This window comes from Hyaena hyaena, unplaced genomic scaffold, assembly GCF_003009895.1.
Source record: "Hyaena hyaena isolate Hyena2069 unplaced genomic scaffold, ASM300989v1 scaffold_203, whole genome shotgun sequence".
Taxonomy (NCBI): Eukaryota; Metazoa; Chordata; class Mammalia; order Carnivora; family Hyaenidae; genus Hyaena; species Hyaena hyaena.
The window spans coordinates 1,640,286-1,913,161 of NW_024080835.1; the positions used below are offsets into that span (position 1 = coordinate 1,640,286).

At 37.6% G+C, this 272,876-nt stretch overlaps 4 protein-coding genes and 1 pseudogene across 14 annotated transcripts; 3 read left to right on the plus strand and 2 right to left on the minus strand.

The window, feature by feature from the left end:
* Nucleotides 1-28,438: 28,438 nt before the first annotated feature.
* Nucleotides 28,439-40,850, plus strand: TRIM59 (tripartite motif containing 59). 2 transcript variants are annotated; one of them, XM_039241983.1, is made up of 4 exons: nucleotides 28,439-29,466; nucleotides 30,343-30,418; nucleotides 32,771-32,827; nucleotides 38,398-40,850. In XM_039241983.1, exons 3-4 carry the CDS (start codon nucleotides 32,771-32,773, stop codon nucleotides 39,610-39,612), a joined length of 1,272 nt encoding a protein of 423 aa, XP_039097914.1. In that variant the 5' UTR covers nucleotides 28,439-29,466; nucleotides 30,343-30,418; the 3' UTR covers nucleotides 39,613-40,850. The 2 variants fall into 2 exon arrangements, with proteins under 2 accessions (XP_039097914.1, XP_039097915.1); XM_039241984.1 differs by lacking the exon at nucleotides 32,771-32,827.
* Nucleotides 40,851-42,431: 1,581 nt separating this feature from the next.
* SMC4 (structural maintenance of chromosomes 4) lies at nucleotides 42,432-86,177 on the minus strand. The gene is made up of 24 exons (XM_039241955.1): nucleotides 85,867-86,177; nucleotides 84,553-84,696; nucleotides 83,519-83,697; nucleotides 82,874-83,065; nucleotides 81,204-81,380; nucleotides 73,876-74,040; nucleotides 73,491-73,618; nucleotides 65,027-65,167; nucleotides 63,840-63,990; nucleotides 62,398-62,562; nucleotides 59,785-60,018; nucleotides 58,628-58,813; nucleotides 56,756-56,917; nucleotides 53,549-53,774; nucleotides 52,943-53,019; nucleotides 51,957-52,109; nucleotides 50,685-50,811; nucleotides 47,279-47,468; nucleotides 45,765-45,909; nucleotides 45,314-45,487; nucleotides 44,497-44,679; nucleotides 44,125-44,357; nucleotides 43,412-43,595; nucleotides 42,432-42,923 (listed from the first exon to the last, which is right to left on the minus strand). Exons 2-24 carry the CDS (start codon nucleotides 84,689-84,691, stop codon nucleotides 42,771-42,773), a joined length of 3,864 nt encoding a protein of 1,287 aa, XP_039097886.1. The 5' UTR covers nucleotides 84,692-84,696; nucleotides 85,867-86,177; the 3' UTR covers nucleotides 42,432-42,770.
* Nucleotides 72,291-72,608, plus strand: LOC120238288 (annotated as a pseudogene).
* Nucleotides 86,178-86,382: 205 nt separating the features above from the next.
* IFT80 (intraflagellar transport 80) lies at nucleotides 86,383-215,317 on the plus strand. Of its 4 annotated transcripts, XM_039241957.1 has the most exons (20): nucleotides 86,383-86,456; nucleotides 101,134-101,216; nucleotides 104,070-104,291; nucleotides 113,356-113,466; nucleotides 115,166-115,234; nucleotides 124,623-124,732; nucleotides 128,292-128,381; nucleotides 129,115-129,252; nucleotides 165,467-165,646; nucleotides 175,609-175,727; nucleotides 179,942-180,016; nucleotides 183,292-183,455; nucleotides 194,722-194,786; nucleotides 197,361-197,496; nucleotides 197,786-197,933; nucleotides 199,023-199,194; nucleotides 200,564-200,653; nucleotides 200,752-200,924; nucleotides 205,750-205,873; nucleotides 214,628-215,317. In XM_039241957.1, the coding sequence occupies exons 2-20, from the start codon at nucleotides 101,180-101,182 to the stop codon at nucleotides 214,736-214,738; spliced, it is 2,334 nt and encodes a 777-aa protein (XP_039097888.1). In that variant the 5' UTR covers nucleotides 86,383-86,456; nucleotides 101,134-101,179; the 3' UTR covers nucleotides 214,739-215,317. The 4 variants fall into 4 exon arrangements, with proteins under 4 accessions (XP_039097888.1, XP_039097889.1, XP_039097890.1 ...); XM_039241958.1 differs by lacking the exon at nucleotides 128,292-128,381; XM_039241959.1 differs by lacking the exons at nucleotides 113,356-113,466; nucleotides 115,166-115,234.
* Nucleotides 183,300-242,810, minus strand: CUNH3orf80 (chromosome unknown C3orf80 homolog). 7 transcript variants are annotated; one of them, XM_039241966.1, is made up of 4 exons: nucleotides 241,206-242,810; nucleotides 237,982-238,048; nucleotides 185,702-185,745; nucleotides 183,300-183,368 (listed from the first exon to the last, which is right to left on the minus strand). In XM_039241966.1, exon 1 carries the CDS (start codon nucleotides 242,276-242,278, stop codon nucleotides 241,526-241,528), a length of 753 nt encoding a protein of 250 aa, XP_039097897.1. In that variant the 5' UTR covers nucleotides 242,279-242,810; the 3' UTR covers nucleotides 183,300-183,368; nucleotides 185,702-185,745; nucleotides 237,982-238,048; nucleotides 241,206-241,525. The 7 variants fall into 7 exon arrangements, with proteins under 7 accessions (XP_039097897.1, XP_039097896.1, XP_039097894.1 ...); XM_039241965.1 differs by having other exon boundaries at nucleotides 241,147-242,810; XM_039241963.1 differs by having other exon boundaries at nucleotides 240,987-242,810.
* Nucleotides 242,811-272,876: the final 30,066 nt, after the last annotated feature.

Genomic DNA, 272,876 nt, shown 5'->3' on the forward strand with positions numbered 1-272,876 from the left:
AGAGATGGGGAACAAAGGTAAAGAGCTACTGTGTGGGGAAGGGCTGTGAGTTAGGACATGTATTAATGACAAGGTATCTGGAAGACATATAAGAAGAGATCGATGTCCAATTAGCAGGAAAATATGTGGTGGTGAGGCAGCGAAAAGAGTCATGCTAGAGCTGTAGGTGAGGGAATCCTCAGCCTACCTGTGGTAATGGAAGTTGTGACAGTAAGTGTGGCTGACAGAGAGAAATGTGTGGAGCGCAAGGAAAGGGGGGCCCAAGAAAGGAACACGGACATGTAGACACAGACATAGAAAAGGACTCCCAAAATAGAAGACATGACCAGAGAGAAGAAGCTAGATCAAAGCATATGGTATCCTGAAAGCCCAAACTGAGAGCTTTTCTAGAAGATAGAGATGCTTAAGGGTGTAAAATGCTGTAAAAGCTTGCTGTTTGGGGCTGTAAATAACCCCCACCCCTGGAATCCATTTGTATTCTCAATATGCATGGAGGGTTTTAACTCTTTTTTTTTTTTTGTCTAAGAGAGGAAAAAGAAAAAAAGTACTATGTAAGGTGATGTATGTTGTTAACTATCCTTCTTGTGGTCATCAGTTTGCAATATATACATATATCAAATCATCACTTATACACCTTACATTTATTATTTGCCAATTATATCTCAATAAAGCTGGAGAAAAAACCAGAACAATGAAAAGGAGGAAAAAGATTGTTGCCTGGGTGTGTGGAAGAGATGGAGAAAGATGAAGAAAATGGAGATCCTTAGAGGTTTAGGTAGAAGCTGTGGGACTGGATGATGAAGGGCCCTGTGAGGCTTTGGGGTTTTCAGGGTAGAGGCCTGGAGATGGGGCCTCACTTCTCTGTAGCATGGAGGACCGCCGGCTGGGCGGTGTGTGTGGGGGGTGGGTAAGGGGCAGCATTGGGACCAGCTTCTAATGGCCTGAAAAACAGTGAACTTCATTTAAGAGCTTGAACGGAACGGCAAGAGCACATGTGAATGACTCTCTGAGGCCACAGCACATCACTGGGGAAACTTTGGAGGCTGAGGGTTTGTTGGTGGTAAGGAACCAAGGAGCCAGCCAAACATGCGTTCTCATCTCTGTCCACGGCTGATGAGATGGGGCCCGGGTGTGGGAGAGCACAGTGTTCTTGGAGGGAGCTGCAGGAGACACAGTTTCTCTGTGAATAGTCACTTTAGGACGTGGAAAGAACTTTTAGTGGAAAAGAGGAGTTTATAGGAGAGTTTGTTTTCCTGGAAACAGAAGTTCCAGAAGTCACAGCGGAAAGGAAAATTCTGGAGGGAGTGGAATGGTAGGAAATTAGGTCAGGGAAAGAAAGACCAGAAGAATAAGGTGGTGAACACGCATAAGAGGAGGTCTGAGGGGCGATGGCAGCAATGGAAGATAATCAGGACTTGAGAGGGGAAGAGGCAGACTGGGAGGTGGGAATGAGAAAGCATATTCGGATCTCATAAAGAGCGCCTGGGCTTCTTAGGAGGAGATGGCCCAGAGAAGTTCAGGCCAAGTTTCCATTCTCTGGAAAGAGCATCAGTCTGTGCAGAATAGGGTATCCCCATCTCTTGGGGAGAATTTATTTATGACCTGGTCTGTAAGCTTCTGGGCAGGGGAGGGTGGAGGAGGGGCTGCTCTTCCCTTTCCGTTTCTCTGCTCTTCCAAAATAACTCAAAGCCTTTAAGTTAATTACGTGTTAGCTAGGGGGAGCACTGCTAATTTATATTAGCTTTTCAACCTCTCATCTTAAAGTTTGGTGTTTGCTGGTTCATTCTATGCACACCTTGCCCTCACCTAAGTGTCCTATTGCGAATCCCCTGCCTTTCAGACACCCACGGGCTGGACCCACCCAGGCTGCTCTGGAGTGGCTTGGTCACTCGGTGAATCAGACTGTGGTCAAAGGGATGGCTGGTCTCAGGTTCCATCTCCCTCCACAAAGCACAGAAGGTGTCTGCTGGGAGGAGAAGAGTGAGAAAAGCAAGAAGCAAATGTATTATAATGGATATGGAATATATTGAGACAGGGACATTCTTATTCTCTCAGTAGCTGGTGTGAAAATTCCTCTTTTGGTGTGTGGGGGGTGCTCCTTCATTCACAAAATAACTTTACAGGCAGATATGGGGTAGCGTTAAAACCTGGATGTGAATACAGAAATTCTTAAAACTTTAGCATGCATCAACCCCCCTGGGGGCTAGTTAAAACAGATGGTCGGTTCCTGCTCCCAGAGTTTCTGATGTAGTAGATTGGGATAGGGCCTGAGAGTTTGCATTTCTAACATATTCCTGGGTGCTGCTGATGCTCCAGACACTGAGAGATTCAGGTAGAAGCTGTAAGACTGGATGATGAGGGACCCTGTGAGATTTCGGGATCTAAGGGGCACAGGGGTGGACATGGGGCCTCATTTCTATGCAGCTCTGAGGGCCACTGTCTGGCTGGGCCCACAGAGCAGCAGATAGTGGGGGACGGGGGTGGAGGAGTGCAGCACCAGGACCAGCCTCTAATGGCTTGCAAAGCAGGGAACTCTAAGAGCTTGGAGAGAACAGGTTGGCTTTCCCCAATTTTGGGAACCATTGGCTTACAAGAAACAGGAGATTGCCTGAATAACTTAGAGGAGCGAATTTGGGGGAGGGAGATTCAGGAGGAAAGGAGAGCAGAGGGAGGCAAAGGAAGTGTCAGAATGCTGGGTACTGTTCGATGCCTGCCTCCACACTCTGGTAAAGACTTTTGAGCATAACATGCATTGGGTGAAGAGGTTTCTTGTGCAAACCAGAAATGGGGTTGAGCTCTGCCTTCTGGGATGACATGGGAGGTGAAATAGAGACATCACCCATGGGGACAAGGGGACTTAAAGCTAAATGCATGGCAGGTTTCAGAAATCTTGAGGAACCTTGAGAATTTTTCCAGATGTTGAAAATTGCAGGTGGGAGGTAGTTTAAAGGAATTGTACTTTATTTTTAAAAAATATTTATTTATTTATTTTTAAGAGAGAGAGAGAGACTGAGAGGGGGAAAGGCAGACAGAGAGACAGAGAGAAAGGAGGAGAGAGTCCTAAAAGGAGGAGAGAGAAAGGAGGAGAGAGAACGGAGGACAGAGCAGGGCTCAAACTCAGGAATTGTTAGATCATGACCTGAGCTGGAAACAGGAGTTGGATGCTTAACCCACTAAGCCACTCAGGCATCCAGGAATTGCACTTTAAAACTCAACAGATAGGGGTCTGGGGCGGGGGTGGGGGGGAATGAATGATGGGCACTGAGGAGGGCACTTGTTGGGTGCTTACATACAGCACTGGGTGTTGTATGTAAGCAATGAATCATGTGAATCTACCCCCAAAACCAGGAACACACACCATATACTCTCTGTGTTAGCTAACTTGACAATAAATTTTATATATATATATATATATATATATCAAACTTAATGAATAAATAAATAAATAAGCAAATAAATAAAATTCAAGGAACAGGAGAGAGGGTGTAGGGTAGATTTTTCTACCCCAGGTGACCTCTACGCACCATATCTTCTAGGAAGAAGTACCTGCAGGGGAGAAAGTTTCTGGAAGAAGAGAAAGTTTCTGGAAGAAGAGAATGTATAATGTATATTATATTATACATTCTTGAGAAAGATACGATAAAGCCTAACGTTCACAATCCACCCAATGTTAGCAAACACATAGCACACCTGGAAAACACAGAAGCTGCTCAACTTATGAACAGGAAAGGATTCCAAAGACTTTTAATAAGACCACATGTTCACGAAGTCCTTAAGTCCATGAGGTTCACTCTGCAAGTCTCCACGAACTGCATCTTTTGGTGCCTGGGAGAGACAGTGAGGCTTCCACTCTGTCTATCTTCGCCTTGATGTGTGAACATTCCCATGTGAGGAGATTATACATATCATACCAGTGGTGAATCTAAAGGGTACGATTACTACATATTCTACTTTCTTCATCTCTGTACCAATGATTTTTTTAAAGGGAATTTCATTACTTTTGTAATCAGAAAATATTTTTTAAAAGCCGATTTTATTTCATACTTGAGTCTTCAACCGTCTCCTGATCCTGGAGATTATTATCTCACTTGAAACGGGGAAAAAAGGGTAAAATAGTTTTATCACATAAAGATGAAACTGAAATAAAGTTTAACTTTGCTGTGTTGATACTCAACAGGTCCTGAGGAGCACTTAGCACGTGTGCGTGTGACATGGAACTGAACTAACCCGTTTTGCAACAGGTTTATTTTAACAAGCTTCTGACGGAAACCTGTGATGACTGCTGCAATGTGGGCACACAGACCGCCCTTCCCGATGGCGGTGTCACCCCGCGGCGCCACAGGGGCCTCAGCTCATTGGTGCACAGTTCGGCACTGGTTGCTAATAAAGATGAGAACGTTTCAGCAACATTCAAAATGGTTCTCACGTGAGACAGTAGCTTACGTAAATCCAGGTCAGTCAGGGGCTGATGCTGATGTTGCTCTGCATTTCCAACTCCTTCAAGCTGAAATATTCAAAGTTTTCTTGTAAGAAACAAAATTGGTTTCATTATTTAGTTTTCTTTATCAGAAATCCAGAAAAAGTCTCATTCATAAATAGTCTTCTTTCAAATCACTGTTATTTCTATTGCATTTGTAAGATATATTTTATGTACATGTATTTTAAGAAATCTATATTGGCAAGGCTGTTAGGGCCCGTCTGGCCCCCTTGGCTAAGAAGACAGCATATAAGAATGTTAAGTAGTTTCTGGAAAAGCTTTTATTTCCTGGTATAAAAAAGACAGCTATGACTGGTGCTGGCTCTTCCTCCCTTCCTTTTCTTTCTTTCTTTCTTTCTTTCTTTCTTTCTTTCTTTCTTTCTTTCTTTCTTTCTTTTTTTTTTTGTTTATTTATTTCTGAGAGACAGAGAGACAGAGAGAGACAGAGAGACAGAGACAGAGCATGAGCAGGGCAGAGGCAGAGAGAGAGGGAGAATTCAGAATTCACAGAGAATTCAGAGAGAATCTGAAGCAGGCTCCTGGCTCTGAGCTGTCAGCACAGAGCCTGACGTGGGGCTCCAACCCACAAGCAGAACCACAAGATCGGGACCCGAGCTGAAGTCGGACACTTAACTGACTGAGCCACCCAGGTGCCCCAAGAAAGAAAGAATCTTCAGCAGGCTCCACAGCCCAACAAGGGGCTCCATCCCACAACCCTGGGATCATGACCTGAGCGAAAGTCAAGAGTGGAGCACTCAACTGACTCAGCCAGGTGTCTGCAGCGGGGCCAACTTCCTGGCCCCTGAGGGAGAGGCTAAGAGAACTGCAGAGGTGCTGGTCCTCAGGGGCAGAGCTGAGCTGCTGAAGAAACACAGGTGACCACTTACCTCCAGGTTTGTTGTTACGTGAGAAGATGAAGCCCTTGCTTGTCTAACACTTGTTAATCCTTACTCGGGAGCTGCTTTTCTGTTACTTGCAACCAAAATAATTCCTAACTTACTTAGAGTCACACATGGGTGTTGTGGCAGACGGGAAAGCAAAGCCAGATGAGAAGTGGGTAATTTGGGTCCGGGCAGGCCAGGAGTTGGCAGCCGCGCAGCAGGGGAGCGGGCAGGGCGGGAGGCGTCGAAACTACACACAAAGCCCTACTCAGAGAACCGGTGCTCTGCTTACATTTTCCATCCCTCACTCTTTTCACTCCTTTCCCGCCTGTGCCCTGCGATAACCAGTCAATGACTAGTTTCTGGATTACGCTTCTTGTGTTTCTTTTTGCACAAATGCGAAGATACATGCGTATTCTTAGATACTCTTCATTTTTACATGAAAAGTAGTGTACTATAGATATTCTTCTGAACTTTGCTTTTTTCACTTGATGTTATATCTTGGAAATCATCATATATCAGTTCAGAAAGATCTCATTCTTTTTTGTAGCGGAATAGTACTCCAGTAGATGGGTGTTCCATAATTTAGTTAACCACTCTCTGTGAATAGGCATTTAGGTTGTTTCTAGCATTTTGCAAAAACAAATGACTGCTAATGTGCCACAATGTATAGGCTTACGCATGTGTATTTTTGTATTGTTGGAGGTGTCTCCTGAAGTAAATTCCTAGGATTGCTGGATCAAAAGGTAAATGCATATCTAGTTTTGTTAGATATTGCCATATCCTCCAAAATGAGGATCTGCATTCTCATCAGCAGTGTATGAGACTCACTAGAGCCTTATCACAGAATGTACTATCATAAGTTTTAATTTCCTATGATATTTTACAGATATGTACTTAAGAAGTGTGATACAGAATTTGCATTTCTCTAAGAATGATTGATGTTGAGTGCCTTTTTATATGTGTAAGTGCTATTTTTATATCTTTTTTTGTGAATTGTCTGTTTGCATCATTTCCCCAATTTTCTATCAGAATTATGGTCATTTGTCCCTCAAATTTTAAGAGTTCTTTTTCTGTGAGGGTTATTGGGCCTTTCTCTGTGAAATATGTTGCAAATATTTCTCCCAGCTTTGCAGTTGTCTTTTGTCTTTGTTTATGGTGGTTTTGCCATGCACATTTTTTCATTTTTATGTAGCAAAATTTATCAATACTTTTTTATTTATTTTTTTTATTTTTTTTATTTTTTTACAAATAGTTTATTGTCAAATTAGTTTCTACATAACACTCAGTGCTCATCCCCAAAGTGCCCTCCTCCATGCCCATCCCCCCCTCCCCCCACATCCATCAGTCCTCAGTTTTTGTCAGCATTCAAGAGTCTCTCATGGTTTGCCTCTCTCCCTTTCCCCCACCATTTCCGCCCTTCTTCTCCCCCTTGATCCTCCGTCAAGTTCCTCCTAATCCTCCTATACGTGCAAACATATGATATTTGTCCTTCTCTGCCTGACTTATTTCGCTCAGCATAACACCCTCAAGGTCCATCCATGTTGCTACACATGGCCAGATTTCATTGTTTCTCATTGCCATGTAGTATTCCATGGTATAGATAAACCACATCTTCTTGATCCATTCATCTGTTGATGGACACTTAGGCTCTTTCCATGTTTTAGCTATTGTGGAGAGTGCTGCTATGAACATTGGGGTACATGTGCTCCTATGCCTCAGCATTTCTGTATCCCTTGGGTAAATTCCTAGCAGTGCTATTGCTGGGTCATAAGGGAGTTCTATTGTTAGTTTCCTGAGGAACCTCCACACTGTTTTCCAGAGGGGCTGTACCAGTTTACATTCCCACCAACAGTGTAGGAGGGTGCCCGTTTCTCCACATCCTCGCCAGCATCTAGAGTTCTCTGATTTGCTCATTTTAGCCACTCTGACTGGCGTGAGGTGGTATCTCAGTGTGGTTTTGATTTGTATTTCCCTGATGAGGAGGGATGCTGAGCATCGTTTCATGTGTCTGTTGGCCATCTGGATGTCCTCTTTGGAGAAGTGTCTGTTCATGTCTTCTGCCCATTTCTTCACTGGGTTGTTTGTTTTTCGGGCGTGTAGTTTGGTGAGTTCCTTATAGATTCTGGATATTAACCCTTTATCTGATATGTCATTTGCAACTATCTTTTCCCATTCCGTTGGTTGCCTATTAATTTTCTGGGTTGTTTCCTTGGCTGTGCAGAAGCTTTTAATCTTGATGAGGTCCCAACAGTTTATTTTTGCTCTTGATTCCCTTGCTTTTGGGGATGTGTCAAGTAAGAAGTTGCTGCGGTGGAGGTCAAGGAGGTTGTTTCCTGCTTTCTCCTCTAGGGTGTTGATAGTTTCCTGTCTCACGTTCAGGTCCTTTATCCATTTTGAGTTGATTTTTGTGCATGGTGTGAGAAAATGATCTAGTTTCATTCTTCTGCATGTTGCTGTCCAGTTCTCCCAACACCATCTGTTAAAAAGGCTGTCTTTTTTCCATTGGATATTCTTTCCTGCTTTGTCAAAGATCAGTTGGCTGTATACTTTTGGGTCCACTTCTGAGTTCTCAATTCTGTTCCATTGGTCTATGTGTCTGTTTTTGTGCCAATACCATACTGTCTTGAGGATGACAGCTTTGTAGTAGAGGCTGAAGTCTGGGATGGTGATACCTCCCGTTTTGGTTTTATTTTTCAGTATTACTTTGGCTATTCGGGGTCTTTTGTGGTTCCATACAAATTTTTGGATAGTTTGTTCTAGTTTTGAGAAGTATGCTGGTGCAATTTTGATTGGAATTGCATTGAATGTGTAGAGTGCTTTAGGTAGTAATGACATCTTAACTATATTTATTCTTCCTATCCATGAGCATGGAATGTTTTTCCATTTCTTTGTGTCTTCTTCAATTTCCTTCATAAGTTTTCTATAGTTTTCATCATACAGATCTCTTGTATCCTTGGTTAGGTTTATTCCGAGGTATTTTATGGTTTTTTGTGCAATTGTGAATGGGATCAGTTTCTTGATTTCTCTTTCTGTTGCTTCATTATTGGTGTATAAAAATGCAACCGATTTCTGTACGTTGATTTTGTACCCTGCAACTTGGCTGAATTCTTGGATCAGTTCTAGTAGGCTTCTGGTGGAGTCTGTCGGGTTTTCTATGTAGAGTATCATGTCATCTGCGAAGAGTGAAAGTTTGACTTCCTCTTTGCCAATTCTGATGCCTTTGATTTCCTTTTGTTGTCTGATGGCTGATGCTAGGACTTCCAGCACTATGTTAAACAACAGTGGTGAGAGTGGACATCCCTGTCGTGTTCCTGATCTCAGGGGGAAAGCTCTCAGTTTTTCCCCGTTGAGGATGATGTTAGCTGAAGGCTTCTCATAGATGGCTTTGATGATGTTTAAGTAGGTTCCTTCTATCCCAACTTTCTCGAGAGTCTTTATTAAGAAGGGATGCTGTATTTTGTCAAATGCTTTTTCTGCATCTATTGACAGGATCATATGGTTTTTATCTTTTCTTTTATTGATATGATGTATCACATTGATTGATTTGCGAATGTTGAACCAGCCCTGTAACCCAGGAATGAATCCCACTTGATCTTGGTGGATGATTCTTTTGATATGCTGCTGGATTCGATTTACAAGGATCTTGTTGAGAATTTTTGCATCCGTATTCATCAAGGATATTGGCCTATAGTTCTCTTTTTTTGTTGGATCTCTGTCTGGCTTGGGAATCAGAGTGATGCTGGCTTCATAAAATGAATCTGGGAGTTTTCCTTCGACTATCAATACTTTTTTAATTGCCTCTAGATTTTGAATGCTAATTAGAAAGCCCTTCCCTGTGGTGCCCGGGTGGCTCAGTCAGTTAAGTGTCCTACCCTTGATTTCAGCTCAGGTCATGGAGATCTCACCGTTTGTGAGACTGAGACCCCCCAACATCAGGCTCTGTGTTAATAGCACGAAGCTGCTTGGGGTTCTGTCTCTCCCTTTCTCTCTGCCCCACCCTTGCTCGCTCTCTCTTTCTCAAAAGAAATAAACTTAAAAAAAAAAAAAAGAAACATTCTTTTAAAAAAAAAAAGGAAAGCTTTTCCCTGCTTGGAGTATGAAGAGAGATATTCACCCACATTTTTGTATAATACCTGGATGGTTTAATTTTATTTTATTTAGATTCTTAACCCATTTGGAATTTATTCTTATATATGAGGAGAGGTATGGATCTAATTTTATCTCTTTCCAACTGGCTAATTAATTGTCCCAGCAGCATTTATTTAAAAAAATCCATCTTTGCCTTAGTAATATGAGACACCAACTTTATTATATACTAAATTTTATATGCATTTGAATCTATTTGTGGACCTTCTAGTCTAGGTGTCAGTAGACTTGTTCTTAAAGTGCCATATAGTAGGCATTTAGGCTTGTAGGCCCTGAAGTCTCTGCTGTTTTAGGGCAAAAGCAGCCATAGACAATGCCATAACATTGGCGAAAACAGGTAATTTGCTGACCCTTTGTTCTAGTTTATTCTGTTGGTCTATTTGTCTATTTTTGCATCATAACTCATTCTTTTAATATAAAGGCTTTTTAGTATGCATAATGTCTGGTGGGGTTAATTTCCCCCTGCTGAATTCTTTTTAAAAACAAATACAACGGGTGCCTGGGTGGATCAGTTAAGTTGGTTAAGCATCAGACTCTTGGTTTCAGCTCTGGTCATGAAGATCCACCATTGGTGAGATTGAGCCCCACATCAGGCTCTGTGCTAACAGTGCAGAGGCTGCTTAGGATTCTCTCTCCCTCTCTCCCTGCCTCTCTCCCACTCAGGCTCTCTCTCTCTCTCTCTCAAAATAAACTTAATAAAATAAAATAGCAAATATAAAATAGACCAGTGGAACAATGCACCTATTTTCATATTTTTTCTTTTTTCTTTTGGTCTGGCTCATTTACTAACTTTATTTTATTTTATTTTATTTTTTACAAATAGTTTATTGTCAAATTAGTTTCCACATAACACTCAGTGCTCATCCCCACAAGTGCCCTCCTCCATGCCCATCTCCCCCCTTTCCCCCCCACATTCATCAGTCCTCAGTTTTTGTCAGCATTCAAGAGTCTCTCATGGTTTGCCTCTCCCCCTTTTCCCCACTTTCCCCCCCCTTCTTCTCCCCATGGTCCTCCGTTAAGTTCCTCCTAATCCTCCTATACGTGCAAACATATGATATTTGCCTTCTCTGCCTGACTTATTTCGCTCAGCATAACACCCTCAAGGTCCATCCATGTTGCTACACATGGCCAGATTTCATTGTTTCTCATTGCCATGTAGTATTCCATGGTATAGATAAACCACATCTTCTTGATCCATTCATCTGTTGATGGACACTTAGGCTCTTTCCATGTTTTAGCTATTGTGGAGAGTGCTGCTATGAACATTGGGGTACATGTGCTCCTATGCCTCAGCATTTCTGTATCCCTTGGGTAAATTCCTAGCAGTGCTATTGCTGGGTCATAAGGGAGTTCTATTGTTAGTTTCCTGAGGAACCTCCACACTGTTTTCCAGAGGGGCTGTACCAGTTTACATTCCCACCAACAGTGTAGGAGGGTGCCCGTTTCTCCACATCCTCGCCAGCATCTAGAGTTCTCTGATTTGCTCATTTTAGCCACTCTGACTGGCGTGAGGTGGTATCTCAGTGTGGTTTTGATTTGTATTTCCCTGATGAGGAGGGATGCTGAGCATCGTTTCATGTGTCTGTTGGCCATCTGGATGTCCTCTTTGGAGAAGTGTCTGTTCATGTCTTCTGCCCATTTCTTCACTGGGTTGTTTGTTTTTCGGACGTGTAGTTTGGTGAGTTCCTTATAGATTCTGGATATTAACCCTTTATCTGATATGTCATAGACTAACTTTAAAGACAGTTTCTAGAGGTGTCTGGGTGGCTCAGTCGGTTAAGCATCTTACCATTGGTTTCAGCTCAGCTCATGATCTCACGGTTTTGTGAGATGGAGCCCCATGTGATTCTCTGTGCTGACAGCCTGGGGTCCTCTCTCCCCTTCTCTCTCTGCCTCTCTCCTGCTCATGCTGTCTCTGTCTCAAAAATAGATAAATAAACTTAAAAAAAAGGAAAGAAATGGTTAAACTGTTCTCTGTGCAGAAGTGAGTAGACGGTGATCAGAAGTGAGGTCCAGTGAGACCAAGGAGACCAGGCCATGCATGGTGAACGGGGCAGCCATCTGAAGCCATCACGAGCTGGCAGCCATCTCCGCCAACATTGTGCCCATGGAACAAACAACTTTTTGTTTAGGAGTAATAGATCTCCAATTGTTCGAGGAAGGCGGTGGAGACTGTGAGTTTTGTTTTCAATGCAATGTGACTGATAATTTGAACAGGAACGTATCAACTACATAGCAGACTTTACCATTTTGTTCTTTAGGGAAGATCCCTTTAAAATACACTCAGTGGGGAAAGTTCTTCCCATGATCCTGGAAGAAAAATGTCAACAGGCCTGAATGTTCTGGTTGGCTATGCACACACCATTTGGTATGATATCGTATGAACATGAGTATATGGTATGGTATGAGCACAAAAAGTCCCAGAGTTCCTTTAAATTACAAAACACATTCTCATTTCAGAAATCAGTCCCATTTGTCCAAGTTTCTAACTTCCCTTGAAACCGTAAGCTCCTCCCTCCTCCTCAGATCCTGCTCCAGGAGGCCCGTTGATTCCTGGGGAAGGTACAGAGCTGGATTCTTTCTAAATTACCTCCTCTCGGCCACCTCTACCTTTAGCTATGTACTATCTCGTACTGTCTCTAATCTTTCCTGCGTTGGGGCTAGGGTGGAAGGGAGGGAAAGTTCTCACCTGACTGATGCTATGGGAACCCGGTTTGAATTCTCTGGGCCTGGGAGATGTGTGAAGCTGACTCTTTTCTCATACAGGCTCTTTTGCTGCTCTTTGGAGACTTTGGAGCTCTTTCACCTGCTCATTGGAATCTATCTGTGGGGGCTTCTCATGAGAACTTTGCTAGGGTTGGGGGATGTGCTCCCCTCCAGCTCCTCGTTTACTCTTTCTGCAGCCTCTAGGAGATCCAGGGTACTTCCAGTCTTTCCCTGCTGAGATCTGTCTGCCCGTCCAGTTGGCACAGTGGGCAGGGCCTTAGGCAACCCCGAACCGGCTCCTCTGATTCTCGGGGACACTTGTGCTCCCACAGCACCCACCACCTCTGAGAGTGCGGGCCAAGCCTGTGCAGCCCGTGCCTCCCATGCTGATGGTCACCTCTCCGACTTCCCTGGGACTCAGTAAATGCCAGTCCATTCCATCCCTCCAGGGCAGGGCATAGCTGAGCCCTTCTCACCAGCCTGGAGGTGAGGGGCAGACACCAGGGGAGACAGGCACGAATGAAAGCAGCCCCACAGACCTTTATAAAGGGAGTCCTCACAAATCATCTCCCAGCCCTGCACATCTTCTCCAGAGGTGAGAGGGTAATAGTTCTCACCAGTTCTCAAAGCCCCTGCATTCCCTGTGTTCTCCAGAGTGGTCTGTCTCACAGTTCACTTTGGGGGATTTAATATCTTGTATCTTGAAGGTATACCTGAAATTTCTTTTTTAATGTGTATTTATTTATTTTGAGAGTGAGAGCAAGAGCAAGAGAGACAGAGAGAGCATAAGCAGAGGAGGGGCAGAGAAAAGGAGAGAGAGAATCCCAAGTGGGCTCCATTCTGTCACCACAGGGCTGGACGTGGCTTACTCCCACAAACCATGAGGTCATGACCTGAGCCAAAACTGAGAGTTGGACACTTAATAAGGCCACCCAGGTACTTCTGAAGCTGTAACTGAAATTTCTAATACAAAAGCCATCTTGGGAAAAGTAATTTATTTGGATGGGGAGCAGGAAATTGGTCAGATTCGAACCTAATACCTTAGCAGCCAGCCACAAATACATATAATTATGTAGCTTTCATAGCTATGTGAACCATAGCCTAACTATGAAAAAAAAAAAAAACTTTTTCTGGGCCCGAGATCTGAGAGAAATTTGCCACAGAGACATACTGATCATTGTTTTAAACAAATTTTTAAAGTTTATTTTTATTTATTTTGAGAGAGATAGCATGTAGGAAAGGGGCAGAGAGAGAGGGAGACAGAACCTCAAGCAGGCTCAGTGTTGTCAGCGCAAAGCCCAATGTAGGACTCAAACTCATAAACTAAGATTCTGACCTGAGCCAAAATCAAGAGTCAGATGCTTAACTGACTAAGCCACCCAAACACCCCCTGATCATTGTTCTTTTTTTTTGCTTGTTTTTGTTTTTATTTTTAAGGTATAGTTATTTTTGAGAAAAAGAGAGAGAGAGAGCTAGTGAGCACAAATGGGGGAGGGGCAGAGAGGGAAACAGGGAAACACAGAATCCAAAGCAGGCTCCAGGCTCTGAGCTGTCAGCACAGAGTCCAACGCAGAACTGAAACCCCTGAACCGTGAGATCATGACCTGAGCCAAAGTCAATGCTTAACTGACTAAGCTACCCAGGTGCCCCTTGATCATTGTTTTTAATCATGATTCTTTGACAGATAAAAACGTTCTTAATCATAATGTATATTAATCATCCTCTGATGATATGAAATGGCCTCTGGATAAGGCTTCAGAAAGTTTAATGTGGACTTGAATCTGCTGTGAACTTGATGTGTCACCTTGAACAAGGCACCTCTCTTTTGGGCCTCACTTTATTCTGCTGAAAATAAGAGATGATCTCTGGGATTCATTACCTAGTTTTCTGTGAGTCTGTGAAGTCTTCAACACTGTATATGTGCCAAGTACAATGTTCAGGGACCTTAGTAGGAAGGTATGGTGGGTTAACATGTGTCCACATCTTAGCACCCAGAACCTGTGAAATGGGACCTAATTCGGAAAAAAAGGTCTTTGCAGATATAATTAAGAATCTTGAGATGAGGGGGCACCTGGGTGGCTCAGTTAGTTAAGCATCAGACTTGATCTCAGCTCAGGTCATGATCTCACGGTTTGTGGGTTCAAGTACCATGTTGGGCTCCTTGCTGGCAGTATGGAACCTGCTTGGGATTCTCTCTCTCCTTCTCCCTTGGCCCCTCCCACCCCTGGCTCCCACTGTGCTCTCTCTCTAGTTCTCAAAATAAACTTTTTTAGAAAGGGGAAGGGTGGGAAAGAATCTTCAGAAGAGATCATCCTGAATTACTCAGGTTGGCCCTAAATTCAATGACAAGTGTCCTTATACGAGAAAAAGAGCAGACAGACCCAGAGGACAAGGCCATGTGAAGGCGGAGGCTGAAACTGGAGTTACATAGCCACAAGCCAAGGAAGATCTGGAGCCACAGAGAGCTGAAAGGGGCAAGAACAGATTCTCCTAGAGCCTTCGAATGGAGCGCAACCCTGCCATCACCTTGATTTGGGACTTTGGCTTCCAAAACCATGACAATACATTTCCGTTGTTTCAAGTCACCAAATTTATGGTGCCTTGTTATGGCAACCGTAGGAAGCTGATCAGAAGGTGAGAAAGAAAATGAAAGCACCCGGCTCAGCCGTGGAGACACCGACTTTGCAATCCAAGAATCCCTTTGGGATAGCCTTGAGGGAGTTATTTAAACTTGCTGGTGTTTAGTTCCTTCCTTTGTAAAATAAAGATAAAAATAGAGACGATTTACTTTCATACTTCATTTAAAAGTTTAAAAAATAGTAACTATTGGGGTGCCTGGGTGACTCAGTAGTTTGAGCACCTGACTTCTCAGGCCGTTATCTCATGGTTTGAGTTCGAGCCCTGAATCTGGCTCTATGCTGACAGTTCAGAGCCTGGATCTTGCTTTGGATTCTGTGTCTCCCTCTTTCTCTGCCTCTCCCCTGTTTGTGCTCTCTCTTTCAAAAAAAAAAAAAAGCATTAAAAAAAGAAAAAAATAGTAACTATTGTACAGGGTGCTTGTGAAAATGAAGTAAGATCCTGAATGACTTAGTACAGTGCCTGGTTCAGAGTCCTAGTCCTTCTCCTTTAAAAGAAGACAGGGCATGTCTCAGCAGAGGATTTAAACAACGGAGGTGTGTTACTCTCTGCCTCTAAAACTTAAAAGATGAATGTTTCTTGATTTTTCAGCTGTGAGGTCGGCTGGGGTTGGGAAGGCATTTGCCAATTCCAAACTTGTCTTGCCATTCTGAGTGTTCATGACAGAGACCATAACCTGGAAAGGTGGTGCAGTAAGGAGATCTAATTGTGAGGCAGGCAGCCACTCTGGTTTGTGTCTAGAAACACAAATAGAAACCTCTCTCTGGACTCCAGAACAGGGAAAGATCATCTATGTGCAGCTCCAGCTACCTGGTCACCAGTCACCAGCAATCCAGGGTGCTCCACAGCTTTGGGTCTGGGCTACTTGTGCCAGTGGCTGGATAATTGCTCTATACTACAGTTTATCTGATACTACATTTAACTCTACTACATCTGCTTATTAGCTTGCTTAGGTAAACAGCAACCACAAACAATGTCCCTCAAAATACCAAACTCATAGATGCAAAGAATAGGTGGGTTGTTGCCAGAAAGAGAAGGTAGGCAAAATGGGTGAAGGTGGTCAAAAGGTACAATCTTCCAGTTATAAAACAGATAAGTCCTGGGGATTTAATGTACAGCATGGTGACTATAGTTAATAATACTCTATTGAGTATTTAAAAGTTGCTAAAAGTGTAGATCTTAAAAATTCACATCATAAGAAAAAAATTTGTGTAGTGATGGATGTTAACTTACTGCTGTGATCATTTTGCAATATATGCAATATCAAATAATTATATTGTACACCTGAAACTAATATAATGTTATATGCCAATTATATCTCAATTTCTTTGAAATGCTGGTGGCCCCCCAAAAGGTAGCATTTGACATAAAATGATTTTTTTTTAAGTTTGTTTATTTTGAGAGAGAAAAAGATGACTGCGGGAAGGGCAAAAAGAAAGGGAGAGAGAGAAACCTAAGCAGACTCTTGACCTCACGAACCTCAAGGTCATGACCTGAGCAGGAAACAGGAGTCAGACATTTAACTGATTGGACCCCCTGGGCGCCCCTGAAATAAAATAATTCTTAATGATAGAAAGTAAATGAAAGGGAAACTAATTACGATTAATTAGAGGCACAGCTGGAAAGGGCTGTGTGAAAATAAATTCCATATATTATAAGTGTTTCAAATTACATGGGTAGTAGTATCAGCTTTGGGCTCAAACTCAGCATTAAAGCAATCATTTAAACAAAGGCCAAATGGTTGGTGTATTTTTTTTCCCTTGGGAAATGAGGTTTTTCTGGATTTCCTCTGCGTCTGTGAACTGTACTGCATCACACAGCTCGGCGTGTTTTTGCAGCTAAGACGCAGTGTTAGGAAGCCTCCTCACTCTTGTCCTCAGCGCGCTACCGCCAAAGTCAGGGTACCGGCTGCTGCCGCGCTTTCCATGAAGGCCTAGAGATGGCCCACAGGTGCCTTCCGACTTTGGAAAATCACAGGTTGTCCTTATTGTGATACTGATGAGGGCAGTGCAATGGGAATCAAGAGGGGGATGTTTAAATTCTCTAAACATTAAGGTCCCAAATCAGAGAGTGTTTGAGCTTGGCACTTCTCTGTGACTGTGGCCTTCTGTTTCGGTGCTTGAGACAGAGGATGTCTGAGCAGGGAGCCTTACGTGAACACCAAAGATTGACTTAAAATTCATGTTTTATTGCCTCCTCTTCATACAACCTGTTAATAACGGCACACGTTTATCATCGTTTATCCTTTTCCTGTATTCTGTCAAAAGGAGATTGGTGTAAGTATACAGGCAGAGACCCAAAGAAGCTGAACTTTCTTCCTTGTTTTGGTAAGTGAGCATGTTAGCACCTCAGATTTTTAAGCTTATGGATTTTAAGTAGGTACTTCTGCATCTGAGTGTTTCCTTCTTTCCAACCTTTCCAGGCCAACATTATCTTGTGTAGAGTGCGCGAGTCACAGTTCACAAACCCAGGTATGGCAAGGTGACTGTCACTGCTCAGGCTGCCATTGTTTGTGTAGGCTCCTAAAGCTCTCTGCCACTTCCTGGCCGTGCCGAGTTACAGAAATCTTTGACAGAGTTGGATACCCATGGGCCTCTAAGCCAGTCTCCCTGTAGAAGTGGATGTAGCCCTTCTAGTTAGGTGTGATAGCTTCTTTTTTAGGACCTGAGTAATCTCTAGTCTGAAGCAGCTATCAGACTTCTGCTTCTCCCAAACATTCAGCGTCTTCCCTTAAATGTTATTTTCCTCAATGGACTGAGGCTTTTTGGAAAACAGAAGCCAGTTTGGTCTAATGAGAGCTCCTTCCTTCTGCTCTCTTACTACAGAATTCTTTTCAGGTGAGGAGGCAGAGGGAAAGACACAGGTGGAAAATACACTAGCTCAAAGCACTATTCACTCAGAGTAATTAATTCTAGAGATAATTACGCTAAAAATTTTTAAAAATCTGATCAGGACTTTTATCCCTAGAGTTTAGGTTCATAGCAAATTTGAGGGGAAGTTACAGATATTTCTCCTATATTTCCTGCACCATGCGTGTTACGCATAGCCTCTCCCATTACCAACATCCTCCACCACAGTGTTACTGATGAGAGGTAGAAGCAGAAAATGTTCACCTTTAGCCCAGCAGCCTGACCTATAGCCACAGGTCCTGTCCCTGTGCTACTTCAATAAACTTACTAAGTTGCACCATACAATGTCTTAAGAATTCTTTTTTGGTGGTTGAACTAGACAATCCCACAGTATTTTTGGTGGCCCGTGTGGGGACAACAGGTTGAATCCAAGAGCATCAGTGTGACTTGGTAAGTCTTTTTTTTTAATGTTTTATTTCTGAGAAAGAGAGAAAGATAGAGGCAGCATGAGCAAGGGAGGGTCAGAAAGAGAGAGATACAGAATCAGAAGCAGACTCCAGACTCTGAGCTGTCAGCACAGAGCCCGACGTGGGGCTCAAATGTACGAACCATGAGATCATGACCTGAGCCAGAGTCGGACACTTAACTGACTGAGCCACCCAGGTGCCCCGTGGTAAGTCTTCTTTACCCCCAGTCTTTGTTTCCTTCCTGGCTTTTTTTTTTTTTTTCTTTATCAGAGATGTCCTGAATAGTATGACCCTTTGGAACATGTCTCCTTTGAGTGCTTGAGAGAGAACCTCTTGCCTGTGGCTACACTATGGGGAGGAATGGACTCTGCTACCTCACCATTACCTCAGCCCTAACAGCACTGAGCTCAGAAATCAGATTCTCCTTATTTTTTTCTGTTCTTTTAATGCACGTATTCTTGTCGGGCACAGGACAGCCACATATGTCATTAGGATGGCCACCTATCTCAAGACTTCTATGTAATGTTTCTTCCTAAATAACTCGAGGAGCATAAAATCCAAGATAGGTCTGACTGCATGCTTCCCGGAAAGGACTGGCCTGAACTATTACCCCTTGGGGCACTCACCCAACAGGGGACTGCTCCCTTGGGACTGGATCATGGATAAAGCCTGGATGAGATAGGAGTTCCCTACTTTCATTTTTTCCATGCCTCTTATTTGTCCTTACCCATGGGTTGTTTGGCATTCTCTAGATTGAAAGTACTTCTAGCTTAGATATATGATACTTAATATGATGTAAAATAGCTTCCCCTTTTTGACAAAGTCCAGGACCTGTACCCTATCCATTAATACCAGATCTAGAGGCTTACAAAGAGTATTATTTTTGGTCTTCAAATATATCAACTCCCCCCAAATAGAAAGTGGCAACCCCAGTCTCTGCGAGGTTTCAGTCCATTCACTGGCATCCATGGTTGTCTAGAATGCAAAGGGGAAGTGAAGGGAGGTGGACATCTCTTCTCAGGTCAGGTATCAGAGTAGTTGAGAAAGAGGGATGCCTCGCACCACTTGGAACTCCAAGACGTTTGGCAATATTCCTGATGGGATCCATTCAGAAGCTGAGGGGGATTTTGGTAAAGGACTGCTAGTTAGTTAATGTACTCTCTTAGTTTTCTAGGAATTGACTATGGGATCAACTTCCTCAATTTCAATTCCCCTTTGGGCTGTCTCTAACACATCAGAGTCCAGGTGGACAACGGGATTTAAAGAAGAAGTGCCTCATCATCTTTTGTAATGATGCCTGGCCTCAATAATCTCTGGAGGATGATGAAAAATGTAATGGGTTGTTACATTTCAATACTATTTACCAATGAGACCTTTTTTGTAAGTGTCAGGGAAAATGTGCTGAAATCCCATATGGTCAGGCCGTTATGGCCTTATACCGAAACCCTTATCTGTCCATAATCTTCTAGGGGGCCTAAGGATACCCTCTCCTCAGCCTCTCCCCCACAATCCACCATCAGCTTATCTGCCTCAGGCCCCTCTACTTCTGTTAATCTGCACCTCCTCTGTGTCCTGTCCTGTTCTCTATGTGTCCCGCCTCCTGCCCCAGCTGCTGCCAAGGTCCTGTACCTGCCTCCCTCTGTTTTCCCTGAATCACTCATCTCTTCTTTGTTTGCTGCTTCTTTTGTGTGTCAGATCTGGAATATATCTCGAGAGGACTGGATGAATGTTGCTTGACTCTTGTTGTATGTGGGGTTTTCTACCTCATAGATTTCCCGGGCTAATGGCTATAATAATAAGGGCCCAATGCCTGGTTAGTCTACCTCGGGACAGGGACTTAAGGAATATTCCCAAGTAGATGCTGAAACTGTTTCCTGGAGGTTCCCTGTCTTCTCCAGGCTGGCATGGACTGCTTATTTTTGCTTTTTGTTTGTGGAAAGAAAACATGTGTCTGTTCATCTGTCCAAGCTGACAAGCTTTAGGACCACGAGTCCTCTTTCTCTGGCCCCCAGGCTTTTATACACCTCCAGCCTTCCTGGCCTAACGTCACTTCTTCTGCCACCCCCACGCACTCCCCCTATTTCTGCACCATCTTGGGCACGGCTTCCATAACCTGCTCCTATACCATCCCCAGGCCTCCGGTGCCAATGACCCCTACTCCCCTACCCTCGCTATCAAGGAGCAAAGGGCACCCCCTCCCTGCACTTAAACTGCCTATTTCATTTCCCCATGGTGCCCCAGGTGAAAATTCACAGTGAGGAACACATTGATTAACTTTTAGCTGGCCCCAGATGCAACATATTAAACTAATTCAAATTTGTTAGTTTAATTAAGATAGACATGTCTTTAGAGTTATCAGCATTAAATATAAAACTTTTATTCTACCAAGGCTCACTAAAGGGCAAATAGGCTCATGTTATCTCTTTTGCAATCTGTCAGGAAAAAATGGCTTACTAGGATGGCTAAGTTTGTCTGTCTCAAAGTTCTCAGGGGTAATTGTTAAAATAGCTTTCAAAGTCTTTGGGAACTTGGAACTTTAAAGCTTTTCTAAGTTAGATGACAAATTGGGTTAAAGTCATTCGATATCTAAGTCTTTTCCAAATAAGACAGAATACTAACGTAGTGGTTACTGAATGTAGGTTTGTCTGGTTTTAGCTCTTATTGCAGAGAAACTGAGGATACTTAGATCTGTTGGTAAATATGCTTTATGCTTTATTGGAAGATCATAGTATGGAAGAACATGTTTTTAGAAATTATGAAATATATTTATAAATTTCAGATCTAAAGAATTCTGGTGTAGCAGTTCGCAATTGGTTACTACTTAATTTTCACTGGAGACTAAGGTTTCTAAGAGTTAAAATTCTGCTAAATGTAATGAAGACTGATGGAAATAAGAGAAGAAACTCTGTGTGCAAGAAAAGATGTGTTTTTAATAAGAAAGACGTAAGGAATGGGAGTACATTTTGTGGAGGGAAAAAGAAAGTAATTTTGTCCTAAAATGAGACTGGTTGTTTGGAGAGAAAAGGCTTAGGACAAAATCTGAATGAAAAAGAAAGTTGTAGAAAGTTTGAGAAGGAAAATCTTTGGAAAAGAATTTTATATGTAGTCAGGACTAAGGTTGAAATTAATGAATTTTAGGGGCACCTGGGTGGCTTAGTCGGTTAAGCGTCTGACTTTTGCTTAGGTCATGATCTCGCGGTTTGTGGGTTCGAGCCCCGCGTCGGGCTCTGTGCTGACTGCCAGCTCAGAGCCTGGAGCCTGTTTCAGTCTGTGACTCCCTCTCTCTCTGACCCTCCCCTGCTCAAGCTGTCTCTCTCTCTCTCTCCTAGAAATAAATAAAACATTAAAAAAAAAAGAAATTAATGAATTTTAAAAGTGCACTGGTGGGGCGCCTGGGTGGCTTAGTCGGTTGAGCGTCCGACTTTCGCTTAGGTCACGATCTCGCGGTTCGTGGGTTCGAGCCCCGCGTCGGGCTCTGTGCTGACTGCCGGCTCAGAGCCTGGAGCCTGTTTCAGTCTGTGACTCCCTCTCTCTCTGGCCCTCCCCTGCTCATGCTGTCTCTCTCTCTCTCTCCTAGAAATAAATAAAACATTAAAAAAAAAAAAATTTAATAAAAAAAAAAAAAATAAAAAAAAAATAAAAGTGCACTGGTATAGGATTGAAATTCTGCTTTTCTCTCTCTGTTGAATGACAGTTTTCAGGGTGCTTGGGTGGCTCAGTTGGTTAAGCATCCAGCTTCAGCTCAGGTCATGAACTTGCAGTTCATGAGTTCAAGCCCTGTTTCAGCTCAGAGCCTGGAGACTGCTTTAGATTCTGTGTCTCCCTCTCTCCGTCCCCTGCTCATGCTCTGTCTCTTTCTCAAAAATAAATAATCATTAAAATTTTTTTAAGTAAAAAAAATGACAAGTTTTCTTAGATTGTTGGTCTGCTCTTGATAAGAAAATGTAAACAAAGCCTTTTCTTTTCTTTACTTCATCTGCCCAGAAAACCAAATATTCTATGTTTGTTTAAATTACATCCAAGTTAGTTAGCATATATTCAAACAATGATTTCAGGAGTAGATTCCTTAATGTCCCTTACCCATTTAGCCCATCCCCCTTCCCACAACCCCTCCAGCAACCCTCTGTTCTTCATATTTAAGAGTTTATGTTTTGTCCCCCTCCCTGTTATATTATTTTTGCTTCCCTTTCCTATGTTCATCTGTTCTGTGTCTTAAAGTCGTCATATGAATGAAGTCATATGATATTCACTTTTCTTTGACTAATTTTGCTTAGCATAATATCCTCTAGTTCCATCCATATAGTTGCAAATGGCAAGATTTCATTCTTTTTGATTGCTAAGTAATACTCCATTGCATATATATACACCACATCTTCTTTATCCATTCATCAATCGATGGACATCTGGGCTCTTTCCATTCTTTGGCTATTGTTAATAGTGCTGCTATAAACATTGGGGTGCATGTGCCCCTTTGAAACAGTATTCTTGTATCCCTTGGATAATTACGTAGTAGTGAATTGCTGGGTTATAGGGTGGTTCTTTTTTAAATTTTTTGAAGAACCTCCATACTATTTTCCAGAGTGGCTGCACCAGTGTGCATTCCTACCAGCAGTGCAAAATCCTCTTTCTCCACATCCTCGCCAACATCTGTTGTTGCCTGAGTTGTTAATGTTAGTCATTCTGACAGGTGTGAGGTGGTATCTCATTGTGGTTTTGATTTGTATTTCCCTGATGATGAGTGATGCTGAGTATTTTTTCATGTGTCAGTTGGCCATCTGGATGTCTTCTTTGGAGAAGTGTCTAGTTATGTCTTTTGCCCATTTCTTCACTGGATTATTTGTTTTCTGGGTGTTGAGTTTGATAAGTTCTTTATAGATTTTGGATACTAGCCTTTTATCTGATCTGTCACTTGCAAATATCTTCTCCCATTCTGTCAGTTACCTTTTTGTTTTGCAGATTCTTTCCTTCATTGTGCAGAAGCTTTTTATCTTGATGAGGTCCCAGTAGTTCATTTTTGATTTTATTTCCTTTGCCTCTGGAGACATGTTGAGTAAGAAGTTGCTGCAGCCAAGGTCAAAGAGGTTTTTGCCTGCTTTCTCCTGAGGGTTTTGATGGTTTCCTGACTTACATTTAGGTCTTTCAACCATTTTGAGTTTGTTTTTGTGTAAGAAAGTGGTCTAGGTTCATTTTTCTGTGTGTCATGATCCAGTTTTCCCAGCACCTCTTGCTGAAGAGACTGTCTTTATTCCATTGGATATTCTTTCCTGCTTTGTCAAAGATGAGTTGGCCATACATTTGTGGGTCCATTTATGGGTTCACTATTCAGTTCCAAAAATCTAAGAGTCTGTTTTTGTGCCAGTACCTTACTGTCTTGATGATTACAGCTTTGTAATACAGCTTGAAGTCTGGAATTGTGATGCCTCCAGTTTTGGTTTTCTTTTTCAAGATTGCTTTGGCTATTCAGGGTCTTTTCTGGTTCCATACAAATTTTAGGATTTTTTTGTTCTAGGTCTGTGAAGAATGCTGGTGTTATTTTGTTAGGGATTGCATTGAATATGTAGATTGCTTTGGGCAGCATTGACATTATAACAATATTTGTTCTTCTATCCAGGAGCATGGAATATTTTTCCTGTGTGTGTGTGTGTGTGTGTCTTCAATTTCTTTCATAAGCTTTCTGTAGTTTTCAGTGTTTAGATTTTTCACCTCTTTGGTTAGATTTATTCCTAGGTATTTTATGGGTTTTGGTGCAATTATAAATGGGATTGGTTCCTTGATTTCTCTTTCTGTCACTTCGTTGTTGGTGTATAGGAATGCAACTGATTTCTGTGAATTGATTTTATATCTTGCAACTTTGTTTTGTCTTTTCAGGTCTTTGATTACTTAAGAAAGTTAAAACTCCTCAATGTTAAAGGACTAAGTTTTATTAATGATTGTATAATCTTTTGTAGAATCCCTTATTGCCATCTTGGTTAAATTGGATTTATAACGACCTGTAATCCAATTTAGGCATGTGCTTTAAAACTTTCTAAGGTTTCTAACAGAATCCCCTGTAATTTGAATTGTAAATGAAGTCTTTTTGACAAATTAGGCTTGTTTATTTGGTATGTTAAATTACTTGGAAAGTATTGCCAAACCAATAATGATAAGCCTTATATTGTCGCTATAACTATTCTAGAAAATGTATGAAATTCCTGACGTTTTAATAGCTGTTGGTATAAGGTCATTACTTGAATTCTTGAAATGTTGTGCACTACAGAAATAACTGGATTTCTTTTTCAGCTACATTATAATGAACTCTCCTATCAGATTTTTAACCATGTCCATTTCTGAGTTGTTTCTTTGGTCATTTATAGTTATTGTTCTGATGCTCTTGCAAAATATGTTTTGTCTTCAAGGAGATTCATAAAAAGAACTTTTGACAAACATAGGTTTTTGATATCTTTAAAATCATAAAACTCAACTGGGTAAGAATTTCCAGAAGTAATGGGAAAGCTGCATTCAAACTGAACAAAAATTCCATCCTAATAACATAGGATGGAATGAATTGAGAAATATGATAAAATATTCCCTTATGAACAAATTGAAGCATTTAATTTTTCTCCCTACCTGAACCTTTTAGAATTCAGAAACTCTCAATGAGTATTCTTTCTTCCATGGCAATTATAATTATTTGTGTACATTCAATAAGTATCTGTTCTCCTTGTAATAGCACACCATTGGAAACATTGGTTATATTACCAAGGCTTTGACTGGAATGTCATATTTGAGAGAGACATGCATAGACTGAGATATGACCAGACAGCTCTAAGGAAATAAAGGTGACTTTATGGAGCCAATAAAGCTCCTTGAGAATGTTAGCCTGATACCTTGCTTACAGAGTTCCCAGCAACCTTAACAGGCGAGTAAAGAGTGTCACTTCCTGCCAGGTACAAGAAATCTCAGGGTATTTTGGGGACCTCGAGAAGAGGGATACATCCAAATCTATAGGTATTGCAGGAAAGTCTGATGACAAGTATTTGGTTTGGCTATGGCCTCAAGAGACTGTCAAAAGTTCAATCTAAAGATTCCTTATATAGGGGCACTGGGGTGGTTCTGTCAGTTAAGTGTTTGAGTCTTATTTTTGATTCAGGTCATGATCTCATGGTTCATGGGATTGAGCCCCCCATCAGGCTCCCCACTGACAATGTGGTGCCTGCTTGGGATTCTCTCTCTCCCTCTCTCTCTGCCCCTACCCAGCTCATGCTCTTTCTGTCTCTCTTTCTCTCGATCTCTCTCTCTCTCTCTAAATAAATAATTAAAAAATAAAGATTCCTTATATAGAGTCCTGGCAAAGCAGATTCTAAAAGATCTGTATGATCAATCACTATTATTGCTGAGTTTATGTAAATAATCAGGCCAAGCTTGTTATAATTGGACTGTTTTACAAATGAATTAGTCTAGATTTTACCGTCTCTGGAAATAAGGGTGAATTTAGAAATATTATGTTTCAATAATGCATCCTTATGGATTTAAGGAAGATTAATTCTCTTTAAATGTTTGTTGTTTGCCTAAGCTAGACTACTTGTGGAGAACTTCATAATTGCCATAATAGCTCATATATAGATAAACTTTCTACTTATTACTCTATGGAGATAATAAAAGGGACCTCATGGGCATATGATTATTTAAACAGCTGGATAATGGGATGGACTCCCCAACAATTGCATAACTCAGCTGTCACCTTGATCGATTCTATGTGGCTGGAATAACAAAATTGCTCCTTGAAAGTCAGAGCATACCCGACTCCATGGAGTTAACTATGAACTTGTGATGATAATGGATGCTCCCCACCTTCCTTATAATCTGATTGGATAATGCATGTAGGGATGCCCTTATCTCCTGAGACAAGTCATCTCCCACCTGCCAGGAACTCCTTGTAATTAAGATATTAAGGCTAGACATAAGGCAAAAAAGGCTTCTTAATGGTTTTATCCCTTAGCCCTATTGATCCCAGGAGCCATCTCTATTGATATAAAATTACAAGTAGAGCCTTTAGCAAAGCATACAGTGGCCACCTTTAACCAAACCCAACATGAAGTCACCCCCATACCAGCACATATAGGTGTATTTCTATTACTAAAAATAATGTTTCTTGTTGGCCTATGATAAATGTTACATGGGACTCTCCAGGCCAATGGAAGCCTTTCTCTTATCCTCAAACTGCCAAAATTTTAACTGAATATGCCAACCCACAAACAGGTTCATGGCAATAAATTTCCTGACTACATAGTCCTTCTTATTGATACACCCAGGAAGGATTATATCAAACATGGGATAGATCTATGTGGCTTACTCCTACAAAAGGACAACTAAGCCAAAAGGCCCTTTTATGATGGGAACAGAAAAGCCATACTCCTGATTCATGGTCCAATAGTACTTGCCAAATGGAATGGCTCCCCCCAAGAGGTCTGTGACCATACCATTATGTTATAGGCAATGTTCTGGTTTGCTATTGACTGGACAGGGGCAGCCAGGCATCAGATATCTTGCATCTAATGAAACACAACGGTTATTAATGGTTATGTGACCCAGTTTGTGGCCCTGGCTTCCACCAGGCTGGACTGGAAGATGTACTATGGGTTATGCCCAGATGCATGGCCATAGCACTAGGACTATCATAAGTCCAGATAATCTTCCGTATTTAAAGCACCAATGGACAAGATCTGTGTTCCATTGGTATGAGCATCTGACATCTATTTTTCTTCCACCGGTAGGTTTAGAAGATGTCATATGGCACACAGAGGTCCTTGATAAATACACAATTAAGGCCTTAAATGACTCTCAAAATAGCATTACATTATTAAACATTAAAGTAACTCAAATGTGTAAAGCAATTCTACAAAATAGAATGGCATTAGATGTCTTAACAGTAGCATAAGCAGGAATGAATGCCATTATTAAAGTGGCATGTTTTGTCTACATTCCAGATTTTAATAAAAATATAACAGGATTACTTACTGATAGCAATAGTCAAACTGTTGGCTCTTAAAGACCCTACACTACCACTTCATGACTGATTACTTTCTTGGTCAGGAAGTGAACTGTGGTCCATGCTAAATGGTCTTCTCATTGCTCTTATTTTCATTATAATATTAATACTAATGCGTTGTCTCATTTGCTTTGTTCTGTCCTATTGTCGAGATACAAGCAAGTAATTCCTGACTCCTTCACCCAGCTGACAGGTAATCCTTACTACTATCTGGAGGTTCACTATGGACTCTACAGCAGTGGCCTTCTGTAATCTACTTGTAGAAACAGATAGTGACCAATTTTAGTCTATAGGGACATCTCTACAACCATCTTCTTCTGTCAGCTCGAAGAAGTTCAAAAGATGAGCCCTTTGCCCTTCAACAATCTTAAAGATTTAAGGACTAAAATTGTTCAGGGTGGGAAATGAGGGATAGAAGCAGAAAAATGTTCACCTTTAGCCCACTAGGCTGACCTATAGCCTGCATAGTTTTGATAAGGATCAAATATATACTGGTTGCTACATTCTTGAAGGGTCTCATGAGTGTCTGCACATCTCACCATTAGTTAATATTGAGCTGAATGATAAGGATCGGAGACATCTTGGGAAAGTAGTTTTAGGAGATGAAATTCAAAGAAAACATTTATGATTTAACACTCTATGTACGTCCGCTCCCCCTTGAGCACTAACCATATAACCACCAACTTCATAGAGAAGTGCAGCTCTTTCTGCCCATGGGTCCTGACCCTGTGCTACTTAAATAAGCTTACTAAGTTGCACCACACAATGTCTCAAGAATTCTTTCTTGGCCTTTGCATTCCAAGATCCCACAATAGTATATTTGTTACAAGTGATGAATCTACATTGACACATCACCCCAAATCCGTAGTTTATATCGCTGGTTCAGTTCTTTTAAAGAGAATAATTTTTACAGTAGTACATTTATTGCTAAGGAGAGATATCCATATTATTTTGACAGAAAACTAACAAAAATCAGGATGAAACCAGTGTTTAAATATAAAATGTATATCCATAATAAAGCTGAAATGGATATATACCATCATGTAACAGTGGGAATCTTGTGATATTGACAGACTCCATACATCAAAAGCCAACTTTCAGTAACTGGATTGGTGAAGACATCTGAAGTTGGCACTCACAGATATTATCTTGTTTCATACTATGTTTTATATTCTTCTATAATTTAATGTATAAGAGCCTAATACCTGAATGTACTGGCAATATACAGTATACCAAGCCTGTTTTATTTGGCACAGCGGTAAATGACTTTTCAGTACAGTTAAAGAGATGGAAGCTGTGATGAGTCTTGAGCTACAGCGAGATAAAGTTTCTCAAGAAAAAAAGGGAAGAGGACTACCTAACTGTATGTTTTCTGATCCTAGGGGCTTAAGGTGAAATACGGTGAAGAGATTGAATCAGGAATTCTGAGCAAGAGTCATCTCTAGTCGATAATTTTATGAAATTGGAAAAGGAGGTGGGGGAGACTAGGGAGATGGCTCAGAATAAGTTCTCTTCAAGAAAACTGTAGATAATCAGAAGACCCCTCCCCTAGGCTCAGCCACGTACTCTGGTAGGGTCCAGGTCGGACAGGAGGGAGGAGGGACGGAGCTTGCGCACTGGTGTGCGTGTGCTCTCAAGGGGGGGGTGGCTGGGGGAGGAAACTTCCCCTGGCAGGGAACCTGTGAAGTAACAATGGGAAACGCTGCGCGTTAAAGTCTAGAGTCAGCTGTGCCGGATTGGCTCCAAGTAAAACACAGTCCTGTGAAACATTTTTGTAGAAACCGTCAGCCGCCGCTAGACTGCACCTCTCCTGGAGCCGCGGACAAAATCTCACTTCCCCACGAGGGAGCCCAGCCTACGACTTTGGCCGCTGGAAGGGCCCGCACGCACTGAAGCACCTCCTACCGCGTGCCTTCAGAGCCTCCAAGAGGCGGGGGCGGAGGGGGGGGCCCTCCTAGTGCGCAGGTGCAGGAAAGCTGGCCCAGAGCTCGAAACCAGCCCTTGCAATTCCGTCTCTGTCTCCACAGGCACTGCGAGCAGTTTACTTTTGAACAGCTGCCCCGCGCGCTTTCCGATTGGCGGATGCTGCGCAGTTGAAAGTTGCCGGGAGACTGCGCCTGCGTCCTGAGTCTCCGCAAGGCCCCGCCCCATCTGGGCACCTGAAATCCCTCAGGGCGGAGCAGGGCGGGGACGCAGAGCATCTCGGGGACGCCCAGCCTGGAGGCCGTAGAGCTGTTTCAGCCTGTGGAGGAGCTGGCTCTTCCTCTTGGCGGTGAGTCTAAGGAGCGGCTTTTCGGGTCCGAGAATGTGTCTCTGGGTCTTTTCTTCCCCTGTAGCACAGGCTGGTACACTAGGTGTGTTTGGAGAAGAGTCCAGGGCGTGATGGAGAGGGGTGGGCATGAATCCCGCGTTTATTCTTTCCTGTCGCGAATGGGGGGATTTTGGGGAATCTCGTTTTCCTCCCTCCGGTATGGAACTGCATTTCTGTGACGGGGCAGCCGTTTGTGGTGGTGAGGGCGAGAAGAGCCGCCCTCCACAGAACTGGTCGGCCTCGCGTGGTTTGGCGGTGGAGGGCGCCGAGGCGGTGGAAGTGCATTAGGAGGGAGGCTCCCTTAACAGAGTAGGTTTAATTATGCCTATTTTTACAAGTGTGAAACCTCAGTTCTGAGAAGCACTGGGAAAAACTGACTCAGGGTCCCACAACATTTAAGTGGCAGAACTGAGAGATGTACGGACTTATTGATTGGAATGCTCTCAATCAATGTTTATAATTTTAAGCTGGCAAGAACTTTCACTCCCATGGATGTTTCTTGTGTCCAGGTTAACTCTAAGCAGCCACAGATGAGCGTGGATGTTTGTTCCGTCATCACCATTGTTGACCAACATTTTCAAGAGTTCGTATTGACGCTACAAAGAGATCCTTTGTGACAATTTATTTGATCACAGAATTGTTGGGGTTTTCAGGGTACAGGTGCTACCTCTCCAGCGCCAGTAACTGATGATATTTGTCACAGTTTTTATAAAAACACAGTGAGGTACAGGGGAGATAAACATCAAAGAGTGAAATAACCATTCCTATGATGTCTAATTTAACATATTTTTTGAGAATGTAAATTGAAACATTAAGGTAAAATTATTTTAATTTTAGATACTAATAACAGAATCTGAAAAAGTTGGAGAAGATAAAGTATATTCAGTCGCTAAGCCAGACGATCAACAAATAGGTAAGCTCTAAAACAGTAAGTGAATACAAAATAAATTTTCAGTAATTTGTTTCTGAGTTTAAAGTGTAAGCTGAGATTCTTTAATCTTTTGAAAAAGACATGTTAGTGTATAAAATTAAAGCCATCTAGGAGGAGCATAAAATGAAAAGTAAACAACTTCTTCATTTGAATTACACCTTAGTCACTTATGTATCCTCTTTCAGAAATTTTACAAGGATTTGTGTACATCTAAACACGCAAATGGTATCATTTTATACATACAGATCTGCAAGCTGCATTTACTAAGTTACCTGGACACCTTTTTACTATCCACTTACATACCAGTTTGCATTCTTTTGATGATTATATAGCTATCCTTTAAAGTAAGGTACCACAGTTTACCTAGTCTGGCAAGGTGAAATTTTGATTTTAGGTAGTGTTAAATATTGCCTTCCCGCAGACATATTGCTGGATGTTTTCCACCGAATAGATTTTCACTGTGAAAAGTGTTAAGAAAAAAGCAATGAAAACCCTAATTTTTCATTTCAGTTCCTGGTTAAATTGCATAAATGGTTTCTTTTTTAGGTTGGGGAAATAGGTTAATGTCAGAATACAAGAACAAGTGCAAATGGGCAGAGTTGAAGTCCTGTCTGACCATAGGATTTTTTTTTTTTTAATTTTGGTGATCCTTCATTATTTTTGTGTTTATATATATAAAAGTATTTTTAAAATCTTGCCTATGTATATAGATGGCACAATTGTATTTCTAAAGTAATTTTTTAAAAAAGCATTTTTATTTTTTATTTTGGAGAGAGAATTGCAAGCAGGGGAGAGGGACAGAGAGACTCCTAAGCAGACTCTACGCTCAGCACCAAGTCCAGTGTGAGGCTTGAGCTGAAATCAAGAGTTGGATGCTCAACCAACTGAGCCACCGAGGCACCCCTAAAGTAAACTTGAATTGCATAAAATGTGCTTTGTATCAGTTAGGGCCAAAAGATGTGAGACCCAATCAGAATTTTTCCAGACTTATTGCTGACTCACACTAAGTTCCAAAGCAAGTCACTTAACTCTATAATGTGGTAAACATAATTTCTCTTCAGAGGTTGTAAAATGTAATGGATGTTTTATTACTGTTCATGTTTAGAGATGAAAGGCTTTATTAGTGAATTAAAACTTAAAAAGTAGTTTACACACTAAACTGTAATAGATTGGAAAATGATATTTTTTTGTATTCCTTGATTCTCCATAATCTAGAGAATTTGGAGATCTTCCCAAATCTCTGTAATCTATCAGTACTGACCATTCATAATATGCTAGTTAGACATTGTGGGACTCCATAGGAAATCAGTTTTCTGGACAAAGACTGCATAAAAAGTTTAGAAATTCAGAAGTGTGTTTATTTTTGACACGTAAACACAAGAAATTTGTGAAATAACTTTTAAGTGGATGATTTAGCCTCATATTTTTTTCTGAAAATGAGTTTTTTGTATTTATTTCTTGGTGACTTTAAAAAGGGAAGCAGGAAATCTTGAAATAAGTTATCATTGTTTTGGGGCTTTTAGTACTCACTGGAGGAAAATAACATTGTACATGGGTTACTTTTATTTTACTTCTTTGCTTTCTAAAAGTGTAAAATAATATAAATTGATTCTACAATTAATTTGGCAGAGGAAAGACTAGGTAATAGGCAAAAACTTAAAAAAAGTTCTTATTGTGTTGAAAATATGCATAAAATGTACCATTGTAACCATTTTTAAGTGTATGATTTAGTGGCCTTAAGTACATTCACATTTTTGTTCAACGTCACATCCATTGGTGGCACTTTTTCCATCTTCCCAAACTGGAACTACACAATAACTCTCCACTAGCACCATTTCACTTTCTGTCTTTGTGGATTGCTTACTTAACTCTCTTCTATTATGTGCATTTTCCACATCTTATGTGATCATACAGTTTTTCTCTTTTGACCTAACAGAGTAATTTTCTGTTATTAAATTAACTCTACATTTCTGGGAAGAACCTCATTTTGGTCATTGTACTGTATTCTTTTAATGTACTCTGGATTTGTTTTTCCTAATATTGTGTTCAGGATTGTAGATCAGTACCCATTTTTGATATGTCTTATTTTTATATTTTGTGTTTGTTAGGTTTTGGAATCTTGTTATACTATCTTCAGAACAAATGGCAAACTTTTTTTATTTTGAGAGAGACGATGGGGCGGGGGTGCAGAGAGACAATCCCAAGAATGCCCCATATAATTCAGTCCCTTTTCCCAAAATTTAGCTTTGTCATTACCTTTCACTGTTCAAACGAGATAGTCTGTCAGTCCCATTTCTTAAAGACCTTCCTTTTGGATCTATCATCTTTTTCCAGATGACTTGTTCTCTGACATTGCACACTTGTCCTGGACTTAATTCCACCATTAACCTGGTAAGAATTCTTGCTTTTCTTATTTTCCTGAAGTAGAAAGGGAGGGTGAGTATTCATTTTTAGACCTCTCATGTCAACTATCCTCAGTCTACCCTCAAAATTTGTTCCTCTAGGTATGGAATTTTAGGTTGGAAGCCATTTTTTCCTGAGAACTTTGAGGCCATCCTTTCACTGCCAGTGGTGTTTCATATATAGTGCATAGCTAAATCTAAGATCTACTCATCCTAGAAAATACACACAGGTAAAGTTTTTTCTCCTGCCCTCCCTCCCCAATAGGCTGGGCTGGTATGGAAAACTTCTGGTGGGTAAAATGCCATACTAGTGTCTGGAAGAATTAGTTTCTAAGCATGGGAACCACCCATATCTTCTGTTTCTCAGGCAGTAACCGGAGTCAGAAAGTTGCTGGCCTTCCAGAGTTATTTTCAACCAGGCTTGCTTCTGTTAACCAGTCTGACTTGTCATAAATTTATTGCTTAAAATCTGTTTTTAATAACTCAGCAAGAAGAGGGTAGTCCAAGAGTAGGATTTGATTTCTGTATCTTCAAGCTATCCACAAATTTCTAATTATATGAAAGTTAACGTTTGAGACCATATTTGCTTTCTATTTTATATAAATTCAAGAGATGACATTTTCTTTCAGTATTGTTGTGAATATCTTCATTCTAAACAAAGTTGAGCTTTTGGGGTCCCTAAATGGGTTCTCAAAAATATTTTCTAGCTTTTGACAAATATGGGGCTTTAGAGGGAAGAGGCTAGATTGTTTTAGGCCTAAGTGTGGTACTTAAAACATTAAATAGCTCCAGTATTATATCTAAATAGAATATATGTCTACTGGTCAGATGCTGTTTTTTCCCTGAAAAGTGCTATTTTGTTTATTCTTTCATTATGAATTCTGACATCACTAAAATCCTCCGAGAAACAGGTTGGTTTTCATGGATGGTTTTTGTGTGATTACGGAGCTCTCCGTAGGCATAGCGTAAAGTCACAAAGTCTTCCCAACATGTGTTCGCTTGCACTTACCTGCAATGAATGTCATCTTCTGTACGGTTGCCCAGTTACCATAGTTTCCTGGAGTGCTTCACAGTTTAACCTTACTATCTATGTGACACATTTTGGCCCATTAGGCTTTGAATATTGTCAATCTGAATGGGATATTTTTTGATAGACTTACAGACTTTCCTATTATAGCTTTTCCTAAACAAAGTCAGAGATTTTGCTACATAAAAAAACTAAGCTCTGACATTTCATTAACATTGCTCTCTTAAGGGGTAGTATCCAATCAGTATTGAGTGACTACCTACTATGTGTTGAGTTCTGTGTTTAGACATAATTCCTGCCCTTATTGCAGGCTTACATCCTAATACATAGGTAAATGTTATAAAATTCTCTTAAACTCCAGTTAAGTGTTATAAATTGGCAGTACAGCATTCAGTGAGATAATAAGGGCTCTAAGTTGGGGAAGAGGCAGAGCCCAGTTGGAGACTTGAATAAGAGTTTGATTTCCAAAATGATGAAAGAGCATAGAGCCAAAAGTCTAAAGAGGTTTTTAATAGTTATTAAAAGTACAGAATTATTTGTAGACATCTTCGCAAACTTTTAATCTTAAAAATTTTGTGGAGGATCATTTGGTGTAACCTTTATATTTTACATGGATGAGACTTGGGCTTTCTGTTTTTCTCTTTAAGTTTCTCTGAATGGTGGTGTAACTTGATTTTTCTCTATCAGGACTAAGTAGGTCCTGAAGATTGTGGCTTGCATTTGAGAATAGGTACAAACTAAGACCTTAGGAGGTAGGATGCAAAATTTCAGGCTTCTGTTGTTGGAAATGTCAAAAATATCTTGCCAAGAGGTTACTATTGCTGGGTTTCTTTCATTAAGTAAAGAGGACTAATGTTCTTTACCACTAACTCTACTGGTCAGTATTTCCTAGTTAACCCCAATCAACATTTGATCTTTAAAACGGATTTTTATTGGAAGGACTAAGGGTTCAAAGCTCTGCATTGGACTTTGTGCTGACAGCTCACAGCCTGGAACCTGCTTCAGGTTCTGTCTCTCTCAAAAACAAATAAACATTAAAGAAAAGTTTTCCCTTCCAAATCTCCAAATTATTACTTTAGAATATTACACTATGCTGATTCTGGGCTTTAAATACTAGTATTTCAATTCAAGAAGCTAAGAAATTTATAATAGCAGTTACTAGAGAAATTATTATTTATTTAAAAAACTTTTAAATATTTTTGAGACACAGCATGAGTAGGGGAGGGGCAGAAAGAGGAGACACAGAATCTGAAGCAGGCTCCAGGCTCTGAGCTTTCAGCAGAGCCTGACATGGGGTTTGAACCCATGAACTGTGAGATCATGACCTGAGCCAAAATCGGACACTCAACCGACTGAGCCACCAGGTGCCCCTAGAGAAATTTAATACTTTTCTTTAGAAACTGTGGTTGATCCAACTGGGGATATTAATTCTTTTTAATTAAAGACTATCATTTTGCCAATCCCAATTTGTTATTTAGGAGAAATGTGTAATCTTGCTTGTATTTGCATCATTAAAAAAAATCCTAGGGGCGCCTGGGTGGCTTAGTCGGTTAAGCGTCCGACTTTCGCTTAGGTCATGATCTCGCGGTTTGTGGGTTCGAGCTCTGCGTCGGGCTCTGTGCTGACTGCCAGCTCAGAGCCTGGAGCCTATTTCAGTCTGTGACCCCCTCTCTCTCTGACCCTCCCCTGCTCACGCTGTCTCTCTCTCTCCTAGAAATAAATAAAAAAAACATTAAAAAAAAAATCCTAACCTTTTAGTTGACACATATTAAATTAGTTTCAGGTATACAATATAGTGTTTCAATAACTATATATATTATGTTGTGATCACGTAAGTGCAGCTACCGTGCTAATACATGTAATAATGCTATTCAGTACCAATAACTGTATTCCTTATGATGTACCTTTCATCTTTGTGACTTATCCCATAACTGTAAGGCCTGCACTGCCAAGCCCCTTCACCCATTTCACCATCCCCACCCACCTTGACCTGTAGCCCCCCCGTTTGTTCTCTGTATTTGTGGGTCTGTTTTGGTGTTTTTGTTTGCTCATTTGATTTTTAGATTTCCACATGTAACTGAAATCATGGTATTTAGTCTTATTTCACTTAGCTTAATAATACCCTCTGGGTCCATCCATGTTGTTGTAGATGGCAAAATCTAATTTTTCTATGGCTGATTGTTATTCCATTGTGTGTATCTAAATACATAATATATCTATATATACATACACACATACCCACCAGATCTTATCCATTCACTTATTGATAATTGCATTGCCTCTGTATCTTGGCTATTGCAGATAATGCTGCAGTGAACATGGGGTACATATATCTTTTTGAATTAAGTGGGGTTTTTTTTTGTTTTTTTTTTTTTAATGTTCTATTTATTTCTGAGACAGTTTGAGCAGGGGAGGGTCAGAGAGAGGGAGATCCAAAATCTGAAGCAGGTTCCAGGCTGGAGCTAGCTGTCAGCACAGAGCCCAATGAGGGGCTCAAACCCACGAACCTCAGCCATGACCTGAGCTGAAGTTGGACACTTAACTGACTGAGCCACCCAGGCGCCCCATGAATTAGTTTTTATTTTTTTGGGTAAATATGTAGTAGTGGAATTACAGGGTTGTATTGGATTTCAATTTTTAGTTAAGGAACCTCCATGCTGGTTTCCAGTGTTTGCACCAATTTACACTCCACTGACAATGCAGGATACCCTTTTATATATCCTCACCAACACTCATTTCTTGTCTACTAGCCATTCTGACAAACTTAGGGTCTCATGGTTTTTGAGGGGTGTTTCTGTGATGAGCAGTGATGTCAAACATTGTGTCAAGTGTCTATTGGCCATCTGAATGTCTTTGGAAACCTGTTTATTCACATCCTGTGCCCACTTTTTAATTGGATTGCTTTTTGGTGTTGGGTTATACAAGTTCCTTATAGATTTTAGATGATTAGCGCCTTATCAGGTATCATTTGCAAAATGTATTTTCTTCCACTGCCTTTTCACTTTCTGGACAGAGACTTTATTTTTGTGTATTTCTAATTTACTTTAGTTTTGGTTACCCTTGAGACCTGTCTACAAAAATGTCACTGAGGCTGATGTCCCAGAGATTACTTTGTTTTCTTTAAGGGAGTTTTCAGGTTTTATGTTTAGGTCTTTAGTCCACTTTATTTTTGTATATGGTGTAAAGAAAGTGGTGGTTTCATTCTTTTGCACATAGTTGTTCAGTTTTCCCAGCATCATTCCCAAAATCATCAAAAAAAGAGATGATTTTTTTCCTTAATGTATGTATATTCTGGTCTCCTTTGTCCACACATTGCCCGTGAGTGTTGTTTGTTTTCATACCATACTGAGCACTACAGCTTGGTAGTCTTTTGAAACCTGTGATTGCAGTACTCCCCACCCTTGTTCTTTCTTACCATTACTTTGGCTGCTCAGGGACTTTGGTGGTTCCATACAAATTTTAGGCTTGTTCTAGTTCTGTGAGAAGTATTACTGGTATTTTGATAGAGATTACCTTGAAGCTGGAGATTGCTTTAGGTATTATAGACATTTAATAATAATCTTCCTATATGGCATATTTTTCAACTTCTGTCATCTTCCGTTTCTTCCATCAGTGTTGAATAATTTTCAGAGTACAGGTCTTTTACCTCCTTGGCTTCCTCCTAGGTATTTTATTCTAGTAAATGTGGGTATTAATTTCTTTCTGCTACTTTGTTAATAAATGTATAGGAATGCAACAGATTAATTTTGTATCCTGCAACTTTACTGAATGTTCATTTATTCTAAAATTTTGGCGGGGGGGGGGGAGGGCCTCGGGAGTCTTTAGGGTTTTCTATATAAAATATTGTGTTATCTGCAAATAGTGACCATTTTAACGTTCTTACCAATATGTCTATTTGGTCTTGTCTGCTGTGGCTAGGACTTCATTATTTGTGTACAGTTTTGATTTTAGCACATATTGCAAGGATTATCATTAAGTAGACTTCAGTAGAACACTGAATTTTACTTTTGCAAAGAAACAAATTTAAGTGACTTTAATTTGAAGAATTTATTACAAATTAGAATTGTTTAGCATGTTTTTTTGTCCCAAGGTGAGTAAACTTAAAAATGATCAGTCTATCTTACATATTAGGAGTTGTATTACTCAGAAAGCTGCCTTTAAAAAATCTTAAACATTTTGGGGCGCCCAGGTGGCTTAGTCGGTTAGGCGTCCGACTTTCGCTCAGGTCATGATCTCGCGGTTCGTGGGTTCGAGCTCCGCGTCGGGCTCTGTGCTGACTGCCAGCTCAGAGCCTGGAGCCTGTTTCAGTCTGTGACTCCCTCTCTCTCTGACCCTCCCCTGCTCATGCTCTCTCTCTCCTAGAAATAAATAAAAAACATTAAAAAAAAAAAAAAAACTTAAACATTTTGATTATTGTCTTTTAAATGATAAGCATAGTGTATTAATAGTTTTGAGGTTAACACGTGAAACTTTATAGTATGTACAAGTGTCTTTGTTGTATGTAGGCTTAAAACACTTTTCTCTCTTGACAGGAAATGCACGATTTTGAGGACGAGTTAACATGCCCCATTTGTTACAGTATATTTGAAGATCCTCGTGTACTACCATGCTCTCATACATTTTGTAGAAATTGCTTGGAAAATGTTCTTCAAGCATCTGGGAACTTTTATATATGGAGACCTTTACGAATTCCACTCAAGTGCCCCAACTGCAGAAGTATTATTGAAATTGCTCCAACTGGTATTGAATCTTTACCTGTTAATTTTGCATTAAGGGCTATTATTGAAAAATACCAGCAAGAAGACCATCCAGATATCATTACCTGTCCTGAACATTACAGACAACCATTAAATGTTTACTGTCTCCTAGATAAAAAATTAGTTTGTGGTCATTGCCTTACCATAGGGCAACATCATGGTCATCCCATTGATGATCTTCAGAGTGCCTATCTGAAAGAAAAGGATACGCCTCAAAAACTGCTTGAACAGTTAACTGACACACACTGGACAGATCTTACTTGTCTTATCGAAAAGCTGGAAGAACAGAAATCTCATTCAGAGAAGATGGTCCAAAGTGATAAGGAAGTTGTTCTCCAGTATTTTAAGGAGCTTAGTGATACATTAGAACAGAAGAAAAAAAATTTCCTAGCTGCTCTTGGTAATGTTAACAATCTGATTAATCAAGAATACACTCCACAAATTGAAAGAATGAAAGAAATAAGAGAGCAGCAGCTTGAATTAATGACACTGACAACATCTTTACAGGAAGAGTCTCCACTGAAATTTCTTGAAAGAGTTGATGATATCCGCCAACATGTACAGATTTTGAAACAAAGACCACTTCCTGAGGCTTACCCTGTTGAAATTTATCCTCGAGTAAGCCAAATATTGAAAGAAGACTGGAGCAGAACAGAAATTGGACAAATTAAGAAAATGCTTATTCCTGAAATGAAAATTTCTTCAAAGAGGATGCCATGTTCCTGGCCTGATAAGGATGAAAAAGAAATCGAATTTTTTAAGATTTTAAACATTGCTATAGTTACATTAATTTCAGTGATACTGATGTTGATCCTCTTTTTTAACCAACACATAATAACCTTTTTAAATGAAATCACTTCAATATGTTTTTCTGAAGTCTCTCTATCTGTTTACCAAAGTTTATCCAACAATTTGCATGATTTAAACAATACGCTATGTCACACTTTATATTTACTGAAGGAATTCATGTGGAAAATAGTTTCTCGTTGAAACTTCAAATCTGAATTGTTTAAATAGGCTTATTTTGTACAGCACAGACTAACAACCATTGCTAAAGGGAGAAATAGGGTTAACAGATAAATAGCAAACTAAACTATCAGAGTTGGAACAAATACAAATACATAGAAATGTTAAAACTGTCCATGCTTCTCTTAGATGGAAAAGGTGTCAAAGTTAGGAATAATACAGAATGTGTCTAAACTAGGATACTGTCTAGTAACTAAAGTTAAAACTATCCCCTTTTGTTTGCTTGAGGCTGACTTTATTGCTGTGACATTGCAAAACCTTTGTGTACCAATACTGTCCTTTAGCATTATTATTTTATGCTGCAGTGGTTGGTGTTGCAGTTATGTCTGCATAACTTTTAGGCTAAAAGATGGCAAAATCCTTAAAGTGCATATATACCTTTATTTAATGTGGCCCAAAACCTTTGAATGGGCGAAACAAGGATGGTGAGTAGAGGCTTTAATTCAAGCACCTGTCTAAAAGGGGTGAGGGATTGCTTACATTAAGGATATTTCTGATCAAACACACACGATACGTTAGTTTTAGATAAACACTGCATTAAATCTATCAACATTAATTCCTAACTACTGATTTTGGAAGTGTTAGGGAACAGTGCTCTTTTCAAATAATGGTCTGTCTAAATTTGATTTTTGGTTAGTGCTTTATTTAGTCTTGCCAGTCAAATCAATTTTTGGATAAAAACTCTGAAAACATTACTAGACTAGTATGCGGTTGATATAGTCATTCTCCTTAGATTAGGTTGCCTCATGTTAACTATTGTATTTGTCTTAGAAATGTTAAGTTTTCTGCCATTTGCTTATGTGAATATCAAAGTATCAATAATTTAATCTTTTCTTGAATTTTGCTTAAATGGGAGTCTGTGTAGCTATTAAGTCAACTCTTTGATTAGTTCCCTTATTGTTAACAGGGACTGGAATTGTGCTTGTGGTAAGACTTTTGGCTCTTTTGTCCATAGAACCGTTAAGTATAAAGTTACTTGCATTCCAGAAATCCCAAATCGGCTGTTGCTCTTGGATCCATTCCCTAGGAAACCTACCTAGCTCAGAGACTTTCTAGTCCTATTAGGGAATGCTCCCGGTCCTAGATTACAGAGAAGATATGAATTAACATAGCTATAGCTCTAAATTACTCCTGTTTATTTTTTTGAGAGAGCAAGCATGAGCAGGCTCTGAGCTCTGGGCTATCAGCATAGCACTCAACATGGGGCTTGAACTCCCTAGGAGATCATGGCCTGAGCTGAAGTTGGATGCTCAACTGCCTGAACCACCCAGATGCCCCTACACTGAGAGTAAGTCTTAACACAAAGATGGATGGCTGTATTAAATTTATGATGAGAATCAGTTATCTAACACAACTTACAGTCACATGGGCAAAGAACATTTTTGGAGGTATTGAAATGTACACTAATAACATTAGGCTGAAGCTGCAATAAATTTTAGTCACAAAAAAAATGCCATGTACTTTTTGAGTACATGTATTAATAAGCACTGAAATGTTAGACATTATGGATCAAGCACTTACTGAAGTAGGTATTAACATCTACTTTTTATAGATCCCCAAAATAATTTGCCCAAGGCCATAGAGCCAGCATATGGGAGAACACATGTATTTTGTGTTCCTGCTGTCATGCTATCAAAGCGTAAAGCCAGTATTATTTTTAATAAGGCTTCTAATTTATGTCTAAGAATCATTTATAACTAAAAATTGATTTACCTATGAACATTTTGTCTGACCAACATTTTGTAACTTGCCAGTTCTTAGTAGACAAAATTATGTATCTTATATAGTATTCATGAACATAGTACAGAATAACTGATTCTTATACATGCTGCCTGTTTTATAATTTTTACCAGGAGTATGAAATTGTAAAATTTAAAGTCTATAATCTTGATATATTTCTAAGTTTTATGTATATCAAAATATTGTAATAAACTTATTTTGCTACTTCACTTGTACTGAGTGGCTTAATAAGGTGCTCAAATTCAAGAGTAGTTATCTTTGGAATTTTCATATAGGGGAATTAACTAAATGTAATAAGAATATTAAGTTCCACTTACCACTGCTCTTACCTACAGTTCTACTTTTCCTACTGTAATCTTAATTTAAAACAAATGACCACATTGGAGTTTCAGATTTTGCTTTATTTAAGTACATGCTAATATATTTACATATTTAATGACTGTTATGATACAAACCATCTTTGTTGGATTTTTTTAGTTCCTAAACAACTGTTGCTGAATAGAGAGCTTGTAGTTTTAACTCCTTAGGATCAGTATCTAGAAATCAGGGCAAAGACTTTGATCAATACCAAAATTCCTCTTGAAAACCAAGTGGTTGCAACTTTCAGAAGCACTGTAACACCGAGCTAATACAGTGTGGAAAACGGGGGGGAAAAAAACCCTTGGTAATTGAATATGCAAGCAGCACATAATTTCCATTTCTACTAAGGAAGCTGTTAACTCCTACATATTTACTTTTATGATGCAATGATGGTATTTATTCCTTTTCAACTGAGGAGTTACCTTATTCATGTTCAGGTACTGTCTCAATTTGTTGGTTCTTTAGGAAGTTTTAAACACAAGTTTTAGAAAAGCATAGAAAATATTTAATTTCTCATCATGCAGAATTCACAACAGTTTAAAAAACTGTTCCCAGTGTTTGGGTTATAGATATAGCAATTGTCTAGTGAATTAAATAGACTACCTTAAGGATTTATTCAATTAAGTAGTCGGTAGGCTTTTCCAGTGTAGGTCAAAGATGCACAATGCTATGCTACCTCCTGGTTAACGTAATTTGAGTTCAGAACTTTATTGCTCATCAACAAACTTACTTTTAAGTCTGCTGGCAACAACTTGGGACTAAGGGCAAATCACCTGATCCTGCAGGCATCATCTTTTCTCCGTAGCTTGCTGCTGCTTACCAAATTGTCAAATTCTTACAGCCTAAGAAGCAGGTACAGAGACTATTAGACTTATAACATGTCTCCTAATAGCATAAAAATCAGTTATTCGATCCAGAAATGTATACTTCATATAATTTATAATCCTTTACAAAGAAAAAATCTAATACAATAGGCTGAATCTATGCAGATTCCATTTGAGGAATCCTGGGTATAAACAAGTTCAACAAAGTCCTTTAGATGCGATTTGTTTTGGGTTTACTGCAACACTTTTTGTTATGTTATATGTCTTGTAAATTCCAATAAGTCTGTCTGAGATCTCAAACATATTATTTCGAAGAGAAATTATGATGAACTGGGCATTTTTTGTTTGTTCCTAAAGAGGAAAAAAAAAATGGTTAGAAGTGTTCAGTAACCATGTAGTGTAGTAAACATCTAAATTTTACTTCCCTGAAATGTTTTTTTTTTGCGGGGGCGGGGCAATAAATTCAACATTACTTTGATAATTAACATGAACATGAGTGATGGCATGGTAATTCATGACATAGTAGATGAGTTATAGAGGAATTTGGGATGCTTTTGGAATACCTAGAAGTGGCTGCCTAGAAGTCTTCTAGTGGAGAAAATAGGCAGGAGACCAGAGATCCTAAATTGTGTTTCTGCTACCTTACATTATCAATTTATATTTTACTTGTCCAAAAAGGAAGTACTTGGTTCAAATAAAGGACGTGGTCTCTGATAGCATAGGACGTAGAATTAAAAGTATAGGGAAAAAGCGCAAAAGAAATATGTCAATGAATTCCATGTGTATTGTTAAGGAATCCTTAAAATTCCCAGAACAAAAACCTCTAAATGATTACTTACATATATATAAAATGCAACAATGGACACATTTTTAAAATCAAGGGCCGCATCAATTTCGTCCATGAAGTACAGGGGAGTGGGTTTGTAGTGGTGAAGAGCAAATACTAAAGCCAATGAACTAAGTGTTTTCTCTCCTCCTGAAAGATTGAAGATCTTCTTCCAACTTTTCTTAGGCGGTCGAACACTGAATTAACAAAATCTCTCATTAGTCAAATTAGTTGCAAAGGTAAAGATTTCATGATTGGTTTTCTGTAAATGGCTTTTATTACCTTCCTTGGGAATCTCTAATTTGCTTTTCACAAATCTAAACTTTTTGGGGGTTATTTTATAAAAAATGTTATTGGAGGATAATTATACAGAAACACATACCAAAATCTTAAGATTTAAATAGCAAGTCAGTATCTTGCTATTCTTCCATTTCCAGCACATATTTTGGTTTTGCTTTGCAATTTTAAAATCCTGATGTTATGCTGAAATGGCTCAAAAATTAAAAAAATGAAATAGAGAAAATACTGTATAAAATTAAATATTTGCTGCTTGCTCATAATTTGTGCTATGAACTGCTAGTATGTAAACAAATTAGTATTTATCACCAAATAAGCAAGCTATAGCTCTAACCTTTATCTCCCACCCCTAAAAAAATTACTGAGAGTTTGGAAAATATGTAGAGATATGTTAACAAGAGGATCCAAAACTCAGTACAAATTACAAACCTGAACATGATTCCTTCAGAGAAAGGATCCAAGCTATCTACAAGCTCCAGCTCAGCATCACCTCCCAAAGTAAGCATTTGATAATTTTCCTTTAATTTATTTGTTATTATATAAAAACCTGCCATGAATTCATTAAGCCTTTGTTTCCGAAGATCTTCATATGCCTGTCTAAAATGATCTCTTTCACAAGTAATTTTGTCCAATTCTGCTACTCGCTGTAAATATAATTCTTCCTATGAAAAAAATATCATGAGAAAAATATCTAGTTATTCATTTGATATGAGAATTAATGCTGCTATTTATATGAAATTAAAGTTCACAATTTGGGCTAAGGACTAAAATGAATTTGAATCATCAACAATTTATTCATACCTTCTTTTTATACTCTGCAATGGCACCAAGGTTTGGTTTCATTTCATGACACTGGGCTTCTAAAAGTGCAATTTGATTTGTTATAGAATCTGGATTCTTGATTGCTTCAAGATCCTGTGGGCTCAGAACTGCAATCTCTTCAAGAGGATTATCTTCTATGGGATGCAATGATATTTTTGAAATCTACAAAGTTCAGTTTAGATGAACATTAGGGAAGTTATTGTTTAAAAAACATCAAGTCAATATGAGAAAATTACCTATATAACAAAAAAATAGATTCTAAGGAATTGTGGCTAATTTCTGTAGCAATTATTTTTTTCTTTTTTAATGTTTTATTTATTTCTAGGGGAGAGAGAGAGAGTGAACAGGGGAGGGTCAGAGAGAGGGAGTCACAAACTGAGAGAGGCTCCAGGCTCTGAGCTGGCAGTCAGCACAGAGCCTGACACAGGGCCCGAACCCATGAACTGCGAGATCATGACCTAAGCCAAAGTCGGACGCTTAACCGACTAAGCCATCCAGGCGCCCCTGTAGCAATTATTTTTCAAAGGACTTCAAGAAAAACAGTTCTAGTGTTCCCAAGTGTTCACGAGGCCTTCTGTTAAATCTCTGAATCAGCTCTGGGGTAAGATGTTGATTAATGTACCCATTATTCAGATTTTTCTATATATAACAATTATTATATATTATTCATTACGTCCCCTAGACACCTAAATAGTGATTTATCTCTTGGAATTAAGAATCATAACATCTCAAACACAAAACAAAAAACTCATACAGGACATTTAAAGTTACATTTAATGAAATTGAACAATCTTACCTCTTTTTGCCAATATTTTATTTTAGAATTATGTTCAGCAATATGACCATCTATTTGTTCAAGTTTCAACTTAATACTAAGTGCATCTTTTTGAAGTGCGTGTTCATTTTCTTGAATTACTTTTAGTTCTTGAAGTAGATTACGATGTTCTTTCTGGATCTCTGGTAAGGATTCCTAAAAACCAAGAAGAACTACTATAGATAAGGACCCTTCTAAATGGAAAGAACAGGTATTTTTCACATTAGAGATAAAGTTAGCAATCTCTTCCTATGTCCCATGCATTTTAAAAGTTTATTTACAGAAAAATGACAATACTCATCTTTTTATTATACAAATATGAATATAGCTATAAAAGTTTTAACTTATTGTGTGCTTACTATGTAAGCAGAAATCACATATCCAACTCTTTAAATTGTTTCAAACACCATTCACTCCCATCTTTAAGTCTTACCTCTGCAGCATTTGTATTCTTCACAACCTCTGCTGCTTTATCCTCAAGACTTTTTAGTTCTGCTGCTAAATCATCTACTTCTTTCTCAGTATCTTTTATTTCTTTCTCTGTGCGAAAGACGGAGTCTTGTGCTTTTTTAAGATTTCTAAATAAGCAAAATGATACATTAAAAATGTAATGTGTGCTTTATCCTGCTTCTGAGAACTTAGCAAAAAACGTCATGACATTAATGAGACATTTTTCTATCAGAGACATTAAAATTTATGACTTCTTAAATAAAACTCATCCTTGAATATGCTTCTGGGATGTTGTATATTAAACTTAGTATAAATTGATGAAACTTAGATCATGAAGCAAAGTTGTCCACTGAATTATTATTTTGTCATTTTCTTATCAGATTGGAGATTCTTAAATCTCTATACCCTTGAAGTTATACATTCAAATAAGACAGTACCTCCCAGTTAGGGCAACATGTGTTTCCTAAGGAGGGCAACAAGGACCATATTTTCCCTTAAAAAAGTTACTTCTGGGGGGAGGAGAGATGGGCATGGAGGAGGGCACTTGTGGGGATGAGCACTGAGTGTTATGTGGAAACTAATTTGACAAACTATTTGTAAAAAAAAAAAAATTAAAAAAAAAGAAAGAGCATCAAGCCCCCCCCCCCCCCAAAAAGTTACTTCTACTTTGACAAATGTGTTTAGGCAAACTTTTGCTCTTCACATAAACAAATGGCTTATTAGTGCTTTTATCTTTGAGAACCAAAGATTGCATAATCAATATGCAATCAATCTTATAATTTTAAAAGAAATAGCTGTTTACATTTCAACATTTTATATACTTAAATTTAGCTCTAATTTTTTAGAAACACCAATAAATATTCTAAAAATTGATTTAAAAACAAGATCTATGGGGGCGCCTGAGTGGCTCAGTCAGTTAAGTGTCCAACTTCAGCTCAGGTCATGATTTCTTGGTTCGTGGGTTTGAGCCCTGCATCAGACAGTGTGCTGACAGCTCAGAGCCTGCAACCTGCTTTGGATTCTGTGTCTTCCTCTCTCTGCCCTTCCCCGACTCACACTCGGTTTCTCTCAAACATTTAAAAAAATTAAATAAAAACAAGATCTATGAATGGTTAATAACTTTTTGTTGAGTTGGAACAATGGAATAATCATGTAATTTAAAAAGTTACCAAGACAATTTTGCTAAGAGGGGTCTTGGTTTACCTCTTATTTTCCTAAGATACAGATCTATTTAAGTTAACGACCATCTAGTCCTCTAAGCCAGAGAAACAAAAGTCTAATTTTTATGTGCACATAGTAATGGGGAGTTCTGTATGCCAAAGCATACTTATTTACTACTTAAAACACACACACGGTCATAAACGTTTACAGGTTTCCCAAAACATGTCAGGCTTAATAAATAACAGCGGAAATGTTTGAAGGGCATTAAATTTAAACAACTCCTTTTCCAAAGTGGAGGTAGCAAGATGACAAGTTAGGCAGTACACATAACTCTACCTGTCAGCAGTCTTGATTGCTACTTGGGCTTTAGTAATAGCAGAAGCACACTCATCTAATTGCTTGTTTATTTTATCAAGTTTGTCTTGTTGGGCCTTGAGTTTATGGTTATTGATTTCCACGATGATACTGTGTAATCTTTTAACCTCAGCTTCTACTTTACCAGCTTTCTCAGCCACACTGTCATATTCTGAAATAAAAAGAAGTCCATATGTGTTTCTGGGTTCACACATACCACTTGTTAGATGTAAACTTCAGTCATGACTTAACTTGATGCATGCAAAAGGAATTTTATATATTTAGGGAAATGTATTTCAAAAAAACTAGAATACCCTATGTCAGAACAAATGGTATTTTAACAACACATGATTTAATTACCTGGCTGAGCCATAAGCACAACCTACTTAATGGCTTCATGCCCTGAGGCATTTTCCAAAAATCTCTGCAACTTTTTCTTAGGGTCCTTCCTTGACTATTGGTCTCATAATGATTTTTACCCTCAGACTCTGTGCCTATTAACTTCTCTGTGAAAAAAAAAGAACTGTGGTTATTTTATTCCGCTAATCTAACAAAGTTCTCCCTCACATGCTGTAACAAAGTAGGGGAGGGAGGATGAACTGGCAGTTTTCTCTGTGGCACAGAAAACTAAAATTCTATTTCCCAGATTCCCTTGTATCTATGCTTCTGACACAATTGGGGTCCATTCAGTTGAAAGAATTCACATAATTTGGAAGGCATATGTGATGAATTGGACAGGTTTCTGCTGGCAAGCAGTCACAGAAATTTCCATTTTCTTGGTGGCATTAGAAGTTCTTGTGTCCAATCAGAAGTTTTGTGACTATTGACAAGCAATAGCACTTAAGTATGACGACATGAATTAGGACAGGAGCAATGTGCTTCTGTTGTTGGTAGCTGCAGTGTCATCTTCCCAATTTGAGAGATGACTTTCCAATTGTAGAAGAGGTAGTAGAATTCTTTTGATGGTTCTTCAGAACAGCTCTAGAAATGTTCAACTTAGAATTTCCTTTGGTCATCCCAGTGATTCTGTAAACAATCTAATGCTCTCTTAAACACACAGATCACAATTACATTAGCCAGGGTGGATTCTCTTCTCCATACTTGAATTCTAATCACTATACAATACAGAAAGAATGAGAAGTGGCAAAAAGACGAAGAGTTGAAGCTATCTTATGTCTAGAAAGGTTAATAGTAACGCTAACTTATGGAACGAGTCCCACAAAGCTCCTAAAGGAGGAATATGGGCCTTTGGCACAGGAGGCAGGCTGAATTTGCTAAAAACAGGATTGAATGAGGACTTAATGACTGCTTCCCCCCCACTGTCTCTTCCTGGTCAGGTAGGTTTTAATTCTAACAATTCCATAAATCTCATAATTTACAATTTCTCTTTTTGTCCAGAAAATTTTTTCAGCCTTCCACTGAGGTGGATTCCAAAAACTCATTTTTTACATTTCTGAAATCACCACTTGGCTCCTAGAAAAACAACTCTTGCCTTTTTTTGGCCTCTTTATCCCCCTTTTATCCTAAGGATATTAAATATACACATTTAAAGTTCTATATTGCCAAAACTAGTAATCCTCCTCCATTCCCAAAGATACTCTAATGAAATTATTTTACTTACAGTGGCAATGTTCTCTGAAGTTAAAATTCCATTCGGCTACATATGCTCTGCTCACTTATGGGTCAAAGCACTAGCTACTATGGGGGCTGGCACCACAACTAGTATTGGGAATAGGTGGGTGGGCCAGAATGCCCTGGAAAAATTGTACCTTTCAGAACATCTTAAGTATCTACCATACATTTCTTTTTTAATATCTATAGTAGCAGGTCTATTAGAAGTAGGAGGAAAAACTGTGGCATATATAATCTGTAATTTTGAAGTCTTTATAACCACCTTCCCCTTATTCTCTATAAAAAGGTATTCTAAAAATTTTTAAATTTTTAATTTTAAATTCTAAAATGATGCCTTAATTTTAAAGATACACTTGTAGAAATGAGTACTTCATAGAAGATATTAATAGTATTGATATCAGCCAATATATATATATAGGGTTCCTAATAAAGTCAAGGCTTCCTTTTCAATTAAGAAGGAAATACATATTCTGACAGTATCTGAAAATGCTGCTACAGATGACACATGCACATTTTTGGCTGCTCATTTGACAATTAGGTACCACCAAACCAGTCACAACAAGTAATGTGTGGAGAAAGAGAAGCATGAGGTTAACCAATGACCAAAATAGAGATCCAAAATAAATCCAAGGAAAAAAAAAACCCTTGTCAGGTGATGCCACTTCCTTTGTACATCACTCTCTAGTGGGTATTTCTCTTGGAGCCATGGCCTATAAGGCCCTACATTATCTGGATTCTTCTGTTAGCCACTTTGGCTTCATTGTGTTCCTGAGGACTCCTAGCATACTCCTGCCTCAGGGCCTTTATACCCTATGATCTGAGAATGCTCTTCTCCTAAGCATCACATAGCACTCATACTTCTGTTGTGTCTCTGGTCAAGTCAGGAAGGGGTCTGTCATTATAACCTATCACTCCCCCCTCCTGCAATAAGATGCACATCTATGATTGAAGCTAACATGAAAAGAAAAGCAGGGCTGCTCAAGTACATGATCAGGGGATTTAAATTTCAAAGCCAATTTTGGCTATAAGTCTATCAATTCCCTTATGATATTGGTAGAACACTTACATATTTACACGTACAAAATAGAGTTCTGGAAGGAAAACATGTTTTCTAAGTTTTCAAAGACCGTTTTTCTTCATGTGTATACCACTTATTTCTTGTGTGCTTTAAAGCAATTTAGCTTCGCCAGATACCCTGTTTCCTAAATCCATAGAACTACTACTATCCTGAAGGGTAAGACCGAGCCAAAGTATACAAAGTGTAAAATTAAGAGCACTGGTTCTGGAATCAGATTGTCTTGGTCCTCAATTCCTCTAAATGCTGTATGTATGATGACTTTGGGCAAATTATATAAACCACTGTGCCTTAAGTTTTCTTACTGGTTAAATGAAGTACTAAATAGTACATACTTTATAATCTTTTAAGAATGAAATCATAGAGGGGTGCCTGGTGGCTCAGTTGGTTTAGCTTCCAACTCTTGATTTTGGCTCAGGTCATGATCTCATTGTCTGTGAGGTTGAGCTGCCTGGCATTCTCTCCTTCTCCCTCTGCCCCTTCCCAACTTGTGCGCTTTCTCTTTCTCAAAAAGAAAAAAATAATAATAGAAACCATAAAACAGAGCAACTGACTTGCAGATAAGTATGTAACTGCTATTTTTATTCTACAAACTATTTTAAACATTTTGAACATCAAAAACCTATTTCTGGCAAATTTCAAAAGAAAAAAAGAAGGAAGTGTGTACCCTTAGACACATACCTTTTTTGAAAATACTAACATTTTCTTCTAGCAATTTCTGCTTTTTTTTGTCAGGGGCCGTAGCAAGTACATTAGCTTCAAGTTCCTTAACTTGGACATTCAAATACTCTTCTTGCTCAGATAAACGCTACAGAAATGTTTTAACATTACAGGTCAATATTTTAACTTACTGTAACAATAACATTTGCCTTAAACACTTTGAATAAAAGACACTTAAAATCTTTAAGATGACAAATACTAATAGCAAAAGGGCAGAAAACACAGTTAACATAAAACGTGAAAACAACCAACAAACACATGAAATTTGTAATTCATCATAAATACAAGTTAAAATGCCATTTTTTGGTACAGAGTAGCAAACTCACAACACACTGAAGACTACCTCGTGTTCACAGACTTGGAAACAATTATTTACATACGCTACTAAAAGTAAATTGGAACATCTATTTGAAGACAATTGGCATTATGCAACAATGCCTTTGGGTAATAACTATAGTTTTAGGAATCTAATGTAAGGAAATAATTGGATGAGTGTATAAACATATACCTAACAAGGATATTTTATTTATTTTAAAGATTTTATATCTAAGTAATCTCTACACCCAATGTAAGACTCAATCACAACCTTGAGGTCAAGAGTCGCATGATCCACTGACTGGGCCAGCCAGAAGTCCCTAACAAGGATATTTTAAACGTAGCAGTATTCATAGTAACGTAGAAAAGCTTTTATCAAATTGTGATAAAAAGAACCCACTCAAAAGCAGCTGTAAACAAAGTAAATTCACACTGGCTTAGAAAGAAAACCACAATTTACTAAGAAAAATTAACACGACTCAGTAAAAATCTATACACATATCCTTATCTACCATAAACACAAAGACTAGGTATTTATATTAAAAAGTTGAAGAACATACATAAAAAGTAAGAATAATCATCTTTTGGATATTTCCTGCTAATTGTTTGTTTAAAATAGTGGGTTATGAACTGCTTTTTCATAATTAGGATACAGTCTACTATTAAAGGAGAATGAAAATAAAGGGTTTCTCAGATATTAAGATTAAGATACATTTCCAAAGAGTATAAATGGAAAGAAACCAAGAATAGCTGTGACTGGAGGAAAACTGCCAATAGGGCATTAAATCAAGAGATAGGCCTTTCACCTAGAGAACCATTCTTCTCACTTATTTTCTAAAATTGTAAGCAAACAACAAAATGCTTCTGCCAAACGCTACTGAATTCCAATAGTATTAGCTAATATTGATAAAAGAGTACCTGGATGCTTGCAGTAAACTTTTCTAGTGTATTCTTCATTTCTCGTTCATTATGCCTTAACTTAACTACTGCTTCTTCCAGTTGTACTTTTTGTTCCTGGATTTGCACTGCTTTTTGAGAGTCTTTCTGCAACTGCAATTCCATTCTATTTACCTACAAAGAGTACCAGTGAAATAAGTTTTCTCCAAGAGTCATTTTAGATTAATTGCCAAATAAACTTAGGAATGAAGAAAACGCCAACTTCTCATTTTAAAGATCAGAACAAAACCAAAAACCCAGTTCCAATTTCCAATCCTAAAGCTTAGGAAATGGTCAAACTAACGTCTGTATTACAGAATCAAATGGAAAGATAATTTTAAGTGTTGTACCTATTTATACCATTCAAATTTTTAAGTGGAAGGATATAAACTATTTCAAAATATGGGGAGGCAGGGGAGAATCAAGGGATACCTCTTTGGAAAAAGTTCAGTATCCAGGACATCCAAGTACACTATATGTTTTTAAAGGCAGAAAAAGTATAGTGTTCTGATTAATAGAACACAGTAATTTTTTCTAGACATCTTGACGTTCTCATACTTGTGGGCATGTAAAATATTTTGAAATAAAATTTAGAAATGTGTATCGGAAATCTTTGCATATACTTATTTTGAAATAGAAAAAACAATTATGCACTAAACCAATTATATGCGAAAAAACATTAAATGTCATATAATGATTGACTAAATTATGAAATATCCATATGATCCAAATGTAATATCAGAAAGATACATATGTTGAGCACATACTTTCTAAACTAACATGTTTTATTTTTAGAACTTTAAGGGTTTTACATTTAAAAAATCCCACAGCTTATACATATCATTTATACAAAATCCAATCTGTTAATTTAAAATCTGAGTATCCTTAAAAAGGCTTAATTTTATAGTACGTATGTTACACATCAATAAACTTTAAAAAAATCAGACCCTAATTTTATATATGCTGACCTCTTCTTCTGAGATTTCAACAACTGATGAACCCATCCTTCCTTTCATTACTCTGCTTCCACCACCAGTCATTGTACCTATAAAACAGAAGTCAGACTTAGCGATCTCTCCCAATAAGATTAAAGTCAATGTCAAAAAAAGTTTTTTTTTAATATATTTTTTTTAATTTTTTTAATGTTTTATTAATTTTTGAGAGAGAGAGAGAGAGACAGACAGACAGCGTGAGCAGGGGAGGGTCAGAGAGAGAGGGAGACACAGAACTGGAAACATGCTCCAGGCTCTGGGCTGGCTGTCAGCACAGAGCCCAAAGTGGGGCTTGAACCCATGAACCGTGAAATCATGACCCAAACCGAAGTTGGACGCTTAACCGACTGAGCCACCCAGATGCCCCACATTTATTTTTGAGAGGCAGAGAGAGACAGAGCAAGAGCAGGGGAGGAGCAGAGAAAGAGGGAGACACAGAATCCGAAGCAGGCTTCAGGCTCTGAGTGGTCAGCACAGAGCCCAACACGGCCTCCTGAAACAAGAAGATGACCTGAGCCAAAACTGGATGCTTAATTCACTGAGCCACCCAGGCGCCCCAGGAAAAAAAAAAACTTTCATTACCTGACTGTTCTATGATTTGCCCCTGTAATGTCACCACTCTCCATCTTCTATCTTTTTGATATGCTACTCTTGTGGCTTGATCTAAATTGTCAGCAACTAAGGTATCCCGTAAAGCAAAGTAAAAAGCTTGGCGAATTTTCTCATCATTTACTTTTACTAAATCAAATAACCGAGGAGTGTTTTCAGGAGTTTGAATTTTGGTCATTTTATTTGCCCATACTGTCATCTAAAAGTTTAAAAAAAGAAAGAAAAAAAAGTAAAACAATGTATCATTTCTTTCAGGTATCACTTACATTATATATATATGTATATATGTAACTTGTAAGAACATGTATACAAGGTTTTGAATATCTCCTTAATTATTTTACTGTTACTTAAAAAGTAATTGTAAAGTTCTATTCACAAATGACGTGATCTTAACTATATATAAAATCCTATGGAATGAATGCACACACACACAATAACTAAGTAGGCTACAAGATCAATATATGAAAATTCTATTACTATACACTAGTAATGAATAACTTAAAAGTGAGATAAAAAAATTCCATGTATATTAAACAAGACAGAAAGCCCAAAAAAATGTAGAAATAAATTTAACAACACATTAAGACCTATACACTAAAATCTATAAAGTATTATAGTATGATTTAGAGCTATATAAATGGAAGACACTCTTGGTTCCTGGACTGTTTAGGTTTAAAATTGTTAACATGGTAATAACTACCCAAATTGATCTATAGATTTAATTCAACCTGCATCAAATCCCAACTGCCTCCCCCTGAACCCCCAGAACTGACCAGCTTATTTATTTTAATTCTTTGAAAGGTTTATTTATTTAGAGAGTGAGCACAAGCTGGGGAAGAACAGAAGGAGAGACAGAATTCCAATCAGGTTCCACACCATCAGTGCACAGACCAATGCAGGGCTCGATCTCAAGAACCGTGAGATCACTACTTCAGCAGAGATCAAGAGTTAGATGATAACTGACTGTGCCACCTAGGTGCCCCTGACCAGTTAATCTTAAAATTCATATGGAAATTAGAGGGACTCAGAATAGCCAAAACAATCTTGATATAAACGAATAAAATTAGGGGTGCTTGGGTGGCTCAGTTGGTTAAACGTCCCAACTTTTGATTTCAGCTGATGTCATGTTCTCATGGTTTGTGAGACTAAGCCCTGCAACGGGCTCTGTCCTGACAGAGCAGAGCCTGCTTGGCATTCTCTCCCTCTCTCTGCCCTTCCCCTGCTCACACTCTCTCTCAAAACAAACATACATTAAGAAAAAAAAAAAAAAAGAACAGCAATATTAGAGGACTACTTATTTCAAACCTTACTATAAAGGTATAGTAATTAAGACAGTGTGGTACTAATGCAAGAATAAATATATAAAAAAAATATATATAGAAAAATTGAGAGCCCAAAAATAAACCCTTACATTTATGGTCAGTTGATCTTTGACAAGGATGCCTAAAAAATTCAATGGGGAAAGAATAGTCTTTCCAACCAATGGTGCTGAAACAAGTGGATATCTACATGCAAGAGTAGAGGTTACATCTTACTTTACACTGTATTATAAAATTAACTCAACATGGATTAAAAACCAAAATGTAAAAGCTACAGGTATAAAACTTAGAAGAAAACAGGAGATAAACCACCATATGCTTGGATTATGCAGTAGTTTCTTAGATAAAAGACACACAAAACATAAGAAACCACATTTAAAAAATATTCAACTTTATTAAAATTTTAAACAATTGTGCTTCAGAGGATACCATCAAGGAAGTGAAGACAACACACGAAATGGGGGAAAACACCTGCAAATCATATATCTGACAAGAGACCTGCACCCAAAATATATTAAAAAACTCTCTAAACTTAATAATAAGACAAATAAAAACAAATGAATTAACAAATAGGCAAAGAATCTGAATGATTATTTCTCCAAAGAAGATAAACAAATGCCCAATAAACCCACGAAAAAATATTCAACATTAGTAATCTGGAAATGCAAATCAAAACCACAATGAAGAGACCACTACATACCCAACTAACATGGCTCTAATAAAAAAGATGCACAAACAAGTGTTGCTGTCGATGTAAAAAAACTGGAAGCTTTATACATTACAGGTAGGACACTGCACAGCCACTCTGGGAAAGAGTTTGGCAGTTCCTCAAAGAGTTAACAGTTAACAGGTAACCCAGTAATTCTACTCCTAGATATTAACCAAAGAGAGCTAAAAACATGGGTATGCACAAAAATCTGTGTATGAATGCTCACAACAGCAATTACCCATAATAGTTCAAACACAGAAACAACACAAATGTTCATCAGTGATGAATGGATAAACAAAATGTGGTATATATTGTTTGGCAATAAAGAGAGAGCTGCTGATACATGCTACAACATGGATAAATTTTGAAAATCTAAGAAGACATATACAAAAACCTACATATTACATGATTTCATTTATACAAAATATCCAGAACAGGTAAATCAAAAAGCAGATTATAAACTGCAGGTGGCAGGAGATAGGTAGTGACTGTGAATGAGTATGAGATTTCTTTTTGGGGTGATGAAACTATTCTGAAATTAGTGGTCATAGGGTTATAAATACACTAAAACCCACTACACTCTAAGCTTTTTTATTATTTTTATTTTTTAAAGGTTTTATTTATTGTTGAGAGAGCAGTGTGAGTTTTATGGTAAATGAATCCTATCTCTATAAAGGGGTTTTATTTTTTTATTAAAAAAAAATTTTATGCCTTTATTTTGAGAGCGAGCGAGCGAGCAGGCGAGGGTCAGAGAGGGAGGGAGACACAGAATCTGAAGCAGGCTCCAGGCTCTGAGCTGTCAGCACAGGGCCCGATGCAGGGCTCAAACCCAGACTGTGAGATCATGACCTGAGCTGAAGTCGGACGCTTAACCAACTGAGCCACCCAGGCGCCCCTAAAGGGGTTTTATTAAAAGGAGTTATTGATGGTGGAAGTTAGAAACGCAAGATATTAGTCATTCTAATATGAACGTTTTCTCCTTTAGGGGAGGCATTGCAAGGTTTTTTCCTACAAGTATATAATCCCATAGCCTAAAATAATCCTCAAAACCTACCAGGTGTTCGATAAATAACTATAATGAAAAAAAGCTAGAGTTCAAAATCAGAAAACAATTTAGTACTATAAAATCAGAGGTAGATTATGAATACCTACCTTATCCAAACCTATAAAGGTTGCAACTCCGATATTCTGTCTTTTAAGGAAGTTCACACATTCTTGAGCTGTATCAATAGAATCAACAACAATGTAGTCTAATGCATGACAACAGGATGAAATAGCAACATCGTATTTTTCATCAATTGCTCCTAAGTCCCCCTAATAATAAGAGGCAGAGGGGGAAAAAAATCATTGCACAATCAATAATTAAGCACAGGATCATTTCATTGCAATTCCTACATATTTTTCAAATTGAAAAACCTTCCCCTTTTATAAAGACAATCAGTCCTAGTTTTCAATGTACCTTTAAAAATTTTTCTAAGACATGCAGAGTTTGGATTTTTTTTTTAAATGTTTATTTATTTCTGAGAGAGAGAGAGACAGAGTGAGCAGGGAAGGGGCAGAGAGAGAGGGAGACACAGAATCTGAAGCAGGCTCCAGGCTCTGAGCTGGCTGTCAGCACAGAGCCCGACGTGGGGCTCGAACCCACGAACCGGGAGATCATGACCTGAGCCCAAGTCGGCTGCTTAACCGACTGAGCGACTGAGCCACCCAGGTGCCCCAGAGTTTGGATTTTTAATGAGAGCACAAAATGAACTGCTGTATGAAAATGTAAAGATTTTCAGATCGGTCAGCCTTCAAAGTACTATGGCATAAAGAAAATAAGTTCCTAAAACAATGAAATTTGGGGGTTCCTGGGTGACTGAGTCTGCTTAGCATCCGAGTCGATTTCAGCCTGGGTCATGATCCTGGGGGTGAGATCAAGCTCTGCATTGGGCTCCACACTCTGTGTGAAGCCTGTTTTGGATTCCCTCTCTCTCTCACTGGGTCTTGCTCGCTCTCTAAAAAATAAGTAAACAAACAAATAAGTAAATCGGAGCCCTGGGTGGCTCATTTGGTTGAGCGGCCGGCTCAGGTTATAATCTCGCAGTGCGATGATCAAACCCCATGCTGGGCTCCATGCTGAACATGAAGCCTGTTTGGGATTTTCTCCCTCTCTCTGCCTCTCCCCAGCTTGTGCGCACTCTCTTTCTCAAAATAAACAGAAAAAGTAGTAAAATTTTGAATTATTGAAAGCCAGCTAAGATTATGTAAGTCGCCATGAAACATATTTGCCTGCTCATCAACCTATTAATTAGCCATATGAAGCAACATTCATACAGACTAGCTTTTTTTTTTTGAAAGCAGAATAGACTCAAATTGTATCTCTCAAGTAAGTAAGGTGCAAGACACAGAAGCAACTATGCTAGGTAATTTTCATTTGCCCTTACGTATCATTCTCTTTTCTGCTTCTTTCTCTGGAAGGCTAACTCAGGGACTGTACTAATTGGCTCCTTGGTTCTCTAAGCTTTAGAGAATGTGAATTAACAGCTAAAGGTGGCAGGGTAGGAGATGAAGGCGGTTGGAAAATTTTCCCCATTTCTTTCTGGCCACCACTCTAGCCATGGCTACAACTTCCTTCCCTCTTCAAATTCAAGAGCAATAATGATCTCCACTATTGCTAGTCTTAGGTTTCTGCTATACCCCTGATTTCCTTAAATTCTAGCCACAATCTTCAGTATAATGGTATAAAATCCAGAATTTATCAAATTATTTAAAAATAAAAGTGGTTTTGTTAAATTTCCTTATGATTGCTAGTTTTTTCCCTTAGTATTAAATAATTATCTAAAACTAAAAATAAAAAACTTTTAATGTGAGATAATCCATACCACAAAGAATATTATCATGACTGAGTATTAAGAGCAAAAATGTCTTTTAAGACAAAAATGAATGTTATAGCAACTCAGTATTACAGTTAAGTCAAAGGAAGAAACTTATTTATATATCTTGAGAAAAATATATAGCCATTTCGAAATAAATCTACTTTACCAATCTTCCATATATTCCTGGAATCCTGCCAGATTTTTTTTCCTGAATTATTGCATCAAGGACTTTCCCCCTACTTCGATTTATTGCTACGGAACTCTTTGCTTCTTCAACTTTTTGGAAAAGATCACGAACCAAATTTTTTAATTTTAGTTCTTCTTGTGTGAGTTTTTGAAGTTCTTTTTCTTTCTAAAAGTGAAAAAAAAAAAAAGTGAATTCCAGAAACATATGCCCAACCATAGCATAGAATTGCTTATAATGTCTCAGAAAAGAAGGAAAGACCAATAATAAACACTTGAACCAGAACTAAACTTCCAAACTGCTGGGTGTGGGTTTGTAAATATAGATGGGTATTCTATTTTAAAGGAATATAAATTATTTGGGTCAATAATAAGGATCCTAAGTGCAGTATGGTTCTAGTAGTATACTGATTGATAGAACGAGTAGAGCTAGCGTTGTGGAAATCTCAGTTTGCCACCACATAGTTATGCATAAGTGTGTCCTAATTCCTAAGATCTGCACTAATCAAAAACAGACCTCGGTACAGGACTCAGAATTTAACAGACTGGGCAGGACTATGGTTATAGTGTGCTTTGCATTCTAAATAATGAAATATATTATATACATAATTTTCTCTAAAAAATTGTTTTGAAACGAAAAGGAACATGGTAGGTGAATAGTACCATTGCTATACAAAAAGGTCAGGCTGCCAACAAGAGGAACCATACACATGTACATGAACCCCCGAACTCTCAGTTTCTCAATCTCGTAAGTTAGATCAGCCATTTTTTTCAACTGACATTCTCCTTCATCTCTTGGCTTTAAATTATTACCTCTATTACCAGTCAGAGTATAAAGTAAAAGTTCAAGTTACATATATAGTTTATCCCCAAAATAAACTGAATCACCAACAAGACAGAAGTGGTCACTGGAGATAATTTACTTTTAAATTCTAACGTCATGAAATTCCCTGATGACTTCTATAAATTCAAAATCAGAAAAAAATACACCAAGACGGTTTATATATTCATTCTTATACATTTGTCAGTTCAGATGTTTAGATTAAAAAATATATAAATATATAAAAACTATATGAAAAAATATATGAAAACTAGGGTTGATAAACAATATTCAGAAAAAATACAGAAGCTAAGATTTACCTCTTTTAATTCCTGTTCAGATTGAGGAAGTTTTGCCTCTATATCTCTGATCGCAGTTTTCCTTTCTTTGAGAGTCTCAGAAGCTGCAGTTAGAGCTTCCTTGGCCTTACTTAATTGAGACACTGCAGTATTATGACGACTGAGATAGATATCAAGTTCTGATTGAGCTACATCCATCTTTGAACGTGCTTCATTTACTGATTTGCTGAAACCCATAAGTTCTTTCTCTCGACTCTGTTAAAATATGATTGACTCCATTAAATCTGAAATACAGGTTTTTAAACCTAAGCTCAAATGGAAACCATATATCATGAATTGAACTTTAAAGATTCTACAAACATAATACACAAAAATAAGTAATTCTAACAAGCTGAACACACTAATAGTTTTTGCCTAGTTGCCACTGTTCACTGTACAGTCTCTTCCCAACTGATTTCACAAGCACTTAATGAACTAGATATAAATATGCTTTATGGAGATTAAAACAACAAAACGGAGTGGTTCAAAGAACAAAAGTTTGAGTGCAAACTCTAGATCCATGGTCGTCTACATTACCTGAAATGGCAAAGTGTAAAGATAAAGACTATTTTGGCATAAAGTTTCCTCAAGTATATTTATTTATGTTGAGAATCTTTGGAAGTTTTATTTTTCAAAGTCTATGTATTTATTTTGAGAGCGAGAAGAGGGGAGGAACAAGGGGGGGGAGAGAGGGAGAGGGAGGGGGGNGGGGGGGGGGGGGGGGGGGGGGAGGGAGAGAGAGAGAGAGAGAGAGAGAGAGAGAGAGAATTCTAAGCAGGCTCTGCACTGTCAGTGCAGAGCCCACAAGGGGCTTGATCTCACAAACCGTGACATCATGACTTGAATGGAGATCAGGAGTCAGACACTTAACTAACTTACTGAACTGATACCCCATGAAACTTTGTAAATTTTAGAGGTAAGGCCAGGTAATACTCAAAACTAGTTATTATTTGACAAGTGAGTAGAAATTTGGGGCTACTATAATTGTCTATGTAGAAAGGACCTATTTATGAGAATAATGGCATGAGAGACAGACTTACAAAAGCTTAATCCTTCTACTTCACACATAAGAGAATAGGCCCAGGACCATGGGTTTATGTGCAAAGTCATCAGATAATCAGTTTAAATGTCTGATAGTAAAAATCATGAACACTCACACACACACACACACAGCTCACAATGTTCTAGGCCTATTCTAAATAGCCTAACAATAACAATCTCATGAGGTAAATACCACAATTATGTTCATTTTGAGGAAACAGGTTGAGATTAAATAACTTCCTCATAGTCATACAATCACTCTTAAGTGGCAGAACCTCTGTTTTTAGCTACTATTTTGAGAAAAGAAGACAGTTGGATGGGTGTCCTGGCTTTGTCGTTAATACAGGGTGCCAAGATACATAGAAGCACTCTATATTAGATGAGCAAATGTGAAAATCTGTATCCATATATACTATCATGAAAGCTATTGCATTATCTATTGCTATTTTATCACATGGGGATCTTACTTATAAAAGTTCTGTAGTATAGCATTAGAACTTGCCCTTATTCCAAAACAGAATCTATTAAATCTGTAACTTAAAAACATAAAACCCAATACAACTTCACTGAAGTATAATTAACATACAAAGTTTGTATTTAAGTTTAAAACTTATGTATTTTAGTCTTACACATATCTTACAGAACATAACTCATTACTATACTACTATCTATTATAATTTATCTTTTAAAAACTACTTATTTGATAGAAAGAGAGAACTCTTGGAAGGGTCAGAGAGAAAGGAAGAGCAAAAATCCCAAGCCGGCTCCAATGTCAGTGGAGAGCCCAACGTGGGGCTTGAACTCACAAACCTTGAGATCATAACCTGAGCCCAAATCAAGAATCAGACATAACTAACTGAGCCACCCAGGTGCTCCTTTTACAATTTCTACTCAACATACTCAGTTTTGTCAAAAAGCCTGTGAATACAAAGACAGCTAAGCTTCATGTTTTATACTCTTATTGGGTTGATAAGATATATCAATAGGACCTCACACTCTTGTTTTATTAACAAAGTGCTAAAATAGCTAACATTTATTAATTTCTTTCTAGGCACTTTATGTAAGAGTATGTACATTTTATTTTAAAAAAGATTCACAAGATGGGTAATATTTCCTTCCATTTTGATAAAGAGGACTTGGAGACATAACAACCCACACAAGATTAGAGATATAATGACTGATGGAGGATTTCAACCAAGAACTGACTAAAGAGCCATAGACTATTATACAAGTGCTACAGGAGGAAAAAAGTACTTATCAACCTGTGTGGTCCATATTTTTACAGGTGTTAACTAATTAAAAGACAAGAAACTACTGGATAAAATCAAATAGAGGCATTTCCTGCCTCCACCATAAATTCTCATTTAGTTAGCTTTTTTAAAATGGGAAAGTAGAAAACAAAAAGGGAAGAGTCCAAGCTATTTTTAAGAATGTTAGATATGAGAAGTCCAACATTTTTCTAACAGTTCAGTTTTTACTATTACTACACAAAAATATTCTTCAGGTTAAAAAAAAAAGTCACCTAAATAAATACCAACAGATAAAAAATCTTACTTCTTTTTCTTTCTGAAGCCCTTGTGTTTCCTGTTTAAGGTTATCCATAACTTCTTTCAATTTTTCTTCTTCTTTCTCTTTTTCCTTCTCAAGGGCATTATTTCGAGTTGTTGTCTCAGTTATGATTTTCTCACTCTTGGCAGGTACACTTTTAAATTCTTCAACCTAAGATTGTAAAACAAATTAAACTTGGAGGAGCATGCACCTTTAGGCTATCCAATATCATCAATATTTGGCTTATTTAAAAGCATTTCTCAGTATCCTCTAAGTCTTTGTGGTTTCCTTTGTAATGTGACTTGAACTAGCTAACTTTAGCAAATACTTTCTTAACCATTTACTGCAATTTCTGCGCTCTTAACAGTAAAGTTAGCTCTATGAATTCCTCATTTGTTATGGAAGAGAATTCTCCCTAGCTGGCCATGAGGTCTTTTTTCCTTCTGTTCTACTTTCAGGCTATAACTATCCTTCTTCACCAATATACTCTGGCTACGTGGAATTTCCTGAACTGTCCTTCATGGTGTATATTGCATCTCACCATGGATTACTTTTATAACCACTGGACTCCCTGAAATCCTAAAATCTTTCACAAGGTTACCCTTCCAGAGTCATCATGTAGGACTAGTAGCTTATTCCATTAATACCTTTTGGTAATAACCACTTATTGACATGTGATGTCTGAAAACTAATACTTCTATAACAATTACAGTTGGCTTAGACTGTCCAATTTAAGCATTACTCTCAAATCCATATTAGTTTATTCAAATTATCTAGTAGCAGAGTTATAACATTTGCCAAAATGATGACCATCAAACACTGATTCACACAAGATTTATTCCCATATTGAGCAGAAAGTACTTTATAAACAAATGCATTTGGAAAAATACAACATAAAGGAGAGCCCTATATTATAACTACCATGTAATTATATGGTATAAAGCCTTTTTTGGGGGGAAGGGTCTTAGATGTCCTATCTATAGATATGTTAGTTATGAAAATAGTTTGAAAGACTCCCAATTAATCATTAGGGACGGACTCCTAGGAAGTAGTGCATTCTGGTCCAAGTTTCATTTTTAAAACCTCAGAATAGCTAATCAATCCTCTGTAGATATTTGAAATTTCAAAATACATAACCAAAAACATTTCTTTAAGCCATTAAAAAAATATGTTGTTTATTAGCAAATAGAATTGGTGATTTGGTAAGTGTTTTCCCAACAATGTATGCCACAGAAACAAACTCTAAAAAACTCAAAGGCAATGAATGCAGAATTTACCTTTGGAGGAAAAAAAAAAAAAATCACAATCAGATAAAACCTAAAACATTTAATATTCAGAACCCCAATACATTTTCTTAAAAAATGAGGGAGTGGCACATCCATGAAAAACCACAAAAATTAGAACTGATATTCAGATATTAAATTTAGAAGATTTCTTTCAAAACCTACCTTCTCTTTATCTTTTTGAAGTTGTTTCTCCAGTTTTTTGGCTTTGCTTGAAGCATGTTTTAATTTTTCCCTAACTTGAACATCTTCCAAATCTAGCTGTGTAAATTTTTCTTTGTTTTCCTCAATAAATTTTGTAATTTTATTTAGTTTCCTAGTAAAGAAAAAGTATTATTAGTCACTATTTTAGATATTCATTTGTTTCAACATCATGCTACATGCTCTGTCTGGGACACTGCCTCTGTAAATGTGTCTAAGCTCTTACAAGGTAAGATTCTAGAGCTAGCCATTTCAAGTTGGTCCTCTCCTTTCAGTAAATTTGAGGAAGTCGTTAAAATGTGATTATAAGAGTTGCTTTGCCTTTCTAAGCTGGATTGGAAATAATTACATTTCCTGGTTACTATAAAGTCAAGGTATAGAAACATTTTACCATAAAGTAAAACTCATTTTAAAGAATTAAAAAAAAACAAAAAAACCCCACATAGGTAAGAGATATTGGTGTCACGAAATACTGAGAAAGGTCACCATAAAACTTAAAAACAAAACAAAAACCCCAAACAAAAAAAACCTATCTAGAGTAATCTAATTCTACCTCAATTAGATGTGTGGTCTGATGTGTGGTCTGTTTATTCTTAATACAACTAACCTGCCAGGTTAAAAAAAATTTGTTGTATATTATTGTATTTTGCCACTAGGAGGCAGCATCTTGTTATTTTCAGACCATTGTTGGGCACTCATCTGTAATTATCATTTGTAATGATTTGTAATGATCAATTGGATGCAGGGCAATTAAGCTTTTCATTTTTTGTTTGAAAAAGATCATATTTTTTGTTTTTTAAAATTTATTTTTGAGAGAGAGAGGAGAGAAAGTGTGAGAGCGAGCAAGGAGAGGAGGGGCAGAGAGAGAATAGAATCTGATGCAGGATCCAGGCTCAGAGCCGTCAGCACAGAGCCCGATGTGGGGCTCGAATTCACAGACCATGAGATCGTGACCTGAGCTGAAGTCGGACGCTTAACTGACTGAGACACCCAAAACCCCTGGCAAATGCATAACATTTATGTGCTGGCAGAAAAGTTAGCAAGTGTATGTATGTATGTATGTGTATGTATATATCTATGTATATACATACACACACATAAAAACACGAATTCAACCTAAACACTTTTAGTACTTTCCAAAAGATTATTACTTTTCTACATCTTTTACAGCTTTACTCTTAGCTTTCATTTCATTTGACAGTATATTGCTCTTCTCATTAATTTCTTTGGTATCTTCATTAATCTTTTCCTTCTGAGTTTCCATTTCAGCAATTCGTTTCTGCAGATCATAACTAGAAGGAAAAAAAAAGAGATCCTAAAATGCCATTTCTAAAATTGTATAATAATTTTTAGTAAAATTAGTGGTTTCTAAAGTATTCTTAACTACAATCAATTTACAATTTATTACCCAGGGCTACAGGGTGAGACATAGGGGGTGCTGCATCACAGATCTAATTCAGGGTCAAAGCTAGAATTAGGAACAAAATAGGTTCCATATAGAGAAAACTAGACTGGCTATTACATGCATTATAGAGAACGTATGTGTAGAACTATTGAGTATGTTAATAAACACTTGTGAACCCACCTCCCAACTAAAGTAGAATATTTAAAGTCAACTTTGAGGCCTTTAGGGAATGGTGGCAGAGTAGGAAGATCAAGTTCACTTTGTCCCAAGGCTACAACTAGATAACACACTAATCAGTGTAAACCCAGAAAATGAGGAAGACTGGCCTAACACTCTCCACAGCTACATGTAGAGAAGAGGCCACACTAAAGAAGGTGGGAGAGTGGAGAAGTGGTTGGGGCTAAAGGGACCCATGGGACTGTCCTTGGGAGGGAGGGGTGCTGTGAGCATGAAAAAGGGAGAAAAACAGACCCTCACACCAAGAATCCCAGGTATGGAGAAGACAACTCCCCATTTGGCCTTGAAAACTAGAGGGGACTAATTTTGACTTAGAATCAGTGGGATTGTCACACCTGAACTTTAAAAATCAGATGGGAGGCTGAGAGGACAGAGACCCTGACCCTTAAAGAGACAGCACAACAAAAAGTCCCATGGAGATAGAGCACAGAAGCAACAGTTTGAAAGACTAGAGTATATGTGAAGCTTAGAGCATGTGCTGGAGGGGTAGGTATATTAAGGAGACTCTTCTAGGAACAAGAGAGCTGGAAGGCACCATTTTCTCCTCTATCTCCCAGCCTAGATACAGGCACATCTATGTGAACCAGTGCAGTGCCAATACTCTCCACCTATTTTGCAAAGAGTTTGCCCAACCTCCCCTCACCTCCCACCCAACTCTCTTGCAGTCCGGTCTGTCCCCTCTAGCATGCCCTTGGCCAGAGCCTATCCAAAGTGGTGCCACAAGCCTGGCAATGTGCAAGCAGCACAGACAGGAGCCAGCACTACTCCAAAGTGCCACCTGTCCTGAGGAGAGAGTAAGATAACCACACACACCTGTTTGACTGGCCTCAATAGTAGGTGGGGAGCAGTCACTTAGTCTGGCTGCAGGCCCTGCTCACCAATGAAAGCTTCTCAAAGGACAACAGGGAAAGTGTCCTGCACTTTGATGCTACTGCATCTCTAGCAAATGCCTGTCTGACTCCACTCAAGTGGCCCCCGACTGGCCCACTAACAACACGGAATAAACCTTGCCCAATAGGCAGAATGAGCCATTGCACAGGACTAGCCTGAAGGCAAATGCAGCTCAGCCACAATAGTGGGGTACATGCAACACACACAGAACATAACCCTTAGGTTCCAAGTTCTGGTGAACAGGGGACATTGCACTGCAAGACAACTACAGGACCTCTTCTTCATAAAGCCACTACTTTCAAAAGTAGAAGATGTAGCTGACTTTCTAACAGAGAAACACAGAGTTGGAAAAAATGAGGAGACACAGGAATATGTCCCAAATGAAAGGACATGACAGAATCACTTAAGACCGAAACAAAACCGAGATAAGCAATATGCCTGATAAAGTAATGGTCATAAAGATCCTAACTGGACTTGAGAAAAAGAAGCGAGGATCTCACTGAGACCATCAATAAAGAAACAGAAAACCTATTAAAAAAACACCAAAGATGGAGAGCTCAACAACTGAAACTGAAAATACACTAGGGACAATGAATAGTAGAATACAGGAAGCAGAAGGATCACTGACCTGGAAGACAGAGTAATAGAAGGCAATCAAATTGAAAAGGAGAAAAAAAATAGTAAATGAAGAGTCTTAGGGAACTCAGCAACAGCATCAAGTATAAGAACATTTACATCATATAGGGATCTCAGAAAAGGGGGCAGAAACTGCACTGGAGAAAGTAATAGTGAAAACTTTCTAGATTTGGGGTACAGAAATCTAGATCAAGGAAGCACAGAAAGCCCCTCAAAAATAAACCCAAGAAGGTGCCCACCAAGACACACAGTAATTAAAATAGGAAAAAGTAATGATAAAGAATTTTAAAATCAGCAAGAGAAAAATTATATAAAATGGAAATCCCATAAAGCTATTAGCAGATTTTTCAGCAGAAACTACAGACCAGAATGGAGTGGCTTGATATACTCAAAAAGTGCTGAAGGCAAAAACTGGCAGCCAAGAAAACTCTATCCAGCAAGACTATCATTTAGAACAGAAAAAGAGATAAGGAGTTTCCCAAACTTAATTAACAGAACTCATGACCACTAAATCAGCCTGACAAGAAATGTCAGTAAGAAAAGTATGAAGTACAAAAGCAGGAAATTAAGTATATCTATGAAAACCAGTCAAAGCATTCACAAAATAAAAGGATGTAAAGTATGACAGCATATACCCACAATGTGGCAGGAAAGGAGAAAAGAACGGGTGCACTTAAGTGACTATTAACTTAATAAAGGCTGCTATATGCATAAGATGTTATATATAAACTTACAGTAACCACAAATCAAACAAGTATGGGAAAAAGAGAGAGCGAGCGAGACATGGGAATCTAAGTATATTAATAAAGAAAGCTGGCAAGGCGCCTGGGTGGCTCAGTTGGTTAGGCGTCTGACTTCTGCTCAGGTCATGATCTCTCAGTTCATGGGTTGGAGCCCCACGTCGGGCTCTGTGCTGACTGCTAGCTCAGAGCCTGGAGCCTGCTTCAGATTCTGTTTCTCTCGCTCTCAGAAATAAAAACATTAAAAAAAAAGTCTACTAAAAAAAAAAAGCAAGCTGGAAAATCATGAGAAAGCAATAATAGAACTACAGAAACAACCATAAAACTAGTAATAAAATGGCAATAAGCATTTATCTGTCAAATAAGTACTTTGAATGTAAATGGACTACAGGCTCCCATCAAAAGACAGGGTGACAGAATGGATAAAAAAGTAAGACCTATCTAGATGTTGCCCACAGGAGACTCATTTCAAACCTAAAGACACAAGCAGATTGAACCTGAGGGGAGAGAAACGCATTTATCATTCAAGTGGAAGTGAAAAGAAAATGTTAGCAATACTTATAGCAAACAAAATAGACTTTAAAACAAAGACTGTAACAAGAGACAAAGAAGGACACTATATAATCCTACTAAAGGGAACAATCCAAGGAGAAGATAGAACAATTGCAAATACTTATGCATCCAACAGTAAGCACCCAAATACATAAAGCAACTGTTACCAAACATAAAGGAAGTAATGATGGTTATACAATAATAGTAGGATGGGGAGCTTAGGTGGCTCAGTTGGTTAAGCTTCCAACTTCAGCTCAGGTCATGATCTCACGGTTTGTGGGTTAGAACCCTGCGTTGGGCTCTGTGCTGACTGCCAGCTCAGAGCCTGGAGCTTGTTTCAGATTCTATGTCTCCCTCTCTCTCCCCGACCTCCCCTGCTCACACTGTCTCTCTCACAGGAAAAAAAAAAAAAAAAAAAAAAACCCCACAAAACATTACAAGAACAGTAGGAGCCTTTTAACAGCCCACTTACATCTATCCACTGATGTAAAAAAAAATCCACAAGGGAACAGTGGCTTTAAAAGATACATTGGACCAGATGGATCTAACAGATGTATTCCTAACATTCCATCCTAAAATAGCAGAAAACACTTTACAAGTGACACAGATCATTCTCCAGAAGACATCACATTTTAGGCCACAAAACAATCCTCAATAAATTAAAAAAGATAGAAGTCAGGCCATGCATCTTTTCAGACTACAACACTGTAAAACGAGAAACCAACCACAAGAAAAAAATCTGGAAAGAACATAAATACATGGAAGTTAAATAGCATTCATTAAACAATAAATGGGTAGACTGAGAAATCAGAGAATTAAAAAATACGTGAAGACAAATGAAAACACAATGGTTTCAACATCTTTGGGATTCAGCAAAAGTAGTTCTAAGAGGGAAGCTTAGAGCAATACAGATCTAGCTCAAGAAGCAGTAACAATCTCAAACAACTCCAAACTTAAAAAGAGCTAGAAAAGACCAGAAATCAGTAGAAGGAAATAATAAAGATAAGAATAGAAATAAACAAAATAGATCAATGTAAAAACAAACAGATCTATGAAATCAGGAGCTGACTCTTTGAGAAGATCAGTGAAACTGATAAGCTTTTAGCTAGATTTACCAAAGAGAGAGAGGACTCAAACATAATTAGAAATGAAAGAGGAGAAATAACAATTGCCACCAAGGAAATACAAAGGACTGTTCATAACATTATGAAAAAAATTATATGCCAACAAATTAGACAACCTGGAAGAAATAAATTCCTAGAAACATAACCTAAAACTGAAGCAGGAAGAAGTACAAAATTTGAACCAGACTGATTATGAGCCATAAAACTGAATCAGTAATTAACAATACCTCAGGAAATTAAAATGATAAAGTCCAGGATCAGACAGTTACATAGGTGAATTCTACCAAACACTTAAAGAAGAGTTAATACTTATTTTTCTCGAACTATTCCAAAACAAAAACAAAAAAAAAAAAAAGAGGGAAAGATTCCAAATACATTCTATGAGGCCAGCATTACACTGATCCCAAAACCAGATAAAGACACTACAAAAAAGAACTACAGGCTAAGATCTCTGATGAATATAGGTGCAAAAATGTACAACACATTATTAAGCAAACCAAATTCAACAATACATTTAAAAGTCATTCACTATGATCACGTGGGGTTTATTCCCACGATGCAAGGGTGGTTTAATATTTGAAAATTGACAGGATACATTACATGAAGAAAAAGGATAAAAAACCACATGAAAATTTCAATAGATGCAAAGAAAGCATGTGACAAAATACAACATCCATTCACGATAAAAATCCTCACCAACATAGTTCAATAAGGACCATGACTCAACACACATATACTTTATACTTTACATATAAGTAAAGGCCTTATATGAAAAACCCACAGCAAACATCTTTCTTACTCAATGAGGAAAAACTGAGGGCTTTTCCCCTAAGTTCAGCAAGTCCACTCTCACCACTTTTATTCAATATAGTACTGGAAGTCCTAACCACAGCAATCAGACAAGACAAAGAAGTAAAAGACATCCAAACTGGTAAGGAAGAAGTATAATTTTCATTATTTGCAGATGACATTATATACAGAAAATCTTAATAGACTCTACCAAGAAACTACTAGAAGTGACAAAAGAATTCAGTAAGATCAAAATCAATATACAAAAATTCATTGCATTTTTATGCACTAATAATGAAGCAGCAGAAAGACAGACTAAAAAAATCAATTTCATTTACAATGGCACTACAAAACAAAATATTTGGGAATAAAGTTTATCAAGGAAGTGAAAGACCTGTACTCTGAAAACTATAAAACTGATGAAAAAAACTGAAGATGACACAAACAAATGGAAAGAGATCTCCCATGTCCATGGACTGGAAGAATAAATACTGTGAAAATGTCCATACTACCCAAATCAATCTATAGATTTAATGTAATCCCTATCAAAATACCCACAGCATTTTTCAGAGTAGAATATTCCTAAAATTTGTATGGAACCAGAAAAGACTCCGAACAGCCAACAGAATCTTGAAAGAAAAAAAACAAAACTGGAGGTATCAGAATCCCAAGTTTCAAGATATATAACAAAGCTGTAGCAATCAAATCAGTATGGTACTGGAACAAAAAGAGACATCCATGAATGGAACTGAACAGAGAGCCCAGAAATAAATTACTGCTTATACGGTCAGTTTAATCTCTAACAACGGAGGCAAGAACATGCAATGGGAAAAAGACAGCATCAACAAACGGTACTGGGAAAAATGGACAGCTATGTGCAAAAGAATGAAACTGCATCACTTTCTTATACCATACACAAAAATGAACTCAAAGTGGATTAAAGGCCTAAAACCACAAAACTTTTAGATGAGAGCACAGGCAGTAATTTTTCTGACTTTGGCCGTAGCAACACTTTTCTAGGTATGTCTCCTGAAGGGAGGAAAGCAAAAGCAAAATTAAACTACTGGGAAGACATCAACATAAAAAGCTTCTGCACAAAAAAGGAAACAATCAACAAAAATTAAAGAGAACTTATTGAATGTGAGAAGATATTTGCAAATGACATATCTGATCAAGAGTTAGTATCCAAAAGAAAGAACTTCTACAAGGACTTATACCAATCACAACTAAAAAAAAACCCCTAACTAGACATAAACAGATTTCTCAAAAGACATCCAGATGCCAAAAGACACGTGAAAAGATGTTCAACATCATTTATCATCAGGGGAATGCAAATCAAAACCACAATGAGATATCAACCTCACACCTGTCAGAATGGCTAAAATCAAAACCACAAGAAATAACAATGTTGGCACAGATGTGGGATAAAAAGGAATACTCATGCACTATTGGTGGGAATGCAAACTTGGTGCAGCCACTGTGGAAAACAGTATGGAGATTCCTCAAAAATTGAAAACCAGAATTACCGTATGACCCAGTAATTCCACTACTGCAATTTACCCAAAGTATATGAAAACACAAATTTGGAAAGATATATGTACCTCTACGTTTATTGCACATCGAGCCAAACTATGGAAGCAGCCTAAATGTCCATCAATAGATGAATGGATAAAGATGTGGTGTATGTATACACAATGGAATATTACTCAGCCACAAAAAAGAATGAAAATGAAATCTTGCCATGTGTAACAACATAGATGGATCTAGAGAGTATAATATTAAATGAAATGTCAGAGAAAGATAAATATATGATTTCATGCATATGTGGAATTTAAGCAAACACAGAAAAAAAGATAAACCAAAAAAGAGATTCTTAACTATAGAGAACTGATGGTTACCCAGAAGGGAGGTGGGTGGAGGATGAGGTGAAGAGGATTAAAAGTATACTGATCATGAGGAGTAAAGAGTATAAAAATGTTCAATCAGAGAGCTGGACGTCTGGGTACCTTCGCTTTGCGTGCGACCAAAGAGTGATTTAAAAATGGGTGATGTTGAGTAAGGCAAGAAGACTTTTGTTCAGAAGTGTGCCCAGTGCCATACCATGGAAAAGGGAAGCAAGCACAAGACTGGACCAAATCTCCATGGTTTATTTGGACAAAAGACGGGTCAAGCCCCTGGACTTTCTTACACTGATGCCAACAAGAACAAAGGCATCACCTGGGGAGAGGAGACACAGACGGAGTATTTGGAGAATCCCAAGAAGTACATCCCAGGAACAAAAATGATCTTCACTGGCATTAAGAAGGCAGGGGAAAGAGCAGACTTGATAGCTTATCTCAAAAAAGCTACTAAGGAGTAATAGTTGGCTATTGCCTTATTTATTACAAAACAAAAAATGTCTCACGACTTTATGAGTACTGTATTTAAATTGATCTCATACACCAGAATTCAGATCATGAATGGCTGATAGAATATTTTGGACAGTTCTGGTTTAAATAAGATTGGCTTGTGGTTAAATGAATTAGCTTTTTGAACTTAGTTAATTCTGGTTCAGCAAATGCTGTTACTGTTTTCCCCTTCAAAAAATATGACTTGAACTGATTAGATGTTCAGCTTTTCAGAGATGGTAAATGCCATCTCTAAACTTATAGGAGATTTGTTTTATATTTAGATTTATATAACTAGTTATATTAATATATTTAAATACCGAGGAAATCCCTTTACTGTATCAGAACAGCAAGATTCAGCTGTGTTTCAAGTTGTGTTTGTTAGCCTGTTAAAGGCAAGGGTGGAAGATAAGCTGGCAATGTCCACTTTATCTTTTTAGTCTTAACTATGTCAATTTAATTAAAATTCCCTGTATTTAAAATGTTGCCTTTTGGCTTAATGAAAGGCATTTTAGTGTGGTTTATGTATAATAGAAAATAAAAGAATATTAATACTTCTCAAAAAAAAAACAAGTAACTGTTCAATCGAGTTTAAAATTGTTGAAGCACTACAGTATACACCTGAAACCAATATAATAGTATGTTAATTATACTGGAATTATAAACATAAAAATTAAAACAATTAAAAATTAAACCAATTACCATTAGTACTATGGTAAAAAATTAATTTAACATATTCATAACAAAGTAATTTTAAGAATTTTTTTCTACTTCAGTCTATTTTTCTGTAATACAGCAAAAAAAGAAAGGCTTAATGTTGGAAACTAATACAAATGATAAATTAATGTACTTACATGTAATACTGACAGACATGATTCTTTTTTCTAAATATTTCATTTTCCAAGGTAAGAAATTCAATGGCTATGTTTTTCTCTCCTTCTAAGGCATCCTTTTCCTTTTCCACCAGCTTAACTCTGTTTAACTACAAAAATTTAAAGTGTATGGATTATTCAAATATATTTCACAGATAGAGTCTGAATTTCAAATAGACCATTAGACAAAAATATCAACTATATTTATATAGCATTGCTGATTTAAAGGTCAATAAAAATATAAAATTCAATCTAAAACAGTAAAGATTATTCAATAAATGATTATAAATTTAATATTTGACTCAGTACGATTTGTTCAATCAGCAAAAACAGTTTGATCTGTAAGAACAGTCTATAGAAGATTCACCTTCTCTCCTCGGTGTTCATTTAATATTTCAACTCTCCGACACAAGATTTTAATAGGCTCATTTAGCCGTCCACAACCAATTATATCTTCTAAATATTCAAGCATACCCTCATCATGTTCAGTCTGGCCTTTTGGCTTCATCATAGCGATTTGTTCAACTTCCCCCTTAAAAATAAAAGTTGTATTACACATTCACTGTATATGCTACAATATTAAGTGAGAATTAGGAACAATTAACAAATCCAATACTAACAAACAAATGATATAAACCAGTAGCTTAAAGAGATTTAGTAAGATACAAATAAAAATGCTTTCTCCACTGATGTTCTTGAGAGTTTTCATTTTTCACGGGTGGTAAGAAATGTATATTTATACTCCCTTACATAAACTCTTACCAAATTATAATATTCATTCACGTAGACGTATACAGCCAAACAAAGAGTCCCGATCTTAAAATTTCATTCAATATATAAAAAAAATACAAGTATTAACATTTCTATAAGGCAAAACTCAGTAAGGTATTCATATGATCTGTAATTTGGCAACATTATCAATTGTTAGTAACATAATTATTTTTATTTTTTTTGTTGTTAGTAACATAATTAGAGCTCCTATTCTAAAATAAAGAATTTTCAAAAAGATCCTTCATGGCTTAACTGTAGTAGGAATCCTGTCCCAAAAAGGTGTATTCTCAAACTTCCTCTATAAACCTGGGGTTATGAGTTCCTCAAGTGCTAGAATTTAAAAGGATGTCTCAAACTTAATGTTCTAAAACTTTCTAAAAACAAGACCATTAAATAAAAAAGGAAATTAACTATTTCTCATGGTAATAAGACAAGATATCCAACTGACTGAAAACTAATGAAAGTTCCTGGTACATATGAAATCAGAAAACTTTTATTTGCAATCATTAATATAACATCTTTGAAGTGTGATTAAAATTCTTCGATCAACATTATATATTTGTATTTATGCAATTCAATTACAAACAGAAAAGAAGAAAAAAAAAAACCCCCACTATCAGTAACCTTCAAGGCTAACTGCTAGGCAGCCATTTAGATGCATGGTGGAGAAAATTTTGTCTGAACATGCTCAGGCAAAATGCTGCTACTTTACTTCACAGGAGTAGCTTGCTTGTGCTATTACAACACAAGAAAAGGAAGAGGCAAGTAGAAAAAAAAAATAGATGCCTTTATTTCAGAAAAAAAAAAAAATCAAGAAAAACACACAAAAAGCCTATTACTTCCTCAATGTAAATATTCAAAATATTTAAATATGAATAAACCTCAAAACCGTGGGGTATATCTTGTAAACGTAATGACAAAGAGTCAAAGCTACCAAAAGCTCCCAAATTAAAAAAAAAAGAAAAAAAAACAAAAACAAAAAACGCTTGGGGCTCCTGGCTGGCTGTTGGTAGAGCATGCAACTCTATCTCAGGGTTGTGAGTTCTAGCCCCATGTTGGTCATGAAGTATACTTAAAAAACATAGTAAAACAAAACAACAAAACACAAACACTGGCAACTGAGTGGCTCAATCGGTAAGCATCTGACTTTGGCTCAGGTCATGATCTCACGGTTCAGTTAGAGCCTGCTTCCGATCCTGACTCCCCCCCTTCTCTGCCCCTTTCCCACTCACTCACACACATTCTCTCAAAAATAAGCATTAAAAAACCCCACACCCAACAACAAAACCCCAAACCCAAAAACTCCAAACTTAAAACAGCTCACCTTAAATCTTGTCATTAAAAGGCATTAACTTTTAATATTTTTATATATTATCACTCTTCTGTAGTTTGAAAACACAACAGAATGTGATTATTAAAGACAAAGTAAAATGCTATCCAAAGAGCTTGTTTTTCCTCTATAAACTTCAGTTATGTATAAATTAGTGTTTCAAACTAAGTATTTAAACTATGTATTTACATATAACATTTTATTCTTTAATTATCATTTCCTTCCAAATGTTTGCAGTATTATTTTAAGTTGTAGACAGGAGTTAAGCCTAGAATAATGTCGAAAGTTTTGAATTATAACAGGGCAAACACAGTCATTGAAGAAGCAGAGTCTTATTCAAAGTTTTAAACTAGGGAGGGTTAAACAACAGCAACACTACTGACATTTAGGGCTGGATATTCTTTGTTGCAGGGAGCTATGCTGGGCATCACAGGATGTTTAATAGCATCTCTGACCTCTTACACACCAGATCCTAGTAGCATTCCCTCCATCCTCAGCTATTAACAATCCTAAGTGTCTCCAAACAATGACCAAAGTACCAGGGACAGAGATGCAAAACTACCCCCGCTGAGAACCACTGAGGTATTAGTTTAACTCTTTTGGGCTTATAATCCAAACAACAAAAAATATCTGACACTTGATATTACATCTGAGTCAAATGGACATAAAGTATTACTTATACATTTTTCAAATAGCCAGAAGTTAGGACTCAGTGTAGCAGTTTGCACTGACAAAAATATTCCTAAATGCATCGCACTTTTCCTGGCCGAATTACCTGCTCAGGGATGGAGTACCACCATTAGGAAACTGCCTAGATTTGGGTAAAGCAGAGTGGCTGCTTCTTTGGGTTACGTATTCCTCCTTAGTTAAAATGATGGATATACAGCTATGATTTCTTCATTCTAACAAGGTTGCATTTTTACATTTTTCATTCAGTCACGTTGAAAATAAAAATGCTTAAGGACATATTTGAACCAAAGTAGTTCCATTACAACTGCCACATAACATTCAGTTTTAGATTGCTATAATGGCACTCATTTTTATTTCAACCAGTAACTGTCAGATTCATACTACTGCTTCAACAAGCAATTAGAATATTTAGGCCTCTACCTATCTCTTGACTATTAAGGACTACTGTGGTATTCCAATTAAAAGCTGGAACCTTTCTTATGGCTCTGTTCCTTGATGTCCTTTGCCTGTCTTACCACCTGCTACCATTTGCTTTCTTCTTTTTCCATTTTGTATGATTTTATATATACTTTGTGACTTCACAGGTCTGTACCTGGAAGGCCCTTCTTTTTTTTTTTTGCACACCCTCCCTCCCAACCCCCTGGAAACATACCTATCCCAAGTGAAATTATATAAATAGTTTTAACTTCGGGCAATAAGCTCCATACATTTCAGAAAAAAATTTAAAGCCTCAAGCTAAATTTAAAGGTTAAGGCTCTAAAGCACAAATAACGGCAGCACGAAGACAGTTTCAAGTTACTGTCATGCTAGCATCTGAAGCCTGCAAAGTTTTACAGGCCTCCATAATTATCTCTAGTTTCTTAGCTTCAGTAGACTGAATACAGTTTTAAACATTTTTTTTGTTATTTACTACAAACTTCCTATGGTTTTAAATTACATTCATATCGTATTAGAGACATTAAGCAACCCTGTAAAATACCAACTATGATTTTTAAGAGTAACATAAAAATTGCAAATATATTTCAATATTGTAATACCAAGGGCTTACATCTTAACTTACTATAGTGGGTGACAAATAAGGATACTGTGATTCAGTTACACCATTCTTTGATAACCTAGTTTATAAAACATAGCTTAGAAATATGAGAAATAGTGATGCTCTTTATTCTTATTCGAATGAAATCAAATTTTAGTAAGCATGAACCACAAGAAACTCAAATACATAGCTACAATACAACTTTTTTTCCTAATAAGGCCTGAAGGATTCTTCTAATAAATGAGTATTTGCATTAAAACTAAATGGCCCAAAATTACTAGGCTTTGAAGTTTTATTTTGTTTTGATAATCTTTTTATTTTCTCTATTTTCCACTGTACTATATTATTGTCCTCACATCCTGCTAATAAATTTTATTCTCATTTGCTCTTTGTGAGCTATCAGAGGCCAACAAACCAAATGACTAAGGTTAGTATCTGCCTAAAATAAGTACATCAGTAAAGAAGGTAATGCTTTAGTGGGTGGGCTGCTTGATGTCCTGGTTGCTTAGGAGTAACTTCCTATTTTCTTTCAAGCTGAGGCTAGTGAATCAGACACTTTTGTATAACTTAGGTGCTACTGATATAGAGCTAAAAAATTCTTTTTGATATAGCACAGACTTATTTCTACAGGCTAAAAGACTATAACCCAAATAATTTGTATGACATGCCACCCTTAGGAAAAGTATATAGGAAGAAGGAAGAAGAAACACACCAGTAATTCAGACCTAGGTTAATCCCATTTCCAAATTACTAATTTGGAAAGTTACTAACAGGAGTATAGGTTCCTTTCTATTGACGTACTTTAGGCAGATACTAACCTTGGTGATTTGGTTTGTTGGCCTCTGGTAGCTCAAAGACATAGGAGAATAAATATTTATTAGCAGAATGTAGGAGAAAAAAAAAATCTTGGTTCCTATTTAAAGTTCTAATTCTGGTGTTATTATAATGAAGACAAAAAGTGTTATGAAGTTGAAAACTGACAAAACTAAAACTGCCTTAACACTTGAAGCTTTTAGGGGTTTGTAAAATCACTCCTGAAACAATTGTTAAATGTAATTTTGAACCATAATAAAAGCATGAAGGTTATCATTCTTTTAACTTTAACACTTAAAAAAGTTAACATTCTTTTAATTTTTAACATTTGGTGTATCCATTTAAACCTCATTTGTAAATCATAGTTACCATGAAATGCCATGGAGAGCTAATAAAACCCTACTTATTTTCACCAATAGTTATTACAATGTGACAAAGGCTCTCAAATTAAGGTATATATAAACAGGGACATGTATAAACATTAAAAGTACCATGGCCAGTTATAACATTAACACTTTCTGAAAGCATGTGTAAGTGCTGTCAAGAACAAGAAGCAGGGTTTAACCATCTCTAACATTCACAGCATCTTAGCACAGTGCCTCATTAGATATTCATTTGAATGGTCAACTAATGAAATTTAAAATGAATTCAAATACTAAAATGCCTACTTCAAGAAGCTACTAACCCAACTTAAACACTGTAAAAAATTTTATCCTTATGGGCTTCTAAAATTTAGGTGTTTTTTTTTTTTTTAAATTTGAGAGAGAGTCAGGGTGAGAGATTGTGTGGGGGGAGGGGGAGAGAGAGAATGAATCGTAAGCAGGCTGCATGCCCAGAGCAGAGCCCAACACAGGGCTTGGTCCCAGGACCTGGGATCATGACCTGCATCAACACTCAACCAAACTGAGCCACTCAGGTGCCCCAGATTTAGTGGTGTTTAATCTTAAAAATAAATTTTCACACTACTTTAGATTACTCAGGCTGTTAAATCACTGCCACTAGCCAAACATCTATACATTTTATTCAAAGAAATCATTTACGGTCTTGTTATTATGATGTCTCCAAGTTCCCAGCCTCCCAAATCCCAGCTATTTTTTTTAAGGGAGAGGTTATTAACTAGGAGAAATATAATAAAAAACCATATTCTTACTTACCTTCAACGGCTTTAAACCTAGTTCAAGAGTCTAAGCTTTTGGTAAGGAACTAAATAAAAATCTACAGAAAACACTGCCACGTTCCCTCAGACTTTTAAATAGGGCATCATTAGTTCTAATAGTCCAATCCCTGTTTCTTTTTCCTAACAGATGAATTCCTAAGGTTCCTATCTGTAAGCTTAATTAAATGGAAATGAATGTTGCTCGGGAAGTAAGTTTACTTTGACATTAAAAATGTCTTAAACAATTTGTTAAAATGATACAAGAAGGTTGAAATTACTATGACAAAATGATTTAAGCATTCTACATACTTCAGAGGCACATGTTTAACATAAAGTTGACAATTTAAAAATTACTGTTTTTTTTTTTTTACTTTATTTAGCTTCCTTTATTACTGAATTATGTACAGAAAGGCTGCACCAAGGGAAAAAAAAATTTACCCTTACAAGGGTTAAAATGCAGTCCACTTTATTTTGAGGAGTCTTGGCACAGGTGTAAAATTTTGTCCCATTATCCCAGGATAGTAAATAGCATATAAACAAAAAGTAAACAGGAGTATAGGTTCCTGCAAAATGGTAGTATCAAATACAGTATTATAGAGCAAAATAACTTTTAATCCACAGTTAACCAAACCAAATCCCAGAATATGAAGGTCCATAAAACAGTTAAATTTGATTAAACACACATAGCTTTAATTCCACATTTATGTAAACTCAAATTGTTTAGAAATATATCTGCAGCTGATTTTCCCCAACATTCATTTTCAAATAAGTCTGGGTTACAGAAGTATTACAAATGCACTGTGCCTGGTAACAAAAGACATTAATATAAGTCATTCCAGAGTAAGAGAACTGATTGAGAACACGCAGTTATCCTAACGAAACTTTTAGTATCAAATCAAAATTCTTAGCTTACTTTAAAATCAGTAACATAAGACATTAAGTAATATCAGCAGCGATTTTATATCACAATATAGGTTTGCTTTTATTATGCTTTTGAGAAATTCTAGATAAAACACAGGAAAAGAAAGTAGTTTCCAATCAAAGAGGAATTTTAACGTATCTGATAAAGTGATATTTTACACTGATAACTTTTTTTTTTAAAGGTAAGAGAGAAGAAAAAGTATTCTTACCAAGTAAGGCTGGTAAAACAGATTAATAAAGAACACAGGGTTTCTGATAAGATTCAACTTAACACCAGGTACTTAGTTTTATATCACTTAAAAAAGACTTCAAGAGTTGTGATACTTCAGAATGAAATGTCAGTTGCTTTCTGATCTCAATATTTAGTGGTTCAAGTAGGCCATTCTAACCAAAACAAAAACCAGCTTGGGTAAGCTTTTAGTTAACCATTGTAGGTGTTAAAAAAAAAAAAAAAATTAGTAAGGCGCTCAAACTAAAATTGTCAAACACTAAGTGTACAGTTTTTCCCCATGTTTTTGCTATTTAATATTAATAGAGATAAAAACAAAATTAAAGGACTATAAAGATAATGAATCTCATTTAAAATGTTATCTTAAAGGAAAATACAAACAGTAACAACAAATAGCTGTTATATCCCTGTCACGCTAAAGCAGCACAATAATATTGGTGTTTAATATTTATTTCACTACGCCAATATTTACGTGCTGCTAGAGCGGAACAAGTATGTCAGTCCATCCAAACATAAAATGTGCATCTTACAGTAAAAATAATTTTGAATGAATTTCCTTAAGTTTCTAGAGCAGCAAATAATGATTCGCATCTTGACTGTAGTATGTAAACCATGATGTGCTGCTACAGTACTTTAAGGCCTCAAAAAATACAGGATTCATCCAATAGGGGGATACCCCTCTAAACTTCATTGAAAAACGGTAATAAGAATAAGAATAAGAAGATGTCTAGAGTCTTTAATAAACTTACCTGTAAGATTAAAAATCTATTATGGTCCAAGTCAATTCCATGGCTTCGAAGAAGATTTCCAACATCCTTAAACGTTGTCTTCTTTCCACTTATATGATAAACAGAAGTATTATCTCTGTAGGCAGTTCTGGATACATAGAAATTACTGTTAGGAATGACTTCATAATCATCCCCTTCCTGTTTTGCGGAAAAACAAAACCAGAAAGCAATTGTTAGTATTAAGTCACAGGTCTGTACCAAATTTCACTCTTCATATTGAAACTAATTCTATGGATTAAAAACTTAAATTGAACATGCACATAAACAACCAGTTATTTCTCAGAAATAACCCTCTTAGCAAAGAATAGTTTCCAAGTTGTTTGATCCCTCTCCTTGTAGATCATAAAAACCAAAAAGCCAAACAAACAGAAACAAAACAAAAAACCCACTTCCAAACAAGCCTAAAACTCTATTATGACTCAGAAAAGAGTATTTGAAGGAGAACAAGAATCTCACCGTATCTGAAATAAACTAACTCCAATTATTAAAACGTGTTGACAGATTAAATTACTAGTCCATTTAGAAAAGCTGTAAGAGATGATCCAAAGAAAGGAAGGTAGTAAGCATAAGTTGGCTTAGCTTTTTTGGTTTTTCCTTTTGTAAACAGTATGCCATTGGAAGGTATAAACAACTGCAATTGACAACTACATTCCCCCAATTTTTAAAAAATCAAATGGATTTTAAAAAATGAAGTGCATATTTACTTTGATAGTAAAACTTGCTTTCCCATTTTTGAAATTATGGCTTTTAAAATTTACATGAAACAGAACATAATTATAATAATAGGCAATGAAATCAAACCTGATTTAGTGGCAATCTATTTTCCAACCTAAATTGTACAATAGAAAAGCACTACGAAACAAAATTAATATAGATACCACCATGTAAATTTAATTAAAGCCCTTTATATTAAAATAACATCTAAATTACAAAACTTAGAAGCCAAGTCACATCCCTGCTTCATTATGGAGTTTTCGGTATTTTTAGGTTCCAATTAGTCATTTTTAAGCCATGAGTTTCCAAAGTTAATTATTAAACAGACGAGTAAAAAACAATACCAACAGAACCATGTAGATAATATAGACATTTTACCTAAAATTGTTTCCTTTTCTAGGAAACAAATATATTCATCCTTCCCGTTTTAAAGGCAGTTTAAAGTGAACCAGAACGCTTTCACATTACAGACACACAGGACTACTCATATTAATTAAAGTAATGGAGATGGTAAAATTAGTCATCAGTTACATTTTTAAGTTTAGGTAATTTATCTGAAAGCAATAAAACCGGAACTTTAAAAAAATGAACCCAAAATTTATAGTGAAAGAATGCCTATGTTGGCACTCAAGATACTAAAAACTGCTCCATGTTTTATTCTAAACTAGCTACTAGGAGCTACCTATAATTCATTGTCCTGGCTGAAAATTTTAATATTTTAACGGCTGCCACCACCACTACTCAGAAAGAAAATATAATCTTGGAAGTAATGAAATCAGTATTCATCCGTTCTGCTTTAACCATACACTAATTTTTAAAAGCCTATTTAAGCCAAAAATAATAAATGTGCAATCTATGGAAATCCGGTGTTCCGTAGTTGAGGCTGTAAATAATTAAAACAGTCAGAAGTCCCTTACCTTATCAATTATCTTCTGAAAATGAACTTCTACAGTACAACTCTGAATATCTTTGTGTTCATCAGAATTGTGTATAAGCACTGAAAGTTTTTTAGATCTTATTTTTTGTGCTCGATAGCCAAACACAAAAAGCATAGAATCAATAACATTGGATTTGCCACTGCCATTTGGGCCAATAATACAGGAAAAACGCTGCATAAAAAGAACAGAAAATAATTAAAGTGAACTTAAAGAAAAGGTCATACTATACTGATTTTAATTTAAACCACTTGCCTTTTTTACTTGCACCAAAACTATTAACTATTTAAAAGTTTTCATTTCAACTTGTTTATTTATATCATAGTCTCCTCTATCACAAGCTTTAACACTTTAAATAAGACGTAATTATAGCTTTTTTTTTTTTAACAAAATCCATTCTAATAGAGAAAATAAAATAGTTCCTTCAAGCAAAAAACTCACCAATTCTACTCAGTGAGGAAAACTTAACAGCTAAAGAGGTACCAAACATAACCAGGATAAACAAAAACCAATTTCAGTTGTTAAAAACACAGGAAACATACCATGTGTTATCAATCAGGAGAAATATGATAAAAAGTGAAATATACACTCTATACTATTAATAGTTATTTAAAAATGGTCAAATACCTTATGAAAAGGTCCCAGAATTTTTTCCCCAGCATAGGATTTGAAGTTCTGGTTTACAATATGAGTTATCATTAGCCGAGGAGCTCCAGCTTCATTGGCCATTGCTGGAGGCGGGGGAGGAGGGATGCTATTCAAAATCTCTTCTAAACTTCTATTATCAATTTCCTCACTTGGTGTCTCTAAGTCAGTCAAAGGAAAGGGAAGGCAAGGGGGGAAAAAGCCTGTATTAGTGCAATTAGTTCAGGGGACTACTGCCTGCTAATCTTCGGGGAAATGTTACTTATGAAACACTCTAAATGTATTATACTAAAGTCAGGAGGAATGAGAATTTCAGCTTAGTTTTACATAAAAATAAATTTTTAAAGGAAACGCCACCAGTCACAAAATCCTACAAAAACATATCTCTTAAGAGGCAAAACATTACAACACAAAGCAAATCTGGGAAAACCACAACAACTCGATTCTCTGTTCCGCGCCTAAACAGGTGGTTAAATTCTAAGGTTCTAAATCCAACTTTCTCCTATCTCTGAGCACCAGAAACCTTCACTTTGGACTCTCAAAGAGCTCAAGCGGCACTGTCAGAGGGGCTTCCTAAAGTCATACAATTCCTCTACTCGCAAAAGCTACAGTAGTTTCGAGTAAAAATTACCATCATCTCTTTAAACGCAATTTAAGACCCAGGAGGTTAAGTTAGCGTCAAACAACTTTTAACATACAATAAAGTGAATTCTGTCCGGGAAAAAGTCCACTAGCTATTGGCTGACCAAACCGACTTCCGCGGAAATAAAAGAAATTCTTAAGGGCAGCCACGTACTTGCCCCAATCCCCTCCAGCACCATTACAGCAAAATTGCACGGCGACTCCAATCTCTGAAAATCCCACCAGCTTTCTTGAGCGGCTCCTCTTGACCTACAGACGTCAACTCCGCAGACCCTTACCTCCGCGCCCCCAAACACCAGCCATTCCCGGGTTGGGCGCGGACCCACCCGGGTCTCCCAGCGAGCTTTTCCTGCGAGTCGCCGCGGGGTACTCACCTGCGGTAGCAGGGGCCGGGCTGCCAGCGCGGCCCGGCGGGGGTTCTGGCTCCGCGTCGCTACTGGCGCCGTCCGGGGACTGCGGCGGCTCTTCTCTTCTGCGCCGGGCGGTGGAAGGCTGGGTGCCTTTACGGGGCATGGTCGCTGGGGCCGGGGGAGAGCCGGGAGCAAGTCAGCCCGCCCGGCTGCAGGACCGGGCCGGTACATTCCGCGCCGGCCTCCGCACTGGGACTGGACTCAGTCCCGTCCCGTCCCCACCCCACCCCACCCCACCCCACCCGGGAGAAAACCCCGTCCATCCGTTCCCGAGGGCCCCGTTTAAAAATCCCCGCCCGACGCCGGCCGGTGCTCGGTAAAGAAGGCATATAAAACCCAACTGCCAAAAAGGCGGGATTCGATTTCTTATGTCCGAAGCAAGTGGGAAAACCTAGACGGGCTTGGTAATCAAGCAAGGACAGAGCTGCTTAAGTTCTTTTTATTTTCCTAATGCCTCCCCTCTCCCGTCCTTCCACAGTATAGGGGTATGAGAATATTTTCCTTTGATTTCCGAACGAAATATTTCCTATACTCCAGTTATTTATTGATATTCCCACGCTCCCGGGGCTAGGGAAGCAAGCGCACAGACTTTGTGAGAGTTCCGTGAGCTTTAGGTTTGAGGGACTATCAGCTCTCCGTAGGGTGCCTAAGACTAACGGGCGACTCGCCGCCCACTTTCCCCGCCATTTAGTTCTCGGCGCCGTTGACGGCCCGGGGGCTTCCAGGTCTCCTCGCCACCGTCCGACCCGAAAAGGCGGCCGGAGACCGGGGTGGACCACTCTCAACTTCCAAGTCGGACACAGGCAGCGCCCGCTCCAGTTCAGTCACCTTGGGGTGGCGGGGTTTGTCCCTTCGGGGCCCGCTGCGGAATCTCGTTGGGCAATAAACTACAAAAGGTCACCAGTAAGGGCTCCGACCCGGTGATTAGTCCCTCGGGAGAAGAGAGGTCAGGGGCCAGGGACACGGGAGACGCCCTTTCCCCGACAGAGACCAGGATTTCTGAGAGGAGATCCGCAAGGCTTAGAGTCCGCGGAGCCCCGCACCCCCGCCGAGAGACGCTTAAGTAGCTCAGAGAAGTGGCGCCCGCGCGAAGCGCGCGGGAGCCCCGACTGCCGGGAGGCGGCCGAGGGGGGAGGGGTGACAGCGAGAGAAATCTCCCGGCGGCAGCCTCAGCCCAGACTTCGGCTGCTCCAGCTCAAGGCCTCTACTTTCCAGGCGCCCGCAGACGGGGCAGGAAGTAAGAACGTGACAACCTGATCAGGAAGAGAAGTACTTTACCTGCGGGACAGCCCAGTCAGACCAAAGCTGGAAACCGTTGTACGGCACCCCCGCTCCTACCGGTGTTTCGGCTCCGGGTCCTTCACTCGAAAATGGCGCCTAAAATACAAACTCGAACGGAAATTCGTTACAAATGCGCGCAATGCTTTCTGGGAATCACTAATTTGAAAAAAATGCGGCGACTACCACCGCCATCTTCTGGTCGCTTACACGCCTGCGTGAACCCCTGGCGGAACCCTTGCGGTCGGAGACGTTTCTAAATGAAAATGCGGGGCGAAACACTTTTGCCTGAGGCCTACGGCAACAGTACTCTTATAAAAATATTAAAAAAAAAGCAATCTGGAGAATTTTAAACAAGAGGGAAAAAAACAGTAGAGCTCCACCCCCTAGGGGGAGTGGGGGCACAGCCGTCCCCTAACGTCCCTTAAAGAGAGGGCGGGCTCGGGTGACCCGCGGCTCTGTAGTATCGCGAGAAGAGGGAGTGTGCGTAGCTCTTAGTAATCACTATGGTGACAGGGAGGTCGGGAGGCTTCTTGGTAACTGGTCCTAGCTCTGTGGGAACAATCGCCACTGCTTTCCTGCAACTTAAGGTAAATCTCTTCACCTCGGGACTTGGTGAAGAAGGGGTTTGAAAATTGTGGCCATCAGTGGATCCCACTATACCTGCTTTAATAGTGTATGCGGCATTAGGGCATCAGCTATTTTCCGTCTCCCTGGAAGCAGTGGGACTCTGGACGCAGCTTTTGGGATGCGAAGCAGGAAGCCCAGAGTTTGGAGGGAGTAGAAGGACAAGAACAGAAAAACCTGGGTTGGTGAATGATGGTATAGTGTACACGTGAAAAGCAAAATAATTTAGAATTTATGGGTGTTAGGTCATTAGTGTCTCTAGCGGAAAGGAGATTTCGGGCTTTGAAAATCATTTGAAAGATTTCGTAATGGAAGAAGTGATTTGTTGGTGTCATCTGATTGTCTTTATGAGAAAATTATTAAATATTTAATATTTAATAAATAACTTATCAAACAACTTTTGAATGCTTTGAACTGTATAAGGTATAATCAGGATTGTTAGGCAGGTATTCCTGTTCCTAGAGAATTTAGTTTTGTTAGTCCATTTTTAACCTGGAGCCTGTGGCCCTGGTGGTAAGGTAATTGAGATTCAGTGGAGTTCCTAACACTTCCCCGGCTCCCCGCTGAAACTGTATGCGGAATTCCGTGTGTTTGTGCATTGTTCTGGGGAGTTAGTTTTCCCGGCACTTTATTCAGATTCTCAAACGTGGTCCTAATCCCCCGTTATGTTAAGCACTGGTTGATTTGACTACCTCCAATAAGTATTTATTCAGCGATGCATATGTAGTTGACATTAAGGACTGGGAGCCCTTTTTCAAAACCCCTTTAACCTTTGCATATCTAGGGGTGGCATAGTGAAGCACTGATAAGTCTGCTTTATGAATGAATTTACATTAGCATTCTAAGTATTATAAGTCTGGCCCCAGAAGCATTATTATGTCAGGTTCAGTGATTTTCTAGAGGGGTGTGGAAGACACACCCTGCCAACTGTAGTAATTTGGTGAGGTTCAGAGAGACTGGTGTGGTTTGCAGGAGTATTGACTCCATACTATGTAATATGCCTTTAAAATTGAAAAAAAAAAAAAGCATTGTTATCTTACAATAATAACTATATACAATAAAACTCAATAAAAACTTTTGGCTGTTGGTTATATCAAGAAAATGTAATGATTCTCTTTGAAAGCTTCTGTAATCATATGGATTTTTGAAATTTGTAAAATATTACAAAACCTGAGTTGGAGAGATCAACCATGAAAAAAAAAAAAAACTAGACAAAAATTGAGTGGTGTATAAGGGTCACAGATCATAAGATAGCAGTAGAAAGATGTAACGTAAAAAAATCCCGAATCCCATAATTTTTTAGCTACGTGCTTGGATAATTTACTCAATTTATCAGTCTCTTTGGGACTATTTATTATGAAATCAGCATATAATGCCCACCTCCTAGGACTGTTTATAATTGTCTCTAACACATATGGTGTAAGCATTTGATATTACTGTGTTTATAATAACTGACCTTATTAGGGCATGTGCTAAGGATGAATAATGGGATGTCAAGTTGGAAGGTTGGCTTATGAAAGGCCTTGAAAGCCAGATTGAGGATGGTAGATATGATATGGAGGAAACACCTATTAGAAAATGTTTGAGCTAAGGAATGACTTGGTAAAAAAGAAAAAAAAAACCAGTTATATGAGATGTGTTAGAAAAAAGACTTAGATCAGGCATAGCTTTCTTAAGTTATTACTGTATAGTCCCCCATGTGGAAGGTGAAAAGTACGTACACAGTAGAATGGAAAAATTCCAGGCACTTTTGGGAGGAAAAATATATAGCTTTTTAGTTTTTAATGGTTAAGAGTTTAAACACGTAAAGCTAATCAGATATTATTCTTTGTTGGCAATCCCTGAATTAATGATGAGGGGATAGAAATAAAAACAAGTTAGAGATAATTCCTGGTTTTATTTTCTTTGATGATTGCTATAAATAACAGTAAGTCTTAATGACAGATAAGAAAGAAATGTTACTTCAATAAGTCAATCAAGTTACCAATAGCTTTAGATTGAGTCGAACCTAACCATGCTTCACTCAGAACAAGTATTTTTAAAACATATTTAAGCCAGTTTGTATAATGTAGAAAAGACAAAAATGTAGAAAACAGCTACAGAGTAGACTTAAATCTAAAGTGAAAGTAGGACGCTTAAAACAAGTGAAGAAGTGATTTGAGAAGAGATTAGAGTCACAAGAAAAAAAGATTGATCCCTTGTAATACTTTGGATACTTCTCATGAAATTAACAGAGTTAAATTATAAAAAGAAGCTGGTCAGATTGGGATGGACTAATTTATAGTCATTTGGGAAAGTAAACCAAGTCTCATCTTTCTGATCCCAAATCATGTACTAACAACCATTATGTGTAATTTCAGGCAGTCTGAGAACAGAACCCTCCGTTTTTACATTTTAAAAGTGAAACTGTACCACATAGGAAGAAATAAGAGTAAATTAAAAGAGAAAAATTAGAATTAGAATTCAAATCCACATTTTCCATTCTTTAAATGCACAGTTAAGTTTTGTCGTCATCATCATATGTTTTTGGGGGCTCCTGGTTGGCTCAGTTGCTTAGGCACCCGACTCTTGATTTTGGCTCAGGTCATGATCTCAGGGTGGGAGGAGGGGAGAATTGAGTCCTGCTTAAGATTCTCTCTTTCCTTCTCCTTCTGCCCTTCCCCATTTCATCCTCTTCCTTTCTCTGTCTCTTCCCACCCCACAAAAAAAGAAAAAATGTTATTTGTCTGTCTTCTAATGTGGTTTCAACATTCATAATGTCTGTTATTAGATTTGTGGATAAATCTTTAAGAATATTTTAAAATATTAATCAGGTTTTAGTTAATTATAAATATTTGGATTAATTAGATATTAACTAATAAATAAAAGTGATAAATAAACATGATCTTATGTAAGTAATGAATAAATACTTAGAGAATATTGTTCAAGATTAATAAATTGATTGGGCCTGGCCAACTCCATTGGTGGAACGTGTGACTCTTAACCTCCGGGTAGTGGGTTCAGCCCCATGTTGGGTGTCGAGATTACTTAAAAATAAAATCTTTAAAAAAGAAAGATTAATAAATTGACTTATAACAGCATAGATAGTAGTGAATATTCCTCTTGATAATATAATGTTATACATTTACATATTATACATTTTATATGTGACACATATGCATCTGTATAATATGCATATGTATGTGTAAGTGTGTATATATATACACATACTTTATACATTATATATTAGTACATGAATGTTATTGAAATTCTCACCTATCTTAACACAAAAAAAAAGGAAGTGAAAAAGTGAAATAGTTTTCTAGGAAAAGACTGTTTTGAAAAATGACCTTGCTTTTATTCATGTAGGTTGGAATTAGGAAAGATATATCCAGTAGGCAGCAGAGAAAGAGAATACAGCTTAGGGAAGAAAATAGGATGAGACCGTACTATATGAATGGTTGAAACAAAAATAGATTAGTTTTTTAATCTAATAAATAAATCTAGTAAATAAAGAGAGAATACCACCAAAAACTGTCCCTTCTTAGAATCTAGAAAGAAATAATTATTGTAATGTCTCAGGATTTTAGATTTTAGGTAATAGGAAACCTAAATTGTCTTGAGAAAAATAAATTGGCTTCCATAATCAAAAAGTCAGGTGAGTGTCACTGGATTCAGTGTTCAAATAAGGACACAGGATTTCTTTGCTCTACTTTGCATTCCATTGTCTTGGTGTTCCTCTTGTATAGTGGTCTCTGGCACCTCCAGGCCCTTCCCTTGGTGTGGTAAGATGGCTATGGTAACTCCAGCCTCAGATCTTCTAAAATTAAAGACCAGGGGTAAGGAGAGTTTTTCTTCCCCATCATTTATTTGAATAAAAGTCTTGGGCCACCTGTGAAACAGTCTCTGTGCAAAGGGAATGGAATGTTCTAATTGGCTTAAGTCTCTCTAATGCTGGCTTCATTGAAGCCACATGGGCTAAACGTGGGGAAGTGGGTAGTCCAAGGAGCACAATTCTTTGTAGCTAGGAAAAGGGTGAATATGTGTAGAGTGTATTCACTTTTCACTATGAATAGGTAACAATAATTTAGTTCTTTCTATGTTCCAGGCACTTTACTGGATGTTTTATATACATTTAATCATAACCAACCTGTGAAGTAGGTATTATTACCCTATTTTATATAAGGAAGAAAATGGAATACAGTATCTGGAAGATCAGTAGATAAAACTTACAATAAGAAGAGGGCCAAGTGCAGTAGAGACTTTAAAGAGAATGAGAATGGTGATCCTATGAAAAAAATTATTAGTTTTTTTTCCAAATGCAGAAATGCATAAAAAAAACTGGGCCATCATCCAATCAGATAATCCTGTGCTAAATATATAAATGTACAGACAAATAAAATACTATGAACACGGTAAAAACTTTAAATAGTACACAAACAGAAAATGACCATTAATAGCTCCTTTTTCATCCCAGTGTCCCTACCCTCACAAAGGTCTCTTTTGTCTTGCTCATCTTCCTAGAAAAATGTTTTAAAATCCACTAGCTTAATATATATCCCTTTTTATTTACACAAAAAGTGCACTCTGTAATACTGCTAACTTTCCTTTTGTCATTTAACATTATAGACATCTTTATCAAAACATTACAGATTCGATACACGCAGATTCATCTCATTTTTTAAATAGTTGCACAGCACTTTAACATATTGTGACTGTGATTCTTTTACGCTAGTTGGTGAATTAAAAGGATGAATGAAAGATGACTACTTATTTCAGTTTTGAGAATCACATGGTTTATTGGCTAGAATTTATTAGGTCACCCTGCAAAAGGATTATAAATACAGCAAACAAGAATAATAAAAGTCTGGTTGGCAAGAGCTAGGTATAATCATAGCTAGAATTGAAGGGAAGTGTAAATACCACAGCATACACATATTCTTTAGCAAATGCATACAGTAATTGGAGTGAGATGGCGGTTGGAGGTCTTCAGTAATTAACTCTATGGCCATTCACAAGCCTGCTTCCTTTGCTTGTTATGACTTTGAATCTGTCCCTGGAAATGATGAGCCTGCTTCTCTCTTCCTTGCCAGGCTTTAGTCTGCAAGCGATTTTTTTTTTAAATGTTTTATTTATTTCTGAGAGAGAGAGAGACAGCGTGAGCAGGGGAGGGTCCGAGAGAGAGGGAGACACAGAATCTGAAACAGACTCCGGGCTCTGAGCTGTCAGCACAGAGCCCGACGCCGGGCTCGAACCCACGAACCGTGAGATAAAGACCCGAGCTGAAGCCGGTCGCTTAACCGACTGGCCACCCAGGCGCCCCGCGATTTTTTTTTTTTAAGTGTTTATTTTGAGAGAAAGAGAGAGAGCAAGGGAGGGGTAGAGAGAGAAGAAGAGACAGAATCCCAAGCAGGCTCCTCACTGTCGGCACTGAGTCTGACACCAGGCTGGATCTCATGAACTGTAAGATAATGACCTGAGCTGAAATCAAGAGTTGGAACCTTCATTGACTTAGCCACCCAGGTGCCCCAAGTCTATAAGTACTTTTATGGTGGGACAAACCTGAGTAAAAGATCTGCCTCTCTCTCCCTCCTTGCTATCCTGGGAAAGAGTCACAGGAGTCTGATCAGAGTTATCAATTTAGAAAACTGTTCATAAAAATTGCACTTTTAAAAATAGGGCGTTGGGTAGTTAGAAGCAAACCATTGGTTATAATATCAATTCCCAAGGGTTAGCCAATATGCAAATAACCTAAACAGAACTTGGTATGATCTAGCTCTTGTGCTTTATCTATTCTTCACATTCTTGTTCATTACTGAGGCTTGTCTGCTATTTCTTATCTATAAGTTAATAAGTTATACTTTCTCTCTTTCCTGCCTAAAATTTTGCTCATTTTGTTAGTGGTTCTACCTCTTAGTTTTAATTCTTAAATCTAGGTTTTTTTTTCATTTTTTAAAACCATTTAACCATTTTGAAGTGTACAGTTCAGTGTCATTGAGTACATTTATATTGTTATACTACTATCACTTCCATCTATCCACAGAACTCTTTTCATCTTTCAGAACTGAAACACCGTACCCATTAAATAATAGCTTCTCATTCTTCCTCTCCCCTGCCCCCAGCTCATGGAAACCACCACTCTATTTTCTGTCTCTATGAATTTGACTACTCTAGGTACTTCATATAAATGGAACACACAGTATCTGCCCTTTTGTGACTGGATTATTTCAATTAGCATAATGTTTAGTCTAATTCTTAACATTAATTCTTAATTCTAGTTTCTTGATTCTAACCCTGTTTCACTTTATAAATGCATATATTTACAACGTGAGTGTATAATCTGTGATAAACATTTAAATTTCATTTTTGATAGAACTATACAGAGTTCTGTAATAAGCAGGTTTATGTAGTTACATATATATCTTGGTGTACATTTATATGTATATGATAAATTACTGTGACTAGGAATTATTCCTGAGGTAGATTTCTTTATATAATATTTCCATTGAATCAGTAGCTTCTAACCCAAAATAAAGCACAGATGTGTCACATTGGCAGAGTGCGGGCTACTTGCCTGTGTCCTAGCTGTAAGGAAGGCAAGAGAGGAAATAATTTTTTTTATAATGAGGAAAGGACTCATGGCAATCAAAGGTTTTGGGGTGGAGAACAAAAAAATAAGTGACCATTAGCACTAATCTATCTGTCCTTCAGTAATGTATGGGAGTATCTGTTTCTCCATACGCCAGCACTGGGTTCTGGGTATTTTGCGCTTGACCACTCTGATAACAGAAAAATGGTATCCAGTTGTTTTAGTTTTCACTTCTTTAATTATAACTGAGGCTTGTTTCATGTTTTTGATTGCCTACTGACGATCTGTATTTATATTTCTGTGAACTGTTCACTTAAGTGTTTATCAGTGCTGTGACCAAATGACTTCATGGGGGACCATGCTGTCTTAGTTATCCTCTGCTTCTTGTATTACCAATCTTTCCCTCTCCACTGGTGCTTCTTCCTTTGCCTCCAAACATACTGAGGTCTACCCTAGATTAAAAGGCCTTTATAGCTGCTATTCTGTTTCTTCCTTTAACCTCTACACTTAAATATCTTTATATGTATGTATATATATATATACACCTCTATATGTGTATATATGTGTGTGTATATATATATATACACATATATATATGCTCATATACCTTTATCTTCTACATTTATGAGCTGTGCCTGCTGATTCCATTTTATTGTATGCAGGGATGATTCTAGTTGCAGAGGATATAGGAACGAACTAAATAGACAAAAGTTCTTACACTTAAGGAGCTTACATTTTAAAGAGGGAAACCGCAAGTAAAATGCATAATATGCCAAATGGCTTTAAATAGGATATACAGGGAAGGCTTTACAGAGGTGCCTTTGGGAGAAAGATGTAAATGAGGGAAGAGGAGTAAACCATGCAGCTATCTGGTGGCAGGGATTCCAGACAAAGAATACAAGTACAAAGGCCCCAAGGCAGGAGCATGCTTAGTATGTTAGAGTATTTTGAGCAGAAAAGTGCCATGATCTATTTTAAAGCAGTCACTTTGGGTGCTGTGGTAAGTATAGATCATGAGGGGTTAGAGACCAATTAGGAGGTTATTATAATTCAGGTTATAAATCATAGCACCTTGAACTGGGGTCACGGCATTGGGAGTGGTGAAAATCAGATATTCTGAAGACAAAGCATAAAAATTTTGATTTTTAAAAATTGGATTTGGGATGTAAGAGTAAGTGGCAATTCTAAAGTTTAGGTAATTTCTAAATTCTTCCACTGTGCAAGTAGAAGAAAGGAATTGCCATTTGCTGAGATGGGTAAGACTTTGAGGAGTGAAGTTGGAGGAAAGATCAGGAGTTTGATTTGAATCTCAAGTTTGAGATGTCTGTTAGACATTCAGATAAGTTGTCAAATAATCAGATATAAAAGTCAGGTTCTGAGGCGCCTGTGTGGCTCAGTCGGTTAAGCAACCAACTTCGGCTCAGGTCATGATCTCGGGGTTCGTGAGTTTGAGCCCTGCATTGGGCTCTGTGCTGATAGCTAGCTCAGAGCCTGGAGTCTGTTTTAGATTCTGTATCTCCCTCTCTCTCTGACCCTCCCCTGCTCACCCTGTCTCTCTCTCTCAGAAATAAATTTAAAAAAAAAACATTAAAAATTTTTTAAAAAAAAAGTCAGGTTCAGTGGAGAGGTCTGAACTTGGAGATAAGAAATTGTAAGTTGTCACTATGTAGTCAATATATTTGAATTTATAGTAAGCCATGAAATTAGGTGATATCACCATGGTGGTGAGTGTAGATATAGAGGAGGTACAAAGACTGAGCCTACAGTTTAAGGTTGGGAAAATTAGGAGAAAAGGCTGGTGAAATTTATTTCCTCTATAATTCTGCAATTACTTTCCTTCCCTAAACTGCCCCTGGAAATAAATCCTAACAGATTGAAAAGGAATCCCACAGAGTTGCATGTGCTCTTAGGAAGGTTGCATCTTCCTCCCTTAACAAAACTCTGCGTCAGACTATGAACTACCTAAGAGAACAGTTCCAGGAAAAAGGCTACAGTTTACATTGATTATCCACCTTCCCTTGAAAGACCATTGGAGCTATTCCAGTAGACCTTACATCTGTGTATCTATCAGTCTTCACATTTAAGACTCTTAATTCCCTGTGTTAGTTCTTTATTATGTTTAGCCGTTGATGATGGTAACTTACACATGATAAAACTTTATTCTCTATCTCTGAATAGGTGATACAAGGCTGATATGATGACTCTCCACAAGGTCAAGAATCTTGGTTCCTTTTATCTTGTTGCTGTGTGATACATGGCCTTAATAACATGACTTGAGAGTATTATTCTTTTTCCTTTCTTAATGTCTATTTTTGAGAGGTGCCTGGGTGGCTCAGTTGGTTAAGTATCAGGCTCTTGATTTCAGCTCAGGCTGTGATCTCATGGCTTGTGAGATGAGGTGTGTGTGGTGCTCCACGCAGACAGTGTGGTGCATACTTAGGACTCTCTCTCCCTCTCTCTCTGTCCTTCTGCCCCCTCAAAATAAATAAATGAACAATAAATAAATTAGAGAGAGAGCGTGCTCGCATGTGAGGACAGGGTAGGAGAAGAGAAAGAGGGAGACAGGATCCAAAGTAGGCTCTGTGCTGACAGCAGAGAACCCAGTACAGGGCTTGAACCCACAAACTGTGAGATCATGACTTGAAGTGAAGTCAGATACTCAACTCACTGAGCCACCCAGGCACCCCAAGAGCATTACTTTTTTTGTTTTAATGTTTTATTTATTTTATTTCTGAGAGAGAGAGAAAGCGTAAGCAGGGGAGGATCACAGAGAGAAGGAGATACAGAATCTGAAACAGGCACCAGGCTCTGAGCTAGCTGTCAGCACAGAGCCCGACACGGGGCTTGAACCCATAAACCGTGAGATCATGACCCAAACCGAAGTCGGTTGCTTAACTGACTGAGCCACCCAGGTGCCCCATAGCATTACTTTTATTTTCCTAGTTTTTTAAGAAATGTTTAATTTTTATTTATTTTTGGGAGAGAGAGAGAGTGACAGAGTGTGAGTGGGTGAGGGGCAGAGAGAGAGGGAAATAAAGAATCCAAAGCAGTCTCTAGGCTCTGAGCCCCAGAGCCAGATGAGGGGCTTGAAGATCACAACCTGAGCTGAAGTCGGACACTTAACTGAGCCACCCAGGCGCCCCTTATTTTCCAAGTTTTTATTTTTCAATTTTATTGTGATTTATAAAACTTTTATAAGAGTTAATAAAATGGCTTTCTTAGGTAACTCATTTACTTTTAATATTGCTGCTGTGGTTAGCCACAACTGTTGGGCAGTGTTATCTAACCCCCATAGAGTGTAAATCCCAGATTGGACCACTAGGTTGATGATGCTATCATATCTCCATGTGGGTTTCAGAATTGTTAATGCCCTATGTGGCCACACCTAGTTTTGAGGGCACCTGGGAAACATATTTTTACTCTAGGTGGCCAGGTGTACAGCAAAAATTCAGATTCTTCTACCCCAGAAGCAGATATGAGTGAATATTGGAGGGACAGTCAGTCATTTCTACTATTTCCCAACATCTGTCCCAAACTCTTAGTTCCTTCCCATCTAAAACTCTACCTTTTTGAAATCACGGTGAGTCATTGGCCAAATCTGCACCCTCAGCTTTTACTCTGCATGATCGCTTTACCTTGTTAGTGTAACTTAAATCTGGTTAAATCCAAGGAAATCTCCTTAAATCTAAGAAAACTGCTTTCCCCATGGCCTCATCAGGTGGAGGCTATTTTGCCTCCCAGAATCCCATGTGTCAAGAGGGCCTTGTTTCTCACTGATGTATCTGGACAATTGAGTCTCTTTCTCTTCCTCTCTAAAATTTCCTAGTCCCTTGGGGTGCCTAGGTGGCTCAGTCAGTTAAGTGTCCGACTTCGGCTCTGGTCATGATCTCACGGTTCGTTTAAAATCTGTTTTAAGTATCCCTTTGTTTATGTATCTTCGATTGTTTTTCTGTTTTCCTTCCTCTAGAATCTTTTTTAAAATGTTTATTTATTTTTCTTGAGGGGGGAGGGACTGAGAGAGAATCCCAAGCAGGCTCTGCACTGTCAGCATAGAGCCTGATATAAGGCTTCGTCTCATGAACCATGAGATCATGGCCTTAGCTGAAGTCAGGATTCTGGCACTTAACTGACTGAGCCACCCAGGTGCCCTACTTCCTCTTGAATCTTAATGTTGACAATTGTTCAGACTTTAATAGGACTTCTAGACCATTGAAGCTACCACATTTTCATGTTCTGCTAGGTAGTCTTATCTTACACCATGGTTTTGAATGTGATCTTTGTGCTGATAACACACCAACTAATATCTCATTGAGATCTCCAGCTCTGACATCTCCCTTGACTCCAAACTTGGATATCCATTTTTTCCTTGAATTCTCTATTTGCATGTATAATGGGCACCTTGAACTTAACAAATTCAAGACAGACTTTTTGATATCCTCCCTTCCAACCTGTTTCTCCCTCCAACTTCTCATCTCAGTATCTCAGTAAATGGCAACTGCATTCTACCTGTTGAAACCTTAGAGTCATTACTCTTTCTCTTAAACCCAATACATCAACAAATCCTGTGGAACCTTCTTTCAAAATGTATTCAGAATGTGCCCACTTCATACCATTTGTGCCATTACTGGCCCCCTCATTCAAGCCACTTTGATCTCTCTTATGGATTATTGAAATCTTAACTGGCCTCCCTGCTTCCAGTCTTGCTCATCCTTGATCTGTTTTTCCTTTTTTTTTTTTTTCCCATACCATCCATATTGCCATTTTAACAATGTAAGTCTGATCATATCACTTCATTGCTTCATAACTCTTTACTGGCTTCCCCATTCATTCAGAAGAAAAACCGAAGTTTTTATGATGGTTTTCCAAGCCCCTGCTTGATCTGTGTCCTTCCTGCACTTTCCCAATTTCCTGCCACTCCCTTCACTTTCCTAGGTCTTAGCCATACTGACTAATACTGGCCATTGTGATCTGACTTAACCTTAAAAACATTACTGGCTGTCATATTTAGAAGAATTTGAAGTGGTAAGTGAAGGAGCAGAAAGATCATTTCTGGGTCCACTGCAGTAACGGATGTAGAAGATGATGGTGGCTTTGGACTATGAAGGAAGTGCAGAGAAGTGACCATATTTGGAATATATTTTGGTAGCTAGACTATCAGGGTTTGCAGGGCACATTTTTTCCTCTTAAGCCCCACAAATGTTGACCCATAATGGATAAAGCAATTTATCAATGATCAATGATTTTGAGTAACAAAGGCAGAGTTGCTCCCATCTGCTTCCCGTATAAAGTTGCAAAATATATCAAGTTTGCTATACTCTAGAGATTTTCTTACAGTTATCTCCCCCACCCCGGCCACTCCCTTTCCCCAAATACTATTGACTGGTCAGATCCTTGGTGACCATGTCTTTGGGCAGAAAAAAAGCCTCAGTGCAGTCCTCAGACAGCTCTGCACTTTCGCAAATTTGCTGTGCTCTAATCCTACTTTTCCTTTATTCCTCTATCCAATCTCACATCAGAATGCACATACCATGCAGATGATCTCAGCAGATGATCTCAGCTAAATAGGATATATGGAGAAAATCTGTCTGAGCAAGGGAGAATCTTCCCAGTGTTAGAATGCCACCCTCTGATAGCTTGGCACCACGTTTATCTTTGGGAAGGAATTATTCTTAATTGATATGAATTTCAGCAATTTGAGGTATTTTGATGTATGGTAGATACATCATGCCTTTGCTAAAGATCTTTTAAGTTTCTTAGTGTGATTATATATTCAAATTATATATATTTTTTCTTATCTATTGTGTTGTCATTTCTAGAAGCAACTATTTCTCTGCCTTTGTTGTTTTAAAATCCTTATAAACTTGGTGAATTTGAATTATTGTGAAAAAGCAGCATTTTGTAAATATTTTTGCTCTTGTTTCCCCTGTAATGAGAGAAGTTCTGATGGAAGGGAGGAAAGAGTTTTGAGAAAGGTGCAAAAGATGCTCCTAAGGACCAAAAAGTGAGGTTGGATGCAATGCCTAGGAGAGAGTGTATTCTTGCTTTGGCTACTATACATAGATTCATACTTCTGAAAAAGAAAAATCTCCCTAGATGAACTAACGGGAAGAGAAAGGTTTCTGACCCTAATAGCATATTGGTTGACCGTAAAACTTCAGATTTTTTTTCTGTGGTTTTAACAGTCCCCATTGCCACTCTCACCCCCACCTAGTCTAACAAATTTATGAGCAGAGTGAATGAAAAAGGTGCTCTGAAATATAGCAGTATTTACCACCTTGTTGATCTAAAAGTCTTCTTGGATTTGGGAGAATGAGAAATTATCTAAGGGAGTGCCCACTGAATACTTAATCTATACTCAGCACCTCCTTTGACATACTTAGCAGTAATTTTCTACTTGGTGAAGGGTTTCTTTTTTCTTTTAAATACACTTCCATTTTTTTTCTTTTTAGATTAGTCATATTACTCAGGATTCTGTCACTATAAATTTGACTCAGACAATTTAGCATTTTCTTAGTTTATATCTTTTGCTTAAAGTTTTTTTAAAAATTCTAGTATAGTTAACATACAGTGTTATATTAGTTCCAGGTGTACAATATAGTGACTCAACAATTCTATACATTACTCAGTGATCTCCATGGTAAGTGCACTCTTTAATGCCCATCACCTTTTTCACCTATCACCCCTTCCACGTCCCCTCTGGTCATCATCAGTTTGTTCTTTATAGTTAAGAGTCTGTTTCTTGGTTTCTCTTCCTCTCTCTCATTTGTCTTTGTTTTGTTTCCCATGTTCCACATATGAGTGAGATCGTATGGTATTTGTCTTTCTCTGACCAGCTTGTTTTGCTTAGCATTATACTTTCAAGACCCTTCCATGTTGCTGCAAGTGGCAAGATTTCATTCTTTTATGACTGAATAGTGTTCCATTATATATATATGTATATATATCTCATTTCTTTTTTATTCAGTGGATCTATCAGTGGACACTTGGGCTCCTTCCATAATTTAGCTATGTAATGATGCAATAAGCATAAGGGTACATACATCCTTTCAAATTAGTGTTTTTGTGTTTTTTGGGTAAATACCCAGTAGTGCAAACTGAATTATAGGGTAATTCTATTTTTAATTTTTTGAGGAATCTCCATTTGATTTATATTGTTTGATGACATGGTTATTTGGGGGGAGTATTACTCTTCTTTTTCTGTATTTTTATTTGGCAATTATATTGTGGTTTTTATGTAACTTTTATAAGTTCTTTAACTTTCTTCCTTAAATAACTCTCTTATTTTTCACATTGCCACCATGGCAACCATAACTATTGAGCAGTGTATCTACCTCCAGTATAATGTACACCTCAGATTGGGGCGCCTGGGTGGCTAAATTGGTTCAGCTTCTGACTCTTGATTTCAGCTCAGGTCACGATCGCATGGTTTGTGAATTCGAGCTCCATGTTGGGCTCCACACTGCCAGTGCAGATTCTTTCTCTCCCTTTCTCTCTGCCCTCCCCTACTCATGCACATGTGTGCATGCATGTGTGTATGTGTGCGTGCACATTCTCTCTCTCAAAATAAATAAATAAACTTAAAAAAAAAGAGTCTACACTTCAGATTGGACCACTAGGTTGATGATGTCATAATATTTCTATGTGGGGTTCAGAATTAAGGCCATTAAAATTAAGGCCCTTGATCCCTTGATCCCACCTTGGGAATTTATTCTAATGTATAAACCATTCAATAGGACCAATATTGATCTGCCATTAAGGGGTTTCCAGTTTATAGAGTCCTTTGATTCGGCCCCAGGAAAGCCTTTGGAAATTATTTACCTGGCCAGATTTAGCGGGGTTCAGGCAGGTTGTAGTGGACCTCTGGAGTCCAACCCAAGGCTTCCAGTCACTCCTTGGCAGGATTAGTGCACTGACTAGTTTCTTCCTCTTTCCATATATTTGATGCCAAAGGTATTAAAGGCATTTTAGTGTCCTTGGAGTGCTAAGATGTTTTGTTTGCTTTTATTTTTTTGTGTAGATGTGTTTGTTTCTAATGCATATTTTATATTTTCCCTTTAACTTTTATTTTACAGTGAATACAATCAAGTGGCATTTTCAAATTTTGCTGAAAGTGGAGACATGAGACTGAAGATATCTCTTTTAAAAGAACCAAAGCATATCCTTTTGATACTTACGAACCTCATTGTGATCATCTTACTAGAATATTAAACGTTTTTTTTTCTGTTTTGTATTCTTGTTAGAGAGTGGATTTTTAAAAATTCTTTTAAAGGTAATTTAGCTAAATTGTTTTTGAAATATTTGAAATCATGTTTTGCAGGTAATTTTCCAAAGCAAACTGTTTGCTCTAAATCTAATTTTCAAATTTTTCTTATTCTACTTAAGTACTATGCTCAAGTACATAAAACACAGTTTTTGTTTAGTCTAGTAGGATCTTGAAGAGCAGCTTTTTTAAAAACCAAATAATTTCTTTGCTAGTGTGATCTGGTATGTTTTCATTGAGCTCTGCTCTATTTCTTCATACTCATGATAAAATGCAGGATAAGCTAGGGAAATCTGAGCAGTCAGACCTTTATTATTTCATGTAGGAAGGTAGCAATTATAAATATTTTCTCAAATGCATGACTGTATATTTTGTTAGTAAGAATACCGTATACGTGTCAAGAAAATATGACAGACCTCTCTACCTTTGTTCTTAGTTATCTAGATCAGTGCTTCTGTAAGAATCATTTCTAGACTATATTGCAGGTCTGTGAAGGGATATGTACAGAAATTAGAAAGTAAGAGGTAAGAAAGTTTTGTAGCAATTCGACATTGTCATAACACCAAAATATAAGATCATTTTTCTAATAATTCATTTTTATTTTGTCTTGTAAAATGTTCTGCACTAGAATTGAAATAAAGAAAAATATGGTCCTTCATCAGAGATAGCAAAGGACTGTTTAGACATTTAATCAAACTTTTAAAATTTATATTATTTTACCTTTAGAGTGAAAATATAATTCCTTTTATTTTTCCTTAAATCATGTTTATTGTCTTTTCAAAGTGTGCCTTCAGGAGTTTATGCCTTATAAGTTTTACATATTTTGACTGTGTCCATTGTCTGCTTTTACCTTTCCAAGTTGAGGAATGATGACAGCTTTTAAAACTTTCTTAATCTGTTTGTCCCCTCATTTCTCCCATACTCTTGAAGATACATCATACATGTCTGATGTATACTCATATCAATTTATATATGGATAAACAATGTTTTTTTTTTTATTTGGGATGGTTGTATTCTGTGTGTGTGTGTATGTGTGCACACTCACATGCACGCACATATGTGTATTTTTGTTCTTTCTTGATTTTACCTAACATTCTCCCTTTCTGAAGGTTTAACTTAACATTGTTTAGGCTATAGCAATTATATTGTAACAGTTTTTTCAGTAATGGTCTAGTGATATCCAGGTCCTTTTGTTTAGATTATATTTTGAGTTCTGAATATTCCAGTGCCACTTTATTATCTATTTGTACAGACTGTCAAGCTCTTCCTATAATTTCTCTTTTACCTTTTTGGTTATTTGCTTAATCTATCATTTTGAAGTATTAAAAAATCTTAAAATATTCGAGAATAATTATGGCACATGGTCTTTTTGTTTTTCATTGGAGTTTATTGATTGCTCAGCTAAGCCAATATAAACCACTAGTGAGAAGAGATGGAAGTAAAAGGATTATACAGGAACAAAAAGAGAACAAACAACCCAACTAGGCATGATCTGGTAATACAGAAACCCAGATTTAAGCAAGAGAAAGCTCTCTCATAAATGGTGAACTGAAATGCCTTCCCTAGATACACAGTTGTGCCAGGGTAAGCAGCCTGTTGGAGGAAGAGAGGGCTACTTGAGCACCTCAATTTGTAGAAATCCTTATGATAAATCAGAGACTGAACAAATGGGTTACATAAGGTAAGAATTTTAGGTTTCATATCTATCTAGTGCTATGTACCATGTAGGTGTAGTACGTTATAATTGAGTTGTTCCCTGAATTTAATGTCAAAAATTTGGTAAGATTTTAGTTTTGGCAGTTAAGCTGTAAGTTTTTTTCCTAGGTAAATTGTTACTATAATGTGTAATTTAAACAGGTATTACTGTTAGATTTCAATCTTCAACACTTGATTTTTTAAACTTATCAAAATAATACATGTTGATTCTTTTTTTCTTTCTTTTTTTTTCTACAAATAGTTTACTGTCAAGTTGGTTTCCATATAACACCCAGTGCTCATCCCCACAAGTGCCCTCCTCCATGCCCATCTCCCCCCCCCCCCCCACACCCATCAGTCCTCAGTTTGTTCTCATCATTCAAGAGTCTCTCATGGTTTGCCTCTCTCCCTCTCCCCCACCATTTCCCCCCTTCTTCTCCCCCATGGTCCTCCATTAAGTTCCTCCTAATCCTCCTATACTGCAAATATATGGTATTTGTCCTTCTCTGCCTGGCTTATTTCGCTCAGCATAACACCCTCAAGGTCCATCCATGTTGCTATACACATGGCCAGATTTCATTCTTTCTCATTGCCATAAAATATGCTGATTCTAATAAATAATACAAATATATGTAAATTTAAAAATTATAGTTCCTTTTTTTCTTCTCACCTATCTCCCAACAGTTTAGTGTATATCTTTTCATATCTTTTGATCTGCTATCTGACATCTGTTGATGTCTTTGTGTATCATCTGGCCATATTTATGGAATATTTCATACTACAATTTAAAAATTTTCAGGCCACCAGATCTTTCTTTTTTTCCTCTTTTGGCATGTGGGTTTCTTGCTTTCCATTCTTCTTACAACTGTTGTGGTAGATACTTATTTTCCTTTTTATGGAGAAAATACGAAAGTCATAAAATGAAAATATATGTAGAACCTTAAAATATTTGACCTTATTTTATCTTTTTCTTATAATCTGCATCTGCAAATTATTTTATTTATTAAGATTTAAGGCTTTTCTGTGTTTTATATCTCCTTAACATGGTGACACATCAAGAATTAGTCAGCTGTGTGGGCTGGACTACTGCTGAAGAACTGTATTCATGTAGTGATGACCACCAGATAGTGAAGTGGAACTTGTTAACCAGTGAAACAAGTCAGATAGTAAAACTCCCTGATGATATTTACCCAATAGATCTTCACTGGTTTCCAAAAAGTTTAAGCATAAAGAAGCAAACTCAAGCAGAAAGCTTTGTTCTTACAAGTTCTGATGGTAAGTATTTGATAAATGTTATATGCTCATCTTTGTATTTAAAAGACATAATATCTTAGTATGACTTATGCTTTTAGTTGTTTTACAAAGCTGATATTTGTAGATCTGCATACCTTCATCTACATATTTAATCCATATTCTGTGAAGTCATTTGGTTTGTGTATAGGCTATAAAACTATTGTCATGAAAGAAAGTGAATTACATTGGCATATCCTGGGATTTGATGTGAGCTTTCTTTTGCCTTTACTTTTTCTATGATCTCACAGAAAATAGTTGTTCATATATTATAAGTTTTGGTTCCTAATTTCTTCAAGTTTAACTTTACAACATAACCACACTAAAAAACATGGGCACAATGCCATATTTAGTAAGCTATTTAATATTGTCTTTATTTTCTAGTACATGTTAATTTCCGCTTAACAGAGTTGGAGATTGTTTAATTTGACTGTAGCTTTATTACTGAGTGAGTAAAAAGCATGACTTTTCGACTTTTTGAGGGAATGTTTTTATTTTCATAGAAACAACTTGAACTGTTTTTATTTGTATTACACTTTACCTACTATGTCAATTAAAAATACATTCGTCAAAAGTAATGGAAACTTACATCACTAACTTATGCACAGATGGAGTTGTTTGGTTCATCTAACTCCAAGGGTAGATCTTCAAGCACAGCTGCATTAGGCCCCTGTTCTTAGCATCTCTTGGATGTGCTCTCCCTACAAGGTCAGCATGATAGCAGCCAGCAGCCCAAGGCTCATCCTAGAAAAGAAATGTCCACTGAGAGGGTGCTACTTCCTTAGTATCTCTTGTAAGCAAGTTGCAAACTTGGGTCATTTGCCCATGAAAGAATCACTTTAGTCAAAGGAATGGGATACCAGTGCCTGAACATAGCAGGCCTCTGGCCACCATGGAAAGGGAAAGAGGAGAAGAGGGCTTTCATAACGAGGACAGGAAGGGATGTAATGGCAAACAATCACATCAAATTCTACTTCTTCTACAGACACAACTTACGGTAGTTTTTTTTTAACCTTATTTTTTCTGAATGCTGATTAAATTAGATACTGTGTGAAAGTAATTGGCACTTAGAAGATTGACTCTGAACCACAGGTAGAATTTGGCTTAACTCAGGAGATAAAATGAAGGGTTGGCTTAAAAAAAAAACTTTTAATTTTGATATCATCTCACATTTACAGAAAGGTTGTAAGAATTATACAAATAACTCCTATATATTTTTATCCAAATTCATTCATTGTTAACATTTTGTCCATATGCTTATCATTGGCTCTTTTCCTCTCCCCGTCTCCCCTCCCCCACTCCGTCACTACACACAAACACACACACACATTTTTTTCCTAAGTATTTAAGGGTATTTTGAAGACATGTCGTTTTAACCATAAATACTTCAGTGTTTTTCCCAAGAATGAGGATTTCCTGTTCTATAACCACAATACATTGATTAAAATCAGGAAATTTAACATTGATGTTAAATTGAATATATAGTTCGTATTAAAATGTTAACAATTGTCCTAATAATATCTTTTATATGAATTTGTTTTCTTTTTTGGTACAGAGTAACACATTGTTTTTGTCATATCTCTCTAAGCTCTTTTAATCTAGAGCCTCCTCAGACTTTTTTAAGATCTTGACAGTTTTGAAGAATACAGGCTTGTTATTTTTACAGACTGTCCCTCAGTTTGTGTTTGTCTGATATTTCCTCATAATTAGATTCAATTTACATATTTTTTAGCAGCAATAATTAGGGTATCAGACTGAGAGATTTGTGATACTGGTTTGACCTATTATTGGTAATGTTAACTTTGATTACTTTGAAAAGTTGTATTTACTAAATTCAGCCAGTGTAAAGTTACTATTTTTGCATTTTAATAAATAATTTGTGAAAGGATACTTTCAGACTGTAAAAGTGTTCTCTTTCCTCCTTAAACTTCCTCTCACTATTTTTGTATCTATTGATATTTGACTGAATCATTTATTACTAAGATGGTTGCCAATGGTGATTCTTTTAAAACTTTGTAATTCCTTCCATACTGATTAGTTGGTATTCTGCTGCAAGAAGAGCCTCCTCTCTCTCACCCATTTGTTTGTTTACTTATGACAGACTTACAGATTCTTATTTTATTTCTTGAGTACACTGTTACTATCATTCGTTAAATTTTGATGAGAAAATTGTCCCATATTTGGCCAGTGGAGCCCCATCAAGCCAGCTCCAGTGAATTTTGGGCGGGGGGGGGGGGAGGTAAATGTTCCCTCATTATTTTATGAGCACTTCTTTGGTGGCACAAGATGTTTTGGCCTCATCTTGTAATTTCCCAGTCCCAGCTCCCAAACTATCCATTTCTCCAAGGTCACCTGTTGTTTTCTTGGTGCTTATTGGTATTTAAAAACCAATGTGAGAATGCTAGCAAAGCTCATTTCAATGGGGTGTGTTTGCTTCAGGGGCCTTTCAGAGAGCCAAGAAATAGGAATATAAATGTATATTTAAAAACGTACATATCTGGAGTGCCTGGGTGGCTCAATCTGTTGAGTGTCTGACTCTTGCTTCAGCTCAGGTTTCCCAGGGTTCCCAGCTCAGGTTTCCCATGGTTGTGGTATTGAGCTCCCGCCTCCCCCTCCCCCCCCTTCCTGTCGTAGGGTTCTGCACTGAGCCTGGAGCCTCCTTAAGATTCTCTCTCTCTCTCTCTCTCTCTCTCCCCATCTATCTCTCTCTCTTCCCCTCCCTCTGCTCCTCTCCTCCCACTCACACATGCTCTCTTTCTAAAACAAAACAAGACAAAACAAAATAAAACAAAAATTCATACATGGTTACAGCTATTGATTTCTTTCTCCTGCCCTTCTTCCCTTCCTTTCCCTCCTTCCTCTCTCTGTTTTCTTTCCTTCCCTTTCCTCTGTTCCTTCACTTTCCTTCCCATACTAAAAATCATAAGTTCATTCTGATGCCACCAATTCAACACTACAGGGTTAATTCTAGTCTTTCTTTTTTCTATACTTGGAAACAGTGAGCGAACCTGTTTCCATTATTCTCAATATATTTACTCGCTTACTCAATTCTACAATACACAGTAGGTTGTTTCAGAATGACTAATCTATACTACTGCAAAAAATAGAGTTTAATATTTGTTTACTTTTGTTTTTATTTTTATATTGAGTATTTAAAGTCCTGTGTTCAAAAGTTACTTGCATTTTCCCCTTGTTTAACTTATGGTATGTTATTTATTTAGAATACAGTTAAATGTATTATTTGCATTTGTTTTCCACTTAAAGTTTCCTTTCTCCCACATCTTCATTGATTTGATTATTTTTTGGATATGTAAAACATTAATATGGATCATTCCACAAAGACAAAACTATATTAAAGAAATATAGGGGCACTTGGGTGGCTCAGTTGGTTAAGTGTCTGACTTCAGCTCAGGTCATGATCTCACAGTTCATTGGTTCCAGCCCCGTGTCGGGCTCTGTGCTGACAGCTTGGAGCCTGGAGCCTGCTTCAGATTCTGTGTCTCCCTCTCCTCTGACCCTCTCCTGCTCTCTTTCTCTCTCTCTCAGAAATAAATAAAACGTTAAAAAAAAAAAAAAGAAATATACCCAACAATAAATTACATTAAAAAAGAAAAGATATATACTCAGAGCAATGTCACTACTCTGCCCCACTCAATCCCATATACCCTGTTTCTGTTTACTCCCTGTAAGTAAACACTTTCTTTAGTTCTGGTTTATCCTTCATCCTTCCTGTGTTTCTTCTGGCAAAAGTAAACAGATAGTGTATATTTTCTCCTTTCACCTTTTATATTACACAGGAGGTAGCATACCATATATTTTCTTTGTATTTTCCTTTTTTCTTTTTTTTTTAACTCAATAGTATATTAGGATTGACTTTTATCTGGTGAATATGGACAGTGAGTATACTTAGTTTTGATAATTTCTGTTGTCTGAGTGTTTCTCTGAATTAAGATTACTTAATTACACTCAACTAAAGAATAGTTGTTTGGACCTCTATTTCTTTTTTTTTAATTTTTTAAAAAAATTTGTTTCTGAGAGACAGAGAGAGACAGCATGAGCAGGGGAGGGAGATACAGAATCTGAAGCAGGCTCCAGGCTCTGAGCTAGCTGTCAGCACAGAGCCTGATGTGGGGCTCCAACCCATGAACCATGAGATCATGACCTGAGCCAAAGTCGGACGCTCAACCGACTAAGCCACCCAGGCGCCCCTTGGATCTCTATTTCAGATTGGCTTTAGGTAAAACACTTTCTGATAGGGAAAAAAAATTAAAGTAAAAATGTAATTTAAAAGATAAATTTACAAAATTTATTTATTTAAATATATAAATATAAATATATTATGACTTGTGAGAAACCGTAACATTTAACTTCATTTTTAGGTTTACTGTATAAAAAAACAAGTAACATAATATCCCACAACTAGATGTAGGATGAAGAGAGAACCAAAGTAGAGTAGTTGAGTATTTTCTTCTAAGCTAGGATGAGGAATATGAGGAATATCTGGGATCTTATGAAAGAGAGGGAAAAGTATGATAAATCAAAGAAAATAAACAGAAGGATAAGATAGAAAGGATCATCCACAAATGGGAAAGAAATGTTCAAAAAAGAAGAAAGTAGATGCCAATGCCCTGTTAACAAATTTTTAAATCTACAGTGTGGTATTGTTAACTATAAGCACAATACTGTACAGCAGATCTCTAGGATTTTTTCATTTTGTATGATGTTAACCCGATTCTTAAAAAAAAATTCTTTTTTTCAAGATTTAATTTATTGCTTAGGAGATTCTCTTTTCTAGTTGCCACCAATGTTCTCCTCCAATGTTGGCAGCGAAGGTAGTGTTTTTGAGTTCGTTCTTCATTCTTCCAGTGTTCCCTCCCCCTCAACCCTTCTCTCTTCATGTAGTGATAACATTCTAAAAGAGGTCCCTGAGATTCACTAGCAGGTCCTGAAATACAGAAGGCAGAATTTTGCCAAGTATTTTATCTTACCAACAATTCTTTCCCAACATTACTACTTCTTTTTGAATGTTTCATACAGCTCTATACTACTTTTTAGAAGATTTATTTCTTTTTTTTTTTAATTTTTTAATGTTTTATTTATTTCTTGGAGAGAGAGAGAGACAGTGTGAGCAGGGGAGGGTCAGAGAGAGAGGGAGTCACAGACTGAAACAGGCTCCAGGCTCTGAGCTGGCAGTCAGCACAGAGCCCGACGCGGGGCTCGAACCAACGAACTGCGAGATCATGACCTAAGCGAAAGTCGGACCCTTAACCGACTAAGCCACCCAGGCGCCCCTAGAAGATCTATTTCTGTAACAATGTGTTAAAAGATTTACATTTAAAAAATAATTGAATTATGTAAAATGCATTTGGGGAGCTGCCATATAAAGGAATGCTGGTATAAAATCTTTTCTAAAGCTGTTAAACACCCCTTAAATTATATTTACAGAAAGATGATTTTTTTCTTATTTTAAAAATATTTTAAAAGTTTTTAATTAATTTATTTTGAGAGAGAGAGAGACGGAGAGAGAGGGAGGGCATGAGCAGGGGAGGGGCAGAGACAGAGGGAAAGAATACCAAGCAGGTTCTGTGCTGTCAGCGCCAAGCCTGATGCAGGGCTTGAACTCACTAACCGTGAGATCATGACCTGAGTGGAAATTGAGAAGTGGGACGTTTAACCAACTGAGCCACTCAGACGTCTTCAGAAAGATGGTATTTCAGTACATTGTATTAGATATCTTGAAATAATTCCCATATTTTCTTAATAGTTAATATGTCCATTTACAAATCTCACTTGAAAAAGAATTTGTGTGTTCATTTCTTTTTATCATAAGTTGGTGGTTGGTTACAGATCTCTGTGGCCTTTTGCAGCCATCTGCCGAATCATTTCTGCTATTAAGCAGTCTGCAAAAGTGCTCATGTGTCCTTTTTCCTAACACCCTATTCCAAGCCCTTTCATGTTTCTATGGACATTTCCTAAGGCATTTCTAACTTCTAGAAATGTGTTTATATACTTTTAATGTTTCCTTTGTTCTTTTTTCTTTTATAACACTTCCTTCTTTTTAAAAAGTTTTTTATTTAATGAACAAAATTTATACCTCAGGATTTAAATATCCAAGTTTGTTATCCAAATCTATTTTTTGTTCAATAAATCAGTGAATAAATCACATTGATTATATTCTCTTCTCAACTCCACCCCTAACAAATAACTGGAAATAAATTGATCTTTAGTTTGGTCTTACATTTTAAAAGATTATAGAAAAGTTAGAGAGCAGAACCAAAACAGTTAAACGGATAATTATGGGTTTAAAAATACAGTATTTGATATGTGGGGGCACCTGGCTAGCTCAGTGAGTAGAGCTTGTCACTCTTGATCTCAGGGTCTTGGGTTCAAGACTCCTGTTGGGCATGGAACCTACTTAAACATTTTTTTTAAATAAAAAAAAATTCAATATGTGTAATTTTATATTTATGCTTTATTCTGGGTACGTTATTCAAGCAATTTGTAAATACAAAGGCCAAAGGTTTATTGAGCGCCAAATCTATGCAAAGAGCTGACCCTAGTTGTCCCAGTATATGTCTTCTGTAAGGTCATAGGAAGCAAGAATAATTTTAGCACTTGTCAGAAAGCCAGTATTAGGTATTTTAGGATAAGAAATTTCAATGAAGGCACCTAGATGGTTCAGTTGGTTAAGCGTCTGACTCTTGATATTGGTTCAAGTCTGCTTGGGATTCTCTTCCTCTCTCTCTGCCCCTCCTTTCCCCTTCTCAAAATAAATAAACTTAGAATATCAATGATCTAAATACATAAAATTTCTCAAATATGGAATAGATGAAAGGAAATTTGTGGATCCTTCATTTCTGGTTTAAGAGTTATTTGATTAATCTCTTTGGTGATGGATTCATTCACTATATGCAACAGTGGTTTAGTATGTGGATATTCTGTGCTACACAGTAAGCTAACATTTGGTGAGAACAGACCTGGATAAAGTAAACAACAGCCACAGAAGTAGCTTCCCACTTACTCTGCCATCTTTACAGTTTCCTCTTTTGAGTCATTCCCCCCTTGCATTTTCTCTGTAAAGCAGTGCATTAAAAAAAGTATATCCCAATTAATTTGAGTTAGTTTCATGAAGAGAATAATAATGGTTGAATTCAAAGTATTCTTATTACATTGAAAAATGTATAGGGAAAAGCAGATGCTGCTAGTGGGTAGTTAGATGAAGGAAAATGGTAGCTTATTGTTAAGGGCCTAGAAAGTGAATGATGAGAAAAGAAAGCTATCAGATGGAATGACCAAAAAAAAAAAAAAAAAAAAAATGTCAGAGTAGTTTTTTTTTTTAAATTAGGAGATGGTTAGTGAGTTGGTTAAGCTTAACAAATGCTGATTATGTAAAAGTATATTTGCAAATAAAAATATGACTAAGATATGGCCTCCTGCCATGTTACGAATCACAGCCCAATAAAAACTGCAGCAGAGCTGCAAATAATGTGCACTGTGTGTAAAAAAGAGGGAATGACTTTGTTGGTAAGAATGGGTACGTGGTTAGTGAAATACCTACAGTGTGCTAGGTGTTAAATATTTCAGAGCCATATGTATGAGACTTTTCCAGAGAAATAATTTAAAGCTATCTTAAGCATCTGACTTAGTTTTAATGAATTGTTAATATTAAGCCAGATTCTTGAAAAGCCTTATGTTAAAAGTGAATTCAAACAAAATAATTTTTTGTAAGCAAAATTTGATTAGATAGCCACATTATTCTTTGACTGCAAAATATATGTATATAGGGGAAGTTTCTAAATTCACTGTACTTAATTATATTATTCTGAGCTATGTATTACTAGATTTCTTGATTATTCAAAACCACACTGATCTTTTCTCAGCTTTCTGTAGTAGTAATTCTTTGCATAGTTGATTTGTCCCCTTGATGTCTCTTAGATAGTTTGCTTAGGTCCTTTAAAGTTGCCAGGTTTTACTTTTTGCCTGTATTTGTGTGAACTTTTTGAGTACAGCAACCAAGTAGCCTGCTTCTTTTTATCTATCTAGTGCCTGGCACAGTGTAAAATCATATAAGGCAAGTATTTTGAAATTTGGAATGATTAATTATTAAATTAATTAACAAGACCATTAAACAGAGGTACCCCTAATGCCTTTAGCTGTCATGAACAAACCAAAATCTAAGTCTGTAAACATCTTAAAGTTTTGAAGTTGAAACCAAAGCACAACTAGTCATAAACAGCCAACAAGGCCTTAGGCTATAGCCAATCAATAATTTCCGTACTTTGCTTCTACCATTTCCCTATAAAAGTCTCTCCCTGAGCTTCTGTTGGTGAAGTACTCTTAACCACTTTTGGTTTAGTGCTGCCCAATTAGAATAGATTTTTGCTCAACTAGACTCTTAAAATTTTTTATTATGCCTCACCTCAGTTTATTATTTAACATCATTTAACTGTCCTGTTCCTGTCCTCTATACCTTTTCCAGCTTTTTGATAGCCTGCCAACAACAACAACAGCAACAATAAACAAGACTGCAAAACCCTGCTGAATTAGAAAGCTTTCTTGATATTTCTCTTGGCCCCCTTTGGCCATATCCCAATGCAAGTTCTGTTGTCCCTCTGATCTGTCGTAATAGCATCGTGTACATATTTCTATTACACCACTTGTTTCAAGATTTTTCTAATTTTTTTCATGCTTATTTTCCAATAGATTTGTTTGTTCCTTGAAAGTAGGAACAATTCAGGTGCCTTGGTGGCTCAGTCGGTTAAAAGTTGTACTCTTGACTTCTGCTCAGGTCATGATCTCACAGTTTGTGAGTTCGATTCCCATATAGGGCTCTGCACTGACAGTGTGGAGCCTGCTTGGGATTCTCTCTCTCTCATAAATAAATAAGTAAACATTAAAATAAAGACAGTAGAAACAATTATTTGCGTAGGAATATTATTTGTCCTTATGTCTCTACTCCTAGCACTATGCTAATGTAGTAGTAGATACTCAACAGATATTTGTCGATTGAGAAAATCCAAATAGATTTCTCAAGTATAATTTCTTTTAGGTAAATTTCATCTGATTTCTAAGTTAGGAAGAGTGGAAAAAAGTGTAGAAGCTCACTGTGGAGCAGTTCTTGCAGGAAGATGGAATTATGAAGGAACAGCATTAGTTACAGGTAAGTTGTCTGCAAAAATGACATTTTAAATGAATTTTTGAAGGAAAATTTTCATAGAATCATAATATTTTCTTTAGTAATAGTGTCTTTCATTGTTCAAGAGCAGATAATTGGCAAAGCATTGAACTAGCCTGTTAGATAATGTTATAATTGAGAATGTCATATTAATTATATATGATTTATGGAGAATGTTCAGACAAGACAATTAAATAAAGTTGTAATTCTTTAAAATTTTAAAATTTATGGGGCGCCTGGGTGGCTCAGTCGGTTGAGCGTCTGACTTCAGCTCAGTTCACGATCTCCTGGTTTATGGGTTTAAGCCCCGCATCGGGCTCTGTGCTGACAGCTCAGAGCCTGGAACTTGCTTCGGTTTCTGTGTCTCCCTCTCTCTGTACCCCTTCCCTGATCATGCTCTGTCTCTCTCAAGAATAAATAAACATTAAACAGTTTAAAAATAAAAAATAAACAAATAAAATTTTAGAATTCAAAATATTCTTATTGAACTGACCTTTACCTCCATTCCATCTCTCTCCCTTCTCCTGCTTTACTGCCAAGTATTTTCGTCTTCCTCTCTGGTATTAGTTATCTATTGTTGCCTAACAAATTACCCCAAAAGGCAATGCCTTAAGATATTAAACATGTATTATCTCACAATTTCTGTGGGACAGGGAAGATTTAATTTGGGTGGGTAGTTCTGTCTCAGACTCAAGATGTTGGATAGGGCTTTAATAATGTGAAGGCTTGATTGGGGTTCCTTCCAAAATGGCTCACTCACATGCTCTTGGCAAGAGGTCTTAGTTCCTCTCTGACTATTGGCAGCAGGCCTTAGTTCCTCACCACACGGTCTTTTCCATAGGGTTGTTTGAGCGTTGTAACAACATGACAGCAGGCTTCATAAGTGAGGGATCCAAGAAAGAGCAAGATGGAAGCCACAATATATTTTATGAACTACCCTTGGAAGTCATTCTCTATCATTTCTACCACATTCTATTAGAAGTAAGTCACTAAGTATAGCCCACACTGAAGAAGAGAGAAATTAAGCTCTGCCTAATAAAAGGAGGAATAACAGAGTTTGCGGATACATAGTAAAACCTATCCCTGGGCTTTCTTTTAGGACGTTTTTCAATGAGTTGTTCCTTCTCTTGCCTATTTTTTCAACTTGTCCTTTTCCAGAGGTTTCTTTTATAGAATATAAATGTGTTCAGATATTATCCATCTTGAAAATGAGAAGAATGAAATAATCCTGCTTTTAACAAATAATTCTCTCTAGAACAGCTTCCTCTTTTTTCTTTTAGGCAAGCTGTTCAAAAGAAAAGGCTACTTACTTCATTCCATTCTGTCTCCACCTCACTGAAATTTGCCTACAACTCTTTGTCTGCACTGAAGGCACTTTTCTTAGAATCTAGAGTGGAGATTTCAGTGAAAATGAAAGCATATTTGAATAATATACTCATAAGTCTTCTAAGATTAAAGGAAAAAAATAACAGGTTTTGGCATGGACGTTGGGCTTACTCTGATAAAATTGTTTCAAAATAATTTCAATTAAATTTTATAGTTTTGAAGCACTGTCATTTAATGAGTAAATTGTATCTGAATTTTAAATTTGTATTAATATGAAATACTGATTTTTATATGCAAATTTAATGTTTAAATTTGTTTTCTGTAGATAAAAATATCAATTATTATTTTCTCTTTATAGTTGGAGAAGATGGACAAATAAAAATCTGGTCAAAGACTGGGATGCTAAGATCAACTTTAGCTCAGCAAGGTACATATTATAATCAATTAAGATGTTTAAAAAGTTTCTTTTAAAAACAGACTATTATATAGTTCTTAAGACAGATTTAGGTCAGGTTCAAAACCTGAAATCTCTTATTCCTATTTACACTTTTTTCTCTTATTTTCCGTGTTGCCTGATAGGCCATGGTAACTGTATTATTTGAGCTAAGAAATAGAAGAAACACTCATGTTTATTTTTTTCTTTTATCAAAAAAATTTTTAATGTTTATTTATTATTGAGAGAGAGAGTGAGAGAGAAAGTAATAAAGTGCAAGCAGGGGAGGGAGACACAGAATCCAAAAGCAGGCTCCAGGCTCTGAGCTATCAGTGCTGAGCCAAAGCCGGAGCTCAAACTCACCAACTGTGAGATGACCTGAGCCAAAGTCGGACATGAAACTGACTGAGCCACCCAGGTGCTCCAGCTTTTTTAGTGAATCTGTATAAATGCAGTTAAAGGCTAATGATACTTTTAAAAATAATGCTTAGGCCTTATGAGCATATATTATCTGGAATAGGATTGGGTGCCTATTTAAGTAAATAATAGTAATAGAAAACATTTAAAGTATCTCCTTACTTAAAAAGTCCTAATAAGCTCATAATATCATCATCCTTTCTAAATTGTATTGTACATTTGATGTCTGTTCATGAATGAGAGCAATTATCTTGATGATCCAAAATTTGATAAACTACAACTACTTAGAGAAGCATCCTATGTTAATTGGAAAGAAGTGCCCATAAAGTCAATCCAGTGGTCATTCCTGTTGGGATGTGTGTGTGTGTGTGTGTGTCTGTGTGTGTGTGTGTGTGTGTCTGTGTGTAGCAGGTTTATTTTCCTAATTAGATTTTATCTGGTAATAGTAAAGCAGTTTTAATGTTAATCTGAACATGTATTAGCTGATCTTTAGAGACAAGTTGTAGACTGTTCTTTAGAATTACATGATAAAGTCATATTGTGAAGCATCTCTGGTTAATGATTTCCAAAAATTTTCAGATTTCATTTTTTAAGTTAAGTGTACTCTTAAAATAGTGTTAAAATAGTTACATTTCCTTAGCTGCACATTAACCAAATTTTAGCAAAGGGCAACCGTAAATAATAGGTAGTAGTTATCTAGGTAATCATAAATACTAGGTAGTGGTTATCTCCTGAGGTTAAATCTTTGCTACAGATAATCTCCAAATAGAATATATATCCACGAGTAGAAAGTTTAGAGTTCATAGAAGCATTCATGGTTGAATTTTAGTTAGGAAAAAATGTCAATCCATTCTTACTTTAGCAATAAAATGTACCTTTAGAAAATAAATTTTATTTTGATAGTAAGAATGGGGATTTATTTTTGGCTTTATAATTTTTCTTAGAGCCAATTTCGTTTGGCATTCTCACTATATGGTCTGACTTATGAACAACTGACAGAATTCTTCCAGAGATTACTGCCTCTTGGAGCTGGGGCTATGTTTCTTCTTTTTTATTTTTTTGACTGTTTATATATTCTTTGGAGAGAGACAGGCAGACAGACAGGGGATGAGCGAGGGAGGGGCAGGGAGAGAGAGGGAGACACAGAATCTGAAGCAGGCTCCAGGCTCTGAGCTGTCAGCACAGGGCTGACACAGGGCTCAGAGAACTCAAAAGCTGTGAGATCATGACCTGAGACAAAGTCGGATGCTTAACTGACTGAGCCACCCAGGCACCCTGGGGCTAGTTATTTTCAGCTGTTGCTGCTGCTGAGACACCTCTATTTTTTCCTTTCTTTTCTCTTTTATTAAGTTTGTTGTTTACAGAAGCCACAGATCTTTAGAGAAATTCCAAAAATTTCTTTCCCTACCTACTATAGCGATTGGAATTCTTGCCTAAGATCCTTCTTCACCAGTAGCCCTGTAAGGCTTATTTGTTTTCTTTCTTAAATTTTTCCCAATCATCTCCTTCCCTTTTACTGCCCTTGAATTTACCATTTTGGACTTTCTGAATTCTAACATTGAAAATTAGAATACGTTTTTTAATATAAACAATGTTAATCATGGAGGATAGGTAACATAGTACTATTAGTTCGGTACTATGGTTTACCTGTGTAGTGGGTCTGGAAACCATATTGCCTCTTATTTTACTTTATGGAGAAATATATTCAGAGTTCCCAAATTCGCAATGGCAATTTGAAAGCATAATATGTTTATAAATTAAGGACTTTTTATAAATCTGAGGTCACAAACAGGTGGTCTATGGGCTGAATCTGGCACACTAGAATGGTACAGGCTCAATATTAAAAACCAGGACATTTCATATACAAATTTGGTCTTCTGCTGTCTTGAACTCATAAAGATTTACATCTATATTTTCTTCTAAGAGTTTTATAGTTTTCGTGTTTACATTTAGGTCTACAATCCATTTTGAGTTAATTTTTGTATATGATGTTTATTTTAGAGAGGGATGGATGGTACTCTTTTTTTTCTTCCTTCCAAATAGATGGGTAAATAGGTTCTCTTAAAAGCTAAAAGATGTTACATCATATAATAGAGTATTTATTATGTATTCATCATAATCATGTAAAGATATTTTCCATTGACATTCCAAACAGCTATACTTTTCTTAACATCAAATGGCTATGAAAAGGCTGATCATTTTTATCTTATTTGAATCTTATTTATTTTCCTCATTCAAGGTTTATATTAATTAATGAGGTTAATGAGCAAAATTATATAGATTTTCTTATTTTAGTTAACCTATTGGTATTTCAACTGAATGATCATATCTTTTTTTTAGATTAAGAATTACAGGTTTACTGTAGAACTGAATCTAATTTTTGAGTTTTTGGTCATTAGTGCCAGCCACACTTTCCTAATAAGGGATAGACTTTTCCTGTTTTATCTCTGGGAAAAATCATTGGAAAAATTAGTTGTAATAACATTAACTCTGAAGGAAAATCTCTGGTTATATATAAGGTTTATTTGATTTATTAGAGATTGCAAGTTTTGAGGGTGATTATAAACCTGAACTACTGAGAGATGGATGCTAAAGGCTCAAGTAAGGAGGCCAAAGTAGGTGGGATTAGAAACTCCAGCCTCCTTTTAGGATAAAAACTAGAAATTTTGGTACAAAAATGAAATAACATAAGCCTGAGTTATCAAAAAACTTGGAATTCAGTAAACAATGTTGAAAGTATCCTTGTGATTTTTACTACATGTTTATGTTAAGTATATTTATTTTTGATGAATAGAAAAGTTCCTGAATTCATTTCTTAATGATTAAAGCCAAATATACCCATAGAGAAAGTCATAGTCATCACCTTTTCCTCTAATACAGAAAAAGCATTAATTCTAAAGTTTTTTTTTTTTTTTTTTAATTTGACTTAGTTTAGAAACAGTTCTTACTGGTAGCTATGAGGAGTCATTTTTCCTTATTAGAGAAAAATAATGTATGGGCTAGTGATAATTATAATTAAGCCATATTTTGTGTTACATTGTATATTTTAATTATAGGCTAAAATTGGAATAGAGTAATACTGCAAACCTTTGAGGACATTCCCTCCATACTATATTCAAATGGGAAGAATAGAATACAGAAGTGGAACTTGTCTATAGTGAATTTAGTAAAGGAGGTAAACTGGAAATATAAATAACTATTATACAAGGCAGGATGTGCTTGTTACTATAAGAGGCTGTGAGAGGACAGGAAGACAGAGATTAATGCTTTGGGGAGGAAAGAAAGTATGAGAAAGGCTTCCTGGCAAACATTCCTGGAGTAACTTTAAAAAATTTTTTCAATTCTTTTTTTTTTTTTTGAGAGAGAGAGAGAGAGCATGATCAAACAGGGGAGGGGTACACAGAGAGGGAGAGAGAGACTCCCAAGCAGGCTCCAATGGAACCCAACATGGAGCTCAGACTCACGTACTGTGAGATCATGATGCTAAATGAAGCAGTTTTGATCTTATTCTATCAGCATATAAAACCTTCAAAAAATAAGCAAAAGAATAAGAGATAAAGACTGTTAGGAACATAAACTTAGCAGTAATATATAGGATAAATTAGAGGAAATAGAGATTAAGCCAGGTGGCCAGCAACAGACACATGAAAAGATGCTCACTATCACTGACCATCAGGGAAATACAGTTCAAAGCCACAATGGGATATCACCTTACATCTGTCAGAATGGCTAAAATAAAAAAGACAAGAAGCAACAAGTGTTGGTGAGGATGTAGAGAACAAGGAATCCTCATGCACTGTTGGTGGGAATGTAAGTTAGTACAGCCATTGTGGGAAGCAGTATGGAGGTTCCTCTTAAAAATAGAAACAGGGACACCTGGGTGGTTCAATCAGTTGAGTATCTGACTTTTGATTTTGGTTCAGGTCATGATCCCAGGGTTGTGGGTTTGAACCCTGGATCAGACTCTGCACTGAGCATGGAGTCTGCTGGGGATTCTCTCTCTCTCTCTCTCTCTCTCTCTCTCTCCATCCCTCCCCACCAACTCCCTGCTCTGTCACTCTCCTCCACTCATGCTCTCTCTCTCTCTAAAGGAAAAAATAATAATAGGGTCTCCTGGGTGGCTCCGTCGGTTGGGCGTTTGACTTCGGCTCAAGTCATGATCTCACAGTTTGTGTATTCAAGCCCCACATCAGGCCCTGTGCTGACAGCTCGGAGCCTGGAGCCTGCTTTGGATTCTGTGTCTCCCTCTCTCTGCCCCTCCCTTACTCGCACTCTGTCTCTCTCTCTCATAAATAAAACATAAAATTTTTTTAAATAATAATAAAAAATAGAAATACCATTTGATCTAGAGTTCTACTACTGGAGATTTACCCAAGGAAAACAAAAAGACTAATTCAGAAAGATCTATGCACCCCTATGTTTATTGAAGCATTATGTACAATAGCCAAGATACAGAAACAACCCAAGTGTCATTGATAGATGAATGGATAAGGAAAATGTGGTCTATACATACAATGGAATATTATGCAGCCATTATAAAGGGTGAAGTCATGTTACTGGAGACATCATGGATGGACCCTACAGGGTATCATTGTAAATTGGTTGCTAGGGGGAAAGGGATGAGGGGATGGTCAAAATGGGGGAAGGGGAGTGGGAGATAACAGGCTTCTAGTTATGGAGTGAATAAGTCATAGGAATAAAAGGCACAACATAGGGAATATAGTCAATGATATTGTAATAGCGTTGTTTGATCACAGATAGCAGATACACTTGTGGTAAACATAGCATAATGTATAGAGAAATTGAATCACTGTGTTGTACACCTGAAACTAATGTAACACTGTGTCAACTACATTCAAAAAAATTAAAAATAATAATAACCAAAAAATAAAATAAAATGGGGTGACCAGTAAGGAGGTTATTGGAATGCTCTACGCTAGTGTGCAATAAGGCTTGAACAGAACCAGTGATGATAGTAGCTGAAAAAAGTGAATAGTTCTTAGGGGCTGAGAGGAATGGATATCCTGTAAGAGGTAAAGAATTCAGACAGAAGAATAAACTAGGGGGGATGTGTGGAGGGATGATACTTTTGAATATGTGCAGTTTGAAGTCTTCAGGGCAAGTGGAAATATTGTGTTGAGCTCAGAGGTAAAGGCTGAAATATTAATGTGAGAGTCATTTACAGAAAGGTGAACGATGAAGCTGTAGGGGAAGTTGCAATCCCCAAGGGACAGGTGGCTGAGAATAGAAAGTGAAGATACAAATGCATTCATTTAAGCTTTTTCTCTGTACCGACCCAGTGACAAATATAACCCAAAAGTTGCTTTTGTGTAGAATAAATCTCATTTGATTACTTATTGTTAGTATATGCCCCTACAAGTAGAATGAAAGAGAAATAATTCTTGGTGTTCTAATTCTTAATGATTTGGCAACCCAAAAACATTGAGTTCCTACTATCATGAACAACACAATAAACAACTGGTTGCTTATTGCATTACAAGGTAACTTCCAGTAGTAGTAGCTAACAGTGCTTATATGGTATCAGGCTCTGCTCTGAGTACTTTACTTATATTCAGTGTAGACCTATATTACATTCAAGGCAAAGGTAGCTAATACTTCAGTGTAATAGTGATGAGTTTGTTTCAAAGCATTCTTAAAAACATGCAAAAACAACATTTTTAGGGGCTACTTTTTAGTGTGAGTGTGAAAAACATGGTATATTTGACCATGCACTTCCTTAAAACAATCGAAATACACTTTTGTCTCCTCTTCTGTGGTTTAAAATGCCTTCAACAGGTTGAAAGAATTTAGATAATTTGTTTTACAGAGAGATAAGGGTCTGACATTTAACACAACCCCAGGTGCATGTGGTTTCTTAAAAAATGTCAAAAAGGTCATGTGATCTTAGTGTACGAAGTCAGAAAAACAAGATCTTTTTGAGTGTCTTAAAGAAATGGAGCATAAATGAAAATTCCCAATATAAAAAACAAGAAATTATTTAATTTTTCTGAAACTGCTTTTGGCTTTTTGTCCATTTTTTTGTTAATGTTGGAATTAATAACATCTTATTACATAGTTTGCTAAGCTTTTTATAGAGAACTTATTTAACCTGAAGGCTATATTTGTTATTTTCATACTGACTTTGCAAAGTGAAGTGTAGCTTTGGAAGTAATTCAATGCTTTAATAAGGATATTCTTAAAAAACATTTTATGTATTACAGATTTGTTTCAAGTGCAAGTGGGAAAGATTTCATCATAATAGAAACCATTATTTTCTTTATGAAGCTAATTTATCCACTTTCAGTAAAGATGTTTGTCATAACTACCCAAATTAAAAATTGTATCATATATCTCCTTTTGGAAAAGGAAACATTCATGCATACAGTAATTTTACACTTAACATTTTATTATAAATATAGGAGCTGAATATAATGAAGACTTCTCTTAGTTCTTGATGTTATATCCATTTTGAATATTGGTGGTTAAGAAGACTGAACTAATGAGACTTAGCTATTAATCTTACCTGTCATAACCCTATATTTGTTTTCTGATTGAACAAATATGACTAAAAGCCACATGTTATTACAAAGAAATTGCTTAACTTTTCCTCTATAAGCCTATTTTGTTTTATACAATAAGTTATTATAGCCAGTTTTTAAAAATTATTATTGTTTAAAAAGTTTTTAAACAGGAAGTGAATAATCTCTAAGTTCCAACAGGGAAGATAAGTATTCTGAAGATTTAAAAGCAAGGAAATGGTGACACAACTGACTTAATGAGGCCACAGATTCAATGTTAAAGAGGACAAAAGTGTCCCTAGCTCCTCATCCTATACCCAACTGTGCCTTTTACCACAACTAAAGGGCTAGAGTCACATCCTGTATAACTCAGTTGGGAGTTGTATTTACTGAATTATTTCCTTGAGGGTAGATGTTTGTCGTAGTTTAGTATACACCCCAGGAAAGTGTAGTTTTACTGAGTATATTCATGATGATCCTTAATTAAAACATATTAACTTACTTTTTTTGAACAATAATTACAACTATAATAATGGAAATAAAGAAGGTACCTATATTTCTGTCATTCTGTCAAATAAGCTTTCTGCTTCTGTTCCCTTCCAGTAATCATCAAGAACCACATTTGAAATATCTGAAATTTTGATTTACATTTTCTGAGAAATTTATTAGAAAGGAATTCTGTTCATTTGGAAATTTACCTGTGAAGCCCAGGTCAGCTACTGGCTACTTCCAGAGAGTATTACAAGAGAATGTACTTACAAGTACAGAAGTGCCTTCTGAGATTGGCCATCTGCAGGTTCCTTTGTTGGAGGACAATCATAGGTGTCATAGATTGAACAGAATATTAAGACCCAATATAAATCTAACCTAAACCATTGAAGGCATACTTCAGGGTTTGTTTGTTTGTTTGTTTTTTGGATAGGTCTAAACTAGATTTTCTAAATCCCTTAAACCACTGAGACTTACAATTGGATCATATTCTGATTGGGAAGAAAATGGCAGGAGAGAAGTAGGGTGCCACTTGAACACAAGTATTTATCTTACTGAAATTTATTCCCTGTTGATTACTGATTACTCCCTGTTGATTAGCATCAGTTGGGTTTGCATTTAAATAAACATTTAAATCTTACTGATTGCCCATAAATCTCAGATTCAAATTTCATTTTACTGAGAATGTAAATTACTGAAAGATTCATTTATTCATTCACAGAAAGTCAACTGCTACAATAGTCTGACTTAGGAGTTATAGACAATTTTTTAAAAGCTTGGCTTTAGAAATATAAATGGATTAATATTACATAGATTAATGGTATAACCTGATTCACTTTCTTAATGGACAGGTAACTGGGTCAGACAATGGAGTACAGATTATTTAATGCTTTCGATAGCTATGACATTCATTTTTTTTTTTTTTAAAGTAGGCCCAGGGGCACCTGGATCACTTGGTCATTTAAGCATCCAACTCTTGATTCTGGCTCAGGTCATGATCCCAGGGTCGTGGGATCAAGCCCTGTATAGGGCTCCATGCTGAGTGTGGAGCCTGCTTGAGATTCTCTCTATGCCTCCCTCTGCCACTCTCCGTTGCTTGCACCTTCTCCTTTTCTCTGTAAAATTAAAAAAAAGAATAAAAATAAATAAAAGTAAGCTCAAATAAAGAACAGCTTTCCAGAAGATATTAAGTAATCTAGAAAGTCATAGAGTTAAAAAATACCTTCTCTAAATTCCTATTCTAGGAAATTGATAACAGTATGAAATTTAATGTAGTTTATAGTATGGTATGTTAAGTCAAACATGTATTTTTCCCCTGGAAGTGTAAGTCAACTTCATGCTAGTTATAGGATATTTGAACCCTTCTTAGCTTAGCTTTCAGGCCAAAGCCATACTTGATAGATAGCAAAACTTTCCCTAATCTGATATTTAGTTTACCATCTATAAAGTCATAGGTAGAGGGATAGATCATTTTGAGGTAGGGTAATTTCTGTCCATTAGAGAAGTGCTTAAGCAGCAGATGAGGGGAAGTTCTATTTCCTGTAGTAGCCTCAACTTGGGCATTGAGTCAGCTAAAGCACTGATGGCTGTTGGTGGGCAATGATAAATCATGACTTTTCTGATACTTCTTTATATCTTAAGACAATGAAGTATATTTTATTTTATGTATTTCAATTGTGCACTATATTGAATTCCTAAAAACTCCTACCATACTTTCTCAGCAAGATTAAAATTAGTTAAAAATATAGATTTTCAGTTGCTTATAGTAGATTTTCAATGGTTAGTAATAATTCAGTCTGTGTGTCAGTATCAGACCATATTCCATTTTGAAAGGGCCATTGAAAAAGAAGGAAACTAAATGACACCCTATATTGCTTTTTTGATCCTCTTAACTATCTCCATTATTATAAGGCATAATAATGAAAATTTATCAGTTTTTTTTCTTTTCCTTTTCACAGGAACACCAGTATATTCTGTAGCATGGGGCCCTGATTCAGAAAAGGTTCTTTACACAGCAGGCAAGCAGCTGATCATTAAACCTCTTCAACCAAATGCTAAAGTTTTACAGGTACTTCTTAGGCATTTGCAAATTGTTATCAGGACCTGCTGGACTGCTAAGTAAGAGGTCACTTTCTTAAGAGTCCCTTTCTTCTGGGTGGTCTTTTTATGTCTGAGACTTTTAAGTGTGTGTTTTAATTAGCCTTTATTACAGAATAGGGGATATCTGGTTATATTTCTAACAAGGTTCACTTCCTCCGTATCCAATTTATATTATACCAGCAAATCATAAATGTGTTTTGAGTTGCTAAATTGTCACATGATTTGGCATGACAGGCATCTTTAAATTTAGTAGAGTCAGCCTCACATGTATAGATTTGGGAAAAAACAAGATGAAATCATAAAACTTTAAAAGTTTAGACTGTTTTTTAATCATTATAACTAGCATCCTCCTCCTCTTATTCAGCATCATCTGTTCAATACACTTAAGCTTTCTCTAAGACCCTCACATTCTTTTGGTATTTTTAGAGTGGCGGGGTCATGAATGTAATGTTTAGAACAAATTAGGTATATGTAATTTACCAATTATATGGAAGCAAAACAATGGTGGCAGTTAAGACAGGTCAGAATAGGACAAATTAATGGGAAACCTTAAACGTATATTCAGGATTTTGATGTTTGATTTCAATGTTAAAAGGCCGAATCGTTTTTTATTTTGATAATGACACAGTGTAGTGGGGGTAATGAAAATATAGGCTTTGGAGTTAGTCACATGGTTTCAAGATGTTCACTTATTTACCTAAATGTAACTTTAGGCAAGTTATAAAATATCTTTAATTCTCAGCTTTCTATCTCTTAGTTGTGATGCTAATACTCAGTAAGATTGTTGTGAAAATTAAATGAATTAAATCACAAAGTGCATAGAACAGTATATACAATAAGCATATTGAATGCATAGAGTAAGCACTCAGAATAGAGTACTCACTACTTATAGATATTACTATGAGTTATTATGTCATCTCTACCTTTTAGTCAGCCCCTAATAAATTAGAGCCAAGAATGTCAGAAAAAAAGATGTAGAAATGACTAGGTCTTGCATAAAGGGTTTGGTGTAAAGAGACTGACCAACTACAAGGGGTATAAACATGCTTTAAGAAGCAGCATCAGCTTTAATAGTGAGTAGGTAGTAGATTTTGGGGAGTAAGGATATAGAAATGACATTGAGTTTTCATATTAATAACTTCTATGTAGATTATGCTGTATATATTTCATAAAGTCAACATGCATTTACATTTTTACTGCATTTAGAATACTGCTAAGAATTATGGGACAAACAAGAAATAAAAGACAGAAGTCCTTGCTCTTAGGCAACTAAGGTAAAGAATTGGGGCAAACAGAAGAAGCTTCAAAAGAGAACTAGTTTGGCCTTTAGTCAAAGTCCTTCCATACCACTCAGACTCTGAAAATCTGCTTTGAAATTATACAGCAAAACAGGCAAGATGAATCTTTAGTTTATAGTTATGTGATTTATGGAGTTACCTGTAATTAGGCTTGTATAAATGAAACTCAGGAAGATACTATATGTTACCATTGGTAAGTTAAATTATAGTTTAGTGGTTTAATAGAACTTTTGGGCCAGCATGTAGTTAAGGGAAAGAAAAGTATCCATTGTCAAAATTCAGCTAGAGTAGAAGAGGAGTTGAAGCATAATTAGTGACTTGATGCAAATTTTCTTTTTTTTTCTTTTTGGTAAACTAAAGCTGTAGCAGTTTTCCTTGGACATAAACTCATATTCAAATTTGGATTGTCTACAAAAAGAAATGCTTAATTCTTGCTTATGGAATATGGTTCAAAAGTAAATACCTAATTTTCCTTAAAAGCTCTAGGGACTCTTCTAGAGACCCAGAAGTTGGTTGTATAGTGAGGAGACTTTTTTTTTAATCTATTCATTCAGTGAAAAAGGTAGTGCACACATAACTATATACCAAGTACCATGCCATGTATGACATAATGCAGAGTGAAAAAGAACATAGTTCCTGCCCTCAAAGAGCTTACTTGTTGTTCAGAGGAATTTCACAAATTGCCCAATTCATGGAGATATAATTGAAAACTGTCTATGCCTTATGTATAGTATATAAATATATATAATATATAAACTGATAATCCTAAATCATAGTATAAGGAAAGTTTAAATCGTATTTTGTTCCTGACTTTTGAATATACAAAAATTTATTTTTGCGGCTTTGAAGGAGACTCTTGAGAATCTCTGTGTGTGTATCTATTATACCCATATCTGTGTCTATGTATTGTTATTTTTGTCCTTGTAGTTTATTTCAGGACATTGTATTAATTTGGCAGTAAGTTGTGTTAATTATTGCTTTTTGAAATATATTATCAAAACATTTGTTTTTGAGAGTACACATTTTATACATCTTGAATAAAGCAAGCTATGAATTAGTGCTTCTTTTTAGAGTTTATTTGACCCTAATTTAATTGTACTCTGTGTACATTAAGAACAATAGGTTGGGAAGAGTCAGTGGAGCCCTTAACATTGGTTGGTTACTCTTTGATGTGAAGTTAATTGGCTCAGACATTAAAATGTACCTTATGTTCTTCAAGGAAAATTAATTCTTTTTCAGTTATATTATTTTGCCTAAACATGGTAAAAGATAGCTTTTTAATTACATGTGGTAATAGCTAAATGGACACATGAATTGTATTTCAAAAGCACAAAAGCATCCATGCTTATTTTCTTTTGTTTTTATGTTTTATTTATTTCTGAGAAAGAGACGGTGTGAGCAGGGGAGGGTCAGAGAGAGGGAGACTCAGAATCCGAAGCAGGCTCCAGTGTGCTGGCTGTCAGCACAGAGCCCGACGCGGGGCTCGAACCCACGAACCGCGAGATCATGACCTGAGCCGAAGTCGGACGCTTAACCGACTGAGCCACCCAGGCGCCCCCATGCTTACTTTCTAGATTGCCAATTTCTAGGTGACATATATATATGTCATATGTATATATATGTAGACATTCTATACATATGTGTTTAAAATATGTACATATCTGTGGAAGATATCCTTTTGTTATGTGGTAAATGCAGTAGAAGTTTCATATAGGGTTCAGTGACTAGAGACATGCAGGTAAAGAGAATGAAGCTTAGGGAAATATGCAGAAAAGAATGAACATAGTACTAAAGAAGATGATCATGTAGTAAAAGTTAAAAAAAAAGAAGAGAATTAGTAAGTAAGAATTAAGGCATTATCTTTAATTGGATCGACTATGTAAAAGAGAGCAAAATTTGGATTCATGGAATTGTTATCACATATGTCAAGCTTGAAATAGTTCAACAGCAAGAGATTTTTCATCTGAAGTCCAGACAACTGAAGAGATTTATAAGGATGTAAGCTGTATAGTAGATGTCATAATGCTGAGTGTTTTCTTTGCTTTAAATTAGAAATGAAACAAGAAAATGAGATTATACATAACAGCTGTGAAAGAAAGATAGAATCTCCAAGGACAGGATAAGAGAATTATTAGGCAAAATGTCTTTTATTACTACAAACAAATAAACAAACAAAAAACTTTTCAGTGCTCTTATAGTTATAATTAATATCTTATTTTTTTCTCATAGTGGAAAGCTCATGATGGCATTATTTTAAAAGTAGATTGGAACTCTGTCAATGATCTAATTTTATCTGCTGGTGAGGATTGTAAATATAAGGTATGTAATGTTTGAGTCTCACCTGGTTGAAAGAATTGAAGTTAGGTGAAAAGTATTCAGCATATACGAATATTCTTTTAGTCCTTCACTTTAGCTACATCTTTTAACTATAATAATTCAACAAATTGTTATTTTATAATTTTCAGTGGTATTTTAAAGTGTTGACTTTCTCATTGGTCTATCTCACTGACCTATAGAATTTGATTTAATGAGTAGCAACGTAAATACAACTTCTAGCTTTGCTGACTATTTAAATCAACTCAGTTGAAGTTTTAAAAATCATTCTTACTGGTTTATTAAACATTATTCAGCTTTAGACCAAAATCATTTATAATAAAGAATAAGATTTAATGTAACTGGAATTAGAGGAAATTTAATTGAAATACTTATAGGGAAATTGATAGTGTACTTACTGAGCAAAAAACATTTGAGCAAAAAACTGAACATGTCAAAACTTTATAATTAAATTTAAAAGGACTCAGAGTGTGTAGGTTATATGAATAATCAAAGATTTAGTGAAATTGGAAAATTATGTTATCGTAAAATATTTTTTGCAATATATAGGTTTTAAAGAATATAGCTTTCTCCCCTCGTGTGATAGTAAAGGCATTTAATTACTGTTAGTATAAAGTGATGATTTATAAGTCTTTAACTGATACCTTACTCTAGGACAGACTTGTTTGTAATAATGTGGTGACTGGTCTAAAAGATTTTTTTTAATTGGCTTTTTTAGGTATGGGATAGTTATGGCCGCCCTCTGTATAATTCACAGCCTCATGAGCATCCTATTACCTCAGTTGCCTGGGCTCCAGATGGGGAATTATTTGCTGTTGGATCGTTTCATACTTTACGCTTGTGTGATAAAACTGGGGTAAGTTATAATGGTGAACAATCACAGCTGTGCTATCATAAATGTGGTAATGCACAGCACATCTGGTTCTCAATCTTTAAAAAATATTTTCAGTAAATGCATTTGACTGCATCTTTCTGAATATACTGGTTCAGTCAATTCCAGATTTATGGGACCATACAAACTCTTTAAGTTCAGTTTGAAGAATGGGTATGTTCTTTGCTATTTTTCCTTCTGGAAATACTTACTTTAAGCATGGTTATGAAAGATGGTGAAGTAGTTAAAGTATTAAAATTTCTACCCAATGAATAGGGAGAGTTCAATTTTAAACTTTCAACAGTTAATACGTTTCGTCTAGAAATTTTAGTTGCATATGTTTTGTATGGAATTGATAGTAAATTTTAAAAATGATCATCTTAAAGCCAGAGAAATTGGGTTTTTGTCAAGAATTCATGTTTGAATACATGGGGGACTTTTTCCTCATGAGAGAGTGCTCTTCATACAAATTCTATTTAGAAATTAGGCAGACAGCATTGCTCAACAGCATTTACCCACTGTAGTTGAATATGAGTTATTTCATCAAAGTGTTCCAGAAGCAGCTAGTTTTGAGTGGGGTTATTCTATACTATTCCTAACTAAGAGAAAATCACATAATTGTTCTGTGGCTTATTTTCGTTGAATGCAAAATAAATCAGTTAACCTAGAATTATTAAAGCTTTATAAATGATCTATTAAGTTTTCTGGTTACTTGTTTTGTGTCACATAAAATATGAAGTCTTCTGCCTAGCTTTAGAAACTCTCTGAACCTTGCTGCCATAAAATCCATTTAGTCCTTTTTCCCAACAACTCCCTAATTTGTATCTGCGCTCAAATCAATCTCATGAATCTCCTCTGCCCATCACTAACATCCTTACTTATGTTTTCCTTTCATGGAATGCTCTCACCTCTGTCTTATATTTACTGAATTGTACTCATTAAAATATTTTTTTTAATGTTTGTTTATTTTTGAGAGAGAGAGAGTGCAAGTAGGGGAAGGGCAGAGAGAGAGGGAGACACAGAATCCACAGCAGGCTCCAGGATATAAGCACAGGGACCAACATGGGGCTTGAACCCATGAACCATGAGATCATGACCTGAGCTGAGGTCGGAGGCTTAACCGACTCAGACTCCCAGGCACCCCCTACCCATTCTTTAAGGCCCATCTTGTGTTTGACTTCCTTTCCCCCAATATCTTCCATAGGTATTTATTTTTCTAACTTCCTCTCACCTAAGGTCTCTCTTTTTTTAGCTATAACATCAAGATGTTATATCAGATCATCTCATTTTTAGCCGATTTTTCAGCAATGATTCTAAGTCTATAGAATATGTACTCATTTTCATAATGTATTATGCTTTTTATATTTTCCATTTTCATTTTATGTATATTATTGTTGACTCCTTAGAGAGTTTATAAGATCCCACAGCTCAATGGTTCTGTTATTTGTATAACACAGTAGATACTCAATAATTCACCAATAAGTTGATTTAAGCATGATAATTTAAATTGCCATTTTGATGAAAATATTTAAAAATTTTAAAATGTGGGGTGTTGAATTGATTTGAATAATTGAGTTTAAAGACTTACTTCATTAAATTCCAAACCTATTATTATAATCTTAACTATTCTGGAAAATTAAACTTTCTAAAAGGATTTTTATTTTACATTATTTGACTGAATAGACTGAATATAATGTAATATTTTTTAAAGGATTTGAGTAGCATTTTAAATATTTTTTCTTTTATTCAATAGATGTTACTTGTATACTGCCCATTGTATACTGCTCATTGGAGAGTATTTTAGAAACTGGGGATAGAGAGATGTAAAGATTTTCACTCAAGTTATGACAGTCTAATAGAGAATCAGGTATAAGACTCATAGTACGGTATGGTAAATGCTATACAAGAGGTTTATTTTTTGCAAGCCCTGTGCAGGTGTGACAGAGCTTAATTTTTGAATATTGATTGGAGAGTTGATACTTGAAGAATTAGTAGTTCTTCAAGGAGACAAGTTGGGAAAAGAGAGTTGCAGGCAGAAGGAACCTTTTGTATATCCTAATATGGTGCCTTTTGTACAATCTCAATAAGATTTTGCTTGGGATAATACCAGGAGATAAGATACTCTTCGACCAGATCTGTGTTTGCCATGTACCATGTAAAAGAGTCTAGCTTTTTTTTTTTTTTAATGTTTATTTATTTTTGAGACAGAGAGATAGAGACAGCGTGAGCTAAGGGAGGGTCAGAGAGAGAGGGAGACACAGAATCGGAAGTAGGCTCCAGGCTTTGAGATAGCTGTCAGCACCAAGCCTGATGCGGGGCTCGAACCCATGACCCGTGAGATCATGACCTGAGCCGAAGTCTAACGCTTAGCTGACTGAGCCACCCAGGTGCCCCAAAAGAGTCTAGCTTTTAAAAATCAAATTATTTTATGGGGAGCACTCTTAAGAGTTGCTGTAGGGTGGGTGGAAAAGAGGTGAGGGTGTTGAGTTTCTAGTCATCTTCTCCAGCTAAAACCAGAAAAGTGCTACATTAATCAGTTTTGCTATTTGAACATCAAAATAAGATGTACTTTCAACAGCTAAAACAGTGAAATTGGAAAACTGGTGTTTGTGTTAGTAAAGAGCCATAGGTGGTGGGTAGTAACAACATAGTATTCAAATACTGGAAAGATTGCTTTGGTATCAAAGGAACAGGGGCACAGGAGAGGAAACAGAACATGTGAGGGCAAGGAATTATAGTCTGTTAGAAAAATTAAAAGTAGTTTGCTCTTTATCCTCATGCAGTAGTGGGCCACTGTTCCACTTTAAGTAATGACCTTATCAGATTTGGCATTTTTAGGGAAGTGTACTCTGAGGTCAGCAGGGACGAATTAGAGGGATAGTAGACTGTAGGCAAGATGGCTAATTAAAGGTTTTTGCAGTAGGATAAAAAAGTGATGTTGTCCTGAATGATAAGGAATAGGGAAGAAGTGGACAGATTCAGGAGATGAACTCTTGCTATAAAAAGTGGGAAGAGTCTGGAGCACCTGGGTGGCTCATTTGGTTAAGCATCCAACTTCAGTTTAGGTCATAATCTCCTGGTTCATGATTTCGAGCCACATGTTGGGCTCTGTGCTGATAGCTCAGAGCCTGGAACTTGCTTCAGATTCTGTGTGTCCCTCTCTCTCTGCCCCACTCATGCTTGTGCTCTCTCTCTCTCTCTCTCTCTCAAAAATAAAGAAACATTAAAAAACCATAAATAATAGAAGAGTCAAGAATAATTACTTGGATTTCGATTTGAGTAACTTATTGTCTGGGTGCTGGCCTGAGGATAACACCTTCTTATGGTGTGGTATGATTTGTACTGGCTTTGTGTGATATACTTTTATTAATATCCCTGTGCAATCATTACAGTTATAAAACAAGTTACTTAAATTTTATTATTCATAAGTATCACCTGGGGCATTGCTAAAATGCAGATTCTTGGGCCCCATTTGTAATGTGATGAATCACATCTTTAAAAAAATGACGAGTGGATATTGCCTCTGTGGAGTAAACTGTGGAGTTTACTCTCTTGTTGCTAAGACAGATATTAAATGATTGATTATGCAATCAGTTATTTAATTATAGTCTCCTAGAAAATGGGAACTAATCATTTGGAGGGTTAAGGCAGGTTAGTGTAATGAAAGGTAAGAAGGTCAATACCTTTTGAAATTCCTCATCTTTTCTACTTACCAAGTGAGTGGTATCAACTTAGGGCCAAAAATTTAAGTCAGCTGGTGTTGGATGCTTTTCTCACAAATTTGTTTATCTCTTGAAAAAAACCTGCCAAGGCTTCTTTTGAGAAATAACTACAAAGGTGCCTGTGTGGCTCAGTGGGTTAAAGCATCTAGCTTTTGATTTTGGCGTGGGTCATGATCTCACCATTCATGGGTTCGAGCCGCTCATTGGGCTCTGCACTGACAGCGTGCAGCCTGCTTGAGATTCTCTGTTTCCTTTCTCTCTCTTCCCCTCCCCTGCTTGTGCCTGCTTGCTCTCTCTCTCTCTCTCCCTCCCTCTCCCTCCCTCTCCCTCTCCCTCCCTCTCCCTCTCCCTCTCTCCCTCCTTCCCTCTCTCTCTCTTTCAAAATAAATAAACATAAAAAAAGAATTACATGTTCTCTTCAACCTGGAAATGTCACTCTTATCTCCTTATTTCTTTTTTGTTTCTCTCATAATCTGCAACTTAAAGTTTAAATAGTAGTAATCATTTATCTAGAGCCAGATTTTGTGGAAGAATTTTAATATTAGATATAAGAATCTGGTCCTTAGGAATAATCTGTACCCCCACATTTGCTACACATTTATCAGATTTCTATTTTGAGAGCTCTTCACAAATTTTTAGTTGAATGCAGTATTTCGTAACATTTTATTAAAAATTCTAACCTAGGATTCCTTAACAAAAATTAGATAGTAATTTTACCTAATAAGCTTCAGAGAGGGATGTCTGGGTGGCTCAGTCGGTTAAGCATTTAACTCTTAATTTTGGCTCCGGGCATGATCTCAGGTTCATGGTACTGATCTCTGTCAGGCTTGTCAGACTCCGTGCGGAGCCTGGAGCCTGCTTGGGATTCTCTCTCTCTCTCTCTCTCTCTCTCTCTCTCTCTCTCAATCTCTCTCTGCGTCTCCCTCACTCATTTCCTCTTTCTCTCTCAAAATAAATAAATAAACATTAAAAAAAATAAGCTTCAGGTGTGTGTAGGTGGCTCGGTCATTTGAGTTTCGGATTTCAGCTTTAGGTAATGATCTCACAGTTTGTAGGTTTGAGCCCTGCATCAGGCTCTCTGCTGTCAGCACAGAACCCACTTCAGATCCTCTGTTCCCCCCCTCCCTGCCCCTCCTTCACTTCCACACTTTCTCTCAAAAGTAAATAAAAACATTAAAAAAAAAAGCTTCAGAGAATAAAGGTGATATTAACTTTCAGGTTATCTGTGAAATATTAGGCCTAGAAAGATGTGATTTTTGTAAACATTACCTTTTAATGTTTTTGAAGAAATATTTCTAGTGGAGAGGAAAAAGCTCAAATGCTTGAAGGCTGTTAATGACAGATTAGAAATATATTCTTATATTCCTAATATAAGAATATATTTCTTACAAGTATGTAACTAGATCGATGACAGGAATATTGGAAAAAGCATATCTTTTTAAAATTGAAGTATAGTTGACCCATGTTTCGTTAGTTCAAGCACACAGCTTAGTGCTTTGACCAGTCTTTGTGTACTGCTGTGCTTACCACAGCTGTAGCTACTGTCATCGTACAATGCTGCTACAGTACCATTAACTGTATTCCCTATGCTGAAAAAGCAGAAATTGTTATATTTTTGTGAATACGTATATTAATCTAACTCAGTTGTACAATAAACTTAATATTCCCATTAAATTTCATCATAAAATTAGAATTTTTATTTTTAAAAGACCCTCACTAAGCTGATAGTAAACTCTGGTTTCTATTTACATCTGTTTAATCAGGCAGTTACCTATATCGATTCAGAACTCATGTCCTGGCTCACTTTTGTGGACTGTGGTTCAAATATCAGTTTCATTTTTAAAGCCATTGCAGCTGTATTCTGGTCTGCCCTGTTCTTAAGCCAAAGTGGTATTTCTTCCACACTGCAGTACAATTGTCATAATTGTTACTGTGTTGATTCTAGTGGGTTGCTTGACGGTGTTGCAAAGGCTTCCTACACAGACTTAAAGAATACCTTCCTCTTGTTACTTCCTTTCCATAATCCTACCCTAATTTGTTGAGAGGAGCTGGGTGCTGCCCCTTTGCTATCATTCATGTGAACCGAGGATAAGAGACAGGGCCTTACTTGTCAGTCTTCACAGTGCTCATCGGGGAGGGCCACTGCTTCACAGTTGCAGGGCTGGAATGGTCTGACCGAGATCTACCTCATAGGCTTGGCAGCACCATGTGGGGAGGAAGAGGGATGTCACTTCTGCTCTTTGGGTGCAGAGTGGGAATGTTCCATAAGGTTCCATCCCACTATCTCTATAGCATGCACTGTAGGGAGAGTGCCATGGTCTCTTTCATGGTGTGTGCCCGAGTAGGGTAGTTATGTCAAAAGGATTTCATTCTGCAGGGCCCCCTTCTGCCTGGTCCTTTGCCTAGAGAGAGTGGACATTACTTGGTGCTTATTTTGTCTCATATACTACTTGGAATTAATATTATACCGTTTTGTGGAAAATATAAGAATTTGTATCCATATGGCTCCGTTTAACTACTTCTCGTTTATGCTATAGTTGTATTACATCACGCAGCATGTTATAGTTTTTACTTTGAAAGTCATATTCATTTTAAAGAAATTAGGAGAATAAAGGTATTCTTATATTCACCTACATGTTCAACATTTCTAGTGTTCTTCATTTCTTCCTGAAGATCCTAGTTTTCATCTAATTTAATTTTCCTTCAGCCTAAAAATCTTCCTTCAGGCATATCTCTTAGCATACATTTGCTGGTTAAGAATTTTCTTACTTTTATTTTGTCCAAAAATGTCTGTTTCTACTTCATCCTTGTAGGACATGTTCACTGGATTTAGAATTCTGAGTTGACAGAGCTTTATTTGTTGTTTTGTTTTTTTCCTTTGAGCACTTTAAAAATATTGTCCCATTTTCTTTTGGTTTTTGTTGTTTTTGCTGAGAAATGAATGACTATTTGTATCATCACTCTCCTGAATATAAAGTGATATTTAGCTCTGGGTGCTTTGCATATTTTCTCTTTATCTTTGGTTTCCAGCAGTTTGATAGTATATAGTTTTCTTTGTTTTTGTCTTATTTGGGGTTCTCTGTACTTCTTGAATATATAATTTTATGATTTCACCTAACTTGCAGAAATTGTGGGCTTTTTCTTTTCAGAGTTTTTTCTGTCCCATTCTTTCTTCCCTCCCCTGCTGGAAGTCCAGTTATGAATGTTAGACCTTTGATAAGGTTCCACAGGTCAAAGAGGCTCTATTCATATTTTTTCAATTTTTCCCCCTCAGATTTCTTTCTTTCTTTCTTTCTTTTTTAATTTGAATCCAACTTAGTTAACATATAGTGTAATAATGATTTCAGGAATAGAATTTAGTGATTCATCACTTATAACACCAGCGCTCATTCTAACAAGTGACCTCCTTAATGCCCCTTGCCATTTAGCACATCCCCTCACTTAACACAACCCAGTAACCCTAAGTTTCTTCTCTGATTTTGTCTCTTATGGTTTGTCAGCCTGTTTTTATGTTATTTCTGCTTCCCTGCCCTTATGTTCATTTGTGTTGTTTCTTAAATTTTACATATGAGTGAAATCATATGATATTTGTTTTTCTCTGACTTATTTTGCTTAGAATAATACACTGCAGTTCTACCTATATTGTTGTAAATGGCAAGATTTCATTCTTTTTGATGACCAAGTAATATTCCATGACACATATATACCACATATTCTTTATCCTTTCATCTGCCGATGGACATTTGGGCTCTTTCCATACTTTGGCTATTGTAGTGCTGCTATAAAATAGTGCTGCTATAAAAATTGGGGTGCATGTGCCCCTTTGAAACAGCATTCCTGTATCCTTTGGATAAGTACCTAGTAGTGCAATTGCTGGGTCATAAGGTAGTTCTATTTTTAATTTTTTGAGGAACCTCCATACTGTTTTCCAGAGTGGCTGCACCAGTTTGTATTCCCACCAGCAATGCAAAAGAGTTCTTCTTTCTCTGCATCCTCACCAGCATCTATTGTAACCTGAGTTGTTAATTTTAGCCATTCTGACTGGTGTGAGATGGTATCCCATTGTGGTTTTGATTTGCATTTTTCTGATAATGAATGATGTTGATTTTTTCATGTGTCTGTTAGTTATCTGGGTGTCTTCTTTGGAAAAGTGTCTATTCATGTCTTTTGCCCATTTCTTCACTGGATTTGTCTTTTGGGTGTTGAGTTTGATAAGTTTATAGATTTTGGATACTAACCCTTTCTCTGATATGTCATTTGCAAATATCTTCTCCTATTACATCCATTGCTTAGTTTTTCTGATTGTTTCCTTCACTGTGCAGAAAGAAGCTTTTTATCTTGGTAAGGTCCCAGTAGTTCATTTTTGCTTTTGTTTCCTTTGCTTCCAGAAATATGTCAAGTAAGAAGCTGTGGCAGATGACATCAAAGAGGTTGTTGTCTGTTTTCTCCTGTCGATTTTGATGACTTCCTATCATACATTTAGGTTTTTCATCCATTTTGAGTTTATTTTTGTGTATGGTGTCAGAAAGTGGTCCAGTTTCATTCCTCTGCATGTTGCTGTCCAGTTTTCTCAACACCACTTGCTAAAGAGACTGTCTTTATTCCACTGGATATTCTTTCCTATTTTGTCAAAGATTAGCTGGCCATGCATTTGTGGATCCTTTTCTGGGTTCTCTATTCTGTTCCATTGGTCTGTCTGTTCTTGTGCCAGTACCTTACTGTCTTGATGATTCCAGCTTTGTAATACAACTTAAAGTTTGGAATTGTGATGCCTCCAGTTTGGGTTTTCTTTTTCAGGATTGCTTTGGTTATTTTGGGTCTTTTCTGGTTCTGTACAAATTTTAGGATTGTTTGTTCTAGCTCTGTGAAGAATGCTGGTGTTATTTTGATAGGGATTGCATTGAATATGTAGATTGCTTTTGGTAGTATTGATATTTTAACAATATTTGTTCTTCCAATCCATGAGCATGGAATGTTTTTCCATTTCTTTGTGTCTTCTTCAGTTTCTTTCATGAGGTTTCTTTCTTGAGGACTTTTATCAAGAAAGGATGCTGTATTTTGTCTAATGCTTTCTCTGCATCTATTGAGAGGATCATGTGATTCTTATCCTTTCACTGATTAATGTGATGTGTCACATTGATTGATTGGCAGATAATGAACCAGCCCTGCATCCCAAGAATAAATCCCACTTGATTGTGGTGAATAATTCTTTTAATGTATTGTTGGATCTGGTTGGCTAGTATCTTGTTTAGAATTTTTTGCATCCATGTTCATCAGGGTAATTGGCCTGTAGTTCTCCTTTTTAGTGGATTCTTTGTCTTGGTTTTGGAATCAAGGTAATGCTGCCCTTGTAGGATGAGTTTGGAAGTTTTCCTTCGATTTCTATTTTTTGGAACAGCTTCAAAAGAATAGGTGTTAACTCTTCTTTAAATGTTTGGTAGAGTCCCCTGGAAAGCCATCTGGCCCTAGCCTCTTGTTTTTTGGGAGATTTTTGAATACTGATTCAATTTCCTTATTGGTTATGGGTCTGTTCAAATTTTCTATTTCCTCCTATTTCAGTTTTGGTAGTTTCTAAGAATTTGTCCATTTCTTCCAGATTGCCTAATTTGTTGACATATTGCTCATAATATTCTCTTATTATTGTTTGTGTCTCTGCAGTGTTTGTTGTGATCTTTCCTCTTTCATTTGTGATTTTATTAATTTGGGTCCTTTCCTTTTTCTTTTTGATCAATACGGCCAGGGGTTTATCAATTTTGTTAATTCTTTCAAGAGCCAGCTTCTGCTTTTATTGATCTGTTTTACTTGTTTTTAAATTTCAATATCATTGATTTCTGCTCTAATCTTTATTATTTCCTTTCTTCTGCTGGTTTTGGGCTTTACTTGCTGTTCTTTTTCCAGCTCTTTTAGGTGTTGTAAGGTTAGGTTGTGTATTTAAGATGTTTCTTCCTTCTTTCGGAAGGCCTGGATTGCTCTTATGGCTGCCTTTGCTGCATCCCAGAGGTTTTAGGCTGTCCTGTTTTCATTTTCATTGGGTTCCATATACTTTTTAATTTCCTCTTTAACTTTTTGGTTAACCCATTCATTCTTTAGTAGGATGTTCTTTAATCTTCAAGTATTTGTTATCTTTCGAAATTTTTTCTTCTGTTCTGGTTGATTTCGAGTTTCCTAGTGCTGTAGTTTAAAAATATGGAAGGTATGATCTCGATCTTTTTGTACTTGTTCAGAGCTGATTTTTGACCCAATATGTGATCTATTTTGGAGAATGTTCCATGTGCTTTCAAGAAGAATGCATATTCTGCTTTAGGAAGAAATGTTCTGAAGAAATCTGTTAAGTCCCTCTGGTCCAGTGTGTCATTCAGAGCCAGTGTGCTTTCTTGTTGATTTTCTGTTTAGATGATCTGTCCATTGCTGTAAGTGGGGTGTTGAAGTACCCTACTATTATCAGTGAGTTTCTTTATGTTTGTGAGTAATTGATTTATATATGCGGGTGTTCACATTGGGGGCATAAATATTTATAATTGTTTGACCTTCTTGGTGGATAGACCCCTTAATTATGATACAAAGTCCTTCATCATCTCTTGTTACAGTCTTTATTTTAAAATCTAGTTTGTCTGGTATAAGTATGGCTACTCCAACTTTCTTCTGATGGCCATTAACATGATAGATGATTCTCCATCCCCTATGTTTTAATCTGTAGGTGTCTGTAGGTCAAAAATGAGTCTCTTATAAACAGCATGTAGATGGGTCTTGTTTTCTTATCCATTCTGATACCCTGTGTCCTTTGATTAGAGCATTTAGTCCATTGACATTTAGAATGAATACTGAAAGATATGAAATTAGTGCCATTGTGTTGCCTGTGGAGTTGGAGTTCCTGGTGACATTCTATGGTCATTTCTAGGCTTTGTTGGTTTGGTCTTTTTCGTTTCGTTTTCTCTTTTTTCCACTCTAAGAGTCCCCCTTAAAATTTCTTGCAGGGCTGGCTTAGTGGTCACAAACTCCTTTAGTTTTTGTTTGTCTGGGAAACTTTTTATTTCTCCTTCTATTTTGAATGACAGACTTGCTGAATAAAAAATTCTTGGCTCCATATTTTTCTGACTCAGCATGTTGAATATATCCTGCCACTCCTTTCTGGCCTGCCAAGTTTCTGTGGACAGGTCTGCTACAAACTTGATCTGTCTTTCCTTTATCGGTTAGGAACTTTGCCTTGCTGCTTTCATAATTCTTTTGTTGTCTTTGTATCTTGTGAATTTGACTATGTTATGCTTTGGTGGTGGTCGGTTTCTGTTGAATCTAATGGAAGTTCCCTGTCTTTCTTGGATTTTGATGTCTGTGTCTTTTCCCAGTTTTGGAAAGTTTTCTGCCTTAGTTTGCTCACATAAATCTTCTGCACCTTTTTCTCTCTATCCTCTGTGACCCCTATGATTTAGAAGTTACTCCTTTTCAATAAGGCACTGAGTTCTCTAAGTCTTGTTTTGTGATCTTTTGCCTTTGTTTCCCTACTTTTTTCTGTTTCATTATTCTCTATAATTTTATCTTCTATGTTGCTGATTCACTGCTCTGCTTCATCCATCTTTGCCATCAGGGCATCCATTCAAAATTGCATCTTGGTTATAGCATTTTTAATTTTGTTCTGACTAGATTTTTATTTATTTTATCTCTGCAGAAAGGGAGTCTGTGCTTTTTTTCAGCTCCAGCTAGTATTCTTATTATCGTAGTTCTAAATTGTAGTGCAGACTCCTTGCTTATATCTGTGTTGACTAAGCTATCTTTTCTTTCTGTTCTTTCTTTTGGGATGAATTTCTTCATTTTGTCATTTTGGAGGAAGAAAAAAATTAATAAAATAAAAATTATTTAAATTAAAAACAATGCAAAAAATCAAATAAAGGAAGCTAGATCCTAGGTGTGTTTTGATCTGGTTGTTGAAAGAAGCTTGATAGAATACAGAAAAAAGGGAAATAAAAAAGAAAAAAGGTAAAAAAACATTTAAAGTAAAATAAAGAAAATTAAAGATATAATTAAAAAATAAAAGATAAAGTAAAAGAAATAAAAATAAAATTTTCTTTTTCTATATCCAATAAAGAAGAAAAGAAGGATAAAAGACAATTTAAGCAAAAACAGAAGCAAAGAAAATGAACAAATAAATGAACCAGCAAACAGAATAAAACCTGAATGAAGTTACATGCAGTTTCTGCTGGAAATGAAACTATGAAGACCTCTTTAGTCCATGCTTGTGCTGATCGTCTAGGGGATGTGCTTGGAGGGTACAGTGGCTGGGGCTTGGTGTAACATTTCTGTTCTCCACTAAGTGGCACTGCTTAACTTACTAGTTGGATCAGTGTGGCGCACATGTGTGTCTGTGTATATGTGCACATGGAAGAGGTAGAAATGTCTTTACCCAGTTCCCTAGTCTCTAGCATAGGAACTTCATGCTCCCACCAATCTGTGATCAAGCACCCCTTTCTTGTTTCAGGCCTCTGTCCACTCCCTACCTCCACCTTGTCCATGTTCAAGCTGTCTGCCTGCCAGGCGGCACCTCCCTCCAGAGTTTTATCTCAGATGGGGTTGTGTTTCAAAACCCCACACTTCAGGGGGGGATTAAAAAAAAACCCCACACTTCAAAGACTCCTGCCTCTTGGACCCATGCAGTCACTCTGGGGGAGGGTCTTACTGATCAATGGCCAGGTGCCAGCTTTCCCCAGAAAATGTTTGTATGATTGAGGAGTGGCAGAGGTTCATGGTTTATGGCAAATCACAATACATGACCAGCACCAGGTTTCACCACACTCTGGCATCTTTGTCCTAATACCAGCAAACGTGGCTGTTCTCTGGGGTCTGTTGAGACCTTTGCCTTTCAGGATGCCATATGGCCTCTACCAAATGTTCTTCAAGCAGGGGAACCTCTTCTCCCCATGTGGCACACAGACCCCTCAGGCCTCGCTGCCTGCCCCTGTGGATTCACCCTACTTACTCACCAGAGCACCACCAGACACTGAGCTCCAAACCTTCAGACTCTGTTTATCACTATTTATAGAATCCTGATGTTATTGAAGCTTTCTCCTTTCCGTCAATGTTTTTGGGGAACAGATTTCTTGTTCAGAAACCCCTGTGAGTGTTTTTACTCTTTCTTTCCAGCTACTTATTGGGGAGTGCTTTTCTTGCAGGATCCTGATATGCTGCACTTTCCCCCATTCTCTCTTTGTCCTCTCTCTGCAACTCCCTACCCTCTGCAGCTTCTCTCTCCCCCAGTTCACCTCTCTGCACCATGTACCTGCCAAGTTCTGTGGCTCAAGTTATGCAGTTGTTGTGTTAATCCTCAGATCAATTTCCTAGGTGTACAAAATGGTTTGGTACTGATCTAGGTGCATTTCAGGGATGAGACAAGCTCAGGGTTTCCATGCTGTTCCACCATCTTAACTCCTCCTCCTCCCCCTCAGATTTCTAATTGGATAATATTTTATTGATCTGTCTTCAAGTTTACTAATTATTTCATTGGTTATCTCTAATCTTTTCATAAGCCCATCTAGTGAATTTTAATTTCAGATATTCTATTTTTCACTTCTAGAACTTCCATTTGGTTATTGTTTACAGTTTTTATTTCTCTGCTATTATATGTTCAAAATCATAGTTCCATTAAGGCCTTGATATTAATAAGGTCTTTAAAATTATTATCTGCCAATTCTAGCATTTTGTCATTAATTGCCTTTTCTCTTGTGCCATTTTCCTTGTGTTTGTATAATTACTAATTTTGAATTGTAATTTGAACATTGTAAACAATACATAGTAAAAGATTCTGGATTCTGCTATGTTTCTATAAAGAATGCTGACTTTTCTGTGTGTGTTAAGAGGGAGTTAACTTGACTGAACTCAAACTTTAGGCTCTTTCTTCCTTCTGGTAGAAACATGAATTCTCTGTGACTTTTTTCTTTCTGGAGTTTTCCCATTAATTTCCAGCTGTATAGTCACCCTGAACTTTGTCCCCTGATTCCTTTACCAGTGACAGCAGGCTTCTATCTGCGGATTAGCCACCGTGCTTGGCACCAAGTAGGGTCTGTTCTTAGGTAAAAGTTGTAAAAATTGGAAACTCAATACTGTTTTCTTTTTTCAACCATTGAGTATTTTCAGGTTTCTGCCTGCTTTTTTTTTAAAAGTTTATTTATTTTGAGAGAGAGATAGAGAGTAGTGGGGGAGGGTCAGAGAGAGAGGGAGACAGAGAAATCCAAGCAGGCTCCATGCTGTCAGTGCAAAGCTTGATGCAGTACTCAAACTCACAAACTCTAACACCATGACCTGAGCCAAAACCAACTGAGCCACCCAGGCATCACTCTGCCTCCCTTTTTTTTTTTTTTTATAGTGTTTATTTATTTTTTAGAAAGAGAGAGGGGGAGATACAGGATCCAAAATTTGCTCCAGGCTCTGAGCTGTCAGCACAGTCTGACACGGGGCTCATACTCAGGAACCATGAGATCATGACCTGAGCCAAAGTTGGACGCTTAACCAACTGAGCCTCCCAGGTGCCCCAAGTGTGAACCTTTCTTAATGACAGTGTATCAATTGTACAGATGCAGGAAAGGCCTTTAAAAAGTTCTTCGATAAAAATGAGCAAAGAAGGAGTGATGTTACAGAAAATGGTGGACTAAGGAACTCCAAGAATTGTTCCCTCCACTTAAGCAGCAATTAACTGGCAAAAAATGTCAGAATCAACTTTTTCAGAGCTCTGGAATCTAATTCAAAACTTGCCACAGCTAAGGGGAATGCTTAATGAAAGAAGAAGCTGATAAATTTGTTAAGAAACCGTTGTGACATTTTTTGCTTACCTGCCTACCATCTCTGTTCCCAGCTTGGCAGTGGCTATGGGGAGGACAGCCTGCATTCAGGTGTGGCTTGTTAGTGCCAGGGGGAACAATTTGGGCCATGTTTTCAAAAAATTTTGGTTGTGATTATTGACCTGTCTGGTGGTTCCTGAAGGGGCCAGCACAGAGGAGTGTCTTTGTTTTGCCTCCCTTGGAAATCTCTCAGAGCTGCAGTGGCTTCCCAGGTGGCATCTATTGAAAGCATGCTACCCATGGCTGCTGGGGTCTAGGACTGGTGAATGGGGCAAGTAGCACATAGACCAAAATGCTTGGGAAAGAGGAGTCTGAGGAGGAAGGCTAACAGAAAAGTAAGGATTTTATAGGACTCTTACGAATACCGGAGATTCTATAATACAAAACACATGCCCGAGGCCAGATATACACTTAGAAAAGACTTGAGAGGATGCTAGGCTTGTATCATTGGCAGATCTTTGGGCTTTGCACAAGCAGGTGGTGAAGGCCAAGGAAAATTATGGGTAGCCTGACTAAGTATTGAAGGAGTATCCCAGCTCACAGCTAATTGGCAAAGAGTAGGAGAATATTTTGTCTTTCTTTTTGGCTCTGGTCACTAACTGACTACTTAGATAATGGAATGGCAACTTAGGTGACCATACATGAAAGAAATAGTGTTTGCGAAAATAGTTTGAGAAGTCACTAAATAAGCAAATGACTATAGTCCTCAAAAAGCAACAACAATAAATCCTAGGGAGGGATGAGAGTCTAATTTCCAGAGTTACCACATTATAATGTTTAAAACATCCATTTTTCAACAACAACAACAACAAATTACAAGCCATGCAAAAGAGGCAGGAAAGGATGGCCCATTCAGAAGAAAAAAAAATTAGAAACTTTCCCTGAGGAAGCCCAAAATTGGATTAGACAAAAACTTTAAAAAATTTTTTTAATGTTTATTTTTGAGAGAGAGAGACAAAGCGCCAAGTGGGGAAGGGGTAGAGAGAGAGGGAGTTATAGGATCTGAAACGGGCTCCAGGCTCTAAGCTATCAGCACAGAGCCTGACCGGGGGAGGGAGTGAGGTCTGAATCACAAACTGTGAGATCATGACCTGAGCCAAAGTCAGACACTCCAAATGCTCAGCTGACTGAGACACCCAGGCACCCCTGGACAAAAAACTTTAAATATGCTTAAATTGCTAAAGAAAGCCATAGATAAAGAACTAAAAGAAACCAGAAGAACAAGGTCTGAACAAATAGAAAATATCAATAGAGAAAAATTACAAAAAGGAATCAAACAGATAATCTTGAACTGAAAGAAAAAACAAAAACCATGAGCAAAGAATAAAAGAATTATATTTTGAATGCCTCCAGAACCTAAAAATATGATCAGTCTCTTCAATAATGAGTGTCATCCAAATAAAATCACAGTGTAGTACCATTTTTCATTCATCAGAAAATGGAAACATGGGCCTCCTCAAAAAGCAATAAAAGGAGTATTAATTGGTACAACTTTTCTGAAGTAAAATTTAACAGAATCTATCAAGATCCTTAAAACTTCTGACCCTTTCAAGGAAGTTTAAAAATGCATTGAATATTCATTTGTTTATTTATTTTCATGTTCATTAATTTCTTCATGAATATATATTGAGAGCCTATTATATGCCAACCACTTGCCCTAGGTGTTAAAGAAACAGCAGTAAACAAAATAAATTCTCTTCTTTTGAGAATTATCATACCAGCAGTTGAAAGACTATATACAAACAAATAAAATAAATATATACTAATGTTAAGTGGTAATGAATGCGATAAAAAAATTAAGGCTGGGTAAGGAAGATGGTGAGGTGGTCAGGGAATATCAGACACAAACTAAATATACGTTATTAAGTGGTTAGTAAAATAAATTATGGTATAAGTAAATTACTTATGGAATAAAAATTAAAAGCCATAGTACCATAATTTTTCCCTAGATTTCATAATAAATTTTATTTTTTACCTTTGATTTTGAAGAAATGCATGATTCAAATATGTAAAGTAGAAACTTTCAAATTAAATTAGTCATTGTAAATAATAAAGAGTATACTAATGAATTGCATTATATTACATTAAATAGGGCAGAATTCAAGGGAAAAGATCTGAACATATAAGGAACCTTTGGGCAGATTTTTAAATTAACTGATGTTGTTGCTTTTATTAATCAGCAGGTGGTGCTATTGCTTGTGTAGGATAACTTTTGCCATTCTCTTTTTCCTTCTTAAATATTCAAGTTAGTTGTTATAATAAAAAGACTTCCCTTTGTTCATTCTTTTTTCCATTCAATTAAGATAATTGCAATGATTCATCATCTGCAATAACTGATCTTACTGTTATATGTGACCTTTCATTGTCAGTTATATATGCCAACACATGTAATTTAAGATAGCCTACAATATGCTAATTCCTGGTATATGAGAGAGAATATTGATTTTAAAAATCATTAGTGTAACAAAGAAATGTAAGAAACTTTGCATCTTCACTTCCACCTAATTTGTGAACACACAATTTTATGAATTGAATTCATCCAACTTGGCTAAAGATATATGCTTTTGAGAATCCTTTAAACCAAGTAGTATATTTATATAGGAGTAGGAAAGAGAAGGGTGAGGTTGGCATTTGGGAAGTACTTTTTTGTAAGTTATTATAGTCACGTCAATTTTTTAGTATAAATATCTCTTATTTCCTTGGTGGGGAACTATATGCCTAAACTGTCTGACAGAATACAGTAGAAAAAAAAGGTTTCTTCTCCTAAAGGGATATAACGTCCTTTAATAAATAGGTCAACACTTTATAGATGCATTCTCAATTGTTCTCCATATTGTACTGTCCAGTGTGATTGCTTATTTTATTTTATTTTATTTTACTTTACTTTATTTTAATATAGGGGTAGTATTGTCATGATTGTAGAGCTCTGGAGTCAAGTTTCTAGTGGTAAATTCACAAAGTTAAATAGGCTAGGATAAGTGATTGCCTCTTTCCTTTCAACTCCACCATTCTGTGAGATCCCTCTTCCATGGGTTTTGGACACACTGCTTGCTTCCTCTCTTAAGTAGTAGTATGTTGTCTGTTTCTTTGTGTTTTAATATTTATTATACTTGGGTTGTTTATATACGAAGAGGCAGCACTGCACATGGCATACTAGAAGTGGGAAAAACTCAAGCAGTGCCGGAGAAGTGTGGCTGATCCTATAACTTCAAACTTACTCTGCATTTTTTTATAGTTGGATACAAGTAGCAGAAACCATTAATCAAAAAGAGGGATTGGCTAAAATGTTACAGGGATATCTTCCAAAAGCCAGGTCAAGGAACTATGCTTCCTTTACAGTATGACTCTCTGCTGTCCAGAATTGAGAAATTCACCAAGCAAAACAAAATCAGAGTTCTATTAGAGAATTAATTTTTAATCTTAAAATCAACACCTAACACATAGTAGTTATTCCATCAGTGTTGCATTTTAATGGATCATTGTAGAAACAGAAGATACTGTTTTGGTTATTAATGACTTACATTTACTTAATACAATTAATGTAACTCAATTAATGACTTACATTGGAGCATTATGACTAAGTCATTACTAGAATTGATTCATTTGATCAGTTTGGTTGATGTTTTTGAGAAGGCTACTTTAAAATTTAAAAAAAATTTTTTTTAATGTTTATTTATTTTTGAGAGAGAGGACAGAGTGTGAGCAGGACACAGTGTGAGCAAGGGAAGGGCAGAGAGAGAAGGAGACACAGAATCCGAAACAGGCTCTAGGCTCTGAGCTGTCAGCACAGAGCCTGACATGGGGCTCAAACTCACAAACTCTGAGATGGTGACCTGAGCTGAAGTCAGACACTTAATCGACTGAGCCACCCAGGTGCCCCTAAAATTTCTAAACCTTGGCTTTTAATTTGTTCCTTTTTAGGTTGAAGTCATAGTTGAGCTCTGGGAAGCAAGTCTTGCCTAAGGACACAAGCATACTCATTCATTCATTCATTTAACAAATATTGATGTGTGCTAAGCTCTCTGTAATACTGTGGCTAGTCAAAGAATAACATCCACAGGCACCTGGGTGGCTCAGTTGGTTAAGCATCCAACTTTGGCTTAGGTCATGATCTTGTGGTTTGTGGATCGAGCCCCGAGTCAGGCTCTGTACAGACATCTCAGAGCCTGGAGCCTGCTTTGGACTCTGTTTCCCTCTTTCTCTCACTCTGCCCCTCCCCCCCTCAAAAATAAACATTAAAAAAATAAAAAAAGTAGTAACATCCATACCTGTCCTCTAGGAGTAACTCATCCTCTATTGAGAGCACTGATATGTAAACAGATAATTAAATAACATAGTTATTTAATGGCAGAGGTTATCATTATTGTGAGAGAATAGAGAAGGAATAGAATAATGGTAAATTTTTAGATATATTTGTACTTATTTAGGTTAAAGTAAACTTTCTCTCTCATCAAATAACTTAAAAACATTAAAAAAAACTTTTTTTAGGGGCGCCTGGGTGGCTTAGTCGGTTAAGCGTCCGACTTTCACTTAGGTCATGATCTCGCGGTTCGTGGGTTCGAGCCCCGCGTCGGGCTCTGTGCTGACTGCCAGCTCAGAGCCTGGAGCCTGTTTCAGTCTGTGACTCCCTCTCTCTCTTCTGACCCTCCCCTGCTCACGCTGTCTCTCTCTCTCTCTCTCTCTCTCTCTCTCTCTCCCCTCTAGAAATAAATAAATAAATAAATAAAAATTTAAAAAAACCTTTTTTTAAAAAGACCAGAGGGTTTTTTTTTTAAACAAGAAGCACAAATTTGAATTTGCCTTTTTCTGATTTTGGTACTAAAAATCTAAATCTAATTACCTACATCTAGAAGCACAGAAGTTTACTTCTGTTGACAAATGTTCTTTCAATACACATATGCTCCCCTTGCACATGGACCAGTCCCCCTAAGTATGACTCCTTCTACACAGTATGTCATTGTTCCTCCACCCTCCATGTGAGGGAGAAGTGGTATAGTTTCCTCTTCTAAACTCTCTCATATTATCTTCTACATATATAAATGTGTCAGGAACTAAACTCTGATATTCACACATTCTTCTTAGTCATTGTCAGATACCAGTCATGTAAAAAATCTTAAATCCTTTATTTTGATTTAAGGAAAGATGTTAGTTCCTTTCATTAAGTCATTTCTGTTAAATTATCTTTCCTTTCTAAAGAAATTCTGTAGATTTTTTTTCAGACTGTTAGGCCCTAATTATTTGCAGTGTCATCTTTTTAGGGGCCACAGATTTATAATTTAAAATGGATCTTTAAGGACTTTCCCCTCAGGATTCTAAGATGTTCATATTTCTCTGAATGGGGCACCACAGCCAGTGGAATGCAGGTGGCCTCTAGAAGCTACCAATGGCTGGCATGGAAACGAGGACCTCTGTCCTACAACTATAAGAAACTGAATTCGGCTAACACCCTGAATAGTCAGGGAAGTGAATCTTCCCCTAGGGCCTCCAGAAAGGAATGTGTAGCCTTGCTAACACATTGATTTCTTTTTTAATTTTTTAATGTTTATTTATTTTTGAGAGAGAGAGACAGAGTACAAGCAGGGGAGGGGCAGAGAGAGAGGGAGACAACAGAATGCGAAGCAGGCTTCCAGGCTCTGAGCTGTCATCACAGAGCCCAGTGTGGGGCTCAACTCACAAACCATGAGATCATGGCCTGAGCCAAAGTCAGACAAACTGAGCCACTCAGATGCCCCATTAACACCTTGATTTTAGCTCAATAAAACCGGTGTTAGATTTATGATGTATGAAAGGTTCTAAGTTTGTGGTAATTTGTTACAACAGTACTTGAAAACCATATCTTTGTAACTGCAGTTTGGGGCCACTCTTAACAATGAGTTATGTGGGTGGAAATGTCCCGGGGAAGGCTTTTGCACCTTCTTATTGATAACAAAATTTTCATTAGCTTTAGTGCTTGACTTAAGAAATTATTATTTCTTTTTTTTTTAATGTTTTTTATTTATTTCTGAGAGAGAGAGAGAGAGAGAGACAGTATGAGCAGGGGAGGGGCAGAGAGAGAGGGAGACACAGAATCCGAAGCAGGCTCCAGGCTCTGAGCTGTTAGCACAGAGCCCGACATGGGACTCGAACCCACGAACCGTGAGATCATGACCTGAGCTGAAGTCAGACGCTTAACCGACTGAGCCACCCAGGCGCCCCAAGAAATTATTATTTCTTAAAATATAATAGTATTATAGGAGTCACATATTAAACTTGTTCTTATCAGGTCCTTTTCTAAGTAATTTGCCCAGTTGAGAGCAGATTTTGGATGAGAAAAGCATAAAATACTACTACCCAGGAAGATGGCCCTTTAGGGGAGGATTTTGGCTAGCCATAGAACAGGATCAACGTTCTGGATATTTGGGGAGGCGCCAGTGATATTTTTCTAGAGCCAAAAACAAACTGGCCAGCCTCACAATTTTTCAAGACTGCCTTCAGAAAAAAATTATTGCTAAGTCTCTCACAACACACCAGCAATCAGTTGTTGTGCTCTTGCTCAGTGATACAGTGCTCCTTTAAAGGCAGCTCAGAATAACATTGATGTTTTACTTGGGTATCATATTGTGAATACAGGTCACATTTGTGTTCTATAAACTTCTTTTATAATTACCGCTCTTTCTATTGTTTTCTGTTCTTTGCTATTCTTGTGTTTTTAGAAATTATTTGTACTTAACGAAGCCAAAAGTCATTTTTGCTTACCTTTTCGTATTCTGTATCCTAGAAAACTGTTAGCTGCAATGAATATATTGCTTTGAATTAGGTAAAAAAATAGAAAACCTCACATTATTGTGAAGGCACAAATAGTGATAATATTAACTGGTTTAATTAGATATACAGAAAAGCTTGTATTTTGAAGAAAAAGCAATATAACAAAAATAATGAAAAAAATAATTCCCATAATCATGACATTCGAAAAACATCAAATATTTTCATATTTGTATGTACCTATATACTTTTCAAGTCTTTGAACAGATATTTTTTAAAATTTTATTTTGCTAAGTAATCTCTACTCCCAACATTGGGGTTCAAACTTACAATCCTGAGATCAAGAGTCACATACTCTGTTGACTGAGCCAGCCTGGCATCCCTGAATGGACATATTTTTTTACATGGTTATGATTACTGTAAATACATTTTTATGCATCTTACTACTTTTTAGTATTGATATTGTATACTTCTTTTAGCTCAATATTATGTTATGTCTCAAAGTACTCAAAATAAGAAAGCAAAGCATGAGTATAATTTCAATAAAATAGGTTGAAGGGGAAAGATAATGATAGAGACAGCATTTTAAAAAATTGAATTATTACATATACAGTATCTTATATATACTGTTCAGTAAAATTTTACATATATAAATACCCAAGAAGCCACCACCCACATTGTTATGGAATATTATCAACAATCCAGAAATTTCCTTTGTGTCTCCTCCCAGTCAGTTACTCCTCCATTGTAACTACTATTCTCACTGTGTCATCATAGGTTAGTTTTGTCTGTTTTTGACTTTTATATAAATGGAATCATACAGTAGTTTCACTTTTGTCTGACTTTTTTCATTCAGCCCTACGTCTATGAGATTTATCTATAGATATAGTGGCATAATTTTTGAATCTTCTTAAATCTCCCACATAACAGAGAGAATAAGAGAGTATAACCAAAAACCCACAGACAGCAACTACAACAAAACTTAGGTGATGTTATATTCCTATAAGCTTCCAAATACAAGTGGTTTTCCAAAATACCATTAACAGGTATATGTGGTATCAGCATCTGTGTGTGAAAAAGCAGAGGAAAATCAGGTGGCTTCTAAGACCATGAAGAAAGAACTCCCAGATCACCAACAAATGCCTAAAACTGAGACAGGCCAGTCTGAGAAGAGTAGTTGAAATTGGGCAGAAATCTGTAGGATCATAGTCCTAGGACATGATGATAGTCAAATTACATAATGTTATGAAAGACAATGAAGGGATGCCATAAATAAGCAAGCCCTGACAAATAATTCAAAACAAGTTGAAGGATATTAAAAATATGACAAAAGTTGTGAAAGAACCATGTAAGTCAAAACTAGGAAAATTAAGACATGAGGTGACTGGAGAAAGGAAGACTTTTAAGGAGAGGTGTCAGAACTCAGAAGGGAATTATAAAAATGGTAAAATTAACAGAAGTGAAGATGAAACTAGAAAGAATGTAAGAGCAAATAAATACAATGGATAATGCCTAAGGGATAAATAGAATGGGACATGGAAGCCAGGAAATGGCAAAAGAGATACAAGTTTTGATAGAAAGTGAGATACAGAAGGTAAAGATCCAAAGTACATATAATAGGAGTCTTCAAAAGAGAAGCCCAAAGTAATGAATAGAACAAATACTAAAAGCTACCATTCAAGACAGATTTCCTCAAACATAAGAGATTTAAAATTGATATTGAAAAGGCATACTAGATATGTAGGAGAATTGACCCAGATAGCCAATACCCTTATATATGCTAATAAAACTATAGGAGTTAAAAGAAAAAGAAAAAAAATCCTGTGGGCATCCAGGGAAAAGACTAAGTCACTCATAGAGGGGAGAAAATAAAAATGTTATCAGACTTTGATAGCAATGCTCTATGCCAGGAGACAGTAGGTTAACATAGGATACTCAAAGAATAGGTGGGCCAAAGACTTTATATTTAGCCATTCTGAACTTTAAAGATCATAAGCAATTGATATGAACGTACAAGAACTCAAGGAATATTGTTCCCGTGAGTGTTTCAAGGAGTCTACTGGAGAATTAGCTTCAGATTAACAATATGACTAGGGTTATAATAAAATAAGTACTGATCGTGAGCACTAGATCTATATTTATCTGTAGAACCAGGACAAAATTATCTATGATAGATACCTATAGTATGTATTGGCTATAGGTACTAACATTACAAAAATGGGGGTAGAATGAGAAGTGTATAAAAAGTAAAATAAAGTTGCTATTTTACAGGTATTAACTGGAAATAAAAAGATATTACTTAAAATCAGATATAGGGAAAAGGAAAGGGGGAGGATATCTCCTAATTTTCATGTTGCTTATAGTGGACAACCAACAGAAAAATGCCCCAAAAGGTGGCATGAGGATAAAGTGATTTTTATAAAGGTAATTAGTATAAAGGTAATTATTAGATTAAAACTAGAAACCTTCCTGTATACTAGAATATATGCCAAAAAGGGAGAGCAAATAAAATAGACCCTATACCCCTTTTTTAGGTAAAAGCTGGTGCTTACACATACATCACACATACACACACACACACACACACACACACACACTAACAATGAACAAAGATGCAAGGATAAAACAAAATAAAAACTCTTATCTCTATGGGGAAGGAGAATGGGGGAGAAAAAGTTTAGAAATGAGACTTGTTTGACTATACCTTACTTTATAATTTTTTTTGTGAATTGAACTTTGGAACCATGTAAATATTTTACATAATTAGGAAACAAAATGAAATTTTAAAATGTTTATTTATTAATTTGAAAGAAACAGAGTAGATGCTTGAGAGAGCATTGGGGAGAGTCAGAGAAATAAAGAATCCCAAGCAGACTCTTTGCTTTCAGCTCATAGACCAACTTGAGGCTTAATCTCATGAACTGTGAGATCATATCCTGAGCCAAAATAAAGAGTTGGATGCTTAACTGACTGAGCCACCCAGGCACCCCAAAACAAAATGAAATTTTTAGAAAGCTTTTCCTAAAACTCAAAAGGAAATTAAACAAACAGCCCTTATTATGTATTCAATTGTTTATATATCTACCTAAAGAGGCGGTATTACAAATGGCTTTAAGTGATTTAATTGTTGTCTCCTTGTGCTCACAGTAGAGATTCACACAATTGCCCTGCCTTTGGAAGACAGTTTGGCAGTTTTTCAGAAGGTCACAGACAGAATTACCATAGTTACAGCAATTCTCCTAGGTATGTACCCAAGAGAAATGAAAACATGTCCACACTAAAACATTTGTTCAAGGCAACAACTTCTTTGACCTTTTATTTAACATGTCTCTGAAGGCAAGAGAAATAAAAGCAAAAATGAATTATTGGGACCTCATCAAAATAAAAAGCTTCTGCACAGCAAAGGAAACAATCAACAAAACTAAAAGGCAACTGACAGAATGGGAGAAGATATTTGCAAATGACATATCAGATAAACAGTTCATATCCAAAATCTATAGAGAACTTAACCGAAGTCAACACCTGAAAAACAAATAATCCAGTGAAGAAATGGGCAGAAGACATGAATAGACACTCTTCCAAAGAACACATCCAGATGGCCAACAGACACGTGAAAAGATGCTCAACTTCACTCACCATCAAGGAAATAGAAATTAAAACCACAATAAGATACCACCTCACAATGGGCAGAGTGGCTAAAATTAACAACTCAGGAAACAACAGATGTTGGTGAGGATGCAGAGAAAGGGGAACCCTCTTGCACTGTTATTGGGAATGCAAACTGGTGCAGCCACTCTGGAAAACAGTATGGAGGTTCCTTGAAAAATTAAAAATAGAATTACCCTATGACCCCGCGATAGCACTACTAGGAATTTATCCAAAGGATACAGGAGTGCTCATTCATAGGGGCACATGTGCCCCAATGTTTATAGCAGCACTATCGACAAAAGACAAATCATGGAAAGAGTCCAAGTGTCCATCAACTGATGAATGGATAAAGAAGATGGGGTATATATATACAATGGAATACTACTCGGTGATGAAAAAGAATGAAATCCTGCCATTTGCAACAACGTAGATGGAACTGGAGGTTATTATGCTAAGTGAAATAGGTCAGTCAGAGAAACACATCATATGTTTTCAATCATATGTGAATTTGAGAAACCTAACAGAAGACCATAGGGGAAGGGAAGGACAACCAAGTTACAGAGACCAAGGGCACTTGTTGAGATGAGCACTGGGTATTGTATGTAAGTAGTGAATCACAGGAATCTACTTCTGAAGCCAAGACTACATTGTATGTTAGCTAACTTGACAAGAAAGTATTAAAAAACAAAACAAATCAAAAGAAAAACAACCCATGTCCATATGTTTATAGCCACATTATTTACAATAGCCAAAAACCTGAAAAATGCAAATACCATCAAATGATGGAGAAACAAAATATGTTATATCCATATAATATCTGGCAGTATTATTTGGCAATTAAGAGGAATGAAGTAGGGCACCTGGCTGGCTGAGTGACTCTTGATCTCAGGAGTGTGAGTTCAAGCCCTGCATTGGCGTAGAGCTTACTTTAAAAAAAAGAAAAGAAAAGAAAAGAAAAGTACTTGGGTGGCTCAGTCAATTAAGTGTCCACTTCTTTAGTTTGGCTCAGGTCATGATATCTCAGTCCTGAGACTGAGCCCAGCACGGGGTGTGGAACCTGCTTGAGATTCTCTCTCCCTTTCCCTCTGCCCCTCCCCTGCTTAGGCACATGCACATGCTTGCTCTCTCTCAAAAAAGGAATGAGCAATGAAACATGCTACAACATGGATGAACCTTGAAAACATTATGCTAAATGAAAGAAGCCAGTCACAAAAGGCCACATAATGTATTATTCCGTTTAGAAGAAATAGCCAGAAGAGAAAATAAGAGATTGATGGTTGCCATGAGACATGGGGAGGAGAATGGGAGTGGCTGCTAATGGGTAAGAGTTTCTTTATGTGGTGATGAAAATGTTCTGAAATTCTGAAACTGGATTAGTTGGTTGCACAGCTCTACACTAAAAATGACTGAATTCTGTACTTTAAAAGGGTGAACTTTATAATATGTGAAATACATCTCAATAAAATTGTCATTTAAAAAGAAGAAAATAGGCTAATGAACAAAAGAATTTTTAAAATGAAATTTTAAAACTCTTTGTAGTGTTGGTAGGCTATTCCAAGTATTTTCATTGGTGCTTTTAAGAACTGGAATTTTTGGCTAGGTGAAAGGAGATACTGAAGTAAGACTGGTGAGGGTAAATAAAATCCTACAGTTTCTGGATTTGAATTTGAAGTATCAGTTTGAGTTCATGAAAAAAAAAAAAAAAGATCCTAGCTCTGTCTCCTAAAAAGGCCTAGAAAAGCAATGATCAAATTAGTAACAGTGAGCACCCCTAACACTTGAGGGTTTTCTCTCAATACCATTTCCCATGTTTCCACGAAATAAACCTGGGCACACTAAAGAAAAGGCTGATAGGAGATGTGGGTCAGAAAAAATAAAGTATGAATTAGGAACATTTGTCATACTTAGAAAACAAGAGAAGTGATCAAAGACTATAAGATTCTGATAAAAAGGCTGGCTAAAATCGGGCTAATTTGAGCATAATATTTATGGGAATACATCAACTAGGTTAAAATTAGTGAGTTTTAAAGTTAGTGATACTTAACAGTAACATTTATTGGTTGCACTTGGAGGCTACAAGGGAATCAACTGGTGTAAATGAATGCCCATTTACCCATTACCCAACTTCCAGCAGTTTCCAACCAATGGCTCATTCTTAGCTCATCTGTACCACCACCTACTTCTCCATGGCCCTGATTATTTTGAGCAAGTCCCTGACAGCATATCATTTCATCACTAAATATTTTAGTATTTATCACTAAAAACACAAAGTCTTTTTTTAAACTTAAGCTCAACAACATTAAACAATAATTAACAGTAATCATCCAGTCACTGTTCAAATTTATATTTTTGGAAACTAATAGTTAAAGAGAAATAATCAAGAATTTATCCTGCCTTTGTTATCTGAACTATACTCCAGTGTAACCAACAGTCAAGGAGATATTTCTTTTCTACATTGTAGTTAGATGAAGAAAGAAGAATCAGAATATTACCACTTTATGGGGCACCTGGGTGGCTCAGTCGGTTAAGGGTTCAACTTTGGTTCAGGTCATGATCTCAGGTTAGTGAGATTGAGCCCTGTGTTGGGCTCGGGGCTCACAGCCCAGAGCCTGGAACCTGCTTTGGATCCTGTATCTCCTTCTCTCTTTGTCCCACCCCCACTCCTACTCTGTCTCTCTCTCTTTCAAAAATAAATAAACATTAAAAAAAGAATATTACCATTTTGCAGTTGTAAGTGAATTAGCAGACCTAGACAATGATCATCATTTGCTAATAGCATGAGTGAGACAATGAGACATTAAATGCTTCCTGCTGGAAGTATACAACATCACCTATGAAGTTCTTACTTTTTTTCTTAGTATTTTTATTTATTTTTTTCTTACCAAAAAAAAAAATCGAGCCTGATTCTGATCAGGACTCTAGATCTAACTGCCAATTTACAGGAAATAAAGGAGACAGAGCAACATGTTAGATGACACCATGAGACTGCAGGTGGCAAAATCTAGACTGAGGAATTACAAGACATGACCCAGTTTCTTCAACTACAGAAAATTACAAGGGGAAAAAATGTGGAAGGGAAACTTACAGATCAGCCAATCACAATGGGTGTATCTTATTTGCATCTTTTTTTTATTTTTTTTTTAATTTTTTTTTAATGTTTTATTTATTTCTAGGAGAGAGAGAGAGACAGCGTGAGCAGGGGAGGGCCAGAGAGAGAGGGAGTCACAGACTGAAACAGGCTCCAGGCTCCGAGCTGGCAGTCAGCACAGAGCCCGACGCGGGGCTCGAACCACGAACTGCGAGATCATGACCCAAGCGAAAGTCGGACGCTCAACCGACTAAGCCACCCAGGCGCCCCTATTTGCATCTTAATTGGAAAAATTGGAAAAAGAAAAAAGAAGAATTGGAAAAATTCAAACAGTGCCTGGATATTTGCTAATATTAAGGAATTAGTGTTCATTGTTTTTAGGTTTAATAATGGTATTGAGGTTAGGTTAAAAGTCTTTCTGTTCTTAGTGATAAATACTGAAATATTTAGAGACTAAATGATAGGCTTTTAGGGATTTACTCAAAATAATCTTGGCCATAGAGAAATAGGTGGTAGTACAGATAAAAATTAGTCATTAGTTGATAATTACTAAAAACTGGGTGATGGAGGTTCATTATATAGTCGTTCTCAAAAAGTGATCACTGGACCAGAAGCTTAAGCACCATCTGGAAACTTGTCAGAAATGCAAATTTTTTGTCCCTACCCAACATCTACTGTATCAGAGGACTGGAGTGGGGCCCATCAATCTATTTTAACAATACCTTTAAGTAATTCTATGCACACTAAAGTTTGAAAACCAGTACTTTATGTTCTTTTCCTACTGTATTATCTGAAAGTCTAAAATAAAAACTGAACGAGGAAAAAATGAAGTGGATGAATGTGTAACAGGGAAAAACTTAGCATGTCTGACTCCATATTGCTTCCATTTCCCTTGCTGCTGTGACCTATAGCTTAGAAAGTTCTGCTTAGTCCTGCACTTAGCCATGTTACAGCTAAGGTTTGCAAAAACTGCTTTTTACCCCAAAGCTACCACACCCAAGAAGATAAGGAAGTACATAACAGAAATGACTCTGCTGTGTTTAAGATTTACAGAAACACCAAGCCAGATTCCTGTATGCAAAGATCAACTGACCAAGAACAAAGAAGTTACGTGACCTTTCTCAGATGTCTACTGATGTCAGTCATCTTTTAACTTCACCACCTTTTCAACCTCCCCCTCTTCCTAATGTAAAAGAAGCTCAAATCTTATGCTTTGGGGAGATGGTTCTTTGGGACAATAGTCCATCATTTCCTTGATTTGCTGACTTTCCAAAGTCGCTTTCCTTGCCCCATTATCTAGCTTCTCAACTTACTAGCCTGTTGTGTGGTGAGCAAAACAAGATTGGACTTGGTAACAAATGTAAGAAACCAAGTTTACACATAACTATGAGAAGCTTGATTAGCGGCTAAGACACAGGTCATGTAATTTTCTCAAGAGTTGGCAGATGAATTGGCAGAGAATTAACAGTGAGCCAGTTGCTAATGATAGTCTTAAACCCAATCACAGATTTTGCTTTTCTCCTAGAACAGTGGCTGTATGTTAAAATCATACAAAAAAATTTTTAAAAACGTACACAGATCCCACCCCAAGAATTTCTGGATTTAATTGGTTGAAGCCTTGGGTTTTGATATCTTATATAAAAGCATCCCAGATGATTCTAATGTACAAACAAAATTAAGAACCAGTGTCCTAACTTTTCAGTGCATAAGAATCTCTGGAAGAGGAGTGCTTGGGTGGCTCAGTCCCTTGAGCATCCAACTCTTGATTTTGGCTCAGGTCATGATCTCAAGGCCATGTGAAGCTCTGAGTTGAGCATGGAGCCTGATTGGGATTCTCTCTCTCTCCCTCTCTCAAAAGAAAAAAAAAAAAAGGAAAAAGGAAAGAAAAAGAAAAAGAATCTCCAGAGGAGCTCAGTAAGTTTCCTGGCCCTCATATTCCCAGAGGGTCAGGTTCAACAGGAAGGGGTGGGGCCCATTAATTTGCGTTTCTAACAGGATCACAGGCAATATAGATGCTGTGGGTCTGAGTATATCCTAAAGTAAGGAATAGTTTGGTTAAAGAAAGATGTAAGTGTTAAGTGAGAGGGATATTTAAAAATTCGTCTTCATGGGGCGCCTGGGTGGCTTAGCCGGTTAAGCGTCCGACTTTCGCTTAGATCATGATCTCATGGTTCGTGGGTTCGAGCCCCGCATCGGGCTCTGTGCTGACTGCCAGCTCAGAGCCTGGAGCCTGTTTCAGTCTGTGACTCCCTCTCTCTCTGACCCTCCCCTGCTCACGCTGTCTCTCTCTCTGTCTCCTAGAAATAAATAAAAAACATTAAAAAAATAAAAAAATTAAAAAAAATTAAAAAAAATTCATCTTCAGGGTTCTTATTAGTATCACTAAATTACATCTAGGGAGGTTCCCACATTTCTTTCTAGAGGTCGAAACACAAATGTGGATCCAATATTCCATGGCATATTTGGGGAAAAGAAGAGACTTAGAGTGTTAAAAGTCTCTTTAAAGCAAAAATGATAAATAGTTCTTTTTGACTTACCAATAATAGTTAAATTATTTATGGACAAATTATTATATATGGATATATGGACATATATATGGGCAAAATAATCTTATCTCCCAAACCCACCTCCCACATTTCATAACTATTAAAGACCCATTCTCTCATGATTTGCTTGTATTTTTTTGTTACTAGAGTCATCTAAAAAAAATCACTTAATTTTATTATTTTTATTTTCTTTTTTTTATTTTTTAAATAAATCACATCTTTTTTTTAAATGTTTTTATTTGTTTCTGAGAGAGAGAGAGACAGCATGAGCAGTGGAGGGTCAGGGAGAAAGGGAGACACAGAGTCCAAAACAGGCCCCAGGCTCTGAGCTGGCAGTCAACACAGAGCCCAATGCAGGGCCTAAACTCACGAACTGTGAGATCATGACCTGCGCCAAAGTCAGATGCTTAACCACCTGAGCCACCCAGGCGCCCCAAATAAATCACTTCTTACTTTGAAATAAAAGCATAAAAATTTTTCTAACAGTTTTTAAAAAGTATTTTATTTCTTTATTTTGATAGAGACAGAGAGAGGCAGAGCATACTCAAGTGGGGGTGGGGCAGAGAGAGAGAGAGAGAGAGAGAAAATCTGAAGCAGGCTCCACACCATCAGCACAGAGCCTAATGCGGGGCTCAAACTCACGGATTAGGAGATCATGACCTGAGCCAAAACCAAGATCCAGATGCTTAACTGACTGAGCCACCCAAGTACCTCTAAAAATGTAAAATTTTAATGTAACTTAATTATTATGGTATATATTCTGAAGTTTGTTTTTAGGGATAAGTTGGATGTTGCAGATTTCATTTTACTTATTTATTTAATAGTTTATTGTCAAGTTAGGTAACATACAGTGTATACATTGTAGTCTTTGTTTTGGGAGTTGATTCTCATGATTCATCACTTACATAAAACACCCAGCGCTCATCCCAACAAATGCCCTCCTCAATGCCCATCATTCATTTTCCCTGTCCCCTCAACCCCCACCCCCATCTACCCTCAGTTTGTTCTCTGTATTTAAGAGTCCCTTAAAGTTTGCCTCCCTCTCTGTTTGTAACTTGGTTGTCCTTCCCTTCCCCTATGGTCTTCTGTTAGGTTTCTCAAATTCACATATGATTGAAAACATATGATGTGTTTCTCTGACTGACCTATTTCACTTAGCATAATAACCTCCAGTTCCATCTACGTTGTTGCAAATGGCAGGATTTCATTCTTTTTCATCACCGAGTAGTATTCCATTGTATATATATACCCCATCTTCTTTATCCATTCATCAGTTGATGGACACTTGGACTCTTTCCATGATTTGTCTTTTGTCGATAGTGCTGCTATAAACATTGGGGCACATGTGCCCCTATGAATGAGCACTCCTGTATCCTTTGGATAAATTCCTAGTAGTGCTATCGCGGGGTCATAGGGTAATTCTATTTTTAATTTTTCAAGGAACCTCCATACTGTTTTCCAGAGTGGCTGCACCAGTTTGCATTCCCAATAACAGTGCAAGAGGGTTCCCCTTTCTCTGCATCCTCACCAACATCTGTTGTTTCCTGAGTTGTTAATTTTAGCCACTCTGCCCATTGTGAGGTGGTATCTTATTGTGGTTTTAATTTCTATTTCCTTGATGGTGAGTGAAGTTGAGCATCTTTTCACGTGTCTGTTGGCCATCTGGATGTGTTCTTTGGAAGAGTGTCTATTCATGTCTTCTGCCCATTTCTTCACTGGATTATTTGTTTTTCAGGTGTTGACTTCGGTTAAGTTCTCTATAGATTTTGGATATGAACTGTTTATCTGATATGTCATTTGCAAATATCTTCTCCCATTCTGTCAGTTGCCTTTTAGTTTTGTTGATTGTTTCCTTTGCTGTGCAGAAGCTTTTTATCTTGATGAGGTCCCAATAATTCATTTTTGCTTTTATTTCTCTTGCCTTCAGAGACATGTCAAGTAGGTTGCTATGGCTGAGGTCAAAGAGGTTGTTGCCTGTTTTCTCCTCTAGGATTTTGATGGTTTCCTATCTCACATTTAGGTCCTTCATCCATTTTGAATTTATTTTTGTGTATGGTGCAAGAAAGTGTTGTTCATTCTTCTGCATGTTGCTGTCCAGTTCTCCCAGCACCATTTGCTAAAGAGGCTGTCTTTTTTTCCATTGGATGCTTTTACCTGCTTTGTCAAAGATTAGTTGGCCATACATTTGTAGTTCCAGTTCTGGGTTCTCTATTCTATTCTATTGGTCTGTGTGTCTGTTTTTGTGCCAATACCATAGTGTCTTGACGATTACAGCTTTGTTTTTTTTGTTTGTTTGTTTTTTTAAATGTTTTATTTATTTCTAGGAGAGAGAGAGAGAGACAGTGTGAGCAGGGGAGGGTCAGAGAGAGAGGGAGTGACAGACTCTGAAACAGGCTCCAGGCTCTGAGCTGGCAGTCAGCACAGAGCCCGACGCGGGGCTCAAACCCACGAACCGCGAGATCATGACCTAAGTGAAAGTCGGACCGACTAAGCCACCCAGGCACCCCGATTATAGCTTTGTATTGTAGGCTAAAGTCTGGGATTGGGATGCCTCCAGCTTTGGTTATCTTTTTTCAACTTCGGCTATTTAGGGTCTTTTGAGGTTCCATACAAATTTTATGATTTTATGTATGTTTCTTCTAGCTCTGTGAAGAATGCTGGTGCTATTTTGATTGGGATTGCATTGAATGTGTAGATTTTGGTAGTATTGATATTTTAACAATATTTGTTCTTCTAATGCATGAGCATGGAATGTTTTTGAATTTCTTTGTGTCTTCTTCAGTTTCTTTGGTAAGCTTTCTATAGTTTTCTGCATACAGATCTTTTACTTCCTTGGTTAGGTTTATCCCTAGGTGTTTGATGGTTTTTGGTGCAATTGTAAATGATATTGATTCCTTGATATCTCTTTCTGTTGCTTTGTTACTTGTGTACAGAAATGCAACCAATTTCTGTACATTAATTTATATCCTGCAGCTTTGCATGATGAATGCATGCTGAATTCATGTATCAGTTCTAGCAGTTTTTTGGTAGAGTCTTTCAGGTTTTCCATGTAAAATATCATGTCATTTGCGAAAAGTGAAAGTTTGACTTCTTCTTTGCCAATTTGGATGCCTTTTATTTCATTTTGTTGTCTGTTGTGGCTAAGACTTCCAACACTGTGTTAAACAACAGTGATGAGAATGAATATCCCTGTTGTGCAGATTTTATATTTGTTGTACCATATGGACTATGAAAGAAATCAGAGGAATATAGTGTGATGATAGTATTATCTAAACATTCCTTTCCCTTTTCTCCTCCTAACCAGGATCAGGTCTCCAGGAGTTCTTAGACACATTTTGCTATGTTTAATTTTAGTAAGATGTTTCTTTCTGGCTGATTTGGTTCTTTGGATAGTTTAAAATCATACTTTAAAGTAAATCGTTTTAAAATATGAATCTATGGCTTTAAAATGCAATTTAAAATTAGATCTGGGGCATCTAGAGGGCTCATGGCTCAGCTGGTTAGGCATCCAACTTTTGATTTCAGCTCAGGTTGTGATCTCATGATTTGTGAGTTCGAGCTTCACCTCAAGCTCTATGCTCATAGTGCACAGCCTGCTTGGGATTGTCTCTCTCTCTTTCTTTCTTTCCCACTGCCCATCTCCTATTTGTGCTCTCTCTTCTTCTCTCTCTCAAAAATAAATAAATATTTTTAAAAAATAAAATAAGATCTCTGTTGGATCTACACCATGAGAATAGATTTAAGAATGACAGATGGGGGCACCTGGGTGGCTCTGTTGGTTAAGTGTCCGACTTTGGCTCAGGTCATGATCTCATGGTTCGTGGGTTCGAGCCCCATATCAGGCTCTGTGCTGACAACTCAGAGCCTGGAGCCTGCTTCAGATTCTGTGTCTCATTCTCTCTCTGCCCCTCCCCCACTTGAACTATGTCTCTCTCTGTCTCTCAGGAATAAATAAATATAAAAAAAATTTTAGAATGATACATGTGCCAGAGGCCTAGTCTAATCTGTTACTACACATTTAACAAATTGAGTTTTACTTGTCTATACCAACCACTTAATTTTTATGTCAAATAGTAGTCATGCAGTATATCATAAACCTGTTTCTCAAACACAAATGAGTTCATTTCTTTTTATTGCCAGAAGTAGATTGTTTGTAGTGTTGATGTTGTCTTTACTTACTTTTAAAAAGATGACTTCAACTATTACACATTTTCCTTTGTTGAACTTACTCTTCTTAATTTCAGAAAAGGAAGTTTCTACATTTTTATGCTGATGATGAAGGGAAAGTTTGTTCATTATCTCCTCCTCAATAACTTTCTTATAGTGCCTTTTACTTAAGCATGAGGTAAAGGTTTGAAGCACAGAGGAAGGGAGTTGAAAAAAGTGTCAATGAGTAGTAAGAGTTATTCAGCATTTTAATTGTATATAGGAACTTCATTGAGAATTTAAAGTCTTCTTTGATAGTAGTAAGAATTAATGAGTCTTTTTCTATATTTTTCCCATTTTCTCCACATTTTTTTTTGTCATTGAGCTCATGGCTAACAATGAATATATTTGAAACAAAAATACTGTACACAAAAATAAATATGTACCCAAGAGCAACCAACAACAAAAAATCAAGACTCAATTTGACTTTAAGCTGTAAGGTTGGAAGAATGTAAAGGGAATGTATATAAATTTAGTCAAATAAATAAATCATCCTTCTCGCAAATACATATTTTGCATCTGAAAAATGAAAGAAAATGCATGTTATGCCATCTTTTAAAAGGTTCTTCTGACTGTCTTATTCATACACATACACATAAGTCTCCTTTTGTCCTAGTTGATGCTTATTGATACCTTTAGATAACTTTCTCAGAAAGTTAGGTAGATTTTAAAAGAGGTTATATTACTACATTATGAAAGAAAAAAAAGGTCCATTAGCCTATGCTTTCATGATTTAAAACGTGTCTCAGAAATGTCTTAGTTATATTGTGTGTTTAGTTTCAATTTTTAGTGACATAAAATCATTGATATATTACAATCAACCTTTTAGTGTAAGGACTACAGAGGTCCTTAAGAACAGTAAGGTGTCTTTTTTTTCCTACAGACTCTTTGTGTTTACCAATTTAGTATTATTACTTAAAAGCAATGATGTGAATGGAAACAGTGTGACTGTTTTACAGTTCTTGAGAGATTTTATTTTTTAATTAAAAAAATTTTTTTAAATTTATTTCTGAGAGAGAGAGAGAGAGACAGTGTGAGCAGGGAAGGGTCAGAGAGAGAGGGACACACAGAATCCGAAACAGGCTCCAGGCTCTGAGCTGGCAGTCAGCACAGAGCCCGACGTGGGGCTCGAACCCACGAAACACGAGATCATGACCTGAGCTGAAGTCGGACGCTTAACTGACTGAGCCACCCAGGTGCCCCTTTAGAGATTTTATACACTTATATTATTCTACTGTGTACTTTAAAAATTACCTCTGTATCTTCTGTTCAGTACACAATTATTTTATTAAGAAAAATATCTCTTAATTCTAGGATAAACCACATTCTTAAAAAAAATTATCTTAAAATGTATGCTCAATTTAAAACTTCCTTAAATTTTTTTTCCCAGTGAATTTGATTTTTCTTTTATTCTTTCTTCACCAGTGGTCATATGCTTTAGAAAAGCCCAACACCGGCAGCATATTTAACCTTGCATGGTCAGTTGATGGCACTCAGATTGCTGGAGCCTGTGGAAATGGTCATGTTGTGTTTGCACATGTGGTGGAGCAATGTTGGGAGTGGAAAAATTTTCAAGTAACATTAACTAAACGAAGGACCATGCAGGTATGATTATGTTCCATGGTTGATTAAACCTGCTTCTTTTCACATTAGCTCATATACAGAATATGGAAATATCTTCACTAATTGTATTCAAATCAAGTTTATAAAAATTCAGTCATATTAGAAATATTTCACCAATGCCATTGGTGACTTTTTCATGACATAAGGTAAGAACCTTTCACTGATACAGAACCTGAGTGCCCACAGCTACTGTGGTTATGGGGTTGAGGGAGGGATGGTGAAACTTGAAGCATTTAGGGACTATATGGATTCAGTTCAGGAAGGAGGGAAGAAGCTGCGACAAATTAGATTTAACTCTTGGAGCTGACCGCACGGCAGGCCTAGCCTGCTAGTCACTGTCAGGGTTACATTATTTTATTAATTTATAATTATATGAGCTTATTTAACCTGTTTACCAATTTTTTTTTTCCTTTTAAGAATTACCTAAGGCTAGCCAACGTGGGAAAATGGTAGGAAGTTCTTATTGGGAGTTAGGAAGCAAAAAACAGGTACTTTGGAGTGAAATAAGACAGAAAGGCTAGGGGGTCCCTAGGTGGCTCAGTTGGTTGAGTGTCTGACTTCAGCTCAGGTCATGGTCTCACAGTTTGTAGGTTTGAGCCCCGTGTCTGGCTCTGTACTGATGGCTCAGAGCTTGGAGCCTGATTTGGATTCTGTGTCTCCCTTTCTCTCTGCCCCACTCTGCTTATACTCTCTCTCAAAAATAACTAAACATTAAAAAAATTTTTTTTGTTTTAAGAGAGCCTGGGTGGCTCAGTCAGTTGAGTGTCTGACTTCGGTTCAGGTCATGATCTCGTGGTTTGTGGTTTCGAGCTCTGCGTTGGGCCCTGTGCTGACAGCCAGCTCAGAGCCTGGAGTCTGCTTCGGATCCTGTGTCTCCCTCTCTCTCTGACCCTCCCCTGCTCACGCTGTCTGTCTCTCTCTCTCAGAAATAAATTTAAAAAACATTAGAAAATTTAAAAAAATTTTTTAAAGGACAGGAAGGTTGGGATGTAGCAGTAGGAAGTTGGGGGAAATGTTCAGGTCAGAGAACTCCAGTGAGAGGGGTTATCTTTGCACTATAAGCTTCTTAAGTACACAATACTATATTTCACTCAGCACTATATTTCATACTATATGTCTTGCATATAATAAATGCTCAACAAATAAATTTTTAAATTTTTAATTTATTTATTTTAGAGAGAAAGAGAGAATGCAACTGGGGAGAGGGGCAGAGGGAGAATGAATCTTTTTTAAAAAATTGTTTTTTTAATGATTATTTGTTTTTGAGAGAGTAAGAGTGGGGAAGGGACAGAGAGAGAGGGATTCCGAAGCTAGCTCCAGGCTCTGAGCTGTCAGCACAGACCCCAACATGGGGCTTGAACTCATTAACTGTGATGTGAGATCATGACCTGAGCCAAAGTCAGACGCTTAACTGACTGAGCCACCCAAGAGCCCCAGAATGAGAGAATCTTAAGCAGGCTTCATGCTCAGTGCAGAGCCCGATGCAGGGTTCAATCTCATGACCCTGGGATCATGACCTGAGCTGAAATCAAGAGTCGGATGTTCAACTGACTGTACCACTCAGGTGCCTGGTCAACAGATATTTGAAAAGTTAGACAAAAGATATAAGGAAGAGGCCAAAGATAATGGCAGGCCCTCTGCCAGAGAAAGGGGACTGTACCTTCTTCCTTCTATTTGTATCAGTTGCCTCTGTCTTCATATTCAGAATTCAGACTATTATAATTATTTGGAAGCATATATCTTCTAATTTCTAGGTCTATTCAAATATTCTTTAGCCTAAGTATCCAGATATTTTTATTTGGATAATATGGTCACTAAATTCATAATCATTGTTATAGTTTTTCTTTGTTCTGTTTACTTATTTTTAAAATTTTAAACATTTTATTATGGAGAATTTTTTTAATATAGTTTATTGTCAAGTTGGTTTACATATACCACCCAGTGCTCATCCCAACAAGTGCCCTTCTCCATGCCCATCACCCATTTTCCCTTCTCCCCTACCCGTCATCAACCCTCATATTGTTCTGTCTTTAAGAGTTTCTTGTGGTTTGCCTCCCTCCCTCTTATGGAGAATTTTTTTAATGATTATTTATTTTTGAGAGAGAGAGAGACAGAGCGTGAGCAGGGGAGGGGCAGAGAGACAGGGAGACACAGAATCTGAAACAGGTTCCAGGCCCTGCCCTTCCTCGACTTTCTTTTTCTCTGTATTGGCTTTGTCTTTATAAAACCTCTCCCTCTTTCGTGGCCTTGATATTTCTATCAACTTCAAATCCATCCAGAAGAGTGCTTTTTCTCCCCCCAATAATTCCAACAGAAATCTCAGCACTGGGTCTCATGTGCCAAGTCAAGGTTGAGTGTATTTAGTTGGGAGATGGGGGGAAGGATGAATCAACTCCATCTAAATCTCTTGGTTACTCTCAATAATGGAGGAAATAGTTCCTCAAGGGGTAACCAGGACATATTTGCCAGAAAAGAGCATTTGATTCTGGGAAGACAAAAACCAACATTTACCCACTATGGTTTATCCTTTGGCTGTTTAGCAACCCTACTGTACTAGTTATGTATTGTTGCATAATAAATCACCCTAAAACGTGGCTTAAAACAGCAACATTTGTTATTTCTCAGTTTCTGTGGGTCAGGAATCCAGGCATGGCTTTGCTAGGTTTTCTGGTTTAGAGTCTCTCAACTAGGCTACAATCAAAGTGTTGGCCAGGGCTTTAGTCTCATCTGGAGGCTCAACTAGGGGAGAATTTGCTTCTAAGCTCACTGATGTGGTTATTGGCATGACTCTATCATGATATGTTCAACTAAGAGACTCAGTTTCTTCTAGACTGTTGATTGGAGGCCACCTATAGTTCCTTGTATGGAGCCTCTTACATACAGCTTACAACCTGGCCACTTGATTTATCAAAGCAAACAAGTGAGAAGGGGTAGAGCAAGTGTGAGCAAGACATAAGTCATTGTTTTGTTTTGTTTTTTAAGTTTTTATTTTATTTATTTGAGAGAAACAGAGACAGTTTGAGTGGGAGAGAGGCAGAGAGAGAGAGAGAAAGAGAGAGAGGAGAGAGAGTATCCCAAACAGGCTCTTTGCTGCCAGCAGAGCCCAGTGCAGGGTTTGAACCCACAAAACCGTGAGATCATGACCTGAGCCGAAACCAAGAGTCGGATGCTCAACTGACTGAGCCATCTAGGCACAGTTTTTTATAACCTGAACTCAGAAGTAACATCTCATCGCTTTTACCATATTCTTTTCACTAGAAGGAAGCTATTAGATCCTCCTATCCATACCTGGATATATTTACACTTATTCATATATGTATAATTCAGAAATGCACTACTAACTAATGCAGCTATTCTGTATGCAATTGAAGACAAACCTATCCCTCCCTGAAAGAATATAGACTCATCCACTTACTCCATCCAGTTCTAAATTTATGGTCTGGAAAACTATAAATAAATGTGAATTTTAATTATTCTCCTCTCCCTCCTCATATTCCTAACTTCCACTAATGAAGGGAAAACAGGACAGCTGCAATGAAAACACTTTGGAAAAGAAGAGAGGGAAAACAACACACTGTGATTACCAGGTCCATAGCTAAAATCCAGCTGGCCAGGAATATACTGAGAACTCTTTTTCTTTGCAGTTCTTTGCGGTAGAGTTAGTTGCTTGGTTAATTTAGCAACTCTGGTATGCTTTTCTGGGAAGATCTCCCACTTGGGAGAATTCCCTTTTTGGGACTGTACATTTTAGTGACCCATTTAGTTTTATTGTAAGGTAGGGTCACAGATTGTCACAGGAACTGAATAATCACATTTTTTGTTTGCCTGGTTTAGAGTTTTACAATTTCCTTAGAAGCTTAGTGGACAGTTGGTTGATTTGTATTTCATTAATTCAGAAATCAGAGATCATGTAGAGTCCTAATTATTACATGTAGATCTTTTCTTTTTTAATAGTTTATTGTCAAGTTGGTTTCCATATAACACCCAGTGCTCATCCCCATAAGTGCCCTCCTTCATGCCCATCACCCCCCATTCCCTCCCCCCACCATCAGTCCTCAGCATTCAAGAGTCTCTCGGGGTCCCTGAGTGGCTCAGTCGGTTGAGCGTCCGACTTCGGCTCAGGTCATGATCTCACAGTTCGTGGGTTCGAGCCCCATATTGGGCTCTGTGCTGACAGACCAGAGCCTGGAGCCTGTTTCAGATTCTGTGTCTCCCTCTCTCTCTGACCCTCCCCTGCTCACGCTGTCTCTCTCAGAAATAAATAAAACATTTAAAAAAAAAAAAAGAGTCTCTCATGGTTTGCCTTTGTTACATGTAGATCTTGATCTGGCAGTTGCTACCCAGCAATAGGCTTCATTGCCTTACTCTTCTCCCTGGACCTCAGCTTTTCTGTGTATAATAACCTATTGTGAGTTTTCTTGTCTTCTCCTTGCCTTCAGGCTGTATCTTTTTTTTTTTTTTAAATTTTTTAATTTTTTAAAAATTTTTGAGACAGAGAGAGACAGAGCATGAACAGGGATGGGGCAGAGAGAGGGGGACACAGAATCTGAAGCAGGCTCCAGGCTCTGTGCTGACAGCTCAGAGCCCGATGCGGGGCTCGAACCCACGAACTGTGAGATCATGACCTGAGCTGAAGTCAGACGTTCAGTCAACTGAGCCAGCCAGGCGCCCCAGCTTTCAGGTTGAATCCTAATGGATGATTCTTTCCAAAAGAGATAGTTGATGTCTTCCTTGAGAGAAGGTACAGGTGAAGGAGATAAAGCATTTCTCATCTCAACTTCACTTTTCTCTCTCTCCTGACACTCCGTGTAGCAAGGGGCACAGCTTTGGGGCCTAATAGTTGCAGTAATTCAAATTATTTGATTTTTAGTCACTTTATCTTTTTTAAAGATGAGTTAATAATAGACTGATTTTGAGGATTAAATGAGGTGATGTAAATAAAACAAAAATAAATAGTAACTATTACTATGATTAGTTTATGTATAGGTTTAAATGAGTTTTTTACAAATGTGGAAACAGAATTTTTGGATTTATGTCAATCTGAGGAGTCTAAATACTGTGGTTAGGAGGAAGTATTCAGTGACACAAGTATTAAGAGATTTATTCTGGATCTTCCCTGAATCAAACAGAGTAAATGGTGCATTTTAAAATTCAACACAGGACATTTCTGATGTGGGATTCACCATAGTTTTGAAATTATAATTACAATTATCAGAATGTCTTTAGTTTTGGGATTATAGCTGGGATGTTTTATTTCTGTTTAATTCCTAGTGTACCAGATTCACAAAAAAGGCAGTTCCTTCATATGAAGCTTTAGGCAAAGATGAATTTTAAGAAATCTGTTTATAATTTGAATAATGGCAGAAGCCTATACAATTGTATTATTAAATATTGACTTTTCCTAAACTTGTATTAACAGCCAGTTTTTTCATTGCATATCATATTGCTATAAAGAAACTAACATATGACTTCCTTTAAAAACTTTCATTTCAGCTGTCTGTGGCTCAGTTGGTTAACTGTCTAACTTTTGATCCCAGGATCATGAGTTCAAGCCCTGCACTGGGCTCTGCACTGTGCATAAAGCCTATGTAAAAACAAAAATAATAAATAAATAAATAAAACACTTTCATTTTCTTCCATTAGCTTTAAAATGTTTCTAGGAGAGGTTGGTATTTTGGACCTTTAAAAAGTCTTGGGACCCTCGGCTTCTGGTGAAGATGGTGTCGTAAGTTCACACTTGGAAGAAAGAGACATACCTGTGACTCCAAAGAGATCAATAATATATGCCTATTTAATATAATATTTAAGGATAATTTTTAAGAAGACTTATCAGGACTCAAAAACAAGAGAAACATCTCTGTGGTCCAGAGATGGAACAAAAATGGAGAGTGTGAAGTCTCTGATCTGCTTGACTCCTGGTCCAGAAGCAGGGAGGCAAAGGCAGTGAGGAGAGTGGCTCTGCTGGCTAATGGAACTAAAAGTACTTGATGTGAGACAAGCGTGCTGATTTGGTCTCTCTAAAATTAGAGCATGGGGATCTGTAAGGAAGTTGTAGTCTCCCCCTTTGTGAAAGACCTAAAAAAAGCCTTAGACTTAGAGACTCACAGAGTCACCATCTGCAGTCATGGCCTCCTCAGTTCTAGGGGACCCATTCACTGAGCCCTGGAGTTGAGCAGTATGCAACCTGCACACATCTCTGTGGCTTTGCAGACACAAGCCAGCCTTTTCATTGAAAGCAGTCTTTACATTTGTGTTCCAAGTAAAAACTGGCTGATTCCAGAGACCACTGTTGCTTCCACAGCCTTCTCAAGTAGAAGTGTTTTTCTTCTTTCTGACATGTATTACTGGGTCTGGAGATTGGGTGGGCATCTTCCTTATCCATCATTGCTGATTTCAGACCACAATAATTTCTTCCTCCCAGAACAACTCCATCTCCTTTATAGCACCTACCATCAGACTACTCCTCAGTTTGCAGTCATTTCCCCCACTCATTGAAGAGTGAAGCAAACATATCAGTGTCTTTTTATTTTTTTTTACCATTAGTCCAGCATCACTCTTTTTTATTAAGACTTTCAAAAAGTGTCTAAAATATAAAAAGTTATTTTAACATAACCGTGGTAGCATTTCACATTTCTCCAGTTGTTTCTTAAATATATCTTTCTGTGATAACAGGTCTCACTTCTCCAATTATTTTCTAAATATATATTTAGATAGTTGGTTTGTTTATATCAGGAAACAAAGCTCCACATTGTATTTAGTTAATTTGTCTCCTCAGTCGGTTTAAATCTGAAGCAATTTCTCCTCATTCTTCTCTATTTATTCAAGAAACCAGGTGGTTTCTTCTGCTGAACTTTTCATATTTTCCTGTTTGCATCCATTCCATTTCCTGAATGCATCCCAAATGGGATGATTCCATTTAACATGTTCATCTAGGCCCTGTATTTCCTGTAGACTGGTAATTAGATTAAGAACCTTGATAAGTATAAAGAACCCTTCATAGGTACCGCTGTGGACTTCCTTTTGAATCACATCAGAAGACATATATGTCTACTTATCTCTCTTTTAGTGACATTAGGATTAATCAGTATGTTCAGATGTTGTAAGTTTGATTCATCTGTCATGAAAAAAATGTTTGAAAAGCCCATTAGGCTTTTACTTTAATATTTTTAGCAGCCATTGATAATACTTGTCTAAAACCATGTTTCACTGGGATTTGCAAAATGGTAGTCTTGTAATTCTATTATTTCTTCTGCATTTATTAGTTAAAGTTCTCCTGTAAGACATTTGCCCTTTCAACCATTTGGTTACCCTGAGTTGAGACTGTTCTGAAGTATTTTCTATATTTACCATTTTTCAGATAATGAGTTGATTTCCCAATGAGTCTTGTTATTGTTATTGTTGTTGGTGTTATCGTTATAAGCTTGGAGATTTTAACATTTTTGATGTATTTCAATCCATTGCAGTCATTATTCTATTTAATACTCAAACGGTCCCCATCTTTGGCCAATTGGCTCCTGTATTCTTTTGAGATGATTTCAATAACTTGCTTGCATTTCTAATAAGATATTGTAGGCTTCTCATATATTTCCTGTCCCAGACTTGGAATCAACAAGTTTTCCAAGAAGGCTTGCTCCTTTTGGGAGGGAAATGTTATCTAGATACCATTATCCAGATGTGTGCTAGGTGTGCTCCTTGATGCTGGCTTGATAATTACTTCTAGATTAAATGTACTTTTTTAATTTTTGTAATCTCTGCATTCAATATGGGATTCAAATTCATGACCCTGAGATCAAGAGTTACATGCTTTTCCAACTTAGTCAGCCAGGAGCTTCAAAATGTATTTGTTTTTGACAGATAAAAATACATCATGAGTGTATACTGAGGTTTCAAATTCAAATTTAAGATTATAGAGTTTTGCTCTTGATTTCTTGTTTATAGCTCTTTTCTTTTATAGGAAATTTTTGGTTTCTAAAGACATTAGTGGTGCTGTATGTGTATATAACTATGTCCCAAAATATTTAAAATAACATCAATATTGTTCTAATAATACGTTACTAAATACTGTTTTAGATTTCTTTTTTTGTTTTTTGTTTTTCTGTTTTAGAGAGAGAGTGAACACACATGAGCAGGGGAGAAGGGCAGAGGGAGAGAGAGAGAGAGAGAATCTTAAGCAAGGGCTTAATTCCATGACCCTGGTATCATGACCTGAGCCAAAATTAAGAGTCAGACATTTAACTGACTAAACCAGCCAGGTACCCCTCATTTTGTTTTTGTAACATAAACAAATCCGTATATCTTCATATCTTTCCCTTTATTAGATAAAAAGTATTATACTATACACATTGTTTTGCATTTTGCATTTTTCACCTTACGACATATCCAGGAGATCACTCCATAGATCTTCTTATTCTTTTTTTTGAGCTGTATAGTATTCCACTTTGTGGGGAAAAAAAGTGTGTGTGTGTGTGTGTGTGTGTGTATTTATGTATGCATGGTATATATATATACCACAGTTTATTCAATCTACCCCTTTGACAGACATTTGGGCTCTTTCCAGTCTTTTGCTATTACCACTACTGCTGTATGTAGTTAATAGCCGTGTGTGTGTGTGTGTGTGTGTGTGTGTGTGTGTGTGTGTGTGTGATTTCATAGTTTTGCTTGTTTATGTTTGTGATAGAATTCTAAAAGTAAGATTTTTGGGTTAAGGAATGTATGTATATGTAATGTTGCTATCTCCATCATGGTGATAGCAGTTTTCATAGTTTGGTGAGTATGGGAGTTGAGGAGCAGAGAATAAAAATACAATATGCCTTCTAGATTGAAGTGCTTTAAAGAAGTACTTAAAAGAAGTTTGACTTTATCTTTCTTTTTTCCATTCCCATTCATTCTTCATTAATACTGTAATTGTCACATTATATTTAGAAAGATGATGACATTTTGAGGGGAATTTAAAGGAATGCTAACTTATAGATACAAGTTGCAGATTGTCCATCAATTTCAAGATTGTTAGCTGATATTGCCAAGTGTTAAAATCCTTGCAAACTTTATTCTGTTACTGACTTATATAACAGTTTGACTATCAGAGGTAAAAATCTTTTTTACTTGGTGCTTAGCTTTCTTATACATTATCTCTGTGTTTTTACATGTGGAAATACTTGTGCCCCTCTGTGTAGCTTGACTTATTCACTGTGCAGTTGGTTTCTTTACTAATACCTCCTACTCCATTTTGATTTTTTAAAATTATTATATCTCTTTTTTTAGAACTTAAATTTTAAAGTAAAACCTAGCCCTAAGAAGTTATTTTTACTGTTTGGGGCAGAAATCATATGGTCTCTTTCCAGTTCCTATATGCCATATATATGTATATTTGTATATGTGTACAAATATATATATTTACTTATTTATTTTTATATATTTTTTTTTGCTATATCTCAGTGTTACAGCATTTTTCACCTTTTTTCTCCATTGCTAGACCATTCAAATTGCCTTTCAGGTTAGAAATCTGCTTATTTCTACTTATTTCTAGGATATTTTCTATGCATTTCTTTTGTTGGTTGATTTTTTTAATGTTTATTTTTTTATTTGGAGATGCATGCCCAATGGGGGAAGGGGCTGAGAGAGAGAATCCTAAGCAGGTTCCACATTGTCAGCACAGAGCTAAATGCAGGGCTCTATCTCACGACTTAAACCACAAGATCATGGCCTGAGCTGCAATCAAGTCAGATGCTTAACTGACTAAACTACTCAGGTGCCACTGTTGGTTGATTTTTATATCCAAATATATCATCTTATGCCTAGTGCCTATTGAATTCTTCTTTTTTGCATGATTAGGTAAACCAGAATGCACTGAATTTTTTTATGTTTCAAAATCTTACTAACTTACCTAATTAAAATGTTGATGTGTTTTAATGTTGTTTGTTGATGTTTCATTTTTCCTTGTTTAGGTTCGTAACGTTCTTAATGATGCAGTGGATTTACTGGAATTCCGTGATAGAGTCATTAAAGCATCTTTGAACTATGCACACTTAGTTGTTTCAACATCTCTTCAATGTTATGTGTTCTCGTAAGCATCTTGCATTTCTTAAAAATTTAGAGTTTTGTCTGTGATGAGGAATTTATTTTTAGTCTTTCACATCAACATGGTTTGGTTTAAACTTAAGTTTCTTAAAACCTCACTTATTCCAAACTTAACTTCCAACCAAGAAGTGGCTTAAAACATGAGCTATGAGGGGCGCCTGGGTGGCTTAGTTGGTTAAGTGTCCGACTTTCGCTTGGGTCATGATCTCACGGTTCGTGGGTTCGAGCCCCGCGTCGGGCTCTGTGCTGACTGCCAGCTCAGAGCCTGGAGCCTGTTTCAGAGTCTGTCACCCCCTCTCTCTCTGACCCTCCCCTGCTCACGCTGTCTTTCTCTCTCCTAGAAATAAATAAAAAACATTAAAAACAAACAAACAAACAAACAAAAAAAAACCATGAGCTATGAGCACTAAAAATAGAACTAATAAAGTTTGTGCATCAGTTAATAATCATTTTATAATAGAAAATACCTTCTCTGAGATAGTGTTTACTCTTACTTACGGTTCTAAGGAACTGAGTATAACTTGATTTCATAGCCCAGAGGAGCAGCTGATAAATGGTGGGAAAAGGACCCACCTAACCACTGGAAGTGGAAGGACAGCTAGTAGCCTGACAACAGACTGAAAGATGTTCATTAAGGACACAGGAGGTATTCAAGCTTTATATCATAGCCCCAGGTACTCATGGGTGTTCATAATAATCCAGAGTTGTCCAGAAATGATGGAAGAAAATATATTCAATCTACCTGTATTAAAAAATGGAGAATAATTCAGTACATCCAAGAAACTTGTGCCTAAAACAAATATACATGGTAGTTTTCAAAGTGTAACTCAATATGTGCTAAACAAAACATTGAACTGGCTTTTTGGAAATGAACAAACAAACCTGATATGCAGTATCTGCCTATCTCTATAGTCTGCCTATACTTCTACCATGGCCAGTTTCAAGCTACCATTATGGTGTCACTGAAGGCAGAATTGAATAGAGGTGCACAGTAGCAAATCATCATATAGAATTGCCACCATATAGACACAACAGATGTATATAATCTCAAATGCATAGATCATAGTAAAAGGTAATAATCTGGAAGGAATAAGTTTGGAGTATTATTATTTTTGTTTTTGAATATAATTTGCTTAATTATAAGTTTATATAATTTAATTTTAAATAATAGCTTTATTATTTTTTTAAGTTTATTTATTTTGAGAGAGACAGCACCAGCGGGGAAGGGGCAATGAGAGAGGGAGAGAGAGAATCCAAGTAGGCTTCACAGTGTCAGCACAAAATCCAATGCGGGGCTCAATCCCGTAAAGTATGAGATCATGACCTGAGCTGAAATCAAGAGTCAGAAGCTTACCTGAGTGAGCCACCCAGGCATCCCAATAATAGCTTTAATACTTGGCTTACAAAATTCCTGAAAGTACACCACTTGGTACAAGCTGACTCTAGCATACCACCAGCTGACTTGTCAACTGTCTAGAAAACTAATGCAACTGTTCTGATACTTTCAAGAGTTGTGAATAGTTAGGGACTGCTTTTTTACCTTTTTTGCTTATACTTATAACATTATGTGGTTATGGTTTAATCGTTGAATATAAAATTGAAGATAGGGACTACGTGTGTCTTATTCACAACTATACACTCAGTGTTCAACATGTAGTAGGTACTTAGTAAATAAATGTTTTTGGATAAGTGAATGAATCAAAAAACATAAAGTCTACTAGTGTCTTGAATTCCTAAGCCTAGTAATGTGTGAGACAAAGGTATCCAATTTGATTAACAGTAACAATTGCTATAATTATTAAAATTCTCACTCACTATGTATAAATCTGCTACTAATCAGAATGTGCAATTTAGGACAGCAGCCAAGCCTGGAAGATTAAATGGGAGAAGCAGAGAAGAGAGAGGGGATAAAGAAACAAGCAGCTCAATTTGAAATATTTTTCTTACATGAAAGTGAACAACAGTATGATTTTGGGAAAAGTCAAGAAAGATACCTAGTTAAACAGTTGATATATAGGGAAGGGATTATAGGATGTGAAGAAATTTCACAATCACTTAGTGCACATAGTTATCTGAATAATTAATTTTCATGGGGTTGAGTCAAATAGAGAAGATCTCTTCAGTTTAGGGTTTGTTTGAAGAAAGGTAGGGCTCTTAACCACCCCACGTGAGGGGTTTATTCTGCTAGTTTTACTGGCAAGGCAGAATGTTTGAATCTGGAGGGTTAGTATAATGTGTTACTTGCATTAGAGGTTGCTTTTTAAAATATTTACCGAAAGTTTAGTAGCTGTTATTTAATTTTTTTTTGTCACTCTACTTTTTTTGGGTCACTCTAATTTACTATTTAATATGTGGCAGAATATAAGACTGCTTTTCTTTTATGAATTAGTCTTGCCTCCCCTCTCTTGTTAATACATTTATTAAAGTACAAAATATTTCTTAAAATGAAACACAGGGGGCAGTAGTGGGAATGAGGTAGTGCTGAGACTGATCATCACCAAAATTTATTTCATTAAACTATAAAACTTACTAGTATTTCAGATAACAAAAACTATCTTTTATTGAGCTCTGTTACTCTTATCTTTTTTGGTCGTGTTTAATTTATCCTGTGTGTTGAGTATGATTGTTCCCATTTTCCAAGAGGAAGAAACTGAAAGACACAGAGTATTTAAGTAACCTACTCTAGATCAGATTACTTCTTTACTAAAGGAACAGCTAGGATTTGAGTCCAACTTCTTGATAACTGTTGCCCTTTTTTAGTATTAAAACATAATTTTTAAAACAAATGTGTAAGCAGTATAGTGGTTTATATGAAAAGAAGTTCCAGGAAAAAGAAAATGATATATAAGTATTCTTTGTTAAATTTTCATTTGATGTTTCAAATCATTGTACAGAAAATACCCCCACTGTGGTTTAGAGAGTTATATTTCTGTGGCAGGTATATATATATATATCTCAGTTCTCATAACTCTCAGATATTTTGCAAAGGGATCTTTTAAAAACCTCACAATCACTATTCTTATCAAAGAACGAAGGCTAGTTTTAATGACTACATGAATGAGGCATGCTATGATAATATTTCTAACATACAAAAACACATATTTCTATCATACCTGTGAACACCAGACCTAGTTATTATTAATAGTTTATTTTCTTTTGTTAAATTGTTTTCCTATGTTAAAATGCCTTCACTTATTGAAATAGGTATCAGACTCTTTACATTAGCCAATATTAATTTCCCACCAGCGTGCCCACTTAATGCAACCATTTCCTTCCCCCATTTTCTGGATCTGAATATGAGACTTAATCTAATTCAAAGAATTGGTTCCATGAAAGTAACTGAGAGGAAGTCAGAATATATAGGAATGATAAAACATTTTATTCTGTACAACTTTGATTGTTTGGGGTGGGTCTTTTAGTTTGTTAATGTTCTCTCCCCCTTTCCTATCTTTGAATCCTATTACACTACAAAAACCAAAGGAGTTGTTTGTTCATTTATTTTTCCATTTACTCAATAAGCATGATCATTGCTTACATTTATATAGTATTTTACAGTTTATAGAATGCTTCACAGATATCTTCATTCAGCCAAATAATGACATTGGGAGACTTAATAGGAAAAATACTCATGTCGTAATATTATTGTTATTATAGTTTCTCTCTGGTCACTATCTACTATATAACATGCAGTTAGCTAGACACTCTGAGTTGTCATTATCTCAGTTTGCAAATAAGGAAACTGATGCATAGGAGGTTGAGCTTATTAAGATTATATGGACAACAGGTGGTTAAACTAGATTGCTAATCCTGATCTGTCTAGCCAAAAATCCATCCTTTTTTCATCATGCCATGCTGCTACTATTTACCAGATAAGAAACAAAATGATTTGCCCAAATCACACAGCTAATAAATGACAGAACTTGTACTTAGGGTACCTCAATTCACATATTGTGATACCTAGAATAAACATTTATTGAATGCTTACTGTTGAATACTTACTACTTACACAGAGTTTGATTTCTAGTCAGGGATACAGACATGTAAGTAAATGATTTCAGAACAATGTGCTAAGTGCTGTAATAGAAATATATACAGTCACTGTGAAACTGAAGACACTATTTAAAATGAAAACCTATCTATTTATTAAAAAGTATTTGGTATTTTAAATGCTAATAAATGTCCTTTTTATTTGCCTTTTAGTACGAAGAACTGGAATACACCACTTATATTTGATCTAAAAGAAGGAACTGTTAGTTTAATTCTGCAGGCAGAAAGGTAATTTGTTTATCTTGTTTAACTATTGAATTGGGGGTTGAAATATTTCAGATTGCAGTAAAACACTCTTTAAAGCATGTCATTTACAGAATGGTATATTAGTCATTTGGAATAAGTCTGTTTCTATTCATTTTAAAGAAGAAAAAGTAAAGAGAATAAGCTGTTAGGTCAGTGGTTCTGAAACTTTTTGGTCTCAGAATTTCTCTACATTCTTAAAAAGTTCTTGAGGGTTAAAAAAAAAAAAAAAAAGTTCTTGAGGGTTATATGTAGGTTATATTATATATCAGCAGTTACTATACTAAAAATTTTAATTGAGAAGTTGAAAAGGTGTTAATTTATTAAAAACCATGGAACTAAATATATTACAAGATCAAAGTAGTGACATAAGAAAATGAGAGGGAAGCAGGTAAGTTTAGGAGATAGTTTTGACCATGGGGCCCCTTATTTTCTCTTCTGTTCTTTTTTGTTTCTTTGTTTTTTAGTTTATTTATTTTGAGTGAGAACAGGGAAAGGGCAGAGAGAGAGAAGAGAGAATCCCAAGTGAGCTCCGCACTGCCAGTGCAGAGCCCAGCATGGGATTCAAACTCACAAACAGTGAGATCATGACCTGAGCCAAAATCAGTCAGACGCTTAGCTGACTGACCTACCCAGGAGCCCCTCTGTTCTTGTTTTTGGCTTTAAATATTGGTTGAAACACACTGATTTTATGAGCCACTACTAGGCTGTAACCTGTAGTTTGAAAAATAACATTCTGGGGCTCCTGGGTGGCTCAGTCGGTTAAGCGTCCGACTTCAGCTCAGGTCATGATCTCACAGTTCATGAGTTCGAGCCCTGCGTCGGGCTCTGTGCTGACAGCTCAGAGCCTGGAGCCGGTTTTAGATTCTGTGTCTCCCTCTTTCTCTGATCCTCCCCTGCTCACGCTGTCTCTCTCTCTCTCAGAAATAAACAAAACATTAAAAAAAAAGAAAATAACATTCTTTACCCACACTTTCAGTGTATGTAGGACTACAAAACACCAGGCCCACAAACTAAAGTTGGAATAGCTATGACTCAAGAACCCACACTTTTTCATTAAAACTACCATCAGTCAACTACAGTGATATCCTACTGAATCGTCAGTCTTAGAAAGCTATAATCCAATGAAACCTGGAATAAAGTTTGAAAATAGAATCAACAATTACCTAATATAGCTACCCATGAAATCTTTGCACTAAAACCATGTACTTTATTCCTTATTCCTTTACTCACCACCTAGGCAGTCTCTTAAAAGTGTTATCAGGTTTTCTAGCCCACAGCCTTTTATAAATAGCAAACCAGAAGGGGAATGCTCGTGGGCTGTTAGAGGCTGGCACAAGGACAAGAAGAAAAGTGACTGCCTGGCAAGCAGCATAGAGAACACTAGAAGCACAGAACTATATAGCTGAATAGTTTCATTATTCTGCTGCACCAACAGATTCTCCTGAGTACCAAAGCTGTCAGTTAAACAGTTACTGAAGAGTATGACCTTGAGTGATCAAGAAAATTGTGTCACTTTTGTACCATCTGTTTAATGAAATTGAAATATATTATTTATTTAGTTATATCAAAAACTTTTAATATTAAAAAGACATCTTTGCCACTTAAAAAGGTAAGATGTCAGCTATCTAAAAAAACATATTTCTGAAATTCTTTTTACTTGAAATGTTTCAAATTTATTCATTTATACATTACTTTTAAGTGTATTAAATATGCTGTTAGTAAAGGCATTTGTAAATGGCATAACTGATTAGACTGTTAAAGAATAATTTACATACTGCGTACGGGCTTGTCTTATTTCCATTGTGCGAAATGTTTGCTCCTTTAAACGTGTTACTCACAAAGAGGTTAAAAGCTTATAGTGTCTTATTTAGGAGAGGAAAAGGTTTTAGTATTGAAACAAAGAATTTATACTAATAAGATGTATCATTTTGTCAACATTAACAAATATTGTTTCCATACACTAATGGGTAAGGACCAAACCCTTTCAATCAAATAAACTGCATACCAATACTCAAGTATTAATTAAAAGGCATATATTTGTTCCATGGCAAGAAAGAACAATGAGCAATTCCTGAATCAAGAAATAGTTCTGAACAAGGATATTAAAACTTTGAACTTAAGATCTTAGGAAGTAATACTGTCTTCAGCATTGAGGAAACAGGCACTCCAGTATAGCAGTGGTATGATTGTAAATTGTTATAGCCTTTCAAAGGGCAGTTTAACAATAAAAGTTAAAATTTTCTAAGTAGGAGTGCCTGAGTGACTCAGTCAGTTGAGCATCTGATTTGATTTTGGCTCAGGTCATGATCTCATGGTTCATGGGTTCAAGCCTCGTGTAGGGCTCTCTGCTGACACGCAGAGCTTGGGATTCTCTCTCTCCCTCTCTTTCTGCCCCTTCCCTGCGCATGTGTACTCTCTCTCTCTCAAAATAAATAAAACTGTCTAAGTATTTGCCCTTTCATCCAATTATTACATTTCTAGAAGTTATACTAAGGAAATAAGGTAGACATACAGAGATGTGTATACACTAGGCATTCTTTAAAACCGTGAATAATTTAGGGGTGCCTGGGTGGCTCAGTTGGTTGGGTGACTGACTTCGGCTCAAGTCATGATCTCACGGTTTGTGAGCTCAAGCCCTGGGTAGGACTCTGTGCAGACAGCGCAGAGCCTGGAGCCTGCTTCCAGTTCTGTGTCTTTCTCTCTCTCTACCCTTTCCCTGCTCACACTAAGTCTGTCTTTCTCTCTCAAAAATAATTGAACATTAAAAAAAAAAAAAGTGAATAATTTTAAATACAATAAATGTCTATCCGGAATGAGTTATTAGGGGTGCCTTGGTGGCTCAGTTGGTTAAACACCTGACTCTTGATTTCCGCTCAGGTCATGTTCTCACAGTTAGTGAGATCAAGCTCTACATCAGGCTGACAGCATGGAGCTTGCTTAAGATTCTCTCACCCTCTCTGTCCCTCCCTTGCTCTCTCTCAAAATAAATGAATAAACATTAATTTAAAAAGGAATGACTTAATGAAATGAAATAATAATAATATATCCATACTTTTCCATAAGTTATCTCTTTAGAGATAGGATTACAAGAGATCTTTTGCTTTCTCTTTGTTGTTTGAATTGTTCTTTGCAATGTTCATAAATTTTCAAAGGAAAAAAATTACATTTAGATTTTTCCAAAGAACACACTATTCTCTAATATAAAAATGAAAATATAGTAAGCTTCTATTTAAGAATGTATTTTATTCTTTTTTTAGACATTTTCTTCTTGTAGATGGTGGTGGTATCTATTTATATTCGTATGAAGGCCGGTTCATTTCTTCTCCAAAATTTCCTGGAATGAGAACAGATATTCTGAATGCACAGACTGTATCTCTGAGTAATGATACCATAGCAATAAAAGACAAAGCTGATGAGAAAAGTAAGTGCATTTTTATAATTTTCCTTGTCACATTTCAATGAAATTTGTTAACACTGTAAAATTTCCTTTCTTTTATTTTCTCATCTATTAATATGTTAACTTTATATGAAAGAATTATGAACTTCCTATTTTGTCCTAAGCATGAATTAATTAAAGAACTGAAGTTGACATATTATACCCACTTGACAGAACAGATAAGTGTTGTCACAACATCAAAGCTTATTGGTAAGGAATAAATCTTTATATATTGGTAAGGAATAAATCTTTATATATTTAGTAGATGCTGGTAGAGAGTTTGAGTTCTTGATTGTGAGTCCTAAAAATATCTTGTTACTTTTTAAGTTCGTGATCTTTTAAAATGTTTCTTTTTCTTCATTTGGTAACAGTAAATACAGTAAATATTGTGCTTCATTGTACTATGTATTTTGCTTATATGTGCTTATATTTTTATAAATATTTATATATTTATTTTAAATTAATGAAATAGGAGAAAATTATGAATAATTTAAATTTTCATATAAAATATAGACTGCATTAGTATTTATAAATAAATATAAATATGTCAGATGTCTTGGAATTCCGTAGTACAGTGACACAATTTTATTAGGGCATTCCTGTATCTCAATGACATTTATCTAACAGATACTGAGTTCTTGCTATGTGCCAGGTATTTTTCTAGAAGCTGAGGATACGACAGTAAATAAGACACACAAACATACAAATATATAATAAGTAGTCAGCTAATGATATCTGCTGTGAAGAAAATGCAGGATGAAGGAATAGAGCGTGCTGGAGGTGGGGTAGGGGAATGACTATTGGACAAGCATGTGCAGGGTTCTGAAGTAGAGATGATTGGCATGTAAAAGGAACTGCCACAAGTCCATGGAACTGGGTCACCATGAGCTAGGCAGAGAGTGGGAGGAGAGGACAGAAAGATAGGTAAGCAGAAACCAGATTATATGAAGACTTGGCCATGGTAAGGATGTTGGATGAGAGAAAGAGAAGAGGCATGCATTTTTATCCTGGATGAGTGAGATGGAAGATGGGGAAGGAGGAAGTTTAGAGGAGGTCCACAAACTGAATTCTCTTTTGGTCATGGTAAATTTAAATGCTTCTTAGACATTCCAGCAGGAATGGAGAGTACACAGTAGAAAGACACGTCTCAGACTCAGGAGAGAGTTGGGGACTAGAGATATAAATTTGGGAGTCACCAGTGTACAGATGCTGCCATGGTACTGGAGGAAATCACCCAAGAAGTAAGTATAGGCAGAGAAAGGACCAGAGACTGAGCACATCAATATTTAGAGATGAGAGGAAGCAGAGCCAGTGAGGTAAGAGTGAGAGTGAGTTATCCCTAAAGCCTCGTGGAAAAAACATTAAATAATTGTTTTTCTCTATCAGTACATAGCGCTAAATGCTGTTTATCACTGTGATGTTTTATAAAAATATCTGGCCTGATGGTTAATTTTGTTAGTTTACACTGTGGAAGCTTAATTCAGCAGCTAAAAAACTACCGCTTTTCAGTTTTCAGTACTTTCAGATGCCATGACGTCATGCTGGTAGAAATATAATTCTCCTGAGCAGAGTTTGTGTCCTTATGCCTTCGACCTTCTCTGAGGGACGACATTTGGTGATTGTTTTGTTTTGGAAGGACTTCCCTTCTGACTAAAAAAGAGAATCAAATAAGATAGTATCTAGATAGCAGACACATTTAAGATGACTGAGTAATTGTTAATAACTTGGAAGTCAGATTTTTTTTCTTCAATAAACCTAAATGTGAAAATTACAGTGATCGTTATGAGTTGTCTGTGCTGTCCTTGTTCAGCACATGTTTTAGATAGAAGCTGTAATAAAGTACATATGTTTGTAACTGAATATACCTTATTCTGAATTTTTCTTTTATTTGTTTGTTTGTTTAGAGAGGAGGATGAGCAGGGGAAGGGTAGAGAGAGAGGGAGAGAGAGAATCCCAAGCAGGCTCCACGCTGTCAGTGCAGAGTTCAATGTGGAGTTCAGACTCACTAACTGTGAGATCATGACCTGAGCTGAAATCAAGACTCAGAGGCTTAACCACCTGAGCCACCGAGGCATCCCTATTCTGAATTTTTCTGTATTTAATTCACACCTAAAAAATATTTCATTATTATTTAATTCTTTGATAATTCATAGCACTTTAGAGCAAGAAAAATTTATCAACATTTTCAGAAATATGCATTTATCTGCCAATAAATGATCTGTTTTACTTACATAAATTTTGATTGTTGAAAAAGATAATCATGCAATTCTTTATGCTGTAAACAGAAAATCAAAAAGACCAAAATAAAATTTTTATTCTAAACTGATGTAAAATGAGCAGGAAAATATTTTCCTTATGTTTCTTTTAAAAGAAACTAGTATCCATTGATGGTTAAATAGAAGTACGTGCTAACAATAGAAAACACAGCTGAAGTACCGAGAATCTTTAACCTATGAAAGTTTCCTTCAAGGTGGGAGCCATTCACAAATGAAAACAGTGCTTCTTTCCTATTTGGGAGCTCCCTCATAAGCAGGATTCTTGGACCAAGTACGGTATTCTACCACTTTGGGTGATTAAGTAGTAGAGATGCCACTGCTTTTGACTTTTTTCTCCTCAAACACTTGCACAGATAGGCTATGATATTAGCCTGGATGACTCTTTGAAACAAATGCCTAGATAAGGGGAGAATAGAAGTTAGAGAGCAGTTACTTATGTTTAGAAGCATCCATCTCTTAGTAATATGTGCAATCATCAAAAGGATGGAATGCTTTTATTTTTTAAAAAGTTAGTAGTTTGTATAGCTATGGAAAAAATGGGTTTAGCCAAGCCCAAAGCATTTTTTAATGGAAGCCAAAATTTAAAAATTTCTGTTGCTATGCTTAACTAAGAATTCTATTATGGTATTTTTCTTCTTAATCTTTCTGAGCAAAATTGGCAATTTTAAAACATAACTTATTGTTACAACATTATTTCCTCTGTGAATATAGCCAGTGACCTCAAACTTAACATTCCTAAGATTTACTAACAGCTAATAATCACTATACTAGAAGTGTGACCTCTGGAATTTAAATGTCATGTCACACATATTTCAGCATTTTTTATGATCTGTATAATTTGTTCAATTCTTTGGCTGACTACTCGTGCCACTACTATCTTTTCATGTCGTTTCTGTCTTTTCATTTTTGTAAACTTTGTGCATATTTGATCATATGAAATTGCTTCATTGGAGAGGAATCTCGGATTGGAGTAATTTGGGAATTACTTAAAGAGAATCACCAAAACACTCCAACAATCTCCCCCTCATTTCATGAAAATCTTTTTAAAAGAGAAAAGAACACTTTTCTTTGTACTGCTGTCATGTTTGAGACTAGGAGAAGCCTTTGGTGAAACAAAGAAGGGGGCAGAGGTAGTATTTGCTCTTGGCTGCCTCAATACAATCTCTCCTGTAGTTTTTACAACTTGACCTACTTCAGGACATCAAAGAAAGCTAAGGTTGGAAATAGAGAACTTTGAATTATCATTATTTATATAATAATTGATGTCATGAAAGTATATGAAATCAGGGCAAATATGTCCTGTGAAAAGGTAACTTTAAAACAAAAGCATAGAAATAAGGGTTACCAGATAAGGAAGAGTTAGCAAAAGAGAATGAGGAGTGGTCCAAAATAGGAGAGGGTCAGTAGAAAACGGTGTTATATGTAGCCTGCATAAGAATTTCAAGAAAGAAGATGGTCAGGAGCACCCAGTGCTGCTGGGAGGTAAAAACTAAAAGTAGACTCTTGAAGACTGAAAATAGACTCTTTGATTGGGTAACACAGGGGTCATTGGTGATCCATGCAAGAGCCTTTGCATCATGTAGTAAGGTTGAACAGCAAATTGTAATAAGTTGAACAGTGGCTAGGAGTTGTGAAAGCTGAAATTCCTGTTGTTTCAGGAAGTCTAGCATTAAGAGAGACAAGGAATTACTAGAGATTATTCAAGAGTGGGGAAGAACTTTTTTTTTTTTAATGAGGGCAACTTTAAAGTGTTTGTAGTACTCAGAATGAACCAGATGAAAAGGAGCAGGTAAAGGTCCAGGAGAAAATGGGGATAGTTGATAGAGTAATATCTTGGAGAAAGCTGGGCAGGTAGAATGACAATGTATAGGGTAAGGAATGTGGTAGAGATAGAGTAGTATGGGTACCAGATACCCATTCACCTGAAATCAGAGCATGTTAAGTAAGGACCAAGATTAAGTTACTTTGGAGATAAATTGGATAGTAGTTTTTTGGTGGAGTCTTTAGGGTTTTCTATATATAGAATCATGTCATTTGCAAATAGTGAAAATTTTACTTCTTCCTTACCAATCTGGATGCCTTTTATTATTTTTTTTCTTATCTGATTGCTGCAGCTAGGACTTCCAGTACTATGTTGAATAAAAGTGGTGAGAGTGGACATCCTTGCCTTCTTCCTGATTTTAGAAGAAAAGATTCCAAATTCATTCTATAAGGCTAGGATTACCCTGATACCAAAAACAGATAAAGACACTACAAAAACTAAAACTATAGATATTGATGAAAGAAATTGAAGGTGACATAAATAAATGGAAAGATAGTTCCTCTTCTGTTTTTTGGTTATAGAAGAATAAGTATTAACTGTTCTTAAATTGATAGAATTCACCTATGAAGCCATCTGATCCCAGACTTTTGTTTGTTGGGAGCTTTGACTTTTGATTCATGTTCATGGCTATTAATCAGTCTGTTGAAGTTTCCTATGTTTCCTGCTTCCATTTGGAAAGGTTAGTTGTAGGAGAGCTCTCAGCTTTTCACCAATGAGTATAATGTTACCTATAGTTTTTTTCATACATGGCCTTTATTATATTGACGTATGTTCCCTCTAAACCTGTTTTTTGAGAGTTTTTATTATGAATGGATGTTGTACTTTGTCAAATGTGTTTTCTGCATCTATTAAAATGATCATATGGTTTTTATCTTTCTCTTGTTGATGTGACATAACACATTGGTTGATTTGCAGAAATTGAGCCACCCTTGCATACCTGGAATAAATCCCACTTGATTGTGGTGAATAATTATTTTTAATGTTTTGTTTATTTTGGTTTGCTAATATTTTGTTGAGGCATTTTGTTGCATCTGTGTTCATCAGAGATATTGGCTTGTAGTTCTCTTCTTAAATGTTTGGTAGAATTCACCTGTGAAGCCATTTGGTCCTAGACTTTTGTTTTTGGGGAGCTTTTTGACTTTTGATTCAAGTTCATGGCTATTAGTCTGTTCAAGTTTTCTAATTTTTTCCTGCTTCTGTTTGGAAAGGTTGTTTCTAGGAATTTATTCATTTCTTCTAGATTGTCCAATTTTTGTACATTTTTAAGTAATATTCTCTTATAATCCTTTGTATTTTGGTAGTGTCAATTGTTATTTCTCTTTTCCTTTCTGATTTGATTCATTTGAGTCCTCTCTCTCTCTCTCTCTCTGTGTCTCTTTTAATGAGTCTAGTTAAGATTTATCAATTTTATTGATCTTATCAAAGAACCAGCTCCTGGTTTCATAGATCTATTTTTTTAGTCTCTATTTTATATATATATATATATATATAAACATATATATAATATTATATATATTATATAGGGAGAAACTGCTTAATGGGTATACAGTTCCAGTATTTATTTATTTATTTATTTATTTATTTATTTATTTATTTTTAGTAATCTCTACACCAAATGTGGGGCTTGAATTTACAACCCTGAGATCAAGAATTGCATGCTCTACTAATTGAGGCAGCCAGGACACACCTCTGCTCTAATCTTTATTATTTCCTTCCTTCTACTGGCTTTGGGCTTTGTTTGTTGTTCTTTTTCTAGTTCTTTTAGATGTAAGGTTAGGTTGCCTGAGACTTTGTTTTTGTTTTTGTTTTGCTTCTTGAGGTAGACCTATATTGCTATAATCTTCTTTCTCAGAACAGCTTTTGCTGCATCCCAAAGATTTTGGACTATTGTGTTTTCATTTGTCTCCATGTATTTTTTATTTTCTCTTTGACTTCTTGGTTGATCCATTCATTATTTACTAGCATGTTATTTAACCTCCATGTATTTGTGTCCTGATTTTTTTCTTCTGATTGATTTCTAGGTTTATACCATTTGTGGTTGGAAAAGATGCATAATATGATTTCAGTCCTTTTTAATTTGTTAAGACTTGTTTTGTAGTTCAACATGTTATCTGTTCTGGAAAGTGTTCCACGTGCACTTGGAAGGAATGTGTATTCCACTGTTTTGGGATGGAATCTTCTGAATATATCTGTTAGATTCATCTGGTTCAATATGTCATTCAGAGGCACTGTTACCTTATTGATTTTCTGTCTGGATGATCTATCCATTAATGTAAGCGGGATGTTAAAGTCTACTATTATTGTGTTACCATAGATTTCTTCCTGTGTCTGTTAATAGGTGCTTTATTCATCTGGATGTTCCCATGTTGGATGCATAAATATTTACAAATGTTATATCTTCTTGTTTGGTTGTTCCTTTTATCATCATGTAATATCCTCTTTGTCTCTTGTTACAGTCTTTTTTTAAAAGTATTTTGTTTGATATAAGTATTGCTACCCCAGCTTTCTTTTTGCTTCCATTTTCATCATAAATGTTTTTCCAACCCTTTACTTTCAATCTGCATGTGTCTTTAGGTCTGAAGTGAGTCTCTTGTTGGCTTCACCTTCTTATGCTTCTGCAGTATTTGATCTAAGAAACCATATCAGCTTTTAAATATTTATTTTTATTTTATTTATTTGAAACTACATATAACCCTGTATGTTAATAATATTGGAAAAACAAACAAATAATATCAGCTTATGCTCTGAGACTCTTTTGAAGAATTAATGTAAAATTGGATTTCCCCCATTGCATACCCATTTAGTTATTCTCTTATTCTCAGCTATTATTTCTCCTTCTCTCCATTTGTATAGAACTAGTGAGCTATCTCTACCACTAGGCAGTATAGCTGCAGTCACATTTAACCCCAAATTTGCCAGATGGAGTGAAAGCACAACCCACTCCATCAGGTCCTTAGAAATTCTGACATGAAGGTTAAAAATATAGTTAGTTTCTTGCCTAAGAATCATCTCTGCTTCTGATAATTGTAGTTGTATCCTTCATCCTATGATGATACCGCTGTATCAAATAAGAAGAAAGTTGAGATGATGTGGGGAAGAATGAAAAAAGTATAGACATCATACCAATATTTTCCCACTGTGGGAAAAATTGCATAGTCATACTAGCATCCTCTTCACCCCCTGTTCCCTATTTCCACTGAAATTGCAGAGAAATTTATCTAGTGTGGACACACTCTTTGCTCACTTCATGTATAGTGTGATTACACACTCATGAAGGTTTGTAAGCTAGTTCTTCATGCCTAGATTCCTTCTGTCCTCATTTTAGACAACCATTGTTTTTATTTTCCATTCTAATTCTAATGGTAATTAGTTTACTACTAATTACTACTACCATTACTCTCAGAAAGTATATCTCTGCCCATTGTTGGACATGATGAGCTGTAAGGTGTGTTCCTTGGTCTGAAGAAATTTGACTCAGTGGTCCAAATCTGTGCAATATCTTCTGCTCCACTTCTTTTATAGTGCTCTGAGCATTGGCATCTACCACTGGTCAGCAAACCACAACCCAGAATCAGCATCTATTTCTGTCAGGACCCACTTGTAGCCCCCCAGGACTACAGGCATCAGTCTGACTTGCCAGCTATATACAAGGACTCCCTCCCACCCTGGGAATCTTCCCCATAGCTATCTGCAGCCTCTAAATCTCTCTTGTTGGCAGACAAGACAGTTCTTGTCATTTTGTGCCTCAGAGGGTGCAAAGGGAGTATGTCTAGATTCGGCCCATCTCTGCATTGTTTCAGTCCACTCACTTCATTAACCCAAGTGGCTACCTCAAGTGAGCATGCCAGGGTATCTACCTGTCAATTCTAATCATCTTCTGATGCTGAAAGAGGGTTCTTCTGATGGGCATTGACATGACCTACTTTAATGCACCCTTCAGATTCCCATAGTGATTTCCATGGGGCCATTGCCCTTCTGCCTGACCATATGGCTGGGGCATTGACCACTGCCTATGAGTAGGTTGAAATCCAAACATAAGGGTAAACAACATGCAGTACAGCTCACTGAGCCAATTTATTTTACCTTTTTTAGTCAGCGTGGTGGCCTTCCAAACAGAATGTTGTGTGTTCTTGATGAAACTGCCATCCATCAGCCAAGCAGCTATTTGTTGGTCATTTGAGAGCTGTTCACACGGCACCTTCCAAGTGATGATAGAATCTGTTGCTCCTCACATGGTTTCAGAGTCATTCCTGGGGAAATGAATCTACCTGCTCATGAGTATGCTCCATGCATCCCCCTGCTGGTGTGTTCCTGCACAAAGCATTTCTGTTTTGTTATAGAACTCTTCTGGGCGCTGCCTTCCTCGTTAGCATATTTCTCTGACATCACCCAAGACATCCTGGATATTTCAGGTTTCAAGATTATTTTATGTTCTTCATTCAGAAGCAGTTTCGATTAATATCTGAAAGCAAGCTAGTAATTGCTTCTCCTAATGGAAATTGCCTAGTCCAGAGTTTTAGTAGCTGTCACTGGGAGGTGCTCACAGGCTTTTGTCATAAGCCCTGTTCTACACTCCACATGAGACTGCTGTACAGAGAATGTATCTTTATTTACCACTCCAGCTTCTGTTCTATACCATTTGATATTAGAAGCTTGTCTGTGTCCAGGCTTGGTTTATGTTTTGTATGTCCTGTTAATATTGTTTACGTGGTGGATTTTCCATGCCTTTTGTTTTGCAGTCCTTGATAGGGGAAACATTCTCCAATTAGGTACAATATCTATCCATATAATATATTCAGGTAAAAGTGACACAACCACTTCACGTAAAGCTTCTTCAATATACCATTTTTCATTTAAACGTTCACCTTAATCCCATTAGCTCTCGTATTTCTCTATCCTCTCAATATAACTGACTGCCAGTAGGACTTTGCCAACAGGTGTTAGTTTTACAACACTAGGTAGCAGAAGTATTCCCAAGTCAGACAATATCCAGTCCCATTAAACATTCAAGTAAAGGAGACACAGCCTCTTCATATAATGCTCCAATTTTCATTCAGACTTCACGTTAATCATATTAACCCTTGCTTTCCTATGTTCTCTCAATTTAATTGTAGTTTCCATTAGAACTTCACCAATGGGTTTTGGTACTGTAGTGCATTGGACTCGCATATCAGGGAGTCCTAGAAACTTCTCTATTCTGCCCTTGACCATTTTGCCCACTCCTGCACATAAGATCTTGGTCCCCAAAAGAGCTTTGAGCCAAGGAACTCTGGCCCTTTCCTCAACCCATATATTTATTAAATAGAGGAACCATAACCCCAGGCAATTAGAGGTGAGGTTTTTCTTTGCGATTTTGCCATACAGCTTTCCAAATTCCTCCAAACTAGGGTGAGTAAAGCAGATTTGCTTAAAGGCCTTCAGTGTTCGGGGACCAAGATGAACATGGGCTCTTTTTGGTCCACCCAACCTCTATTTTTTGACCCCCTCAATGTTTATTGTATTCATCCCATTTCTTAGTTTTTTACCCTGCTGAGATGATGGCCTTGATGGTCCTCTCTATCTCTAATATGCCTTATCTCTAATGCTCCTTTCTGTCATTGTCTAATTATTTTAGCCTTTTTTTATTATTTGCTTTAGCATAACTTTCTCCTTGGGAAATGGCTGTAAAGATAGTGGCTGTAACCCAGGCTGACCAGGGTCAGGATCTTCTCTAACACATTCCTTCAGAGGGGCCCTGAGACTAGAGGCTGTAATTGAGAGTAGCCAGAATCTATATTTGGCCCATCTCTTACTTTCATTTTACCTATTAGAGATTATAATAACTATGGGGCTGCATATTTTTCTTTTTTCTTATTATTTTGCATTTTCTTATGCATCTAGTGAGCCAACTCCCCAGGAGATGGATCCATCATCTCAAAATCCATAGGTGACTTTTACATCTCACAGCTGATTGCAACTTAGCTGCTGTTTCATACCATGAGTGACCTTGTGGCTTCTAAGAGTCAGACATTCCTCATCCCCCATTCTTTCATCCTTTCTCTTCCCAAACCACATGTTTTTATGAGTTAGATGAATCCCATCCTTCCCGACACCAACTATTCCATTTGTTGGTGAGTATATTAACTGAGTATATTACAATTAGTTTCTAATACTAATAACCTGGAATTAACACAGACTCAAACCTTGAAGGCAAAATTCTCCTCAAGACTGCCCTCGCTCACTTTAGACACTAGCCACAAGTCTCAGAGAGTCCTCAGACCACTCATTTTGCTGACTGACTGGCTACAAATTCAGGGACTCCTCAAATTGGATAATTTGCTAGAATGACTCACAGATATCAGGAAGGTGCTATGTATAGAATTACAGCTTTTGCATAAAGGATACACACGGATGAGGCCTGGGAAGGAACACAGAACTTCTGTGCCCTCTCATGGAATCAGAGCACTTCACCCTCTCAGTATATCACTATGTTCACCAGTGAGGAAGCAACACTGAGTTTTATGGGATTTAATTACATGGGCATGATTAATTAAATTATTAGCCACATTGATTGAACTCTATTTCTATCTCTCCCCCCACCCCCAATTTCTGAAGCTGTCTAGGGCCCACCAAGAGTCTCCCCATTAGCATAACTAGGACACTCCTGTCACTCAGGATATTCCAAGGGTTGTTGAAGCTTCCTGCCAGGAATGCCAGACAAAAACCAGACAGATTACTAATTATACCACAGTAGTGTACTGACCACAGGAAACTGAGCAGCACATAACACATTGCCTAGTATTATAGTAGGCACTTGACACATTTTTCTTTTGTGAAATATGATTGTCCATGATGTTATATTCATCTATATCAGAGCTCTGAAAATTACAAATGACATCTAGATTTGGACTAACCATTGTTGATCCTGTGGAGAAGTGAAGCCATACCATTAATAACTCTTCTAATTAGGAAATGTCATGTTTAGGAAGACATATTCAGTTCCACTGTTTTCTAAGAAATATGACCCTGTTAATAAGTAAGAATTTGATGCTGTTGCTCTTCTATTCTAATAGATACTCTATGGTCCAAAGAGTTAAATAATTTCTCATTAGGACTGAAGTTTACCAATAAAAATTCTAATATATTAACTAATGCTTTACTTTGTTTTTTTAAGTAATCTTTCTTTTTGAGGCATCAACTGGAAAACCACTAGGTGATGGGAAGCTTCTTTCTCATAAGGTAATGGACATTAGCTATTTCTAAAGTTAATTAGCCACTATTTATTTACTTCTTTTTTTAGTTTAATGTCTTCATTTTAAGGAAAATAAAACATAGAAATTAGTTTTATATTTAAATCTGGTATGCATTCTACATATAGTATTTTGCCTAAAAATGTCGTAACACTAAGCACTAGCAAACTCTATAATAGAAAACCAATTGCAAATTAATTGGATAAAAGAATCTGACTTATATGTCTATTATCCAGGCTCTTTACTTCTTTCTAATAAAATATTCTATCTCGATTAAACTTTTCGCATCGATTAGTAAATAAAAATATTTTTGTATTTCTAAACATCTTGCAGTTTTCCCATTCACCTGTCCTTAGCCAGCATTTTCTTTAGGTTTTAACACTGTAGTTAAACTGGGGGAAAAAATTCTATAGAAACACAAAAAGAATTGTGAATTGCTTACTGGTTTCTGATTTTTAGCATTAAAATAAAAAAAGGAGGGGAGTGCCTGGGTGGCTCAGTCGGTTAAGCTTCTGACTTCAGCTCAGGTCACAATCTCACAGTCTGAGTTTGAGCCCAATGTAAGGCTCTGTGCTGACAGCTCGGAGCCTGGAGCCTGCTACAGATTTTGTCTCCCTCTCTCTGCCCCTAGCCTGCTCACACTCTGTCTCTGTCTCAAAATAAAATAAAGACATAAAAAAATTAAAATAAACAAAAGGAGGGGCACCTGGGTGGCTCACTTGGTTAAGCCTCTGACTTTGGCTCCAGTCATGATCTCACGATTTGTGAGTTTGAGCCCTGCTTCAGGATCTGTGCTGACAGCTTGGAGCCTGGAGCTTGCTTGCTTCAGATTCTGTGTCTCCCTCTCTCTCTGCCCCTCCCCTGCTCATACTCTGTCTCTCTTCTCTCAAAAATAAACATGACAAAAGTTGTAAAATAAAATAAGCAAAGGAGCACATTTTATTTACTCTAATAAGAGATATATTCAGGTCTAAAGATGTTTTTAACTTTATTGCTCAGTGCCACTAGTGAAGCCTGGCTATATATTTTCTTCTAATTTTTGTAATTATTAGTTTTGATTTGTTTTGTTTTGTTTAATGATTATCTTTGAGAGAGAGAGAGTGTGAGCAGGCGAAGAGCAGAGGGAGGGAGACACAGAATCCCAAAGCAGGCTCCAGGCTCCAAGCTGTCGGCACAAAGCCCGATGTGGGGCTGGAACCCATGAACCATGAGATCATGGTCTGAGCTGAAATTGGACACTTAGCTGACTGAGCCACCCAGGTGCCCCTGTAATTATTAGTTTTAAATTTGAATAACAAATTCAAAAGGTTTAGAAATGAAAAAGAATAGAAAACTATACAGTGAATAAGTCTCCCTACTACACCTGTTTCTTGTCAATCCAATTCCATTTAATAATGGTAACCACCGTTATTAAATTCCTTTTTCCTTTCAGAGATTTTTAGTGCATATACAAACAAAATTGATATATGTTTATAACTCCTTTTACAAAAATATAACATAAACTCTGTATAGTGCTTTTCTCACACAACACTATTTCTGGTGATATTTCTTTATCAATATATAAAATGTTTTCCTAATCCTTTTCCCCCTACCCCTATCATACAGTAGAACATTTTATGGATGTATCAGGATTTTATTTAACATGTGTTCAAATGATGGACATTTAAGGTATCATCGTAACACCTTCAAAAAACAACAAATCCTAGCAAGTGTAAAAAAAAATTTTTTTTTAAGTTTAGGAAGTCTTAAGACATAGTAAGCAGTAAATAAATCCCTCTTGGATTTAGTTGAAATGAATCCACAGTGAACTATTTCCAAATTATAAGCAAATTCATTTCACTAGCTAGTATAATAGTATAATAGATTAATGTAATATGTCAGAAATACTTTGTTATGTGGACAGAATACTAATCTTAAAGTCAGAAATCTGGACTTTAAATTCTAAATACGCTTGTTACCAGCTTTTCTGGGCAAAATCACTTACTGGCTATGCATCTCAGTCTTTTTTGTCTATAAAGTAAGTATAGTGATACCGATAGCACAAGGTAGTTTCCTGTCTCACAGGAAATGAATGTGAAAGAATCTATAAAATTTAAGCCTCTAAAACATACAATCTTTTCATAAATCTATTCTTACAAATCTTTAAAATATAGGCTCTTTACTTAGAGTACATATGTTATAGAACTTAAATGTAAGTAGAGTACGAGTTAGTAGATCTCTCATGATGTTCAAATTTGCCTCACCCTTTCTCTTTGTCTACTAAAGGTGGGACAGGAGGACAGAAATGTTTCCCAGCCTCCAGAGTTTCAAAAACATATACATTATGTTACAGTGTTTTAAGGGGCATCTTTCCCCTGTAAATTAATAAAAAGTAACTGTGCTTTAGCTTATTAATTATATCAGTAGCTTAAAATTATATATCAGGGACAGTTTATCATTCTAAGTAGGGGAGTGTTATTTAATTGATCTTTAAATAGACACATTTTTCATAATTAAATAATTTAAGTGATCTGATATCAAGCACTAAAACTAATCAAGTATTTTCATTTTCTCTAAATTTTAGAATGAAATTTTGGAAATTGCTCTGGATCAAAAAGGGCTTACCAATGATAGAAAAATTGCCTTCATTGATAAAAATAGAGATCTCTATATCACTTCAGTGAAACGATTTGGGAAGGAAGAACAAATTATCAAACTTGGTAAAATAATTATAATACATTTAAAATTTTGATTGCTTGAATTAATCTCTGAATAATGCATTGAAAGAAAGACTTGCAAATTAAAAACAATGGTTCTAGGTAAAATATTTGAATATTCCCATAAATTTTTAAGTAAAATTTTGCACATGTTTTCAACATTATAAACTCAGAAAATAGAGTCATACCTACCAGAAATTAGATGGGGTCCTGTATGTCAATTGATTTTTTAAATATTTTAATACTTATTATAGTGGAACTAATCATACATTAACATTCTTTTTAAAATAAGGAACAATGGTGCATACTTTGGCCTGGAGTGATACATGCAATATCCTCTGTGGACTTCAGGATACTCGATTTACTGTGTGGTATTACCCCAATACAGTTTATGTGGACAGAGACATTTTGCCTAAAACATTATATGAAAGGGATGCAAGGTAACTGCATTTACTGTTGTAATTGTTTATAGTGATAAATAACTCTAAAGTGTCGTGTTTTTGCATTTAATGTCAATCCTGCAAGGTACTTTTCACTCTAGTCAGTCAACCACATTGTTCAGCTAAAGCTAGCTTAATGAGATTTCAGTTTGGGGGTCAAGTTGAAAGTGTTGTATAATACTATTATATTTATTTGTTCCTTTTATGGATATCATTTTCCCTATATGAATATAATTTTCAAGCCTATTGTTTAAACTCAGGAGTTTTTTTTTTCAGTGTGGTTTAGTGATTTTAATATGGATAATTTTAAGATTTTTTCAGTGCTACATAACGTGTCAATCTGTATTCTTTTTCAGATTATCATAATTAATTATTGTCATACTTTCAGGAATGGATGTGTCCCTAGAATTGAATTTCTAAATTAATATTAAAGATAGAAAACATATATAAGGTTACTGAAGAGTTATTTTTTATTTTATATGCTTCAGAAAATACATGTATACTCCTAAATTCTCTTGGAAATAGCAAGATCTCTCACTGTTGACAAAATAAGAATACATAGCTTCTCAACTCCAAACTTAGCTTAACTTTCAAATCTATTTTGAGTTCATTTTGATATTCAATTCACAACTTTAGCAAAACCAGAGAAGCATCATTTTAAAAGTATTTAAACGAATGAAGTTAGTTGCTCTACTTCAAGTTCCCCTCTTTTTATTATGAGAAATAATCTTGGAATCAGCTTAATTTTCTATTCATTTATACTTTCAGAAGCTGAAGCTGAGTTTCTTAATCATTTAAATAATTACCTTAAGACTTAGGGAAAAAATTTTATTTCAGATGCTTTTAGGCATAGCTCTCAAATATATAATAATTCTTGCCACATTAAACTTTTATATTTTGCTCCAGGTGGAGCAAGTTAGATTCAAGTGTTTATTTAAATATATACATTCTCCCTGAAGTCAACTTTTTTGGGAGTGAATTTTAGAGATTGGGAGACTTTATATCTGTGTCAAGGGTCAACTCCCCTAATTTAGTATATATGAAAGATTTAGCTCAGAATAAAAATTATACTTTGCTTTTTTCCAACAGTGAATTTAGTAAAAATCCCCATATTGTGAGTTTTGTTGGAAATCAGGTAACTATAAGAAGAGCTGATGGCTCACTGATTCACATCAGCATATCACCGTATCCTGGTATTCTCCATGAATATGTAAGCAGTTCAAAATGGGAAGATGCTGTAAGACTTTGTCGCTTTGTTAAGGTACTTTATTTTATTTTAGATCCATAGTTGTGTATAAATTATGTATTTACACATATCTTTGTGCAGGATAAGAAATGTTAACAGCTGGGCGCCTGGGTGGCTCAGTTGGTTAAGCATCCAACTTTGGCTCAGGTCATAATCTCATGGTTCATGAGTTCAAGCCCCACATTGGGATCTGCATTGATAGTGGGGAACCTGCCTGGGATTCTTTCTATCTCCATCTCTCTCTACCCCTCCCCTACTTGCTCACAATCTCGCCCTCTCTCTTTCTCAAAATAAATAAATAAACTTAAAAGAAAAGAGAAATGGTAACAGCTAGGGGCTGGAAAAATTGCAAATGAGATTTTTTTTTTTATAAGTGAAGACATGAGTAACACAACAGGGTAGGTATTGCTGTGTGATTTACTCTTTAAAAAGCTATAATTTAAATGAGTAGTTTCTCTAGACTAGCACATATACAAATCTTCTCTGGAACTTTTTTTTGAAAAGTCAGATTCCCAAGTTTTACCCCAAGAGAGCTTCTAATTTATTATATCTGGAATGAATTCCTGGCATATTTTTAATGTTCCTCAGATGATTTGTACATCTAGGGTTAAGAAACTCTAGATCAGCATTTCCTACTTGGTTGAATCCAGTATTTTCCAAATGTATTTGACCACAGAACTTTTTAATTTTACGTGGGTTAGCATTGCTTAAAGTATACTTTTAAAATGACCTTTAGATACTTTCCCTTACAGTGAGTCATTAATAGAAATCTGCTGTAATAGCATTGTCTAAGAACCTCACTATTTCTCTGGTTCCTTGTAAGTTACATTCTTTGACCTCATCAAAAAGACTGGAGGGTTTTATAACCTTGAATTATCTTAAAAGTATATCAGAAGTTCAAAGGTAAATCTTTGAGGGGCACCTGGGTAGCTCAGTCGGTTAAGCGACCAACTTCAGCTCAGGTCATGATCTCGGTGTTTGTGGGTTCGAGCCCCATGTCTGCTCTGTGCTGACAGCTCAGAGCCTGAAGCCTGCTTCAGCTTCTGTGTGTCTCCCTCCTTCTCTGCCTCTCCCCTGCTCACGCACGCTCTCTCTCTCAAAACTAAATAAACATTAAAAAACTTTTTTAAAGTTAATCTTTGAATTAGAAATGAAAATTTGTAAGAAATTTTATTCAAAAGAAGTTATTTTATCAATATATTTCAACAAAGTATCTGTGAAATTTCCACAGCACTAATTTATTAAATTACTAGTTTTTTCAGTGCCATGCTCAGGAATTTTTAATTTTTTCATTAAAATGTAACTTTTATGTATTTTAAATCACTGTTTATTTTAGGGCAGCTCTGCTTGTAGTTGAAATAATTGTTCTCCTGTTTTGCTTTAGGAGCAAACCATGTGGGCTTGCCTCGCTGCTATGGCAGTTGCTAATAGAGATATGACTACTGCAGAAATAGCCTATGCAGCAATTGGTGAAGTAAGTAATGTTTACTTGTCTATATGTTTGCGGTTTTTCTTCCCATAATTTGTTATATTTCTGTTACTATCCACTTCATTTTTTTTTCTTTTTTTTAGATTGATAAAGTTCAATACATCAATTCCATAAAAGATCTTCCATCTAAAGAGTCAAAAATGGCTCACATACTAATGTTTAGTGGGAACATACAGGAGGCTGAAATGGTCCTTCTTCAGGCTGGCCTTGTTTATCAAGCTATCCAGATCAATATTAATCTGTATAACTGGGAAAGGTAATAAAAATGTTCTTCATCAATTCTAAAACCCAATTGATCTTAATGGATTCTTCTATCTACCACTTGGTACATTACACTTTCCACTCTACTGAATAGTTTCCTAACATCACAGAAGAATTTATTCACCTTTATATTTGTGAGTAGTTTGCCATTGAAGATTTATGCCTTTGCTGAACTTGCGATTGATTACAAGTTGAGGTATAAAGAAGAAGAAAAGAGAATCTAGACTGTGTCCCAATTTTCTGATTTCAATAACTGGATAGATGATGGTACTAATATTGGCAGGTATGGAAGGCAATATAGTGAGTTCAGTGTTAGGCATGTTGGATTTGAAATATTTGTGAAGGGATATGTGATAATAGTTGATTAATGAATCGGGAGCTCATGAGCAAGATTTGAACTGGAGATGTAGATTTAGGAGTCATTAGCAAATGGAGGGCACTTGAAGAAAAAACAACGGACACAGTTGCTCAGGAAATGTGTGGAGTGAGAAGACATCAACCACATACATTTATGGGTTGGTTGAAAGAAGAGAGATCTGCTGAAAGATTTGAATAAATCAGCCAGAGAGAAGAGCCCTGAGAAATTTGCATTGCTAAGGAGGAAAGGCCATTGGATTTGAAATGGGGAGTGCTCAGTAGTAGCCTTTTCCGCTACACATGAGGCTTTGACATAGATTGCTTTCTGAGAGTGAGTGGCATGCTGCTCTTCTCTATGACATATCATGTTTCTCCCCTCACTCCCTCAGGTATGTATCTCTCAGGGATAAGGCCGTAGTGCTTGTACACACCTGAAGTTACTATGTTATAAAATTGGCATGTGGATATTTCCAGGTTTGACATGTCTTTCGTCACCTTTATCTCTCTACCCCTACCCTACCACTTTTTAATAAGCACATCCCAGTCATCATATCACTTTATTTATAAATATTTCAGTATGTAGCTCAAGATTTTAAAAAATCTATCCACAATACCACGGTCACACTTTAAAGAGTAAACAGTAGTTCTTTTCAGTGCTCTTATTTTTATGAATATCTCATAAATGTTTCGCTTTGTTTTATGGTTTGTTTGTTTGATTCAGGATCCAAAAAATAGTTTCTTTTAATCTATAGGTTTTCCTATTTATTGTGTTTTCTTATAATTTTCTTACTGCAGAAACTGTGCCTATAGAGTTTCCCGTAGTCTGGATTTTGCTGATTGCAATGGTGTGGTGTCATTTAACATGTTCCTTTGCTGCTTGAATTAACTATAAATTGGTTTTGAATCTAGAAACTTGATTAGATTTAGATTTAATATTTTTTCCCCATTTTGGGAACACCTCCTATCACAGAGGTAATGTTGAGTATGTTTTCACAATGACCAGTTGTCTATCTTTTTGTGATATTGAAGCCATTAATGATCATTGCCCAGATCCATTAATTAATTAGGATTCTGGAAGGATAGAATTTAAGTATTGGATGATAAATAGATTGCTTTTAAGATCCCTGAATTTCCATATTTGTTTAAACCCTTTAGAAGGGAATAGATTTCAATTTGTTAATATGTGTTATTCCTTTTGAGAAACAGTCTTGCTGATTTGTGCTTCTGTCGTTTTCATTTGAATTTGAAAATTACCTGCAACCTAATAAGTTGCAGGCCATGAAGGGTCATAGGTAAGCAAGTCATTACTTGCTGTTCACTTTGGACATTTGGTAGTAATCTGTTCTCAAAAATTGAATTTAAGAGATATAGAAACTAGAAACCTTATGTAAGTATTAATAAAAAACAATTTCTTTGCTTCTACCAGTTATATAAAGTGATTTTGCTTCATTAAAGTTATGTAAAAGATCATATTTTGAAGTTATAAAATCTTTTTATATAACTTACTTCTATTTAAAATCAGAGAGGATAATGGATTTATTCCAGCCCCATAATCTAATGTCACATTTGTTTGGTTGCCAAATAACCATTTTAAAGTTAAAGACATGCTGTTCCCATAACCCTTATATAATTTGGAGTGAATTTCCTCCTCTTTGTGATGAAGGAACATTTTTTACCCAGTGTATGCATTTATAGAACATTTAAAATAGCACATATAATTTGAATGTTTACCTTTAGCTTTTGCTCATCAATCAGATAATTAATACATATTTTATAATAATAATGACTATAATAGATAATACTTAGCATCTAGTATATAAATGCAGTTTTAAACATTACATTTTATCCTTTATACATAATTAAATGTACTAATGCCCCATGACAAATGATCTCTTTGGAGATAAGTTTCTTTCTGAAAAGTCCCAACTGAAAAAATGGTTAGGTATTCTCACTTGGAATACTTCTAGTCTTTTTTTTTTTTTTTTAATGTTTTATTTATTTCTAGGAGAGAGAGAGAGAGACAGCGTGAGCAGGGGAGGGTCAGAGAGAGAGGGAGTCACAGGCTCTGAAACAGGCTCCAGGCTCTGAGCTGGCAATCAGCACAGAGCCCGACGCGGGGCTCGAACCCACGAACCGCAGATCATGACCTAAGCGAAAGTCGGACGCTTAACCGACTAAGCCACCCAGGCGCCCCTGAATACTTCTAGTCTTATACAATCAAGAATTCCTTCCGCAGTCATGTTCAGTCATAAAAGCAATAGGAAATGGCATTTTTCAGGTACCAGGGGGCTGATTCACCAGAATCTCCACTCACACATCCACACTGGAGTCAGAGTCTTAGGGATATATAGAGGGTGATATGGGAGAGGATTAAAAGGATTAAAGCATCATGGGATGCCTGGGTGGCTCAGTCAGTTGAGCATCCGAGTTTGGCTCAGGTCATGATCTCATGGCTTGGGAGCTCGAGCCCTATGTGGGGCTCTGTGCTGACAGCTCAGAGCCTGGAGCCTGCTTCAGATTCTGTGTCTCCCTCTCAGCACCTCCCCCACTCGCTCTCTCTTTCTCCTTCTCTCTCTCTCTCAAAAATAAAAACATTTTTAAAAATTGAAAAAAAGAAGGATTAAGGCATCTTTACTTCTATTCCTCATCTTTTGAGACTCTATAAAATGGTTTTTGCCTTCTTGTGTTTCACTGTTTTTCCTCTATATTGTAGTACTTCTACATTCTTTTCTGTGTCCATCTTTCTCTCTGAAAGACTTAAAGTCACAAGAGGAATGAGAGAACTTTGTGAGGAGATTTTAATGGGTAGCAAATACTGATCCTTGGATTTATCAATATGGCTTAGTTACATATATTTTTATAAGAAAACATTGTGCTGAATTTTGGCATTATCATTTGTATTACACCTGACTTAAATTCATAATTGTTCATATTGTGTTTTAATATTTCCCTCAATTTTCTATCAATTATTGATTAATATACATAGCATATCTAAAATGCTTTAAAATTTTTTTAATGTTTATTTATTTTTGAAGGAGAGAGAGAGAGACAGAGTATGAGCAGGGGAGGAGCAGAGAGAAAGGGAGACACAGAATCTAAAGCGGGCTCTAGGCTCTGAGCTGTCAGCACAGAGCCCGACATGGGGCTCAAACTCAAAAACTGTTAGATCATGACCTGAGCCAAAGTCAGATGCTTAACCAACTGAGCCACCCAGGCGCCCCTAAAATACTTTGTAAAGTGACTATTTAGGTTAAACCAAAGCATGATAAGAGTGAAACAGGTTTCCCTACTGAAGGGTCACATGTTGCAAAAATCTAGTCAGTAGGCAATATTGTCTAAACAACAGATTTACAATAGTTGGCTCTGATACATAAATCATGACTGGCCTATTCGGAAGTCATATGTCATATGAGAAAGCAAGGGATCTTGAAAAAGAATGTGCTTTAGCTCTTATGATGGCCATTTCCCATACTTTAAAACAAGATTATAGTGAGCAGTGTAGGAGAGCTATACTGTACTGTATACTTTACTTTTTCCTGACTCAACTCATATGAGTTATTCACAGGATCGTGGCTGTCCAAAACCTACATACACAAATAGGCCAAGAACTGAGGATTAATCTTTTCATTTTCCTCCAAATTATCAATACATAGATTTTATGCTTTTGGTATTGTGTCCCTGATTTTAGCAGTTCATTTAGTTCTTGCTTGCTATTTAAATAAAATATTGCCTTAAAAATAACTTAGTTTCATTGATAGATATTAATTGCATTATAAAATTTAAATGGCTATTATTCTAAGAATCAAATGACAAAAGACATTTTGTCACATTTTTATTATCTGCAAATGTTAGCTTTATAATATTTTAAATTTGCTGTGTTTTAACTTAAAGGATATCAGTATTTAATTGAATATTGAGCAGAATACATTCTAGACTTTAGATAAATAAATTCTGGAACAAAATAAATTATAGACTTAAAAAATGGTCAAGAAAGTGGAACCACTTACATTGGGGGAAAGTTCATTCACTTGAATTCTATTATGATTTCAATGAATGTTTCAATGAACATTTAGCATATATACACTCTGGAGTACTCATGAAAGAGAAATGAAACCTAGATCTCCCTTCAGTTAATAAACAGGTTATGGAAGAAACAGACACATATATAATTATAATATACTGTAAGCAGTGCTGTGGTAATAATAGTATGCATAACATGTTATGGAGCAGAGATAAGATAATGGTCATTTATTTCTATAAGGGGAACTGGTCAGGGAGAAGAGATGATGTTTGATCTGGACCCTGAAGTCTAAGTTGGAATTTGCAAGACGGATGAGGTAGGGAATGGTGTTCCATATTGAAGGATAAGTGGAGAGGGAACAACATAGACCATTTATCTCACTCTCTTACCCCAAAACTCGAATCCAAGCAATGCTAATAATCTGTTCTGTTTCTCTTTATAGGGCACTTGAATTGGCTGTAAAATATAAAACACATGTTGATACAGTTCTTGCTTACCGTCAAAAGTTTTTGGAGACATTTGGTAAACAGGAAACTAATAAACGATATTTACAGTATGCAGAAGGTGTAAGTATTATACACTATTTTATGATAATGTATATGCTTTGTGAGTATATATAATATTCATCTTAATAAGACAGTTGAAATAATTCATACCATAATCTCAAAATCACTTTTTGCCTATGATATTATAGTCTTATTGTGACTATATACTTATATTACTGATTTTTTTTTTTTTTTTTGGAATCTTAAAGCCATGTTTTGATGACCTCAAGTCTGTTTTCATATTTAATTTGTCTTAAGGTTGGGTGCTAATTGATATTTTTAGATAAGCAATATAAATGGCTGGGATAAAGGTTTCTAACTCCTAAATTTTGTCTTCCACCAGCTACCCCTACTGTTCCAGGGGAAATATATAAGCACAGAGGCCATTGGCCAGAGAATGGATACTTTGTCACTTTGCAAAATTCTAGGGAGGTTGTTTGCACCTGGAGCAGAGCCTAATCCAGGTAGACTTCACTGTCCAGAACCAGAGAAGACTAAGCCATTGCCTCTCAAATCCCTACCAGAGTCTTAGGTTTCATCACTATAATTAGAAGAAAGTCATTCCAGTACATACCAGCCCACAAGGAGAGGTGGCGCAGTTTGCCCAAGTGCCTAGAGCAGGACTTTTGTAGCCACCTGCTTAGATCCTTCTAGGCTCAGGGTATAGAAAGAGAGTTCAACTCTAGCCATGCAGACCCAAGAGACTTGTAATCACAAGACAGGGGCAACCTTGCTCCCACCTCTGTGAACCAGTTGATTTTCTTAGCCTTTTACTCATTAATTTAGTCAAAAAATGTTTATGAGTGCTCACTCTGGACCAGGTACTATGCTGGATGCTGAATCAGATATGGCTCCTGTTTTTGTGGAGCTTGTAGACTATGTGGGAGTGCTGCTCCTTGGAGATGGAATAAAATGGAATATTCTGACCTGTCCTAAAGGGCAGAGTAAATGAGAGGAACCTTGGGAAGAGGAAAGAAGGTAGGGAGAAGGCATCTACAATTTCTGCTAAAGCCAACATTATCCATTTATCATATGACTTGAGAAACTCAGTCTTTCTCCTCTTGTGTAGGGAAAAACACAGTTCTTCCCTGCTACGAAACTTTCACCTGTAAGTCTCCTTTACTATTCACACAGAACACTTCACTTATGGTCACCTAACATGTGGAGGTTTTCCCCCATGCCAACAAGCAATTCTCCAACACCAGCTGGGTGTCCTGCAATTTAACTCAACTCTGACACTAACTGGAGATAGCCTCAGATTCCATAGGTGAAGGGCTCAGCCCCACAAGATCAGATGCCAGTTACAAGCTCAGATTATTACTTATGCTTCTGATTTACCAGCTATAGATCTGAGGTCCCAGGAACCCCTGCCATAGGTTTTAGATGCCAGTCACAAGTCCAGGTTGTTACCTGCACTTCTGACTGACTTGCTATAAATCAGAGGTTCCCATGCCCCATTCTGGTTTGATTAGTTTGCTAGAACTAATTAGCTCACAGAACTAAGGAAACACTTACTTATGTTTACCAATTTATTAAAGGATATGATAAAGGGTACAGATGAATAGCCAGATGAAAAGATATTTAGGGCACGGTCTGGGAAGGTCCTACCCTCAGGAGCTCCTGTCTTTTCAGAGTTGGGGTGTGTTACCTTCCTAGTATGGATGTGTTCACCAGCCTAGGAGCTCTCTGAACCCTATACTTTGGTATTTTATGGAGGCTTCATCACATAGACATGATTGACCACTAACTCCATTTTTTTTTTTTTTTAATTTTTATTTATTTCTAGGAAAGAGAGAGAGAGACAGAGTGAGCAGGGGAGGGTCAGAGAGATAGGGAGACACAGACTCTGAAACAGGCTCCAGGCTCTGAGCTGGCAGTCAGCACAGAGCCCGACGCGGGGCTCAAACCCACGAACCTTGAGATCATGACCTAAGCGAAAGTCGGACGCTTAACCGACTAAGCCACCCAGGCGCCCCACTAACTCCATTTTTAACCCTTCTCCCTTCCCAAAGGAATTAGAAGCTGTTCCTAGCTTCTAATCATGGCTTGGTCTTTCTGGTTATCAGCCCTCATCTGGAAGCCATCCAAGGACTCTCCCAGAGTTGTCTCTTTAAAACAAAAGATGCTTCTATCACTCAGGAAATTACAAAGGTTTCAGGAGCCCTGTGTCAGGAACCAAGGTCAAGGACCAAAAATTAGAACAAAAGATGTTCCTAGTGCTGTTATCACTTAGAAAACTATAAGAGTTCTAGGAGTTCTTTGCCAGGAACTGGGAGCAGAGACCAATATATTTATTTTCTATTATCTCACACCATATTTAGAATACTGAGTGCCATGGTCTATATTTTTGGACTTCAGAACAGCTCTCAAAGTAGTAAAGCCTTTGAGACCATTCCTAGAGTTCTGCAATGCAACTTCAGCATCTGGATCCGGGACAGACATGAGTTGTCTGTTTCTTGGTAGGAAGGGATGTATTTTATAGTGGTCAACAGACCTTTTGTTTCATTCGAAGCTTCAGTATTAAAAATGAATCCTCTGGGAGTTTGGTCTATGGGAGCTTCCTCTACTACTGGGACAAACTCAGGATCCCTGGGACCTCTTAGGACTATACTCTAATCCACAGAATATGACAGCAGCAGCCACCACCACTACAGTGCTAAGCAGTCTGGAGAATCACCAATCACTTGACCTTTTGTCACAGTTCTGAAAATATGTTAAAACTGAGCACCCATATTAAATTTACTTTATGGCATAATTTTAAGCAGATTCATACTACTCTGCTTCCTCTTCATCATCCTCGCCATCAATATATTTTTCAGTATTTTCACATTAGGTGCTTTGGAGGACATAGAAAATATAGTTCTTACCCACAAATTTATAATTATTATACTTTCTATTATAGTTTCACATTATTATAATTAAAATTTTATTTTAGGGGTGCCTGGGTGGCTTAGTCGGTTAAGCGTCCGACTTTCGCTTAGGTCATGATCTCTCAGTTCGTGGGTTCGAGCCCCACATCGGGCTCTGTGCTGACTGCCAGCTCAGAGCCTGGAGCCTGTTTCAGAGTCTGTGACTCCCTCTCTCTCTGACCCTCCCCTGCTCACGCTGTCTCTCTCTCTCTCCTAGAAATTAAAAAAAAAAAAAAAATTATTTTAGATAGCAAAATTTAACATTTTTATCTTCTTTCTATTATCTATGTATTCAACTGTTAACCAAAATGTAATACTTCAATCACAAGAGTGGCAGAAATTTTCAAAATAGGATAGCCAGAACAACATGACTTTTAGGGGTTTTTTGAGATTTTTTTTTATCCTGAAATTATATAGGTTACTTTGACTCCGTCTGGTCCTACATTGTCATATCCTTTTTTTTCTTCATAAATGTAATTTGGAAGCTAACTAGAAATTATAAGGCAGTATTTTAAGATGAAAATTATTTTTTACTCAAAAATGCCCCACTGTTTATCTACCTTAGCCAAAATTTTTATTATATTGACATTTTACTTGCTAACTAACTGTTAAATAGAAAGAGGCCATTTTTAAAAACTAAGAAATTTATTCTAGATACTGGTGAATTCTGGTGGGCTCACAGTGCATAATGTGGAAGCTTATAAGAAGTGAAAAGTCTCATATACGTTTGTATTCATGAGCCCTGAAGTGTTATTTGGACATTTCTAGTTTAAAATCTGGAAACCTGGAATTTATCCAGTGTGGACTGTCTTCTAAGACCCCAACTAGGGTCATTGTACCTGGTCTACAACAGTGTTCAGTAAATATTTGTAATATTTATTGAGTACTTTCTGCAGACAATATACTACCCTTGCTATTTCAAATGTAAAAGTAAATATGGCAAACACTGACCCCAGCCTTATGAAGCTTATATTCAATGGAGGTGATTGTTAATAATACAGTTGTTAGTTGTGGTCATTGGCTTGAAGATGCTATAAAACTTGATGGATGGGGGTGCCTCAGTTGGTTAAGCATCTGACTTTGGCTCAGGTCATAATCTTGCAGTTTAGAAGTTCAAGCCCCACATCAAGCTCTCTGTTACCAGTGCGAAGCCTGCTTCAGATCCTCTGTTCTCCTCTCTCTCTGCCCACTCCCTGCTCATGTTCTCTCTCTCTCTCTCAAAAATAGAGTGGTGAGGATTAACAAAAACTTTCTAAGCAAGACAAACAATATTTGAGCTGACTAGGGTTGGGGTAGGAGAGGAAGTGGGGGTGGGCATGTTCCAGGCAGAGAGAGGCTCTTAAGTGAGAAACAGTAAAGAACAAAAGGGAGATTAAATTGAGGGTTCATAGGGCAAATTAAGGATTTTGGACTTTATCCTAAGACATGTGAAGTCATTCAAAGGAAGTAACATGATTGCTTTTCCTTTTTTTTTTTTTTTTTAATATTTTATTTATTTTTGAGAGAGAGAGATAGCATGAGCAGGGGAGGGTCAGAGAGAGAGGGAGACACAGAATCCGAAGCAGGCTCCAGGCTCTGAACTAGCTGTCAGCACAGAGCCTGATGCGAGGCCCACATCCTGAGCTGAAGTCGGATGCTTAACCAACTGAGCCACCCAGGCGCCCCTGCTTTTCCCTTTTAAAATCCTGATTCCTCAAAATAAATAGAAACTAAAGAATTTTCCACAAAATTATCTTGAGTAGGATTTTGTCAGTGTTAAAGGACCGAATGCATGAGGTCTTGAAAAAAATGAGGAGTTCCTAATAACTGCTCTGGATCCTGGGTACTGAGTAGTTGGAATATTGGTTGGGATCAGACATTGAAGGGTCTCAATACCATGTTAAGAGAATAGACTTCATAATTCAGGCAATGGGAAGGCTTGGAGGTTTGCAATCAAGAGAATGATTTGAAAGATACCTTCTGATGTAGAGGATGGATTGGAGGTAAGGGTAGTGATTAGGAGACCAGTTAGGAGATTACTATAATAGTTCCACCGGGAGATGGAAAGGGTAAGATTAATGTAAGAAAAAAATCAGTTAGTTGTAAAATCAAGAGAACATTGTGGTTGGAGGAGAGGTGATTAGGTTGGTTAGGCAAGACATTTGAGAACAACTTCAACATTTTTGTGGTTGTGTGATGGTGTAGTTGACTGGTAAATGGGGAGGGATGCCATTAATCTGGATAAGGAACATGAGAATATACAAGTTTTAGATCTTTTGAGTTTGAGTACATGAATACATTTTTTGTTTGTTTGTTTGAAGTCCCTGTAGGGTATCCAGATACAGATATCTAATGGGCAATTGGAAATATAATTGTGAACACTGAAGGATATTGACAAAGGAAGAATCAGGGCATGATAAATAAATTTATGGTCATGACCATGTAGGCATAGTTGAAAGTATGGGAGTTGATGCTATCTCCTAGGAAAGTATAAAAAAGTTGTAATTGGAACCCTGGTGAATACGAATACTAACAGCTAAGAGGTTACCTAGAGAGAGGTGCCTGGGTGGTTCAGTTAGTTGAGTGTCCAACTCTTGATTTTGGCTCAGGTCATGATCCCAGGGTCGTGAGATTGAGACACCCCCCCCCCCCACCACCACCACGCTGACAGTAGAGCCTGCTTGGAGTTCTCTCTCCCCCTCTGACCCTCTTTCCCTACCCCTCTCCCCCACTCACATATACACATGCTTTCTCTCTCTCTCTCTAATTTTTAAAAATTAAGTAAAACAAACTTTAAATTACTTTAAAAAAGAGGTTGTCTAGGGAAAAGAAACAGAAGGGGAAAAAGAGACTGAGAAGAACCTTTAGAAAGGAGAACACAAACCAGAAGAGAATGTTATTATATAGTCTGAGAGATTTTTCAAAGAGCTGTGGTCAACAAAGTCCAGGAAATGCTTCTACATCAGGATCTTTTTCTTCCTTTTGTCAGTGTGCTCTTCCCCAGATGTTCCCATGAACTCACTCATCCCCTTTAGGTCTTCACATCAAGTTTCTCAGAGACACCTTTTCCTACCAGTCTGTTTAGAATACAACACCCCATCCCCCCAACTCCACCCCTGGCACTCACTATTTCTTTTCCCTGTTTCCAAAAATCTTAGCACTTCTCACATTTTGTATATTTTTATATTTTCCGCTATTATTTGTCTCTGCCTATTTTCTATGAAAACTATGATTTTTATCAGTGTTAATTCACTGCTGAAGCCTGGCACCTAGAACAATCTTTGGCATATAGTAAGCACTAAATATTTATCGAACGAGTAATTGAATCATATGTAGGATGAAGAATGAAAACACTTGATGGTGGCATTAGTGAAAAATTCATGAAGTATGGTAGGAACACAGTCACATTAGAGTGTTCTGGGGAGAAAATGAGAGTCAGAAATGAGAACGAGGGTGGTAGTTTGCAGGGAGAAAGAATTGAGGGGGAAGGATGATGAGCAGCAGCCAGTTTGGCAAGGAAATTGAATATGATAACTGAAGGCAGATGTGTCCTAGTGGGGGAATGGAAGAAGATGGGATCAGGGATGTATGTGAAGAGGTTGGCCTGAGACAAGGGAAAGAGACAGAAAGATGAATACAGATGTAGGTAAACTTGTGTGAAGAAGGAAATTAAACGAATTCATGTATGATGGCCACTGTATTCTCTGGAAAGCCATTTGGTATGATTTTGAAATTACTTTTATGTGAATAAAAAGAATTTACCAGGGACTAGAATAAGAAGTGCCAAATAGTACTGACACTCCCTATAATAGAAAAAGATGTGTCTTGGTGTAGAGGTCAGTCGCTTGAAAGCTGTCATGGTGAGTACATCCTTATCTAAAACCCACTAGTAAAAATATTCTAGTCCAAGAGCTAAATTAGCAATAGGACACTGTTCTAAAACTGGATAAATGCCAAAGTGAAAGTGAAGCATTCATTTTCAATAGGATAGCTCTCAATTGGCACCCTCATTTGTACTCTAACAAGTGACAGTATAGATGTCATCAATTTTCTTGATGGACTTTCTGGTGCAACAGAGCAACAGTTGCTCAGTGTACGGTCAATATATGGATTTAATGTGATTGATTTGAGAAACATACATAAGTCAATTTAAGGCTGGAAGGCGGCCAAGGCATTCATCAAGTTTTGTCTTTCTCTTTGCAAATGTTTTGTTAGACACTTTAAAATATGTGTTTTACCATTTAAAAATATCAAGTTCTGGGGCGCCTGGGTGGCTTAGTCGGTTGAGCGACCGACTTTCGCTTAGGTCATGATCTTGCAGTTCGTGGGTTCGAGCCCCGCGTCGGGCTCTGTGCTGACTGCTAGCTCAGAGCCTGGAGCCTGTTTCATTCTGTGATTCTCTCTCTCTCTGACTCTCCCCTGCTCACGCTGTCTGTCTGTCTCTCTCTCTCCTAAAAATAAATAAAACATTAAAAAAATTAAAAAATAAATAAATAAATAAATAAAAATATCAAGTTCTGGCCTGATTGAAAAATGGGTCTTTCAAATAATCTAATATTTGCTCTGCCTTTCAGTGAGCTGTCACTTGCATCTTACCACAGACACTCACCTTTATTAGTAAGAAGGATTCTTTTAATTCATCCATTTTGTATATTATAGACAAGTATATGGAACTATCTTTTCTTTAAAGTGGCCAAAATATCCACAAATTACCATACAGAAATTTAGATGAAAGATATTGAAATAAAAAAGAGCCAAATGTGTAATTTTATCAACTTCCAGCATAAAAGAGGCAGAAAGCCCTGATAAAGTTAAATTTATCTCCCAGTTACTTAAAATAAATCTGCTCAGGCAGCAAGTAAGTACCTCAGTTTAATGCTACTTAGCTCCCATATATGAAGGTGAAAACCTATGCACTTTTGGCTCAGTCCCAGGGGTTGAGGCTTATTTCATTGTAAATCAGAATTAGGTTAATCTAGGACCCAATTTTTCTGTATCTTGCCTGAGACAACACACATTCCTAACGTAGTGATCTCCAAATTTTTTAAAACAATAGAATGCTTTTTCCTAAAGAATTTATTCATAGACCTCAAGGCAGAGTCCATAGCTAACACTGAGTATAATTAGCTTAGGGGAAAGGCAGGGCAGAGGGCATGGCAGGAACAGGGGTGCCTGGCTGGCTCAGTCAATCGGGCATGTGACTTGATCTCCTGGTTTTGAGTTTGAGTCCCACCTTGGGCATAGAGATTTTAAAAAAATGGAAACATAAAAATGGTACCACTTTTCAGTGATTGTTTTATATGTCCCCCAGCCTTGGTTATGCACCACACTTCCTTTGTTATCTTTTTGTCATTGTCTAAACCATCACCATGTCTATATTACTTTAACAATTGTTGTAAAGGAGTCCCTTTTTCAGAGTATGCTCAGGAGAAGCAAACATTCCCCTAGTCTTACTCATAGCTAGGCTTCTAATGGAAACCTCAGTAAAAGAAAAAAAAAAAAAAGTGCTAACCCATTTGAAACATGGCTAGGGCCCTGTCCATTTTTCCTCTTGTTTGGAGAACAGTCCACCTTTCCCGCTGTCCCCGAGGCACTTATGCAGAATCTGAAGTTTCCATGAGACTATTTAGATGTACTTTTTATAAACAGCTACAACTAGATTTTGGTGTTTTGAATCATAATGAGAGTCTTTCCTTTTAATTGTGGTAATTGTTCTGGTTGGTCTTATTCTTAAAGGTATTTTTTATTTGAGCATTAGTTTTTGTCTTTCATGCTCTCTTTTTTCTCTAGTGATTTAGAAGCCATCGTTCTATTTTTATTTACTCTTGGTTACCTTGGATTAAGAAAAATGTATTATACTATTATCAGTGTGTTTCTTCTTTTGCAGCTCCAAATAGATTGGGAGAAAATCAAAGCCAAAATTGAGATGGAAATTACTAAAGAACGAGAACGATCATCAAGCAGCCAGTCCAGCAAGAATATAGGCCTAAAGCACTAAATTCCTTGCTTACCATTAAGAAATTTTACACCTTTTGAAACATTCTGATTAACCAAGGGTAACCATATTTTTATTGCTAAAGAAAAAGTCAGAATCTTTAAGTTAAGCACTTATTGTGTATTTACCACTAAAAATACATTCAGAAAGACTAAGCACAAAATAATTGATTCAATTTCATCTTTTATATATTTTAGTCCAATAATTAGCAAAATATTTCCATATACTTATGACACACCTATTCAGTGTTGCTTATATTCCAGTTTTTTATCCATTATTTTATCCCTGAATCTTTAGCATGAACAAATATTAATGCTCATAATAAAACATTGGACCCTTTAAAATGTATGTTATCATTAATTTTTATTTGACCACTGAATCATAAGATGTTCTAAAAGTTTATTTATACAACAAAAATACATGAGGATTTATGAAAATGTATAACAGTACATCCATTTGTACATCAGTGTGCATAGCAGGATTATTAACAATAGCAAAAGAAGGACAAAAAAGATTCCTATCAATAAATGAATGGATAAACAAAATGTGGTATATACATATAGTGGAATATTATGCAGCCTTTAAAAGGGAAGATATTTCTGATGCATGCTACAACATGAACCTTGAAAATATCCTGTGAAATAAGCCAGACTATTGAATGATCCCACTTATATAAGGTGCCTAAAATAGGGATGTTCATTGAGACAGAAAGGAGAATAGTGGTTGTCAGGCCCTGGAGGGAGGTGGATATGGGGCATTTTTGTTCAATGAATACAGAATTCCTGTTTGGGATGAATGAATTCTGGAAATGGACAGTGGTGATTATTCCACAGCATTGTGAATATACTTAATGCCATTGAATGGTACAGTTAAAAATGGTTAAAATGGTAAATTTTATTATATATATATGTATATATATTTGGGGGTTTATATATAGATATCTTTAGATATAGATATCTTTAGAAAGATATAGATATCTTTACATATATATCATATATATATGACCATATATATATATATATGACCATAATTTTAGAAAGATATCTAGAATGGACAAGCAATGTTTTTCCTCATTCCTCTCCTGACTTGAGAATGTTCAGGCACTAGGGCCTGGAGTCTGAACTTGTGAAAATCTCCTTAAATGATAAACCTGTTTAACTACTTTTATTCAGTATGTCCTAAAATTATTGCCACAGCAGCTTTTGAGCATTAACCCAAATACTCCTTAGAAAGTCCTCCATGATGTAAATTTTGGAAAGGTGTATTATATATGTATTAGAAAATAATTACCTCTCTCATCCCCATTTAATTAATATATCTAGATTTATTTTATGAAAATATTCCTGTTTTTTCAACATATTTCTTTTCTTTTCTGGAATGTTGAAATATTCTGTTCTTCATCCAGATGCTGGGTACAAGAGTGAGTTTATTAGTTTATGAAATATGACTAGCAGTTTACTTATAAGTTGTACTTATTTATTGTTTTCTATATATTTCAATAAACAGTTTAAAAAGAAAAATGATTAAAAGGGTAAGTTTTATATCATATTTATTTTATTACAGTTTTAATTGTTAAAGAATATTATGAACTATGTCTCCATTCTAACAATTCTGATACTAACAAGGTGTTCTACAATTCAATCCTGATACTACTCAGAGTCATGTCGGGTCCCACAAGTTAGAGGGCAGCATCCCCAATTAGACTGCTCTTATTTAAGTTGTCAGCCACGTGCAGGGACCCCAGGATGCCCACACTTCTGACCTGGTGGCAAATTTGGGGGTTTCTACCATGCCCCCTTTGGGTTTGGTAATTCACTAGAATGACTCACTGGAATGCTTTACAGTTTTATTATAAAAGATACAAGTCAGGAAGAGCCAAGCAGAAGACATGCATAAAGTCTAGGAGAAAAGTGAGGTCTGGGAGGGGTAGGGGATGGGGGTGGGGCATAGTGCTTTCATGCTTTCTCTTTGTGGAATCTAGGACCCTCATCCTCCTAGAACATTGATGTGCTCACCAACCAGGAAGCTCTTATAGGACTTGCTGTTCTGAATTTTTTTTATCAGGGTTTTATTACATAGGTGCAATTAATTAAATCACTGGCCATGTGATTGAAATCTTCCTCTCCCTGGAGGTCAGGTGCTTGAAAGTTTTAGCACATTACCATGTGGATTTTCTGTGGACCAGTCCTCATCCTGAAGCTATCTATCTTCCATAACACACACACACACACACACACACACACACACACACACACACACACCAGTCATCTAATTAGCATAAAAAAGGCACTCCTATCACTCAGGAAATTCCAAGGATTCTGGAAGCTCTGTACCACCCACCCCCTACGCACCCCATCTCATACCAGATATATTGAGACCATCTCCTGGTCTTTGACCATGGGATCTTTTATAGCAAAGGTACATGTATAACTGAACATATAAAATGCAGCAACATTTAGAGGAATCAATGTGGGGTAAGGATAGGAAGCTGTTAATCAAGTTCCCAGTATGATTATTGGTATCAGTATTATCTTTTCAACAATGCAAGTGTGTTATAGCATATCACATTATGATAGACATAAACTGAAAACTAGGAGTCAAAAGATGCTGGCACATTACTAGAGTCCCATGCAGTCTCTAATAGTCCAGTAATCATCAAATACAATGAGTATTGTCAGAGTGAGGGCACTTAGGTTTGCAGGCTTCCTTCCATGCAGTCTTGTCAAGTTCCAAAAGCAGGAGTGGTCTCAGCTTCACACTTTCAGGCATCTGGTATAATTGACTTAAGAGACAGTATCTCTTGCTCTGAGCTTCTTTCCAAGCATTAATATTAGAAACACGTTTTATTCACATTGCATAACACATTTATTCATTCCTTTATTCTTAGCCACTATTCCTCCTCTCCATTTATCCCCAAACCTTTTCACCTTTGTAAGGGACCTTAGGTTCAGCCACTTTGCTGGTGTAGATTGCAGACAACAATACAAGTCTAGCAAAGGCCTCCCCTGCAGCCTACTCCCATTCATATAGGGTGGGGTATACAGGTACAGGACTAGTGGGCTATCCCTACCAATAGGCAATAAATATAACTGTATTCATTAGTCCCAACATTGCCAGATAGAGTGAAAGCACAGCTCATCCATTAAGCCGTTAGGAATTCTGATATAAATACTTTTAACAATTTGTTGCTTAGGAATCATTCCTGCTTCCAGCAATGTAGTTGCAGCCTTGGCCTAATGACCACTCTACCAGGTAGGAAAAAGAAAGTTAAAGGTGATATGGGAAAGGAAAAAAAGTATAGTTATCATACCAGCATCCTCCCCCACCCCTTGACTCCAAATCCAGAATAGTGGGAGCCCCCATAGCCCCCTTATATTGAATGTGAGCACACACTTGTGAAGGAATGTAAGCTAGCCCTTCTTGCCCTTGTCTCCCCCTTCCCCATTTAGATAACCCATGTTTCAACTGCCTGTTCTAATACTTTACCAAAGTAGTCCCCCCCTTATCTGTGGTGTTGATTTCCACAGTTTTAGCTACCCATGGTCAACCATGGTCCAGAAGCAGGTATTCCTCCTTCTGACCTCTTGTCAGGTCAATAGTAGCCTAACACTAAAGTCACAATGTCTATGTCATTCACCTTACTTTATCTCATCATGGAGGCATTTTATCATCTCACATTATCACAAGAAGCAGGGTGAGTACAGCACAATAAGGTATTTGAGAGAGGGTGGGGAGAGACACCACATTCACACAACTTTTATTATAGTGTATTGTTACAATTCTATTTTCTTTGTAGTTATTGTTAATCTCTTACTGTGCTTAATTTATAAATTAAACGTTATCATAGGGATGTAGGTATAGGAAGGAACATAGTATATTTAGGCTTTGGTACTCCCCACAGTTTCAGGGATGCAGTGAGGGTCTCAGAACATATCCCCTAGGGATAAAGGCGACTACTATATTTCTCTGCCCATTGTTGGATATGATGGGCTGTAAAGTGTCTTCCTTAGTCTGAAGAAATGTGACTCAGTGGTCCAAATCTGTGCAATATCTTCTGCTCCATTTCTCTTATAGTACTCTGAGCATTTGCATCTATCACTGGGTCAGCAAAGGACAACTCAGAGTCCGTGTCTATTTCTGTCAGGACCCACTTGTAGCCCCCTAGGGCTACAGGCATCAGTCTGATCAGTCTGACTTGTCAGCTGTGTACAAGGACTACCCCCTACCCTCACCCCAGGAATCCTCCCCATAACCATCTCCAGCCTCTAAATCTCTCTTGTTGGCAGACAAAACAGTTCTTGTTGTCATTTCATGCCTCAGAGTGTGCAAAGGGAATATGTCTAGATTTGGCCCATCTCTGCATTGTTACTCCTTTCATTAACCCAAATGGCTATCTCAAGTGAGCATGCCAGGGTATCTGTTCATTGATTCTAATCATCTTCTGATGCTGGAAGACGGTTCTGATGGCCACTGAAATGGCCTACTTTAATGCACCCTTCAGATTTCCTTAGTTATTTCAATGGGGCCATGCCCAGTAAGGGAATCTTCCATTGCCCTTCTGCCTGACCATATGGCCGGGCCACTGGCCACTGCCTATGAGTAGGTCAAAATCCAAACATAAGGGTAAACAGCATGCAGTGCAGCTCACCGAGCTAATTTATTTTACCTTTTTTAGTCAGAGTGTTGGCCTTCCAAACAATGTTGTGTGTTCATGATGAAACTGCCATTCATCAGCCAAGCAGGTATTTGTTGGTCAGCTGAGAGCTGTTCACAGGGCACCTTCCAAGTGATGATAGAATCCTGTAGCTCCTCACATGGTTTCAGAGTCACTCTTGGGGAAATGAATCTACCTGTTCATGAATATGCTCCATGCATTCCCCTGCTGGTGTGTTCCTGCACAAAGCATTTCTATTTTGTTATGAACTCTTCTGGACACTGTGTTCCTCGTTAGCGTATTTCTCTGACATCACCCAAGACATCCTGGGTATTTCAAGTTTCAAGATTATTTTATATTCTTCATTCAGAGGCAGTTTCAATTAGTATCTGATAGCAAGCTAGTAATTACTTCTCCAGATGGAAATTCTCTAGTCCAAATTCCCAGCAGTCATGGCTGGGAGGTGCTTATGGGCTTTTGTGATAAGCCAGTTTACACTCCACATGTGGCTATTATGTGGAGGATTTGTCCCTACCACCACTCTAGCTTCTGTATTGCATGGACCTGGACAATCTTATTCATTCCCGTTTAACATGTCTAATGAATATGGCTTGAAGGAAGGATTTACATGCCTTCTGTTTTACAATGCTAGGTCATTTTCCCCAGATACAATATCCGTTCCCATAATTCATTCAGATAAGAGTCATAACCACTTCACATAAAGCTTGTTCCAATATATCAGTTTTTGTTCAGACTGTCACCTTAATGCCATCAACTCTTGCATTTTTCTGCACTCTCCTCATGGAATCTGGTCACAACATTCTCCCAGCATATCACTGTGTTCACCAATCAGGAGGGTTCTCCTAGTGTCAATGTCCCAGGGTTTGTTGTTTGTTTAAATCGGACTCATTACATAGGCATGCTTGATAAAATCACTGGTTTTGTGATTAATATCTGGCCTTTGTCCTCTCCCTGGAGGCCAGGTGGCTGGAAGATCTAGTCCTCTACTTGGCTGGTTTTTCTGGTGACCAGCACCCACCCTAGAGCTATCCAGAGGCTTCTAGAGTCACTTTATTAGCATAACACACTTACATCTCTCAGGAAGTTCCAAGGGCTTTGGAAGCTCTGTGCCAGAAATGGGGGGCAAAGACCAGAGATACTCTTTTATTAAATCACAATATCACTTTCACAATCATACTGAATTATATTTATATGTTCTTTCGTCTTATGCTGAAAAAAATATCTATTGAAGTTTTATTTGACTTTAATAATTTCATACATTTTGGGTTGTTTGATCTAATTTAGTGCATTTTTAAATGTATATATAAATATTTTGTATATTTCCTAAACATTAAAGAAGAGTTTATTGCAGAAAAGCTGGGGTCTCCCTATTACAGATGAATGGTATTTTGAGGGTTTTATGATCCCTCTAAAAATGCTTTGTCATAGAGACTATGGTATGTAGTATGGAACCTAAGTTATAACAAAAAAATAAGTAAGTTTTAAAGCAAGCATATTTTAGAAAATGATTTACCATAGCAAACAGTTACCATGAGTATATCTTCAAATATCTGTCATTTTGTACCTATAGAAAATACATTCATTTCTGAAAATGTATGCTATATAAATTCTGTTTAGATAAATACCTCAATCAATTTTCCTTGTAAATTCTTACACTGAAAAAAACATAAGAATTTACCAGGTATACAGCATAAAAAGATAATATCCATAATAAAAATATATGGATTTTTATTTGTTCTGAAGATTTGTTGATCTGTAGATAGAATTGTGGCAGAATCACTTGTCAGATTTCTTTAAAGACCATCTGTAAAAGCCAAAGAGAAGGTGATGAAAGTAACTCTTTTAAAAAGACCTGTCTTGGGGCACCTGGGTGGCTCAGTTGGTTAAATGTCCAACTTCAGCCCAGGTCATGATCTCCATGTTCATGGGTTCAAGCCCTGTGTTGGGCTCTGTGCTGACAGCTCAGCGTCCGGGGTCTACTTTGGATTCCTCTGTCCTTCTCTTTCTGTCCCTCCTTTGCTCATGCTCTGTCTCTCTCTCTCTCAAAAATAAATAACATTTTTAATAAAAGAACAAATAAAATTTTAAAATTTTTTTAAAAATTAAAAAAAATAAAATATAAAATAAAATAAATAAAATAAAATACCTGTCTTTATCTTCTCCTTGCTGGCAGCATGTATATTATCAGTATCTCCTGCTTAGTGGTAAATGGCCTTTGGGCCAAAAAATTTATGAGATTTTCACAATCTTATATTGCCTGTAACAAAGTCATTTTCTCATTCTGCCTGCTTTACTCTAAAGCTGCTCTGTCTGTACAAGTTGGCTTGAGCTGTTGGACATCACTGTCTGGTCATCACATGCTTACTATGCACTGTGCATAATTTTTTAAATGTAGTGATTTCTAAAATAGACTGTTTCAGAGCAATATAGAGTAATTCAACTTTTCAGATGTTTCTAGATGTTCTAGATGATCTAAAATGCTCTTGTATTCTAATAATCTTCTGTAAAGTTGCATTCTTTTTTTTTTTTAATGTTTATTTTTTAGAGAGAGAGATAGCACAAACGGGGGAGGGGCAGAGAGAGAGAGGGAGACACAGAATTTGAAGCACGCTCCAGGCTCCGAGCTGTCAGCACAGAACCCAATGTGGGGCTTGAACTCACAAACCATGAGATCATGACCTGGGCCGAAGTTGGACACTTAACTAGAGTTTGCAAGCCTGGAAATTCCACATGTCTAGCATGAAATGCTAGAATGTCATGTTACTGAGATTAACATTTATAATGTGCTAGATTAAATTAGAAATTTTACATACCCTTAATAGTAAAATCTGCCAATTTTCCAATGTTTTTCCCCTGCTTTTCAATAGGTGTCATTGACATATTATTTTCTCTTCATTTTCTGTTTTTAAGGTTGATGCAAACAAATATGCACAACAAAAGGCACAAAGTGTAATCTTTTTCTACCTGCTATCTGTTCTGAATGGCTGTGTCACAAAAGGTAACCTTAAAAAGCATTATATTAATGGATTCAGGACTATAATGAATTTGTCCCTGACTTAACAGAAATACCAGATAGTGAAACTAAAATTCTATCCTATAAGTCTAGTAGTATTACTTAGTCAAAATAGTGATAAAAGCAGTCAGAATCAAAACATTATAACTAAAAGTCAATAAAATTCCCTTTTGTGGCACTTGTCTTCCCAAAATAAAATCTTTTCTTCTCATTCTTGGGGCACCTGGCTGGCTCAGTCGAAGGAGCATATGGCTCTTGATCTTGGGGTCGTGAGTACAAGCCCCATGTTGGGTATAGAGGTTACTTGAAAATAAATAACTTTTAAGAAATATTTTTTTCTCATTCTTGATGAATACCTACACTTCAAACACCAAAATTCACTTATTAAATATGTCACCTACTGTGGCTTGGGCACTGTTCCAGGTGACAGAGACACAGTAGTGAGGAAAACAGATATTTTTGTCCTCTTGTGAAGCTGACATTTTAGTGGGAGGGAGACAGACCATAAACAGATAACCAAAAAATATGACATGTCAGATATCAATGAGACAAAGCACAAAGCAGATAGAAAGCTCCTGGGGATGATTTAAAATAAGGTGTAATGGGAAAGTGTCACTGAACAGGTACAATTTGAACAAACACTTCAAGGAAGTGATGCTCAATTTAAATTTCTTCCAAATAACATAGAAAATCATCAAATAAAATTCCTATTCTATGAGGTTATGTTATCCTTCTCTAACTTAATTTAAAATGTGCTAATCTACAAAAGTAATTCTGCATGGTTTTGACATTAATAGTATCATAAATCACACAAAACATGGCTTACCTGTGAAAAGAATTTATTTACATAGTCATAATAATGTAAACACTGAATATTTATCTAACCAAATTATAATTATTCAGGTCCATAATCCCATATCTAAAACCCTTGGGCCAAATATGTTTCAGAATTCAAATTTGTTTAAGAAATGCAATGGTATTCAAATTTTTTTTGTAATACAGTTCATAGTTTATTACAGAACATCCCAGAAGGGTCTTAGCTATCACTCTCTACTCAAACATACTGATATTTCTGCAGTGTAACATGAATATTTACATTAAGAAATAGGAATAAAATTAGAAGTCATTTCTCATCAGTTTTGCTGTCAAATGAGTTTAGGTTGGATGAATTATGAAACAGTGTTTGAGATCTAGAATTGGGGATATGGGATTGTGGGCTTGTTTTGGAGGAAATGGGATGCATATGTTGGAGGGGGATAAATGGAAGGGGTAAAAAAGGGAAAAAAACTTCATTTTTCATAGTGGAAAGGCAATAAATAATGCCAAAAAATCAAGAAATAATATACATGTTATTTAGTGATACAGCCATAAATAGCAAAAGAGCCAGCTGAAGGAGCTGAAACTGGTTACTTCTAGGGAGGGGGACATCAAGAAGGAGTTCAGTCCTGCTGTTTTTCACAGCAAGCCTCCTAGAACTATTTGCTTACTTAAATATGTGCATATTTATATAACTTTGACAAAAACAAAAACAGATTCTTAAAAAGTCACTAGTTAAGAGAAAGTATGCAAAGCACATGTCTGACAAAGGACTTGTACCAGAATACATAAAGAACTATCAAATCTGAATGTTAAAAAAAAAAAACCATTATAAAATGGGCAAGAGACATGAACAGACATTTTACCAAAGAGGATATATAGGTGGCAAATTATGCACATGAAAAGGTGCTCAACATCTTAGCCATTAGAGAAATGCAAATTGAAACTCCAACAATCAGAATGGCTAATATAAACTGGTGATAACACCAAATGGTGGCAGGGATGCAGAGAAACAGGATCACTCATATATTGCTGGTAAAAACAAATGTTATAGTCAGTAACAGAAAAAGTAAGGCAGTTTTTGGCAAGACTAAATAAACATGCACATATCATATGATCCAAAGATTACACTATTGTGTGTTTATCCCAGAGAAATGAAAATGTTCATAGTAGCTCAATACATAACAGCCAAGAACTGAAAACAATGCAAACATGCTTCGATGGGTGAATGGTTTAACAAATTGTGGAACATCCATATCATGATATACTATTCAGTAGTTAAAACGATTGCTACACATAACAACTTAGGTAGATCTCTAGGGAATTATAGTAAAGGTTATTTACTATATGATTCCATTTACATAATGTCCTTAAAAATAACAAAACAGAGGTGGAGAACAGACTAGTGGATGCCAAGAGTTAAGGATTAATTGGAGACTACAAAAGGTAGCATGAGAAGCTCTGAAAGAATAGAATAAATTTGTACCTTGATTGTGGTGGTGGTTACACAAAGCTACACGTGATAAGACTGCATGGAAACAAAAACCTTAGGTACAGGGGCGCCTGGGTGGCTTAGTCGGTTAAGCGTCCGACTTTCACTTAGGTCATGATCTCGCGGTTCGTGGGTTCGAGCCCCGCGTCGGGCTCTGTGCTGACTGCCAGCTCAGAGCCTGGAGCCTGTTTCAATCTGTGACTCCCTCTCTCTCTGACCCTCCCCTGCTCACGCTGTCTCTCTCTCTCTCTCTCTCTGTGACTCCCTCTCTCTCTGACCCTCCCCTGCTCACGCTGTCTCTCTCTCTCCTAGAAATAAAAAAAAAAAAAAAAAAAATCTTGAAGACTTAAAATAAAATTAAAAAAAAAAAAACCTTAGGTACAAAATAGTATTATATACATATATTTACTATAAATACATCTCTATGTAGTAAAAAACTACAGAGAATATTCTGGAAGGATATTTACCACACAGTGGTTAAATCTCAAGTTGAAGGAGTGGGCAGGATTGAGGGTAGGAGTGGTTAGAGGGGATTTTGTTTTAATATTTTCTTTTTTTAAATTAAATTAATTTACTACTGTTTATTATTATTATTTTTAATTTACATCCAAGTTTGTTAGCATATAGTGCAATAATGATTTCAGGAGTAGAATCCAGTGATTCATCCCCAGCATACAACACCCAGTGCTCATCCCAACAAGTGTCTTCCTTAATGCCCCTTGCCCATTTAACCCAACCCCCACCCACAACCCCTCCAGAACCCCTCAGTTTGTTCTCTGTATTTGAGTCTCTTGTGTTTGTTCCCCTCCCTGTTTTTATATTATTTTTGCTTCCCTTCCCTTATGTTCATCTGTTTTGTATCTTAAATTCCACATATGAGTGAAATCATATGATATTTGCCTTTCTGTGACTGGCTAATTTTGCTTAGTATAATATACCCTAGTTCTATCCATGTTGTTGCAAATGGCAAGATTTCATTCATTTTGATTGCCAAGTAATACTCCATTGTATATATACATATACCACGTCTTCTTTATCCATTCATCTGTTGATGAACCTTTGAGCTCTTTCCATACTTTGGCTATTGTCAATAGTGCTGCTATAAACATTGGGATGCATCTGCCCCTTAGAAACAGCAATTCTGTATCCTTTGGATAAATGCCCAGTACTGCAATTGCTGAGTCATAGCATAATTTTATTTTTAATTTTTTGAGGAACCTCCACACTGTTTTCCAGAGTGGCCGCACCATTTTGCATTCTCACCAGCAGTGCAAAAGGGCCCCTCTTTCTCCACATCCTCATCAACATCTGTTGTTGCCTGAATTGTTAATGTTAGCCATACTGACAGGTATGAGGTGTTATCTCAATGTGGTTTTGATTTGTATTTCCTTGATTATGAATGATGTTGAGCATTTTTTCATGTGTCTGTCAGCCACCTGGATGTCTTCTTTGGAGAAGTGTCTATTCATGTCTTTTGCCCATTTCTTCATGGGATTATTTGTTTTTTGGGGTGTTGAGTTTGATAAGCTTTTTTTTTTATAGATTTTGGATACTAACTCTTTATCTGATATGTCATTTGCAAATATCTTCTCCCATTCCGTTGGTTGCCTTTTAGTTTTGCTGATTGTTTCCTTCACCATGCAGAAGGCTTTTTCTCTTGATGAGGTCCCAAGTTCATTTTTGCTTTTGTTTCCCTTGCTTCCGGAGACATGTTGAGTAAGAAGTTGCTGTGGCCAAGGTCAAAGATGTTTTGCCTGCTTTCTCCTCAAGGCTTCTGATGGCTTCCTGTCTTACATTTAGGTCTTCCATCCATTTTGAGTTTATTTTTGTTTATGGTGTAAAAAAAGTAGTCCAGGTTCAATCTTCTGCAAAGCGCAGTCCAGTTTTCCCAGTACCATTTGCTGAAAAGACTGTCTTTATTCCATTGGATATTCTTTTCTACTTTGTCAAAGATTAGTTGGCTATACATTTGTGGGTCCATTTCTGGGTTCTCTATTCTGTTCCCTTCATCTGAGTGTCTATTTTTGTGCCAGTACCATACTGCCTTGATTATTAGAGCTTTGTAATGCATCTTGAAGTCCGGAATTCTGGTTTTCTTTTTCAGGATTGCTAAGGCTATTCGTGGTCTTTTCTGGTTCCATACAAATTTTAGGATTGTTTGTTCTAGCTCTGTATAGAATTCTGGTATTATGTTCATAGGGATCACATTGAATATGTAGATTGCTTTGGGTAGTGTTGATGTTTTAACAATATTTGTTCTTCTAATACATGAGCATGGAATATTTTTTCCATTTTTTGTATCTTCTTTAACTTATTTCATCAGTTTTTTTTATAGTTTTCAGTGTATAGATTTTCACCTATTTACTTAGGTTTATTCCTAGGTATTTTTTTTTGTTGCAATTGTAAATTGGATCGATTCCTTGATATCTCTTTCTGCTGTTTCATTATTGGTGTATAGAAATGCAACTGATTTCTGTGCACTGATTTTATATCCTATGACTTTGCTGAATTCATGGATCAGTTCTAGCAGCATTTTGGTGAAATTGTTTGGGCTTTCCATATAGAGAATCATGTCATCTATGAAGAGTGAAAGTTTGACTTCCTCCTTGCTGATTTGGATGACTTTTTTTTTTTTTTGGTTGTTTTTTTTTTTTTTTTTTTTTCTAGGAGACAGAGAGAGAGAGAGAGCGTGACGCGGGGCTCGAACCCACGAACCGCGAGATCANAGACAGGCTCCAGGCTCTGAGCTGGCAGTCAGCACAGAGCCCGACGCGGGGCTCGAACCCACGAACCGCGAGATCATGACCTAAGCGAAAGTCGGACGCTTAACCGACTAAGCCACCCAGGCGCCCCTGGATGACTTTTTAAAAAAAAGTTATTAATGTTTATTTTTGAGAGAAAAAGACAAACACAAGTGGGGGAAGGACAGACAGAGAGGGAGACACAGAATCCAAAGCAGGCTCCAGGCTCTGAGCTGTCAGCACAGAGCCTGATGTAGGGCTCAAATTTGTGAACCATGAGATCATGACCTGAGCCTAACCAACTGAGATACCCAGAAGTAAAGTCTTATTGCTGAGGCTAGGACTTCCAATACTATGTTGAATAACAGTGGTGAGAGTGGACACCCTGTCATGTTCCTGACCTTAGAAGGAAAGCTCTCAATTCTTCCTCATTGAGGATGATTTTAGCAGTGGGTCTTTCATATATGGTGTTTAAGATCTTGAGATATGATCTTTCTCTCCCTACTTTCTTGAGGGTTTATATCAAGAAAGGATGCTGTATTTTGTCTAATGCTTTCTCTGCACCTATTGAGAAGATCATGTGGTTCGTATCCTTTCTTTGATTAATGTGATGTATCACATTGATTGATTAGCAGATATTGAACCAGCCCTGGATCCCAGGTATAAATCCCACTTGGTTGTGATGAATAACTCTTTTAATGTATTGTTGGATCTAGTTGGCTAGTATCTTGTTGAGAATTTTTTGCATCCATGTTTATTGGGGAAATTGGTCTGTAGTTCTCCTTTTTAACGGGGTCTTTGTCTTAGTTTTGGAATCAAGGTAATGCTGGCCTTGTAGAATGAGTTTGGAAGTTTTCCTTCCATTTCTAATTTTTGGAACAGCTTCAAAAGAACAGGTGTTAACTCTTCTTTAATGTCTGATAGAAGTCCCCTGGAAAGGCATCCAGCTCTGGACTCTTGTTTTTTGGGAGAGTTTTGATTACTGATTCAATTTTCTTACTGGTTATGGATCTGTTCAAATTTTCTATTTCCTCCTGTTTCAGTTTTGGTAGTTTCTATGTTTCTAGGAATTTGTCCATTTCTTCCAGATTGCCCAATTTGTTGGCATATAATTGCTCATAATATTCTCTTATTATTGTTTGTGTTTCTGCAGTTTTGATTGTGATCTCCTCTTCCATTTGTGATTTTATCAATTTGGGTCCTTTCCTTTTTCATTTTGATCAATCTGGTAGGGGTTTGTCAATTTTGTTGATTCTATCAAAGAACCAGGTCTCGGTTTCATTTATCTGTTCTGTTTTTTTTAGTTTTGTTAGCATTGATTTCTGCTCTAATCTTTATTATTTTCCTTCTTCTGCTGGTTTGGGTTTTATTTGCTATTCTTTCACCAATTTTTTTTTAAATTTTTTTATTTATTTCTAGGAGAGAGAGAGACAGCGTGAGCAGGGGAGGGTCAGAGAGAGAGGGAGACACAGACTCTGAAACAGGCTCCAGGCTCAGAGCTGGCAGTCAGCACAGAGCCCGACGCGGGGCTCGAACCCACGAACCGCGAGATCATGACCTAAGCGAAAGTCGGACGCTCAACCGACTAAGTCACCCAGGCGCCCCATCTTTCACCAATTTTTAAGGTGTTAGGTTAGACTGTGTATCTGAGACCTTTCTTCCTTTTTTAGGAAGGCCTGGATTGCTATATATTTCCCTCTTTTTAAAAAAAATTTTTTTAATGTTTTATTTATTTCTGAGAGAGAGAGAGACAGTGTGAGCAGGGGAAGGTCAGAGAGGGAGGGAGATACAGAATCTGAAGCAGATTCCAGGCTCTGAGCTACCTGTCAGCACATAGCCCAATGTGGGGCTCAAACCCACAAGTCATGAGATCATGACCTGAGCCGAAGTCGGATGCTTAACCAACTGAGCCATCCAGGTGCCCCTATACTTCCCTCTTATGGCTGTTTTTACTGCACCTGAGGTTTGGGGCTGAAGTTGTTATCATTTTCATTGGCTTCTATATACTTTTTAATTTCTTCTTAAACTTTTTGGTTATTAACCCATTCATTCTTTAGTAGGATGTTCTTTAATCTCCAATTATTTGTTGTCTTTCCAAATTTTTTCTTGTGGTTGATTTTGAGTTTCGTAGTGTTGTGGTCAAAAAATATGTACGGTATATCTCAATCTTTTTGTACTTGCTGATTTGTGTCCCAGTATGTGATCTATTCTGGAGAACATTCCATGTGCACTCTAGAAGAATGTGTATTCTGCTGCTTTAGGATGAAATGTTCTTAATATTTGTTAAGTCCTTCTGGTCATTTAAAGCCATTGTTTCCTTGTTGATTTTCTGCTTAGATGATCTGTCCGTGCTGTAAGTGGGGTGTTGAAGTCCCCTAATATTATGATATTATTGTCAATGAGTTTCTTTATGTTGGTGATTAATTGATTTGTATATTTAGGTGTGCCACACTGGGGGCACAAATGTTTACAATTGTTATATCTTCTTCGTGGACAGACTCCTTAATTATGATATAATGCCTTTCTTCATCTCTTGCTATAGTCTTTATTTTAAAATCAAGATTGTCTGATATAAGTATGGCTACTCTGGCTTTCTTTTGGTGACCGACCATTAGCATGAGAGATGATTCTCCATCCCCGGACTTTGAATCTGATGGTCTCTTTAGGTCTAAAATGGGTCTCAGTATATAGATGGATTTTGTTTTCTTATCCATTCTGTTACCCTGTATCTTTCGATTAGAGTGTTTTGTCCACTGACATTTAGATGAATACTGAAAGACATGAATTTATTACCACTGTGTTGCCTGTAGAGTTGGAGTTCCTGGTGATGTTCTCTGGTTGTTTCTAGTCTTTGTTGATTTTGGTCTTTATTTATTAGTTCTAGTGGGTTTTTTGGTAGAGTTTTTAGGGTCAGTGTGTGTGTTTCAATGCCATTTTTGTAATATAAAAAAGCAACAAAAATGTCTTTTAAAACACTTGAGGGAAATAACACTTATGGAGAAATGTTTGGAAGTTATATAGCCATCCATTCCTCTAGACTATAACCTGTTTTGGTATTGGACCAAGCCATTAGGATTTAAGAGTTACTGAACTACATTATTTAAGTTCCTTGAAAAATTGTACTGATATACAATATTATGCCTGTCTGAGGATCTCATGTTTAGAAGCCCTATGGAACATGCTTAGTGTAAAAATGGTTGAATATGTCATTCTTTACATTACAGTGTCTTTTTTAAAGTTATTTATTTATTTGGGGAAAGAACACATGGTAATGGGAGAGAGGCAGGGAGAGAGAGAAAGAGAGAGAATCCCAAGCAGGCTCTGTACTATCAGCGAGAGCACGATGCAGGTCTTGAACCCACGAACCCTGAGATCATGACCTGAGCTGAAATCAAGACTCAATTGCTTAACCAACTGAGCCACCCAGGTGCCCCCTCCAACTTTTTTTTTTTTTCCTAGTAAGCTCTATGCCCAATGTGAATTCACAACCCCAAGATCAAGAGTCGCATGTTCTGGGGCACCTGGGAGGCTCAGTTGGTTGAGCCTCTGACTCCTGATCTTGGCTCAGGTCATGATCTCACATTTTGTGGGATTAAGCTCTGCAATGAGCAGGCTTGAGATTCTTTCTCCCTCTCTCTCTCTCTCTCTCTGCCCCTCCTCCCCTCAAAATAAATACATAAACTTAAAAAAAAAAAAAGAGTCGCATGCTCTCCCAACTGAGCTGGCCATGTGTCCCTACAGTGTCTTCTTTATGAGAACTCACAGGAGAAATTTCTTCCAGATTTCAGTACCAGGAAGATTTGTGTTTCTCCCAAGCACCTGCTCTGGTTTTTACTTACAAACATTGAATCCTTTCATTGAACTTTGTATTTCCTGCTACAAAGCTTAGAACCAAGATATGACCTTATTTTTGCAGCTTCACTTTTTCCTTTTGCCTTGGTTCCTTTAATCACTTTATGAGGATCTTGTTTTGTGTGTCCTTTTTACAAACAACCTCAAATTTGTTTCAGTGTAAGTTACAGAATAATTGGATGGCTGAATGAATAGTGTATGGATGAGTGGATGGACAGATGGGAAAATTGATGTATTTGATTTTTTTTACTTTATGTTTGTTTACCTTTATGTTTCACCTTCTGGAGCCTGTAAAATAAAGATTGATTCAACTTCCATAAGTTTGCTTTTAAAATATTATATGACAGTTACATTCCCTTGGCTTTCTCTTCTTCAGGTTAAAAATTAGAAACACTTTTATATCAGACTCAGTTCTGTCATAACTGAGGTGGGTTTCAATGTCCATCGGGCCATGCATTTGCCCTCACTGACTTGCTCTCCTCTACTTGTCCTTATATTCCTCCAGAAACATGAACTCTCATCTGTTCCTACAGCCCTCATGTCCACTCTCTAGGACCCACAGCGAGACCGCTGCTTCAACTTTGTCCTCACCCACTGCTTCTTTATATACAAAGTCTCAAGATCCAGTATCCCAGTCCCCTACTCCACTGGCTTACCCTTCTAGCACTTCTTACCTTTCTCCCGCTACACTTGCGCCTTGACATCAAGATATCCACACTCTCAACCCTTCCCATTTTATTTAGTCTGCAACTCCTACCCTTACTTGGCTGTCCAAATTCCATTTCTCTTTTCCTACATAGTCTTTCACCCACAGCCCATCACTATCCAGTACAACCAAAATTGTTGTTGTCATCAGACCAGCTGACAATTTTTTTAAGTATAATTTTTGTTTTTCATCAAAGTGTTTCTACTCTTAATCCACAAATAATCGATGCCCATGATGAACTGGGAAGTTTTTTGAATTTCCACAACTTTATCTGAGCTTCATACCAAGAACCCAGTGTCAACCAACGTATGTACACTGGCACTTGAAATACATTTTTATGTCGCAGGCACCATGAATGTTAAGTGGTTCCTATATATCCTTTAATATTACAACCATCTGAGGTGCGTACTCTCCCCACTTTACAGAAAAAACAGCCTTAGGAAGTCATATAACTTGCTTATGGTCACATCACTAGTAAATCTAGAGTCTGGAGATTCACCTGGGCAGTCCAACTATAGTCCATCACTATGTTATTCTGTAGGAGGTCCCAACAATCATATTCTACCACAAGAATATAAATACAATCTTAATTTAGGAAACTATTTTGTCCTTGTTTCCATATTAGCTAGCATTAGCATTGAGGATTTAGTTATAATGTTAGACTCTATGTTTCTCATTTTTATGCTGAGCATACAATACAAACACCACTGTTTCTTTTCTTTTAAGATATTGGACACAATATACCAGCTATTTTAAAGAAATGTTTTTTAATTTTTAAAATTAATGAAGTCAGACCAGGAAGGAGGCATACTTGGTGTTGAAAGAACTGGCTGAACGAAATACAAAAAAACAAAAACAAAAACAATATCTGCGTCGTTTTTCTTGACCATTTCAGGTTTTATCCATAAAACGTTTATGTGTTTCCACAAACAACTTTATAAGTTATTAAAGATTTTTGGCCTAGATTCTATTATATTTTTAATAATAGTTCCTTTATTTATTTTTAATTTTGACTTTTAAATTTTGAGAGAGAGAGCGAGCATGGGAGCAGGAGGAGGGGCTGAGGGAGAAGGAGAGAGAGAATCTCAAGCAGTCTCTGTGCTAACAGTACATAATTAGTTCAATGCAGGGCTTGAACTCACAGAACCATAGGATCATGACCTGAGCCCAAATCAAGAATCAGATGCTCAACCACGTGAGCCACCCAGGCACCCCTAAAAGTAGTTCCTTTGAACAGCAAATAACCAATAATAGCTACCATATTGTGCTTGTGAAAAAATAAAAAGTGATACTAATGTGGTGCTTTGCAGCAATAACCACAGCTCTAATAATTAGATATTCTGAGAGGTAAAATTAATTGCATGTTGAAAGTTTAGTGGTTAAGAGTACTAACTCCAGAGTCAAAGAGGCTGATCTGCCTCCTTAGTCTTATCACTCCTATGACTTTGGGCACACTACCCAGCCTCTCTGGCTTCACTTTTCTTATCTATAAAATAGGTTAGTAGTCCTTAGCTCCTCCTGTTAAGAATTTTAAATGAGATAATATATCTAAGATGCCTAAAACAGTGCCTGCCCCATGTAAGCATTCAACGAATTATAGTTACCATTGTTATCATTATCATGATAGTGAGGGACAAGTGCCATCCCCCACAGCAGCTGCCAAGCTTATGTCAAAATAGCGCACATGTTTGTATTTCACTCTTTGGGAAAATGGCTACAATGTAAATTGCTACCAAATTTTAAATCCGAGGTAGAGGTGACATTTAACTTATTATAATTAATTGCCAGAACTCACAGGCAATGCTATAAGTTTCAGAAGTTCACTTATGAAACTCTTAATTATAAACAGATTAAAATGAAATTAGGTGTCCACAAAAATCTTAGGAGGACCCCCCAAACAGAATCCAGAAACTGTACAAATTCTAACACTCCCCAGGAGGTGGCTGCAAACATCTGAGGAGAAAGCAGAATGTGTGAAAGGCTTGGCTGGTATCAGAGAGCTCCTTCAAACACCGAAATAAACAGGAACAAATCAATGGTGATATGTTTCACAGAAAGCTTAGGAGTATCCCAAGCACAAATCAGACCCAGCAGAAACTACAAATCCTCACAGGAATGCTGAAGTCACCTAAAATAAAACCAGAACCAAAGGAAGAACTGGCAGCTGGCAGCTCCTATAAATACCAAAAGACCCAGTGAAACAAATAAATGATGATTATATTCACAGAAAGCTTAGGAACAATTGAAAGCAGAATCCAGAACGAGTAGACATTCAAGCAGGCATCAGGAGGCCACTGGAAACACCTTAAAGTGAAACCAGAACTCTTGGGAGACCTGGCAGGTATCAGATAATTCCTACAAAGACCAACAGAACCAGAGGAATAATCAAATGGTTGTGACATCTACAAAAATCTTAGAACAGTCCAAAGAACAAACCGGAACCATTAGAAAACCTCAGAAATCTTGGGGGGCTGCTGGGGATAACTGAGGAAAATGCAGAGTCCGTAGCAGATCTGAAGGCCTCAAAGAGCTTATAAAAACACCAAAGCAAGCAATACAACCAGAGAGCAAAAACAAGAACTCCTTCTCTCTCAGATGGAAACGTGGAGAAGGTGAAATCCTCACTCACAGCTATCAAGAGTTTGTTTGGAATGCCTAGGAATAGTGGACCCAGTAGAAGACGGACCAAGGGCCTTATGAAAATCACACAACAAATGGTGGACCCCAGAATATAAGACAATCAACAAGAAGCAGCTCAGGACAGCTCCTAGTTGTCCTGGGGAGAATGTGAATTAGCTGAACCAACAATCAAGAAACTTCTTAAAACTTCTGTGGAAAAGATTGAACCTAGTGAAGACCCAATGGGCACCAATAGATAAAACTGCTAAAGAACAGAACTCAGGAGAAGACTTGACAGGTGTCAAGAACCTCAGGACAACTTCAAAGCAGAGATGGGAGTCGGCAGAAAATCCTCCAGGCATGAAAGAAAACCTTAGGAAAACTGTTAAGGTGTAGCCAGTAGAAGAATCAGCAGGCATTATGATAATTACAGCAACTCCAAATTTTAAAAGCTTACTGACATCCTTACTTAGGAAGGATTCAGATACATCAGAGAAATTACAAGAAAAATCTAAAATAGCCATAATAAAAGATGTGAAAAAATACTCAAGAAAACCAAGTAGTAGAGGGGTGCCTGGGTGGCTCAGTCGGTTGAGCATCCAACTTTGGCTCAGGTCATGGTCTTGCAATTTGCGAGTTCAAGCCCCACATGGGGCTCTGTGCTGACAGCTTAGAGCCTGGAGCCTGCTTCAGATTTTGTGTCTCCCTCTCTCTCTGCCTTTCCCCTGCTTGTACTCTGTCTCTTTCCGTCTCAAATAAATAAACTAAAAAAAAATTAAAACTTAGTAGTAGGAAAAATATTAGACTATACACAGGGCATACATATTTTTCAATCAAAAGAAAATATAGATGGCCGTACAACATTTAAAAAAAAAACACCAAAAGAAAATCTGGAGCCCATAGTTATTAGTACTATATCGAAACCATAAAGAGAAAAAGAGAAATGCACTTGAAGACTTCAAACAAAAGACATAATATTTGGAAGATGACTATAGTGGATTTGAAGAAATGTTTGCTTCAGTGCACAAAAGTAAGGATGGACCGGGAAATGTCAGCCAAGAACATTGTGAATATAAATCCAAAACTAATGCCTCTGAAACTGAAGATGTGTGGCCTAAGAACATGCAAGATGTAGTTAGTCAAAGAACAACATCTACCCTAAAAAACATAAAAGAGTTTCAAGGAAAAATCTAAACCCTTGTCTAGTCCAACAGGTAATGTGCACAGATGAATGTAAAGAAATATGAGCTTAATTTTCAAGCAAAGCTGAGTCAGCATTGTCCCTATATCCCAGACACAGATAAAGAACTGAAGAGTCTCAGTTGCTTATAACAACAGAAATATTTTGAAAAAGAAAAATGAAAAGAATACTGTGAGGAATTTCCAAGAGAAAAACTCAGAAGATGGAGCTATGGAAAAAAGACACAGACTGTCTTTAACATCAGAGGAAGAAGTAAACTGGGGTAAATCTATAGGAATCTGATTGGTTGGCTAGTTCAACAGGGGTCAGGCACATGGAGAAATGTGACAAACCAATGATCAGTTTGCAAGAAAAAAGCTAAACCTACAAATGAAGAGAAGATACTTTTAGGACCCAGGAAAATAATAATAATTAATTTTGATCTGGTAAAATCTTTGGTCAATACATAAGAGAAAATTCCCACAAACCAAAATAAAACAGGTGGTTAATGTGGAAACTTCTAATCCTTTCTCTGATGAAACAAAGGTAGCCAACAAAGAGGCAGGAGATAAAACTATTCACAGTTCCCTAGATAAAATCTTAAACACTACACTATGGATTCTTCAAGATCATCTAGAAGTAGGAATAAAAGAAAGTTAGAGGGACTGTCTAATCTACTCAGTCAAATAGTGATATTATGAGTCCATGCAGAAATCTGTAAGAATGTCAAAGATACAGCAATCAATGGTAAATCAAACTGTCCTTGAGGTCTAGAGGCTCAAACAAGGTCCACCCTGTAAGAATAGAAGGATGTGATCTTTTATCTAGTATAACAAATAGAATGTCTGTGAGCAAGAACGAGAAAAAAACAGTTAACTATTCCTCAGATAAAATGACAGACACGGAGGAAACCACAAAGATGCCTGTGAGAAAAATCTAGAAGCATAAAGATATAGCCGTCAATGAACAATTAATTTACTTGAGGTTTGGAAGCCAAGATAAGGTCCCTGTCACTACTAAGATTCAAGGGTCTAATTCTCTGTCCTTATAAATATAGCAGAGGGCATATTTTTAGGGGAAAGACAGGGAGAAAAGTGCTGACAATCCCTCTAGAAAATTCCAAGTGAGGAAGCAAAATATAAAAAGGTAAATTGAGAATTATTGTTTGAAATTTAGAAAAATGAAAATTCTTGCTTAGAGAGATGCAAAGATATGATCACTTGCTCAGTGACAAGATAAAAATCTCTATGGATAGGAACAAGAAATATCTTTACAGTCCTTTCATGCATAAAAAGGAAAGCTACCTGGCTCAAAACTGGAAAACCAAAGAAATCAGATGCAAATAGAAAACAAAGAAAACACTTTGGATAAATAACATTTACCAAAAGAAGAAACTTTGTGCAAAAGGCTAAGCCATAACCAGTGATATTAAATCACAGAAAAGAATAACTTGAGTCCTACAAGATGTTTCAGTGAAAACATCTACTGAAAATTCAAAGCAAGATAATAATAACATACAATGAAAGAAAATAAGTAGGAGAAATCAAGACAATGAAGGTGCTTAGCTAAGAAGCTGAAGAGGAAAAAAATGATAATCTTTAGTTTGATAGCAAACATAAATGTCCACCATAGTATAATTTTTGTCATAAAATTTAAACTCAGGGCAGCCTGGCTGGCTTAGTCAGTAGAACAAGCGACTCTTGATCTCAGGTTTGTGAGTTCCAAGCTCACATCAAGTGTAGGGACTACTTAAATATGATTTTTTTTAAAGCAAATTCTGTTAAGTAAAAGAAAATAAATAAAATTAGGTTCTATATGTATTTAAATGTAATCAAAGTATTGGTTTTATTTGAAATTTGATTCTTTTATAGGCAAAATTTTAAAAAAGGAATTAAGACATCCTTTCCTTCATAAAGATGGGAAGTCTTAATTCCTTTTTAAAAATTTTCCTCCCTCTTTATGGAGGAAACGTTGTCTTAATTCCTTACAATTAGCTGGTTGTTGATTCATTCTTTGTTAATAAAATACCTTCCCTTAGCCTTTCATCTTTTACCAATGGACGAAAGGAGAATGAAAAAGTAAATTGTAAACTAGTGAGATCAGATATAAACTTGCCAAATGTTCTATCACTGATTGGTTGTCAGCAACTTACAGTTTTGGAGAGATGGTTAATGCTGGGCTGCTCAGACTAAAATGATTCATTCATTGTTTCTTTCAATCTGGAAATGCAAATTAATTATGTTCATGAAATTTTTACAGAAATCAGTGCAGAACATTGTATAAATCTGAACACCATATTCATGTTTATGACATAATAAGTTCCAGCTGTGAACTGTTTCCTTTATTAATTCCACTTGAGAGAAACTGTATACATAAAGTACATTAAGGTACTTAGCATATTGCCTTTTAAACTGTTGAGGCCATTTCCTTAATATTCCCTTCAGTATTTACAATTGAATCTTGTTTTCCTTATATAGTACACCTCATGCCCTTTGGCATAATTGCCAAAGCCAATTTCCATCCTTGATTTAATGGCCTCTTAAAACTGTCATTCTATCTCAAGAAGACATTATCCCCTTGGTTATAAACACCAACAACAAAATTGCTTTCATGCAACAGGTTATTTTATGTGTGTGTGTGTATACATGTATAATTATATAATACATAGAATTTAAAAATATAAAAAAGTCATGCATTTAAGCAACTGGTGATTTTATACATACATGAATACATACATATATATACATACTTACATATAAACACACATGTATGTATATATATGTATATATATCTGTGCTCTGACCTATATATAAAAGATTATTGAAAATAAGTAAAATCAACAAATCATGAATTATTTTCTGGTGAGAGCATAATTTTTCTACATTAATGTTTCCTACATTTCTATTCTCTACTAGTCCTTTGTAATAAATAATTTCCAGGTAAACTCTATAAAACTGAACATCTAAATACCACCCTTAGTACCTTCAAAATATTTCTATCCAGGTATTTTAGCATTGTGAATCCATAGGTTTTGTAATGATGTGGTATGTTATACATGTGTTTGCATTACCATGAGACACGTTCATTCATCACTAATAAAAATAGTTTTTAGGAATTTTTTTCCCCACAAAATTGTGCTTGGTAAATCAATGAAGTGCAAGAAAAAAACAGAGTCAAACTCATTTTTATTAAATGAGGGATGTGCATAAAAGCTTGTGTGATGACTAGGAAAAAAAACAAATGTAAAGTCTGTTGTAATTTTAAAATTCAGTATAATCTCCTTGCATGATTAGTGTTACATTACAGACATTCTGAATATTAAGGAGAGAAATGTTCCATAGTTGATACAAAGGAAATATACTTGATTCATATTTTAAGTGTATTTTAACAAGATTGTGTTGCAATGTTCAAGATGTTAGTATTAGCAACAACATATAGGATGGATACATACATATATATTTGGATATTTATATAGATATATGTAGAAATTTATGTTGATGTTTCAGATATGGTGAATTTGAAGAAGTGTCTAAAACAGTATACCCTCAAAGGATAAATCATTTGAAAGATTATGGCAACTTTTCAGTTTGTTTGAATGGTGGTGGTATTGACAGCCACATGTAAAACTAAAATTTATAGTGTTTGAGTAACATTAACATATGCAATTATTCAATATGATGTGATTTCATGAATTCTCGTACCACTGTCAATTCATGTAGTCTCAACTCATTGTTTTGCCAATTCACAGCTTAAGACTGCTTTTAAATAACAAAGATACATATTTCATATTTTAATACATACCATATAGCCACACATCTGATACAATTTACACAGAGAAATCTTTAATGTTTTTCTATGCTTTAATACACTTCAAATGATTTCAATGACAGAGTCATTAGCTTTTAGAACTTTAGAGTAAACCGTTCTGTTCTCTTACAATTCAGACATTTTAAGATTTCTTAGAACTGTCAGACTTTTTCTATTAGCCTTTAAAAGTTGAAATCATTTTCTGACATTAATTTCTCAATTAAATCATTTCTCAAATGAATCAAATCATCAGTTTCTTCTAATACAATTTCCAGACTGTCAAACTTTTTCAATCATAAAAACAATGTTTCTAGATACATATGTGAGGTTCCTGTGTAAAATCTTTAACACTCATTCTTCCCCAGAGAAACCTTTTGTTTCCTACTTTTCCTTTAATGACAATCATAAAGTGTAATAATTATATGGTATACAATGTGTATATTGTACATAGACAATATACGTATGTACATTATACATAATGCATTTTAATATTATTTTAAATTACCATTTGCTTAAAGGACATTTCATAGGATGGTAGAACTGATACAATGGCATTTATTTTTTTCTTACAATAGGTTGACTAAATCCTTCTGTAGTACATTACTTGCACAATTATGGCTTTGAAGAGAAGTCACAAGTCACAAGTTCTTACGTTTTGTATCATGTTGTGGAATGTATTTTAAAATAGAGGGAAAAGTGCATGACTTCATGCTTCATGGTACAGCATACGTGTATCAATCATTTCTACATATAACTATGTGGTGAATGATACAATAAGACCTAGGCTACACAATCTATAGTTATTACAAAAAGTTATATATTATGCCACAGTACTAAAAATAAAATATATTCTTCTCAAATAGTGAAAATAAGATATCCGTCATGTGTTTTATGTCACATATGTTTTCTCATTTGACCATGCCTCCTTTCTCCCCCATTGTAAATGAAATAATGTCTAACATTTTATTAAACAATAATCACATTCCCAAGCCACTAAGGCCTATAAAAGAGGAAAGGATGATTATCTTATCATTAATTGCACAAATACACTCCTGATACGTTCAAAACATGGTAAAAATATAAAAATAAAAGACAAATAAATATAAATATCTTTTCAGTAATTGAAAAACCAAAAGCCCAACTGTACCTTATTATAAATACGGTCTTCAATATATCTAATTGCTGTATCTTCAATAGGTACACCCACTAACTGGATATCCTGGTTATCCCTCACCAAATTGTGAGCCACCAGTTGTGACTATACTTGGCCAGGAAGATATCGAGTTGTTTTTTTTTGGGGGGGGGGGAGGAAGGGGGAGTGTTCTCCGCAAAGGAGGGATTCAATCATACCTAGGTGCTGATCTCCCCGACTGCGCGCGGCAGTCTCCAGTGGCGGCTCACCCCCGCGGCTCCTCGCCCTCGGCCTATCTTCTGAGACCCGAGACCTGTCCGGGCGCGAGGGAGAGGTATGGAACTGTGTCCCTTTCCCTTCATCCCTAAAGGTTGCTACCTTTCTTCCGACGCACGAAAGGGCTCACGTGTTCTCTTTGATTGAAAGCAGGCACTTACGAGTGAACACAGTCTGAGCAGAGGCTGAGGGTGGGGACGACCTTAGAAGTTGCGCTCCTGGCTTGTCCGCTTCTGTCGCCCCGCCGCGCGCTCCTAACGTTTCCTTGAACCGAATGAAACGTAGGGAAACTTAAGATCCCGGGGTAAAACGGGAGTGGAAGTGACTCCGGCACAGTCGCCGAGCGACGGACGATTCGGCGCAGGTATCAGGCGGGGTCTGAGGCCGTTGGCGGTGGCAGCTGCCACCTCGGCCGTTGCGTCCCATCCACAACCCCCCTAGCCCCGTTCTGTCCGCGCGGTCCTCGAGCGGCCGTAGACTCTCAAATGAGCGGGAAGCGGCCCTCGCCGCCGTCCGACTCCCCGGCGCCGCCGCCTCGTGGGCGGCCGAGCACCGACACGGGCAGCACGACCTCCCCGGGGCTGAGCTGCTGCAGCCGCATGGACTCCTCGTAGGTGGGGAGGTACTTGACCTCCTCGTAGCTGGGCAGCTGCAGGAAAACCGGCGAGACTACGCGAAGCTCGTGCTCGGAGGCGCAGGAGGGGGCCGAGCGCCCTCCGCCTCCCCGGCCCCGGCCCCCGCCTCCACTGTCCAGCAGGGAGTCCTGCGAGCCGGCGGCCGCCTCGTCGCGCATCAGCGCGGGCGAGTCGTCGTCGTCGTCGTCGTCGGGCGGCCCCGCGGCCCCCGGAGGCCCCGCGCCCCCCGGCGGCCCGGGTCGTGCCTGCCCGGGCCGCGCCTGACCGCGCGGGTACCTGCGTGGGCTGGGGCAGATGATGCGCTGCAGGAAGTAGCCGATGGCGAAAAGCACTAGCAGGATAAGCAGCCCGGAGAGCTTGCGGACGAACCAGCCCACGTTGTCGAGGAAGGCGTGCAGCGGCAGCTTGCAGCAGCGCACCGCTGTGGCGTTGGCCGCGTCGCAGCAGCGCTCCCGCTCGCCACACGCCAGGTCCGCGCAGCCCCCGCCGCCCCGCGAGGGCGCCACCAGCGCCAGCGTCAGCAGGAGCAGCAGCGGCAGCAGCGGCGGCGGTGCCGGCGCCACCGACAGGCCCTCGGCCGTGACCCCGGGCCCCCACATGGCCCGCGCAGACCGTTGCTAAAGTCCGGGGCGGGGGTTGGGGGATCCGTCTGTCCGCGTGTCCGTCGGCCCCTCCCCGGGCGCTCCGCCGGGTCCCGCGCACCGCCTCCCGCGCCTCGGCTACCTGCGGTCGGAGTAGTCCTCACATGGCCACGCTTGGGCGGAAGGAGGAGCCCACGGCGCGCAGAGGCTGCGGGAGGCGGCCGTTCCTCGCAGCCGGAGCGGCTTCCTGAGCTTCTGACCTTAACCGCGCGCGCCCAGCCTCCCGGGTAGAGCTCTGGGCGTTCGGAGCCTCCCAAGATGGCAGAGGCAGCCTGTGCGTGGCTGCCGTGGGCATCTTCGCCCTGGCCGTCCGCGCTTTTGCAAGCCCCCTTGGTACCCTCCGGGGCTGGAAGGGTTAACCCTCCACGCTCAGCTCTAGAGCCCCCTGATCTTGATTAATTCAGCCGTCGCGCTCTTCCTCGCTAGTAGGGCGGGGGCTCTTGCTCGCGTAGGTGTCTCAGTTTTAAGTGATTGGATTTCCCCAGGAATGTTATTTAAATTGACTTGCGACTGGGATTCGCTTACCATCTTTCTTCTGATCTTTCTGATTAAAAATGGATGATGTCCATTAATGGCTAGCGCAGCCCCGCGGCCGTCCCAGAGCACGGGGGGGGGGGGGGGGGGGGGGGGGGGGCCGACGGACAGTTCTGGGCAGATCCTTGGGGCTCTGAAGATGGCACTCCACAAGACCTCCAGAACAGGTAGAGAATTCACCGGAGAGGCTTAGGTCAAAGAACCACAGAAGTATCCCCTGGGAGGCAGAGGAGCCCTCTGCCAAGGTGACTGTAGTTGGCCAAAGAGAGAATAGGGGGCACATATTTCCCCAGCGGCTCATCTGATAAGCCCCCACTGAACCCGAGGCACAAAGCATGGCTATGGGTTTGAGGGTAGAAGGAGGCCTCTTCTCTAGAGTGAAACACATCTGTGAAATGTCACAGGGGAGTTGTAAGTGGTTGGCAACGTTCCTGAGCATTGATCTGCGTATAAGGGTCTTTCTCAAGGTTGTTCTTGTTTGCAAAGTTTGTCTTCAAAGGGAGTCTGTGTTCTCACTTAGAACAGGGAACGGAGGACCTGTCCTTGAAGTCACTACTCCGTGGGGATGGCCCTTAGTGCACGGGAGAGAGGACAGTTACTGCAGTTCCTGACCCATAAGCAACTTATCTGCTGGGTGGTGGCCTCAAGGAGCGTCTCAGAGTGACTCCATGGAGAAGCCAGGAGCTTGCGCTTTTATTAAGGCAGATTGAGACATACAATTATCTTTTAGGGTTAGGATTTATTCATTTCTTCACCCCTTAAACACTAGGACCCTATAGAAAAACCAAACAGGAAATTCCACAGTCAGTGAGAGAAAAAAATAAAAACAAAGGAAAATATAGAGACCAGGAAGATTCAGATGTAGGCCAGATAAAAGCAGATTTCTCTCAGAGGAAGTCACACTGTATCTCCCCAAAAACCTTATGAACCAAGATTAGGGGTGGTGGTTTGATTTAAACAGGCCATTGCCCTGCCTAAATGAAAACATTTAAAATATTTCTGCTCCTGGGAACACCTAACTTTGCCTCATACTCTAAAACAATCCTTTCCCCTTCTAGAGAAGCTTGGCACTGCCACTCAGACAAGTTACTTCATGTGGAACTCGGTTGAGCACAGGTCCTTCTTTCTAAGCTCTCCTAAAGCCGCATTTCTCTGTGCCCTGGCCTATTTCTCTGTAGGGAGTCCTTAAACCTATTTGATAAAGCTTGATTATTTTTAAATAGCCAAACCTATTTGGTAAAGCAGTTTCAAATTGTAGTCAGATAAAGGAGTGGAAGTGATTCATTTTTAAACAATAAAGATTGCATTATTCTTTTATTCACCTCCCCTTTTTTGCCAGACTTATATTGAATATTTTATTTTCTTTTTTTAAATTTTTTTTTAAAAATTAATTTCTGAGACAGAGAGAGAGGGAGACACAGAATCTGAAACAGGCTCCAGGGTCTGAACTAGCTGTCAACAGAGAGTCCAACGCAGGGCTCCAACCCACGAACCGTGAGATCATGACCTGAGCCAAAGTCAGATGCTTAACTGACTGAACCACCCAGGCACCCCTACATTGAACATTTTCTATATTCAAGGAACTCTGCTAGATGTTTGTCATTATAGGGGGTAATAAAGGATTCCTCCCCCTGCATAGAGTAAACCCAGTTTTGCACTCCCATTTGCCATTAAAAGGCGTAAAGGAGAGACTCCACAAAGGGCAACAAGTGGCAGTTTTCCTCTTCGGTCATGACTTCTTCTTACTTTCCCAAAGAAAAAACAAATTAACAATTTTCAAGCAAGTTCAAGGATGGAGGCAGTTTATAGCTTGAGATGGGCTTTTGAGTACGAAGCTGAAAAAATGTAAAAACCTCTTTGGGTCTTTATTATCTGATCTTTTAGGATTTCTGCTAGTAGTAGTAGGAGCAATGACAAAAATAAAGGGGGAGTGGTATGGTTGGTGATGCATAGGTGAAAATGTCTTACTGTGATTTTGAAATTCCTAAGCAAACAGCATTTGAATGGTTTAATTTCTGTCTGCCTTTAAGGAGTTTGAATTTGTTTGCATAATATTAGGACAGAGTAGAATTTAGACAAGATCAACATGGATCTTGTATAAAATGAAACACTGGCAGAGTTAAAATGGATTTTTACTTAATTTTTTTCTTTCCAAATTGAAAGCCTCAAAATATCATCCATTAAAGACCCTCTACAGAAACTGGCGCCTCTGTATTTCTTCTCTGACCTCTCAGTCTCACTTAATTCATTTTTATTTGTAATGTGATTTTTTATGTACAACCTTTCGAAGGAACGAAAAGAAACACTATAGCTTTAAAAGCTCCAGAAAAGACATGATCTTTATTACTCAGCATCCTTATTCTTTATATTTGTTTATCATATAAATGAATGGGGGCAGACTTGGCTCACAGATAGACATAAATTCAAGTTAGTGAGGAAGATAGAATGTAGTTGTATGTTCCGTAGAACAACTGAAAGATAAACGGAGATCATAATGTAAAAATTAAAAAGAAACCTAATTTTGTTGAAAACTGGCACCAAATGGTGTGTAAATAAATGTGTGCAAGAGAAAAAAACAGATGGAAGGGGGATGGGAACTGACTTTTATCCAATAAAAGACTGGTCTCTTGGAGTACGTAGCTTGACAGAAATTAAGAACATTAATTGCTTTATCTTGCTGTAGTGCTTAAATAATATTGTTTGAAAATTTTATCTTCCTCATTTATTTACACTCGGATGAATGAATGCCAAATTAGCCACACTTTTCAGCTTTTTAAAACAGAAGAAAGTAGGGGCGCCAGAGTGGCTCAGTTGGTTAAGCATCTGACTTCGGCTCAGGTCATGATCCCACAGTTGGTGGGTTCGAGCCCCGCATCGGGCCCTGTGCTGACGCCTAGCTCAGAGCCTGGAGCCTGTTCCGGATTCTGTGTCTCCTTCTCTCTCTGACCCTCCCCTGCTCATGCAGTCTCTCTCTATCTCAAAAATAAATAAAACTTTAAAAGAAACAGAAGAAAGTAAACAGTATGCAACAAAACTGGCTGCCGTCTTACCTGTGCTTTTGGGAACTGTCCCAATAGCTTGAGAAAGACTGGGTGGCTTCATCATGCAACTTTTTGTTCTATCACGTGACACCGGGTCCAGAGGGAATTTCTCTCTGATGTCCACTGACAAGGAAGTCAGCTTGGGAAACAATAGCTCTGCCCTTTTCATGTCTCTTCTTCAAAATGTGTAAACATGGGCATTTGGAACCTTGGAAACCATCCAGTCTGTGAGAACTCTTTATTCAGAGCATGCGGCATATTTCCTTGCTATTTACTTGTTATTAAAATTGATTTATTAACCTTCTCATTGTATGGTTTCCCTCCATTTGCAATGTGTTCTCCCTGAGCAACAGTTAATTAAGGAATTTATTGTAAACAGCATCTATTTGCATCAAGGTGCCTATATAGAAATAATTTGTGATCTGAAATAATCTGCTTTGAAGTTTTTTTCAGATCGTATTTCTTTGATTACTTACTTAATAAATTTTTAATGAGGGCCCACTCTGAGTTAGGAGATGCTGTATTCTGTTGTGGGGATTCTAAAAAGTCAAACTCCTCCCTGTCCTTACAGAGCTTACTGGTGAGAGGAGAGAGAACAACAGACACTTATCACTTAAATTAATGAATCACTAATTCTAGCAATGATCAGTGATTATAAAGGAGTTTTAGCTTTTTTACCCTGGACACCTGATCTGAAATGGGGGTGTGGTGGAGGTGTCAGCAGGAGAGTCTTCCCTAAGAAAGACTTCCCTCCCTTGAGGGGGTGCCTCAGTGGCTCAGTCGGTTAAGCATCCGTCTCTTATTTTTTTTGGCTTTAATGTTTTATTTATTTTTGAGAGAGTGAAAGAGAGAGAGATGGAATAAGAGCAGAGGAGCGGCAGAGAGACAGGCAGGCTCCAGGCTCTAAGCTGTTCTCACAGAGCCCAACGTGGGGCTCAAACTCATGAACAGAGAGACCATGACCTGAGCTGAAGTCAGACACTTAACCAGCTGAGGCACCCAGGCTCCCCAGACATCTGACTCTTGATTTCAACTCAAGTCATGATCTCACAGTTCGTGGGTTCAAGCCCCACGTCTGACTCTTCGCTGACAGTGCGGAGCCTGCTCGGGATTCTCTCTCTCCCTCTCTCTCTGCCCCTCCCCTGCTCTCTCTCTTTCAAGAATAAATTAAAAAAAAAAAAAAAAAAAAAAGCTCCTTAAGAAAAGACAAGGTGAAGAGGAAGGGTGCGTTCCAGGCAGAGGAAACTGCATGAGGACAAGTTTCCAAGGTGGGAACACCCTTCACTGTCATCCCATGCTCGGGGGCAAAACCTATGTAATTTCTACCTCAACGTTGAGATTCTCTCCTAGATTAGCTTGAGGTAGAGTCAAGCCATCTCCTCCTGTTCTATTTTTAAACCAAATCTGGTTCTCTGCAGGGTCTATAACAGGTTGTGTGATTATGGTTACCTCTTGCGGTCCTGTTCAGTTTCTTCTTGCTGGAAGAAAGTTCCAGCAATGTTTTCTACCCTCTACCCCCACACCCCTGACTTGGAGTGGGGTTTGGATTTCCTTTCAGCTCTATTAGTTGGCAGCTTGCTGGCAAAAAGGCTTCTTCAAGCCAAATGCCTGAAGCAGGAGAAAAATCAAAGTGAGATGTTTGTATATTTTGTTCAAATTAGGTGCAAAAGGAATCAGAAATGTTTCTCCCAGGCTTGGAAATTGGAAACAAAAGGTTGAGTACTTTCAACACCTTATGAAAATACTAACATCTGCATTTGTATTTGATCTTTCAGCTTTTCAGAGCACTTCTGCGTGCACTGTTTGGTCTTCTCTGCACTACATTCATGTGCAATGGGCTAAAGTCATTCGTATCTCTTTTTCCAGGTGAAGAGAGGTTAGAGCCAGAGCGGAGGGGTGGCTGTGTTGAAAGTGGAATTCAGGGCTCCTTGAAGAGGGTGAGTAAGCATCTTACTCCTTCAGTGACTTGGGCATGGCTCAGGGGGAGGCCCTTGGCTTCTCTCTGACAAGCCCTGTTTCAACGAGAGACCAGCCAATTTTTAAGGAACATGAGAGTCGAGCTGGACTGTATTCTAAACCATGAATACAAGATTCTTCCGAGGAGATAATTTCTGTCACTTTTTGGGTCATTTTTAGCAACACACTAATAATGGTTTAGGTAGTATGACAGGCTAGCCCTTTTTGTATGAATTTCTGTAAACAAAAAAGAAATTCCCCTCCTTCATTATGTTCCATTCTTTATACATGAACTAAGCCATCCAGTGCTCATCAATATGCGAAGTTATATGCTTGGGAAAATAAGGCTATATTAGGTTCTGAAATGCAAAATGACTCTACAATGCTATTTGTGAGTGGCATAACCTTCTATATTTAAATTTTGCTTAATAGCAATTTATCAATTTCTCATGGCAAGCTTTCTCTTTCTCTCTTTTTTTTTTTTTTTTGCTGGAGATATAAAAACTAAACCACAAATATTATGAGATATATTTAGTGAAGCCAAGAAGATCTGAAATTAGAATTCCAGTTATATCAGCTGAATGAATTCATTCTCACTCATTCTTTTTTTAAATGGTCAGACTGTTGAAGTTAGAATATATTTGTCAGTAGGTTGATGTACCAGTCAAATGTTCACATTGGCAGAAAAATCACATAGCACGAAATGAATAAGGTGAAACATTTTTACACTCCGTTATTTTAACTTGAAACTGGTAATATACCCTTTGCCTCCCTTTCATTATGAGAAAAACTTGGTGGATAATACTTTCTTCTGAATATTCTCTGCACACCTGGATCGAGTGTGAAGGGCTTGTTCTTGCTTAGCACCCTGCCCTTGACTTTATAGCTACAGGGCAGCAGGACTAGTGTCACTGCCTCTGAGCCTGCCATTGATCCCTGGACGGGGCTGTGGAACATGTACCCAGCGTCCCACATCTAACGTTAAATTACATGTACAATGGTCTTCCAAGACACTTGCCTTAAAAGACTGTGAATATAGATCAAATATCCAAATTGTGTGTTAACAATTTCCATTGGAGATTTATCTATGAATTTTAAAAGGGCCTTTTTGAGTATAATCTTAATTTTCCTTTTCATTTTGATTTTTCACCCCTTCCCTTCCTGCACCCTTTACTTCAATAAGTGACTCCCTGATGCGACTCTCCAACTCCCTGCTTTAGAGACATTGTCCCTTGCCTTTGGCTGTACCTTCCACCCGGAATTCTCTTTTCCCATCTCTGCAGGTCAAAACCAAATAAGATGCAACTCCAGTATCACTTACCCTTCGTAATTTATACTACTCACCCCCAAATCCACCTTCCTCATTTAGAAGTTGTCTCTTTCTTCTAGGAGTCCCCTTAACACCATCTCCCATTTGTGGCAATTATCATTTTCTACCTCACACTTTGGGAGGTTGTGTGCATATCTTAATCTTTGGGTTTCTAGAAATCAGTTCGTACAGTAGGTGTTGTGTCTGTGCCTCTGTAGAACAGTGGTTTTCCATTTTTCTGTGTACTGGCACCCTTTTGACAATTTTGCGGGGCTCAGCTGAAGGGTTCCTTTGCGCTCACATTACCTCCCCACTCATCACTATGTTGTTGTGTGAATGCAACTCCTCCCAGCCTGCCTGTGCTCTATTCAAAATTCATGAGTCAAACTTCTCAAATGTTCCTATCAGTCCGCCATCTTTCTATAGTCCTGGTTTGCTGTTGGGTCACTCTTCTAACCTCCTGCAGCAAGGTTTATCCTGCTGCACACAAGTCACAGGACCCACTCTGTTCACCATTCCATAGGATAGGCATCACCATATAGGTGTGGGGTTCAGGTAGAACCCATGAACTGATTAGAGTTGGGAGCATGTCCATGAAGAGCTTCCAGAACTCCAAAGGGCCATGGCCACCATGCAAGAAACTGCCTTGCCAACTTGTACACAATAGATACTGAATGCATTTTTATGGAATTAATTTACCTAAGTTGGTGAACCTGTTTATATTTTCAACATGTACCCCTCTCCTGGGTAACTATTCCATGGTTTTGCTCAAGCCGCTATTTACAGCAATTTGCCTCCTAAAGGGCCCATATACTCCAGCTACTGGAAGACAAAATTTCACATTCATACTGTTAGTACCTGGGCCAGTCTTCGGTGTTTTTGCTTTAGATCCATTTCTCACCCTTCACAGCTCTGTCTTGTATCATAGAAGGGCTGATCCCTAGAGGGTATCAGGATTCTGGCAGTGTTCAACCAGTGGGAGATTGGAGAGGGGAAAAGGGGGAAGCCTGAGTGAGAGCCCTAGAGCTCTTTGATGGCTCCCTTCCATGGCTTCCATGGACAGATTTGCTGTGGGTAACCCCAAGCCCCCAGGCTCCTTCCTTCCCATTGTTGTTAATCTCTGGACTGCTTCATGATCTCCTGAGGGTTTCTTAGCTCTTCCTGTGTAACCAGTTTCTTGTATTTAATTTAATTCCCTCTGTTTTAAATACTTAGAATGATTTATTTTCCTGGTTGGACCTTGACTGATGCAGTGGCCCTGAACCACCTTCTACAGCTCTCGGGATGCAGCGATAACAAATGACATGATTCCTCTGATTCTATAGAATGAAGGGAGTAGTGTTTCCCTCTCTGTTGCCTAAGACTAGGCCCATTTCTCCCACCCATCTACATGGAAAAGTTGCTAGTGACAGTAGACAGTGTTACTACTGCTATATGACCTTGAGCACTGAATCTCTGAGTGTGTATTTTCCCCATCTGTAGAATAAAGGATATAATATCTACCTTATAGAGTAGTTATGAAGATTAAATGAATGGATATATATAAAGAGCTTATAATACTGCTTGGCACATAGGGAGGTCTATGTAAGTGTTAGCTATTTTTATTTAACGAAAAAGAGTGCATTATCTTTTCTTGCCTGTTTGATTTTGAAAATGGTGAAGTACAAAGCTAATTTGTCTTAGGGCTATCATGATTTTATTAGATTTGTAACTTGTCTTCCTGAATCAGCCAAAGACAAATGGAACCCATTAACTTTGTAGAATTTAATATTTGGCCCTGAGCTTTATCATTGGCAATGCTATAAGAATTAGCCACATAAATTTGTTACTGCATTTGGAAAATGGCTGGAGGCATTATGTCTCCAGTGAAATTCTCCCTTTGAGTGATTACTTTTAGAATTCAGTTCAAAAAAGCCTTGTTTTCCTTATGGATTGGGCGTGTTTAAACTTTCTTCTTTTTCATCATGGTAATTATGTAAATAGCCATGAATCTCTTTTTTTGCTTCGGTTGCTGGGTAGCTCAGAACTAACTTTAAAGTTTAGTAACATTTGTGCTAGTCCCTCTTGTTCCCCCCCCCCATATTTATGTTTCTTCTTTATTATAGCCTTGGTTTTCTAATTCAATTTATTTTTTGTTTGCATCTTACTCATATTTTCCCATTTATATTTATGTAATAAGTTACAACAAATCTTTCTGGAATAAGTTGTGATGTAAATAAATAACGCCAAATTTGTAGGGTGTTTCGAGTATGCTGTAAGCTTTTCAGTGTTACTTTACATCACCAAATTCCTTTAGGATATAATCTCAATGTAAAAAAAATTATACTCTTGGGCCACCTGGGTGGCTCCGTCAGTTGAGCAACCGACTTTGGCTTAGGTCATGATCTCGTGGTCAGTGAGTTCGAGCCTCATGTCAGGCTGTGTGCTGACAGCTCAAAGCCTGAAGCCTGCTTTGGATTCTGTGTCTCCCTCTCTCTCTCTGTCCCTCCCATGCTTGTGCTCTGTCTCTCTCCCTCTCCCCCTTCTCTCTCTCTGTCTCTAAAAATAAATAAACATTAAAAATTTTTAAAATAACAAAAAAAATAAAACATTATTCTCTTAGATACAATATGTCTTGAGAAGTTCAAGTGGTTTGGTCACTTGCCCCAGACGTTTTTATTTCAGAATCAATTATAATAGCCTTTACCAAAGTCTCAAAGAGGATAAGTTCTATGTGATGTTATTGTTATTTGGAAAAATGGTTTTGTGGTCAAATAAGTTTGGGAAATGTCCAGTTATAGAAAACCATATGAGCTTTACTACTGCAGGGTTTTTCAGAGCCTTTAATTTGTTAAGGTACATTGTGATTCTCTACAAGGGAACAACATAAGGTAGCATTTTCCTAACTTACGTGATGACTAAGGAACTCTCCCCACACTCCTCCACTGCCACTTTTTTCTTGGCTGAAACTCCAGTTAATATTTTAAGAAGCTAGGGTTCTTCAATATAGGCTAAATTCCCATGGACTGGGTTTGCCAGGGCAACAAAGCAAATACCACTTTTTCAGTAAGTCCACAAGAAAATCTGAAAGGGCTGTTCACCACCAATTAAGAACATTCCTTAGATTCATGAATCTTTTTATTTTTTAATTATTTTTTAAAGCTTATGTATTTATTTTGAGAGAGAGAGAGAAAAAGAGTGCGAGTAGGGGAGGGGCTGAAGAAGAGCAAAAGAATCTCAAGCAGGCTCCACACTGTCAGCATGGAGCCTGATGCCGAGCTCAAACCCACAAACCATGAGGTCATGACCTGAGCTGAAGTCAGACACTTAACCGACTGAGCCACCCAGGCACCCCTAGAATCATGCATCTTGAAGATTTCTTAATTTTATTTATTTTAAAAAAATTTTTTAATGCCTTTATTTTGAGAGACAGAGACAGAGAGTGAGTGGGGGAGGGGCAAAAAGAGAGGAAGACACAGAATCCGAAGCAGGCTCCAGGTTCTGATCTGTCAGCACAGAGCCCGACGTGGGGCTTGAACCCATGGACTGTGAGATCATGACCGGAGCTGAAGTCGGATGCTTAACTGACTGAGCCATCCAGGCACCCCGGATTTCTTAATTTTGAAAAGTTCATATTATTTTAATAATAAAATCAGAATATTCAGAAGAAAATGCACATTTTTAGTACTTGGTCCTCACTGTTTTCTGCTTCAAGTCTACTAGTCTGGACAGAAATATAAAATCAATGACTATGTCACTAAGGTGACATTTAAGTTGTTCAATATCATGGGGCCATGAATTAATCCTAGAGTCAGATTAAAAATGAGTCTAAGAATAGAGTTAAGGGGATCAAGCTGTGAATTATAAGAATTTCTTAAATGACAGACTTGGGAAATAAAAGTAATTGCTTATGAGCACTTTCCCATATATAAACCTCAAACATGAGGCACAATTTTATTAAGATTGACAAGGCTAATCTATAATTAAAGCAGTTTGGAAAGACATTTGCAGTGATTTACTTTTTTTTTGAAGCTGAACAAAATGGATACTGCTAAGTGGAACCATGTAATAAATACAGCATTCTGGCTGCTGGTCTTTATTTGGCTCCAGAGAACACTGGCTCCAGAATTCCAGACTTCTCAGTTTATGTGGACATTTATTCCCAGAGAGTCAACGTCCCTCTTCCAGCACAGTTTCCCTGTGATAACCAGAATCATAATAGCTAACACTTGTTTCATACTTAACATTTATAAAATGCGTTGCACAAATATCATCATGTTTGTTCTAACAAGATGGATGAGTAGAGTGTTAATAGGGACAGTTATGTGGGTGGTCAGGATCTGAAGCCATGGAGTCAGAAAGACCTGGGTTTATCTGGCTCTACCATCAGTTCTACAGTCTTGGACAGGTCACCTAACTACCCCAAACCTCAGTTTCCTTCTCTATAAATGGAAGTAATAATAGTAATAATTTATAAGGTTATATGAGGGTTAAATGAGATAACTCAAAGTGCCTGATACATAGTAATGCTCAATAAATAAATTATTTTAGAAGATGTAGAAGAAAATGAGATTTGAGAGTGGTTTGTTCAAGGTCACAGGAAAATCAAGAGCTAAGATGTGAACTCTGATCTTGTTATTTCCAGTAGGTCTTGGAATCCCTGCCTGCCTGGTGAATTCCCTGCTGACCCCACCTAACAAGGCTCTAGCATGTAACCTACCACAGCGTCAGTAGAGAGGGTGTGCAGGGTGGTCTAAAGTGCAGAGCTTTAGAATTAGGCAAGTGTGAGTTCATATCCAAGTGGTGCCATTTATTAACTCTGTGAAATTGGGATAATGGTACCTTGTCAGGATCATTGTGAGAATCCAGTGAGATGATGTACTTAAAGTAGCTGATACATGATAAGCTCTCAACAGATGTTGGTCATTGCTGAGAAGTGACGTGGAGTTAGGGAGTCTCTGTTTCAATCTGGAGAGAACAGGAGTCACTCCACTTCTGGCCCAGTGGGATAAAGACTTAGATTTGTACTTTATTCCTTCTACCAAGATATAAAGAAAGAGATAGAAAGGCTTTCTCATCCCCATTATTTTTTAACAACGTTGTTTATAAACTGTATCTGCATAATCCAAAATAAAATATTAAAGCTCCTTAATAGGCTCTTAAAAGTAACATTTTGGCAAGCTCTTCCGAGCATGTTTACTGCATCATGGTTTATAGTTACAGTAAGTCAATATATACTTCTAGATATAATTGGAAATTTACACTTAAATATTAGATGCTTAAAAGAACATCAGAGAATGGATATTCAGATAATGCCCCACCGATGTTTGATATTAACTACTGTTGGTAGAGTAATATAACCATTTAGGTGTTACAGAAATGAATTCCATGAGCTTGGCGAGGAGGCCAAGGAGGAGAAGCAGAGGCACTCCCCCAGGGCGAGGGGGAGCGATCAGCTCTACCAAGGAGGGGAAATGTGAACTGGAGGGGGAAGGAGGAGTTGGGACAGGAAAAGACATAATAATGTATATTGTGGACAACAGATCTTATAGTCCAAACAATGGAATAAATGTGCATGTAATGGATTGAATGTTTGTGTCACCCTAGAATTAATATTTTGAAATCCTAACCCTAAATGTGAAAATGTTAGGAGATGAGAGCTTTAGAGGGTGACTAGGTCATGAGGGTGAAGTCCTCATGAATGGAATTAGTGCTCTTATGGAAGGGTCCCCAGAGAGCTCCTTTACTCCTTCTGTGAAGAAGAAATGGGAACTTGGCAATCTGCAACCCCAAAGAGGGTCCTCATCAAAACCCAACTGTGCTAGCACCCTGATCTTAGATTTCCCAGCCTCTAGAAATGTGAGAAATAAATTTCTGTTGTTTATAAGCCAGTCGATGGTACTTTGTTATAATAGCCCAAACTGACTAAGATAGCAAGGGCCTGAGAATACATATAAACTATAAAACTGAATAGGTCATTCAGTTCTTACCTGGTCTATGGCAATAACCATATATCCCTGTCTCTTGCCTCTCCTCTCCATCTCTCACCCACCAGTTTAAAAGTGGGTCATCCAAATTTTTTCAATGTTGTGGCAGATAGTATTTTCTGAAGATAACTGCACTGATGGGTGTGTGTGCGTGTGTGTGTGTGTGTGTGTGAGTGAGTGTGTGTGTTCCATCTCATGTGCTCTTACGATGTGGCATTAACATGCGTCCCTAGTGGAGATGATGGTCCCTTCCTTTGAACCAACAGAGAAGTGACTCAGGATGACTTCCAAAGCTAGGTCATAAAAGCTCTCTTGGGACCTCTCTCTTGGGACACTTGCCCTTAGAACCATGTTGTGAGAAACTCAGGCCACATAGAGAAGCCTCATGTGTATGCTCAACTGACAGCCGTAGCTCGGCCCCCAGCCAACAGCCAGCATCAACCACCAGACATGTGAATGAATGAGTCTTGTTGATGATTCCAGCTTCCTACCTTTGAATCTGCCAGCCGAGGTTGTGGACATTGAGAAACAGAGCCAAGCCAGTCTTCTGTGCCCCATTTGAATTCCTGGAACCAAATTCTTATTGTTGTCCTAAGCCTCTAAGTTTTGGGGTGATTTACTACAAGCCATAGTAATCAGAGCAAATGTCTTTCTCTAGTTATTTCTGTGAATCCTTGGAGGTGTTTCAAATGTGTCTCATGAACAGTCTTCTCATGCTGTTCATCTTTGTTTCCTGTGCAATGGTTTCTGCTTGGAGAAGTTGTGCAAGGCACAATGCCTCACTACTGTCACTATTGCCAGGACCCTGATGTGATTAGAACCAGGTTAGTATCATTTGGGAAACTTGCTATGGCAAGTAGCTGGGGAATCTTGATAGTTGTTTGAAATAAGCTGAAGACCACTGCCTATGCCATGATTTAGTGGTTTAGGCATGTGCATATAAATGCTGTTCTGTGTCCTTTTTTTTTTCTTTTTACAAATAGTTTATTGTCAAATTAGTTTCCACATAACACCCAGGGCTCATCCCCACAAGTGTCCTCCTCCATGCCGATCCCCCCTCCCCCCGACATCCATCAGTCCTCAGTTTTTGTCAGCATTCAAGAGTCCCTCATGGTTTGCCTCTTTCCCTTTCCCCCACCATTTCCCCCCTTTTTCTCCCCCTTGTTCCTCGGTTAAGTTCCTCCTAATCCTCCTATACGTGCAAACATATGATATTTGTCCTTCTCTGCCTGACTTATTTCGCTCAGCATAACACCCTCAAGGTCCATCCATGTTGCTACACATGGCCAGATTTCATTGTTTCTCGTTGCCATGGAGTATTCCATGGTATAGATAAACCACATCTTCTTGATCCATTCGTCTGTTGATGGACACTTAGGCTCTTTCCATGTTTTAGCTATTGTGGAGAGTGCTGCTATGAACATTGGGGTACATGTGCTCCTATGCCTCAGCATTTCTGTATCCCTTGGGTAAATTCCTAGCAGTGCTATTGCTGGGTCATAAGGGAGTTCTATTGTTAGTTTCCTGAGGAACCTCCACACTGTTTTCCAGAGGGGCTGTACCAGTTTACATTCCCACCAACAGTGTAGGAGGGTGCCCGTTTCTCCACATCCTCGCCAGCATCTAGAGTTCTCTGATTTGCTCATTTTAGCCACTCTGACTGGCGTGAGGTGGTATCTCAGTGTGGTTTTGATTTGTATTTCCCTGATGAGGAGGGATGCTGAGCATCGTTTCATGTGTCTGTTGGCCATCTGGATGTCCTCTTTGGAGAAGTGTCTGTTCATGTCTTCTGCCCATTTCTTCACTGGGTTGTTTGTTTTTCGGGCGTGTAGTTTGGTGAGTTCCTTATAGATTCTGGATATTAACCCTTTATCTGATATGTCATTTGCAACTATCTTTTCCCATTCCGTTGGTTGCCTATTAATTTTCTGGGTTGTTTCCTTGGCTGTGCAGAAGCTTTTAATCTTGATGAGGTCCCAACAGTTTATTTTTGCTCTTGATTCCCTTGCTTTTGGGGATGTGTCAAGTAAGAAGTTGCTGCGGTGGAGGTCAAGGAGGTTGTTTCCTGCTTTCTCCTCTAGGGTGTTGATAGTTTCCTGTCTCACGTTCAGGTCCTTTATCCATTTTGAGTTGATTTTTGTGCATGGTGTGAGAAAATGATCTAGTTTCATTCTTCTGCATGTTGCTGTCCAGTTCTCCCAACACCATCTGTTAAAAAGGCTGTCTTTTTTCCATTGGATATTCTTTCCTGCTTTGTCAAAGATCAGTTGGCTGTATACTTTTGGGTCCACTTCTTAGTTCTCGATTCTGTTCCATTGGTCTATGTGTCTGTTTTCGTGCCAATACCATACTGTCTTGATGATGACAGCTTTGTAGTAGAGGCTAAAGTCTGGGATGGTGATACCTTCCTTTTTGGTTTTATTTTTCAGTATTACCTTGGCTATTCAGGGTCTTTTGTGGTTCCATACAAATTTTTGGATAGTTCTAGTTTTGAGAAGTATGCTGGTGCAATTTTGATTGGAATTGCATTGAATATGTAGAGTGCTTTAGGTAGTAATGACATCTTAACTATATTTATTCTTCCTATCCATGAGCATGGAATGTTTTTCCATTTCTTTGTGTGTTCTGTGTCCTTTTAAATACACAATTGGCTGCATGCTCTAGTGGGGTAGGAGGATTCAGTTATAGTGGGAGGTAGGGTGGTAAAGTTCCATTCGGAGTATACACACTGCCCTTTTGGCTGGTGCCTATTCAGTGCTGGGATCTCAGCTTGCGTACGCCACAGTCCTGTCAGTAGGGACCCTCCAGAGACACTCTAGAGGGTGTGGTTTGGAAAATAAGAGGAGCCAGAAGACCTGGTATGTGTTTTAGCAAGAAGTGCCCGGAGATCTACTACCATTTCTGTAGTAGATTGGTTCAAAGGGGAAGCACTTAGAATCTTGTTTGAATGCAAGTAACAGAAAACCTGAAGCAATGGTGGCTTAAACAAATACGTGTTTTTATGTTACTCTCATGTAAAAGAAATCCAGAGGGGGGCAGTATGGAGCTGGTATGCAGTTCTGTGGTGTTATTTTGTTGCCCTAAGGTTATAATATATCAACTCTACCTCCAGATGTGATGACTTCTGAGTTTCAGGCAGGAAGAAGAAAGAAGGACAAAATATTTTTTAAAAAAATAAAGAAAGAAAGAAAAAAAATATTCTAGCTATCTGCTATTGCCTTAAGGAGCTTTCCTAGAAGTTCTACCTAAACAATTGTGTTTACACCATATTAGCTAGGATGAGCTGTGTACCCAGCCCCTAGTGGCAAGGGATCGGGGATAGTAGTTGGGCACATTCTAAACCTAACTAAACCACAACTGGGGGTCTGCTGGTAAAAATGTAGTGTCTAGGGGTGCCTGGATGGTTCAGTTGGTTAAGCATTCGACTTCAACTCAGGCCATGATCTCACAGTTCGTGAGTTCAAGTCCCATGTCAGGCTCTGTGCTGACAGCTCAGAGCCTGGAGCCTGCTTCGGATTCTATATCTCCTCCTCTCCTTGGCTCTCTCTCTCTGTCTCTCTGTCAAAAATAAATAAACATTAAAAAAATCAGAAGGGTGCCTAGGTAGCTCAGTGGGTTAACCGTCTGACTCTTGGTTTCAGCTCAGGTCACGATCTCATGGTATCATGGGTTCGAGCTCCCCATCGGGCTCTGTGCTGACAGTGCAGAGTCTGCTTGAGATTCTCTGTCACCCTCTCTCTCTACCCCTCCCTCACTTGATCTGTCTCTCTCAAAATAAACACTAGCCTTGGAGTCGGAAGGATTCAGGCAAGCAACTAATTTTAAAAATGCATGTAAAGTGTCCAGTACAACAGCTGGATGTGGGACACTTGCAAAAAAAAATAGTTCCCCTCTCTTCCTCACTAAGGCCTCCAAGAGACCTTAGCTAGGGCCTTCAGAGTCAGGACCAATTAGTCTCTGCCACGTTCCTGGACTCTTTTGCACAAACAGGGAGGAAACCTCCCAACCATATTCTCAGCCAGAATGAAAGCTCCAGAGAATCTGAACCCTTCAGGACAAGGGGAGACAAATAGAACTCCTGCAGCAGGATTGCAGACATCAGGGCACTGACCTCTCTGTAAGATGTCCAGGACTGTGTAGGCATATTGGGGGTACTCAATGAACAGTTCTGTGTTCAAAGAGGTGCTTAACTTAGGTGGTTAGCCACAGGATGTGGACTGCATGGGATACAGGTTAAGAGTTGTCAGTTGGTGGCAGGCTTAAAGGCTTTGAGGAGTTGCTTATTGTGACAGTGGAAACCATTTACATCAAGACACAATGAGTTGGATGCTTGCAGATGAAGAGGGAGAGGGAGAGAGTCCAAAACAAGAAGACTCCACAGATGCCATTTCCACAGTCTAGACACCTGTGAAATAAGAGCTGAAGGTGTGGAATCATTTCAGGCTAGGATAGACAGACACCCCAAAATCTGGGTGTGGGTGATAGAAGTTCACTTCTAGCCCTTAGAAAGTTCAAAACAGGTCCCAGTTGGAGCAATTCTCCTTCAAACAGTGGTTTGGGAACCCAGGGTGCTTTCATCTTAGGGTCTTTCATCAGCATTTTATCTGCTAAACTGTCTAGAGCCAGTGGAGAGGGAAGAGCGAGGAGGATGCTGTGTGGGTGGTTCTTGTGGGTCAGTCCCAGAAATGATGCACATTCCATTGACTAGGAATCAGTCGCCAGACTATGTCCTACTCCAGGAGAGGCTGGAAAGTATAATCCAGCTATGTACACTGGATTGACAGGGGGAAATGGAGTTAGTGAACAGCTAACCTGTGCCTGCCATGGAGATGATGAATAATGAAACCTTAAAGCCTGAGTGGATTTTTAAAGTCCCTTAACCCCCTTGAGTTTTGTTCCATTGCAAATTAAGGCAACAAGCTTTATAGATACTATGCTAGAATTTGTGGGAGACCCAAAAAAGAACTCAGTCTCCTTTGCTCTTGTCCTTCCTCTCACCCTAAAGGAATGCAGGGTGTAAGGGTGGGGTGGAGAGAAGAAACAAGAGGAAGGGGCAGATGTGTGTATAATGGAAGGTGAGGCAGACAGGCAAATGATTGCTTAGGGACAGGCATTTCAGAGGCATTTAATTCAAGTGTTAGTGGTTTATGTAAGTGTGAAGATGGTACTGTAAAGCCAGTAGCAGTTGATAATTATTAGCTTTAGACAAGTGGTTCTTAAAGTGTGATCCCTGGATCAGCAGCATCAGGCTCATTTGGAAACATGCTAGAAATGCAAATTCTCAGGCCGTATCCTAGATCTACTGAATGAAAACCTACAGGGGAGGGCTTAGCAGTCTGTGTTTTATCAAAACCTCCAGGTGATTCTAATACATAAAGTTTGAGCAACCTTGCTTTTGAGTATATCAGCTCTGTAGGTTATTTGCTTGCTTGTTAGTTTGTTTTGATGTTCAGACCTGTAAGATATCCTAGACCATGGGTGCCCCAGGCTGACGCAGTCAGTGGAGCGTGTGACTCTTGATCTCAGGGTTGTAAATTCAAGCCCAACGTTGGGTGTAGATTAATTAAAAATAAAATCTTAAAAAAAAAAGATATTCTAGGCCGTGAAGGTTTCACCTGTCTTTTCCATGTTTATTTGAATGTTGTAAGATAATTTCATAGTTAAGTATCAGTAACATCTGAAACCTAAGGAAATTATATAGAGTTATATGGATTGTACTTTGAACAGCTTCTAAACTGTTATCTGTTAATAGTATGATAATCTTTGGGGTCACGAAAGCATTTAAATCTAAAGACCAGTGCTTAATTGCATGGCTGGTCCTTGATGGTGTTGTACACTCACTATTTCATTTTGGAACTGGAAATTTTATAAACCATGGCTTATAGATTCCTCACAGCACTCAGTATCAGTGGTATGAGGGAAACAAACAACCGTCCATCATCTTCAGTCACTGTTTGAGGTCGGAAGGGCTCAGTTGTCCAATGTGTCTCACTGCACATCGTACCCTCATCCAAATTTATTGTCAGAGCAGAAGTCAGAGGGCAGTGTCATAAGGGGGTACTGAGCCTCCAGGAAGAGGTTATGCCAGATGAGAGAAAATGGTGGCTTTTCTGAAACACAGGAGGTCCTGAGAATCCTACCTCTACCACCACTGACTCTGAGAGGTTCTTAGTTTCTGGTTTTGTAAAATGAAAGAGCTGGGTTCGTTCTGTAGGTCTTAACTTCTTTGGAGCCATGATCTCCTTGGGGACCTCTGGAAGCCCTCTGGGGTACATCTGCTCCCAGGTCCACAAGCAAGCCCTGGGTTAGATGGTCTCTCTGAACCATTCCAGCCCCAGTCTTGTGCAAAGTTCTGATGTTTCTCTGAAATATGTAGAAAGGAAAAGTTCATTACTTAAATTCCAGAGAAGGAATTAAGAAATGTTGCCATCCTTCACAACTCTGTGGTTGTTTTAAGTCACATACTGTAAAGACCACCTTTAATCTAGTTTAATTAGTCTAGTTAATGAAATAACCATCATCTGGTAAAAATGGTTGGTCTCAGGATAGAGAAATGAGAAACTCAAAGTCGCCTCCAGATGGGAAAAAAAGCCGAGAGTTCATACTTTATTTATGAAGTAAAAATAAAAACCTTATGTTTTCTTTAAGTTTGTTTACATTTTTTATTTTCAACAGTGTTAGACAGGAGGCAGCCAATCAGAACTGGGGAGCTCTTTGGTAGTAATTATCCTTCATCTGCTAATTTCTAAGCAGGAAAAATATGATTAAAATGAGTTTCTGCACAGCTGTTGATTAGGCATAATGGCAAAGTAATCATCATAAAGCTAATAATCAGAATGCAGCTAACATTTGGAAAGTTATTGTTGAGTAACCAGAAGGCTCTAAAAGCCAAAAACAACATCCAGCTAACTATAAAATGATACCCCCCCTCCATACACACGTTTTTGTCTGCAATACAACATCAATTCAACAGAGCAAATGAAAACCAGTTAATTACATCAATTTTGAGGTCAACTTTCAACAGCTCAAACCCCCATGATAAACAAACCACAATATTGAAAGCTCTTTTGAAAAATCAATAAACAAACGACCATCAGACTAGGAAAAACTTCAACACATTTAACAACACGTCAATAAATTCTAAACAAGCCTTGTATTTTGATTACTTTAAGCCCCTTGTTGCTTGCCCTGCCTGCCCCGAATATGCATTCCCAGTCTACTCAGGCAAGGGTATCTGTGGCCTGGTGGTACTACAGTCAGACAGCTGTAGTCGTTCTCTGTAATTGTATAGCTCCCCCTGGAAAAGAGAGATTAATGAGATCACAAGGAGGACAACACATAACTTTAGATCTTGGTGATGATAACAAGGAGCTATTTAGGATGCTTGACAACAGAACCACTTTCTTTCTTTATATTAGTTATCCAGAAGTCTAAAGTCAGTGGCATTAATGGAAAGTTGAGCTAATGTGGAGGCATTCCAAACAGAGTAAGAGCAAATGGGATTCTTGGCTTGTCTTTCATTGGGATCCTTACTGAAGACCATTGGACAAGATCTGTTAGGATTCTAACCACAATCCATTGGAAATCACAGGAGAGTCAAGGGTGAATGAAGATGAATAGATATGAGAGAGGAGTGGTTAGATGCCCAGTGGCAGAGACAATTGTGATCTGAGGGCAGATATATATTTGGGGTCTCAACATCCTTTGTTGTTTTCTCTCTACTTTGCCTTCTCTTACTTTTTTTCTTTTTAAATATTAAATTCCTTACCTTAGAATTATCTCCAACCGCCCTGAGTGGGAGCACTGGATTTCCTCTACCAAATGAACTAGGATATTCCCCATGATGTCAGATTATTCTAGGCAAACTTTCTCAGAGTAACCACCCCTACCTATATTCCAACATTCTTCTTTTTATTTTTCGCTTCAAAATAAATGTGCACTTTCAAAAGCCACTGAGCCCCATACTCTGGCCAACCACTGCTTTGGGACCATCCAGATGCTTTGCCATGTGATTTTATATTTGAATAGAAGAAGGCTGAATAAGGATCTCAAAATTATCTCTTTTCCCATCATAAAAGCCTGTCAATTTACTAATCTTAATTCCTTAACAAATATCAGTCTTTTCAAGTGGGAACAACCCTACAATGCTAAAGCCAGTGCTTTACAAAGGCACTCACCACAAGACTCTACTTATACAGACACTCCACAAATTTCTGGTGTTACAAGTGTCAGTCAGGAGAAGAGGCATTGGTCAAATATTTGAAACATGTTGAGATTAAGGAGTTGTCTAGATGTTTCCCCCTGGGATTACTTTGAGAAAAGGCAAGAAGATGTAGAAGGTCTGATTGGGAGAAGCACAGACAAAGAAGAAAGAAGATGGGAATTACAGTGGCCGCTGAATTAGCAGGGGATAGAGAGCATGGGCTCTCTTGAATAATGTAGGTCAGTGTTTTTCTTCAGTTCTGCTCACAAGTTTGGGCCTTGTAGCCTTCTCTGTATACAAGTGAAGCCAAGAATCATGGTTCCTGAGGACTAGATGGAAGTTCAGGCCCCTTCTTATTCTTGGTTCTGGGCCAGAATGCAATTCCTACCTACCCCCTTTACAGAGATGACTCTTCTTCCCTGCCCCTTGAGGGATTCCTGGAAGTGTGCCAGGAGGTATTTCTAGAGAATTTTGTGGGACCTAAACAAGGAAAACTACCCCATAGATTTTTCCCTATCTCCTTCCTACCTCCCATATTTTAGGATCTCTCTATTAATGTCACTGTATAGAAAGCATTGAGGTTGACTAAGGTAAAGTTACTATAATCTTGGGATATTAAGATTATTGTTTTTACTATCAGTCTTACAGAAACACTGGAAGCTTTGCCAAAGGATGCCCAGAGATCTCAAAACTACTTATTAAATCTTGGATTCTTTCAATCATCATATTTTAGGTTCTAGGCGGCCTCATTTCTCTGAATTTCCCAAATTTCACCTGCTATAGCCCAAATTAGACTCTCTGCCTCTCCTTCCCTTAGCATCACCAGGAAAAGGGTAGGAATTGATAATGCTGAAATATAAGGGGAGACTGCAGAAACTTACTTTGATTTAGTGCAAGAAAATAACTCCATGCACATTTTCTGCATAGTTGGCACTAGACAATTAAGACAGTTTGATGGGCTGATTGGATCTCAGAAAGTAGCTCCTCTTTCTCAATCTTCTGTACCTTTACTGCTACTGGTGTTCTCAGCTGAGGATCTCATCTTCTATTTTATTAGGAAAATAGAAGCCAAACTTATGAGTCTATTGACAGAGGCTTGACTTCTCTCCTGATTCAGTAGAGGAAGTGCCCCACCTCCTCTCAAAGGTTAACCCCACATGGGCCCTGACTCAAGTCCCCTTTCACCTTCTCAAGGACCTTGTCCCTTTGTTTCTCCTCTCTCTCCCCTGAATCTTGAACCTGTCCTGCTCTACTAGATTACTATCATCCACAGACACCCATGTTCTTAAAACAAAAAATCACCTCCCTCAATATAAGTCTCTCCTGTTGTTTTCCCATTTCTCTTTCTTAGCATTGAAGGTAGGAATTGCAGTAGGGTCACCTGGAGAAGGTAGTAAGAGAAGAAAATAATTTAGTAAGCAGAACAAATTAGATTTCTCACTGCACAGATGGTGGGTACATGAAGGCGAGTGTGAGCCAAGTGGGAGGACAAGTGTGAGTTCATTCAACGAACATTTAGTGAGCACCTACTATGTACCAGATTCTCTACTAGGTGCAAGGGACATAAGGATGGCTAACACTTAGTCTCTTCCCTGTAAGTGTGGGAGTGTGGGTATAGAAAGGAGACTTAGAGGGCAAGTGAGGAAGTGAAGGCTGCAAGAGAAGTAACTGCCCCACCCACACCCCGGCAGCATAGATCCTGGGGCTAGTTATTGAGAGAGACCATATCTTTCAAGAAAGCTCCTGAGGTTTATCGAGCTTCTGTTCCATACAACTGTACTCTCAGCTCCCTCCCTTACACCCTTGAACACACTAGGCCTTTCACCTAGCCAGATTTGGCAAGGCAGTTTGGGATCTCGTTGGTAGTTAAATATTAGCACAGTTTTCCAAGATCCATAACCTTAAGCAAATAGCGAGGCCACAGGTGATTCTGTCAAAGTGCAAGCCCTGTGGAGAGCCCTTCCACAGCAAATAACATGACTTCTTGCTTAAGAGTAAAAGTGATTTAGGTGTAAGGCCATTATCAAACTAAGCAAATTGTCTCTCACTTTGTGTCCATGCTATAAAATTGAGACCTTGAGAAGGTGGACACTCTTTAAGACCTTTCGTGTTCTATATCATTTAAGGATGGTGTTGGGCTGTATCCAAGAGGAGATGTGACTGGCAGTGGCTGAAGTAATTAAAGGGATTAATTTGTTTCATGCATCAAGGAATTCTAGGGTAGACAGGAGGACAGATACCACAGATCATGAAGACCCCAAGGATCCAGACCCCTTTTCTTTTCCTCCTCTGCCATCTTTATGTTAGCATTTGGCTCTTATCTATTTGGTTATAATATGGTTGCTGCAGGTCCAGGCATGGCATCTACAGTAAAGGAAGGAAGAAAAAAAAAGAAAGCAATGGACAAGATACCAAAGGGCATCCCAGCCAAGTTAGGGTCCTTTAAAAACTTTCCTGGGATCTCCACTGAGGGAATTCCACTTCTTTTTCATGTGGGCTTCTTAGCTGCAAGGGAGTCTAGGGAGGAAATTATTTTAGTTTTCTAGCGTTTTTATGAGAAGAAGAGAAGGGAAAACTGATCCATGAATGACTGGGTAACTAACAGTGTCTGCCACACGCCCCATGTAGTTTTCTCCCTGAATCAGGGGTTCTCAGCCTAGACGTGCATTAGTGTCTCTGGGGAGTTTTTAAAATTAAAGGCCAGGTGGGGCGCCTGGGTGGCTTAGTCAGTTAAGCGTCCAACTTTCGCTTAGGTCATGATCTCACGGTTCGTGGGTTCGAGCCCCGCATCGGGCTCTGTGCTGACAGCTCAGAGCCTGGAGCCTGTTTCCAATTCTGTGTCTCCCTCTCTCTCTGACCCTCCCCTGCTCATGCTGTCTCCCTCTCTCTCCTAGAAATAAATAAAACATTAAAAAAAAAAATTAAAGGCCAGGCTACCCCCAGATCAGCTAAATTAGAATCTCTGGGTGGGACCCTACATCAGTCATTGTTAAAGGTCCTCAGGTGACTTCAATGTGCAGCCAGTGTCGGCAATCACTGCTACATCTTTGCTTTGACTAGCTTGAAAGAATGTCCAAAGCATCAATTTTGACCTGATTCTCCTTAGAAAGAAGCGATAGATTGTAAAATGTTAGAGGTGGGCAGGACCTTAGTGATCATAGAACACAATACACTTTCTCAAGGTCAAATATATAGTCAGTGAACAGTTTGGGGTGGGATCATCCCCATCCCCCATCCCTGCTACTCATAGTGCCTCCATTCCCCAAGTGCCCCATCACATCCAAACAAATGCAGTGTGAACTATGTGGCAGGTTGGGAGAATTTAACCTTAATTCAATCAGCACTGAAGGTTGAGGAGAGCAGGTGACCTTGGGCTGCAGCTGTATTTTCACTTCAGTAATGACACTCAGCCTGAAATCTAATTTGGGATGAGTGTATAATTTCAATGTGTATTTAATCCACAGCTACTTCTCAGTAAATAGGATGCTGAGGGGCTTGAGTTATTAAGGCTTTCTCTATGTAGGCTGCCCTTACTAATCTGCTCTCAGCACTGTTCCCTGGGTGTGTGACTGCCAAAATGGCCCAAGTAAACATCCCTCTTTCATCTGGAGTTCTGTCTTCCAAAGCCAAGCAACTGATCTGTCTGAACCTCTGGTGATGTCGATTAACACAGAGTTTTCTAGGCTGTGAGCATTGGAGACATCCATCCATGCTGAGGCTGAAGGAGGTAGAGTGACTGGCCCAAGGTCACCTAACCTATTAGTTGAAGCATTGGGGCAATAGCATCAGCCTTTAGGAAAACATCAATTGGATGTTTTCATACAGCAGAAACCTAACAAATGCGAGCAAAGATACACTGACATCTAATAATTGCCCTCCAACTTTCTAGAATAAATCCTTAAGCAATTCAGAACCCCAAACAAACCCATCTTGCTGGACAACTCAGCTATGGGAGGGAAAACAAATACATATTTCTATATGCGTTTCCTGAGTCAGTTGCTGGTGCCGCTCCAGAAGCCCTCTGCCAGGACCTAGCACGTGCCCAGCCCGTGTAGTTTGCTCTAGCTGTTTGTTGGTTTGAATTGATCCCTGCAAGCCCTATGCTTTGCTACTCATTATTTAGAACGCCTCTGCAGAACTACATTATTATCAGCCATGACACTTAGAGCAAAGCAACGAGAAATAAACTATCTTTGGGATTTATGTGAAAGAGACTTGTAGTAGCTGGAAGTCATACATAGACTGATGAGTGTTTTACGGTAATGTGCTCTCAAGTTCAATTTCTTAAGTTCTCTAGGTGACGCAAAATGATTGATTCTGAAAATGAACACTGAAGAAATAAATTGATCCCTTTCAAGTAAGCAGACCATTAATTCTTGACCTTAAAATCTCTAAAATGTTTTAAAAGGAGTTGACTTAGCAGTTACTGCATTTTATAGAATTAACTCTTTTTTCTTCTTTTGTTAATATATTATCTTAGCAGGGCTTATCCACAAGCCCCATAGTTTCTAGAAAAATAGGATGGAGCTGACTATGTGCCACACATGCAACACTGGCTGAAGGAAGGCATAGTAGGGGGAATAAAATCCACAAAAAAACTCAAAGCTGCCTTCTAGGCTGCCTTAGATATTGGAGGGTTATTTTGGCTACCGTTCTAAGGGAGGCTGACTCTGTCCTTCAGCAATCCCCAAGGCAGTTTGATTTGACCCACCATGGCACAAGCTTGGGTTGTGCATATCCAGACTGACTGGGTTGGCTTTACTCTTTCTGGAAACTTCTCCCAGCTGCCACTGCAGAAGCATGGGTGTAGGGGCCTAAACGTTATTCATTCACTAATTCACTCATTTATACATTTATTTGGCTAATGTTTAATGGTTGTCTGCTATGTTAGTGGGTCTGCCCCTAATGTTTGTCAGGCTCTGGATGAGAGAATAATTGGAGGGCCACATGCCATATGTCTAAATTTTAATTTACAAATCTAAATAACACACTGTTCAATAATATACCCTTAAAATGACCAGGGAGACCAGATTCAAATGTATAGTTCTAGGGCTCCTTGGAGTTCTGCATTAAAGCTCAGTGGCATGGAGAGCTTCCTCACCATCCTCCTGCCTCTGGCCCTCAGCGGGAAGCCTCCCCCCTACTCCCCTCCCACCCTGCCCTGCTTGCCTAGGGGTCTGAGGAGCCTCAGCTACATATGCTTCCCCTTGGCCACTCCTCATGCTTCAAGGCCTCATAGCAGTGTTGTGATCCGCCCTTGGGAATATAAGGCCCACCCAAGCCCTGGAAGTGGTTTAGGGCCATGTGGCCAAGGAATTCCCAGCCCTGGAGCACCCACAGTGGGGTCTCAAAGAACAGGCAGTAGCTCTGGGTGGACTTGGCCCTGTAGCCTCCTTACCCTGTGGGGAGGGCATAGCTTCAAGGGCCCAGTGCAGGTCCTCTGGCCATTGGTCCAGGGCCCACAGCAAGGGTCATAGCTATGGACTCTGAGGATGGTACTGTGTGCCAAGTGCTGGGAAGCAGCGGCAAACATGATTCCTGAGGCTCCTTGCCCAAATGAAGGAGACAAAAATAAACAAAATGATTGAGGAAAGGAATATGAAGGCATTGGGCTGGATAATGAGATGCAGAGTGACTGGTGAATATTGTTCCTTTAGAGTAACCAGGAAAGGCTTCTTAGAGGCAGTGACATGTACAGTGAAGTGGCATCTACTCCCAAAGATATGGACGTGCTTTCTAAGCCAAGGGATCACAGAGAGTGCAAAGACCCAGAGGCAGGGAAGGGCTAGTTTGTCTGAGGAACAGGAAGGTGGCCAGGCATGGTGGCAAGGGGAAGTGAGCTGCGGTTTTTGAGATCAGCAAGGGCCATGGCATGCCTACTGAGAGGAAGGAGACATGGCTTAAGACTTAGAAAAACAGCTGGAGGCTTGAGTTCCCTGTTTAATTATCTGCTGTCCCCGAGCAAAGCCTGTCCCCTGGCTTCTGTCACCTTACCTGTAAACTCAAGATGCCTCTGAGCGCTGCGGGAGGACCAGATGGGATGCTGCAGCTCCAGGTATTAGACACTAAGTAACTAAGCAGTGATGAGCCGGGATAGGCTTGCCTGAGCCGTTTCAGGAGCTGTTGCTGGGAAATGTTTGATAGTCACAGGGAGTGTCTTGTTGTAGCTTAAATGAGGGATTGTTTTTCAGGGAGGCTCCAGGCCACCCCCATACCTCCCCTCCCGGAGGGGCTGTGAAGCCCACCTCCTGTACTGTGTGATCTGGGAGAGAGAGGATGCCTTGCAGGCCATGGAGCCAACACAGTTTGGACAAAGTGGCCCTTCTGCCATCCTTCCTCTCCTGTCAACAAGTAAAACCCAACCTCCCTCAGAACATTCCCTGGCCAGGAGCTTAAGCAATGAGTAAGGCTCAGCTCTAGGGGTTCTGACCAGATGTCAACAGTAGCTTTGGCACAAGAGCAGCGTGGGCCCACCAAGTGCTGACTGGCCAGCCCCAGCACTGAGACTGTTAGCCCAACTGCTCCCGGCTAAGGATGCTGCTTAGTAAGGGGAACCAGAGATCGACATTAGACCCTTGTTTCTTTTATAGGTCATTGTCTATACTTTGCCTTGAAAGTTACCTATTATCAGTACAGACTGCGAGCTCAGGCATTTCCAAAAGATCCTTCTGCCATCTTGACAAGGTCTCAAGTTAAAGACTCCCTTGTGGTGTTGTGTAATAGTAATGATTTCAACAATAACTATAGCTACCGTTTGTTGACCACTTACTGTATGCCAGGACCCGCACGAAACACTAGTCTCACAACCACCCTATGAGGGAGGCAGTCCTTATCATCCCACTTTACAGACTTATTATCTCATTTTGCAGAGGAAGTGGGAACTTAAAGAGATTGAGTAACTTCCTCAAGGTCATACACCTGGGATTTGAACTTAAGTTTGACTCCAGAGTAACACTTAATCACAGTGCTATAAAAAACCACCACCACCATCATTATTAATAACAACATTATCATCACCAACATCAACCTCACCTTTTTAGCAGAGTTTTGCATATTAAATTATTTAATATTTATAACAACCTCATGATATAGATATTATTGTCCCCCTTTTGCAGATTAGGAAACTTGGGTACAAAAAAGTTAATAAAATTAAGTCTCATTGCTTGGAGGTAGACAGTTTTTAAAATAATCATCTATCATCCAGAGGGATCAGCAAAGGCTGGATGACATGAAGCATCTTATCCAAGGTCACACAACCAGTAAGTGGCAAAGAGGGGACGAAACCTGAGGTTTATTTGTCTCTAGACTTGAGCCACCTTGACAAAGAGCCCCCAGTCCATATTCTAGGGCCCATAGTGGGAAACCCTGGTTGGGGGTGCCAGAATCATTTTCATGGGGCTCCTTCCTGCCTCAATGTGCTCTGTATGACTCGAACACTTGGGCAACTGAAGGTTCTATGTTATTGCCAGGCTCCCTTTGCAGGGCTAATTTTAACAAGTATCACCCAAGGACAGAGGAGGAGAGAAGAAAAGAAGGCCCAGGAACCAAATGATTAACAAACTGGATAATTTAACTAATTCAGAACTGTCACTTTTTGAGAACTACCAGGCAAGAACCTCCTGCTGGTTACATCAAAACTGATAGTTGAACCTTCAGGCTAATTTTAACTCAATTCCAGTGCTTGGGCAAAATCATCTTTAAAAAAAAATTTTTTTTTTTCCGAACGGTAGCGACAAACCTAGCATTTTCCCCCCAGCAAATGTGAACAATTGAAATTGTATAACTGAAGATTTTGGTCCATTAATGATAGTAATGATAATGACGTTCCACTTTACCTTAAGGTGATAGTTATAACGAGAGGCACTGGGTGAATAGAGACCATTTGTTTCCTTCCTTAATGCCATAGGTTTAGAGTAAGTGTATATGACTTGCCGATCCTTGACTTAGGCAGTGAAAACCCATGTCTGAATGTGGTTTATGTTCCTGTGGGGAAGTAGATGTCAACCAAATACCACACAAGTGACTTTCAAAATTTCAAAAGTCACAACTTTTGACTATCTTGTCACAACTTGTAACTATCTTGTCTCCCTCTGAGCAGTGCAGGAGGACCAGATGGGACACTGCTGCTCCAGATATTAGACACTAAGTAACAAGGCAGTGATGAGCTATGCAGGACATCTGTGTCTCTGACAGGGACCTTCTATAGAATGGAAGACCAGGAATGATAGTCTGTTGCGATGAAAGAATAAAGGGAATTGGGAAGAGGTGGGAGGCAGGAGGAGGGTGCAAGTGGGCTGGGGCCATGTTTGCAGAGGCCCTGAGACAAGAACTTGGAGTGTGGAGGACAGAATGAAGGAAGCAGTGGGGCAAAAGCCTGGAGTTAAGTAAGGGGCATGTAAGCCAAGTTAAGGATCTTTCCTTTGAGCCTAATAGTAAAGCCACAAGTGCAGAGAAGTGTTATCAGCAGAACCCATCACATGTAGAGACAGACTAGGTGAGATTTTGGAAGAGAGGGACATTTCCAATGTTCTTTCCTCAACTCCCTTTCCTCACAGTGTCTGAAATCTCACCATTAATTGTAGTCACTTTATTCTCCCACAGTCCCCTGTTGGGGTGCAGGAAGTATTCTAGTACTACTGAGAGCAGGGGAGGGTGGCCATTCTGAGGTGATGGTAGCTAAGGGAAGCTTTAAGAGCAAGGGAAGCTTTTTCCCTGGGGAATTCTACCAGACATTTAAAACAGAATTAATCCCAATTCTTCTCAAGCTATTCCAAAAAATAAAAATCGAAGGAAAACTCCCGGATTCATTTTGTGAAGACAGCATCACTCTGATTCCGAAGCCCGACAGAGATCCGGCAAAAAAAGAGAACTAGAGGCCAATATCCTTGATGAATACGGATGCAAAAATCCTCAACAAGATCCTTGCAAATTGAATCCAGCAGCACATAAAGAGAATCATCCACCAAGATCAAGTGGGATTCATTCCTGGGTTACAGGGCTGGTTCAACATTCACAAATCAATCAATGTGATACATCACATCAAAAAAAGAAAAAATAAAAAACATAAGATCCTGTCAATAGATGCAGAAAAAACATTTGACAAAATACAGCATCCCTTCTTAATAAAGACTCTAGAGAAAGTCAGGATAGAAGGAACCTACTTAAACATCATCAAAGCCATCTATGAGAAGCCTTCAGCTAACATCATCCTCACCGGGGAAAAACTGAGAGCTTTCCCCCTGAGATCAGGAACACGACAGGGATGTCCACTCTCACCACTGTTGTTTAACACAGTGCTGGAAGTCCTAGCATCAGCCATCAGACAACAAAAGGAAATCAAAAGCATCAGAATTGGCAAAGAGGAAGTCAAACTTTCCCTCTTCGCAGAGGACATGATACTCTACATCGAAAACCCGACAGACTCCACCAGAAGCCTACTAGAACTGATCCAAGAATTCAGCCAAGTTGCAGGGTACAAAATCAACGTACAGAAATCGGTTGCATTTTTATACACCAACAATGAAGAAACAGAAAGAGAAATCAAGAA

Bases quoted from the DNA above. Each gene is read 5' to 3' on its own strand.
- TRIM59 (XM_039241983.1), top strand. From the start codon at position 32,771: ATGACTTGTTCTCTGACATTGCACACTTGTCCTGGACTTAATTCCACC. The intron at 32,828-38,397 runs GTAAGAATTCTT...CTCTCTTGACAG, and splicing joins TTAATTCCACCATTAACCTG to GAAATGCACGATTTTGAGGA.
- SMC4 (XM_039241955.1), bottom strand. From the start codon at position 84,691: ATGCCCCGTAAAGGCACCCAGCCTTCCACCGCCCGGCGCAGAAGAGAA. The intron at 53,775-56,755 runs GTAGGTATTCAT...TTAAACTTTTAG, and splicing joins CCTTTATAGGTTTGGATAAG to ATGACAGTATGGGCAAATAA. The intron at 50,812-51,956 runs GTACTCTTTTAT...ACATTTCTGTAG, and splicing joins AGTTTACTGCAAGCATCCAG to CGTTTATCTGAGCAAGAAGA.
- IFT80 (XM_039241957.1), top strand. From the start codon at position 101,180: ATGAGACTGAAGATATCTCTTTTAAAAGAACCAAAGC. The intron at 104,292-113,355 runs GTAAGTATTTGA...AATTTCTTTTAG, and splicing joins TGTTCTTACAAGTTCTGATG to GTAAATTTCATCTGATTTCT. The intron at 129,253-165,466 runs GTAAGTTATAAT...TTTCTTCACCAG, and splicing joins GCTTGTGTGATAAAACTGGG to TGGTCATATGCTTTAGAAAA.
- CUNH3orf80 (XM_039241966.1), bottom strand. From the start codon at position 242,278: ATGTGGGGGCCCGGGGTCACGGCCGAGGGCCTGTCGGTGGCGCCGGCA.